A 243,793-nucleotide genomic window follows, 5' to 3' on the forward strand; every position below is an offset into this window, starting at 1 on the left:
ATAAACTGTGCACCAAAAGGGATAGTTTGGCTATCTAGTTTACTTAAAGGTGCAGTAAGCAATTTCTGAGAAACACTGTTGATATTTGTTATGCAGCACATTCGCTGTGCAACACAGGCAGCGACTAACAGCTTGCGCATCAGACAGCTTTCGCAAGTATGGGTGAATCAGCTGTGATTCAACAACAGCATCTTGGTTCAGTGAAACCAATGTTACTCACGTAATAAGCAGAAACAAAGCAGCCTTGGCATCCTTTTTCAGTCCTTCCGCTCTCTTACATCTCTCAGGCGCTGGAAAGCTTTTCTAATGACCAAATCTTAAAGCTCTTGCCTGATCAAAGCTCTTCTTTTTCCAGTGATATTTTCCAATGATATTCCTCTGACCTTTTCTCTTTTGTAATGTCCCAGTTATCTCTCTTTCTACAGTCTTTCTTCAAATCTTCCTCTCCTCTCTCTCCTCCAATGAGTGTATATGCCCACCATTGCTGATTGGCTACAAGAGTGTTTTGGTGCTCGGTTGATCGGTCCAATCCACTTGTTTTATTTCTACTATTTACACAGCCAGGACTATGTACAAACACACACACACACACACACACACACATACGACAGTCATCTAGCATATATATTTGCAAAATCCTTTGTACAAAGTTTAACAGCATTTCTCAGAAATCATTTAGACTATCTTGCAACTATTTGCAACAAGCAAAATGAATACATTCGATGTCATGAACAGACTGCCACAGCAAATAAGGTGCCTATAATAAAGTCTGATATTATAATACCATCCTGTATTTCCAATTAATTTCATGTTTATGTGCAAAAATTAGCATGTAAATATACATTTTTCCCTCAACGAAAATGCAAACTAAACAAGATGCAATGCAAATGTTTTTAAAATAATATGCTGTTAAAGAATAGTATATAAAAGGTTGTGCATTTTACTTTACTATATCTATGTATTATTTATTATCATTTACTATACTATTTATTTTTCAGTACATGTCTTAAAATGAACAAAACTGTGTTTCATCTGTGCTTTTATTTTTTCCCTTTCTCCAATTGTTATGTTTTAAACATAATTTTGTTCTTGTGTCATCAATTTCACTTTGTTTTCTGTAATATATACAGTACATGCTGTAACACACAATAACAAAAGCCAGGTCCTTAATGACATCATCCTGTTGGAACTGACGTTTTACCCATTTCTGTTTTTTTATAGAGTTCCTTTTAAAGAAAAATACAACACAAGCATGTTTCTTTTAAGCAGTCACAGCTTTCAGATGGAACGCATGAAATGACCCAGTAGATAGTCACATGCTCTGTGATTTTACACAAAAATATGATCTCTCAACATTTTGATATATATTTTGATATGGCATTTTCTATATTCAGATCTCGTATCCTCTCTAAAAGAGCATCTGTGCAGTTCTCTTCCCTGTAGCTGCTTGTTTTCTGTTCATTTTTCTCTAATGACACGCAGGCATCTATTGACCTATATCTCTGCAGCTAATTGGGAGGCAGGAGTGTGAAGTGATGATTCTTTGCGTGGAGATGCACAGCAGTGAGTAATGTGCTTCTCTTTCCGTCCAATGGCATAGCTCGCCTCTTTAGGTCAATACTCCAGAGAGACAGAGAGAGAGAAAACCGAGAACAAGGGAGAACCACAGAGAACCAAAGACCCCAAGTTCAAAAATCTCATTCTTCATTCTCTCTGTCATTGCTGTTCACTTTTCTTTGTTTCACTGACTTTCACTGTTTTTGTGCCTGCGTTTCGGTGTGTGTTTGTGTTAAAGTTACAGTGACCTCTCTACAAAATGACATGGTGATCTCGGACAACTGCTAACACATAAAAAAAAAGACACGTGACCAAACAAAAACATTTAGTACATTTTAAAACAATTCCATTTTTATTATAATCCTTTGTATCATTATTTACAGAGTAATTGATTAATTGATGTTGCCATAAACGTATAACATGGAAAATCCTCGTGATCTGGTCACGTGTTTCCTTGGGTGTGTTCGACTTCATGCAGCACTGTGCAGACTGATCGCTGTCTGACATGGAGTGCATGCCAGTTAGAAATGTTGTCCGACTTCCGCCACCTCCACGTCACCGTGACGTATGGCATCAAAGTATGGCAAGAGTTCTGACTCAGCCCTCACAGCTTCTTCAGAGCAGCTGCACAAGCTCTGATGATGACACAGCTGCTCCACGATTGGCCAGATTCATCGATGACAATGATGACGTATGTTTTGTGTTTATTCTGACAACATCAGTTCCGCTAATGCTCACAAATCCTTGTTTTTATAACAGTAAAAACTATTTTTATGTAACGATAATGTTATATTGTTTCATGTTTATCAAAATAACACTGATAAAAAATTAAAATATATAGACCCACTTTATTAGTATTCAAATAGTATAGGCTTATGTTGAACTTTATTCATGTACAGATGCCGCTGTATTAAGCAGTAGACTGTTGCTTCATGAAAACGTCTGTGTATTTGACAGATATCGCATCTGATCCACTTTGTCTGGGATGAAGTATGCAAACATCACTACGGGAAGCAGAAAGGGTCAGACTCGACGGCTCCGTTTTCAGTTCCACCCCGACTCTAAGCAGCAACTCTCGCTGATCGGTCTGCGCAGCGCCACATGAAGTCAAACACACTTCTTGTTGCATGTGTGATGTTCTGGGGTGCTTTTCCCAAAAGCATCGTTAGCCAACTATGGTCGCAAGTTCCGTCGTTATCAGCATAGTTCAACGAGTCTGTGTTTCCCGAAACCATAGTTCTAACGAACATTCCAACGCATTCTCATCCTTTGGCGTCATATAGGTTACGCCATATGACATTTCGTCGAAATCTTACGCACATGGCATCCTTTAGCGTCAATATAACACGCACTGTTATGGGTAGGTTTTGGTCTGGGGCATACCTGTCAACATTTGGTTTTCAAAATCCGGGAGATTTCTCTATGGGGGGGGGTTGGGGTAACGACTGGAAATAAGGTGTGGCCCCTTTAAGAGCTGTGCGCTCCCTGTTTAACTGTCGGCAGTATTGTATTTTATGTGCCTTGGGCCTCGAACACCCCTTTTACTGTCTATGGCTCTATGCGAACACCCCATGTATCCGAGTAATTTCTGTTTGATTCTAATTTTTATCTTATTTTGTTTATTAAGTAACGGTGTGGACGGTAGAACGTGTGACAGACAGTTAGGCTTCACGAGTTCGATTTGGGAATAAAGTGCGAGTTGTGAGATGCCAATCGCCTCCGTGTGTCTGTCTGGCCTCTGCATGCAATAACTTCAGTTGTGAGCTAACTTATCCCTAATCTTCCTGAAGCAACGCGTTACAAACTGTACAAGTTTCATTGCGGGGACACCACCTTCACCTGCCATCTAATTGGCATGTCTATCGGCTCGCTTTCGGGTTAAACTTTACACGACTGCGCAACTGGGTTAAAGGTTGCCAGGTTGAGGTGACAAACGGGTTGAAATTGTAAATGGTCTGTGGATTGTGTGAATATAATGCATTTAATACAATCTGGCAACTGGTCAACATTAGACAAACATCCGATTATTCATAAAGGAGTTTGGGCCATGCAAATTACGGGAGTTTCCCGGGAGAAATAACAAACCGGGAGGGGTCCGGGAGATAGGGCTAAAAAACGGGAGAAACCCGGGAAAAACGGGAGTGTTGACAGGTATGGGTCTGGGGTAGGGTACGGTTATGACGCCTTGGGTTCTGCATCTCATATTGATGCTAAAGGATGCCATGTGCGTAAGATTTTGACGAAATGTCCAAAGCGTCACATGTATGACGCCAAAGGATGAGAACAGGCTGAACATTCACAAAGTTGTGTGGTTGGAACGACAGCTCTCGAGCTGTGGTTAGAAGCATAGTTTCTTGTTTGCATGACATGTGGACTCAATAAATCCTTATCTTGAGCCAAATAAGCAAGCTGACATTCAGTACAATCTGTATGTTTTATTTAGAATACATACAAATGTAATTTACATTTTTTGTTTGTCAAGAGATTTAAAGCACCGTTTTTTACGTGCGAGTGTACATGTGCGAACATGCTTTACTACGTAAGAACGAGCCTATGATTGAATCTGGAAATCTGCAAATTAACTGAGAAAAATGAGAAATAGTCCTGAGATGCCATGTCCATAATATATTGCAAAACATCTAGCATTAATTAGATCTCAAACAGATTCATTAAAAGTAGTTATTACTCCACCACCTGCGTGACATCATTAACCAACGTGTTGAACGACCAACTTGCGACAATATGGTTTCGGGAAACAGTCGTGACTAGCTAGTTGATTTCTTCAAGTAACGTAGACTAACCATGTTCCGTACAACAACGATGTTCCGTACAGATTAACTTTAACCGCCGATCGCTGAATAAATACTTTTAGGTCATACACAAAATGCATATCTGTCTCGTCTTCATTTCTCCCTCTTTCATCCCCGATCAAAACAGAGACACTCCAGCTGTATGTTCCATTGATATTTCAGTAAGTGTGCCAGGTGCCCCCACTTCGCTTGAAAATTGCCCGTGGGCAAGCTATACTTCAGACAGCGGCTTGGGTGGGGAGACAACTAGAGCAGCGAAAATGTACATTTCAATTTCATTTATGCTTTTCCCAGTATAACAGTCTTTATTAAATGAATAATATGTTATCACAAATTGTTAAATATATTACCATTTTGTTGACTAAATGCTGTGAAATGGGAATTTTTAAACGATTGCGGCCGATGACCGTTTGGCGCCACTCTCAGGCAGCAAAAAAGGCAGCACGTCTGTCAGCAGTGCAGTGATGATGTTTATATTCATAAAGGGTAAATTAAGTTAATATTAACATAAATTGTTACATGATTAAATATTTTAACATTAAAATTGATCAGTTGATCAGTTAAATTTCCATTTTCGCCGTTGAAAATAAGTTATTCGCTCTGTACGGAACAGCATTATAAGCCTGTACGGAACATCGTTAACGCTTATTATCTTCCGTACACAGGTGGAGGAGGTAGTTTTCCCCACTTTTCTCAAAAACTATTGGTCCAAAAGACATCAATCAAAGTGTGGACCAATCAATGGGTATTCCCCCGGAGAAGGATCACACAAACATGCTAGTCTTGCTCTCAGAAACGGAGGAGTGGTCGCTGACGTGCGGTGATAGGCTAAAAGTGTACGGAACATGGTTAGTCTACGTTACTATGGTAGTTAAGCAGCGAGTTAAGTCATTGTATGGGAAACTCACCCCTGATTGGTTCTTTAGTACATGTGTCTTGTTTTCCTTGGTTCCTCATGTTTGCCTTGTCTAGTTGTCATGTAAAGAAGTAAGTTGCTGTTCCATGTTTCCTTGTGTCAGGTCTTTTGATAGTCTAGTCTGTTTTTTGTTTATGGTTTGGATTTTGTTTATAGTTTATGTTTCATAAATTGTTTTTGTTTTTTCATTGATTCAGTGACAGTGTAAATGCTTTTCAGTATACTTCACTTTGTAGATGACATATGACCTGCCTCACAGAAAAACTGTTACTCTCATGCTCAATATACAGAATATAGTTAGGCATCATTTGACATAATCTTGAGTACATTACACAGTAACTGTGTGGATAAAAATATGAGCAGATATTTAGTGTGAAAAATGAGCTGCCCAATTTCTGATCCTGTCTTCATTGTTACAAGTGCATGTTAACTGTCTTTCCTTGAGTTTCAAGAAAAAGACTCAATTGTACTCTGGAGATGCCGCACTTTTAGCGGATGATGCAGAGCAGGACCTGTCCATTTGTCTCTGCTGGAGAGAATGGGACTTTGACAGTATAGAGAGCGGCAGACGTTCCCAGGAGAGACATTTATGACTGCGCTACGGACTCAAGGACTTTGGCTTGTATCCCCTTGAGATTTCACTCTAGAGATGAGTGAGAACACTTTCCTTTTGATCAGAAAGTACTATCAAGGTCAATATGATATTGATATCAATATGAATACCTCTTTTAAATGAAAGGTTTTGCCTATAGAAACCTTTTATGAATAATTATATAATTAAATAAATAGTGAACCTCAAGTGGCTTATTGTATTAATACAACCTACTAGGCAAATACTTTTCAACAAACTGTTAACATGAGGGATGCTCTGTCTTCACAAGGAACCTTGGCATTTATGAATCCCTTTATAGAGTTAAAATTATCAAATTAAAGTGTATCCCTTAAATTTCAGGGGGAAAAGTGTGTGCGTGTGTGTGTCTGTGAGAGAGTGAGTGATCTTATGCTCTTATTTCATGAGGCATATTTTCTGTCGATGCACTGGGGTTGCCTTCAGCCACATTTCACGTAATAAAACAGCTACAGTGACTCCACCAGTGTTGTACATGTATTATGACTCACTGTCTATCACCTCCTGACTGCCTGCGTTTCATAATTCATGCTGTGTCTCATAGAAAACCTGCCTCTGGTCCTGTAAGACATGCAGAGAGATGGAAGTGAGGAGAGGGCATAGTCTTTAACAAATAACCCTGTGTAAAAGATAAAAGATGGGCCGCAAACTCTAACCAAGGACACTCCATCTCCATAAAGGAGTGGGGTTGAAGCAGATTTATTCGCTCATCTACCAGTGAGAAGGATGCCCAACCAATCACATAAGACAGAGAGTTGTCACATATGGGATACAGAGGAAGGAACAAATCCTGGGGAGGAAAGCACAGTTGAATGTGCTTTAAAGGGAAGGTTAAAAGCGTAAATCCACGTATACCTCAGGGGATCCTGGAGCGATCCTGGAGGGCCACTGTCCTACAGAGTTTAGCTCCAACCCTGGTAAATAGGCCTACTCACCTGCCTTTAGCTTTCTAGTAATCCTGAAGACATGTATTTGTTTGTTTCACTGTGTTTCATTTGGGTTGGAGCTAAACTCTGCAGGACAATGGCCCTCCAGGATCCCTGGTGTACCTGAACGATGAGACATGCATAATGGTAGTAATGTTTCTCATACCAAAAATATGCCAGGTTTTGTATTTCAACCAGGGCTTGACCTTAACACCCGCCAACTCACCAAATGCGGGTGGATTTCAGTGGTGGCATGTAACGCAGTCACTTCTACTATACATTTTCAATTGTAGTCTTTTAAAAGGACATCTGAAATAAAAAAACTAAGTGCAATCTAGTATTGTCAAAAATGTTGATTTTTCGATATATTGATACTGAAATATCTGAAACTCTTCCGCAGGATACACGATACCAGCTGCGCGTTCTTGCTCTGCTTATCATTTTTTTTAAATCAAGTCTTCAGGTTGCCTTGACAGGATTCTGCAAATATTTTTTTAATGGCTTATAACCTTCATTTAAGTATTTACTCACCTTCTTAATCAGCCTTTACTTGTCGAATCAGTCTTTGTTGGTGTAAATCAGCTGGGATTATTGTAGATATTATCTTTATCATTGTGTTATAAAAGGGTGAAATTTTCAAAGCTCCAATATCTTCAGCAGAGCAGACCTACAGTACGTAATTAGTGTGAAATTTGATTGATGAGGAACCTAATTAGGTGACTAAATAGCAATTAGCTAATCATCTAGACATGGTGAGAAAGATAATGTCACTGAAAATGAGCAGATTTTACCCAGCACAGGTTTTTATTATCAATCTGTCAGGATTATCAAATAACGCATCTCAGAGTGCTTTACTTTTTTTTAAATCATTTAATCATTTATATATATATATATATATATATATATATATATATATATATATATATATATGTGAAGGCTGCAGAACTCTGGCTCATTGCAAAAACCACGCCCTTGGGGACATTACTGGAAAATAATATTACAATGCTTCTTACAAGTTCTGTGACACTTTCAAAGTGAAATGTCCAGTGTAAAAGTGTGTTCAATTTTATCAGAAAAAGACGTTTTATTATGTTGGTTATTGTACGTATCGCAGCAGTTTGGCAATTGCATTTCTGTGTGGCACAAAAAGGTTAATGCTGTATCATGTTTTAACGAACGTACACACTAAACATAATCGATACTGTTAACTAAAGAAAAGGTGAGATAAAATGCATTTGCTAATTGCCATTTAGCTAGCTTCTACAAGACTTTGCAGCCCATTCTCATCCCTAGGCGTCATGAAACTGACGCCTTGGGAATCATTTTGACCATGCTTCAATATTTGACGCTTTAGGCACCCTTTAGCGTCAGTTACATGACGCGATCCTAGGGCGTCATCTCACTGACGCTTTACCTTTAACGTCAGTTAGATGACGCTATCTAATCCTAACCCTACCCCAGACCTAAACCTACCCGCGTCATTTAACTGACGCTAAAGGTAAAGCGTCAGTAAGATGACGCCCTAGGATCGCGTCATGTAACTGACGCTAAAGGGTGCCTAAAGCGTCGAATATTGAAGCATGGTCAAAATTGTCATTTTAGTGACGCCTTGGGATGAAGACTTTGAGCTTTTTTTTTTTTCATGAAATATGTTTCACGGAACTTGTACCCGAGGCTTCTCCATCACAAGTGCTGTACCAGGTGAGGTGCCGAGGAAGTTTATGATGTCAGAAAAGTTATGCTGTATGGAGCGGGATATGTGATGCAAACATCAAAATGTATTTGTTTACAAATCATGCACCCAAAAAAAGGTTATAGTATTATTTGTGAAGGAACCTCACAAAAATAAGTCTTTATTGATCGATAATATGCCTTTGTATTCATAACTTGTGTTAACAGGAACAGAAATTGTTTGTGTTTTACTGCAATAGTGTTTATTTCAGCTAGAAACAACAGAGAATAGTTTTTGGACAAGCACTTTTTCCAGTCTCTGTAATACCTCTTTGGATGGGAAAATACAATATTGCATCATATTTAAAATATATGTATTATTTTTTTCCCACTTGTGATTGGTTGGTTAGTTGTTTGACCGTTTGCTTCTTCACTCAGTCAGGTCCCTATGGATGAGCTCAAACTGTGGTTGCTTCGGGATTTCCTCGTCTCCAGAAAACACAACACTCATCGTAGCACATCCCCTACCTTATGCATATCATCTTGAGATGGGTCGAGGTATTTAGACATCAAAGTCACTACCAGATTCCTGCAGTAAGGAAAAGTCACCCTCTGTGTTTTTACAAGACAAAGAAAAATATCCACAATAATTAATTCCCAAGGATGCTCTGTTCTAAATTAATTTACACGTATGTTTGCTATTAGATTAAACACAATGAACTAATTATTAATGAAAGTGTTGCACATTATATTTCTGTTGTCCTTGAATGATCTGTCATCACTTTCAGGAACAAATATTTTTGTTTTGATTCTGAGCTAACGCTAAATGCGCAACAGCTAGTTTCGTGGTGATGAGCTTTTGCAAATGATTAACACTTTGTCTGATATCCTGTTCATCTGGAACACAGACTTCTGACAAGCTTTACAGATAATGTCGAGCTGAGATCATTAATTTAAATTCATATCATTATAATGAAGTAACTCTAACGAGCCGGTTTAGGGTATTAACTGAACTCACCACACTATTACAATATTAATGAGTTCTACAGAAGGAACTGGAGTGTAAAATGGAGCGATCTTTGAAAATAATAGACCATATTCAAGCACATATTTCATAATTTTCTCCAAAAGATAGCACCTCAAAGGAAGTGACACTAAATGAACTAGATGAGTTCCTGTTCTTAGTGTCAGCCATGGTGAGAAAAAGCATATATTTGATTGAAGTAGGTGCTTTTTGTTGAATTTCCCATAGAATAGAAGCAAAGATTGCCATGAGATCTGTTCCTAAGGACACTGGCTGTTCTAAGTGTGCTTGACTTTACAAACGATACAAATGTTGCAATATTAACGGCAGACTAATCATTTGTTTTAGTGCTGTGTGGTGTGGCCCAGAGTAATGGTACTTGGTTGTTGAATTGAATTGAATTTATTTCAGGATAACCCCTTGAGATGTATCATCTCATTTTCAAGGGGGTCCATCGGCGTACATATATGTACAGACACAAAGGTTAACCACACAGTACATATACAAAAACATAAACACAATACAAACATAGACATATATACAAAACAATAACTCGCTCACCTGCCCTTACCCCCACAATTAACATAGCACACATATTAAAGTATATTGACAAATAATCAACCGAATGCATTAAACAACTAGGCCTAATGCGTCATTTATCAATATGCCTTATGACAAAATGCAACATGCAGGATAACGTCACATCTCACATAGAAATGTCCAAAGAAAATCAAGATAAAGAAAATGACAAAAAAAAATATATATATAATTGTATACATACTACTATATGTTTTCTACATAAATAATTTATATGTAATACCATTGGAGTCCCTAATTACAAGAACATGTAGTTTTAATCAAAGAAAAAAGTGAGGATTTGAATAAACCAAATGTGGAAATAGACCTCAAGAAAAGAGGAAGGTTATTCCAGTCTTGAGGGGCCTTATATTGAAATGCTCTCCTACCAGCTACAAAAAACAACATTGGTACTGTAAAAAAAAGTTGGACATTGGAGGTGTCTAAGTGAGTATGTTGAGCAATAAGGTATTAAGTGCTGTTTAAGGTATGCAGGGCAATTGGAATAAACACATTTAAAGATAAACAGAATCCCTTCGTGGTTTAGGTTGCAACCAGTTTAATGAATCATACATAAGACAATGATGAGTTTTAAATGGACAGTTCAAAATAAATCTGCAAAGGGAATTGAATACAACACTAAGGGGTCTGAGATTAGACTCAAAGGTATTAGTGTAAACTATGTCTGCATAGTCAATAATTGGTATTACCAGTTGAGAAATTTTTTTTTTTCTGACTTGAGTTGAAAAACAATTGATTGATCTGTACAGAGTGTTAAGACATCCATATACTTTCCTAATGATATTATCAATGTGTATCTTAAAGGTAAGGTTGGAGTCAAGCCACAGGCCCAAATATTTAAATTCCTCCACACCCTGCATAAGGGACCCATCTAAAAACTTTATTTCAAAACAGGAAGCACAACGGCGATTTTGTATTGTGGAAAACACCATGCAACAGGACTTCTTCATATTCAACAGGAGTTTATTAATGGACAGCCACTGTTGTACTTTATCAAAATCAGATTGAAGAATTATTTGAATTTGCAGCAAATCCCGTTCAGAGGTATAGATGACAGTGTCATCAGCATAAAGCTCTAATTCACAATAAGAACAAAATTGTGCCAGGTCATTGATAAAGATCGAGAAAAGTAAGGGGCCTAAAGTTGAGCCTTGAGGAACACCTTTATCAACAATTAAATAATCTGACTGGAATCCTTGGTAAACAACACACTGATGTCTATTATGTAAATAAGAGTTGAACCAGAGCACAGCATGTTTATTCAAACCAATAGAGTGAAGCTTATCCAGTAGAAGGTAATGGTCAACCATATCAAAGGCCTTTGAGAGATCAATGAAAGCAGCTCCAATGAAGTGACCATTATCAAAACCCGAGAAGACATCGTTTGTCAATTTTAGGAGAGCAGTTGAAGTAGAAAAATTGGATCTAAAGCCAGATTGTTGTGGAAATAAAATGTTATAATTATTAATGTACTCAGTTAGTTAACTAAAAATTAATTTCTCAAATATTTTAGCAACTGCACAAATGATAGAAATCGGGCGATAATTATTCACATCGGATTGGTCTCCACCTTTGAAAAGAGGTGTCACTCTTGCAGCTTTCCAAAATTTGTGGCACAGTTCAGTTAATGATAGATTAAAAAGATCTGCAAGAGGAAACATCAATATGTGAGCTGCAATTTTGATAAACTTAACTTCCAGATCATCTGGTCCTGCACTGCATTTTAATTTAAGGTCCTGTAATACATTAAAGACATCAGTAGGCATGATCTTTTAAATGAAAAAGAGTCAGCAGGCATGGAAGAATAAGAAGACCATGCCAAACCATCAGAGCAAACAGATTTTGAACTACATAAAGACGAAAACTGATGATTGAAGGCATGAGCTATTTGCAAAGGATCAGATAAAATGTCATTATCCTTGCGTATTTGTTTCACAGAAGTTTTTTTATTTTTATTAAGAATGTTATTTAAGTGATTCCAGAAGTGCCTAGGGTTGTTAAAGTCACGAGAGAAACAGTCATAGTAATTAGATTTGGCATTCCTAGTTTCAGTTTTACATTTATTCCTTAACTGTCTGTATATTGTCCCATCCGATTCATCTTTTGAGAAGCGATATTTAACCCAAGCTTTATCCCTTTGTTTAAATAGTTGAAGTAAATTAAATTTTATCCATGGTAAATGCCTACCTTTGACTTTGAATATGGTCCTTTGAATCGTCCTCACTGGAGCATGTTTATCAATTACGGTTTTTACTTCAGTATGGAAGAAGTTCCAAGCCTGTCCCATCTTATCACGTATGTAATAATCAACATTGATATTTTTACATTGCCTTATTGTGATATATTTATAGGGGGAACTCAGTATTTTAATTTTCCAGATGCAGTATATTATAGAATGGTCACTAAAGCAGTCTGATAAAACACCTGATTTGACAATCCTATCCGGATTGGAAACAAGGATCCAGTCAAGCAAGGTAGAAGAACGGCCATCAACTCTCGTGGGTTCTTTAACTGAGTAAGGCTTACACTGTCTAAAATATTTCTATCACCTGAGGAAGACCGATTCAACCAGTTATTATTAAAGTCACCAAGTATGATCAGTTCATTGTGTCTGTCAAGAGAATTAGTAGCCAAGATACCATTTAAGGAATCAGTGGGAGCAGAGGGAGGTCTATAAATATTCCCGATAGTAAGCTGTTTGTTTTCATGAAAGATGATATTAGTAAAAAGACACCCAAAGTTAGTAGGCTCAACATTGGGAGCGACACACTCAGAAACCAGATTTGTATCAACATAAGTAGCCACACCTCCTCCTCTTGATGTCCTATCAGCTCTATATAAAACATAATTATCAATTCCCACCTCATCATTAGTGATTTTGTTAAGAAGCCATGTGTGATTATATAGTGATTATATTAGGTTTATGTAAAGCAGCCCATACCCTAAGATGATTGATTTTAGTAGCAAGGCTCCTGATGTTGAGATGAATGACTTTTAATCCTTTAGTTGAATCAATAACTCACAAATAAGTAGGTAACAGATAATAGGGTATAAGGAGCAGGTGGCGAGAACAACATTGTTAACAAATTTAGACAAACAAAAACAGATATAAGACAAAACAGACTGAACAAACACAACAAGTGAAACAAATAATCCATAATTGAGCAGAAACTATAAAAAAAAACACTCAGGGAGTCTCAAAACCCACATAAATAAAAAATGGCTAATCTTTTTACTATATTTTAATCATTAATCAATTCATAATGGTTTCACAGTGAAGGCATCAGATAAACTAATAACTAGACAAATTATGAGTAATGCATGATGTGACAAAGGCTATTCTATTCTGGAGTGCCAAACTAAAGACTCACACTAGCTAATCATAAACAGGGCAAAAGGACAAACCAGATCAGGCCTCAGACTAAGAAAACCAGCCACCAGCAGAGACAAGAAGAAATATTCAAACAGAAAATTCAAGACAGAACTACTGCTGTCCAAACGGTATCAATAAACAAGCAAGCCTTCAAAAAAAGAGCAATATGGGGTATAAATGCAGTTGAGTAGCAGATTTAAATAAAGCAGCAAAGCTCAAAACTGCAACGCACTTCTTCAACTGCAAACACCTAAGAGCTCTGGCTTCATCAACTGAGGAAAACATTTTCCTACCTCCCCTCCCTCCTTCGCAGTGATGGAAAGTCTTGCAGGAAACAGTAGCGCAAACTTAAGTCCAAGTTTATAGAGGTCCGACATAATTTCACGATACTTTGATCGCTGTTCCATTACTTCGGTAGTGTAGTCCTCGTAGATCGTCCCACGGTATTGAAGCCTTCCTCTTCTAGCTCTGGCTTCGCATATAATAGTCACTTTCTGCTGGTACCTTAAAAGGCGTATAATAACTGGCCGAGGTCGCTGACCTGGGCTCGGTTTAGCAGTGACTACGTTTACATGCAGCCAATAACACGTTCAAAACCGGGATATTAGCAATAACCCGGTCGAGCACGGCCATGTAAACACCTGCAAAAACCCGAATATGCTTATATCCCGGATTTTAAAAACCGGGATATGATACCTGGGGTACCCCTTTTCTAATCCGAATTTTTGGTCATGTAAACGTGCATCGGCATATCCCCTTAGTGATTTGTGTTCTGCGCATGTTCTATTCGCAAGGAATCTTGGTCTTTTGAGTAGAGGAACTTCTCGGCGCATACAAAAACCTGCGTGCAGTATAGTGCTACCGGAAGTAAACATGGCGAGACGCAGCACAGCATACTTTTGGAGCGAGGTCAGTACCAGCACCAAAGCGCAAACAAAGGCGATCGCTATCTGCCCCGAACTATTCATTATCCGCGTGCTGCTGCTGTTGTTGTTGTCTTTGGATACAGGAAGAAGAATCGGAAATGACGCATATTGCGTCTTAAGGTTGTCCGTATGTCTTGACGCTAACCGTGCGTCGCCGTTTACATCGGGATATTGCAATTCCATGTATACAGGATAAACTCTCTCTGCTCACGCATGTAAACGGGTTATTCCTAATGTTTCAGAAACCCGAATAGTGACCTTAACCCGACCATAACCCGAAAATTGGCTGCATGTAAACGTAGTCAATGAGAGCACGGTGAGCCATGTCACAATGCCAGAACACCGAACACTTCCATCAGAAGCCCCGAAAAGAAGGAAGTGGGCTGGCCACCCTCAATTGATTCAGGTAAGCCGAGTAGCCTAATATTGTTGCGGCGGCTACGTGATTCCAGATAAGCCACTTTAACCAGCAATTTAGCGTTATTTGCCGACAATGAAACACAGGAAGTTTCCTAAACTGAAATACGCTCGTCTTGTAGGTTGGCATTGTTATCAAGTGCTGAGATTTTCCAGCCCGTTCTCATCCTTTGGCGTCATACATGTGACGCTTTGTACATTTCGTCGAAATCTTACGCACATGGCATCCTTTAGCATCAATATGAGACGCAGAACCCAAGGCGTCATACAGGTGACGCTCATCTAAATCCGACGCACATGGCATCGTTTAGCGTCAATATGAGACGCAGATCCAAAGGCGTCATAACCGTACTCTACCCCAGACCTAAACCTACCCATAACAGTGCGTGTTATATTGACGCTAAAGGATGCCATGTGCGTAAGATTTCGACGAAATGTCATATGGCGTCACCTATATGACGCCAAAGGATGAGAATGCGTTGGATTTTCTGAGCATGTTCAGACAAAGTCTCTTGCATACAGTCAAGTTTAGTTTCGAGCGAAGAGAGAGAGGCTTTAAAATCCACAGCGATTGATTTTCTGAGATCATCCAGGAGGCTAGAAAGAGTCGCCACAATAAGCTCACTGGAAACTTCATCCATAGCAGCCGATCCCACATTTTGATCCTTCCGATTTAGTCTAGTTCCTTTAGCAGCCATAGTGAAATCGGCTTATCAAGTTAATAGTAAACATAAAAGTCGTGGGAGTGAGACTCAACGTGCTGCAACTACGCCGCCATTTTGGGAGGACCGTTGTTGCCTACGGTTTTTGTAGCTTTGGTTAATAAGAGATGTTTCCATTCCAAAGGCTGATGGATTTCTATTTTAGCTCCTCTCATATCTTCACATCACTTGCTGCACGGTACAACACTTTTCCCACACATTTCCATTTGATAAAGCATTTGTTTCAAGGTTATATTCTTGCCTTAGAGAACTTGCTTATGAACAATACATTATATATGGACAGCTAAAGAAGCATTCAGTTGACCTCATTTTAAAGGGCATGCATTCCTCCAGAAAGTCCCACAGGGATCAGAGGCAATGCTGCTGGGGGATCATTGTTTATTCTTTGCATGAGTTTACAGGTGTCTGCATGTTCATTAACGGGCTTTGACAATGATGTTTTATTTTCCAAAAATCAGAGACTGTGCCCTTGAACTTTTTAATTCTTCCTAGTTGAACATTTAAAGTAATGGTAGACTTCAATTTGGGCACTTAAACCACCTTTTGAATGCATGAATGTCAATTTGTTACATAACAAAATATGAAACCAGTTGGCAGTTTTCTTTATGTGAAGTTCTCCTGTGTGTACAAATACAAAATAATCCACAAAATTATTAGTGAATGAGACCCAATGTTCTTAGAACAGTTAACGTTCATGGGAACGTCATTATGACGTTATTTGTACTTGATAAATGTCCTCATAAATGTTGAGGGAAAAATGTTCATAATAATAACTTTTATGTTATTATTTGCTGAATGTTTTCATAATGTACCATAAAACATTCTGAGAATAACGTTAATGGAACGTCCTTACAATGTTATTTTTACTTTATGAACGTTTTCATAACATTTTCAAAATGATAGAATGGAACGTTCACATAAACAAAAACAAAAAAAAATGGCAGTTTCGAACATTCAGAAGTAACGTTTTCATAACTTAACGGGAATGTTAGCAAAACATTCTAAAAACATATTTTTGTTAGCTGGGACCAGTGGCGTAGGTTTGATTTTGAAATTGGTGGGGACGGGGACATCAATATAAATATATTAAAGTTTTGATCGAAATTATTGCTAGGGATATATCAGTGTCACTGGATATTGGTAGGGACACGTCCCTAGCGTCCCTACTAAATTCTACGCCCCTGGCTGGGACTACATGTAAATCACAAAATCTGCTTTCTCGCTAATGGCTATTCTGTTCAGTTGGAGGCGTCTGCAATGCATGTGGAACTCATTTAACGGCTGTCTGTAAGAGGGCCAACTTGTCAGTAAAGTCCATCAAACCCTGAAAGTCATGTCTGTAGATACTATAATGTATGACTGGCATCCCCTTTGAGAGCTTAAGGACTTACAATCATGCTGGCTGTGCTAAACCATAAAACCGCACAATGTCAGAGATTCCAAAATCCTGCCTACTTTTAGCTGAGACAGCATATTAAAAAAAGAGAGAGCAGAAGAGTCCTACAGACGTGTCTGTACAGTGGTTTTTCCACTTCCAACTGCCGTTATTTATTGGGAGTCTTCCCATTTCTGTTTACATTAGGTAAATTCAGGATTTACTGGTCAGAAGTTGTTGGTGATTTTGTTGTCAGAATTGTAATTGTCCGTGTTTCTCCCACCACCCCAGAGAAATTTCTCAAGGGAATTATCTGTTTTTCTTGATGCTTTTATGACAGTACGAAGTGATGTTGGATTTGTGAATGAATCGTTCTCTTGAATATTTTCAGTGAATCAGTTTATTCAGTTCAAAATGGTCTGAATGATTTGTTCTTAAATTGCTTGAATGAAAGATTATCAGTGTAAAACGACATCAATTGTAGTTTGTTTCTCACACAAAACAGACTTTAGACTTGAAATATAGTGCATGAGTCAAATTATTTAGTATGGAGCCTTTAATGGGACCTGGTTATGGGAGATATCAGATGGGATCATGGGAGGGAAAATTATGTTTGAATGCTTTTGCGTTTAAACAAGAAATTTTGCATTTGCTCACAAAAGCATAGTTTCCCCTCCCACTTCATATTATTTCCATCACCAGTTTTGCATTCATTTGCAATAGTTTTGTAAGTGAAAGCAAAGTTTCTCTGAATAACGTTTTGCAAAACATTTTTCCTCCCATCTCATTTTTTCCTCATCACCGTGTCCTTTTGGCTCCATAATTTAGTATCCACTCATTGTAACTGCACAAAAACAGAAATGTGAATCTTTTCCCCATCATCAAGATTTCTTTAAAAATATATATTATTGAATGACGGTGAGTAAATGATGACAGAAGGCTCATTTTTAAGTAAACTATCCTTTTAACATTGAAGTTACCCGAAACATCACTCAAAATATGAAAAACAAAGCTGTGATGGGAGGAGAGGAGAGAAAGTAATGAAATAGGGGGTAAATCAAGCCTGGAAACTCCATGAGATCAAATGGCCCAGTGGCGTTGCCTCCTCTGACAGGTGAGTAAACACAAGGTACTCATTATGCGTACCTGCTCGGATTTCACACTGAGAGACACAGGGGATGAGAGAGCGCGAACACCGCGCCGTTACATAAGCGTGCGGAGCATTAGCAATGCAGATTCGCAGCGTTCTTTTTTCTTTTCTTTTCTTTTTTTCGCCAAAATCAGTCAGCGTTGGCGCTTTAAGAGCGTGTGACGGTTAATCTCTGTTTAACGTCCGTGTTCCGCAGCATGACCCTCATTCCTCACGCACACAAACATTCTTCTACCCATCCGCCCTGTGTTTGTCACTCTCACCTCACTTTGATGTAGTTTATGAAAATTGACTTTACAAGGACCGCATTTTATGTTCCTCCTTTATTGGCTAGGCTAGCATCCGCTGCTCTGTCATTGTGTGCGTGTGTGTGTGTGTGTACGTGTCAGACAGACAAGTATGTGATTAATAGCTCTCTTGGTCTCTGGCTGGCTCATTTTTCAGGGCTGTTGTTTAAGACCTGTGGCTCTTCTCTTGGCGAGATGTAGATGCGTTTCCCCTTGCTGTTTATTGATATTCTGTTTCCCTAAATACGGACCTATTTGTCTCTGCTGTCTCCCACCCCACCCCACCCGTACTCCGGACCTGAGCGGATGGGCGGATTGGGGAGGAGAAGGAGAGGTGTAGAAAGAGAAAACTATCCGTGATTGATAGGCAATCTCAGGGCCTGTGACGTCTGGAGAATCACCAAGGTGACGGTGAGTGGTTTTCATTTGGCTTCCTCTCAGTGCCTGTTGTACTAATCACTGTGTGTGTCGTCGTGCTGAAGTGTGTGTGAATGTGTGCTTCTGACCGTTTGGGAGAAAGTGATAGAGAGAAAGAGAGTCGATGTGTTTGTGTGTGATGCTCTGAATGTAATGCAGAAGAACAGATGAAGAGCACAGAGCTTGTGGTGACCCTATCTCCGGTGTAGCTAGGCTACATCTGATTCTGACTTTCACAGTAGGCTATTTATTGGAGTTTTTCCATTCTATAACCCAAAAGAAAAATCCCCAGGTAAAGATTTCTCCATGAATTTTTTATTTCTTTATGAATGAGTCATTGATTCAGCTGAAAACGATATTCAGTACAGCATTGCTTCCACAACCTCCAGGGCAGGCCCTGCAAAAAATGTTACATTCAAACTAACTATTACATATCTCCCATGGGATTTAGCCTACTCTGTCACAATATTTGTATTTCCATTTTAATATAAATAATACAAAAATAATAATAATTATGAAACTAGTTTTTTATATATATTACCATTGATTACTGATTATATTTTTCATTTATTCACTTCATTCCATTTATTGTATTTTCTTGATAGGTAGAGAGGTGTATATATTTATTTTGAATCTGTGATATATTTTAATGTGTGTGCATTTATATTTCTTTATATAGTTATGCATATGCTTGTCTAACAAAATCATGAATTGGAAAGTGACACAAGTGTGCCTCTCTACAATAATAAATGTCCCCTTTAGTAATGCTTTCTGGCACCAACTCTGCAAATACAGCACTTCCCCACTGTTTACTACCTTCCAAGATTAAAAAAGCCAAAGGATAAAAAAAAACGACTGGAGTAATGCTGCTTGTACAACAGTTGAAGAAACAACCGGTTTCTTGTAAAAAAAAAAGTTCAAGAATTGCTTATTTTGTTTTATGATATAAAAGTACAACATGTTCCTGGATCAACATCTTTGTTGGTATTGGAACAACATTTCAATCAACCAATTAGATTTGTGGGACAAGTTTACATCAAGTTTTGGCTTACAACCAGGGTTAGGTGCTTCTACATCAGTGTTATTCACCTAGGCCTATCATTTATCTCTGATTTTAGGAAAAAGTAATGGTAGTAGGGTTAGGTTTAAGGGCAGGGATAGGTATAGGGTTAGGGCTAAATATTAAGTGAGGAATGTTGTTCCAGGATCCAGGAACAAGTCTTACTTGGCAACGTCACGGTGACCATATTACTTTCTTTTGTGTAATACAAAATAAGAATTTTAGAAAACAAATGTAAACTGGTCTTTTCCATGCAATTGCAGTGAATTGCTTTGAAGCTTCAAAAAGGACTTTTAAAAAAGCATCATAAACATGATCAATATGACTTAATCAGCATATTCCATGTCTTTTTGTCCCACGCTAGCTTTGTGTGCAGAGCTGTGAACAAATGAGACCTTATTGTAAAGTATTAACTCTCAAGAACTCAAGAACCTGATTTGTCCAATTCAGACCAGTTTTGTGAACTGATTAAAATATATTTTTCAGAACAAATACTTGTTCATGATTTGGACAGTTATATCTCTCATGAATGTGAATGACAATTTAAAATCTTTAAAGACAAGTTTGGAACACCATTAGGGTAAGTAAATGTTTTTTTTGGGATTATATAGACTTGGACACACAACATCATGTGAACAATGGAGGTCTTGTAGTAGTTTTTCTTGTTTATTTTGGTACCTTTTTTTTTGATTACTCAAAATGTCTGAATATAAAAAGTTTTAAAAAGCCTCCAGCACAAACCACAAGCACCTCACTTTGCTTTGTGATCGCGTAGCCGTAAGCAAGAAGAGGCTCCGACCCAGTTCTGTTTTGTTCCAGTCAGCATCTCTGATCACAGTCACACATACAGACATTTTTCCTCAGAGCTTATTCGCAAGAGTCAGAGCGGTGTATTCTCATGAAAGGTGTGTTGTTTGAAATGCAATGATATGCATTGCAGCAATTTATGAAGATGACTGATATCCTACTGCATTACTTCTGACTCCACAGTGTGTTTCTAATGACCTCTAACTCCTAATAAAGCTCAGCTTAGTAGAGAGTTACTAAAACCTTATCTAATGACAAACACACGCTCCTCAGAGAGAGAGATAAAGAGATTGTGGTGAGGATGAAAAACAGGATGAACTTTGGTGGAACATGTTCTTACAGACTCTGCAAAGGTCCAAGTCCCTGAAACTCAAAGCTTGGTTTTGTACTTGAACATCCAGAATTATAGAAAGAAGGGATGGAGACCCAGAGCATGCCCAAGTGTCTTCATTACCGGTTACTCGGGCCACCAATGGTCAAACCGAACCGTATACAATCACTTTTAAAACTAGTAAGCAGTATTTTACAAACAATGTTGCTTGTTCCAAATAACTAGTGCGATAGTGAATTTCATGATTGCTCCTCTAGAGAGCTCTCGCAGGCCAGATAATGACAATTCTGCTTGTTGTATTTCAGACAATGAGCAATGGCAGAAGGTTCCAATCAATGAGCGTTCAAGGAAAATGTATGCTCACTGTGTTTCCCAATCCGCTCGGTAAGAAAGGATCTACAGAGAAAATGCATTTAAAAGTAAAATTCAGAGGAGATTCATTTTTGTTGCTCTTTGTATGTCACTGTATTGATTACATTCCAATTTAGCGTTACCTGAACACAGAACACGGGTTTAAATTACGGGGCAAAATTACATTTCTCGGTCAGTCGATAAGCTTTATTTAAAGACCATGAAATGGTGCTTCTGTTTGTATGCACAATAAATGTTTTATTTGAAAACATATATTGTAATGATCATAAATTAAACGCTTTGCCATTCTTTACAGTAGAAAGTTGTGTTACAGTAAATATTTAGTTAGTTGCTATGTACTTTAAATTGTATAATTCATACAGTTATCCAAGAAAATATTTGTTTCTGTATGAGACGACTTTACATTTTATCATTTAGTGGATGCTTTTATCCATCCACTGATGTACTAATGAGGAAAAGTACAAGCGATTTATCAAAACGCAGCCGACCACATTAGCAGTGATGCAATGCCAAATTTTAATATTTAACCAGTGAAACATGACTCTCTATATTATACTTGTGAATGTAATGCCCTGTATACACATTAAATCCGAGAATATTGAGCGTTTTATGCCAAGCTTCAAAAGTGACAGACGACCAATCAGCATTCATGTCTAGAACTCAGCGGCCAATCAGCAATCAAGGCCACATGACCGAAATGACAAGCGTTTCCCTCCACATCTAATGCAGAGCAAGTGAGTCAGAGTCTCAGAGCTCTAGGGGCCTTTCTCCAAATGACAAACTGTGACAGAATATATGTAATCCATGTAAAGGGGGGCAGCAACATCCAGAGGGTTTAAAGTAGGAGACGTTCTAAATCAGTCTGAAATTGTATTAAGAGAATTAGATCATATTATCAAGAGGCTAACTGTTGTTTCTCTTCAAATACAATAACAAGTAAACATGTGAACTTATTCACTGGTTTGTATCCAACCACCTGAATAACTGCCATGACAACAATTCCTATAGTTCATCCCAGCAGGGGGTATTTTTTGTGGAATAGAAAGATACTTTGATAGATTCTAAAAGCAAAAAAAAAAAAAAAAAAAAATGTATAGACAGCGTGGAAGAAAACCAGGCCTATATCCACTAATACTGTAATATAGGATCAGTCAGTCAGAACAGGTCTCAGCTTCGTGGACATTAATTTGGCTGGAATAGGATACACCTCACTTGGCTTTCAATAAAGGACGATCTAGGCCTCTTGACCGAGGCTTCACAAATTTAAAGAAGACAAGACAAGACTTGTATACAAATGACTTTGTAAAGCTCGTCCATGTCCCTCGAAACAGAAAAAAAATTCAGACATCTTTCTTCTCTCCTCTCACTCAAAGTTACTCCTTATCTGAAGAGCCGTCCTTTTGTGGGCTATTACGAATTGTATTATTGCTTTGTTGGCTGGTAATTCAATTAAACCGATGGCATCTTTGCAATTAAGCATTTCCATTATTTCAGCGCACTGAATGGTGATGAGTTGGTCCGAATATTCAGCGTGGTGAGCCGAAATGGAGTTCTGACGTGAAAGAGATAAGGCTCGCCGACAGTTACGCACTTGGTATTGTTCTGCATTTGAAGAACAAGAGATGACTCTATGCATACGAAGAGGGGAAAAAAGCCCACTTGAGGTTTTGCAGCTGCTTTCCAAAATTGCACTTTAACATGTTCATTTCCAATGTGGCTGGGAGGGATTTAAAGTCACTTAGTGATGCATGTAGATGTAGACACAGTAAGCTTTCTGCCTGATGGGAGATGTTTCGGAAAGAGATTCATTTATGACTGGGTTTGAGAGATCAACATAATGCATTCTGTTTTGGACACATTTCAGGATTAGGTGCATTGCTTAGGATTCTATGCAATGGATTCTATTCTAATATAGATCTAAAGTGTCATTTTGACTTTAACCCTATAAAGCCATGTATCAGCTTTCTAAGGCATCTCTTCAATACTTTTCCTGAAAAGCCTTTTATTTTTTATGCCCCCTGGTGGATGATTTTCAGTAAGTAGAAGAACTTTTTATATTTCCAAAATGTCTGCCTCTGTGTCGCCATGCATGTCTTTTTGCTAGGACATCAATACTGGTTTTCATAAAGTAACGGCAAAAATAACTTCATAATAAATAACAAAAATAATAACCTGCAAAGCTACGTGAAAAAAACGATGTGCAAATGTACCTGGGCAAAAGGGACCACCAAATTTTGATTTAATTAATAGAAGTTAACTGATAAAGAGAATCTATTTATGACATTATTTTTGAAAGCATCCTCACTTTACAGCATTTATACACAAGTGCCTAAAACCTTTCACAGTACAGCAGGAAGGTTTCCTCAAGAGTCTTGGAGACGTTACCACAGCTCTTCTGGATTTAGTCTGTCTCAGTTTTTTTCCGTTTCTTCATTTAATCACTGACTCGATGATAGTGAGATCAGATCTCTGTGTGGAGCACCGGCTGTTGTCAGACTCCTTGTGCACAAAAATCTCACTGGATTATTACAATTATTGGAAAAAGGGGTAATGCTTTAGATTACAGCCCGGAAAGTACTGCGTAGTTAAAGCGATTTTACAGCGTAACCTTCGGTAATTATAGTGTACCTATAACGTACTTACAATATAAGTATAAGGGAACAATATTTTAAGTTTGGGGAATAAAGGGGTAACAACCAGGAGAATTAAACAATTATTTATACTGTAAGTATTAAAGAACTAAAGGGTGCTTATTCTACTATTATGATATAACAATCTTACATTTGGGAGCAATTTAGCAAGAACATACCTTTTGAAATAATGGTGAAAAATTACAGGGTACATATCTATGCATTTATAAAGTAATCTTTTTAACAAAAGTGCACTGAAAACGAGAAAACTATTGCAACTTTTGCTTAAATGGAAAGATACTCTTGTTTCATGTAGCTTGTTACCCTCTTGTTCCATGTAGTTACAGGGTAAGTGTGACATTGCGGGCTGTAAATTAAAGTGGTGCTTGTTACTCTCTTGTTCCATGTAGTTACAGGGTAAGTACAATAAAAATGCATACACACAATCTTATATCACTGACTCGGAAACCTTTATTTATTATACAAGCACCACTTACCCAGTAACCGCATGAAACCAGATATATTTCCCAGTATATAAAAAAAAAATTTGCAATAGTCTTAGCTTTCCTTGCCTTGAAACATGTTAGTATATATATATATATATATTTATAAATGCATATGTACCCTGTCATTTTTAAAAAGCCTATACAGTATGTATTGCCTTGGTAAACAATTATTACAAAAAGGTATGCAGTGTATGTTCTCGCTAAATTGCTCCCAAATGTTATATTGTTGTATCATAATAGTAGAATAAGTACCCCTTAGTTCTATAATACTTACAGTATACTTATTTTTTATTTCTCCTGGTTGTTACCCCTTTATTCTCCAAAATTTACATATTGTTCCCTTATACTTACATGTAAGTACTTTATAGGTACACAATAATTACAGAAAGTTACACTGTAAATTCCTCTTAAATACACAGTTTCCGGGCTGTAATCTAAAGCGTTACCGAAAAAAGAATGTTTGGAAATGTAAACTGATATTTCCTACTGACACTGCAAAAGATATAAATAACTGGCTTAAAACCACTTTTGGGGGGGGGGGGGGGGGTTCATGCGGTTAGCATTAGCATTACTGTAATAAGGATTTGTGTGTGTGTGTATATATATATGTATATATATATATATATATATATTAGTATAGTAATACGCCAGGATTTACAGGGTTAATTTGCTTGATTTGCTTGATCCGTGTGAAACTGTGCGGTCCATTTCTGGATAGCTGGTGGTCTGTCTCTCTAATGGCACTGCAATGTTTAATCACTTTTCATGTTGTTGCGAATATGAGCGTCCTTTTCACTGAACATGAGACCTTTTAATTCAGGCTCGTTGGCCCTGGAGATAATTCACCTAAACAGGCATTTGACTAGTCAAACATTAAAAGTTTTTTCCTCGCCATTGAATGACACCGATATGTAAATGGAGCATGAAACCTTTGCCCAATTATTATCGTCCCATAATTGTTGTGGAAGAGCTACATGAAGCAATATAATTAAGTTATCCAGCTGGGCTCATGGTTTCCAAGCACATTAACTAAATAAAAAAAATAAGCATATGAATTATTAAACGAGCGTTGAAAGCTTGGCTGGTCGAGAGGAATGTCACTTTTCTTTTGGACTTTAGTTGGTAAAACTATCTAGTCTGTTCTGAATTGGCACATGAGAGATATCTGCAGAGGCGCTTTGCCTGGCTTAGATACCATGATGAGTTTTTCCCTTTTTTCTGATGAAGTTTTGGAGAGCAGCCACATGTCAGTTGTCAATTAGCAGAAAAGACCCAATTAATTAATCTTCCATTAAATTCTTGCTGAACCGGCACTTCGCCTCAAACTAACTCTCAGTCTAACTCCGTTTCTCTCTTCACAACTGAACATGTTTTCAAATAATCCATCTCATTGGCTGTCCAGAGCATGTCAAAAACTATAAATTATGCATAGTGATTCTCAACTGGTGGGTCATCATGACCTAAATGTGAGTCGTGGATCTATTTTAAATCAATCGATTTAAAACTAATTCTGGAGAAGAAAGAAAAAAAAACTTTTTTAAAATCACTGTGTGGTATTCGTGTATAGATAAGCTACGTATGTATCTCCATATATTTAAATATATTTTATGTTAAAGCTGCAGTCCGTAACTTTTGGCGACCTAGCGGTTAATAAACAGAACTGCATGTGTCTTGTGGAAGAACATTGTAGTCGGAGCTAATTCTCTCTGTTTATGTCTATGACGAGTCACGCAGGTACTGGGCTACTCCGCAGTGGTACGGCCCGTACCAGTATAAAATAGTCTGAATAGAAACACTTATTATAGGTGTACTGTAGTGATTCAGGATAAGACAAAAACACGTTTGGAAAATGGATTCATGATGTACTTGCTTATTATATACATTTTGTAAATTTTGAACACAAAAAAGTTACGGACTGCAGCTTTAAAGAGGCCATATTATGCCTTTTTACAAATTCTTGATTTTGTTTTGGGGGTTTAAGTTTTCATGCTTGAATGTTCAGCACCTCTCTTCCCAGTCTGTCAGGAACACTCTATTTAGTTCCTGTCTCTATGAAGCCCCTCCTTCTGAAAAGCACAATGTGCTCTGATTGGTCGGCTAGACCAGCGAGTTGTGATTGGTCAACTGGTTCGAGCACGTTTCAGAAATGTCACAACCCTTACCATAACCGTGAGTTTCAAAACACTACGAATGCAACTCAACCAGGTCTTTTTTTCGTATTCTTTAGATGGGAATTATTAAAATGAGGAATATTGTGCCAGAAATATCTACATTTCCGGGAAAAAACTAAAAACTACAATGAACGCATTTCGGAGAGTTCAGAAACAGTGCTTACTGCTTACTGATATAGAGAATAACTGCCTTTGGAGTGGTATGGTAACTTTGTAACTTTGCAGACCTTTTTCATGCTCAAACAGCAACATTACACACTAAAAAAAAGTTGGCAAGCATAAAAAGGTCCTTTTTAATGACTTGGGGCATATTTTGGGGGCCATGCAGTTCATGGTAAGATTAATGCATTTATGCATTATTTTTCATTTGAAAGACATTTATGTAAGACAAACAATTTTGCAAGAAACTTTTGGACAATGAACAATTTTTATTCTGCCTTAAGTCGCCACTTGATGTGCAATGTAAAGTCCTGAAGCAAAACCAGTTGAGGTGCACTGGTCTTCGTCAGCATTGTATGTAGCGATGTACCATGCTAATAAAGACAAATGAATTCACAGCTCTTATTCAAATAAGTCACATACAACACTCTCCCACCTTCCTATGAGAAAATGAATCAATCTGTGAACAGAGCAAATCATTCATGAACCACAAAACTGCCTGTTGAATGAAGGACCTTGAGTTCAGGGAAATGTCATCAAGTGCACATCAGCTTGTCATCACATGACCAACACCTCAACAAGCCTTGTGATTGTCTTAATATATTCAGACAGGCAGACTTCACACCTGATCACTCATAAATCCACCTCATACATGTTTATGGCATGTTCTCATTCCTCTCTTTCCTTCTCTCTCTCTCTCTCTCTCTCTCTCAGCTGCCGTAGTAATGGGCTACATCAATCCTTTCTTACCCTCGAATAGAAATGTAAATTTCTGTCTGCCTATTAATTTCTGTTAACCCAGGAGGCGTTGGGCTCATTAATCGTGACCAGGGGCAGGGCTCCTTGATAGCTGCGAGTGATGAAACAGAGCACAGTGTGAGGGCAGATGGGGGGGTCCAGATAACTGAGGACTACATATGTACAGATGACAAGGCAGTTCAGCATAGAGGACCAGTGTCAACGGCTGTAGCAGCGGGAAGCACTACAGTCTTTACATTTTTTGAGCACAGAGAAGGTAGATACCACTGGAAAAAAATTATTTTGCATATACATGCACTACCATTCAAATGTTTGGGCTCATAAGAAAATATAAAATACAGAATATTATCAAAATAACTGTTTCTATGTGAATATACTTTAAAATGTAATTTATTCCTGTGATGTCAAAGCTAAAATTGTCAGCATCATTACTCCAGGCTTCAGTCACATCATGATCCTTCAGAAATTATTTGAATATGATCATTTGCTGCTCAAGAAACATTTCTTATTATCTATGTTGAAAAAAGTTGTGCTGCTTCACCATGATACTTTTTTCCCCCCAGAATTATTAGATGAATAGAAAGTTCAAAAGAACCACATTTATTTGAAATAAAAAAAAACTTTTGAAAAATTATAAAATGACTTTACTGTCCTTTTTGATACATTTATTGCATCCTTGCTGAATTAAAGTAGCTACATAAACAAAAACATTCAAATACAAATAAACTGTCAATCAATAACTTATTGATATTGATTAATTAATTGATCAATACTTGACAACTGATCAATACTTGCTGAGAAAAGCTTCCAAATTAAGATAATTCAAAGACATTACAAAATGTTATTTTGAATTTAAGTTATTTTTATGTGTTTATATTTTATTTTTTGCAACTTTTTTATTGTTTTTTTTTATTGTTGTTATTTTTTTTTTTTTTTTTATGATTATTATTAATAATTGAACTAAAATGCATTCTATACTATTCATAGCACGAGGGTGAGAAATTAATGACAGAGTTTTCATTTTTGGGTGAACCCTTAAATTTGACAACCCCAAAAATACATTTTGCCTTCATAATTTAGTCATAAGCATCTCTGAATATGATTTCAGTGATCATATGATAAAATGTTTTGGACCCTGTTTACATAGCCTATTTAGTGCTGACCGTTTGTGATCAGACTCGAGATGTTAATTCCTGTTGTAAACAAGGCCAAAGACTCATTTTATGACATCCATCCATTCAAGCACATTCTTGATGGTCCTTAAACAAATGATTAGTATCAAACACTCGGTTAGAAGATGTAATGGGAAACGTTTAGCATGTTTCTAGCAGTGAGATGACACCAGCAGGGGGCTAATAGCTCGAAAGCCTTTATGACTGCATTTGGTATGATCTTGCTTGTGAAATCACATGATGAAAAGCTTAATTTTAATAGTGGATATTATCAAACTACTGAACTGTCTGACTCTCCATTTTTAACTTCTGATGGTCCACCAGCAAATTCGTAAACCCAACGGCACAATTCAGAGTCTAAATCAGAACAATGCAGATGCCCGATTCACTTTCCAGTACATTTTCCCACACAATTATACCGAAACCCAAGACGTGATGACTGCTAAAGTAGCTCATATTTCTGAGAGCCTCTTTCTCTCCCTCTATGAAATCATGCTGGAAAAGAGAATCTGAATTGAGTTTTGATATCTGTGCCAGTGAGCTGATCCACAGATGACACCCACCACTACAGCACACAAGAGCCATTCCAGTTTAACAAAGACAGACCAACAACTCTTCTGGTCTAGTGCTGCCCGACAGGACAGAGCATGCCACATATACGCTGCCAGCCTGCCACTCAACACACTTGGACAGCATGCATTCTGGTAGATATGAAATACAATCTCCCAAAGTCCTTTTTAAATGTATTTTTTTGATTATTGAATGAATAATTTGATTATTATTCAACAAGACTGATATATTGAGGAAATCATCAACACTATGTAAATATATGAATGTTATACACTCATCTTGACTGCCTAGTCATCCATGTATGACCTTGAACATTGACGCGTGTGTATTGTAGGCATCTATCCTTGTTGTTTGCAATTCTATTCAGTCGAGTTTCTGTACAGTATAAAGCTAGCCTTGAAGATTGTAAACTGACCAATAAATGCATTTAAACGTGTTTGTGACAGATAGATAGATAGATAGATAGATAGATAGATAGATAGATAGATAGATAGATAGATAGATAGATAGATAGATAGATAGATAGATAGATAGATAGATAGATAGATAGATAGATAGATAGATAGATAGATAGATAGATAGATAGATAGATAGATAGATAGATAGATAGATAGATAGATAGATAGATAGATAGATAGATGCATTTAAAAGTGTTTGTGACAATTTATTTATATATATATATATATATATATATATAGTCACAAACACTTTTAAATGCATTTATCGGTCAGTTTTCAATCTTCAAGGCTAGCTCTATATACATATATATATATATATATATATATATATGCTTAACTTCTCGATTATATAGAAATACAGTTGGCTTAAAATGGTTTTATTGGTTTATTTTTATTATTTTTTTATTTTATGATGAAACTCTGCCACAACCATTGCCGCAGTTCATATTTGTCATGAATAAAAGTTTATAGGCAAGAAAAATATTTCTGGGAGGCAATAACACATAAGACAAATGCTCAAAAAGTTATAATAATGATAAAATGAAGTTCTCTTTGTCAGGTTTAAACAGGTCAAGATCACCTGAAATGAGGTCTGTTGCTGTTCAGATGTAGCAGCCCAGCTCAGGTTTTATTTATTTATTTATTTATTGGTCTCTCTTTCAGCATTTTGATTGATTGGACTGAGTTTGTTAGAGCAGAACATATAAAAGTGACAGAAAACACCTTTAAAAGCCTCCGACTGTGTAAACTTGTGGACGTATTTATGTGGACAAACTTTTCTGTTAAAAGCCTTGCAGTTGACAAGCCATGAGATTTCTTTTACATTTATTCTACTGTGCATTATGTGGCTTTCTTGCTCCCTCTTGTGGCCTAGTCTTAAAGTTCAATCCAGACTAGTTTTGTAGTTTGTTTCCATTACACTTTTATGAAATGCCATTCTCACTGAATTCTAATGTTTGGCAGTGGCTGAATTTATTTTTGCAGGCTCCTCACATTTAATCACAGGATTATTGGAAAGAGCCGTGTTCAAACAGTCATACACCAGTGGAAACCAGCAAACACAGATGCACGCCAGTGAAGCGCATCCGATTTCACCCTAATCTCCTCCTAATTTTCTTCTATGACCTTTCATGCTGTGCTATATTATGACACGTGCAGACCTTTGATACAAAACACACATCTATCACCAAAATATGCCTAAATGCTCACTGATTTGATCCTTTCACATAATCATTCCTTTTGCATCAAAACAGATAATCTCTCACCTAATACCTTCTTGTTTCCAAAATGCAGCCACTTGATAGAAATGAAAATGAGCCACAGAATAAGAATGCGACAGCCAAAGAGAAACTTAATGTGTTCATGGGTCACGTGACTGATTTTGCCAAGCAGATTCACCTCAGGTGGTCCCTACCAATATTTCTTGTGGTAATTTTTGTGATGGCATTTTGTCGCATGTTTTCACCTGTAAAATTGTTATATATATATATATACACACTCTATATACACACTGTATATATGAGTATATAATATATACCTCATATATAAATGTATATTAGGTATGACACCGATATGAACATTTTGGCCGATACCGATAACCAATAATTCTTTATATTTGAAAGCGGATAACTGATATATTGGCCGATGAATCGGAATCCAAACTTTATTATCATTTTTGAGAGCCTGGTTACAAAAACAAAAGTCTCACCATTAAAAGCCATGTCCCAAGCACACAATTATAATGTTCTCATGATAATTGTATGTAGTCTATATGACAGACTTGCCTTTTTCAAGCAATTCAAAACCATCATGATGAACAGTACACATCTGAAGTATAATCGAAATAATCGGCTTTAATATATCAAAATGTATTAATTTATAGAAATATTACCAAATTTTCTTATCAGGCTGATAACGATAACATTAAAAATGATCATATATCGGCCGATACCGATATGGTGGTCGATGTATTTCATGCATCCCTAATACACGCGCACACACCTATGTATACATTTAAGGAATGAAGAAGTTTAACCATAAAATTAATAATTACTAAAATTAACCATTTATTGCTTAGTACATTCAAGTTGAGACGAGTGTCAAGACAAGAAACAACATCTAAACAAACATTAGATTGTTTAACCATTGATACATTTTTAAAGCCTCAAGATTAGTATTTAAAGTTGCAAAATTTGCATGCAGATTGCATATAAACATGTGAAATTGTATTCTTCTTATGCTGTATAAAACAAAGAATTTAAAATGTTATTAGCATTGTTAAAACTACACTTATGCCCTTGATCATGTTGTTCCAGAACCAACAAAAGATTTTGATCCAGGAACACAATATACTTGGCAAAGTTGTCGTGGATGCCAATGCATCAGAGTTGCTGGAATTCCTCCCTGCATGTCTGCAATCTCAACTGACAGTCAGGTTAAAATCCAGTTAAAGACAGCGAGTCGACTCAAAGGGAGCTCGCCAATCACACAAGGGTCAGATTCTGACCTTTCCTTCCCATGCCCAGCGCCGAACCTGTTGGCTTCACGCCTCAAATTGACACCTAAATGGTTTTGTATAACGGCACTTACATTGATTACAGCCATGCTTCCTCTTGAGCTTCCCAGCCAGAGGAGAATCTCACATTCAATTACAGAAAACTTGTTTCATTGATTTTTCGTTTGGTGCTCACAGCTGCGAGTTAGAGTGCAAACGCGTATGTTAGTGAATGTCCGCTGAAGCGTCCCTCACTGTCCTTGAGACCCGGGAAAGCTTCAGTTCTGCCATTAACAAAACAGTGGATCTGAAAGAGGCTGCTCTAGTGTTCACCTGTGAAATGCGCTCTGGGTAATTTACTCAATGAGTATTGAGCGGCTGTAGATATGGGTACTGCAGTCGTCTCACGTTTATCAGTTCATCTCTCCGCAGTGCTCAGTCAAGTAGATATTACACAGCCATGACTCCTTGTGTTCATTCAGACAGTGGATATCAGGTTGTTGAATGCCATTGTAGTCTGATTCTTTCTATGCATGATAAGAGAAGTTTTGCTGCAGTCCTTTTCAGTCCAGATCCGTTTCCGTGAAGGAAATTTTGATAAATCAATTTTGTACCTCTTTTTCTTTGTAAATGCGTGTTCACCAGTTTTTCCTACATAAATCTGTTTTTGCACTCATAGTCATAATTGAGCCTAACTATTTAAAACAATACTATTTGTTTGTTAAATAGGTGTATTTAAATGCTGTTGTTTCTTTTATTTAAATACCATTTTGTGAATACACATAAAAAAATCCAGTCGGTGAGTCAGAAGCAGTGAATGCTTCAGGAAGTAAATCATTAGATTGATTCAAACTCTTGAGTCTTTCTGATTCATTTAAATAACTGGCTCATGTACTTCAATTAGACTGCACTGGTCATGCTGAATTACTGTTTCTGTGTTCAACCAAACATTTAATAGATTGACGTCTTTTCTCTTCATTGTCTTTAGTACTCTTTTATCATCTCATCATTGTTAATTTAGATTCTAAACTCACATTTTGTGTATTGATTTAATAATAATAAAAAAAAACCACCAAATCCTGCACTATTTATTTTTTGTAGGTAACTGTATCAGGAGTCCAATTACTGTCTGCACTCTCATTGGCTGGTGCTGTGCCGCATGGGATCGCTGCTCACTTGTATACTAGGCAATTATCGCAATTATCGGAGATTCTATCTCGATTCAATAGCGAGCTAGCTTTAAAAGCAAAATATGTCACCCTCCCTTCAGAGGGTCTCCAAAGCCACGCCTCCATCAAAACATATGAACGCACACAGCAGGGAGCTAACTAATGCGTCATGAGATACGGCGTTTAACTACCTCATGTCTCAAAGCACATAACATTATAATAATAATGAACAACTTAAAAAGCACTGACCTGTACCACCTGACAGCTGCAGATATATTTTGGCGTTGATAGTGTTGCCATTGAAAAAAGAGTAACGAACCGCTCAGAGTATAACGTCACGGGTTTCCATCTCTTCCAAATCATGTTGTTTTGGTTCGGAAGGAACTGTAAAAGGCGGCTGCTGTTTGAGTTGTGGTGCTCGGTGACTGACGTCTGTCATAGCATGAAATGCTATGAAAATACATTATGTTGACAGGCAGGTAAGACATTGTATCATTCCATTCAGACCGAATTCAATGATTGGAAAAACATTTTATGGTCCCAGGACTTCAACAAATGATATATATATATATATATATATATAAATAATCATATAAATACATTTAGATCACTTACCTTATAGTTAAGATTGCTGATTTAGATTGCTATCAGGATGTGAAGAGACTTTCAACCAGCATAACAAAAAATGTTTCTGGAACAAATCACCCTGCCTTTAAAGGCACACTATGCAAGAATTGTACCTTGATATAACAGCTACAAAGTCATTTCGGTGGTAAACAAACTCATAGTAGGGCGAGTCATCCTGGTAATAAAGCTTGGCGGGGTCGCCGCTGGAAAAACCAGCAATGCAAGTTTGAGAGGAGCGCCCCCGACAAATCTCGCGAGAATCACGACTTGCTTTACGGCAACGACGTCACACACATCAACAACCACATATGAAGCACGAAGACACTTGCGCGCATTTCAGACGTGATACTTGACGATGGAAAAAGCAAAGAAAACGCGGTCGGAAGAGACTTGGAAAAGGAAAAGAGAATCTGACCGCGTGAGGAACCGGAAAAGAGTCCCTGATTCGCCCTCGCTATGTGTGTGCGTGTTGTGTGAGTGAGCGCGAGGGCGGGCGCGGCTGATGAGCTGATCAGCGCCAGCTGTTTTGAATGAGGATGTCCGATATATTGTTTGTTACCTCGTCCTGTCTTTGTCAGTTGTAGGGCTGTCACTTTTGAGAAAAATCAAATTCGAACGGATATCGAATATCAAGCAATGTATTCGAATATATTCGAATATCTACGAGCCCCGCCCACCCACCAAAAAAAACAACAAAAAAAACCCACCGTAACGGAGATCACACATTTATTAACAGTCTGACAGTCATAAACAGGACTCAGGCCTGTCTGAAAAATTTTTTTTTGACTTAATGTTTTAAACAGCAGGTTTTCAACTTAATCTATATGAAGTGCCAGTATGCATAGCCAATCACAAAATTAGGCGCTACATGGGGAAAAAACTGAAGCGGAACAGCACAGCACAAACAATAACGTGACAACTTAAACAGCAGCAGGAGTAAGGCCTATATAGCCTAGCCTAATTCATTTCCTAATATTGTTTGCTAGAAACACCAATTTATCAACTTGATCTGGATCAAGTGCGGCTCTCCTTTTATTGACGATGTTCTCCGCGGTGGAGAACACGCGCTCGGAGCGCGCACACGTGCCTGGCACACATTTGCGCGTCTTTGCATGGACCCTTATAATCGGATTGACGGCTCAATCGGACTAAAAAACCTTCATGTAAACACCTTAATCGATCCGATGGTTTACTCCTTTTGTAATCCGATCGAGAGAACATGTAAACACTTGATCGGATTGAAAACCGAAACTAAAAGGACTGCGCATGTGCAATGACGTTTTACGCACGGAGCGAGCTGTTCTTCCTGTTGAATAAAGTGTCATATAAATGAGTGTTCCGTTATTAAAAAAATCTCATTTCACTGTGAAGTTAAGCAGGACAACGTCCCACCAGTGTTTGTTTCAGATTCTCATCCACAGACGACTGGTTTTGGGCGCAGGGTTTTACTGCGTGATCAACAAGCAGCACGGCAAATCATGCTCATCGTCTCCAAATCATGACCAGAGACGGATAAATATTAAGTCTGCTGTTTAAAACAAATAAAGAACCAATAGAGGAGAATAGTTATGCGCGAACAGCGCCATATTCGTGCAGTGTGCGCATGTCAAAAAAATCAATTCCGATTTGAATCTTGTGACATATAACGCGCACATTACTTTATGTATCGTTCATGTAAACACCGTGTCGGATTCATCAATCGATTGTCCATTTCCAGACACTACTTTTTAGATGAGTTGGGGTAGAAATTGTCCGCTCAGGCTGGCCGTTCTGCGCGTTATATCTTCCATTTTCAAAACAGGGTGGCTATTGGCTATTATTCGCTTGATTTGGTCATGAGCTTACGCTACAATGCGTTTAGAGTGCCAGCTACTGGATGAGATGGCAAACAATAAAATAAAAAACAAACGGTCTAAATCATAGACTGTAAAAAATGCGCTAAACATGGCATTTTAAAAACCGGTTAGTTTATTTATAGTTCGATTACGGATATTTCACGTCATGTTCGAATGCATATTCGAATATCGAATAAAAAGTGACAGCCCTAGTCAGTTGGTTGTTGAGGCTACCAGGGTTCTACTCGCCGTGTTCTCCTGCATTCCACTCCTGTACCATGCTGTGGTTTCCTGAGATTTTCCCGGAGGAATTTCTTAGTGATGGGCAGATCGAGGCTTCGTGAAGCAATGAAACAGTTGAACCAAATGGTCCATATTGTTTCGAGGCTTCGAAACAATCCGACACCCGTCTCCACTGTGACACCTAGTGGTCAATTGCAGGTGTTGATCTGAAACAACCTTGACGAGCCATGAATTTTTTTATTATTTTTTTATTATTGTACTTTTCTAATATGTGAATCTTGTAACCTATAGGCTCCTCACTGTGCATAATGTTATTTTGGTCCTGCAAAATGAATATTAATAAAATAAATCAAGCCACAATGTCTCACTTTTTTACATATTTTTATTCAAAAATATAAATTTCTCTGCTGTGGAAGGACTTTCTTTTTTTACAGATAATTTCTCCAGCCTTTGAAAAAATCCTCTCACAAGGGACACTTGTTGCTGGCATGCAAAGATATTTTTTTAGCTAGGACATACAAATGAGGAAAGATTACTGCTCTCTCTTTCCAGTAAGTTAGTGGATCATGATGAGTTCTGGGCAAATACGCATCGTTGATGTATTTTTTCACTTCCACTGTGGCATCAGCTGTAGCATTGTGTATCATCTGGGTTTGATGGATACGAGTATCAAAAAGTTCCCATAAACTGTCCTGTGTTTCTACTGGATCATGTATTGTTGCAGTAGGCGAGCTGCCGATCACAATACACACATCTCACTTTATTTGGGGTTTCTAAATGGAAATGCTCCCACACCACAGATGTACGGCATCTCTTCTGGGGAGCCTCCATTTTATCTATCTATCGAAATCTATCTAGATATGTATCTCTAATCTATCTATGCAATTAGATATATGTATCTACAATCTATCTATGTATTTAGATATGTATATATAATATGTCTCTATAATCTATGTATTTATATCTAGCTGTCTATATATATTTATATCTATGTATCTATTAATGTGTCACTATATGTATACTCTGTGTCTCTAGCCTATCAGTCAATGTGTTGTGTAAATTTAAATGTAAGCCTAAATATAACTAAACAAATCGCACTATAGGCCTATCACCAAAAATCCGCTATCTCAAAATCAAACTCCTCTCACAAAAACCCACGAGGTCAATATGCGTTGATTTCACTTTTATACAGATGTGCGATTGTGTGGTCTGTTTCCGACCGTGTCAATCAAACGCTGATTCGGCGGATCACACCTGATGAAACACTTAGTGAAACACTTTGAGGCTTCGTTTGGCCATAGTCACGTGACATGGGTGTTTTGAATCACGCTTCGAATCAGTGTTTCGAAACATCTGCGCTTCGGGATCTCGCAAGCTTCGGAACGACTGTTGCGCGGCAGCCATCCCTAGAATTTCTACCTGTTCCTGCATCTGTGTCTGCCCACTGCGTCCCTGCGTTGCCGAGCCTGAGTCTTCTTCTGTCTGCTTTCATTTTGACCCACACGGATATCTACTATTATGCTCAATAAATTACTGTTTACTCGCAACTGAATCCTTTGACTATTTCCTTGTGACAGTCCCACTCGGTCGGGCTTTCACTAGTTGGCGCGAGCTAAAAAGCAGCACTTGATTCAACCGCGATGCTGACCTGGCGATCTTGTTGATGGATTAAGTAGCCTAAATCTCTTATTTCTAAACTTGATTGCGTTCTATGTTGTTGCGCTTGCTTGTAGTATGCCATTTTTTTACGATGCTGTTCATTCATCCATTGTTGATAATTAGACCAGTCCAAAAATGTCCACATATGTCTAGATTGCTATTTACGACAGTGTAAGTGTTCCACAGCGACTATAGGGGTCACTGTTTGACTAAAACACAATTTCTGCATAATGTGCCTTTAAAAGGCTGCTATTATACTTTTTGGGATAGTAAACCAATCGGATATTTAGTGTGTAATATAGCTGTTTGTGAATGTAAATGATCTGCAAAGTTTAAAGATAAAAGTGCACGATAAATTAAGCAATTTTCTCCCAAAATAAAAAATCGATTCTGAACTGCCTGAAACGAGTCATTAGTAGCTTAATTCCAGTCCTTCCTGCACGAACCTATGTAGTCTTGTAACAAATTTGCATAATGCCAGACTGGTTTTCATTGGCCTCATTAAGCTGAAGGAAATGCAAATTGACTCCTGTACAGTATGAGGGTGCAGCTCAAACAAACCTTTCAGCTGTGCTGCTGGATTGCAGAAGAATAGGTTGAAAAGTTCTTTCTTCAGCAATAAAACTAAAAAAATGAAATACAAATGTGATGCTTATGTGTAACACCCACTCGTCAGAAGTGTATACAACAATATTAACTGAATGCTTGACTCAATGCCAACAGGTAGCAACTAGAATTTGGTTCAATACACTGAGCCAGATCAATGGGCCAATCAGAAGATACCAAGCTCGAAGGAGGCAAAGCACACACAACACACAAGTTTGAGGGTTTTTTAGATTTTTTTCTTGTTGTATTAGCTATTATGACTTTTTCTTTGTATTGATGTAATGAATGAAATGAACAGTAAATAATAAATGACAAAGGTAAACCAAATGAAATGTCAAACTTTTGACAAGGGAAAAAATACAATATGATCAACCCTGATCAAGTTCTGACTTGAAATAAATTGTAAACCCAAAAGAAAACAAATAAATTTGTCAACAAAGCTTTTTCTTTCTTGAATCTCTGGTTGATAAATTCCCTCTTTCCTTTTCGGCTGAGGTTTGAATTTCTTGGTTTCTCTAGTTTAAATATGACTATTTGTTGTAGATTAATAAGTTTAGTTTCAATTTAATGTCCTGATCTTCCTGTCTTTACTGTAGTTTAAACCAGCCCCTTCAAATACAAACTCAAATCAGTATTTTAACCCAGATGATACAATTAGAGTAACAATTCACATAAATTTACCTCAAAAATGTACAATATGTAACCAAATAACACTTCTTTTAAGAGATATATCTGTATATATAAAAAACAAATTGTAAATGAGATCACAAAATTGCAAAAATAAAGATTATACACACTTCAGTCCATTCGATAATTTCAGTTCAGAAAAATATACCTCAGTCCATTCAGATTTCAGAAGGAAACGACACCACTAAGTGGATGAGAAGGTAAGAAGTAAAAGATCCAAATTCAGTCCGGGAGGCTCGCCATCTTTCTTTTCTCTCAGCACGGCTTGATGAATCCTCACCATGCACGTGAATCACAGTAGAAAAATCCAACTTCTACATAAACAACAAAAACTGGCCTGTACACACAGGATAACATTTTTAGAAACTCATTTCTAACCTCTGTTTCAACAATATTTACTCTTCACATCAACATTTAGTGTTCATATATAACATAGGCCATACTTCACATACAGTGAACATATCACTTAATTTTAACACACATAGAAATACAATAAACCATTGTGATTCATCACATATATGAAAAATAAATCCACAACTCACCGATTCCTCTGAATTAACAGTGTTCTGTTAATATTTTCTCCAGATTACACCACGAACTATAGCGATGACTCAACTAACTTTGGCTCGACGTTCAGGATCAACAAGGCCATAACAGGTAAGCTCTTTCACAATACTTCTCAAATTGACACTTAATTCAACTTAAAATAACTTTTATATGCTTTGTTTAGTAGTTGTATACTAAATATTTGCTCAAAATTAGATCGTTTCTCTCAAATTTCTGGAGCTTTGATCACATGCGTTTCTCCGTTTTAGCTCTCTCTATCAGTTTTCACCGCGTCTCCCAGTGGGCGGAGTCAGCATTGCTGCTGATCGCACTCGATTGAAAGGTCTACATCTGCAGTGCAGATTCCAACTCTAATTGGATAAATTTTACCGCAGTAATTTGCATATTACTAATATAATTAATAAAGCATTTTATTTATCTCAATTTTCTTTTATCACTGTCTTTTTTCCCACATAAACAGTTTTACTGGAAGGGGCATATGCAACAAAAACAAAAAAAATGTATATATATATTTTTTTTCTAATTTGACTAATTTGAGTCTGGGTTACATTTATCTAAAGCCATTTTTGCTTATTAGTAAATTATTAGATTAAATTAGAGCGGCTGTCTTGTATTAGGCGAGATTGGGTAAAAATTCCATGTGTAAAACATCAACAATTGCTAGTATCCTCAATTCCCAAACATTTAAAAAGTGTAAATTAAAGGAAAGGTGTGACACAGTAGTAAACATGCCTTTGTCACATTTTTTTTTTTTTTTTTGGGAGAGTGTTGCTGCCATCAAAATCTAAATTTGTTTATATGTACAAAATACCCCTAAATTGGCCAGTGAATCTTCTTTGTACTTTTGTCAGTTAAACAAAGGATAAAGAGAATTAACAAATCCCAGATTCTTGATTTTTTTGCATTTTACAAAATGTCCCAACTTTTCTTAATTTGGGGTTGTAGTTACTTGAAAAAAAGTAATCTTATTACATAACTCGCGTGACTTGTAAGCTCTCTGAAAAGGAGGGGTTAGAGAGACCGAATCCTTTATCGAACCGTTTTAAAATGAATGATTTTCGGTCACTTTGTTGCTGCAAATCGCCTCTTAAGAGTTACATATACCGCTCGAGCGCAATTTTGATCCCGATATGTCGTTGCCATTTCCATGTACTGATCTGTGAAAGAATATCCTGGCCTCATTCTGTTCCTCATTGAAACGGTTCTGATTTCCCCGCCATGATATAAAGACATTTGAATAATGATACAATATTATCACGCTCTGTGATGACACGCAGGCTGATGGCTATCAACAGCTGGCCACAGATATTTCCAAAGAATAAAAAAGCTTCTCTGCAACAAATTCAAAATCTGCTTTGAGCACGTTGTATTAGCATACAAATACAGAAAAACCTTGCGCGCCGGTATAAGGATGAAATATAATCTCAAAGAAATGTATTCGCTTGCTGTAAGAGTTTGATAGTGGTACGCTAACGTGGTTTTGATTGAATTTTTTGACTTACAGCATACGTCTACACAGGTAAACAATGGCCTCTATTCATCCAAAGAGAAATCAGTGAAGTTACATGGCTCAGGAAGTAAAGCGCTGGAGCAATCAGCAAAGGTAATCGGAAAGTGCTCTGTGGCTGTATGGTTTTAAAACATTGCTATTAGTCTTCAGGTCAGACCCGTGTTGAAATACTGCAGGGTGAGTTTGAGCCCAGATGCAGTCTGAATGATTTACCTCCCGTCGCTTGTGTTTCACCAGAGGTTACAGCTACTCCGCAGAGCATGAACAATGCTCAAGCGAAGTGAAGGGAAAGAATGACAGAGATGGATAAAGGAGGTCAAAAACAAGAGAGAGACTTTTCCCCCACACCTGGTCTCTCCATTTGTCCCTCAGGATGTAGACAGATATCCATTCAAGCAGAGATATAACAAATAAGCCATAAACAAATACTGGGAAATGGCACATGCTAAATCCAGCGTGTCTCGAAAGCTCAAGAGTTGAGGGCGTATTAAGTGACACTTTACCCAGCAGATCAAGAAAAAGTTTGCAGGGTGAAGTTAGGATGGTTTATCTGGTAATACGATGGAAGAGCAATTGGATTTGGAAGCTGTTCAGTAAACACATGGTTTGACTGATAGCATGAGCTGGCTACTGCAGTGTTCATTCTGTTCACATGTTCGATTCCAATCAAAGCCTCTGTTTGTTCGGGCCAATGTTAGCCACCCTCTTATGGCTTGGAGGGCTTTGTTAGGCTTTGGTGGTGTTGTTGAGTTTTGAGAGAACACTCTCTCATGCAATCCATGGCCTCATTGGCCTTCATCACCGCTAACTGATCAAAGTGGTTTCTGAAGAGTGAGGATTACCATATGTTTATTGGTAAAAAATAAATAAATAAAGGATGACCGTGTTACAGTCTGTTACAGGATTAATAGCAATTTTGTTCTGTTTCTACTTTCTGTTGAGAGAGAGAGAGAGAGAGAGAGAGAGAGAGAGAGAGAGAGAGAGAGAGAGAGAGAGAGAGAGAGAGAGAGAGAGAGAGAGAGAGAGAGAGAGAGAGAGAGAGAGAGAGAGAGAGAGAGAGAGAGAGAGAGAGAGAGAGAGAGAGAGAGAACAATGACAATTGTAATGTGGATATAAGGAGGTAGATTAAATGTGGTTAAAAAAATAATCATTAAAAAGATAGTTACATATTTAATAAATAAATATAATTTAATAAATAAATGTTTCATAAATAACTTTCATATTTAATTTTCATATGACATTATATATAAAAGTAATTTATTTAATATGATGTTATATATAAACATTGTAATAATATTATGAAAATAATACATCATGAACACATTATTTCCCAGAATTCATTTACCTTCAGTAAATTCCACTTCCTGGCTTTTCAATTCATCTTCCTGTGTGGTGAGACCAATTAGATTCAAATTCAATAACACATTAATTGAAAAGCAGCCAATTATTCTGAACTGTGCACAACCATGGCACTTTATGTGTTTTTTTTTTTTTTTTTGGTCATGTTTGGAGCTAGACATCTCTGCATTCATTGTATATATTCCTTGTTGCTAATCGTATATGGCTGAAAAAAAAAGGTTAACGCTTTCAGCTTTGATTCATAGTTTGACTGTAAAAAGAATAATGACTTAAATAAGGGAAAACCGAGTTTTTCTTGCCTACAGCCATTCAGTGATGTCTCAGGTTAAAGAGTTTGGTTGTTCTTGATAAGAAGCATGAGCAGGGAGAGAGATAAATGATCCATCAGAGAGAGGTCACATTGGCCACACTGTCTTCGACTGTCAATCAATTGATCTTCTATATTAGCACCGCCCTTGCCCACACCTCTCATACATTATTCATGTTGTGGCAATGGATTTAAAACAAGGCACTAATTATTTATACAAGGCAGAAACTACAGCTTAACAACTCATCAGGATGAGATTAATTATACTGTTCCCTCACTAACATATGCTAACCCATAAACTCCTTATCTATTGGCCAAAACTGCTTATTCTTCACTTGCTCAACTATGGCTCTCTTGTTATAACATATGGCCCGAAATATTCTGGTAATTAATCTAAAATAAATTATTTTTAATATTGCTAGTGCAAAATGCGTTCGGACTGTCAATCGCAGATGCTCATGGTAATTAGTGCTAAAACAACACACATGGGCATTCAAGTATTGTGTCTGTACAACAAATCTTCAAGTAGCAATTGACTTTTTGTGCACTCTGGTGTGTATTTTATTTTCATGGTTTGTTAAACATTTGAACAAATTGTTAAAAAAGCAATATTATGTACCCTATTAAATACAAATCAGGATTAACATAAGGAAAGCATTCCTCAAGGGCATTAAGTGGTGTGGTAGAGAAAACTGGACTCAGATCAGAAGTCTGAAAACCCCCACTGGGACACTCTATGGTGTAATTTCTAAACACTGGTCTCAGATCAGGGATTAAAGTGGCAAAGGCAGGACGTTTTGATTGCAAGGTGTGCGAGTGAGGGCTTAAGATCTCCTGTGGGGATTGTGTAATGAGAGAGGAGTCACAGGGGGCCGTATGGAGAAGAATCCCCCCGCTCATATTAGCAAGCTAACAGCCTGATTATTCACCACGTCTACTGACTGACTCGGGTCACCTCATCACTCTACCTGGGAGCGAGACAGAGAAAGAGAAGCAAAAGCAAGACAGACTGTCTGTTCATTTGTGTTTGTGTCCATGGATTACAAAAAGGATGGTTGGTGTCGCGTGGTGAATGGTTATGCTACAATCCATATAACAGCTATGACCATCATATCACAACACCAATAACCTTATTTTTTGTTTGCTATTTTTGGGGCAAATTCACTAAATTTACTTAAAGATTTATCACTTCTTTTTATCTTAATAAACTTCATTAGAGTAGACTGCACCTGGTTTACAAAAGTCAGAGATATGTGTCTGCCGCAATTAGCATTGTACTTTCACATGAGAGGAATTTAGTTTAAAAGAGAGATTCATGCTTTCTATTATGGCAACATTAATTCACCAAGTCCTAATTTTGATGAAAGACACAACTGATCTGAGACAAGTTTTCTATTATTATTATTATTTATTGTCATTGCAAGTACAACGAAATTACATCAGAGCAACAATCGACAGTGGTTTTCATTAAGTGCAGAAGATCACCAATAAAAACAGTTTGTTTACAGGGCACCGCAACAGACAGCTACCAAGACAAAGGAATATCAAGTGGAATCACTTATAGAGCTGCACAGTCCAGTTACAATTATTGCAATTGTTGGATGATAAAGTCCATACTAGCACCACAAATAGGGCCATAGTGACACATATAAACAGAGAAGGGGCATATAAGGTGAATCACTACCAATCAATGAAAATGTATGTGTGCTGCAACAATGCAGAGTCCAGTTCACAGTTAGGCTATTTCAGTTGTTGGGTAATGTTAAATAATGTTAGATGTGTAAATTAGGTAACAGAAGGAGGTAGTCTGGAATTGGGTAGTTGCACAACAACGGAAATAGAATTTCCGGTTTGTCTGCGGTAGGCTGGATCACTTCCGGTCACTGCTTCCGTCAATGGCACTCGCTTACTTAAAGGTGAACTAAGTAACTTTTTTACCTTAACCGAACTGCTTTGGAGTCATTGTAATGTTTATATTACTGATTTCGTGTTGAATGGTGGTCGTCTTGCACCCCCCTGGTGCCTGTGAGCCGCAAAACCACCCTTGCAACTTTGGGCCGGCGAGCCGGTTAGGAAGTATCGTGTGATATCAGGTCTCGCGAGGTAACGAATTGCTTTACGGCAAAAAAAAACAGATCTGATAAAATTCTGATAAAATGAGCATCAAACAGAAATAACCCGGCGCCGTATGCATGTGGTGTTGGGCGCGCGCAGCTCTTAAAGGGGCCATACCTTATTTCCACTCGTTACAGCGTCCATCCTACTGAACAGGTACCGGTGTACAGGGGGAGGGGATCCGGCCGTGAGTGCGAGCCATCTCTGCGTGCTATTCACGACATTACAAGTGCTCCACAGCGACTCTAGGGGTCGCTGTTTGACAAAAACGGAATTCTTACTGAGTGCTGCTTTAACCGTCCGTTCAGCTTAGTGTAAAAAAAAAAAACACGAGTCTTTTTGGTATTAAAACAGGTGTTGTACCGAATTCCGACTCGCGGACAAATCACACGCCCCTTCGCGTGCACGCGCCTCACATAAATGCGCGCTGAAGCGAGTTTTAATGCACTTCCTTTGCATGCGTTTACCGATTGATTTTTCTCACAGCAAGCACCAGATCCTGCATGAAAGCTTTGTCTACACTTACATAAATTAACAGAAAGTGAACTAGTGTGGATAAAAGATGCAAACAAACAAAAACGCATGGCAGATCGATTCAAACTATAAACTTCGACGGGTAAAGCTACCATAATAAAGCTACCAGCTGTCAACACTGTTAATTTCACATAATTTAACTGAACGTAACTTTTGTGTGTTAAACACGATGTGGTTCATAGGAAAATATTGTATTACTCTCCCCATTGCACATGATTGTCATTAAAAATAATAATATTTAACCTTTTTCATGAAGATGGGCTTAGTTCATAAAATACATGTCTGTAATAGACTAGCCTATATGAGGCAAATACCTTTTTTTATGTTTGTTTTGTTTTTGCATCTTAAAAATAGAAATAAAACAAATTATAATTGATAATTATAATTATAATAATGTGATCATTGACTAAAGCTAAAGAAAAAAGCTAAGGATGTAATGAAAGACATTTTTTTTTCATTATAGTTATTTTCCGGCACATTATGGCCACAAAAACATTATTTATTTCATTCATTCTTTCAATTTCACATCTTGCATCCTAGCAGGGAACGTTCTCAGAACTTTGGCTAACATTCCCTACAAGTTTGGTTTAAACTTGTAAAGCCCTAGAAGGTAGCCAATAGCCATTTGAATGTAAAGTTCAAATAATGTTTTAACTGTAACATTTTGAGGATGTTTTGGGAATGTTGTTGAGATAACAGATTATACAATGTTCTTTTTGGGAACAAAAATAAAACTACCCGCTGAAAACATTAGAAGAGAACAAAAAAATTCTAGCTGGGATTGCTTAAGGATATACAATTAAAATAGCTGGAGTAATTGTTTTGCGTTCAGGTGCCCTTTTTTTGAAGAAAAACTGTTGCCATATTACAAAAAATAAAGATTGAGTGCATGCATAATAATTTGTTTATGAACTAAAGCCTTCATGAAAAAGCTTAAATATTATTATTTTTAATGACATTCATGTGCAATGGGGAGAGTAATACAATATTTTCCTATGAACCACATCGTGTTTAACACACAAAAGTTACGTTCAGTTAAATTATGTTAAAAATTAACAGTTATGTTTTGACAGCTGGCTTTATTATGATAGCTTTACCGTCGAAGTTTATAGTTTGAATCGATCTGCCATACGTTTTGTTTGTTTGCATCTTTTATCCACACTATTTCACTTTCTGTTAATTTATGTAAGTGTAGACAAAGCTTTCATGCAGGATCTGGTGCTTGCTGTGAGAAAAATCAATCGATAAACGCATATGGCAAAGGAAGTGCATTCAAACTCGCTTCAGCGCGTATTTATGTGAGAGGCGCGTGCACGTGAAGGGGCGTGTGAATTGTCCGCGAGTCGGAATTCGGTAGGCCTACAACACCTGTTTTAATACCAAAAAGACTCGTGGTTTTTTTTTTACACTACGCTAAACGGTCAGTTAAGTAAGCGAGTGCCATTGATGGAAGCAGTGACCGGAAGTGGTCCAGCCAACCACAGACAAACCGGAAATTCTATTTCCGTTGAAATGAAACTAGCGAATGGTGCTCATTCAGCAGTCGAACTGCCCGAGGGTAGAGGCAGTTGGCCATTCTAGTGGTTCTAGCTGGAAGAGACCTGTACCTCCTGCCCGACGGCAGCAGGCGGAACAAGCCGTGTGCTGGATGGAACCGGTCTCATGATGTTGTGTGCTTTACGCAGACAGCGGTTGGTGTACACAGATGAGATCTCCGGGAGGGTAGTCCCGATGATTTTGCCTGCAGTTTCACCACCTTCTGAATTAACTGTCGTTCAGCTGTCGTGCAGCTAGAAAACCACACCAACAGCCCATAAGTCAGCACACTTTGGATTGCACAGTTGTAAAAATTTATCATAAGCCTCTGGGGGAGTTTCACTCTTCTCAGCTTCCTCAGGTAAAAGAGCCGCTGCTGGGCCTTCCCTACCGCTGTACTAATGCTCCTGCCCCAGGACAGATCCTCCGACATAGTAACACCCAGAAATTTGAAGTGTTTCACCCTCTCGACTGCCTCTCCATTGATGATGAGGTATGAGTGACCTAGATTGTTTGATTTACGAAAGTCAACTATGATTTCCTTTGTCTTTCTGATGTTTAGTTATGGTTCTTACACCACTCTGTTAACAGTTCGATCTCCGCCCTGTATGCCTTCTCATTGCTGGCTGTAATGAGGCCGAGCACAGTTGTGTCGTCAGCAAATTTAATGACATGATTAGTGGAAAAAAAAAGCGGAACAGTGTAAAATGTGTAAAGTAGGGGACTGAGCACGCAGCCTTGAGGTGCACCAGTGTTGATGTATATGGTGTCAGAAACGTGCTCGCCTATTTTCACACATTGGGAGCGGTTGGTTAGAAAATCCAGTATCCAGTAACATAGTGACTTGTTCAATCCAAGATTACACACCATGCCATTGAAATGTTTTCAATGAATTAACGCTGATTTCTATTTATACCTAGACTAAACACGTAATATGCATGTGCACGCCGTCACCGTTTTCACAGATTGACGTTTTTGAAGTTTACACGGAGATGATAATGTTTTTCAAAACTTTTCAAAACTTGCACCTTGGGGAACCTATATCAAAGTTTGCGTTCTCGAGCCACCAAACACTGTTGTCGTGCAAATGAACGGCCAGAACACATTAAAAGTGTTGTATCAGTTAAAACGGTGTCGTGTAAGCGGCCCCTAAGTTAATAACTAATGGTCTTGCAATGGAGAGTGTGTGTGTTTATAATTTGAGCATTTTAATTTTATATCATGTAATTTTACATATTCATCTATGTTTTTGTTTTCTTATGTCTTGTGCACAGTCCATTTGTCAAGGCCCCAAACTCAGTTAATGAGAGAGTTGAACAACACTATTCAGCTGTGACTATATCCACACACAAAATATATTGCTCAAATAATAAAGTGGTAACACATCAGTCTCATGCAGGTGTTTCCGAGATCAGGGTTGTAAATAAATATCAACCTTGAGAAGGAATCCAACACAGCTGTGTTAAAAAACATAAGAGCTCTAGTGTGGTTCATCTGGCCATGTGTATGTGATGTATAATAGCACTGATCCAGGCTGACTGCTGTCAGATTACGGACCCTGCAGCCAATGTTTTTAACAGACAAGACAGTGCGGAATGAACAGGTTGTAGAACATGACATTTCTTTCACACTCTGATTACTTGTGTGTGCGCAATGGCTCTGTTTGTTTGTTGTGGGCTGCAAACTCTGAGTGTTCATCAGAAATCCGCAACAACCCAGCAGAGGGTATAATTTACAGTGATTGCATTTGAATACTCTCTGACACTCACTCCCTGACAATTCTCCTTTCTTTATTTCTGCTCTCCATTCTTACACAATTGCTTTCTGTTTCACTGTTTTTCACTGAGCAGGTTGGGACAAGTGTGTCAGCAGTCGGACAGATTGGTTTCTACCTTGAGGTTTGGGCATTTGTCAGGTAAATTAGCTGATGGTGTCCATTCCTTCTGTTCCTACTCTCAAAAAAAGAAAAGCTGTCACTGAGGCGCTAACCTTTTAAAAGGTATACTTTTGTAGGCCTACTATACCCCTAAACAGTGCATATTACTTTCTTAAAGGTACATATTAGTTCCTAAAGTGCACATACACTCACCGGCCACTTTATTAGGTACCCCATGCTAGTAACGGGTTGGACCCCCTTTTGCCTTCAGAACTGCCTCAATTCTTCGTGGCATAGATTCAACAAGGTGCTGGAAGCATTCCTCAGGGAGTTTGGTCCATATTGACATGATGGCATCACACAGTTGCCGCAGATTTGTCGGCTGCACATCCATGATGCGAATCTCCCGTTCCACCACATCCCAAAGATGCTCTATTGGGTTGAGATCTGGTGACTGTGGAGGCCATTTTAGTACAGTGAACTCATTGTCATGTTCAAGAAACCAATTTGAAATGATTAGAGCTTTGTGACATGGTGGAAGTAGCCATCAGAGGATGGGTACATGGTGGCCATAAAGGGATGGACATGGTCAGAAACAATGCTCAGGTAGGCCGTGGCATTTAAACGATGCCCAATTGGCACTAAGGGGCCTAAAGTGTGCCAGGAAAACATCCCCCACACCATTACACCACCACCACCAGCCTGCACAGTGGTAACAAGGCATGATGGTTCCATGTTCTCATTCTGTTTATGCCAAATTCTGACTCTAACATCTGAATGTCTCAACAGAAATCGAGACTCATCAGACCAGGCAACATTTTTCCAGTCTTCAACTGTTCAATTTTGGTGAGCTCTTGCAAATTGTAGCCTCTTTTTCCTATTTGTAGTGGAGATGAGTGGTACCCGGTGGAGTCTTCTGCTGTTGTAGCCCATCCGCCTCAAGGTTGTGCGTGTTGTGGCTTCACAAATGCTTTGCTGCATACCTCGGTTGTAACGAGTGGTTATTTCAGTCACTGTTGCCCTTCTATCAGCTCGAACCAGTCTGGCCATTCTCCTCTGACCTCTGGCATCAACAAGGCATTTCCGCCCACAGAACTGCCGCTCACTGGATGTTTTTTTCTTTTTCGGACCATTCTCTGTAAACCCTAGAGATGGTTGTGCGTGAAAATCCCAGTAGATTAGCAGTTTCTGAAATACTCAGACCAGCCCTTCTGGCACCAACAATCATGCCACGTTCAAAGTCACTCAAATCACCTTTCTTCCCCATACTGATGCTCGGTTTGAACTGCAGGAGATTGTCTTGACCATGTCTACATGCCTAAATGCACTGAGTTGCCGCCATGTGATTGGCTGCTTAGAAATTAAGTGTTAACGAGCAGTTGGACAGGTGTACCTAATAAAGTGGCCGGTGAGTGTATTAGAGGCATTCGCACCAGAGGATAATTTTAATAGTTCTTATAACTATTGGCGGAAGTACACGCTTTTTGGCCTGTTCGCACCACTGGAACTGGGAACAATTTTAGTTATGGGAACTCCACTTTGGAGGAATAAATTATCCCCTACTTCAAGCACACTAGGAACTTTCAGTAACGTAAGTTTACATTGATTGGACGAAAGCATGCCATACGAAACCCTGGCACCTGCCATTTAAAAAAAAAAAAATCGTACTGGCTGTGCGAATGCAACCAGGAAAATGGCTCTAGGGGAAAGTGTTCGGGGACTGGCCTGGTGGCTAGTTTCTATAACGGAGTTCCTACCCAGTGTGAAAGCCCTTAATACTACCTAAATGGTACATATTAGTACGTTTTGAAAAGGTATAGTCACAGAGACAGCTTTTGTGCCTTTTTTTCTGAGGGTGATTTCTTTAATTACAAACTGATATTAAATAATGCAAACAAAATGAAAAACTAAAATGAAACAAACAATTACTGTTAGTCGTCTAATTTCACTCTGACTGATGGCAATCAGTGTTACTGTTAACTAAAAAATACTAAAATTGAAATTAAAACGAAACAAGATAATATAATAAATAAAAAACTAATTAATTTACTAATTAACTATAAAATAGTGTATAAATAATAATAAAACAACACTAATTGCATTCCAGCTGAAAAGACCCACATAGTTTTGACCTCAAACATTACATGATCTATCGTGAACCGCTCTTTATGGTAGAGTTTTCCATTTTTAATGCTGATGGTCTTTACCAAACAAAACAAATAGAATAGAATATATCCGAGCACAAAAGGCAGACTGTTTGTTTGTCTGGATCTCAGTCTTGACACTCACTTAACATTCAGCAGAGCAGAGACTGATGGATTTAATTATGATTCCATCCATGTGAGTGTGTGAATGATTTCCCAACATTCCAGAATGCAAATAGCAGGAGAGGAGGGAATTGTGCATGATGGGAATCAGGCAGAGAAAAGAGAGAGTGTGTGTGGGGGGAGTATTGCATGTCTGATTAGCTGGAAAGTCATTTACACATTAAAGTTTAACTGGCTTGTGGTATAAGAACACATGACTCATGATGTGGGTGAAATGGGACGATCATTCTCCTTTCTAAATAATATTATAGGAATGCAACTGTCAGAATACATGGCACGGTCTATGATACAGGGTACAAAACACGATCTTTTATATGATCCTTTACAACAAATGGTCGATGAAAGGAGGTGCTGAACTTTAGAAAATTTTGATTGTCAAACTAATTACATGAGTTGTTTTTCAGCTCAGGTCAGTAAATTCCCAAAAATATTTTTTAATAGTTTATTGAATTTATTGGTTTGTGAAAATGTTTTTAGATGTAATTGTTTATCTAACATTATTAGATGTAAAATGCTTGATTCTGATTGGTTGATGAAAGTTCTAAGGTTTGCAATTATTTTCCAGGAAACGCACAGCTATAGGTCCAAGCAGGTCTTAGTGTGCATTATTTTTCTAATAATTCAATGGCCGGTTGTCAATTATTCCTTAACATATATATACACACACAGTTGCAATAGAAATTATTCAACCCCCATTGCAAATCAGGTTTATTGTCAAAGTTTACAAACTTTCAGCTGTTTGCAATGAACAAATCAAACAAAAGTCCTTGAAATAGCTCAACACAACAAATATTTCTAGTGGTTTCCCACAATTTAACTGAAAATGCAGACTTCTGCAATTTCAACATTATTCAACCCCCTGAATAGAATCCCTTAGAACAGCACAAATCTGCAAAAAAGGTGTTGTCTCAAGCACACTTGATGCAACTAATCAATGGCTTGATTAGTTGCACCAGGTGTGCTTGAGCTATAATACATGAAATACCTTAACTGACGAGGTTTGTTGAGTGTGACTGCAAGTTAGAAATATGGTCAAAAGAATGGTCCAAAAAGTTAAGAGAAGATTTCGTCGCCCTTCACAAACAAGGAACAGGATACAAAAAAATAGCGAAGGCACTAAATCTTCCTAGAGACACCGTTAGGAGCATAGTTCGCAAGTTCAAAATTAAAGGAACGGTGGTTACACTACCTGGACGGGGCAGAAAAGGCAGCTATCAACGACTGCAACCAGATTTCTGAGAAGGCAGGTTCAGAAAAACCCTCGAGTGACTGCAAAAGACCTGCTGCAAGACTTGGAGGCAACAGGCACTGAGGTTTCAGCTTCCACAGTAAGGAGCATACTAAACGCATGCCAGAACTCCAAGACAACACCAATACTGACCCAAAAGAACACGAAAAGCCGGCTCCAATTTGTTCAAAATCATATAAATATGCCACAGAATTTTTGGGATTCTATTCTGTGGAACGATGAAACAAAACTGGAACTTTTCGGCCCTATGGAACAGTGGTATGTCTGGAGGAAGAATGAAGCATAAGCTGTAAAGAACACTGTCTACAGTTCAGCGTGGTGGAGCTCCTGATGCTCTGCGGCTGATTTATATCTTCCGGCACTGAAAACCTACAGCATGTGGAAGGAGAGATGGATTCATTGAAGTATCAGGAAATCCTAGGAGAAAACGTCATGCCATCAGTGAGGAAGCTGAAGCTTGGACCTTCCAACAGGACAATGGTCCCAAGCATACATTCCACCAAGGAAGAAGTCCTGGAAGATACAGTGGCATCCCAGTCACCTGACTTGAATGCCATAGAAAATCTCTGGTGGGATTTGAAGGCGGTTGCAGCAGCAAACCCAAGAATATAACTGAACTGGAGGCCATTGCTCATGGGGAACGGGCTAAGATTCCTCAAACGCTGCCAGAGGCTGGTGTCTGGATATACATCTCGTTTGCAGCAGGTCATAACAGCAAACGGGTGTTCTACTAAATACTAAAGATGCTTGCCATGAAGTGGTTGAATAATTTTGAGAATGCAGAAGTCATTAAAAGTTGCGTTTTCATTGAATTTGGGGAAACCACTTAAAACATTTGTTGTGTTGAGCTATTTCAATTACCTTTTGTTTGATTCTTCTAGGTCACGCATCCTTCAGCAGCCTCGATATAAATTAAAATCAATGGGTGGCCGAGCATTTTCAGTCTCAGCACCACGTCTATGGAATGCTCTACCATCGGGAATTAGAGACTCTCCTACATTGGACTGTTTTAAGAATTCTTTGAAGACACACCTTTTGTTATGATCTTGAAGATGACCCCAAGCGCAGACAGGATGCTTGACAGTTTATTTATGGACAAAAACAGGAAAAACAAAACCCACGAGGGGGCAAAACATGGACAGGGTAAGGAGTGACTGAACTAGACTATGACCTGACAGATAACTAGACGATAAACAAACAGCAAATATAGAATCAGTACTCTCTCTAGAGAAACACTCTTGACAGGATACTCACAAGGTAAGATAACACTCAGGTAGGAATCACAATGAACCGACACAGGACAGCAAACACAAGGGGATAAAATAGGGAGAAACTAATGAAGAGAACATGTGAAGCTGACTAGATAATAATGACAAGACGAGGATAACAAGGGGGCGGGGTTAAGTAACGAGACAACACAAGCACATGGCCCAAACAAAAGGCCATGTGCTTGCACACAAACCATGGGTCTGTCATGATCCAGCCTCAAGACTATAGCGAAAATCAAGGACAAGGCGGCAGAATCATGACACCTTTTTAGAGCTGCTTATTGCAAATTAATGTGTTTGTTTTATTGTATCTTATTGTTATTATTCTTTTTTGTATATTGTAGCACTTTGAGTTTAAGAAAAACGTGTTATAAATAAAAACAATTTGCCAAAAAAAACCCTGATTTGCAATGGGGGTTGAATAATTTCGATAGCAACTGTATATAAAAAAACATTTATAATAAATAAAAAATATATAATACATAGGAGAGTCTAGGACTAGCTGTCAAGGAGATTTTAACTAAAAAGTTGAACCTGTCTCCTGGGACAAGGCTATTTTGTCACATTATTGTTTGGCCTATACACTAAGAAAACAAGCAATTATTAATTAACAACTATATAATTCTACAAGTAGGCTACTCTCATCTCTCCGTTTTTATCCGGTTTTAATCATGTCACTGTTGAGTAGCTTTACTCAACTTATTTGATTTTTTTTAAGATCACTGCTGTTTTTTCTATATATTTGTTTAAGGATTATTGCTCTATATTCATGTCAAAAGATCCTAGTCATTTCTTTCTTCTTCTTTTGCCTAAAGACTCCAGATGGAGGTAAAGTGTTTGTTGTGTCTGACAGTGCAGTTTGTGCTCTAAAGTCTCTCATGTGGGTTGGATATTCTAAAGCTATATTTAAATAATAAAAATCCAAGTTTGATTGATTTGCACTGAGAACTTTATTTGTTTGGATGCTTGGATGTGATCAGTCTGGCTCTGGCTCTTCTAACAGCCAGATGACTGTTTTTGATTAATTGTCCAACAATCGTTTGATTGACTGCTCCTTGTTTTGTCTTCTGGCAGTCTCACGACGTCAATATTCTCAAAATACAAGTTCTGGTCTTGTCCTAGAGAATCTGCAAGGAGGAAACCATGACTGAAAGCTGCAAGGCAGCCAAACAGGTGCTCGGCAAAACCTTCAGTCCTCACAGACTTCCCCGCTGTTGTATATTTATAAGGGTGACTCGAGAATTGCATCCGCCCACCTTCCCCCTGTCTGTCTCTCAGATCCAAGATCTTATCAGCTGAAACTGAAGTGTTAGACCTGTGCCCGCACAGACATACACACACCTTTAAATCCAGATAAGAGATATAGACATTTCAGATTAGTGCAGCGTTCAACACTCTGAAGCATAACAAAAGTCAAGTGCTTCTCCCAACCGGAGATGTCTGTGAGTGGGGCTGGGCGATAAAACTATGACGATAATTATTGCAATATAATTTAATTTTGATAAAATTATAACAAAAGTTCGATAAGTGTACAATTTTATGTTCATGCACTATCCAAATTATGTTGTGCATGCTTGTTGCAGACCGTTGCACTGGTGACAATTACTGATATTGGATATGCACTGCCATTTTGTTGCGTATTAGAAAAATGAAAAAGAAAACACTGCAAAAGCGGAACGAAACAGAGTACACTGCATCATTGACTTAAAGCGAATTTACTCACAGACCGTCTCGCTCCTGCGACCACTAAACAGTATGGAAGCTTGTTTCCGTCACAGAATAAAACATTTTCACATCTTTTTATCTTATCTTATCTTTATTTTATCTTAAAATTAATGTTTAAGATTAGCTGATGGGCTGTCGATTCATGAAATGATAAGCTGTTTCCTCACAAAAGCGGTTTATTCAGCATAGTGAAGCCTCTCCTCCATTGACATCCATAAAAAAAAAACGGCCTCTGGTCTCCTTCCCTGATTACCGCAGCGTTAGGCTTTTTTCGTCTAAGGTTGGAGGCTTGCCTTCAAGTGGCTTTGATATAGCTGCTTAAATCATTGCTTTTAAAGGGGTGGTATAATGCCCCTTTTTACAATATGTAAAATAAGTCTCTGTTGTCCCCAGAGTGTGTATGTGAATTTTAAGCTCAAAATACCCCACAGATATTTTTTTTAAAGCATGTTAAAATTGTCTCTTTTTGAGGGTCAAAAACGTGTATCTTTGTGTCGCTTTGTGTGTGTCCCTTTAAATGCATATGAGCTGCTGCTCCCGGCACAGAGGGCGGAACTTCAAGAGCTTGTGTGTGTATGTGTGTGTGTGTGTGTGTGTGTGTGTGTGTGTGTGTGTCAGAGACTGTTCTGCCTTTTATGTTTAAACTGGAGTCGGACAATGATGGAGAGACTCAAGAAGAAGTGACAACATGTAGAATGCAACAGGACGTTTCTGAATGGTTAGTTGATGAATTTATGTTGATGTGGAGTTAACTATCTTCAGTTAGCATATTCTGTCATGATAATCTATAAAATCGCTCTTGTGGGAACTGTTGTAAGATGCCCACAGAGTGACATGCTATTGCATTTGTGTTACGTACTGTATTGCATGTGAAAAGACGGATGCGACAGCTTGAGCTGACCATAGACAGTATAAGAAGTGGAAAGAGCCATCTCATTGGAACTCAGTTGAGACAGTTGAAGCCCATTTTTAGCTATTTTTGAGCACTTCCGTTCCTGACGCGCAGACTCAAACCGACTCAAACTAAGCTTGATGACGTGAGCAACCTGTCTGACAGACGTTAATCTTCTAGTAGCTGTGCGTGAAAATTGCCAACGTTAATCTTGCAGAGACGGGGAACTTGAGCAAAGAGTTCTTTGGCGTGAGTGAGCAGGAGTAAGTATTCCGTTGCTTTTATGGACTCATTATCTATGGGCTTCTCCCTTGACGGGACGTCCCCCCGATTGCCTGCGAGCTTCTCCTCCTGTCTGTACGGTAATTTCTGTATACAGCGCGACAGAGAGTCGAGTGGTTATGACGCAATCGTTAGCCTATTTTTACTAAATCTGTTTCTACGGGGCCATAATGTAACATAGAATGTAATGGAGCCCTTTATACATTGTCGTGTTTCTTTAGAAATAAATAATGGACAAATGGAGTCTTTAAACGCCTCAGATGTAAAGTTATTCGCTGTCAAAGTGACGCCAAAATGAATGGGAGTCAATGGAAATGCTAACGCAAGTGAAGTTCTGCTACAACATGGCGGCACCCGGCCGGCTTCAACTTCCGGTCGATGGATTACCCCCTTGGAGCTGACTCACAAAATGTGCTCGACTACAACAACTCTTCCTCTTCTCAAAATGGACTGCATTTTCCCGGGGGCGGGGTTTGTGTAAATTTCAGGGTTAGTGATGTCACTAATCCGGGAGGAATGTCGTGTAGTCCCTACCAGCCATTTGTTGTAGTCATTTTAATTAAAAATCGATTTCTTTGAAAGCAAATATCTTCCTTTGCTTTGAACTTTGAGCGTCGTAACTTTGCAGATGTTGTTTATGCTCAAACAGCAACATTGCACACTAACTAAAGTTAGAAAAGTGAAATCATAATCAACTACTGCTTTAACACAAATGGTGTTGACTCACAATGAGTTTGGAACAGAAAAAGACTCTTTAAAGGGACTTTTAGCATCCTTTAGTATACTCAGCTTTTTAATAATAAAAAAAAATTCAAGATTTTATATTTTACTGTCTAAGTGTGAAAGCAATGGTTATCTACAAAAAAACCCAACAAATAAATAATAATAATAATTTAATCAACACATTATAGTGATCAACACTCATGAATAATATAAGATTTGTTGCAGAACATGATATGTTGCCTTGTCCAAACTATACTTTATATTACTCTCAAAAATGGCACAGTTTGTGTTTTAAAAAGTTAGGATGACTTTTAAAGTCGATAAAAGTCATTTTTATTGATCTTATTGTGTAAAAATATTAACATGTCATAATCTCGATTTTCTGGTGAAACTACAGACTTCTCTCTGGTGACATATGCATGACTTTTCCAATCATTTAGTCCACTTAAACTCCGCCCCTTTCGCACAACCGACTACAAGCTTGCATTCAGATCTGGCACCATCCATGAATCAACAGTCGGTAGATTGAACCAAGACCCCGCCCATTTTCTTTTTCAATAATCTGTTTCACTCAGATGTATGTCATACAAAAGAAAATATCTGTCGCTACTTCTATTTCATCTTAACTTTAAGAGTTTGGCTCTAAGACCTTCTGAAGTTCTGGAGTTCTCAGAGGGCAAATCATGTTCCATTTGAAAGAAAGCCACAACATGAACAGAACAGCTGGAAAACAACAGTTCATTCCATCTTGGTCAAAGCAATGGTTACATGCTGGTCCTTCAGCAACCTGTTATTTGGGTATAAATTACAATCAGCAAGCAAAGCAGTAAAAGTGCCAAATTGTTGCACCACAGTGATAACCTCATACATATGATCAATCCCAACATTTTGTCTATTAAAATAAAAATCATTGTGGAGAGCATTATGGATATAAGCGAAATTGACTTCAGATCAGTATAGAGATGATTTAAGGGGAATGTTTGCTGTTCAACTTTTTCAATTGAATGATTTGGACACATACCAATTTGTATGGTCACACCTTGACGCCTAAATTAGACAGCAATCCATTCTGAACCGTATAGTATGTAGATATGTCAGAATTTTCCAATTCTAGCAATTATTTATTATAACAGTGGTGTGATAAAAGTCATTATGTGTGAAGTCAAAAAATGTGACTGTATAAATGTATTTAACTTTTCTTTGAATCACAAATGATCCATAAAAAAAACTATATATAATAAAAAAAACATTCTTACAAAGGAAAAAAAGTAATTATTGAAAAATATAAATACATAGAATATAAAACTAATTATTGTCAGAAATAACATCAAAGTTTACCACGAGGTTGACCCTTAAATGAGGTAAAAACACAAAAATATGACCTTGAGTGATGTATTTTTCTGAAAAAGATACATTTTAAAATATGATCGATAACAAAGTCCCTTTCAAGGAAAGTCTGTTCACTTGGCGGCCATATTTGCAACGTCTCTGTGCAGCTAATTCTGGCATCCAATACCAAGTCCTACTTGAATGGGGGAATCCTGAAACTCGCAATTAAATAACATATTTGAAATCAGCAACAAAATCTGACACAAACTGTCCCATAAATGTTGTGTCTTGTTGTCAAATAGCGTTACTCAAAATGTGCATGTGCAGCCCTAAGCGCGAGTCTCGTGTTTGAACCGGAGCATCTAACGGCAGCTGCAGTGACGCAGTGACTTTACCAATCAGCGATTGCCTCTTTTACTTAGAAGGCGGGACGTATTGCGTTCCATTCATATAAGAGTGCACCATCTTTGTATATCTATAGTCTTTGTTGATTATCAGAAATAACTTATCCATCAATTAGGGCTAATATAGTTTAGTAGCCTAAGCATTGCAGTAACCTGGTGACTTAAAGGTGCCATATATGTAAAAATTGAGGTAAAAATATCCAGCAAATGAGCTACACATATCAAAAGAATGAGAAGAAATAAATGCAATGATGTCATTAAAAAAATGACAAGTTATAGTGCTGCCGAGATATAAACCTGAATTAGCATGCTAAATTACTAGCCCCGGCCCGGCCGGTGTCATAATACCAGTTTCGGCCATGGGAGGCGGTATGCGGGCAACATACATAACCACCAGCCAAACTCCAATACACGAATAACTCGCACGGCTTGTGGGCGTACTTGAACCTGATGTCAATCGCGTCTGTATGAGACCGGCCTTTATAATTTAGTGTTGAGATGTTGTTCATTGAGTCTCTAATCTATAAAAATCTCCAAATGAACTGCGGTCTTACGATCGTGTCAATTGATTTGATTAATATGCGCGAGGGAGAGAGAGAGCAGGAGGACTGCGCTCGTGTTGTTTGAAGACGTGAGAGTGCGCGCGCGCGGCCGGGGCGCTCTCTCTCTCTCTCTCTCTGCTCGTTATGCGCCCTGTCAAGCGCAGCAGTCATTCTATTCTACATCACTCACCGATCAAAATAGGCTTTGGCGGGACAAAGCGGACGATTTGACGGTTTTAGAAGATTAACAACCCAAAACTAAAAAACAGACTAGAGTAGGCCAACTTTCTGGAGGTATACTGCCCCCATCTGGTATGGAATATGTGGATTTTGAATTGATTTTTTTACACAAGGCACCTTTAATACAAAATTCAGGTGATGATTTACTGTTGTGCATGTATATAATACTACCTTATGGTTTTATAACTTTTTTAAACAATAGTGTGATAGTTGAGATCATATAAAATTGATCACGTGTGGCTCTGCACTATTTTCATGATGAATAAACATTGAATGTGTGAAGTCCTCATTCTAGGAAGTTGCCGTTCTTGTCAGTAAGTCAAGAAGGACAGCAGGGCCAGAGGCCGCCGTGTCATTGTATGTGTCAGTCTGAGGGACGGCGTTAATATATTTTACTCTAAGCCTTTTCAACACCAGGATTTATATTGTATTAAAGCCAGTCCTGACACTGAGGTTGCTTCTCTCCAAGCTTCAACCTTGAGAGCAATGGCATTGTCCCTCTCCCACACAGCTCTCTCGAGGGACAGAAAAAAGAGGACATAATAAGAGGAGTGAGAAGTGTAGATGGACTGCCATCATGTGGCCCTGCTGACATTCTGCAGAAAGAGAAGAAACACTTACAGCCTTACAATGGTCTACACTGCATATTGAGTGACGCACCATTTTTCTTTAGGTACTTTTTCTTCTTTTTAACATACTAAACTGTTTTCTGTTCCTCACTTGAAGATAAACTAGTTTTGCAGTTGCGCAGTCTAAATGATGAAAAATGAGAGTGGAATGCATAACTTCAAAACTCATTTTCCTGTGAGTGTTCAAAATAGATTTAAGTGAACCCCTGTCCAGTATGACTACAGTGCGCAGCTGTCATATCCATCAAAGCTGTCGACAGGTTGAGATGGTAAGAGACAGGCTCTCTGTGGTGAGATCTCCCGCGAGGTTTCCTCTCTGACAGATGGACCGCTCGTTGACCTCCACTCTCTGTTTCTGCTAAAGGCGGCATGGCCCAAATGTCACCTGTCCATTCATAATTCATACAAACCCAAATAAACATTTGAGCTCTTTTTTGATAGGCTTTTATCACAAAGAGAGTATTAGTTTTTCAAAGTTTTGAAACATGAGATCACAGCAATATAGCTTAATGATCCAATACCCAATGGACAAATCAAGTTCTTTAAAATTGAGTCAAGAATGCAAAAAAAAGCTCTTTTTTTTTGTCATTTTTAGAGGTCAGTGAGCTTTTCCTTTAAAAGTAATCAGAAATGACCAATGAGCATCTAATACATGTTTCTTTCCCTGTCGACCTAATTTTCCCTCTTCACACACACAGCCAGAGTCAGCCAGAGTAGTGAGCTATTAGTCTTCGCACTGGTCTAAGGGGTGAAAGTTTGAGAGTGTGTAAATCATGAAATGTGCTGTGTGTGTGGTTTCAGGCTGTGCGGTTTTTGAGGGGACGGCTTTTAAATTGTGTTTAGCCATAGTCAGACCTTGTGAGATGTAGGCAGCACATGTGTCACTTCCACTCATCCTCCTGTCTCTGTCTCTCTCAATCTAAAGGCACTGTAGCCTAAATATTCTCACTCTAAACTGTTAGATTATGGCTTTCAGAGCTGAATTGCTTTGTTTTTATATTTCATATTGTCAAACCAACATCTTTTTTACCGATAAGCTGGTTTGGATGACTGTAACAGAGACAGGGGTGTGCCAACTGACATCAAGAGGCCCCAAAGATGTTCAATCAGTAGCAGCACCACTGCTCTGAATGTACCGGCCGATGGAGGCATAAAAAATGAAGTAACGTGAAGATGAAGTAAAAAAAAAAGTCCAGTGTTTATTCCAATAGAGTGCATATTTACAGTGGAAATCTCCCAAAAACAAAAATCCAAAAACAAAAATAAAATAAACTGTTCAAAGTTATCTGTTCCCAAACTTTTGGCTATGTCAATAAATTGACCCAAAATAGAGCAACAAATACCTCCCAACTCACTCTACGAGCTTCCTTACAACACTGAGAGGCCCTCTTAAAAATGATAAGCCCCTCCCACTTGGACTAAACCATTCAGTAATTAAAGGAAATAAAGAAATTTAAGAGACAAATATATATATATATATATATATATTTAACAGTAACAAACCAATAAACCGTTAGAATAATATAAAAATATAAACAAAACAACTCAATTAATTATTAGTGTTGAACAACGTTTAACAAAGAATCAAACAGAACTCCAATCTCCCCCTCACACATGACAGCAATTAACCGTGCCTATTGGCGGGAAAGAGGCATTCAAAATGGTGGCAGTTACTGTGACCGGGTTTCGTCTGTTTGGTAAAGTAAAATGTTCCTGTACGTAAGTATGACAATTTATTATTATGTAAGTGGTTAATTGAAATCAATAAACTTATAATATGGTTACCGGTCTTGTTTGAGTCCTTAACAATACATAAATCAACAAAGAGAAATTAATAACTCAGTAAATGGAAAAAGGGCATGGTGAAGACAGGTACAACAGGAAACAATCCACAATAAGTGACACACACATGTCTGCCTTAACTGATGTTAAAATATGCACAAAACAGATAGGATGTTAGTGTGAAAAGTGTCTGTATGTATGCATTTTCTCAGTCCAGCGTCATAACAAGAGTCTTCTCCAAAATAAGAGTCTCTAGTCACAGAACCTCACTGTGACAATGACATTTTGTCATCTGATTCAATGACAGTCTTGCATTTTTAAGTGTGGCTTGCATATTTGGAGCCATTGTAATACACTATATGTTCAAACGTTTGGGGTCAGTAAGACTTATTGTTTTTTTTTAATAAGTCTATACTCACCAAAGCTGCATTTATTTGATCAAATATACAGTAAAAACTATGGCAGCTTGTTTCTGCCACTGAATAAATAAAAAAAAAATTGCGACTTTTTATCTCACAATTGCGAGATTTGAAGTCAGAATTGTGAGAAATAGTCGCAATTGCGAGATATAAAGTCGCAATTCTGAGAAATAAAGTCGCAATTCTGAGAAATAAAGTCGCAATTGCGAGATATAAAGTCGCAATTCTGAGAAATAAAGTCGCAATTGCGAGAAAAAAAGACAGAATTGATCTTTATAACACATAATTGCGAGTTTATATCTCGAAATTCTGACATCTTTTCTCAGAATTGTGAGATATAAACTCGCAATTGCGAGTTATCAGGCCAATTCTAAGGGGGGAAAAAGGGGGACTAACTTTTTTCCCCTCAGAATAGTTTACATCTCACAATTCTGACTTTACAATTGACAATTGCAACTTTATATCAATAAATTCTGACTTTATATCTCGCAATTCTGACTTTATAACACGTAATTGCGACTTTATTTCACACAATTCTGACTTTATAACACGCAATTGCGACTTCATATCAATCAATTCTGACGTTATATCTCGCAATTCTGACTTTATAACACGTAATTGCGACTTTATTTCACACAATTCTGACTTTACAACACGCAATTGCGATTTTTATATCACGCAATTCTGACTTTATATCACGCAATTCTGACTTTATAACACGCAATTGCGACTTCATATCAATCAATTCTGACTTTATATCTCGCAATTCTGACTTTATAACACGTAATTGCGACTTTATTTCACACAATTCTGACTTTATAACACGCAATTGCGACTTTATATCAATAAATTCTGACTTTATATCTCGCAATTCTGACTTTATAACACGCAATTGCGATTTTATATCACGCTCTTCTGACTTTATATCTCGCAATTCTGAGAAATAAAGTCAGAATTGCGAGATGTAAACTCGCAATTGTGAGAAAAAAAGTCAGAATTGTGATATAAAAAGTCGCAATTACCTTTTTATTTTTCATTCTGTGGCGGAAACAAGCTTGCATAGTAATATTGGGGAATATTTTATTTTATTTATTTAAAATATTTATATTATATTTTAAAATATAATTTATTCCTGTGATGGCAAAGCTGAATTTTCAGCATCATTACTCCAGTCTTCAGTGTCACATGTTCCTTCAGAAATCATTCTTATATGCTGATTTGGTGTTCAAGTAACATTTCTTAGTATTATGAATATTGAAAACAGTTGTTTTGCTTCATATTTTTTGTCAAAAATATTTTATTAGGATTCTTTGATGAATAGAAAGTTAAATAGACATCTTTTATAACATTATACATGTCTTTATTGTCCCTTTTTATCAATTTTAATGCATCCTTGCTAAATAAAACCATGGATTTATTTATTTTTAAATCTTGAATGGTATATGCTACTTTCCCCTCTAAAAGTCTGTGAATAGTAAATACACAACAAAAAGTTATGCAACACACTAAAATGGCAAGCTACTTTCCCCTCTAAAAGTCTGTGAATAGTAAATACACAACAAAAAGTTATGCAACACACTAAAATGGCATTTGTCATTTTCTAACATTTATATAAATGTTCAGATCAACAGGATTGGAGACATCACAGCTGTGTGTTGTTGTTTTTTTCAGAAAAAAATGGCATCGCTCCTAACAACAGCACTGAAAAAGTATTTCAGCCCCAGAGAGCTGACACTTAAAGCCCTTAGGCAAGGCCTCTGGACTGATATGGTAAGCAGAGTCTGATTTATATAAGAGGTAAACTGTCCACGCTAGAGGTCTCATTATGAATTACTTGGTGCGTGTGTTAATCTGGATCTCAGGTGTTTATCCTCTAGTGTTAAAATGCAGCTGTTCCTGCTTTTAAGAGACTTTTCCGTCGTTCGCACAATGCTAAGCCATCCATTAAATGCTAAGCCATCAAGTAGGGTCATACCTCTTGGCCACTTGAAAAGAAAGTTGTTTACGCTTGATGAGTGGCATATTTATGTTTATGCACATTCTGAGAATTGAAAGCTTTTGCATTAATGTGAATATTCTGTACACACATGCTGTGGATACTGTGGCATTTATGAAGGTCACAACAAGTGGGGGTTCGATATACCAAAAAAAGCAAACAACCTTTGAGACATGCAAGTTAACATAAGTTGATGTTTATCATTCTAGTTCAAAAGAGAAGCAAGATTCAGTAGGATTTTGATGTGTCCTCACTAAGATGCTAATGGTATTCCATGAAAAATCGGATACCTTTATAATAATTTCAAGGAATATAATAAAAAGGTATTATTAGGCTTGGAAGATTGTAGGCTAATGGATCCTGCAGATTTGTACACTGCTGTTCAAAAGCGGGGTCAGTATGCTTTTAAAAAAAAAAGATTTTTAAGAAAATAATACTAGAAAAATACTTTCACATCAAGGATGCATTCAACTGATCAAAAATGACAGAACATTGTTGCAAAACAATTATATTTCAAGTAAATGCTGTTATTTTCTAACTTTATATTCATCTCACAATTCTGAAAAAGATTATCATAGTTTCCACGAAAATGTTAAAGGTTATGTAACTTTATGTAACTCATAGCCCATGTAACTTTTGGCCCTCTAGCGGTTAAAAAACAAAACTGCATGCATTTTGCGGAAGAACATTGTTTTGGTTGTGCTTCGGCTCTGCATGTCCGTGCGGATGAATAGATGTCACTGCTCATAAAACATTCACTTCTAGGCTTAAGATATATAACCAGTTTAGATGGAAAGGATCTCAAGCTTAGTTGAAGAAGTTACTGTAGCTATACACATTAATAGACACAGTACTTTCTTGAAAATAAATTCAGGCACAACGCTAAAGCAACCATAATGAAATGACTCTTCATAATAGATAATGCTTTTACAATGAACTCTGTTAGAGAGCTACACATGGCAATTTATCCATTCAATAAAACACCTTACTCACCAGTTGAGTTATGAAAACTCCATATCTGCATTGCTTTTACAACATTTGAAATCCCAGTTCTCATCATCTTCGAAAAGCCAAGCCAATCTTGATTCTCGTTTTACTATGAACTCTGTCGTGTTCTCTTTTTGCCAGCAAACAAAACATCGTTTTTTTTAACATTATAAAGCATTAAAGCAATACAGATAAACATGAAAAAAAAAAAAAATAAGTTCCCAGGGTAACAAAAAGAACAAGAACAATGTAATGCATTTACCTTAAGAGGACAAAAATTATGAATATAGAAATACAGTTTTCAATGCTTTGGGATTAACAGAGCTTTGGAAAGTTTCCATGTAACTTTTTGCTTATGTATGTGAAATTTAGCTAGAAGGAAACACAAATTAATAATGTAATATTGTCCTGTTTTCTCTTTTGAGTAGTCAAACAAACCAAAAAAAATATCTTTAAAACAGGAAGAAAAGTCACTTACAAACATTAACAAATCTGACCAAAATTTCTCTGTGTGGGTACATTGCCAAAACAAGTGAATGACATCTTCCTCAGAGTGACAAAAACAGCAATTCACTTCAATGTCTGACTTATATTTCCTAAGAAAGGCTTTGGTTGGGTAACATTTGTGAATTTATTTAAATGTCATTTCTTTTACTTTATTGGTAAGCAGACATATGAGACAAAGACCAGCCAGCAGACTTCGATTCCCCAGAGGTTCGAGATTCAGCTGCTCTTTGCCACTCCCACACCATATATACACTAAGGATTATTAGGAACACCATACTAATACTGTGTTTGGCCCCCTTTCGCCTTCAGAACTGCCTTAATTCTACTTGCCATTGATTCAACAAGGTGCTGAAAGCATTCTTTAGAAAATGTTGGCCCATATATGTTGGCAGGATAGCATCTTGCAGCTGATGGAGATTTGTGGGATGCACATCCAGGGCACGAAGCTCCCGTTCCACCACATCCCAAAGATGCTCTATTGGGTTGAGATCTGGTGACTGTGGGGGCCATTTTAGTACAGTGAACTCATTGTCATGTTCAAGAAACCAATTTAAAATGATTCGAGTTTTGTGACATGGTGCATTATCCTGCTGGAAGTAGCCATCAGAGGATGGGTACATGGTGGCCATAAAGGAATGGACATGGAAACAATGCTCAGGTAGGCCGTGGCATTTAAACGATGCGCAATTGGCACTAAGGGGCCTAAAGTGTGCCAAGAAAACATCCCCCACACCATTACACCACCACCACCAGCCTGCACAGTGGTAACAAGGCATGATGGATCCATGTTCTCATTCTGTTTACGCCAAATTCTGACTCTACCATATGAATGTCTCAACAGAAATCGAGACTCATCAGACCAGGCAACATTTTTCCAGTCTTCAACTGTCCAATTTTGGTGAGCTCTTGCAAATTGTAGCCTCTTTTTCCTATTTGTAGTGGAGATGAGTGGTACCCGGTGGGGTCTTCTGCTGTTGTAGCCCATCCGCCTCAAGGTTGTGCGTGTTGTGGCTTCACAAATGCTTTGCTGCATACCTCGGTTGTAACGAGTGGTTATTTCAGTCAAAGTTGCTCTTCTATCAGCTTGAATCAGTCGGCCCATTCTCCTCTGACCTCTAGCATCAACAAGGCATTTTCGCCCACAGGACTGCCGCATACTGGATGTTTTTCACACCATTCTTTGTAAACCCTAGAAATGGTTGGGTGTGAAAATCCCAGTAACTGAGCAGATTGTGAAATACTCAGACCGGCCCGTCTGGCACCAACAACCATGCCACGCTCAAAATTGCTTAAATCACCTCTCTTTCCCATTCTGACATTCAGTTTGGAGTTCAGGAGATTGTCTTGACCAGGACCACACCCCTAAATGCATTGAAGCAACTGCCATGTGATTGGTTGATTAGATAATTGCATTAATGAGAAATTCAACAGGTGTTCCTAATAATCCTTTAGGTGAGTGTACATACAAGTAGCTGGAACAACTTTTCACTATTTACGGATATATGACGAGAAACGTCACGCACAGATGTGCGAAATTTCCTGTGAAAATAATATAATAGGCTTACCATAGTGAATTAGGTTAAGACAAAAACACGTTTTGGAAGGATTGATCGTGTATGGACCCTTTTCAGACTGATGACGCGTTTTAACGTCATCAGCATCATAAAGTGCTGCAAAGTTTTTTTTTTCTTTTCTTTCTTTTTTTATTGTACATATTTGATTTAAATCATGTCACTTATATTAGCAGGATTCAGATTATATTTCTATCGGCTTAAACATGTTGCATATTCTATAAAAAGTTTCCATTTTGGACTCTGCAGAAACAAACAGATCTCTACTACCACCACCTGCCCAAAACAAGGAGTACTAAATAAGAACCAATAAAAATGTCTTGATTTACCACCAGCAAATAAATCACCAAAAGCAAAAATTACATATGAGAGAGAGAGAAAGAAAGAACAGAGCAACAGATTTTAGAACTGGTAAATAGTTTATTCCTTATTAATTGAAGGTTTACCATTTTCTTAATTTTATAGAAAACGGAGAAAAAAAATTGCCTTTTACAAACATTTACAAATAAATGACAAGTGGCTGTACAAATAGTAACTGAAGAAGAAAGACCAAAAGAAAGGAGGGAGGGAGAGTTGATTCACCACCATCAACTTTTAGTTGAGAAGTAAAAACATCCAGTTTTAAGATGACTGCCATGCAAACTTTGTGCTTGATCAAAATTATCCCAGAATGCAAGCTATCCCATCCTTTCCTCTTTCTTACCACAGGCACAAAGTTTACAAACATAATTAATAAATGCATTTAACAAATTAATTCTTAAAAAAGCATCATTATTTTGCCCATTTTTATTAGTGTCCATGTCTGCGTTATAGACAGTGCTGTCAGTGAAAGCTAAGGCAGATTGTTAGCACATGTACAGGCTAGGAAGAGGGTCGGGGTGAAACATCAAAAGGTCAAAGGTGAAGTGCTATTTGATACGCAGCAATTCGAGCTGATCCTGGTACTCCGTGAAGAGTCTCTGGAACCGCAAATTCTGACCAATCACAGGCAGCACCTCTGTCAGCAGATCCCTCTTTCTCAGACCCTGAAATAGACAGAAGATAGTGAAGCCTTGTGAATTCTGTAAACATGCTTGAATGTTCAAAAAAAGCATTATTTTACATTATTGCAGCAACTCTCTTCCCTCTCTGTCAGTTTTTAGTTCCGTTTTAGTTAGTTCCGATCTCTATAAAGCCCCTCCTTCTGAAAAGAACAATGTGCTTTGACTGGACGGCTGAACCAGTGCATTGTGATTGGTCAACCACTTCGAGCGTGTTTTGGTACTGTCACGGTCCTTACCATAACCACAAGTTTCAACACACTACTAACACAACTCAATCAGACCTCGCCCCTTTTTTTCATATGCCCTGGGCGGGAATTATTTAAATGAGGAATACTGTGATGTGTACGTTCCCGGAAGTAAACTCAAGACTACAATCGGGGTGTTTCAGGGAGATAAAAAACAGTGCTTACACAGAGAACCCCCGTTTGGACTTCCTTTTACTTGCTCAAACAGCAACAATGCACTGAAGAAAGTAAAAAAAAAAAAAAAAAAGAAGCACAATAGGTCCTCTAAGTACAAGAAGAAGAAAAATACCAGAACTGTCGGCTCCCATGAGCTGCTGCTGGATCTGTGAACTGGTCCCAGTAAATCCTGACATAGTTCCCTTAACCTCTGCTCATAACCTGCAAAGATACACACCAAGTTATTTCTCAATGACAAAGACAGAATGTGGGCAGCATTTTAATTTCTAATGGACCCTCTCGACTGGCTTTTTTTTGTTTTTTTTACCAGCTTACCACCTTCTCACTCACCCTCGTTTACGAGGAAACGTGCGTAGATGAGAAGCCAGTGTCTGTACTCGCTTGCTGAGAGGAGGATAAGGGCAGAGGAGAGCTGGTTCTCCAAGAAGGCCAGAGTTATTCCCTGCTGCAAGTTGTGAGGAGTCGATGACAAGCGAGATGCCAACCGCCCCGCACTGAGAGAGACAAAACTGAGACGGTTACTCTACAAGAATCAGAAAGCAGCATAAGCAGAGAACAGCAATCACTATTACCTCAGATTACGGCCCTGTGTGAGGGCCAGTGGCCCCATGGAGCCCAGAGCATCCTGAGAGGACAAGCAATTGCGGAAGTCTGCACACTGTACCAGAGAGTCCTGCTTATCTGCGATCAAATTCCTGTTAGATATGAGGAGAAAATACACTAAATATCAGAGACAGAACAATTATAGTGGCTCAAAAAAGTATTTAGACAGTAGTCCACAACAAAATTCACTCATGAACACAACATTCTGGTTGTTGCATGTTAGGCATGTTAGTGGAACTTGATTTAATACATGGTTTGTGTCACTCACCAGGTCTCCAGCGATGCGTTGAAGCAGTATGTTTTTCCATTTGACAACGCCACCACAGCTACTCCTTGCTGGGTCAAAAGAGACTGACTTACTGTGGCGTCTGTGCCTGGAGAGAGAGAGAGAGAGAGATAAGGTATAATATTTCAGTTGATTTAAGATATAGTATAATTAAAGATAAAGTCATTTTCACAGGCAAACTTCTCTTTTCTCATGTAATTCAGCACTTCTGTGTTACACTACCATTCAAAAGTTTGTGGTAGGTAAATGTTTTTGGAAAGAAAGTCTCTTATGCTCGCAAAGTCTGCATTTATTTGATTAAAAAACACTAATATTGTGAAATTACACAATTTAAAATAACATCTATTTTAATATAAATTGTAATTTATTCCTGCAAAGCTGAATTTTCAGCATAATTACTCATTACAGACAGTCTTCAGAAATCATTTGGTAACACTTTACAATAAGGTTCATTAGTTAACATTAGTTAACTACCTTAGTTAACATGAACTAAGAATGTACAATACTTCTTTAGCATTTATTAATCTTAGTTCATATTAATTTCAACATTTCCTAATAAGTTATTAAAATCAAAAGTTGTATTTGTTAACACTAGTTAATGCACTGTGAACTAACATGAACAAACAATGAACAGCTGTATTTTTATTAACTAACATTAACAAAGATTAATAAATACTGTATCGAATGTATTGCTCATTGTTAGTTCATGTTAGTAAATACATTAACTAATGTTAACTAATGAACCTTATTGTGAAGTGTTACCAATCATTCTAATATGCTGAAATGGTGCTCAAGAAACATTTCTTATAATCAATTTTGTAAACAGTTGCTTAATATTTTAGTGGAAAGTGTGAATTTTTTTTAATCAGAATTCAATGAATAGAAAGTTGAAAAGAACAGCATTTATTTGGAATTGAAATCTTTATAAATGCAATGCAACATTTTTCTAAATAAAAAAAATCCACTGTCATTTTTGATCAATTTAATGTGGTCTAATTGAATAAAAGTATTAAATTCTTTACAAAAAAAAACCCTTTTTTTAACAGGAGTATATTTTGAGTTTTAAATGCAATTTTACATAACTTATGTTCTACAGCAGCATTTTACCATATTTGAGGTGAGTAGGAACACCTACATTTGCTCAAAGATAAGTGTTTAGAAATGTTCACAACAGTTCTGTTCACTTACATGAAAGTTCCCACCTGTGATCGCTCTTTCTTTTCAGTAGACTGTCGAAAGCGTTAGCCTTGACTCTTATACACAGTCTATTTTTTATCACATTTAACAAATGACAGATAAAAAAATTTCCAGCTTATGTAATAATAATATCTAATCTATTTTTGAACATTTATGAACAGTAAAAATCATATTTTTTGCTAAATTCTCCTGTTCATTCCCATGGCATATTGTGCAAAGAGTTTACTACAGTAAATAAGAGGGTGGAGCTTAGCAAAGGGTCAATTAATAAGCTCCACATAAAGAAATAAAAAGGAGGAAGAGCATATTAACTTATTCAAGAAAGAAAACAAAATCACACCTGATAAGATTGGATTCAGAGATTCATTTTTGACCAAAGCTGTCTGTTTCTGAACATCCCTGCAGAAAAAAAGACAATACCAGCCATTTAACATCATGAGCTTTCAGATTTTACTTAATCACTGACCTTTATAAAAAGAAGTCACAAATCAACCTGGCTGTCATTATAAATGGAGCCAAGTTTTAACAAACAAATGACTTGTCTTGACTTTTCTATTGAAAATTTGAGAGGATGGGTCAGTACCAGACAGACAGCATGGCTGATGCCGTCAGCGCCATGACGAAGTGGCCTGAGCAATGAAGTGCTGACATGGGGGCGGGCAGCATGATGGATGGAATCAGTCTCCGTCCACATGCAGTGAAGACAGAAAGTGTGCGGTCCTCGCATGCTACGGCAACAACATCACTATGAAAAGAGAAAGAGAAGGTAGTTTTAGTTGAAATGTCAAAATCAGGTGTAAACCAGTGTGTTTTAAAGTGCCCCTATTATGCTATTTTAAAGGCTTCTGATTTTGTTTTGGAGTCTCCTACAACAGTTTTACATGCACCAAAGGTAAAAAAACACTTTCATTTTCTCAAAATATACATTGCACATAATTTTTCAATGATTCTCAAACGACTCATTGGATGAATCAGTCTCTCCAAATTCCTCCTTTCCGCGAGCTACTCTTCGCTGATTGGCCAGACTGCCCAGTCTGTTGTGATTGGTCTACCGCGTACAGCGCGTTTCGGAAGTTCAACAGCCATTACCATAAGTGAACTTCCTTCAGCTACATTCGGAGGCTTCCTAGAGCTCAGGAATTGCACACACTGTAAAAACGGTAATGATGGGGCCGATTTTACTACATGAATCCGAGCGCGAGTCCGATGATGAAACATTGGATATCTTCCTAGTGACGTAGAACTGTCACGCAGTGAGATTCAAATAAAAAAACGAGTCGTTTAGGTCGATTCTTTCTTTTGGGAGACAATTACTTTATTTATCATGCACTTTCGCTACTGCATATTACATACTGCATGAAAGGGAATATTCGAAAAAACCATAAGGGGCACTTTAATACGTTACATACTCACCTGCTCCCTGTGGCTATGATGATGCGACTGGGCAACAGCGTGTCCCACTCTCTGCCCTCTCTGCTCCATTTGAGCTGACTGAGACGAGCTCCAGACACCACAGAGACATCGTTCTCCACCTCCAGATATGTGATGGAGTCTGTGCCCACCTAAACATGCAGGTCAATTTAGCTCTTATTATTAGCTGATTTGAACCCTCTAATAGTTATTTTTCATCCAGCAATGGCATGGAGTCTACTTCTGCATTTCCTTACATCAGCACTATTACAGACATAGTACTTGAGCTTCCTGTTTACACAATATAATCTATTGAGAGCATTAATTGTTAACACAGGACTGATATCTTAGTTGTAGAGAGTGCTTGTGCCATACCTGAGTGCTGAATGATTTCCGTATGGATGGGGTAGGAAGTTTTAACACCACTACAGGTGTTACTAATCGAGATGGCTCCTTTTCCACAGAGACCGGAGTCTACAAGAGAAGAGACCAATTAGAAATCCGTAAACAAAATTCATCTTTGATTCCCATGCCCACTCACATAAGAGACCCTCAGGTCTCTTCTCTATACAAAAAAAGATAATAGTAGAGATTATAGATTATAACGGTCATTGTCTACTAGTGAAGATTTTTTCTTATAATTTTATATATAATAGGAACAAAAAAAAATTATACAAATGAACATTTATACATTTGTACACTACTGTTCAAAAGTTTGGGATCAGTAATATTTATTTTTTAATTAATACTTATTCAGCAAGGATTACATTTATATTTCAAATAAACGCTGCTCTTTTAAACTTTATTCATAAAAGAACTCCGAAATTCAATATTAAGTAAGAACAACAATATTAACAATATTAAGTAGCACAACTGGTGATAATTGATAAGTAGTATTTGTTGAGCACCAAATCAGCATATTAGAATCATTTCTGAAGGATAATGTGACACTGAAGACTGGTGTAATGATGCTGAATATCAGCCTTGCCATGACAGGAATAAATTATTTTATTTTAAAATATAACTTTTTACTGTTTTTATGATGAATAAATGTAGCCTTGGTGAGCATGACACCTTTATAAAAATTTTTTTAAAAAAAAAGAAGTAATATATACACACATATATATATATATATATGTTCAATTGTACCGACCCCAAACTGTTGAAAAGTAGTGTATAATATCTATAAAAATGCTGTATGTAAATAAATATATTTATATATAAATCATATTATATACTGCATGTTAAAAAATGATCCTTAAATGAAAATATTTTAACAGAAGTGCTTTAAGCTAACAGCATGCTGCGCTTTAGCAGTTACAGTTTTCACAGTCAAACCCTCTGATACAAGAGTAGATTTCAAAAATGTTGTTTTACAAACTTCTTTCGAGAAAAGGAAATGTCACCTGTTGGATGGCCTGTGATATGGGCATCATCATTTTGGCATCTTTCCTTGGCCTTCCCTTCTTCCTCTTCTCTACCACCTCTCCTCCCTCCATCTCTACCTTCCTCTTGACCATAGAGAGTGATTTCACCATGTTTTTGTCCTCACTGTCGCTGCTGGTTTCATCTTTTACTTTCAGCTCCTTCGCAGAGCTGTTGTCTTTAACCCTAAGATAGAACCACAAAACAACTTCAGATTTTTAAGTTCAGTTTGGAAAAAGACCAGTTATCATGGAGACATTACTACCTGTCAAGTGGGGTGATGCCTATAGTGATGGGTACGCTAGTGACCCCTGGTGTGGCCTTTGACCTTTCAGTAAATCGTGAATCCAGTGCTTTCATGGGCTCCATTTTGGAGGCAGACGTCAACAGCAGATTTGATTTAATAGCGATTGAGTTTACAGGTGCAGGTCCACTGAAAGAGAGACCAGAGACAATAAAAGAAATTAGCTTTTTTTTTTTTACAAAGTATGGGGCGAGAGAGGGGGGGATAGGACATGACCGCTACATTACATACACGTACACTTACCTGTCCTTGTTTTCTTCTGCAGTTTTATTGGGAGAGGTGGTGGTGGGGTCGTGGGATGGTCGCAGGCCGAGTGAGTTGGCCGTGCTGGAATCTGAAGAGATCTGAGGGGTGAGCTGGGTAGATGCGGACGACCCTGGCAAGATCGGCACGCTGTTAAACAATGCTGGTGAGAAGTCCCTGGGTAAAAGAAAGAGATTCAGCCACTGACTGCATGCAGTGGTATAGGTGAGTGATAATTTTAGATGTGTTGGAGTGCGTGTTCGTTACGCCGTGTCGAGCTGTGCGATGCAGAGAGGTGTGATTCTCCTTCTCCCGTCTGCGGTTCTGGTCTCCACCTGCTTCTTTAAGAGGTTCTGCCCAATCCAAACAAACGTGCCATTTGTTAAAGCAGACAAAGTGAAATATACAATGCTGTCACTGAAACCATTTACTTGATGACTTGAAAGCTGGCATTTTAATTCATGTATAATAATTGAAGTCCTGCAAACACATTCTTTGGAGACAAAGGTGTAAATATTCAAGCTCTCTAAACCACTTATTATGTGCATTAAGGCTGGCAGAATGATTCTCCAAATTAATTTACACCTAGAGTAGTCCCAAAAAGTACTTGAACACTTTTGGACACTTAAGCCACATATAAATAATATGAATTTCATATATAATTAGATATCCAAGGCCATGTGTCCACCAAAGTGTTTTAGCCAGCTAAAAACGCTAGGCGCTCTTCTGAAAACGGCTAGCAGTGGTTGCTTGACAGCACTTAGTGCTGTGTTTTCGTTTTGTTTTTTCAGTTAAAATGCTTTGGCTGCTATTATATGGAATATCCGTGGAAGTGTTACTAATATCTGATTTCGCAGATAGTTTGTTTCTTGCTCTGGCCCTTGTTAAGGATGAAGAAAAGGCTGAAGCACGTGGAAAAGAGAGGACGGTCGGTGTGGTATTTGTACCGCCCCTCCTCCACTGTGATTGGACGGCTGGATAAAAAGTAACAGTGATGAGCGCTGCGTTTTACCCAAAGTTGTACATTTTTCAACTCTCAATGCCCAGAAAAAAACAGCAATCTTGTGAAATAGATGCTCAGAACCTCGTCAAGCTGCTGCCATTTTTAACTACGTGGTGCGACCATTGAAAACAATTGAAAAATTATGCTGGCCTTAAGAAAAACATGCTGGCTTTGGTGGACACAGCCTAAATATCAATCCAATTGGCATCTGCAAAGAAATTATGCTAGATAGTTTGGATTTAAAAAATATGAAAGAGCAGAAAACTACACTTAGTAAACTTGCAAGTCAGCCATTGCTGGAGTTGGAAAAATGAGTAACCAAATTATTTACCGTATCATTTTTTTGTATATGGACTATTTTAATCATTTGCTATGTGTATTGTTTCTTCTGACCTTCCTGATGTCCTCCAGGGACTCTCCGTTGAGCACATTGGTGAGTTTGGGCGTCTGGTTCTCAGGACCGCTTCCCTGGGCTCCATTGGGGTTCGGGTTCCTCTGCCGTTCCTGCTGATACTTGAGCATTTCTGGGTTCTCAATGATTGTGCTGGCAAGCTGCGACTCCATCGTGATGGCCAGACTCTTTCCATAGATGTTCTGATGAATAGCATTCTACAAAAAATATACAGAATATACATTTAAAAAATTATATATAAATAAAAAATATATAAAAATATACAGAAATCTTACTTTGGAGACTCAAGTCTTTTCCAACAACTTGCTAGTTTTTGTGCATGCATGTGTGCAGTGTTGAAGAGTAACTAATTAAAAGTATCGAAGCTATTAAGCCATTTACTTTCATCGGTAGCATGACAGTAGCTCAGCTGATTTCAAAACAGTGTGGCTTTTCCTATAACAAGCTATTTTTTCCCAACTAGGAGCGGTGTAATGCAGCTACGACACTTCAGGAGTTTCATGTGGTCATCTGATTGGTTGAATTCTACAGGATTTCCAGGAGACGTGTGTGCCACGTTCTTTAACAGTCTGCCTGGAAACAAACCCGTCCTGGTGCCAAACCCCCTCGTGGAAGAAGAAAGCCATAGTGTTTACAACTGTGACAATGAGCACTTATCAGGATCAACTCAGGGTTTTCAAATGTATGTGAAGTATGTATATGTAAAGTTCGCGGCATAGACTCCAAGAGTTTTGCACACCAGTCTGTTATTGCAGGGACATCGACGTTACATTGTCATGCCCCTAAACATGACACGAAACAAAACGAACTGTGATTGGTTGCTGGCAGTCAGACGGCATCTAGGCGGCCAATGAAAGCTGCTATGAAGTCCAGAACTTCTGCAGTCAGTCTGAATTTAAGGTATGGGTACACAAGACTAAGGCTCAATCCCAATTCACCCCTTGGCCCTACCCCTTGTTTTCGAGTGTAGAGTTACAAGGGCCAAGGGGTTGAAATATTCCCCTACGAAATGGAACGCCGGTTACTGGTGTGACCTTGGTACTATGAATAGTGGAAGACCGCCAGAGACGGTCGAACATAGTGGAAGGAGTCGCGTCCCGCGAGCCATATCGAGAATCTCGCATTGATTTGTCACCTGTGACCCTGACCGATGACGTGTCACCAGCTATATCCGCTCGGTTCACGTCACGGTCGTTCTCTGCAGTCATTCTCAATCCGAGTGACCAGAGACTCTAGCGGTTATATTCATAGAACCAAGGTTACACCAGTAACCGGCGTTCTATTTCACTGTTACAGACCGCTAGAGACGGTCGAACATAGTGGAAGACGAATACAACCAAGTCACGAGGGCCGCTCACCTAGATACTGTCCGCTAACACAGCAGAACTGACCAAAGGACTAGGTGCCACATTAATCCTGTAGAATCTTGTGAACGTGCAAGGTGACGACCATGTAGCCGCTGCACATATATCAGAAAGGGGCACTCCCCGTAGTGCTGCCCAAGAAGTAGCCACTGATCGGGTTGAATGGCATTTAATAGATGCTGGAACTGTCTGACCAGCCGAATCATATGCCTGTATAATGGTATCCACCACCCAATGAGACAACCTTTGCTTCGACAAGGGTGAGCCCCTCTGACAGGCATCAAAACGGACAAACAGCTGATCAGTGGTGCGCCATGAAGCAGTCTTCAACACATACTGTCGCAATACTCTCACTGGACACACAGCTGTCTGGGAAGCCTCTTGATTAAATGCCGCAAGCTGAATGGGCTGGTTCACAAAGCGGTCAGACAGCACTTTAGGTCGGAAAGCTGGATTCGGCCAGTGTAACCTGATTGTACTCGGGCCCCCATCTGAGACACTGTGGACTCACCGAGAGAGCATGAAGCTCACCTACTCTTCTGGTTGACGTTATAGCCAAGAGAAAAGCAGTCTTCATCGAAAGACTCTTAATATCAGCTTGTTCAAGTGGTTCATAAGGTGGTAAACGCAGGCTGTTAAGCACCATCTGAAGATCCCACTGGGTATGCATTATCCGTACCGGTGGATTAAGACGTACTGCTCCCTTAAGGAAAGCCACCACCAACTTTTCCGCACCAATTGATTTCCCCCCCTAGGGGTTCCGCTGTGCTGACAAGGCTGCCACGAATACCCTTAAGGTGATGATACACAGGGCAACTTTTTGAGCAATGTTGCTGGGCAATGTTGCCGTCAACAGGCAACCAGATGAGACACAGGGCCCACGACTGATCTAAATTATCCAGATAGAAATGTATAGCCCATTTTCAATGGGAAAGTGCCCAAGCAACAATCGCTCGGCAATATTGCCCAGCAACATTGCTCAAAAAGTTGCCCTGTGTATCATCACCTTTAGAGTCGCTGGGGACCGCCCAGTGTCCAATAAATGTTGTAAGAATTCCAACACTGAACTGATGGAACAAGTGACTGGGTTAACAGACCGATCTGTACACCATGAAACAAAGATCCTCCATTTACTGGCATAAGTGCGACGTGTTGATGGGGCTCTTGCATTCATGACAGTGTTCCTCACATCTGCGGAACACTGTGAGAGCTCCTGATCAACCCCAGGGGCCATACACATAGACTCAACCTGCCCGGTGAGGGGTGCCAAAGCTCCCCGTTCATTTGTGACAGTAGGTCCCTCCGAACTGGCAATGGTTGTGGTGGACCGGTCGTAAGGGCCACCAGCAGACTGAACCATGGTCTCGCTGGCCAGCAGGGTGCCACTAGAATAAGCCTGAGTCGTCTCATCTGCACACGCCTCAGCACAGGCCAGAGAAGTGGAATTGGAGGGAAAGCATAGAGGAGGAGGTCTGGCCAGTCGTGGGCCAGGGCATCCTGGCCTAGTGATCCCTGCTCCTCCTGTTCCGCAAACCACAGCGGACAATGTGTTGTATTCCTGCTGGCAAAGAGGTCGACTGCTGCCGTCCCATAAAGTCCCCAAACTGACTGAACTACCGCCTTGTGCAGACACCAGTCCCCTGGCTTCGGACCCGATTGAGAGAGTGAGTCTGCCACACTGTTGCAGTGACCGGGAATGTGTGCCGCTCTGATCGACAGGAAGTGCTGGTTTGCCCACAACAACAGCACTCGTGAAAGTCGAAGGCAAGGTAGAGACCTCGTGCCCCCTTGGTGATTGATTAAAAACACCACTGTGGTGTTGTCGGTCCGCACCAGGATGTGCCTCCCCGATAACTCCTGTCTGAAGTGTCTTAGGGTAAAAAGCACTGCCCATAGCTCTAGGATGTTGATGTGAGACGTCGCCTGCTGCAAGGTCCAACTCCCCTGCACGCCCTGGTGTTGCCACAGCCCTCCCCATCCGGAGAGAGAGGCATCTGTTGTCACTACTTCTCTGCGTGCTGGGGGTGGTCCCATTGGTACACCCCCTTGTAGAAATTGTTCCCGTCTCCAAAGCCTCAGGGAGACAGAGCAACTGGTTGTCACCACAACAAGGGTCTGTCAGTTGTGAACTGCTGACAACCGTCTGGCTATCAACCAACGCTGAAAAGGACGAAGGTGTAAAAGTCCTAAGTGAATGGCCGATGAGGCTGCCGTGAGAAGGCCCGCTAGCCGTAAGAAGTGAAGATAAGGTAGCTTGCGTCGAACCTGGAACCTCGCTATGGCTCCTCGTATAGCCTGCCTCCTGCGCGCTGTGAGGGTAGCCCTCATTATTCTGGAGTCCAGATGTAATCCCAGAAAACATATTGACTGGCATGGAGTAAGGCAGCTTTTCTCCAGGTTTACCCTCAGTCCTAAAGCAGTAACATGCTCCAGTAGGCGCTGTGTGTTGTTGGCTACCTGCTGAGGTGATCTGGCACAAAGCAGCCAATCGTCCAGGTAAGGGAGAATCAACATGCCCTCCCGTTGTAGAGGTTCTAGTGCCACTTGCATACACCGTGTGAATACACAGGGAGAGAGGGAGAGGCCAAATGGGAGGACTCGATATTGGTATGTCCTGCCCTGGAATGTGAACCGAAGAAACCTTCTGTGATGAGGTGCAATGGGGATGTGGAAATATGCATCCTTCAGATCCACAGAGGTAAACCACATGCCGGGTTCGACCGCTTGTAGGACATCTTTGACACGCAGCATGCGGAAAGGAAGGTGTTTGAGACTCCTGTTCAAGCGTCTGAGGTCCAAGATTGACCTGAAGCTTCCATCCTTCTTGCGAACTAGGAAGTACTTTGAATGAAATCCCCCCGGATGGACCTGGGGGTTTACTAGCTCTACTGCACCTTTTTCCAGTAGCTTCCGGACCTCGAGAGATAGAGCAAGAGCCTGACGAGGGTCCCGAACCACTGTGGGCCGAGTGTGTGTGCATATTAGGGGTCTGTGACGGAACTGAAGACAGTAGCCCCTGTCGAGTGTGTCGAGGAGCCACTTGTTGTTCGTAATCCCTCTCCAAAGTTGTAGTTGAGAGGTTGAAAAGTGTCCCATCACAGACCCTGGACCATCACCGACGATGAGGAGCGGTCTCCCTACCCCTGGGGGGGCGACGATAAGTAGCCGCAGGGCGAGCAGGTGGTCTACGAGCACGGGATGCCTCCCTTCTCGAGTCATACCCAGGCCGAGTTGCCTGCTGTACAGGCCTGTAAGACTGTCCCTGCCTGCACTGGAATGGATTTGCATGACGAACAGGTATTTGATGTGAGGATGGTCCATAATTCACACTGCGCTCAAAGTGCTGGGACCGAGACTCCACTGCACGAACTCTGCGCTCAAGAGCTTCTTGAGCGGCTGGACCAAAAATCTGCCCAGGTACCAGTGGTAGTTGACGAAGATTGCTACGGCAAGCCTCTGGAAGTTTAGACTGTGCTAGCCAAACCTGCCGCCTAGCCTGAGTAGTAAGCCCAAGAGCCTTTCCGCTAGAGAATGCAATTGAACCCAAGGCTTGTAAGGAAGCCTCAAGTAACTCAGATGTGGTATTATCTGGTGGGTTAGTACTCAAAGCAGAATGAAGTGCTAGCAGAAGATGAGCCATGGAATTCCCCACACGACTCAAGCCTGAGACAGTATTATAAATCCTGACCAACAGATCATCTGTGCGTCTACACTCTGGGTTGGGACAGTGAAGATTGTGTCTAAGAGCCTCATCTGGTGACACTACCAGTGAAGAAATGCATGGCTCCACTGGGGGCATGTTACCAAGGCCCTTTTCGTCTGCATCAGCCATTGCCGCTAGCGTACGAGCCACACGATCAGGTCTGGATAAGGGAGCTGACCGAAACGCCGAAAAAACCACGTCTGTGAAGTCAGGACAACTCGGCATTAGGAAATCCTCCTGCTGGGAAACTGGGCAACGCAAGAGGTTTGACTGGCATGATAGGGGAGGAGGTGGATCCAAATTCCGCTTAGCGAGCGCCATCCTGAGTGTGTCCTGCAGAAAGAAAACCACTGAAGGCGGCGCATCCTGAAGGCCAGAACCGTCGTCGCTATGGGAACATTGGAACTGGGAATGTGAGGGTCTCGTCTCCTCCATTGGCGTATAATACTCCTGTTCCTCCCGGTCTAAGGAGTCAGAAGCCGCAATAGACAAAGTGTCTGGTTCTCTCCTAGACAACCTGGATGCCAGCTCACACCTGGGCAAAAGAGGAGCTCAAACACCCCCTCCCCCCCGTCCCCTCACTCACATTCTGACGAGTAGGGGGAACAGATAACAAGTCTCTAATACCCTGAACTGCGTTCGCAAGTTCAGCTACTTGCTGGGTCAATGTACTTGACTCCGTGGAGGTTCGCATCCTCTTTGAAGGCCTTCCAGTCTCACTGGCCACACGCTTGCTACTCACATGTGACTCTGTCCCAGCTGATGGAGCAGAATTCTCAAACTCAGGGTCTAATTCAGCCAGTCGATGCTGTCTCATCTCCAAGGACATCAAACCACATTCAGGACATGGGTCTACTAAAGCCTCTCGAAGGTGATCAATGCCTAGGCAAGTAGGACATTGAATATGAGCATCCATGAGATCCATTGGACCGAAGCAGAGGGAACATGAAGCTGCCATCACTTTCAGCCCACTTTCAGTTGAAAAAACCCCTGGTCAACCAATGGGGTTATCCACAATAAGGTTTATCAATGTATCACTCTGGTTAACCAATGAGCATAACATAAAGTAGCAGTTTCTGACAATATACAATACCACACGCAGTAAAACAGAACCCTGGTTAACCACTGAGTTCACATGAGTACTCACCTCAACACTGCTAGTAGCGATCGGTTCCAAACAAACCCTGGACAACCAGTGGGTATATGGTCCGATGCACGTCCAATTATAATCCAAATATATCCAAATATTTCTCCCGAGACACAGCTGTAGCGGGGAGCAGTTGCTCACCAAAAACGCTGTGCACCCTCGAGCGAGATCTCTTCGCGAGAATGACAAAGAGAACGACCGTGACGTAAACGGAGCGGATATAGCTGGTGACACGTCATCGGTCAGGGTCACAGGTGACAAATCAATGCGATATGGCTCGCGAGACGCGACTCCTTCCACTATGTTCGACTGTCTCTGGCGGTCTGTAACAGTGAAATAGAACAACCCTTCATGAACCCAATACGTCATCAGTCGTCGGCGATGGCTCTGCCATTACGGAGTTTTTACAGGATTTCTCCATGACAACGACTGACAAATGACAATCAGCACAGCTGCTCTTAACTTTGAGGAAACATGATGCTTATAACGTTCCTTCCTCGAAATGTATGTCTTTTCTGTTTCGGAAAGGTAATTTATTATACAATTTACTAATTTAAATGACTATATCATTATTATAAGAGTAAATAAAGTGCACGGTGGTGTCATCTGGCGCTAAATTTAAATGTTTAACCGTTTGTGAAGCCATCTCGCTGGTGATTGGCGATGTATCCTGTGAACTTTCTCGTAGCCCTCCGTTTGGAGTGTGCCTCTGAAAATTCTCCGCTTCGAGGGCTATGTAGCCCTACCACTTAGCCCTTCCCCTCGATCTAAACAAGAATCGGGACACCCTACCCCCCTTGACGTGGACGCGAAAAACGGAGGGGTAGGGCCAAGGGGTAGGGGCAAGGGGTGAATTGGGATTGAGCCTAAATGTGTGCAACATAAATATCACTTTCTTTGGGCCAAATAAATACTTTTTTTCAATATAATCTTATAATAGTATAATTGAAAAGTTATTGTTGCCTTAAAAACTGCAATGTAAGCTACTTTTGTTAGTTAACTTGGTAGTTTCTCCAACACTGGTATGTTTGTGTGTTTTCTCCACCTTTTCCTCTTCATTCAAGGGATCTCCCAGTTCATCCTGTGAGAAGTCAAGGAAGGCCACTGTCCCATCCATGGAGCACACCAGAAGTCCCAGCCCATTCAGTGTCCTGAGAGATACAATTCATACACAACACTCTCATGCAAGATCAGCAATCATCAGGTGGATATAGGTTTTTATCCCACAACAATGTCTACGATGCTTTACAAAGCTTGGAAAATAGAAAAGTAGTTTTCTTACCACGTAATATCCATAATAGATTTATCAAAGAGGTCATGGATGACAACCAGGGGACGCTTGAGTGAGGTGAGCTGAAAAACAAGAGCAGGACAACTGATTCAAGGAGCGTTATCTTAACATTCAGAAATCCTACCCGTACACTGCGGGAAGACGTGACATTTTTCTGTCCTCATTGAAACCAAAATACTGTGTGAAACAAGAAAAACAAAATGAATCTGAACATATTATTTGGAGCTTTGGACCAGTGAGGTTTCACTGCGGGAGCCACTCCACAGTCCAGGGGGACTGACAAAATGCATTGTCATGGTTGCAGCTGGTTAGGACAACAACTCATTAACATGGACGAGATGTGATTTATTGCTTTCTCATGTCAGTTGTCTGTTAAATATTGATTAAGCAATATTTTTGAGCACAGCATTACGACAATTGTTTGAGGTCAGTAAGACTTTTTTTTATTCAATTGATCAAAAGTGACCGAAGACTTAATACTTTATACAGACTTTTACATTACCTTTACATTGCAAAATATTATATTACTAAATAAATGCTGTTCTTTAAAACTTTCTATCTATAAGAAATCCTAAAAAAATAGTATCAGGGTTTACATGAAAATATTAAGCAGCACAACTGTTTTCAACATTGATAATAATAAGAAATGTTTCTTGAACACCAAATTAATGATTTCTGATCGTTCAGCTTATTAGAAAAAAATTAGCTTTTCCATCACAGGAATAAATTACATGAAAAAAGTTATTTGAAATTAGTAATATTTCACTATACTAGTGTTTTACTGCATTTTTGATCAAATAAATGCAGCTTTGGTGAGCGTAAGAAAAACAGTCTTTTGAAAGGTAGTGTATTCTACATGGAAATGTTGATGACTCTTCCATGTCTTTATAAGATTTTATTAGTTTCCCTTCATTTTTCACAAATTAAACATTCTCTAAAATGATTCATGAACTGAATGTGAAAGCTGATGAAGGGTAAAAATAAGGGGTGATAGTAAGAAGTCTCATACCCATACAGAGAGTGAGCGGTCCTTACTACCCACAGCACAGCAGCAGTACGGGCAGCTGGGTTTGGGTGTGCTGCCATTCTTCTGTTTTTTCTTAAAGATCTTAGGATTGAACTTCTGCAGAGAGATGGAGAGGAATTCATAAACCATTCAATAACATCAAATCAAAAGCATTTACTGCAGTAAAAACCACAATGAAGATTTCAATATGCTTTTCTGTGAAATATGAATGATTTGAGCCGACACTAACCACCACAGTAACAGCTTTTCGATGACCCACAAAATCCATGTTGGTTTTCCAGCCATCACGTTCGATGATCTGAGCTGTGGGCCCAGAATTATTCATGGCGTGAGCTGAAACCAGGTACTGACCATCTGGAGACCAGCTCAGCCTCAGGACGTGTGTGGTGCCGCCACACTGAATCAAAGCAATAGAGAAGGAAAAAAGAGAGAGTGCAGGGTCAAGTGCATGTAAACAACTTAAAGAAGAAAAAAAATAAGCAAAGCGAAGTTTAGTCTTACTTCACTAAACGGTTTGGTGATGTTTGTCTCGAGCTGCCAGTCCATGGTCCTCCAGACCTTCAGGCTATGGTCATCTGCCTGAGAGGCGATGTACTTTCCAACGGGGTCCCACGTCAGGCCTTTCACCAGCCCAGTGTGTCCCTTTAAAGTCATCACAATCTCTGTGGCATACACATACAAAAGCAAATTCAAAAAGTGCAGTCTTTGATGCTTTGATTCAGAACCGAATGTATTGATACAGAAGCCAACATTTTCTAGATGTTATTAGAGTGGCCATAACAGTATTTAGGCACTTAAGCCACACTTAAAGGGTTAGTTGACCCAAACATTCTTTCATCAATTACTCACCTTCATTTTGTTCCTTATCTATTAGACTTTCATTCATTTTCAAAACAGATTTCTGTCCCTCCATTGAAATCTATTCCCCCAAACACTTCACTTCAAGAACGTTCATGAAGAGATTATAAAATAAATCCATATGTAGAGACATGATCACTTATATGATGAACAGATTTAATTTAGGCTTTTATTCACATGTAAACAAACATTGATCATCATACATAGAGCACTCAAATTTGGTAAACAGAAACGTGTTTGCCTGACATGCGAGAACCAATGAAGTTTATTCTTGCATGTCAGGCCAGCGCATTTGAGCTTCTGCAAGAACCAATGTTATTTCTGCACGTCAAGCTTAAAGGGTTTGACGGACAGGTCGTCAAGCAAGTTGAGCTTCTTTTTACTATATTTAAGTGCTCCATGTATCTAAATGAAATCTGTTCATCATATAAAGCGATTGATCGTGTCTCTTTAGAAGACTTATATTAAACTGCTTGATTCATATGAATTTATTTTACAAACTCTTTATGAACGTTTAGAAGCGTCAGCGATTTGGATATATAGACTTTCTGTGGAGGGACAGAAATCTCTCAGATTTAATTAAAAATATCTTCATTTGTGTTTCGAAGATGAATAAAAGTCTTGTGGGCTTGAAACGACATGCGAGTGCATAATTGATGACAGAATTTTTATTTTTGGGTAAACTAACCCTTTAATGTCATTGCATTAGAAACGTATCAAACCAAGCGGCATCTGCAAACAAATGACACTCGACTTTTTCTTAGATCTAAATTCACTTTTCACCTGGAAATTTTCGAGCGTTCCATATAACGATGGTATTATCCACACTGCAGGACGCGAGCCAGACATCATGAGGTGACCAGGCAACATCCATTACATCTGAATCAGATTTAGAGAAAACACCACATGTGCTTCACACAATGGCAAAACAATATCCAGCAATAACATGGACAGCGTTTTTCTCCTCACCTCCCGTGTGGCTCCTCAGAATCATGACGCACCTCCACTGTTCCACATTAGCCAGTTTACTGCTGGATCCAAACACCGTGCTTGGACCTATGAAACTGTTCAACAAAAGAAATAACACAAAATGCCTCAAAGGTCTGTGCGGGGATGCATTTGTGGCATCTGTTTGTGTTTTATAATCGAAGAAAGACAACAATCTGCACTCAAAAGTAGGGAAATAAACAGTGCGTTTGCGCTAGTACGGCATCTTGATCATTCTGTCTACTGGAATACATATAAAAATGAGATTTTTAGCATCACATACTTATTTTTTTTACACTTTCAAATTCAAATACATTTTAAATATTATTATAATATTTCTAAAAGTTAAAATAAAAAATGTTTAAAATGTTGGAACTTATTAAACTAAATGTTTTACTAATTATATTTTTTAAAGGTGCAGTAAGCGACTTCTGAGAAACGCTATTGAATGTGGATTGGACTGAGCACCACAACACACTTGTAGCCAATCAGCAGTAGGGGGCGTGTCCACTCATGATGGGAGCGGAGAGAGAGTGAGCAAGAGAGAGATTTGAAGAGAGATTTGAAGAAAGACTGTAGAGAGAGAGATGGCTGAGAGACAATGCAAGAGAGAAAAGGTCAGAGGAATATCACAGGGAAAAAAAAGGGTTATGATCAGGTAAGAGCTTTAGGACCTGCGTTAATATTAGAAAAGCGTTCCAGCGGTCGAGAGACCTTAGCGGGAAGGCCTGAAACAGACTCTGAGTTTTAGCGTAGTTTCTGCTCCATATGTGAGTAACACTGTTTTTGCAATGTTGCACAGAACTAAGATATACTGTTGTTGTAATGTTAGCTATAGTAACAGGACAGTTTTGAGTGTCACTGTTCGTCTTAGAGCTGATGTGCTGCTGGCGACTAACAATTGCATTTTGGGGTGGAGCAATGAAGGGAGGGATGCGTTTCAAATATCAAGTGTTTTTTTTTAGAAATCGCTTACTGCACCTTTAATTGTTATATAATTGTGATCAATGTGAAGTGTTTTAAAGTTGGGAAAAAAAGTCAGTTTTACTCACGCCGCTCTCTTCCACACCATGACCAGTTTGTCGTCTCCTCCTGACGCCAGGTATAAGCCATTATTAGACCAGCGCACGCAATTCACACATGCTGAAATGCACAAAGTTACATAAAACATTTGATTAGATACAGAATATTCATCAGTCTCACACATTCTGCCTCACATTCTGTCAGTGCAGTTCATATCCACAGGAGTTTACAATACATTTAAGTGACAAGATATAATTTAGACAGTCTCTGAATTTTTCTTTTGAATGTTGTAAGCAAAATATGTGGTCTAAATGCAGCATAATTAAGGATCAAGAGAACAACAATCCACAAATGTTCTTTATTAACCGGTACTTCATATATTTTAAATAGTTAAAATAGAGATAAACAGGTATCCTAAGTGATTATACCTAAGTGATTGTCCATCTGACAAAGCAATTTGGGAATATTTTCGTTCTTCTCGTCCTCTTCTCGAAGAACCGGGGCCATATTCCAGATGACCACTTTCCCAGAGTCCTCACCTGTCAGTGAACAAAGAAAATATTAGTTCCTGATGACAAACTACTAAATTAGGTCTGAAATTAAACTACCTTTTACAACAACAAAAAAAGAGATTCAACTGAAAGCTATACTATAGTTAGCCAAACGATAACAGGAAAATATATCTTAGTGGGTTCTATTTTTTTTACCTTGGCCACCTGTAGCAAACTTGGTTCCATCTGGATGGATATCAACTGAGAATATTGGTTTACCTGAAAACAAAAACACTCTTAAAACACAAATGTAGTTTGAAAATACTTGTCTAACATGGTCAAAGAGTCCAAAAATATTCAATGATAGAACAACAAATGCACTGTATACAATACTTGCAGTTCGAAGAAGGTTAAAATACAAATATGGCCACATTAGCATATAACAGATACAAACAATGTCACATGCTTGATTTAATCTGTTAATTGTGACTAGATCGTCTCTTAAATTACATAAATAAATGATTCGTAATGTTAACAGTGCAATAACAGCCATCAGCTCCAGCTTGATGGACCCATGTCATAGGTCTACCTGCCTGTCTTTTGCAACTTCAAAATGGGTGGTGTGCAACTGTGCACATGATATATTCATGGGTGGCTTCTTAAAAACCAGCCAAGCTATAAAAAACAAACAAAAAACAGCCGATAAATATGATTCTTATTGCGCTAAAATGGGCAGGAAAGAATCCGAGCGCAATCACAGCACTGGAGAAGAGACCCGATCCGTCTCTACATAACAAAAGCTCAAGTTGAAGCCCCGGATTCTTGCACAAACACACACAGTCGGGCTGCTGCTCTCACCATTGTGATTGACCCAACTCGGCTTCAGGAGCTTCATCTTCACGCTGATCAAGTATAAAACCGCCGTTTGAAACCCGCGATCTCCTTCTGTGCTTCCGAGGAGACTCGTTTCCAGCGTCCACCCTCCCGCCCGGCTGTTTAAGTGCTGCGGCTCATCCGTTACTTTGTTGCTCAGTTAAACTCCATGTCTGTCTCTCTCCCTCTCTCCCTCTCTCTCTCTCATCACTCTGAGCGTGAAGCTGCAGCAACTGAAGTCACGCCGGAAGTTCGCCGTCTTCATCGAAGTTCCCTTGGAAACAAAGAATCAACGTGTTTGTTCCTTATTTACATTCATTCATTTAGCAGAAGCCGTCATTAAAAAAAGATTTACAAAGGAGGACAAACACAAGCGTCTAAATGAGCTAATAACAGCAGTAACACATTATATAAGTATCCCTCAGTAACAGAGAGAGAAAATAGAAATAGAATAGAAATAGTACATTTGTGTTCAAAAGGGATTTTACGTCACAAAATTGTATAATTGGTGACTATATTTAAATTTGTATTGACTTTTTTATTAGACCCCAATTATCTATCTATCTATCTATCTATCTATCTATCTATCTATCTATCTATCTATCTATCTATCTATCTATCTATCTATCTATCTATCTATCTATCTATCTATCTATCTATATTATCCCCATTGTTACATTTTGACATGTTTCTGCAGTTCACAGTTCATAGCACAGTTTATTAAATATTGCGTAAAAAAAAACTACTTTATGTTTCTAGACAAAAATTTTGGACAGTAAAATGTAATGTAATTTCAAATACGCAAGTGCGTAACAGCAACAGTAAAGATTAGGCTTCTTTAATGATCAAAGAAACCACCAAAATGTAACTATTATGAGTGGAAATTATCATATAGCCCATGATAAAGCACAAAATACATATTTTTTGAAAACGACTTTACAATTTACCACTGGGTGGCGAGCACACATCTTTTCATAACGGCTGAGGCGAAGATATGAACCACAGAAATCGAATACAAAGAATGCGGTTACAAATCATGGGAATACGAGGTAGGCGGAGCTTTATGCGTCATGATCATGGTCATGATAAATGATTGGACCACACAGCGCCCCTCGCGAACTTAATACATTTACCACCAACAGATACCGTTCTAGCTAGTTTCTCTTTCACAAGGGCAGGCAGGAAAAAGGGAACCGTAGAAGAAGAACTCCACTCAAATTGTTTACATCAGGAGGAGGTGACAGAACGGAGCCTGTCCTGTCAGTATGGCTCTAACTTTCAGTCTATGACTTACTATGACATATAACATCAACTGACAGGGAGCCATGGGCGCATTCGCTTGTCTTTCTGTGCTGTGCTCGTTGTGGCTTTGTCCGCTAGTTTCCAGCGAACAGGTAGCATTTGTAGAGGTGTTTCTGGAAGAGCATCAGGATGTTTTTCAGGGTGAGGTGGTCAAGGGGACTCTGGAGAACGATCCCATGGAAAACCACAGCAAAAAGAAACATGAGCTTAAAGGAGACCTCATATTAGTGAGTTATCAGTGCTTGATATTGGAAATTATTTTCACTATTCTTTCTGAATGTGTTTCTTGCCATGGCTGTGTAACACTTTTCTCATGTGTTGTTGGGTCAGCACTGTGATATAAAAATGATATGTCAAATATTATATTAGATATTACAAAAAAAATGGCAATATAGCATCAAGTTCTATAAATTACATAATTGAGAAAATAGAATTTTGTTTAATTGAGAAAATACAAAACTGTTTTGTATTTGGCTAAACTGCTAAAATTGCATACAATACAATTTAATTTAATTTCACTGTTTTGAATGTGGGTTTCTTGCTTTCTGTCTTTAAAATAGAACATGCATTATTTATTGAATTTGCAATTTAACACTTTTCTCTCCTGCTGTGTCAGGTCAGCACATTGATATATTAATACGTATAATAATAATACATAAATTAAGCATACCAATATAACCAATATGGTGTCAGTATATCCTTAAAGTGTTAAAGAAAAAACCTTTAAAATGACAAATAGAAAACATTTTTTATATAATCTGAATATGTAAGTTTTATTAATATTATGTTAAATATTGACAATATTAGCATTCATTTCTATGAATAAATAAATTGGGAAAATATAAGCACAACTGCTTTAAATTATATATAATTTCCTTACTATGTACTTATTATAGTAATTATAATTACTGGGTAATAACTAGGTACTAACCCTGAACCTACCCCTAAACCTACCCCTAACCCATGTACTTACCTTATATTAGCCAGTACTCTCTAGGTAAGTACACTGTAAGTACACGTATGTACTGTACTGTAAAAGGAAGCGTTACCGAACATTCTAGTGATCATCATCTTCGATTGATTTTTTTTATTAAAGTGTAGATGTTGTTTGTTTGTTTTAAACTAATGATAAGTAAAGATTGTGGGACATGCTTTGTCCATTGTCTGAAACATCAGTGACATGCTTCCTTTTGTCTATGCAGATAAAAGATGAAGCTCTTGAAAGCAACGGTGAAAGCAGTGATGGGAAGGATCAGAACCCGTGGATTGGAGTGGTTCCTGTCCAGATGGAGGAAGGCACAGTTTCCAGCAACAGCAACCAGGAGTCATTTGCTGCCTCTGTGGTCAATAAGGTATTCAAAACTGTCATTGTGAGGACTGAAGCATGATGACAAGGTGATCAAACTGATCAAACTGACAGCTCTCTCCTCTATAGATGAAGCGTGCTCTTGTTTTTGGTGCGTCTGCTTTGATCATACTGGCTTTAAACCAGAATACCGTCAGAGAGGTGAGGGCTTTGCTGTTCTGTTCCATAAACTTTTATTTTATGGGATAATGGTTATTAAATAAGTATGAAAAAAAAAAACTGTTCTTCTACAGATGGATCTCTCTCAGGTCCTCTCAAAGCCAATCATTGTCATTCAGACATCAGAAAATGTCACTAAGCTCATTGGAGCACTCCTCAGGTAATCTTCAGTCATTCAATTATCTGTATTCTTCGGAATAAACAATATACTGGATTTAGAAATGTCTTTTTTTGTTATTATTTTTAATTAGGGGCCTTCATGCAACAGCCAAAATCACTTATAAGACTTTTCTACAGGATAGCCTGGTAAGATTTGACTGATAATAAGCTCCCGTGCAGCATAGTTTCATGCTTGTTATGGTTATTATTAGTGTAGGCGTGTGATATTTCTATATGCGGTGTCAAAGGGGGCCACCTTGACCCTGTGGTCCAGCTGTGGCCGTTCAAGAGGAGGGTTGTACGGGGAATGGCAGGGGGTCATCTGCACTGGAGAGACCAACTCTCAGGTCCAGGTATGAGCGTTATGAAGACAACTCATATCATCCAGGGTACTGTCATAGCTTTACAGCTAGAGCTGCATAATTAATCGTTAAAAGATCGTGATTTTAATTCATACACCCATGCAATCTTATTCCTAAATTACAACGATTCTGCTACATCTATCTTTGACAAGTAAGATCACAGCAAGCATTCAAATCTGCTTTAGTGCTGCTGCTGACCCAGAGAGAGCAGTTGTCATGTATAGGTTCGAAACAGCTTCAAAAATTATAATTTCAAAATTATCACAGAAGTACTGGGATAAAAGTTTATAGTTCGGATAAATTACCCTTTGAAAGTAACTTGACGCGTCAAATAAAGATTGTATTAATTACTCTGTTACGCCAATAAAGGGCAAGAAATGATTGTCAAAAATGTATTTGTCATTGATTCAAATCAATTAAACATTTTTAAATAGACTGCTGCAAGTAACATTATGTCAGAACCTCTAGTAAATTACATGCTATTTTGTTTAGTTCTATTTTGAATCGTGATTTCTATTTTAAACAACAGCAAAAAAAATTGTGATTCTCAATTTATCCAATCGTGCAGCTCTACTTACAGCTCAAAAGGTTTCAGCACTGTCATGTATATACTCATCTAATGTTTCTCAATATTAAATGTCACCTTTATTGATCAGCAAGGAGCAATTCTCTTCTTTTATCTTTCTTTTTGTCCATCTGCCCAGAAATATCTCCAGCAGCTTTGGAACACTGTCGTTCTGGTGGCCCTTGTCCTCTCCACAGGGGTCATAGTTCAAGCACGCTGGCAGTACCAGGACAACCAGTTTAATGATGATTTAGAGGTAAACGCTGTTTTTGTGACAGATTCATTCTGAAATTAGAAAGATTTTGATTTAAAACCTAAATGCTTGGTTTCACAGACAACGCTTAAGCCTAGTCCTAGACTAAAATGCATGTTTGAGCTGTCTTAACTGAAAGTAACTTGCACTGACTCTAATAATGGTTTTTAAGCCATGTTTATAAAAGCTACTTAAATGTCTTAATTGAAGGCCTAAGCCTGGCTTAATCTAAGCCTTGTCCGAGCCTAATGTTACTAACTGTTAAGATGAAGCAGTGTTACAATAGATTTCGAAAAAAAACCCGGTCCATTTATCAAAGAACCCTGACATTTTTTTATTATCGTTTCCACAAAATATGATTAGCACCACAATTGTTTTCAACATTGATAATAATAAGAAATGTTTCTTGAGCACCAAATCAGCATATTAGAATGATTTAGATGATTCAGGTTTGCCATCACACTTACATAAAATATTAAAATGATATTAAGTTATTTTAAATTGTAATAATATTTCAATCAAATGAATGCAGCCTTGGTGAGCATAAGAGATTTCTTTTGAAATCATTAAAAAAAATCTTACCAAAATCAACCCCAAACTTTTGAACAGTAGTCTATACACTGTATATAGGTTATAATAATAATAAACTATACTGTTTGTCTTACAGTCAAACATGAAGCAAGACATTTTAAAGAGATTATCTGCAATGAAGACGAGGACATACCGGCAGCCCAAAGTGAGGTGTGACCAAACACAAACTCAGCCGGTGGAGACGGACAGTTGTGCAGTTTGTCTGGAGCAATACAACAACAACCAGGTGACAGATATTCTACATTCATTCTTATGCTTTTGCTCGGTAGAGTTATTATTCCTTTATAAAGAGAGACAGTCTATCAGAAATTTGATCACTGCTCTAATTGGGTGTGTTTTAGTGTTTGAGGGTGTTACCATGCCTCCATGAGTTCCACAGAGATTGTGTGGATCCCTGGCTACTCCTCCAGCAGACATGCCCTCTCTGCAAGCGTAGCGTTTTTGGTGAGAAAAACAATTACTTGCTCATCTATTTATATCTATTTTTGCTCCATGCAAACTGTGTTTGATCTGAATCTGAACTCTTCCTGTTCTCATTCTCTTACTCCCAGGTAATTTTTATTGAACTGGACCAGGATGGATTCTGGACTAGGAAATAGTGGAATTGGATTGACTCTTCTGATTCAGGCTTTTCATGGCAACTAAATCCCTCCTCTGTACTGTAAGGTCAGGATTCCTCCATGGTAATGATCTTTGACCTTTCCAAAGACTATATACCTTGAGTTCTTTCAAGAGACCCCAAGAGTCAGGACTAGTTCCTGATCTTTGGTCGGACTACTTGAGAAGTTCCTTGAAGGTAGGTTCTTGTACACGGGATCAGTTCTTTTGCGCACAGTTGAGTACTCAAGTTACATTTGTTGAACCGACTCAGCAGTTTACAGATACACAGATTGTGAAGTCATGTGCACAGCAAAAGACAAAAGTAATGATTCAGATCTCTTCAAATTGAGGAATCATATGACATGATACCAGGGATGGTCCTGTTCCACCCATAAAAAAAGATGCAGTTCTTGCATTTCTGAATATGGTCCTAAACTAGATGTTGTGGTCTTGGCCTTTTGAGACCATGTAAAATGTTTCTGTTAAGCAGAGATATAATGCAGGTTGGAGGCCCATACATTACATGCAGAAAAAAAAAGATATTGCGGCCACATTTTATTCATTCCTTTTCATGTTTTAGTTAAATTGTGGCCATGATTTAAACTAAAATGAGGGAATAAATCTGTATAACGTGGCTACGATTTACAACATTTCATTATTTGCCTAATAATTACCTAAACCAAGGGGGAAAAAATTGTTGTGGGAATGAATACTTAATACATGGCCATGAAATCTTGTTTTTTTCCCCAATGCATGTCAAGTATGGGGCTCCATAATGTAGTACCATTGTAGTGCCATTGTTTGGCTTTGACGGCTAAACCCCCAGCTCCAGCTCCAGCTCCAGCTCCAGCACCAGCACCAATTCAGTGGAAATGGGGCATGTTAATCAATTCTGTTACTCTAAACTACCCAGTAAAATGAAAGATACATGAAAGGAGTATCTGTATTCCATACAAAGAGCTGCAAGGATGCCCTGTGCCTTCTTGCGGCACAGAGCGACTTTCACTATTTTAGTCTCCCTTTTAAAGATGATTTATAAGGGACTATTAAGTACATTTACATGCATTTTAGAAGTTCCGTTTTAGAGTTTCAAATTGTCTTTTTAAATGTTATGTAAATACTTTAGTCTGACTGAAATGCCAGTCAGGTTTTTGCTAGACTAACAAACCTACATTACCTTTCAAAAGGTTTTTTTGTTGTTGTTGAAAGAAATCAATACTTTTATTCAGCAAAGATGCATTATATTGATCAAAAGTGACAGTAAAACATTTATAATGTTCCAAAAGATAAATCTTTTCAACTTTCAATTCATCAGAGAATCCTTAAAAAAAAAGAATGTTTTCTGAAAAATATTTAGCAGCAAAACTGGTTTCAACATTGATTTCTGAAGGATCATGCGACACAGATGACTAAAGTAATTCTTGCCATTATAGGAATAAATATATATATATATATATATGTGTGTGTGTATATATATATATATATATATATATATATAAATCTTTTATATTAAAATATAAATCTTTTTTTCAATATTGTAATAATTTTTTTTACAATATCATGGTTTTGTATTTTTGATCAAATAAATTCAGCCTTGGTAAATAAAATAAACTTCTTTCAAAAACATTAAAACAATCTTCTAATAAAAAGGCAATTATAGCTCAGCTTCATTCAGCATGTTTACATGTAAATCAGACTACAGTTGGCTCTGAAAGTTTGCGCATCCCTCGAAAGACGTGTACTTAATCCTTTTAATATTCGAGTATGCATTGTGTCACGTATACTTGGACAGACAGATGAATACTGTAGCTCGACTGTGCAAAAAACCCACTGTAGTTCAATTATATCTGCGCATGTAAATGTACTTAAAGATAGGACATAGGAATAAGGAATCTCAAGGCAGCCAATCATTCAATCACAATCTATACTTATGCCAAATCTGAGGAATTTTCCCCATCCCAGCTAATCACACTATCTCAGGAGGGCGTCTGCTAGACAGGTAAACAATTACCATAACATTAAAAAAACCACTTACACAAGAGGAACAACAAAGAGACAGTCTTAATAAGAACAGTATTTATTCATGTTTTATCTTCCTATGGTTTACGTTTTATTTCAAAAGCATTCTTAAATATGCTTTGCTTTCTGTTACAAAATGCTTTGAATTTATCTTAGCAAGTAGAAATATGCTGCTCTACATGGCAAGAGAACATTGCCTGTTCAAAGTCTATGTAAGAAAAAGGACATCACTCTTCCAGAATGACGAATGCTCACAGCCTTTGGCACAGTATGATTAATGAGTTGGAAATCGGACTTTGCAAGCCAGTCCGTACAACCTCAAGTGGGAAGGTTTCTCAAAGGACTGCTCTTATGTCAAGTCTTAATCGCTTTCTGAACCTTTAGAGAACTGGAACAGGATCTTTTGAGCTCCATTTTTGCTTTAATAGTGTAATGTACTGCGTCTTTTGTAGCAATTTATTTTAGATGCAACATTCTCGAACCTGATGTTCCTTTATTTATTTGTTGAATTTTACTTAACAGTGCAATAACTGTTTGTACCTCTCCTCTGTTCAATAAACTCGTGTGTTACAGGGCAAAAGAAATGGCTCCTTTGCCTTACAACACTCTGTTTTCTTGTCATAGTGTTGACTCTCACTATCAAAAACATAAAATATGACTATCTTGATCCCTTTACAGACACACATCCCTGCGCATTTTACTAAGCACTTCAAACTCCAAATCATCCTGTTTTTATATTGGTTTATACTTCAGAAAATACACTCATCAAGAACTAATTTTCAATCTGAAAGAAATAATAGGCCTATGTAATAGACCAGAGTGTCATCTCCATGTGCCTACAAGAGCTACAATTAACCTTAGGTACTTCATTCTGCTTTTTCAGTTCTCCAAGAACTGTGTAATGTTCTGTTCTTGATTCAAAAGTCTTAAGAAGGGATCATGCCCTTGTTCCTCTTCCTGTCAGCCATCGTTCTGCGACTGTGATTGGCTCCTCTGCTCTTGTTCGCCTCCTTTCTACGACGGTCCAAAACGGTCTCCTGCGCCTGTCCCCGTCCCCTTGGACCACCTACAACATGACTTGCCGGTGGCGGTCTGTAGCTATTAGGAAAAACCAAATAAAATAAAATCGAATTAATGACTGACTGATCCATGTTTTGTAGGTTAGTTAGATAATAACCATTACAAATGTGCAGTGTAACTATTGCTTTGACACACAGCTCATATCTCCGTCGCTGTAAGTTAGCAAAAGTAAAACAGTCCGTTGTCAAACTTACCCTTTCCTGCTTTGCATAGCAGCTCTCCTGGCCTCGGCTCTCTCTCTGAGGACTGCTGGGTCCTGGACGAAGTAATCCTTCTTCACAGCGTCATTCTGATCAAAATGAATATATAAATGTATATGTGCATTATGTGAGAGCCTGGAATTTTAATGTATGACTAATCAGTCTACTTCCTATTAACAGGAAAAGAGAAAAAAGAAAAAAGTCAAGTATCGAAAGCACCATATGATCTATCACTATCACACACATCAAAACACTTGTGTAAAGGAGAATTTAAAGACAATGAATATAAATTTATATTTAATGAGAGAAAGTGATTCATTCAAACCGTGTCCTCTTCTTCCCCCTCGTCTTCTTCCATCTGAGCCTTTTTGACTGTTCTTAGAACTTGTGGGATAGTAAACGGCCTAAAGGGTGAATACATAGATGTTAACTTAAATGTAAATGAAAAAATTCCAATATAAATTTGGGCTGCACAATTTGGGGGAAAAAAAATTCTGGTAACTATATAGGCCTATATATATATAGTGCAATATAAACTGTTTAAAAAAAATAAAGAAAAAAAGCTACAGGTTTGCTGAGTTGTTTGTAGGGCTGCACAATTTGGCCAACATGTTTTTGATTATATATCAATATGACTAATAATAACTATACTCAAGAGTTTTTGTGTTTGAAAACATTGAAGGGGGATGCATTCCTCTCAATATCTACAATGGTAAATGCAAGCAGGAAGGGGAAAAGAATTGTTATTTTGTACACTGGTCACAGCTCATACCTGCGGTTCAACAGTTCATCTTCTTCATCCAGATCATTTGCTCCTATTTGGTTGATATCATACGTGTCGTCATATTCGTCGTCATAATCATCCAAGCCGAAAGCATTATCACGGTCTCCAGAGGGCTCATTCGATATGGGAATCTCATCCACCACTGTCTGGTAGGCTTGATATCTCTCTCTCTGCTCTTCTATGTGCTGCTTATCATCGAGTGTGGCACGTACACTCTCCCCCTGTCTGAAATACGCAGAGATTTTAATTTCTAGCTGACACAAACCAGCTTTTACAGCTTGAGCTGAATATTTCATAAGTTCACTTTATGCCTACTCTGATGTCAGTTTACACTGTACTTGTCAAAGACTATTTTCTATTGACCAACTGGATTTTCATAAATATTCAGTGAATAGTTTGACTGAACAGGATTTTTAAAAAAAAATCACTGAGTAAGGTACTGCAGGGAAGAATGGGATAATGTTTCTTTAATTGGGAAGAACCGTTTCAGAATTTTAACATGGGCTCACAGAACCTACCTCCGGCCTTTCCATATGCGACTCATGTCCAATCGGTCACGGTTGAACACGTCAAACTCGTCATCGTTAAACACATTAGATCTCGTGCTCAAAACTAAGGGAAGCTCCTTCTTCACAGGCCTACAGGGCAACATTACAGAGCCAATAAGTAACAATGAAGTGGACCCGAGTTGAACGATAAATCCTTGGGTAACCCCTTACAATAATGTTACATTAGTTAACTACATTAGTCAACATGAACTGACAATGAAAAACACTTTTTATTGAGCTTAGTTAATCCTAATTTCAACATTTACTAATATTTACTAAACATTTATTACTAAAATCACAAGTTATCAATTATTTAATGGACCTAAGCTAATATGAATCAACAATGAACAGTTGTTTTTTTATTAGCTAATGTTAACAAAGATGAATTAATACTGCAACAAATGCATTGCTCATTGTTAGTTAATGGATTAACTAATGGGACCTTAGTGTAAGTGTTACCATTACTTTGTATGCAAAACACTTCAGTTGGACTTTACCTGGCCATTGCCCTGTCCAGTTTGTCAAGAGAAGGTGACAGTTTATCTTCCAGGATGTTGTTTATGGCAAGTTCCGAATTGTATCCGTACTCCTCCAAACATGCCAGTATGAATCCATCTCCCAAGTCTGGAAGCAGCTCTCGGATATGGGTCAGCAGAGACTCCAGTTCTCCAGCACTCAATGTGCAAACTGCCCCCTATGGGCCCCAGAAAAAAAAGATAGAAAAAATACTTTTTATTTCACCAGTGGGTGCTAAAAATGTATTTTCAACAATGTTGTAGAATTTTTTTTAGCAGCTAATGAACTCACGTTGTCACCCTTACGGGGAGTGTCAGTCATAGCTTCCGCTCCTCTCAACTCCTCTCTGACTCCCGCTCCTTCCTGCTGGGAAGCTTCTAAATCTCTGCCGGTCTTGTTCTTGGCTCCTGCACTGTGATTGGCTGATGAGATTGCAGAGGGGAAGCTTCTCTTTTTGCCCACAAACTCCCAGGCTGACTCTACACCCTGCAACAGGTAAGATGTCCTGGTGTCGTCTCTGAGTGGGAAGATCAAGGAGAATAGCAGAAAATCCAATAGCAAAGGAGTTTTAGGGAAAGTAGGGAAAGATGTATTATTCTGATTCTCTGTGACAGAAAAAAGTAAAGACAAGATTTTAAAGGCAAGTCAGGCAGAATGTGCTTTGTGGTTCTCTCTTTACTTGCACAACAGGCTAAACTAGAACTGAATTGATCTCTGACATTTAACAATCTGCTTCTGCTGCCAGGGTTTCTTTGCATGGCAACGTTAATGAAGTGAACATTGTATATACATGGTAAGTATTGGAGGAAATGAGACTAGCTATGGTATCAGTGCATCAATATATATCAAGGGTGTAGGAAAACAATTAGAAATTGGGACAGGTTATTTCTGGAATCATTGAGGTCGTCTTCTCTTAAAGGGATACTCCACTTTTTTTGGAAATAGGCTCATTTTACAACTCCCCCAGAGTTAAACTGTTGAGTTTTACCGTTTTTGAATCCATTCAGCCGATCTCCGGTTCTGGCGGTACCACTTTTAGCATAGCTTAGCATACATCATTGAAGTGGACAAGACCATTAGCAGTTCTCAAACAAAAATCACCAAAGAGTTTCGATATTTTTCCTATTTAAAACTTGACTCTTCTGTAGTTACATCGTGCACTAAGACCGACGGAAAATGTAAAGTTGCGATTTTCTAGGCTGATATGGCTAGGAACTATACTCTCATTCCTGCGTAATAATCAAGAAACTTCACTCCCGTACCATGAGAGCAGCAGGCGTAATGATATGACGCAGCGCCTGAAAATAGGCCACCTTCCGTCAACACATCGGAACTATTTTCAGGCGCTGCGTCATATCATTACGCCTGCTGCTCTCATGGTACGGCAGCTATGCTAAAAGTGGTACCGCCAGAACCGGAGATCGGCTGAATGTATTCAAAAACGGTAAAACTCAACAGTTTAACTCTGGGGGAGTTGTAAAATGAGCCTATTTCCAAAAAAAGTGGAGTATCCCTTTAAGCAAAAGCCTGAAAGATGCCAGAATGCTTCCCCTTTTGTTACTTTCAAAATCAGCATACAGTGTTCTATACAGTGACCATAGTAAAGGATACAAAAGAGGGAAGGCCTGCTGAAGGAGACTGATGTCATCCACTATAGGGAACTGTTCATCATAATCTGCCAGAAATCTGAGAGATAAGAGACAAACAGTGCAATGAGAATGCAATTGAATTTAGTTGTCGGCTGTGATAGCAATAGGGGGTGTAACAGTTCTCAGAAAGAAAATCGAACCGTACCATTCTCCACCCACTTGCACCGTGGTTAATCTCAAATCTGACGACGCATATATAATATGGTTTGTTGAAATTAACAACAAATAAAACAGACAGTTCAGTGAACAAACAGTCGAGTAAGACAATGCATGTGTACAGTATCAGTGTATTGGATCTGTGCACTGTCTTAACGTGACAGCAGCCTAATATCCCTGCTGTCTGTGTTTTAGTGTTAATCAACCAACAAAAGACAAAGAAATCACTCAGATTGATTGAATAGCTTTTGTAACTTTAATGAGGATTCATATTTAATTTATACAGTCAAATATGCAATGTTATTTTACATTTGATTACTTTGTTCAATTTCTGTACCTGAAAACTAGTTAAATCTACCAAATGAAACTAAAAAGCACTGTTTGTTGTATTTGTGTCTTTGCTCTATTGTATTTATTTGTGCTGTTGCTTGTAGTTGGATTATTTGCTCTTTTTTATTTATTTGACAGTAGTCATTTTTTCCCCCTACATAGCACATACCGAACCGTACCGAAACCGTGACCCTTAAACTGTGATACAAACCGAACCGTGAATAATTTGAACCGTTACACCCCTAAACCATACACTTGGTGAGAGACTTCTGCATAATTTACCTTTTCTCTTGAAGGAAAGCTGTGAAGTTCTGTAGGAGATCTTCTACAAAGGATGCCACGTTTTCAGAGCTGTGAAAATGATTGGCGTTTAGGATCAAGGATATTTGGTATTCATTCTTGTGTTTGCCTAATCTAATGAGGTTTTAAAGCATATATTTTTTCCCTCACCCCTCCAGAATGGGCTGTAAACATGAGTGTTGGAGCAGCAGGTGAGCAATCTCCACCATTTTCTTTCTGGAATGAGATACTTGTCTCCACATGTTCTCCTGTAAACTGAGACAGAATGCAACTTATTTAACGTATCTTTACAAATTCACAAAAGAGTAGTAGTAGTACAGATTTTAATGCCATGTCAGCAGCTGAGGCAAGAGCAGAGTTACAGTATAAGATACACAAGAGTTCACAAAAGAGTGTTTAGGTGTGTAAGAGAACACATCAGTCAAGTTTGCCATTCAAACCTTTTATTTAAATTCCTCTTCTTCACTGCCTTTTCCAGGTCTGGAACTACCATCTCATAGAATGACGATAATCTACATTGAGAGATTATTATTTTTGTATCAGTAATATCAGGAATGAATTTCTGCCTTTGAGGACACTGTATATAACTCTAATTATAGTTATATATAGTAGTACACTAATATATAGAGTCATTATGTGGATGTATTTGTGACACCTGTTAAGAAAGTTGTGTTGTTTGAAGGTAGAACAAGCCTCGGGGAAGATGTCCAGGAAAGAGTGAACAGTAGTGCAGGTATCACACATGTACAACACCAAGTCTACAAGCTCCTATGAGACATAAACATAATACATATTTAAATATAAGCATTTTATTTCTTTGAATTAAAGGTAGTCAGTATTTGTGAAAACGTTTAAGAAAGATGTGTTTTGGTTACCTCCTCTGACATGGTCATGGCAGTTAGACATCTGTTTGCATTCAGTTTGAGGGGTTGACCGGCTCCTGTGTCCTCTGACTGAATACCACACTTCTGTAATATTGAGTCAAATACCTAGAATATACATGCACACATTTTAGGAAGTTCAGCAAACCATGACAAATCAAAGCATTTAGAAATGTTTATTGTGTCACATGAGATACCTGGATGATTGAAGGTATAGTCTCATCTAGGTCTCCATAATAACTGGGCTGCTGAGTAAAAATGTTCTCTGGAAAAGGGGGAAATTGGGAAATTTTAGTTTTACATATTGAAACAAGTATGAGTGGTAAAAAAAAATCAGGTGAGTTCATGCATTTTTCTAATTACAAATATGTACTATAAGATTACAAGTACCGATCATTTTATGTACCAGTTGGGAATTTCCTTTCCCAAACAGCACACACAGATCCAGAATTTTGGGAATGTCAAATAAGTAGTTGTTGTAAATAATCTCTGCAAACACTGCAGGGGTAATGAAGTTCTCCTGAGGAGGAAAATAAAAAAAATATTTTCAATTTTGAATCCCACTGAATGCCAAATATATTGCCATCATATTAATTGAATGTAATTTAATACAAAACCACCAGCACACATTACAGTTCAGAAGTTTGGGGTCAGTAAGATGTTTTATTTTCATTGAAAGTAAAAGACTTTTATAATGTTACAAAAAAATAAATAAAATAAATGCTGTTCTTTTGAACTTTCTATTCAACAAAGAATCCATCAAAAAAATGTTTTACTGTTTCCACAAAAATATTAAGCAGCACAACCGATTTTACCATTTATAATAATAATAATAATAAGAAGAAACATTTCTTGAGAACCAAATCAGCATATTAGAATGATTTTTGAAGGATCATAATTATGATCCTGAAGACTGGAGTAATGATGCTGAAAATTCAGCTTTACCACCGCAGGAATGAATTGCACTTTAAAATATATAGTAGAAAACAATTTCACATTACAGTTTTATTTTTATGTATCTAGGACTTATTGCCTGTCCAAAACCACACAGTACAACGATTAAATTATATTGCACAACTAACTATATTATTTATGTAATAAAGCAGTTCATGTTCACCTTAGACTCTTTGTGCGTAGCCATCCTGAGGAAGACCATGAACACAGAGCGATGAACGTTCCTCTGCATGTCGGCTACAGCTGGACTGGACGAGATACCAGACGGGTCCAAACTGCGGGGAGCGTGCCTCAAATAAGAGTCCAAGCACCTCTGTAATGACTCATCAAATACCACCTAAAGTGAGAAAGAATAAAAAAGAAACACTATGACAGCTGCCTAGCTAAATAATGTAAGTATCCAAAAACAACAATATTATATTTTCTATTGGGTTGTACCAAAACCTTCATTACTAACATTTTGATTTGTACAACTTGTATTTTAGACATTCCAACCTGACACCAAAACTTGTCGTGGGGTAAAGCCAGCAGCCACTCCAGATCCTCTGAGATGAACTGAGCATGTTCCAGGAACTCCTCCACCAATGCAGGTGTGCCATCCTCAGGTGGGGGCTTAAAGGTTAAGAAACATCTCTCTTCTTTACGATCAGGGTGCTTGTGGGAGAGATGCAGATGGCATCATCATTCAAAGTGTTCATAGAAGAACTGGACCATAGTGGTGGAACAGCTCTACTCTTGTTAATTATGAAGGACATAAATGTAAAGTGAAATATTCACTCACTAATGCTGGTAAAGTGAGTTCTTTGCCTTGTGGTCCAAAGGGCTGAGTCACGTGCAGTTCATCTAAAGGCACTTTTGCACAGGCCATTTCACCTGCCCTGAAGAAAATAGCCAATGGATGTACCTCCTGATAAAACATACAGTACAAATACAAGAACTCGTTTACTTTATCTGAACTGTAAATGATTTGGCTTTAAATGGTGGTTTAAAAGATTATTAGTGCTGGTTTATGCACATAGGCCTTAATCATCTAGCCTAAGAATTTAGGGTTGTTATTGTTTTGATTGACTGGTTTACTGTCTATAGATGGTTGACAGGCTAATGTGTCAAAGATCCAACACCATAAACATATTTTGCCACTTTATAGATTGTCAAAAGAACAGTAACATTTCATTTTAGTTTTTGTCATTTTATTTTAGACATAGCTTTAACTATGAGATGACTGGCTGGCTATAGTATTAGCGAGCTGGCTAATGCTGCCGTGTTAGTGAGCTCGGTATCTTTACTAAAGACAACACGATCAAACAACAGCAGTTTTCATTAGCTACAAATTATTTTAGTAAAAGACAGACATTAATAAAACCGGCACACTTTTTGTTGACTGTGTGTTACTAGAAATGAGCCAGATAACCACAAATGAGAGCGAAACTAAGAAAAAAGTTAGATTACTTGCGTTTAAATAACAATTAGCTTCGTTCATATAAACAGCACAGTATGAAAATAATTTAAAAAAATTAAAACCAAGTGATAGAAATGTCACCTCTTGACTGAATCTTTCAACAGATGTTTTCCAGCTCCAGCTCAAGGCATCAGCGTGGATATCCGGTCTACTCTACTCGTGCTGAAGAGATTCCAAAATAAAAGTCTTTAAAAATAAAACCTGTTCTTGAAACGCCGTAGAGCGACGTCCATAGAACCTATATTTTCATGACAATTTTATTAATTCAAATCTAAATGTATTCCTATCTGTTAAATAATGTATGGTGTTGGCTAATATTAGTTAATGTTCTAAATTAAAGTTTTAGTTAAGTATAAATTAATATATTTGTAGTATAAATTAAGTCTCAGACTAAAATGCATGTTTGAGCTGTTTAAACTGAAAGTAACTTGCACTGACATTTCGTAAAATATGTCACTGCCATTGTTTTGTCTCAAGATGCAGACCAATAATGTTTTTTTTTGTTGTTGTTGTTGTTGTTTTTTTTTTTGTCTAAGGCATGTTTATAAAAGCTACTTAAATATCCTAATTGAACTAAGGCCTAATCCTGTCTTAATCTAAGCCCTGTTTGTTAAACTAGGCCATTGTGTTCCCAAAATAATCTAGCTCTTTATGGTCCCTGGGTTGACTAAGAGTCTGAATGGGGTCGGAACACAGACAGACAGATATAACAATAGATAATATATATATAATAGATAATAATGTTTTTTATTTATTCATTTTTCTTTTTTTACAATTCATGAATGTTTTTCCATTCATCCGTTTCTCAACAGATACCGTTCATTTACATTGCACTTAGGCCTACTTAACTGATGGATGAAATTAAGTTCAATCTTTGCTTGTCATTGAAGACAGCTTTTCCCCCAGTGTGTCTTACTAATTCATAACTTACAGTATTGAGCAGACTGGGTCTCTTTCTCGTCCCCATTTCTGCCTCGGTTTTTTTTCCACTTTAGTCATTTTATTGGCATGAAAGAGAACTACTATACATACTTCAGTTCAGACAATGAATACATTTGCTACACAGTTGAATGATGAAGAAAACTTTGAATATTAATTTATTTATTTTTTGACAGATATAAGGCTGCTCGAGCACTTTCTTATCAGTATGAAAGGTACATCGACAAAAAATATTGACATTGGTTTTCACTTTATAATACTTAAGTTAACATATCAAATAACTTTAGAAAAGGTTTTTAAAGATACATGCTAAAAATATTTGTTCAGTGGGCAGGTGACCTGAGCTGCAAGGCTTCCAGACTGTCACATATACAAATTATTTGAGTTATTTATTATTTTATATATTTAATTATTTAATGTGAATGTTGTTATTTGTCCAGTGTTTTGGCTGCACAATGATTATAGCTGTAGGCTAAAGTTACAAGAAGAGCAATGATTGTACACTATTAGCCTGGCGCTCTTAATATTTTTAGCTATTCGTGAAACGCTGAGCAGTGTCCATAAGCTGTTCACTGCATAAGTTTTATGGTACATATTGCGTTACGTTCATTTATTTATTTTCATTATGCAATGTGAACGTTTGTTGAATTTTTTGGCTGAACCATGATCAAATGCATAGTAATAGAAAGTAGTGACAACACTCATTGAATAAAAAATAATGAGAAAAGACAAGATAAAGATGTAAAAATCATAAGAAAACAGTAATAGTGTACAATCATATTGCTCTGCTTCTGTTAGTAACATTGTGACTTTTTGCAGCACCCAAGTAAGATACACATTCAAGACGGGCAAAAGGATCATTCTTCAAATCTGCCACCAGAGGTCAGACGGGAACCACAAACTCGATCACAATGAACACATTGAAAGTCCGTTTTTGCAGTGGGCACTGCTCTATATCCAAACTCAATATTTTAAAATGTAGGCTAACTGCCATATTTTGATGTTTCATTAAGATGATTTTAAACAACAAGGGCTTCATATGGATGATTTCCCTTTCGAACTGGCGTGTGTCAACTCCACCCAGTGTGTGATTTCTCCATCATTAGCAAAAGCCCAAGTCTCTGTCTACGCTGCTTATACAATCCTCAAGAACGACGCGTAAAGGCCCAACTGATGGAGCGCGCGTGTGTCGGTCGCCTCCTCTATTTGCGTAGCGGAGGCTCCACCTCAAGCATTGCAGTGACCTCAGCAGTGGGCTGAATTGAGCTGGGTGGGATTTTCAGGCTCGTATTCCCGATCGCGTATTCTAGGCACGATTTAACGGTGTATGTGACGGAGCGAATAAGCGTTTAGCCGGCTCGCGCTGAACGGTGCAGGATTTGTGTTTGTGTTTGCGTGCATCTGACGATAGGGATCAAATAAACGAGGAATGTGGGATTTACAGAATGCCCAACAGCGTTGGAAAAAGATTTAAACCCACCAAATACATCCCGGTGTCCACTGCCGCCACTCTTCTGGTGGGATCCACTACTTTATTCTTCGTTTTCACGTAAGTTTGCGAGGATTTTTTCCCACCCACGGGGTATTTCGTTGAACGCTGGTTCACTGGAATAAGTTTTATGACAGTTAAATGACCACAAGGCCTGTGTGGTTTGACTGTAGACCTAAAGTATTTCTCTGATTTCTTAATTTAGCATTTAGAAGTGTGCATTTTGGGGGGGTCTTAAAATGCTAGATGATATCGGTCATTTCTGTTGAGATTTCACATGTGAAATTAGTTCAGCAAAACAGTCTTGTCTTAAAATGTGTGCTATAAAATTGATACTAAGTTAGAGACTGAGCTGATCTGCTACATACTGCCTGTTTTAGTGGACATTTTTGTTCTTGTTCATTCATTGCAATGATTTCTAAATGTAGTGTAAGGGGGGTGTGCTTTCGTCGTGATAGGTTTTGACATCCACGTAGTCTCATTGTAACATCACGGAAAAATATGTTTGTAGATATTGCTATGCTTAAATGAGTGCATTGATCTTTGCTTCAAAAGCTTTCTCTTACAACGCAAGGCTAAAGTCATTACAAAAGATCAGCATAAAGTGATCTTTGTAAGTGTATTGATGGCCAGGAAGTTGCTTCATTGAATCATTCATCAAGCAGAGTGTGATAGAGCAGATTGTGACAGGCTTTGAGCAGTTGTTTGAAGAATCAACATTAGACTCAGATTACAGTTATTCTCATTCAGATTACAGTTCAGAGTACACCGTTTTAATTTGATCATCGTGCAGGCATATAATCATTTGCTTTTGGTGTATTTTGTAGAATAAGCATCCTGCAGATTAGACTGTCATCATTTATTTTATATCATGGTTTAGGTCAGTAGATCACTTAGCTTTTTTTTTTTACATTTTAAACACCTTTTTGTCTAAGCTATCTTATTTTGAATAGTACTGTGATGTGACAAGAAGGATTTTTTAAAAGTACAATGCAAAGGCAGACTGTGTATAAGTGTTTAGGGGTGAAGAGACACCAGGAAAGCCGTTGTTGCTACTAGTGTAAAACCACAAACCGAAACTCTCAGACTCTTCCATTCAGATAGGGACGCCCCAAATTTAGTAATAATTTTTATTCTCTACTGTTACTCTCTGCTATATTGTTATTTTTATTTATAATGCGATTTTATTTTTATTTATTATGCATCTGCTGTTATTCTTTTAAGATGATTTTAATTCATTTTTATGCAAAGCACTTTGAATTACTAGGCTATTGTGTTTGAAATGTGCTATATAAATAAGTTTGCCTTGCCCTGCTTTGCATAATAATCATAAAGGATTTAGCAAAACATTGTAGAAGGGACTGCAGGTCTGCAGGCCATCCCAGAAGTATTTCATGCCAACTACCCAGCTGAATTTGATTTTGGAGATGACTGTAGTCACTTGTAGGACTAGAATAATTCCACTATATGTGATGTCTAAAATAAGTTACATTTATATTTTACTGCTCAAATTGTCCCACCCTTAAACTTTTATAAAAACTATAAAGTTGTGTACTGGTTTTGGAGCATGAGGCCTGAGCAGATGGATGATCTCGTCCCGTTGCTCTTTGATACTCTGGATTAATATGCTGTTTTGGAAATTGGGTTAGACCTTTACATGCAAAATTCCATATGCAAATAATAGGAAACAGACTGGTAGCTAGCTATTGAGAAGGTAAAAGGTAGTGTCCACCCTCAGACCTCAAAACCTCAGTGTCATCTGGTATTTAAAACAGCACTCAGGTGCCGCATTAAAGCTAATGTCACCTAAGGCCACACTTGTTCACTGACTGCTCACTAGAGAACAGTTGATTGACCTTCAAGGCAACAAAGGCTGTGTGATGACTTTCTCTTGAATGTGAGAAGTAATGGGGGATCTGGGTGTTGTCGGCATGTACACACATCTTAACAAGGTTGTTCTCAGTTGGTTTTCCCATATGTCCTCACTACATCACTGCATTTATGTCGAGAGCAGTGGTGTGGAGTGAGGAGACTACGACGTAGACCTTGCGATCTTCCCAATTATCATTTATCCATTCGAGGTGTTCTTAAAGTGGCTTGACCACTTTCTGAGACATTTAGTCTTGCTTTATAATAATTTTCTTCTGGTGCATGTTTATTGATCTTTGGGGGGGGGAAATAGATTTTAAACTTTTTTTAATGGCTTCAATATAGCAGTTTCTCCTTCCAACCAATGAAAAGAAAGCATATCAGTGTGAGATGTCAGATAGTGACCCCCTTTTAATTTGTGTCTAACCTCTTTCCCTTATTCCCTTATGGGGGAAAGATTGGATTAGAAGCGGTCTGTGTGCAGATGTCCTGTGGTCTGTAGTATTTCTAAACATTATGGTGACATAATGGGCTATAGTTTAAATTTAAGGCCTTTAATGAAGGGCTCATCTCCATTTATATTAATCTTCGTTCCCTGCCGTGCTTTCTCGTTAATGGGCCTGTAATATTGTAATGCTCTTCTGTTAGATTTCATGATAAATACTTTCACCCTGTGTAAGTATGTGCACACACATACTTACACAAGACTCTTGTAAATTCAGTGTTATAATGTTTAGAAAATGTCAAATGTGAATGAGAGGAGGACTTCAGCTGTGATAACATACATAGACACTGCTTTTGTTTAGCAAGAGAACAATATTTGGCTGATGAATTGCTCATAATTCTGTTGATAATTAAACTGTCAGGTCGGAGACTCAAACAGAGGAGAACAGCGGCGATTATTAGTGTGCCATTCAGAACCTGCAGAGAGACGGAGTGATAAGCAAAACAGAAAGGGAATGACGAAGGTGGGTTTAGGAGTAGAGATGAAGATATTCTCCACAGTCACAGAGAAGGTTTGACACCAAATGTATCAGGGTTTTTTTTTTTTTTTTGGGACATGAAAGTCAGTAGTGTCTATTGTTTAGACCCTGACATTCTTCAGAATATGTTTTTTTATTCATTCATTCATTCCATTCACTACTCACTCACTCCATTCCACTCACTCACTCACTCCCTCATTCATTCATTCCACTCACTCAGTCAGTCACTCACTCACTCACTTACTCACTCGTTTCACTCACTCAGTCATTCCACTCACTCACTCATTCCACTCACCCACTCACTCACTCACTCACTCACTCACTCACTCACTCACTCACTCACTCACTCACTCACTCACTCACTCATTCCACTCACTCACTCACTCACTCACTCACTCACTCACTCACTCATTCCACTCACTCACTCACTCACTCACTCACTCACTCACTCACTCATTCCACTCACTCACTCACTCACTCACTCACTCACTCACTCACTCACTCACTCACTCACTCACTCACTCACTCACTCACTCATTCCACTCACTCACTCACTCACTCACTCACTCACTCACTCACTCATTCCACTCACTCACTCACTCACTCGCTCACTCATTCCACTCACTCACTCACTCACTCACTCACTCACTCACTCACTCATTCCACTCAATCACTCACTCACTCACTCACTCATTCCACTCACTCACTCACTCATTCCACGCACTCACTCACTCATTCCACTCACTCATTCCACTCACTCACTCATTCCACTCACTCACTTATTCCACTCACTCACTCACTCATTCCACTCACTCACTCATTCCACTCACTCACTTATTCCACTCACTCACTCACTCATTCCACTCACTCACTCCACTCACCCACTCACTCATTCCACTCACTCTCTCATTCCACTCACTCACTCATTCCACTCACTCACTCCACTCATTCAATCACTCACTCACTCATTCCACTCACTCACTCATTCCACTCACTCACTCACTCATTCCACTCACTCACTCATTCCACTCACTCACTCACTCACTCACTCACTCACTCATTCCACTCACTCACTCACTCACTCACTCATTCCACTCACTCACTCACTCACTCACTCACTCATTCCACTCACTCACTCACTCACTCACTTACTCATTCCACTCACTCACTCACTCACTCACTCATTCCACTCACTCACTCACTCACTCATTCCACTCACTCACTCACTCACTCACTCACTCACTCACTCATTCCACTCAATCACTCACTCACTCACTCACTCATTCCACTCACTCACTCACTCACTCACTCATTCCACGCACTCACTCACTCATTCCACTCACTCACTCACTCATTCCACTCACTCACTCATTCCACTCACTCACTTATTCCACTCACTCACTCACTCATTCCACTCACTCACTCATTCCACTCACTCACTTATTCCACTCACTCACTCACTCACTCATTCCACTCACTCACTCCACTCACCCACTCACTCATTCCACTCACTCTCTCATTCCACTCACTCACTCATTCCACTCACTCACTCCACTCATTCAATCACTCACTCACTCATTCCACTCACTCACTCATTCCACTCACTCACTCACTCACTCACTCACTCATTCCACTCACTCACTCATTCCACTCACTCACTCACTCACTCACTCACTCACTCACTCATTCCACTCATTCACTCATTCCATTCCACTCACTCACTCACTCATTTCACTTACTCTCACTCACACACTCACTCACTCACTCACTCACCCATTTCACTTACTCTCACTCACTCACTCACTCACACATTCCAATATCTTCTTTTTTTTGTTCTGCTAAATAAAGAACGGCTTGGGTGAGTAAATTGACAATTTAAATTTTTCATTGAAAGATTAGACATTGTTGCCTTTTTCCTTCTTGTCTCTCAGAAGGATTGCATTCAAATATAACTAAGAATCCATATCCCCAAATCCCCTAGAACTCTTTCATCATCACATCTTCTCTACTATCTACAGCATTATTCATATGAGTAGCTTGGTTATGTATAAGCGATTTTGATTTCAATCTAGGTCATTTTTGCTTTCAGTTGAACTGTGCTATGCTGCTGTCAGTGTGTATGAATATCCATGAGTCTGTTATAATGACTTATTAAAATCGGGAAGAGACTGGGACTGAGAAAGAATTCGGAAGTATAGCTCCTATAATTCCATGCGATTTTTCAATAGGACTCTAAGGTTCATTATTAGAAATAGATGGCAGAAATAGTTATTGATCTGTGTTGTGTTTCTCTTCATATGCACAGAAAGATGGAGAAAGTTAAGGCTTAACCTCAGATCTGTAACTGTTCATAAAAGCTCTGTGAATACAGGCCATAAACTTTAATTATAACCATGAGCAGTTTGTGGATTTGGCAACAGTTGTCGTCTTAGTCTCGTTCATTTAAAATGATTTGTATTTCTTTTGCATTCCCTAGAGGAAACTGTGGAAGATAAAAGTTAGTTATTCTGAAACCGTTTCATTGCTGTTATCTGTGCATTTTCTGTTTAATGCGTCATATGGTGGAATTATCTGTGTAATGAATGCAAAAACTGCATTTAATTAATTAGGGAAATATATTCCACTCTTCAGGTGTAAGTTACAACTAATGAAAATGAGAATGAATTGCTCTGGCAGCTGTTAAATTCTCATGACTATTAAAAAAATACTCTTGATTATGAAGTTATTTAGCCTTTATATCTGTGTCTTAAGTATTTGTTTAATTTTTCTTCCACTGCCAAACAACAATTAAATCATATCTGTTCCGTTCAGAGCCCTGCAAGTCTGTTTAAAACAATAGAGACAACTATGACTCACTGTCACCCTATGTGAGACTCGCATTAGAATGGATGTGCGAATCTAATTTTGGATGTCATAGCTCATGTATTCTTAGCTAGAGGCTACATGACAGTAATGAGATCAAATCTGTTTCCCCTGGTTAGTTGACATTAAGTAAAGCTGGTTCTCATGAAGATTGATGGTGTTAATTTGGTATAGTTTGATGTTGCTTAAACCAGTCTGTCCACCCTCCGAGAAATACAATTATACCATATTATCAGTTACACCAATGCATGACCATAAATTTCTAACGTAACATTTTGACACCTGCAGCTGTTAGCGCTCAGTCGAGAGATGAATGATAGATGAATATATGTGCATGGGCCTTTTTGCTTCCCTATGCACTATCAGTCAGAAGGTTGGCAAGACACAGAACGCGGTTTTGCTGTTGAAAACGCAAGACGCAGGTCAGTGAAATGAAAAAAAGTGCAATGTGCGCAGATTGCAGTGATTAACCAATCAGATTTAGAGAGCCATGTCATTTTTTTATGATGCTTACATTTTATTTAATTTATTTACATTTTATATAATTTACAGTGCAGTAAATGAATAAAGAAATGCCCATTTTGTTATAACTCCATTTGTTCATATTGGAAAAATAGCTTGCAGGCTGAAAAAGACTTCAAAGAGTCAGGCAAAAACGGAAGCTTTTTCTAACAGAAAAACTTAATTTGGTGGTCAGTTAGTAAACCTGTAAACTGTGATGACTTTCGAGTGTGTCTGAGAATGTAGCGCTGAAAAGAGATCTGTGTGCCCATGGTCCTTCATCCAGCATGACAAATCAGTGCATCCCACTGCCATTGCACAGCTAGTGCTCCTCTAACAGAATCGTGTTCTGATACTTTTCTCAGTGAAAGAGAATTTTCTGACACTGTTTCCCCTGAAAACAGCACAGCAGGGGGTTGATATGTGACAACAGATGAAGCCACCGCTGTGGCTAGCCGACACAGGCATTATTGATGCACACTGAAAGAGATGTGAACTTTTGATTTTTCATTAACCTTAGGTACACAAAACTTAAATTTGAGACAGACACTGAACGTAATGATGATGAGTGAGTCAGATGTTGATGCAGGAACTGCTCTGATGGTTTCAGTCAGTTCGTTCAGTGGAGGATTTGTCCGACTGACTCAATCCAGGAACTAATTTGAGTTTTTTTTTTTTTTTTTGAATGATTCATTTAAAAGAACTCATTTGTCATTTGTTTGTGAATCACTTCACTGGTTCGCACTGTTTTTGTTTTTGCCTTAAAAAATGACATTTCAGTAGAGAGACTTATTATTATTCTTCTTATTCATCTTTTTATCACATTGTTGCATTTAATTCTGAATCAACTCTTGGGTAAAATATAATTTATTTTGACAGGATGCTCAGCAGAGGCAAAGTACAGGAAACACTCCTTCCGTTTTCTGAGCAGCCAAGTGTGTCATCATAACCTGGATTTTAGTGGGATATAAGAAAGATGAAAGTTTGTGCCTTGCCGACATAAAAGTTGGTTGTCTTTAACATTTGTTTCAGATTCTTAGCTTTTTATGTCAAAAATCACCTGCTTACTTTTAAATGTGGTGTTTAAAACTGTAAAAAATATAACTACCATACTTGGGGGATTGTTTTAGGGGAAACAGGGGCCGGATTCAAAAAACATTCTTAAGAATAAGTTTTTTTTCTGAACTGCTGTTTTCTTCTTATTTTCTATCTTAAGAATAAATTTAAGAATATTTTGTAATATTCCCAAAAACATTCCTTAAGAATGTTCTTATCCTTTTCTGAAGAAAGTTTTACAAGTCCCCCTGTAGTCAATCATTTTATCTCTTAAAACTCATCTTTACCAAAATAATTTAAGCTTTTTTACCTTGAAAAAATTTCTTCATGCCTTAAAATATCTTGAATGTAACTCTACACCCTTGCCTCATTTAGTATACGGGGTTCTATGAATATGCAAATTATCCCCGCCTCCACTCACTTGCACCAGTTCAGAGATACACTCGTTGATGATCACACGTTGATGGGATTGGTTACAAGGTAGTTAGTGATGTCAGAAACACCAGCAATTTCAAACTGCGTTTTAAAGACAGTCTTTGGTTCACTGCAGTTTTAAGGAGAAAATACTATACTATAATATGTTGACTTATGAATTTGCACATGGTTTGTCTTAAAGCATATTAAAAACACCACATAGACATATAAACAATATTAAAATATTAAAATCTTTAAAGCTCCAGTCCGTAACTTTTTTAAGTTAAAAATAATCCAAAATAATTATATTAAAAAAAACTTATTCTGCCAGTGGTCAAAACTATCTGCTTGCCATAGCTAGATTCAAAACGGTTAGCTTGTAATAATGATTTTAATTCCAGTGGTACTGGTGGGTTTCCGCGGGAAATTCGAGCATGTCTTTGCGTCATGACGTCACACCCGTACACATAAAGGAGTTTCGGCTAGCCGGCTATACTGCGCGTGACGAGATGTTTAGATGTATAGGCTTTTCTCGCAGCACTTTACATAATTAAACTTATGGCATCCAGAAAGATCCAAACAACAATCATCAGTGTCAACTAGAGATTCAGCAGTTATAAAACCCAAAAGACTTCGTACTTCGGATTTAAGGTGGCTAGAGAAAGAGAAAGAAACCGTCTCATGCGAACACAAGGATTTAAACATCGGCGGGGCTTTTGAAAAGTGCGTGAACTCCGTGTTTTGAAGGGGTTCAAAACGGAAGAAGATACGGCTTTTTTCTGCTGAACAAGTAAGACATTTCAATAGTTCAATCGTGTAACAGTACGTTTTCTTAATTCACACAGTTATGGAGTTTCCTTTGTTGTGCCTTTCTCGTTTTGCTATTATGGAGAATATGAATTCTGAACTACGCAGGTAACCATAAAACACATTAAATTTAACATTAGTCACGCAATGCTGATGTTGTTAACATGAACAATTTGAGAACAAAGTAGGCTATAATTTGCACGGTTGCTGTAAATCATGTTGATTAAATCTAACGAAGCTTATCATGTCGAATGCTTTTCCCCCCTTAGTTGGTCAGAACAAAAATGGATTTTACTTATGTACATATGAAAGCGCTATATAAATGCCTCATTCATTCATTCATTCATACTTACTTGTTCAGAAGACATTTTCTTATGAAAATTCTTATGTTGGTCAAACTTTCAAAAAGTGAATCTGTGATTCTGTATGCCAGTATCCACACAGCGCGGTGACTGACACCAGCACTCGCCTCAAAGCACTGTGTTCATCCGCGCTGTTTCATGCCGATTTACAACCCACGTAAAGATAATAATTCCGCGAATCACTGCAGTTACAGATTTCGAACAGAGAGATGGCGACAAAGAGGAAAAGTTCCGGACTGCAGCTTTAATATCCTTTTAGATTCTGTTTCTTAACAAACAGTTCTTTTGCTATCTTTATTTCAAAGGCCCTGTATGGTTCAGTTCCAGAGATATGTATCTTAATGTGACTCAATGAGTAATAACATTTTTAGTGGTCAAAAACCAAATGTGGGTCACTTTGCATAGTTGATTTTTTTTTTTAAAGAGGAATATCTGAACAACAAATAACGTTGAAACTAGAAATGTATCTCGTTTTTTCCTATCAACACAATTGACCTATCGGTAAGCCCCGCCTGCCCCCCTTAGTTACTGTTGCGAACTCGGACAAACAAATAGAGTTTCTTACTGTCAATCAATGACAGCTGTCAGTGTGAAAACCTTGTCCCAAGACGTTTTTGAGAAATTTTAGAAACAGAAGGACCACCTCTGGTCGAGGAGCATTCATGTAGGACTTAAATATGCCATGGAGGGATATATAAAAGATTTAAAAATAAATATGCTGGGTAACAAGATTGTTTTGGAAGCGAGGGTTTACAGATCAAAATTCAAGCGGGAGAAGCCTCAAGGTACGGTCGTCACGATCGCAGATGACAACTTCGAGGATCAACACCGTTCATGTACATTTAAATTAATTCACATATAACCAGTTTAATATGGAGAGGCACTGAATTGTATACCAGTCTGTACATGACGTGAGAACAGTTAGCTATTTAGGTTTGTATACGTTAGCATGGACTCACTAAATTTAATTGTAACTTAATGAGAGTATGACATCCAGAAAATGAACGTTTTCGTCTCCATTGGGATTGGGGTTGAATCCTTAGGGAACCAGGTTACTGGGCCCACATCATTGGATTAATAAACAGCTTAATCAAAAGCAGAGATTTTGCTCTGTCTTGTTTGGGTTTAGGAAATTGAATAAAATAAATTCCATTGCCCATCCTCTCAGGATACCTGGAATCAGTGTTACAAGTACCCCCAGGCACATGGTTTGACCATTTTTGTAGCATAAACACAATCAAACCAATGAGACCTTCGGATCTTCCCATGTTTCTCTATGCCGCTGAAACCTAAATATGTCCATGTTCCAGTCCCCGTGCAACTGATACTCGAGTGCCATTGGCTCTTCTGCCTTCGAGGGGAGGGGCTTACAGATACGTCAGTCGCACAGAACATACCTGTCTGAGTGCCCGAATTTTCATTTTTGGGTGAACTATCCCTTTAAGAAATATTTGAGAACTTTTTAAGAATGTTTCAAAACTTCAACTTAGGAACATTCTTAACTTCTTAAAAGGCCCTAGATCTTTTAAATGAGACAGTTATACTGGTATTATATTGAATAATATTGCATATGAAGTGTGTTATTTTCTGTGTTATTGTGTGGATAAATTGAAGGGAACAACAAAACATAGAATATCTCAGACAAGTAAGTCCCTAGATTATTGCTTCCTCGTAGTAGCTTTCCCTCTCATTAACAGATGGAGAATCCCTGCTGTACATGCTTCTGAGACTCATAATGAACTTAATTGTCCTGTTGGGCTTTGGTTTGCTTCATCTGTCCCAGTCGATCTGCCTGTTTTTGGCCAGTACTTTCCATTCATTCACCGGCAAAAATTCATTTTAGGTGGTACAGGGATTTAAACGCTTCATTCAATTGAGACCAGGTTATCGCTGTGTTATTATATATACAAAAGGCTCCCGACGAGCTAAAAATACAGCTTTTTTTGTTTTTGCCACGCCTCTGTTGGCTTTCGTAATCATAGCCTGCTTGAAAATCTTCCCCAAAACACAGAGGCTGCCTGTGCAGACTGGCTGGGGTAACTGGAGCTGTGTGTGTGTGTGTGTGTGTGTGTGTGTGTGTGTGTGTGTGTGTGTGTGTGTGTGTGTGTGTGTGTGTGTGTTTGTTTATGTCCCTTTTGGGTACATTCACCAGGATACACACCAGTAAACTGAGGACCACCTCAAAAATTGAGGACATTTTGTATGTCCTCATTTGTTTGACTATATAATGGCATTCAGCATACTCTAAAATGGTGTCCAGACTTAAAATCTCACTTGTCCCAAAAAATCACTTTTAAGTGATTTGTGTATGTGAAGTGTGTATGCCCCCCCACTAAAGTGTGTATAACACAGCGCCCTCTAGGAGTACTGCACTTCCGGAAAAGATACACACTTCGGGGATTCTGACCAATCAGAGCGCAGGAAGCCACTATGAGAGCGGGACTTGATGATCTGACCAATCAGAGGCCATTACGTCATCAACAAAGATGGCGGAGGCAAAAAAAAATCATTATTATAAATAAATAAACAGATAATCCACATTCAATTATAGATAAATTGCCAATAATTATTATTTAAATAAAAAATTACTAATTTGCCCTGAGCAGCAGGAGCTCTCATGATGTATATGAGCATGTGTTTCAACTTTAATCCTCGCAGTTTTGCTCTCGCATCAGAGTCTGCTCTGTGTGTGTGTGAAGATCGCGCTGCTGCGCGTCACCGAGACTATACAGCACGTACAGTAACTTACATAGGAGTTTATTAATCATGTAGGAACGAGTTTGAAGCGGGGAAGGGACAGACACATTACGTCATGTGAATTTAAAAAGTACGTTACATATTTCCTTCCAAAAGCAGAGGAACAACTGATTAAATCTGTCAATATGGGTGTGATGATTTATTCATCCGAGTTTGTTTAATAAAAACAGACAAGCCACAAAAAGATGTGAAAACATGCTTAATCGCTTGCTTTTATGAGTAATCTTTTTTTAAAAAGTGTTTTCTCCTACTTTGCGTTCTGCCGTTCCCTCTCATATATCAGTGAGCGGGCGCCGCCCCGCCCCCACCCACCGCACAAGCGGGAGTCCGTTACCACAGCAACACATTCACTTAAAGCAAACAAGCAAACATTTCTCTTAATATTATATTATATTATATTATATTATATTATATTATATTATATTATATTATATTATATTATATTATATTATATAGAGGAGAGCAGTTACAGCAAACATTCTCTTTAAATTGTATTATATTATATATTGTATTGTATTATTTTATATTATATATCTAGGAGAGCAGTTACAGCAAACATTATCTTTATATTATATATTATATTGTATTATTTTATATATTATTTTATATTATATATCTAGGAGAGCACTTACATGCAACATTCTCTTTATATTATATTATATAGAGGAAAGCAGTTACAACATTCTAATTATATATTATATTATTATAATAATTATATTGAAGTTTTTTTCAGTCGCTTTGGTGCATTTCCCAGATCACAACTAAAATTCTTGTTTTAGACATCATCATCTAGTCACTGTTTAATCAACAGAAACATTTGAATAACCTGTTAAACATAAGTATTTCTATTTAAATATAAATAAAATGCACATCATAAAAGCAGTTTATCATTCTTTTGAACAAATTGCAAATGCTTTGGTACATTCATGCAATTTATATACAAGTGTCTGCTGTTTCTTACATTATTAATTGCTTATGTCATGTTTATCAAAATGTATTATACTGGTTCTCTGTTGAATAGTCTCAAAACATATAGGCAATAGACCCCTCAAAACATATAGGCATTAGTTCCATAAGTCATTAAATGCAGAATGGTTGAACTAGTTGTCATAAACTGTCAAACATATTTTCTATACAATTCTATTAGACTTTTTTTGTCCTGAATTGTTGAATTGCAGATGTGAATTCTGAATTTCACTAATGAAGGGGAATGTAAAGCATTAGATCAATCAATGATCACCAGTTCTCTATAATCGCTCAGAGTGCATCTCATGATCTTCCTCTGGCATATAGACAGAGCACAACACATACACACTCTGAGAACGGAAGAACAACAGGGTGAACAGCCGAGGAGGAGAAGAGGAGTAAGCATGTGTGGTGATACAGAGGTAAAACAGAGGAAGAGATAGAACAGGCCAAGAATGTAGGTTTCTGAAGAAATAAGGGCCACTATGTAGATCATGTTCAGTCATGACCTCATGGCCGAGGCGGGTTGAAAGGTGAGCCATGAGAACAAACGTGTGTGTCCTCAATCATTCAAGCGTTTGTAGACAGAACAGGTGTGTGATCAGACAGTGTTCACTAGGCTACTGTTCACCATAAGTTCATTATACAGTAAATATACGTGATAGAGACATAATGTAACACACACACACACACGTACATATGTGTGTAATAGTCTTTTTCTTTATTGCAATGACATTGTACTGTAATTTTTTAACAGACCAACAGTATATATGTGAGTCCAGTCTCAACTAGAGTAATGGGCCATGTGTGTTTATGGCTACGTTCACACTGCAGGCTAAAACGACCCAATTCCGATTTTTTTTGCCTCTATGCGACCTGTATCTGATCTTTTCATGACAGTCTGAACGACACAGATCCGATCTTTTCAAATGCGACCCAGGCCACTTGGGTATGTGGTCCAAATCCGATCTGTATTCGATCTTTTCAAATGCGACCTCAATCTGAACGGCCAAGTCACATGTATCCGACCCGCACGCCATTGATATGCGACAAACGTCATAATTCTGCGTTGAAGTAGGCGGGAATGAGAAGATAAACAAGTTAGCTATCGTACGATAGCACGCACCTGTAGCTAGCCACTACACTCCAACGCGTTGCACTGTTTGGTCCGCCGCAGACGTGTCTCTTCCCGTGACAGAGTTAATCGAAGGTGCTCAAACATAATCGAAGGTGGATCTGGTCATTCGGAAGTTACTGATGAATTCTGTATTAGTGAAGCCACTCACATCAGTATCCCACCACTCCTGGCTGCGACTCCGCATCCACACAAATAACTTTAATATTGCTAAACGAGCTCCACTGTTGACATTCATGTTTAGCTACTTCCGCAAACAAGTGACGTTGTTGACCGTTGAGTACTCTTCTGCGCATGCATATGTGTCATACAGATAAAGTGCAGTCTTTTGTATTTTCAATCATTGTCATCAAAATCGTAGCCATTGTTTACTTCTAAAAGTACTGATACAGTTATATTGACAACATGACTAAGCATTTTGACATTCTTGTTTGTGACACAAGGCACAGTCAAAGGCAGAGCTAGGGTTAGGGCTAGGGTTAGGGTTAGGGCTAGGGTTAGTGCAGATCCAATGGCTTTTAAAATCAAAGAAAGAACAAAATAATTCTGAAAACAAACATTTAAACATGTTAGCTTGATTCATGATTCTTTTAAACACTTTTTTTTCTTATATGACTATATGTAACTGCTCTGTCTCTCTCTCTCTCTCTCTATATATATATATATATATATAGAGAGAGAGAGAGAGAGATGTTTGCTGTAACTGCTCTCCTCTATAAACAGTTCTTATCAGTCGCTTTAGTACATTTCTTGAATCATTCTTAAGATTTGCAAATAAGGAAAGCGCATTTCGTACAAACAGCAGAACACAATAGATTACCATCAAAAGCCTGTAACTTGCTCAAAATCCTTAGTACATTATATATCAATGAACATCAGAGAAAGAACAAAATAATTCTGTAAACAAACATTTAAACGTGTCAGCTTGATTCTTTTAAACACTTTTTTTTCTTTTGTATGACTATGTAACTGCTCTGTATCTCTCTCTCTCTCTCTCTCTCTCTCTCTCTCTCTCTATCTATCTATCTCTCTATAGATATAGATAGATAGATAGATAGACAGAGCAGTTACATGTAGTCATACAAAAGAAATAGATAGATAGATAGATAGATAGACAGAGCAGTTACATGTAGTCATACAAAAGAAATAGATAGATAGATAGATAGATAGATAGATAGATAGATAGATAGATAGATAGATAGACAGACAGAGCAGTTACATGTAGTCATACAAAAGAAAACAAATTGTTTAAAAGAATCATGAATCAAGCTGACACGTTTAAATGTTTGTTTACAGAATTATTTTGTTCTTTCTTTGATTTGAAAAGCCATTGGATCTCCACTAACCCTAACCCTAACCCTGCCTGTGACTGTCAGTCTGACTGAGATCTGCTCACACTGTGATCAGCCGCCCTTCCCCCACAGCACTGAGACTGATCGCGCGCGCGCCCTTCCCCCACAGCACTGAGACTGACTGCAGACACAGCTGAACTAACAGGCAGACAGTGACAGACAGGTAGATAGCTAAGCAGAACAAGTGCTGCTCAAAAGATGACAATCTGTTGTGGCTATGCGTTTTTAAAGCACTTTTACCAGGTCTAGCTTCTCCGCCCTTTAATGTAAAGTACCATTAATTTATGAAAGAAATAAAAAGAAGATATGCTGTTAAAGTACTGGTTAAAGTTTAATTTAGAGCCTCGAAATAATCCACATCCCTCCCCCATCTTAACTCAAATAAATTGACAACAACACAGACTCGTGCAAAACTGGATACATATATACCAGCTTGAATATCAGCCCTGCTGTGTATTTGCAGACATCAATTTACTATTTTGATTAATAAATGCTATTAGTAGAAAATAAGATGTCTGTTCAAGAGATCTAGGTTGCTCATTTAGGCATTATATGCTCTTTTAAACTTGTGCTTGTACGGACATGCGCACTGGTTCCTAGTTCGAGTCCTCTGGGTTCGTTTAAAAGTGATCATGTGCTCTGTCCACTAGAAAGACTTACTACTTACTCCACCAGTTTTTTTTTTTTTTGTGTGTGTGTGTGTGTGTGTGTTTGAAGAAACACTATTGTGATTAAAACAAAGATTCTTGTCATCAGAGAGTTTTTTATTCGGTCAAATAAATATAATCACAATTTCAACGTGAAATCCAAATACGTAACTACGTCATTGACGCAAGTCTGCGACAGTCGATGTATTTTCCCGGGAAATGCAGACACGTGACAATGGGACGCGAAACAGATGACAACCCCCCACCACGCAGGAAAGGTGAGATCAAGTCTTGTCCTGAAAATGCATGATAACTAAATACATTGTGAAATATGAAAGTAAGTAAGTGGTTTATTTGAGTGGTTTAATTATTTTTTGCGTAAGGTTTTATTTACTTCTTGATTGTATTGAATTTGCTTCTAATTTGATGATTTGTTGCAATAAGGAAAAAAGTTTATTGCCTACTGTAGGCATTGCCCAGTAAATATAATTTTGTTATTTTTATATAATAGTACTTTAGATTCTACAAATTAATCAAAACAACCGAGTCAGTGATAGCCTACTATATCATTGTTTTTCTCAAAAGTGTTGTCAAATAGCAACTGTAATTTGAAATAATTAAATTATATATTTTTTATATCATTATTATTTGATATATTTATTATTTTATGTAATACATTATTACATTATTTGCCCAAAAATATTTTTTTCAGTGGAATGTTTTATTTATTTATTTATTATTATTTATCTTCACAAAGCTTTTTTTGCCCAATGATGGTACATAGACACTTATAGTATTTTTATTGTGTGTTTCAAAGTCCAAAGCAGACAAAAAGCACATTAAAAATAGTCCCTATGAATCTAGCTGGTTATTGACTGAAAATCTCCTGTATGCTGTAGCTCTTAATTCAGATATGAATATACAGTAGATTGATGTCAATTATATCTATATCACAAGACACACAAGAACCAATGTTTTTTGGCACGTTGCCTTTTTAATTTAAATTCCTGTTGTACGTGGAATTGTACAACTGTTGTGACTGGTCACACATGCTGTCATTGAATAGAGCTCTGTGATGTGATATAGGCTAATATAAATATATACTTTAGTGTTGAACAGAAAAAACACAACACAGGTTTGGAACAACATGAGGCTCAATTGGAACAACAATTAACATAATTGTATGTTAATTACATATGTTTTTGGGTGAACAATTCCAGTAAGATCAACAAGATTTTTTAAATATGCTTGTTTATTTCATTCACATTATATTTAATTTAATTTTTCCACTCATTTCAAGAAAGAAAGTCGCCATGCTGGGAAATAAAAGACGTATAAAACCTCTGCAGGACGCTGAGCATCACATCACTGTGAAACCGACAAGCCTGAGCTTCAAGAGCAGTTCATCAGCAAATATAAAGGCAAGTATTTATGACTAAGCAGTTTAGTAATAACGTTAACCTACAAAACTGAGAATTTAATGTGAGGCGAGTCATATGGTTGTTAGGCCAACTAATATCCATGTTTCACAAGTTAAACAGTACTTTATATTTTATTTTTTTGTGCAGTCAAGATTCCTGAATAGAGGCATTCTGCAGGCATTAGCCCGAAAACAAAAACAGTTGCATTTCTGCACTTCTGGTTCCATCAACCCAAAGTCAATGTTTACTTGCACATTCTTAACCCAATTATGCACAAGAAGCAGACAGTGCGTGTGGTCATGTAAACGCAGACTAAGGTCATCATAAACGGCATAAGCATAAACCAATTGACACAGCTAGATTTTTGCCCCTTATTCCATATTTGCCCGGCATGTAAACACATTAACCTGCGTTCTGTGGCTTATTGAAGTGAGCATGTGTGATGTGTGACAGGAAAGTGTCCTTATTGTGGATTTAAGCACATCCAGTCAGAGCGAGCGTTTTCTTGACCCAAGAACATCTTAAAAAGTGTTCTCATCTCATGCAGAAGTGGTACAGTCGAAATCCTGCATCCGATACTGCATGAGAGGAGAATATGAGTCTGTAAGTTTCCCGCTGAAATTCTGGAATACTCTTGGACTTTATTTAACATCACAACTGACATGACATGAAATACACAGTCAGATACTCGCAGTGTTGGGCATGTTACTTAAAAAAAGTAATTAGTTATAGTTACTAGTTACTTCTCACAAATAGTAACTGAGTTAAATCAATATATAAGAGACTAATTACCAACTAATTACCAGGGAAAGTAACTATTACGTTACTTTTGAAAAAAAAAAGTCAAATAACTTGCCCTCAATATTAAATATGTTAAATTAATGAAATGGACACTATAGAATAAATTATTATTATAAAACATTGTAAACTAATCTACACTATTGTAATGTTGCTGTGGGACAATGCAATATATTGTTTAAAATATTATCATTACTATAGAACAATAAAACATAATAGATGGTTTAGAACTTTTAATATTTAATATTGCACAGACCACAGCTGGCCAAAAAATAAGTCTAAAAATAAATTATGCTTCTTAAGAAATGTACCAAAAATGAATAAATAATAATACTTTGTAGTGCAAGTTAAAATGATAAACAGTTTAACAAGAAGTGCTCCCAGAACCTTCCCAGAACATTACCTGCCAGCTATTTTTTAGATTTTATTTCTATAACCATGTAAATTAATTAAAACGTTGCAGATGATACCAATAGGCTACAGAGATTATTCTAATGCTGAAATTTGTAATTTATTTATAAACAAACTATATAATGCTCGGACACCCTCGGCCTTTCTCGCGCACTGTCGAGCGCGCTCGTGGACACACTCGGTCTCTCTCGCACTGTCGAGCGCGCTCGCGGACACACTCGGTCTCTCTCGCACTGTCGAGCGCGCTCGCGGACACACTCGGTCTCTCTCGCGCAGTCGAGCGCGCGCTCGCGGACACACTCGGTCTCTCTCGCGCAGTCGAGCGCGCGCTCGCGGACACACTCGGTCTCTCTCGCGCAGTCGAGCGCGCGCTCGCGGACACACTCGGTCTCTCTCGCACTGTCGAGCGCGCTCGCGGACACACTCGGTCTCTCTCGCACTGTCGAGCGCGCTCGCGGACACACTCGGTCTCTCTCGCGCAGTCGAGCGCGCGCTCGGACACACTCGGTCTCTCTCGCACTGTCGAGCGCGCTCGCGGACACACTCGGTCTCTCTCGCGCAGTCGAGCGCGCGCTCGCGGACACACTCGGTCTCTCTCGCGCAGTCGAGCGCGCGCTCGCGGACACACTCGGTCTCTCTCGCGCAGTCGAGCGCGCGCTCGGACACACTCGGTCTCTCTCGCACTGTCGAGCGCGCGCTCGGACACACTCGGTCTCTCGCACTGTCAAGCGCGCTCGCGGACACACTCGTCTCGCGCAGTCGAGCGCGCTCGCGGACACACTCGGTCTCTCTCGCACTGTCGAGCGCGCGCTCGGACACACTCGGTCTCTCTCGCACTGTCGAGCGCGCGCTCGGACACACTCGGTGTCTCTCGCACTGTCGAGCGCGCGCTCGGACACACTCGGTCTCTCTCGCACTGTCGAGCGCGCGCTCGGACACACTCGGTCTGTCGAGCGCGCGCTCGGACACACTCGGTCTCTCTCGCACTGTCGAGCGCGCTCGCGGACACACTCGTCTCGCGCAGTCGAGCGCGCTCGCGGACACACTCGGTCTCTCTCGCACTGTCGAGCGCGCGCTCGGACACACTCGGTCTCTCTCGCACTGTCGAGCGCGCGCTCGGGCACACTCGGTCTCTCTCGCACTGTCGAGCGTGCGCTCGGACACACTCGGTCTCTCTCGCACTGTCGAGCGCGCGCTCGGACACACTCGGTCTCTCTCGCACTGTCGAGCGTGCGCTCGGACACACTCGGTCTCTCTCGCACTGTCGAGCGCGCTCGGGCACACTCGGTCTCTCTCGCACTGTCGAGCGCGCTCGGACACACTCGGTCTCTCTCGCACTGTCGAGCGCGCGCTCGGACACACTCGGTCTCTCTCGCACTGTCGGGCGCGCGCTCGGGCACACTCGGTCTCTCTCGCACTGTCGAGCGCGCGCTCGGACACACTCGGTCTGTCGAGCGCGCGCTCGGACACACTCGGTCTCTCTCGCACTGTCGAGCGCGCTCGCGGACACACTCGTCTCGCACTGTCCAGCGCGCGCTCGGACACACTCGGTCTGTCGAGCGCGCGCTCGGACACACTCGATCTCTCTCGCGCAGTCGAGCGCGCGCTCGGACACACTCGGTCTCTCTCGCACTGTCGAGCGCGCTCGCGGACACACTCGGTCTCTCTCGCGCAGTCGAGCGCGCGCTCGGACACACTCGGTCTTTCTCGCGCACTGTCGAGCGCGCTCGCGGCGTTCGCTTCGCTTTTGTCCAGTCCGGCGCCTCATAAACACACACACACACCAGAGAAAAAACTTTGCAGGTCCTATGGCGGAGAGAGAGCCTACTCGGATGAAAACCGCTTCAGTGGTACCATAGCTTAATTAGGCTATGGTAACGCCGCATTTTATTGTCAGTAACGGTAACGGCGTTGTAACGGGGGAAACAGTAATTTGTTTGATTACGAAGCGAAGCGAGCCGAACCGGATCGAGTCGTACCACGCAGTGGAAAAGCGAAGCGAGCCGAACCGTATCGAGTCGTACCACGCAGTGGAAAAGCGAAGCGAGCCGAACCGTATTGAGTCGTACCACGCAGTGGAAAAGTGAAGCGAGCCGAACCGGATCGAGTCGTAACACACAGTGGAAAAGCGAAGCGAGCCGAACCGGATCGAGTCGTACCACGCAGTGGAAAAGCGAAGCGAGCCGAACCGGATCGAGTCGTACCACGCAGTGGAAAAGCGAAGCGAGCCGAACCGGATCGAGTCGTACCACGCAGTGGAAAAGCGAAGCGAGCCGAACCGGATCGAGTCGTACCACGCAGTGGAAAAGCGAAGCGAGCCGAACCGGATCGAGTCGTACCACGCAGTGTAAAAGCGAAGCGAGCCGAACCGGATCGAGTCGTACCACGCAGTGGAAAAGCGAAGCGAGCCGAACCGGATCGAGTCGTACCACGCAGTGGAAAAGCGAAGCGAGCCGAACCGTATCGAGTCGTACCACGCAGTGGAAAAGCGAAGCGAGCCGAACCGGATCGAGTCGTACCACGCAGTGGAAAAGCGAAGCGAGCCGAACCGGATCGAGTCGTACCACGCAGTGGAAAAGCGAAGCGAGCCGAACCGTATCGAGTCGTACCACGCAGTGGAAAAGCGAAGCGAGCCGAACCGTATCGAGTCGTACCACGCAGTGGAAAAGCGAAGCGAGCCGAACCGGATCGAGTCGTACCACGCAGTGGAAAAGCGAAGCGAGCCGAACCGGATCGAGTCGTACCACGCAGTGGAAAAGCGAAGCGAGCCGAACCAGATCGAGTCGTACCACGCAGTGGAAAAGCGAAGCGAGCCGAACCGGATCGAGTCGTACCACGCAGTGGAAAAGCGAAGCGAGCCGAACCGGATCGAGTCGTACCACGCAGTGGAAAAGCGAAGCGAGCCGAACCGGATCGAGTCGTACCACGCAGTGGAAAAGCGAAGCGAGCCGAACCGGATCGAGTCGTACCACGCAGTGGAAAAGCGAAGCGAGCTGAGCCGAACCGTGCTGCGCTGCGCAGCACTTTGTTCTTAACAATATATAGACATGATAATAATGTTGGTGTAAGAAAATGAATGAAATTTTAACTGTATAATTTTAAGACTTGAAAGTATAATGTAAAGTATAAGCAAAGCATACTTCGAGATTAGCCTGGCTATTGACTATTTTCCTACACTAATTTCCCTTTTACATCATATAATGTACATCGTATTGTTGAGAACTTTCAGTAATAATCAAAATAAAAGTGGACATTAAAGAAGCTGCAGCTAATATATTTCTCCTCTTCAGGGCGTGGAGTTTTCACCACTGGAGCTTTCTTCACAGGGGATTTTGTTCTTGAATACAGAGGTGAACTTCTGAGTTCAGAGGAGAGTCTTGACCGATCTGAACACTACACTGAAGCTGAGAACACGTTCCTGTTTGATTTTCAGTGGCATGGCAGAAATTGGTGGTGAGTAAAGAACTGTTGGATTGATGTAGTAGGGATGCTAAAATATCTGGACCTGTAAAATACTCAGGGTGTGTTCATGCCTGTAGTTCTGTTCGCTTGGTTCGTTTGGTCCGGGTCTGCTTATTGTTCAGGGGCCGTATTCACAAAGAATTTTAAGGCTAAAAGTAGCTCCTAACTGGCGAATTTAGGAGCAACTCCTAAAAATAATGGGCGTGTCACTCGTAACTTTAGGACTCCTAATTTTTTTCACTAAGAGTAATTCACGAAGCATTTTAGCCCTAAAAGTAGCACCTAAGTCTAGGACAGCTTAAAAGAAGTCGAGAGGACTCCTAACTCACTAAGACCAATTCACAAAGGATTGTAGCGCACACCACCGCCTCTCGCAGTCGTCCGGGGTCCGCGACACAAGCGGGAATGCTGCATTGATCTGCAAACACTCTCCCATTCTCACGCTTAGTTTTGCTTCATATCCCAGTGCCGAATTTCACTTTTTTTATGTTTTTTTTTTCTAGCACTAACTGGGCCAGCAGCAGTTACTGATCATGCGTCCAGTTTGGCTTTCTTTTCCGTTTTGGCGAGTTCATAATCCACCGTCATTCAAAGTTACATTACTTCAATAGGAGCAACATTTCCTTGTTTTAAGTTTATTTTTCTATTTAGGCTAATATGATGTCAATTAACCAAGCAAGTGTTAATGCAAGTGTCGTTTTTCATTATTAGGCAAGTGACGGTTTTCATTGGGGTATTAGGCTACATTGATTTAATTTAATTCACCACTTTTCTCTCTCTCTCTGCCTTTTTAGAATTGCACTTCACTGGAGCCTGCACAAACATGTCATTATATATGCATTTCGATGACATTACTATTATTATTTTGTGTAGGACACAGACATATTTAGATATCGTAATTCCATGATTTGTTGCGTCTGCGTTATGTTCCGCATGATGGCCCTGTCATCTAACAACCAATCACCGTGATCACTGCGAGGAAGCTCGTGCATGAGAAGTGACGTCATCTATAGCAACGATGACTCACTCTTAGTTTAGGAGTTGTCATTTTTCTTTACTAAGAGTAGGTCTGAAAGGCGTTGTGAATAACTTTTAAGAGAAAACTCCTAGCTAAAATATTTTAGTGCGATTTAGGAGTACTCCTAGTGGTAAGATAAAATTCTTTGTGAATACGGCCCCAGATTGGCATTTCTATCGTTGAACCTGTTATGCTTGACCAGTTTGCCCTTTTTAGGGTCACATCTTCGTGTTTTTGGTTCGTTTACATGTCTCTGGTCCATGTTACGTTCATATTTCATTCGAACCGCACCAGAGTTCGTTTGGAAGCCAACTGATACCCATTTTTTCAGCATCTCGGTCCGCTTGTTTGGTGGCACCAGGTTTCAGATGGCAGCGTTCACACTTATTCAAATAAACCGCACTAACAGTCTAAACAAACATCCCAGGTGTGAACACACCCTAATACTTAAAATTCACCATGAACTGACAAGAGTACTGAGTGCAGTTTCCTTGAGTCATCAGTATTTGTTTTCCCTGTATTCCCTAAAGAGAACAAAATGGTTAATTTGAGATGCCGTTATCTGAGAGCTGAGAGGATGTTGCAGTACACTATCATATAGATCAGTGGTTCTCAGACCCTCTCTGCAGATTCTGTATGTCTCCTTCACCTGACACACTCGGTTGAGTTCATAGAGTTGTGTTCTGATGATGATCAGGTGGATTAAAACACGAGACATACAGCATATGCAGAAACGTGGGTTCCCAGGACTGGGGTTCAGAACCACTTCTAGAAAATAACTGTACATTTCTAATATATATTCTAAGATTACAAGTATTGAGTGATAATTGTATGTCTTTATAGCATGGATGCATCTAAAGAAGACGGGTTCTCTTTGGGAAGACTTGTTAACGGTCAGACCAGAAATCCTACTTGCAAAATGAGAACCGTTGAAGTGAGCAGAAAACCTCACCTGTGTCTCTTTGCTGTACGAGACATTCTACCAGGAGAAGAAATCACTTACAATTATGGAGACTCAGATTGGCCATGGCGAGTCAAGGTACTATCAAGAAAATGCTAAAGAGATTGATCAGTAATTCATTCATGATAATCTTTTACTGTCATTCTGATTATTTACCATGTGATTGTGGTCTCATATTTCTGAAGCCTTTAAATCAAGCATCAGCAGAATCTACTGATAAAAAGCCAGCCAGCAGTTTGGGCCCGCAGAAATCGGTAAGTCCACTTTAAAACATCTGTATCATTATATTATTGACTATTTCAGCATAGAGATGTGTGTGAAAGAAATGATAGATAAAGTGTAGGATAGCTAGAGGAATTATCGTGAACACGTTTTTCTGTCCTTCACAAATATTTCTGATTTTGTTATTCCCTGGTTTCTTTTCTGACATCCAGCCCCATTGTGCAGCTTCTGTTCCCTCTCCTGGATTGGACAAGGTGAACAGCAACGGTCCACATAAGCACTCAGGCAAAGCAAGAACATCAATGAATAAAACGGTAACCATCTCATACATGCAGAGCTATCTACTGATGTTTACTGCCAGCTAGTTAAAGGTGCAGTAGGTGATTCCTCAGAAACACTGTTGATATTTGAAATCGACACCTAAACAAACACACGCCTCCCTTCATTGCTCCGCCCACAGTATAATGAACACGCAACACAGGCAACCACTAACAGCTGGTGCTCAGGTGTTCAACTAGAAAAGATTTTTATTGCTGGCAAACCATAGGATGCATTTGAAGGTTTGGTTTTAGTTGATTGTACGTGCATATCCACTTCATCCAGCACATGTGTGTAAACGCTTCAAATGATACAAAATAAAAAACAATTGTCATTAGAAATGCAATTAAAATGTACCCACAATTGACCCTTCGCTAAGCCTTGCCCGAAAACCGCCACTGGCCAATCGTGGCTTAGCAACCGTAACTAGGCACGGGAGGTCTGTCAAGCTTTCGAGCGAGGGAAACATGCCGACGCGTTGTGCGTATGGATTGTGCAAATCTGATACCCGGTATTATAAAAGTTTGGACGGTGGGGTGGCATTTTTTCTCTTCCCGAAACCTAAAAGCCAAAGGGGAGAAATCCCGGGCGTGGATCAAGCAGTGTGGAGACCCATTCACAACTAAATGACGACAGGATTAACAAAAAAAAAAAAACGCCTATTGCTTGGAAATAATGGCGGTTCTTTGTTCATAATGCATATATTTGAAAGTAAAATAAGACGATTAAAGGCAAGACGGAGGCTCACTGACATACTTTAAAATATATTTCAGCATTTTGTTAATCGACGGCCTACTAACGTTACCCCTGTAACTTTACCCCAATCCGATCGCGGCTCTCCCGGTGTTAGATTGATGGATAAGCAGTTTGATTTGTAATTATTAGATTATTTTCACATTGCACTTACTCTGCTGTGCATGAACATAGCTGTTCCGCCATTTGTGTGTTTCCCATGTGAATGGTCTGCTAAGGAGGCGACTGCTGCTTGCGCTGGGACCTAACATTATAGGCTTTAGCTTCAATTTTGATGAAATTATTCTCTAATCTGTTGCATATTATGTCGCGGATATATCCCTCGAATGCATACTGCTGTCCCTTTTGTCTTGCTCTCTCAGATATTTCACCTGTTCTCCAAAAATGACTAATTATCTCCTTGGGAATGTCTGACACCGGTGCATTCACACTGTAATAGACGTGGCAGCCGCGAAAGCTTGACAGGCGTAGCAACAGTAACTAAGGAGAGCGGGGCTTAGCGAAGGGTCAATTAAACCTACTCTAAAACAAACAAACTAACATAAATACTTAAATGGTATGGAGTAAATGTAGCACGTTACTACCCACCTCTGCTTGTAAAAGGATTAGTTCACTTCAGAAATAGTATTTCCTGATAATTTACTCTCCCCATGTCATCCAAGATGTTCATACATTTCTTTCTTCGGTCGAAAAGAAATTAAGGCTTTGAGGAAAACATTCCAGGATTTTTCTCATTATAATGACTTCAATAGGGTCCAACGGGTTAAGGTCCAAATGTCAGTTTCAGTATTCTAAAAAAAATTTTTTATATACTTTTTAACCACAAATGCTGGTCTTGCACTAGCTGTGATGATCCACACATTATGTAATCAGGTTGAAAGGTCACGCGTGTTCCGGTTCAGAAATGTAGGGTGAAAAACTCATTTACTCCTCCAACTTCAAAATCGTCCGACATCGTTGTTTTACCTTTTATTTACGTTGTCCTTGCACGTTCAACTTGTAAACTGGTTTTACTTCTGAAGTGAAACTAGTTATAGTTTATACGAGTTTTAATGTCTGAACCAATGTAACTATTATTGTGACTATTGTCACAATTTGTACGTAAAGTTTGTATAAATGTTTGGTTAGGGTGTCAAATGTTGATATAAAATAATTTTTATTAATGATCTTTACTTTGAAATGTACAAAACATGTTTGTTTATTTTTTGTTCACCCCTAGAGTGTGTTTGTGTTTGTTCTTGTCTTATTTTCTTTGGGTGCCACAGTTTTCAATATTGTCAATGTACATTTTATTCTTGTTTAAGCTAAATACCTCTTTATATATCTGCAGAAGCGGTTTCAATCAAGATTGGCAAAATTAAGACAACATCATGAAGATTGCTATGAACGTTTTAACAGAGCAGAAATTGAAAAGGAACACATGATTGCCAAACAGCAATCACAAAAAGTTTGTTTGGTGAGTAATTTGTGAACATCATCACACTATTCTGTGATCAACGCCCATTAACAGTTAATTATTTTATTATTAATTCATTTGATCAATTAACAGTTTGCTTGGTCCTTTTGCTTTTAATTTAGACCTAATATTTTTATTCAAATTATATTTCAAGCTGTCCTCATCATCCTCATCCTCGCCTGTGCAGCCTTCATCATGCTCATCCTCGCCTGTGCAGCCTTCATCATCCTCATCCTCGCCTGTGCAGCCTTCATCATCCTCATCCTCGCCTGTGCAGCCTTCATCATCCTCATCCTCACCTGTGCAGCCTTCATCATCCTCTTCCTCGCCTGTGTAGCCTTCATCATCCTCATCCTCGCCTGTGCAGCCTTAATCATCCTCATCCTCGCCCTCGCAGCCTTCATCATCCTCATCCTCGCCTGTGCAGCCTTCATCATCCTCATCCTCGCCCTCGCAGCCTTCATCATCCTCATCCTCGCCTGTGCAGCCTTCATCATCCTCATCCTCACCTGTGCAGCCTTCATCATCCTCATCCTCGCAGCCTTCATCATCCTCATCCTCACCTGTGTAGCCTTCATCATCCTCATCCTCGCCTGTGCAGCCTTCATCATCCTCATCCTCGCCTGTGCAGCCTTCATCATCCTCATCCTCGCCTGTGCAGCCTTCATCATCCTCATCCTCACCTGTGCAGCCTTCATCATCCTCTTCCTCGCCTGTGTAGCCTTCATCATCCTCATCCTCGCCTGTGCAGCCTTCATCATCCTCATCCTCGCCCTCGCAGCCTTCATCATCCTCATCCTCGCCTGTGCAGCCTTCATCATCCTCATCCTCACCTGTGCAGCCTTCATCATCCTCATCCTCACCTGTGTAGCCTTCATCATCCTCATCCTCGCCTGTGCAGCCTTCATCATCCTCATCCTCACCTGTGCAGCCTTAATCATCCTCATCCTCGCCTGTGCAGCCTTAATCATCCTCATCCTCGCCTGTGCAGCCTTCATCATCCTCATCCTCACCTGTGCAGCCTTAATCATCCTCATCCTCGCCTGTGCAGCCTTAATCATCCTCATCCTCACCTGTGCAGCCTTAATCATCCTCATCCTCGCCTGTGCAGCCTTAATCATCCTCATCCTCGCCTGTGCAGCCTTAATCATCCTCATCCTCGCCTGTGCAGCCTTCATCATCCTCATCCTCACCTGTGCAGCCTTAATCATCCTCATCCTCGCCTGTGCAGCCTTCATCATCCTCATCCTCACCTGTGCAGCCTTAATCATCCTCATCCTCGCCCTCGCAGCCTTCATCATCCTCACCTGTGCAGCCTTAATCATCCTCATCCTCGCAGCCTTCATCGCCTACACCTTCTCCTGCTCCACCCTTATCTTCGCCCTGTGCTGCATCCACACCTGTGGTTCACTCATCACAGGTGTCTGAGACACACTCATTAAGGGAGGTGGGTAGAATCATTGGCTGAATTATTGGGATGGTCGGAGTATATTGCACTGGTAGAACTAGCGATAGATTTAATGAAATTATATATTATTAATATTTGTTTGTATTTCTCCTCTTCCAGATACCCTCTTTAAGGCCATCAAGAAAAAGATAGGTATGTGACTTGCCATGTAATACTTTATATGCTAATTTTTTTTTGTTGCATAATTAGGACTTTGCTTGCCAGTATCCACAATACGATGAAATTTAATGTTACAGGAACCACTGCCATGTACACTATGCCCACATACTCCCTGTTTTGTTAGATTCTGGCAGTGGTGTACTCGTGTGATCACTAAAAAATATAATAGAAAAAAATATTTTGTACTATTTGAGTAAGTGTTAAATTCTCTCATTCAGTATTCAGGAAGTGCTGTATGTGACACAGACTACAGCGATGTTGACTACATACCAAAAATCAGCTCAGAGGAATCTGATACATCCAACATCTCCCAAAGAGGCAGGTGATTCATCGGATCAATTTATAACATCACCAAAAAAGATTAAATGCCAAACTAAAGAGACAAGCACCTTTTCTGGTGACAAGACTTTTATTCAGTCAATGCCATCACCAAAGCAGGAACGGAAGGCGTACAACAAGAAGCGGTGTTGCCTTTATTGCTCTAAGCCATATTAAAAAAATGACAAGACACCTTGAATTTGTCCATCGCATCGAAGTGGGGGTTATAAAGGCAGTAGCATTTCCAAAACATTTCAGTTAAACCTCCTTAGAAAAAGGGGCAACTTTGCCCACAACACAGATGTGGTGAGACAAGGACATGGGGAGATGATTGCCTGCTACCGTCCAAAAAATAGATAAAGAGCCAAAGAATGTATTCACTGCATTTACTGCCAAGGGCTTTATAACAAGCGTAGCCTTTGGAAACATATCAAAAACTGTCCCCTGAAACCTAAAGAGGATGATGCCCTGGGCCGGAAAAGAGTTCGATCTCTGTGTGCTTTAAACACACCAGTCGGCTTAGAAGTGAGCAAAGGTTTCAAGAAAATACTGTCCTTTATGAACTATGAAGTTTCGCGTGTAGTTCATTCTGACAGATCCATCATGCAGCTGGGGGAGCACATGTTCAACAGGATGGGGTCTGATGTGACCAAACAGAGTTATCTGGCTACGATGAAGAGAAAAACTCCTACCACATTCCTTCTTTAGCTCTCAAACTTGGGCATTCTTTAATCAAGATCTGTAGCATTGTTGAGAGCAATGCCATGATGTATGGAGATCATGATCGTGCTGAGTGTGCCCGAGACTTCAGGAGAATACACCAGGCAAGGTGGAATGAGTACATTTCTGCTGGTGCTATAACTACATCGAAAGAAGCCAAGTGGAACACACCACAGATCATTCCTTTCACTCAGGATGTCAAAGTCCTGCACACACATCTTGAAAAGAAACACGATGGGCTCCTAAGTAAGCTCAGAACTTGCCCTTCTGCTGACAGCTACTCTGCTCTAGCCAAGGTCACACTGTCCCAGGTCATCCTGTTCAACCGAAGGAGAGAAGGTGAGGTATCCCGTGTGCTTTTGTCAGCTTTTAAAAGCAGGGATTCTTCTGAGCTACATGAAGATATTGCCATCTGTCTGTCTGAGTTTGAGAGGAAGCTGTGTCTGCACTTCACAAGAGTTGAGATCCGGGGTAAACGAGGCAGAAAGGTTCCTGTGCTCCTCAAGCCTTCCATGGTTTCTGCCATGGAGCTGCTCGTTGAAACGCGGGAGCTTTGTGGTGTTCCAGCAGAGAATCCCTTTATGTTTGCCAGATGTGGAGCAATGTCAGCCTACAGAGGTGGAGAGTGCATCAACAAAGCTGCTTGCGAATGTGGCATAAAGAACCCTGAAGCACTGTCATCAACTAGGCTCAGGAAACACATAGCAACCATGTCTAAAATTCTTAACCTTGATGAGAATGAAGCAGACCAACTGGCTGATTTCCTTGGTCACGATATCAGAATCCACAGACAGTATTACCGGTTACCAGAGGGAACACTGCAGCTGGCAAAAATGAGTAAAGTCCTAATGGCCATGGAGAAAGGAACACTGTCTGACTACAAAGGAAAGAAACTTGATGACATTGAAATCGACCCAAATGGTATGAGTATTTTTTGACTGTCTGTGTATCTTTGCTGTACATATTTGAAAAACAATGTATGTGATCATGTCACAGATGCTAAGTATAAGCAATAAAGTGTTATTTTTTTTGTCAATGAATTAGTTGAGGCCCAAGGTGATTCCATGTCAAGTGATGAGGAGGACTACAGTGACCTATCTCAGACAACAGCACCAGCAGAGACTGATCAACCTGTTCAATCTGATCAATCTGTTTCACAGGAGGATCAAGGTAAGAAATATATCTAAACTACACAAACAACAATAATCAAATAAACATGAATTAGCTCCATGCAGCAATATCCAGCCAAATTCAAATAATCAACACATTTGGACACAATCTTGATTTGGTCTTTACTCACTGATTTAGTTGTAATGAGAATGTGTAATGAGACTTTAAAGTTACTGTAATATAACTAACTATTTCGTAGGTTCTTCAAATGCTCCAAAAAAGAAATGGGAGGACAGTGAGGTAAAAGCAGTAGAGAGACACATGATGAAGTTCATCAAGACATGCAAAGTTCCTGGTAAGCAAGACTGTGAAAGATGCATTCACGCAGAGCCAGAAGCTTTGAAGCAGCGAACATGGACTGGTGTGAAAAATTATGTGCGGAACAGGATCACGACTCTTAAAAGAAAGGGTGGTTTGTAGAGAGCCATAAACACTTCAACACTTTGCATATTATGCTCTTTTTGTAAGAAATGGAGCTAAATTAAAGAAATGAGGATAAAGGTGTAGAAATATTTTGAGGATGGAATGAAACAGAATATAAAGTGAAAAGTTAGAGTATAAGAAAGCTAATGAAGAAGGAGAGGATAGTAAGATAATCAATTTTCATTATTCAGTTTTCTTTGTTCAGTTGCAAAGAAGTTGGATGGAATGCCATGTTAAACTTTTTGATATTTCTGTTATAGAGGGAGGAGAGAATGTAAAGACGATAAAGTGAAGAGTGATTAGCTGTGTTGGACATGGGCTGTGGCTGGATGTAACCGATCGGTGAGAGTTGCCGTGTGGAGGCGGGAGGAGCTGAAAACTGAGACGTGAGTTTGACACTTTCTGCTTCCCGTAGTGACGCTTGCGCTGTGTTTGCATACTTTACCACAGCTGAAGTGGAATAAATGCATTATTTGCCAAATACACAGATATTTTTTAGAGACATTTTGATTCAATACATGTACTGCTTAATACAGCGTCTGTTTGTACAAGAATAAAGTTCAACATAAGCCTAAATACCAATGAAGTTGTATCTGGCTACGATGAAGAGAAAAACTCCTACCACATTCCTTCTTTAGCTCTCAAACTTGGGCATTCTTTAATCAAGATCTGTAGCATTGTTGAGAGCAATGCCATGATGTATGGAGATCATGATCGTGCTGTGTGTGCCCGAGACTTCAGGAGAATACACCAGGCAAGGTGGAATGAGTACATTTCTGCTGGTGCTATAACTACATCGAAAGAAGCCAAGTGGAACACACCACAGATCATTCCTTTCACTCAGGATGTCAAAGTCCTGCACACACATCTTGAAAAGAAACACGATGGGCTCCTAAGTAAGCTCAGAACTTGCCCTTCTGCTGACAGCTACTCTGCTCTAGTCCCAGGTCATCCCGAGGCTACATTGTATCAGTTTTATTTTGATAAACATGACAATATAACATTGCGACTACATGAAAAGAGCTTTCACTGTTATAAAAAACAGATTTGTGAGCATTAGTGGAACTGAAGCTGTGAGAATAAACACATGATCGTTGTCATGCGGAGAATCCAGCCAATCGTGGATCAGTTGTGTTGTCATCAGAGCTTGTGAGTCGCTCTGGAGAAACTGCTCTGGCTGAGTCTTCCTGCTCTCCAATCGCTCTCAGCGGACTCTGATGTCATACGGCAGTCACACGGCTTCGCTGTCTGAAGTCGGACACGAGTTCTAACCATCATGCACTGCTTCAAGTCAGCCGCCGATCAGTCTGTGCAACGCTGCATGAAGTCCAACAAGCCTTTTCTCTCCTCTCCTCCCTCTTTACATTCTCTCCCTCTTTCCATCCCCTTTACATTCACTTCCTCTTTCCATCCCCTTTACATTCACTTCCTCTTTCCATCCCCTTTACATTCACTTCCTCTTTCCATCCCTCTTTACATTCTCTCCCTCTTTCCATCCCCTTTACATTCACTCCCTCTTTCCATCCCTCTTTACATTCTCTCCCTCTTTCCATCCCCTTTACATTCACTTCCTCTTTCCATCCCCTTTACATTCACTCCCTCTTTCCATCCCTCTTTACATTCTCTCCCTCTTTCCATCCTCTTTACATTCTCTCCCTCTTTCCATACCCTTTACATTCACTTCCTCTTTCCATCCCTCTTTACATTCACTCCCTCTTTACATTCACTCCCTCTTTCCATCCCTCTTTACATTCACTCCCTCTTTCCATCCCTTGAATGTAAAGGGTATGGAAAGAGGGAGTGAATGTAAAGAGGGATGGAAAGAGGGAGTGAATGTAAAGGGGATGGAAAGAGGGAGTGAATGTAAAGGGGATGGAAAGAGGGAGTGAATGTAAAGAGGGATGGAAAGAGGGAGTGAATGTAAAGGGGATGGAAAGAGGGAGTGAATGTAAAGGGGATGGAAAGAGGGAGAGAATGTAAAGAGGGATGGAAAGAGGAAGTGAATGTAAAGGGGATGGAAAGAGGGAGAGAATGTAAAGAGGGAGGAGAGGAGAGAAAAGGCTTGTTGGACTTCATGCAGCGTTGCACAGACTGATCGGCGGCTGACTTGAAGCAGTGCATGATGGTTAGAACTCGTGTCCGACTTCAGACAGCGAAGCCGTGTGACTGCCGTATGACATCAGAGTCCGCTGAGAGCGATTGGAGAGCAGGAAGACTCAGCCAGAGCAGTTTCTCCAGAGCGACTCACAAGCTCTGATGACAACACAACTGATCCACGATTGGCTGGATTCTCCGCATGACAACGATCATGTGTTTATTCTCACAGCTTCAGTTCCACTAATGCTCACAAATCTGTTTTTTATAACAGTGAAAGCTCTTTTCATGTAGTCGCAATGTTATATTGTCATGTTTATCAAAATAAAACTGATACAATGTAGCCTCGGGATGACCTGGGACTAGAGCAGAGTAGCTGTCAGCAGAAGGGCAAGTTCTGAGCTTACTTAGGAGCCCATCGTGTTTCTTTTCAAGATGTGTGTGCAGGACTTTGACATCCTGAGTGAAAGGAATGATCTGTGGTGTGTTCCACTTGGCTTCTTTCGATGTAGTTATAGCACCAGCAGAAATGTACTCATTCCACCTTGCCTGGTGTATTCTCCTGAAGTCTCGGGCACACTCAGCACGATCATGATCTCCATACATCATGGCATTGCTCTCAACAATGCTACAGATCTTGATTAAAGAATGCCCAAGTTTGAGAGCTAAAGAAGGAATGTGGTAGGAGTTTTTCTCTTCATCGTAGCCAGATAACTCTGTTTGGTCACATCAGACCCCATCCTGTTGAACATGTGCTCCCCCAGCTGCATGATGGATCTGTCAGAATGAACTACACGCGAAACTTCATAGTTCATAAAGGACAGTATTTTCTTGAAACCTTTGCTCACTTCTAAGCCGACTGGTGTGTTTAAAGCACACAGAGATCGAACTCTTTTCCGGCCCAGGGCATCATCCTCTTTAGGTTTCAGGGGACAGTTTTTGATATGTTTCCAAAGGCTACGCTTGTTATAAAGCCCTTGGCAGTAAATGCAGTGAATACATTCTTTGGCTCTTTGTCTATTTTTTGGACGGTAGCAGGCAATCATCTCCCCATGTCCTTGTCTCACCACATCTGTGTTGTGGGCAAAGTTGCCCCTTTTTCTAAGGAGGTTTAAAGAACTTTGGAAAGAGGCTTTTCCAAAGAACTTTATTCTTGTTCAAACAGATGCTGTATTAAGCGGTTCATGTAGTGCATGAAAACGTCCCTGAAATATCTGTGTATTTGGCAAATAATGCATTTATTCCACTTCAGCTGTGCTAAAGTATGCAAACACATCGTGAGCGTCACTACGGGAAGCAGAAAGTGTCAGACTCACGTCTCAGTTTTCAGCTTCTCCCGGCTGCACACGGCAATGTCCAACACAGCTGATGTAAACGATGAAAAGAGGGAGTGAATGGAAAGAGGATGAAAAGGATGAGTAAATGTAAAGGAGATAGTAGAGAGATTTTGAAGAAGGGTGGATGGAGGAAGCACAGAGGATAGTTGGACACTGAGAATCATTCCCACCTCCAAGTTATTAGATTTGTCATTGTTCTTTTTTATTTTTTTATTTTATATCTTTTTGAATTTCTGTCATTAACTGCAATGTGTACTTTCAACACAATGTTTAATACTGTTAATATTAAAGAGTCATTAAATCGGAGTGTGTATCACTAGAGTCCCCAAAGAGTCATTTAATCGGAGTGTGTGTCATTAGAGTCCCCAAAGAGTCATTTAATCGGAGTGTGTGTGTCATTAGAGTCCCCAAAGAGTCATTTAATCGGAGTGTGTGTGTCATTAAAGTCCCCAAAGAGTCATTAAATCGGAGTGTGTATCACTAGAGTCCCCAAAGAGTCATTAAATCGGAGTGTGTGTGTGTCACTAGAGTCCCCAAAGAGTCATTTAATCGGAGTGTGTGTGTCATTAGAGTCCTCAAAGAGTCATTTAATCGGAGTGTGTGTGTCATTAGAGTCCTCAAAGAGTCATTTAATCGGAGTGTGTATCACTAGAGTCCCCAAAGAGTCATTAAATCGGAGTGTGTATCACTAGAAGAGTCCCCAAAGAGTCATTAAATCGGAGTGTGTGTGTGTCACTAGAGTCCTCAAAGAGTCATTTAATCGGAGTGTGTATCACTAGAGTCCCCAAAGAGTCATTAAATCGGAGTGTGTATCACTAGAGTCCCCAAAGAGTCATTAAATCGGAGTGTGTGTGTGTCACTAGAGTCCTCAAAGAGTCATTTAATCGGAGTGTGTGTGTCATTAGAGTCCTTAAAGAGCCATTTAATCTGAGTGTGTGTGTCATTAGAGTCCTTAAAGAGCCATTTAATCTGAGTGTGTGTGTCACTAGAGTCCTTAAAGAGCCATTTAATCTGAGTGTGTGTGTCACTAGAGTCCCCAAAGAGTCATTTAATCGGAGTGTGTGTGTCATTAGAGTCCCCAAAGAGTCATTTAATCGGAGTGTGTGTGTCATTAGAGTCCCCAAAGAGTCATTTAATCGGAGTGTGTGTGTCATTAGAGTCCCCAAAGAGTCATTTAATCGGAGTGTGTGTGTCATTAGAGTCCCCAAAGAGTCATTTAATCGGAGTGTGTGTGTCATTAGAGTCCCCAAAGAGTCATTTAATCAGAGTGTGTGTGTCATTAGAGTCCCCAAAGAGTCATTTAATCAGAGTGTGTGTGTCATTAGAGTCCTTAAAGAGCCATTTAATCTGAGTGTGTATCACTATTTTTATTTGTATAAAGTTTTTCTTTGACAGTTACTACACTTTACAGAAGAAATGCCTAATGTCATAAAGCCCCAGTGAGTAGCCAAAGATGACTCTGGTGAGGAAAACCCCTTAAGATGTTTTTGTGATGATGATTAGTTTGCAGTCGATGCTAAATTAACTAGAGGGATGCTGGCCGTGGCCAGTGAAGTGTTCTCTGCCATGAAGTGAAGTCAGTTTTATTTCTATAGCGCATTATACAATACAGATCGTTTTAAAGCAGCTTCACATACATAAAATAACTTGCAAATTTCAACAATTATGTTCATCTTTTGTTCTCTGATAGTCAATACAGTCAAATCAATAATATTTCTGAATGTTAATTGTCATTCCCCGACTGAGACAAAGGCACTTGATCTCAAGCTACAAATCAGACAAAAATGTAGACTACCCATTTACAGTGATCATGAAGAAATGAAAAACCCAGTTTACTCTCTCACACCTGTATCTCTGCACTAGCTTGATTTCAGTGTCCAGTATTGGAACTTTGAATTGTAATATTCTACTTCTGTCTTCTTAGGATAAATAATATAACATCTCAACAAAGTCCTGAAAGTATACATTAACCAGAGTTTGTGTATCACCATGGTCCTCAAAGTATGACTTAACCAGAGTTTGTGTATCACCATGGTCCTCAAAGTATGACTTAACCAGAGTTTGTGTATCACCATGGTCCTCAAAGTATGACTTAACCAGAGTTTGTGTATCACCATGGTCCTCAAAGTATGACTTGACCAGAGTTTGTGTTTAATGTCCCCAAAATGGACATAAAAAATACTGTCCCTAAAGTGAAGGCAAAATGTCAGGTCTTTAAGGAAGGCTTTTATTGATAAAATCAAGTGATAAGTGTGATGACAGCTTCTCCAGAAGTGCAGTCATGTCTTTCTTTTGTCTCTAGACCCTTCAGAAAGGGGTGTCCCTAAAGGTAGGGTTCCCAGTCATACGTCCTCACATTGTGGTTAAGTAGGTATGTGTGTGTGTGTGTGTGTGTGTGTGTGTGTGTGTGTGTGTGTGTGTGTGTGTGTGTGTGTGTGTGTGTGTGTGTGTGTGTGTGTGTGTGTGTGTGTTTGTGTGTGTGTGTGTGTGTGTGTGTGTGTGTGTGTGTGTGTGTGTGTGTGTGTGTGTGTTACCTCTGAGGTGAAAAGGGCAGCAATGGAGCAGAAGAAATGGAGAGAGGGAGAGAGAGGTGGCAGGCAGGGTGGGAGCTGAGTGAGTAGGGCTACTCCTTTTTCTCCATCCCCCTTTCCAACCATTCATCTGCCCACTGGCTGGAAAAGCCTCTGACTCTTTTATGAACATGTGGAACACATTTAACCACCTCAGCTGCGCCCACCCGAGCTGTCTCCACCCTCCTTTCTCTTACTCTTTTCCACCCATTCTGCACGCTCTGCCATTTACGACTACTATTTCACTGCTTTTGCAGTATTGCATTCTTGTTTGATTATAAGACAAGTATGTCATAGTGTTTGCCATTTGCTGTATTTCAAAGCAGCAAATTGCAAAAAAGAATCAAATAAACTAATAAATCTGAAAAATGACTTATGAGCTCTGGTGTTTCAAAACGTAACTTTTAATATAAATACTGGTGCATTCATTCGGATAAAGTCTTTTCAGTGGAATCCTACTATATAAACCTAGAAAATGGATCCACATGGAGACTGTCTCATCAGAGAGAAGGTGCCCTCACTCAAACTGTTAAAAGCATCTCAGAGGTGCCACTGGCCTCCAGTGCTTTGATGTAAGAGATGTAAAGGCCAGCATGGCCCCTTTGGGTTTGTTATTTTATTTATGTACAATACGTTATGTGGGCCACTATGGAATTTTTCATAGACTGAAGCCGTTATCTAGAGATCAAGGTGCAATGGAGCTTGTGCTATATGGAGCAGAGCAAACACTTTCCAACTGAAATCAAAATACAGCATAAAACTTACTGACCCCAAGCTTTTGAACGTTTTGAAAGTTAGTGTGTGTGTCAGCAAAACTGTAAAATAACACAAACTGAAGTAAGTACTGTAGAGGCCAAAAAGAGACGTGAATGCATTTAGTAAACAGATGCCGTCAGGTTCAGTTCTTGGTTTGGTGCATAAATTATAATAATGCAGATTGAATTTAATTGAATTTGACTTTCATCAATGGTGTGAGAACTGAAAACTGTGTCTTATATATTTCTGATCGGCTCATCTGTATTCGGCGTACACAGTTATGTCATTTTCAATCAAGCCAGTTTGAAGCAAAGGAATAAAGGAAACTCAAAAGACTCCGAAATGAGAAGTGACCCTTAGAGCCCTGGAGTAGAGCGCTCTGCCGTCGTCTGTCAGCCCAGTGCTCCGACAGAATGAAATCACCAATGCAAATCCATTCAATTTGACTGTAAAATTCTGGAAGGCACCCACAATTATAGCTTTATCCTGACCAACAGAGTGCTGAATGACATTGTGAGTCAGAGTTTGCCATTGTGGTCTTTTCTTTTACAACAATATTTTACAATGCTCTAACACAGTCTTTGTAAGAATTTGATTACATTTCAGGCAAGACAGAAGATGAGGCATGTGAGGCATAATAGTTTTAATTTTTAAAAGTAATTGTTTTCACTTGATAACCGAAATGAATTGTGCTATTAACTCTTTCCCCAGCATTGATGGAAATTTTCGTAATTTATGAGGCAACGCTTCCCCGCCATTGACGGAAATTTCTGGGTTTCCGTGTTTTTGCTGTCATACGGTAGGGGGCGCTATGACACATCTTCTGAAAGAGTATTGAATCTCCAGATCAAAACACAAGTGAAAAAAGAAGCAGAAACAAGCGATAGCATATGTAAGCAGATGCATATGTAAAATAACGCGATCTTCACTTATGCTTAATGTTATGCTATAGGACTGTGAAGTTATGGGGTTGTTGATGGACTCGATCTATTCCATCTATGTTTTGATCATCGTTCTGAATCTGGATGTAGACGTTGACAAAAACTTGATTTTCTCAGCTTTTTGCTCAAAATGTTGCTTTTTTTATGAAACTTACCCACATTCAAGTGTCAAAAAGAATGCATTAAGATAGAACAAGTTTTTTTTGTTTAAAAGCAGAGGATCTGTTCTTTCTTTTAGTATATTTTATGTTCAGATATTCATACAACTAAATATTCTGGGGGCCATGAAAATTGAGAAAGAGTTAATAAGTGTTTAAAATATATTTATGGTAGCCACCTTTTTTGTTTCATAGAGCAGTGAAGATGTTGGAATAAGAACCCAAATGCAACGTTTATCCTCCTTCAGTTGGTCTTGAGGTTCATTGTATCCTAGAATCAGATTTTTCGGCACTGTCACAGACACTCTTAAAAATAAAAGTTCAAAAAGAGTGTTTTTGCAGCAGTGCCATTGAAGAACCGTTTTTGGATTGCAAAGGAACTTTTCAGTGAACATTTCAGAAAAGAACCATTTTTTTTCAGTGTGAAGAAAATTTTAATAATCAGAAGAACCTTTTTCCACTATAAAGAACATTTTTATAGAATGGAAAGATTCCATGGATGTTAAAGGTTCTTCATGGAACCATATGCCAAAAAAGGAACCTTTATTTTTAATGTGTGTACATCATGACATAAGCATATTATGTTTAGTTTTTGATGGAAATTCCATATACTTGAAAGAGGCGTACATTTACCTTCTAGGAAAGGTCTAGGGCAACATCTTATATCTGCTCCAGAGCAGCTTTGGTATAAAAGACTATTGTTTTCAAGAGCTTGTCTCTGCTTTTACAGTAAGCCTTGATGGGGTTTATAGGTGGAAAGGACCAGATAGAAGGAGGATCTTGTCTTATCTGTGCTGGCTTGTTTGTTTTCCTCTCCTCCGGGACGTAATTGTCAGAGAGTATGGCTGGAAGACCTTTTTTTCCCCTTTCAGATCTTCTGGTTTCCTGCTGTTTTAAACAGCCTGTTGGGACGTGTCTTTTACTCAGTTTCATTCTCAAGATCATGCATGTTCATTTATGTTCCAGTATTGTGGCCAAAATAAGCTGAAGAAGATATCGTTGTGGCTGACATCCATGATCGTTCATGGGCAACACAGTGGGAAATCAAGCTGAGCTAGACATTCAATGATGTTTTCCTGATCAATTCAGGATAAAAGAATGAAGCACATTTGACGTTTAAGACGCCTTCAGTTTGTATTGTATCGTAGGTCTTTTTTTTTATGGTTTAAAAATGATTTTAATCACATTAAAAGAAAATCAATATGTATTTTGCACACTGTAAGTGATACTATAATGGTTGTGTATACATGCCTTGCAGGGTTGATCGATTTTATTGATCTTCCATCTGCGTGTTTGTGTTAATATGACTGTGTTTATATTGGGTAAAGTTAGAGTGTGATGGTATGTGTGTTATTAAATAAATCATTGATCACATGACAGGCAATTGCGAGTTATAAAGTCAGGATCGTGAGATATTATCTCGCAATTCTTAGAAAAAAAGTCAGTCTTTTTTTCCCCTCAGAATTGGACTTTATAACAATATACTATCCTGAGAAAAGAAGTCAGAAACGAGATGCAAACTCGCAATTGTGAGGGGAAAAAAGTCCGAATTCTTAGATAAAAAGTCACAATTATCTTTTAAATAGTTATATTCCGTGGCGGGAACAAGCTTCCATATTAAACTGATCAAAAGCGACAGTAAAGTCAAATTATACTTCAAATAAATGCTGTTATTTTGAACTTTCTATTAACCAAAGAATCCTAAAAAATCTTGGTTTTCACAAAAAATATTAAGCAGCACAATTAGCAAATTAGATTTCTAAACACTGAAGACTGGAGTAAAGGCTGCTGAAAATTCGAGATGGTCCTCACTGCAGAACACGAAACCCAGGGGGAGGAGTTGGATCCAGATTCAACTCCTCCCACCTTATACCTAAACCTACCCATCTCCGCCCCCTGATCCCTAACCTCACCTCTAATCCTAACCACCTCCGCCCCTGATCCCTAACCCCACCCCTAATCCTACCCATCTCCACCCCCTGATCCCTAACCCCACCCCTAATCCTATCCACCTCCACCCCCTGATCCCTAACCCCACCCCTATTTCCTATCCACCTCCGCCCCCTAATCCCTAACCCCACCCCTAATCCTACCCATCTCCACCCCCTGATCCCTAACCCCACCCCTAATCCTACCCACCTCTGCCCCCTGATCCCTAACCCCACCCCTAATCCTACCCATCTCCACCCCCTGATCCCTAACCCCACCCCTAATCCTACCCACCTCCGCCCCCTGATCCCTAACCCCACCCCTAATCCTACCCATCTCCGCCCCCTGATCCCTAACCCCACCCCTAATCCTAACCACCTCCGCCCCCTGATCCCTAACCCCACCCCTAATCCTAACCACCTCCGCCCCCTGATCCCTAACCCCACCCCTAATCCTACCCATCTCCGCCCCCTGATCCCTAACCCCACCCCTAATCCTAACCACCTCCGCCCCCTGATCCCTAACCCCACCCCTAATCCTAACCACCTCCGCCCCCTGATCCAACCCCACCCCTAATCCTAACCACCTCCGCCCCCTGATCCCTAACCCCACCCCTAATCCTACCCATCTCCACCCCTTAGATCTGGATCCAACTCCGCCCCCTGGATCTCGTGTACTGCAATGAGGTGCTACTGGAAAATTCAGCTTTGTCATCACAGCAAGAAATTATATTTAAAAAAATATATTCAAATGGAAAATCATTATTTTAAACTGTAATAGTATTTCACATTAAAGCTGTTCTAACTGTATTTTTGACCAACTAAATGCAGCCTTAGTGAGCATAAGAGTCTTCTTTCAAAAATCTTGCCAATCCCAAACTTTTGAACAGAATTTGTGTGTGTAGGTTGGGGTCAAAGGTCTGATCTGGATAGTGTGGACAGCTGACCCCACTCAACTGTGTGTATCTAGTTGAGTGTTAGAAAGACATAAACCACAGCTAAAGAAATAGACAGGGTCAACAGTCTTGTCCTGTTGTTTTTGCAGTTGTGCTCAGAATCAGCAAAGCGTTTAGAGTGCTGCTGACAGAGCAGTAAAAATATACTCACAATTCAAATATATTGAAGTGTCCTGCTGTCACTTTTCCTCTCCGACGTGAACCAAGCCGTGTTTCATGGTGGGGCCAATCATCAATCAAGATATGGGCTTGGGTTATGGGCTATTGAGTTAATTCAGATAAAGCCTACATGGAACCCATGGACAAACCCATTTAGGGCCAATACTGGGGCTTATTCAGATAGGGCCGACATGAACCCAAACCTATTTACTCTTGTGTTACTCAAGTCCATATCGTGCCTACATTGGCCCCACTGTGAAATATTGGCTGGGAATGAAGATTCATGTACCAACACTTCAGCAATGACAAATTTAGTGATTTTAAAGTGTTTTATTGTTAATCAAGATTGTATTGATGTAATCAAAGCCATCCCTTGAAAATGTTTTGGAAGAGTGACAAAAGATTTGATGATAAGGTGAGGTGAGTTTCAGTTATCCGCTACCACACAGTTTGTTAAACACGATTACAGTCCATTTATGGTCCGTAGTTAGAAAAAGCCTTTTGCAGTGTTTGTGCTCAAATGCTGGTGTCATAATGAGGTTTAGTGGGAGGGCAGCCTCGGGAAAAAAAGTTGAAGCCAAGCGTTTTGTGTCCTGAGTGGAAAAGATGGAGTATTTTCTTTGCTTGTGTGTATGCACACACAGCCAGTGTTTAAATCATCATTATGAATGAGGTTATGGATATGGATGGAGTGTAAAGCTCTTGCTAATTAAACTCAGATATGGGAGAGGGAGACAGAGACTTGGAAAATGTTCCTCATCGCATGAGAGCTGAGCTTGAATCAAACAAACAGAACAGCAAAACCACAACCCTGTTTAAATCTTCTGAACGTTATTAATAGCTTTTATTCTTTCAAAACGATTTCTGATGCAATAGTTGGTGTCATTTTTGCATAAATTCATTTTGCATACATTTTAAATTAGCTCACAGTCCTATTGTTTAACAGACCTGACCCTTGACCTTGAGATTTAGGCATGTCATCGCTTTTATTTATATACTTGTTGCTTCTATTAAATTACTGATTAACTTTAAGCTTTTTATGTCGTTTCTTTATATTTTTATAATTTTTCTTTAAAGCTTTTGTGAAAAATGAAGCCTCGCCCTTGAACGAAACATGTAACTAGTTTTATATCAGTAGTTGCTCTTGCTCTGCACCTCTTTGCTCACAAGTATGTGTGACAGCAAAATGGTTGGATGAAACCCTGTGCTTTTCATTCAGCTGTAGTTTTGAGACTGTCAAGTTGTGTATGCAGGTATATGAGACATTCCTCTGATCCATGAAGAACATATCCACTCGTGAATGTCAAGCCTGCCAGGGCAGTGAGAGAGAACTTATAGCTTCTTTACTGCTACCCATCATTGTGTAAATAAAAAAACATCCTGTAAAGCTCTGGAGTTTTTTTTTTTTTTTCATTACTTATGCCAACATTAATTTAGTAAGTGAGAAATGTACAGATACACTTAGTGGAGAAATAAAAGGCTAGTGTGAGAAAGTGTTGGCCCATTCGGAACTGTCACTTGTGTTTTATACCTTGCAAATGTACAAAAGTTACATGTTTTTGATATGTATTGAATGTTGTTGATAATTCTGCTGATTTAAACTTGTTTGTAATGGTTTACGTTGTTACATTGTTTGATCGTTTTCTAAAGGATTGTTTTAGAAAGGGTGCAGAATAGTTTTAATGGCGTTACAATGAGGCTGTATGAATAATGGCGCTTTTCCATTACCAGTACCAGCTCGACTCGACTCGACTCGCCTTGGCTCGCCTCGACTCGGCTCGCTTTTCGCTCCGTTTTCCATTGCAGAAAGTACCGCCACAAATAGTACCCGGTCGTCATAGCGACGCATTTCGTTCCTCGTTGCCCCATCAAGCTCTCGCTGGATCCTCTCTTCGGCAACCAAACAAATGAATGTCTGCACCTCCTCGTTTGACCACGGGGTATTCTTCCGAGTTGCCATAATAATAGTAGTAAGTTTAGTAACTATCTCTGGCCAAACTATTTAAAAATGGCGGGGTTATTCTGGATACTCCATCTGGCGCGTGCAATGATGACGCAGATTCTCTGTGACCAATCAGCAGTCGGCATTGTTTTGACGTCACATTTTAGTATCGGCTTAGCTCGCCTCAGCTCGCTTAGAACCTCGCCGGAGGTGGTACGAAAAAAAGTACCCGAAAGCAGGTACAGGTACAACTTTTACACAGTGGAAAACCAAACAAAGGCGAGTCGAGTCGAGCCGAGCCGAGCTGGTACTGTGTAGTGGAAAAGCGCCATAATATTTATGTTAAAAAGCTTAACATTTTATATATAATATTTTATTATTTATTTAGACACCCAATACTTCTCAAATGAAGTCTTTTATGCTCACGACACCAAGGCTACATTTATTTGATAAATACAGTTAAAACTGTAATTATGTAATGCAGAATTATTACAATTTTAAATAACTGTGTTCTATTCCGTCGGTGAATGAATGGGTGAATGTGAGGCAATATGTAAAGCGCTTTGGTGGCCAATGGGTCTGTGAAATATATAAATGCAGTCCATTACCATTTACCATTCTATTTAATTTTTTATATATAGAATGTAAAAATTTTTTTTCTTATTCCTGTGATGACAAAGCTGAATTTTCAGCATCATTACTCTTCAGTGTCGCATGATCCTTCAGAAATCATTCTAATATGATGATGCTCAAGAAACATTCATTATTATTATCAATGTTGAAAACAGTGCTGCTGTATAATGTTGTGGAAAATGTGATCCATTTTTTTCACGATTCTTTGATGAATAGAAAGTTCACAGCATTTATTTGAAAAAAATTTTTGTAACATTATCAAAGTCCTAATTTAAATTGTATTTAAATTGAATAATTTATTGCCTCCTTGCTGAAGTATTATTTTCTTGAAGAAAAAAAATATATATATATATTTTAGTATATATTTCCCAATAGTTTCTGAAGTATTTAAGAGTATATGGTCTCTGAATCTGAGGTTATAGTTTGTTCCCAATAGTCTATTAAGGTATAGGACTGTGCAACTATACTCTTATATAATACATTTACGCCACTACACTCACCTAAAGGATTATTAGGAACACCTGTTCAATTTCTCATTAATGCAATTATCTAATCAACCAATCACATGGCAGTTGCTTCAATGCATTTAGGGGTGTGGTCCTGGTCAAGACAATCTCCTGAACTCCAAACTAAATGTCAGAATGGGAAAGAAAGGTGATTTAAGCAATTTTGGCGTGGCATGGTTGTTGGTGCCAGATGGCCGGTCTGAGTATTTCACAATCTGCTCAGTTACTGGGATTTTCACGCACAACCATTTCTAGGGTTTACAAAGAATGGTGTGAAAAGGGAAAAACATTCAGTATGCGGCAGTCCGGTGGGCGAAATTGCCTTGTTGATGCTAGAGGTCAGAGGAGAATGGGCCGACTGATTCAAGCTGATAGAAGAGCAACTTTGACTGAAATAACCACTCGTTACAACTGAGGTATGCAGCAAAGCATTTGTGAAGCCACAACACGCACAACCTTGAGGTGGATGGGCTACAACAGCAGAAGACCCCACCGGGTACCACTCATCTCCACTACAAATAGGAAAAAGAGGCTACAATTTGCAAGAGCTCACCAAAATTGGACAGTTGAAGACTGGAAAAATGTTGCCTGGTCTGATGAGTCTCGATTTCTGTTGAGACATTCAGATGGTAGAGTCAGAATTTGGCATAAACAGAATGAGAACATGGATCCATCATGCCTTGTTACCACTGTGCAGGCTGGTGGTGGTGGTGTAATGGTGTGGGGGATGTTTTCTTGGCAACCTTTGGCCCCTTAGTGCCAATTGGGCATCGTTTAAATGCCACGGCCTACCTGAGCATTGTTTCTGACCATGTCCATCCCTTTATGGCCACCATGTACCCATCCTATGATGGCTACTTCCAGCAGGATAATGCACCATGTCACAAAGCTCGAATCATTTCAAATTGGTTTCTTGAACATGACAACGAGTTCCCTGTACTAAAATGGCCCCCACAGTCACCAGATCTCAACCCAATAGAGCATCTTTGGGATGTGGTGGAACGGGAGCTTCGTGCCCTGGATGTGCATCCCACAAATCTCCATCAACTGCAAGATGCTATCCTGCCAACATATATGGGCCAACATTTCTAAAGAATGCTTTCAGCACCTTGTTGAATCAATGCCACGTAGAATTAAGGCAGTCCTGAAGGCGAAAGTGGGTCAAACTAAAGTACAGTAAATATTAGTATGGTATTCCTAATAATCCTTTAGGTGAGTGTATAATCTCTAATATATCTGTTATTTACTATACTGTAGCCACAGACAATAGAATATATGACACTATTATTTTGTGGTCTATTTACAACATAGTTTCTGGTTTTACATCCCACCTCTGACATTCTTTTTCTTGCAGTGAGGTAGAAATCCTATTCTCAGATGTTCTTGCAGGGAACTGAAAAACACGGCTAATGATTCTTTCCACTTACTGCCTACAGTACAGTGAGTGTCCTTGTTTTAACTCAAGAGCTGCTTTGTCTTTTTCTCTGAAAACCTGATTAAACATCACTGCAGCCTCCCACGATGCCGTGCGAGAGTTTAACCCAAGGACTAACGTTGAAGCGTTGGACGTTAGTGTTCTCTTGGATGCATGACAAGGACAGTCATACCCTTAGAGGCCATTGAGGAGTTTCGTTTAGGAACAGCACGGTAACTGTGCGTGGTGTCTGGTTGAGTGCACACTATTTTTAAGCCTCTCAGAACAGGAGCAAGGCACTGTTTCATTTTAAAATATAGCAGCTAGGCCCGCAGGCAACGGTCAGCCATGGGACACGTTAACTGCCTTCACTTAGTCTGCAAGGTCTTTTCTTTATCAACTAGTGTGTATATATAATAAAATATAACTATTACTTTTAATTCTAAAGCTTAGATCTCTCTTTTTCTCATTGTCTCTTTCTATCCAGGGTCCCTGTGGGTCCTTTATAAGCCTTAGTTATCAAATTGAAGGCCATGAAAAGTCTTAAATATCTTACACGGTAATTATTATTTCAAGATGTCTTAAATTTGGGAATGAATAACAGGAATCACGATATGGCTTAATATATTGATTAAAATTTAAAAGCAAGGTGATGATTGAATTAAATAAATGTGAGCACTGCACATTCCAAAGTATAAACATGGCGCTGGTGCATGTTCGCAGTTTAGGAACAGTTCATTGTCAATGAATATCACACATTTATGCCAAGTGATTGCTTGTGATCTACTGTTGATGTATTATTATGACAGTGCTTAATTTATAGTGATCATACCTGCAAATTCATCAGCTTTTTGGCGAAATTTAGCTTTCTGACATTGAAATAGGCCATGCACGTGATTTGATTAAACTTCTGAAGTTTAATCAATACGTTAAGCCATATTGAAATTCGTGTGTGTATTTGGAATGAATGTTGTCAGCCAGTTGTCACTCAGACTATGAAATTAATAAGTGTGTGAAGGAAGTCTCTGATGGGAAAGTTAATACTGATTAAAAAGTAGTGTTTCTGAGCTTTCCACTAGCATTCACACACATGCATGCTCTGTTTATGTGTGGTGTGAAGATGATTCTGTACAAAGGAGAGTGTAATAGCTACTTTCTAGACAGCAGCCTGCCAAACCGTATCTCCCTACCCATGCCTGGCAGAAGTGTCTCTCTCTCTCTCTCTCTCTCTCTCTCTCTCTCTCTCTCTCTCTCTCTCTCTCTCTCTCTCTCTCTCTCTCTCTCTCTCTCTCTCTCTCTCCTCTCTCTCTCTCTCTCTCTCTCTCTCTCTCTCTCTCTCTCTCTCTCTCTCTCTCTCTCTCTCTCTCTCTCTCGGTCAATCACAGTTACGCTGTGCACTTTATGGTCTGGCAAACACATGTGAATGACTTTTATGCAAAGTTATCTGTATTTTACATATTGAGTTGCTTGATCTTGCCATCAATTTAACCAACACTATTAGCTTGTGCAAAATATTCTGCTTATCTAAAAATAAAAAAATAAAACTTCTTAATAAATGTAAAATGCCTTATTTGGCATACCATATGTCATGCATGAACCAATTAAACTTGATATACTGAAGTTATAATATCACAACATATAGCCTATGCATTTAAAATAAACACTGTTTTTTAGAATTTTCTTTTCTTTGTGGAATCCTGTAAAACGGTATCAGTTTCAACTTTCCACATAAATATTAAAGGTAGGGAAGGCAAATTTGGAGAGGCTAGCAATGGCGAGCTAGCTTTGAAAGCATAAGAGCCACGCCTCCTTCAAAACAAATGAACCAGAGCAGAGTCGGCAAACTAAGCATTACGAGAGACGGCGGTAAATTACCTCATGTCTCAAAGCACATAACATTACAATAATAATGTACATAAACAACTTAGAGCTCTGACTTGTACCGCCTGACTGCTGCAGGTTCATTTCGCTGTTGATAGTGTTGCCATTGAAATGCTTAAATCCGAGTCTGGGGACCTGAACAGCTCTGAGTAGAACTTCACACGTTGTCATCTCGTAGTTACGGTTATGCTATGCTGTGAATGCAGCAGAAGCTCGTTGTTTTGGTTCAGGAGGAACTGTAAGGCGGCGGCTGCTGTTTGTTTGCGGCGCTCTGTGACTGTGTGTCTACAACTCTGCATAGCCTTACGGAACGCGCTGATGACGTGTGAAATGCATAAGTTGACAGGCAGGTAGGAAATCCTATCACTGCATTCGAACCAAATGCATTGATTGAATGAACATTTTTTGGTCCTGAGACTGCCACAGAAGATGTATGTACTTTTTTCTAGACCACCTCTATTATTGATTGCTATCAGGATGTGAAGAGAGTTTCAACCAGTATAACAAAAAGTGTTTATAGAAAACATTGCCGGTCCTACCTTTAAGCAGCACAACTGCTTTCAATATTGATAATAATGCGATGTTTTTTAAACACCAAATCAGAGATGTGATGATTTCTGATTTGATGACTAAATCGCCTATTTTGAAATCTTTTTGAATCGTTTGATACTTTGCATCAACTGAAACGAGACACGGTGTCTAGGAGTGTGTGTTTCTGAAGCAGCTGCCACACTTCTCGAGCAGATTTTTCCAGCCCGCTGCATATGTCACAACACCTGCTGTCAACACTGCATTTGAAAACGTCTTGATGTGTCTGATGAGCATAATGAATGAAGCAGATGGGAATGGGATTTTAGCAGCTCCATCAGAAACACACCTGTTGTTCTGTGTGAAGCATGCCTGCTTCCCTAGAGAAACCCTGAAGGCTTGTCCTGACGTGGCTAACCCTTAATATTGAGAAACCTCCAAAAAATACAGCATTTCCAAAATTGGAAACCCTTGTAAATCAGAAGCTACAAAGTGATAAAGAGTAAAGACTAAAACATTTTTCAAACTTGAACAAGCATATGATATATATATATAGTTTTTGCTTTCAGTTCAGCAGCCATAATCCCTACTCTTCCCCAAAAGAGTGTTGTGCTTAATAGCTACTCAAAGTTAATAGCATTTGAGAAGAATTTGTCTGAATGAGGTGCCCACAAGTGACCAACATTTGTTCAGTCTTTTTTAACCAGACATTTTGGATGTGAGGATTTTATATCTTATCCTATTATACGGATAAAGCCTATATGCACGGTCTCCTTAACTGTCTAAACCTTTCACATCAGAGTATGACTGAAGCCATAATTGTTGTCCAATTTGACCACAGTCATCATCCTTGGCATTGTGTTATTGGTACTTAATTGTTCTTTTCTGACAGATGTTTTTGATAGTTTTGCCTCCTGCCCTTTTTTAATATACCATTCCGTGTCAGCACTTTCCATAGTGACTTATCTTGCATCTGTCAAGCCACCGACTGCCCTCAGGTGACTTGAGTTCACAGCTCTGAATAATGGCAGGCAGAACATGGAAAGTGCTTTCTCCTATTTTTTATTGTTTATGGTCTTATTCTGTTCTGCAATGTTTGTGCCACAATGTTTGACCTCCATTCACAGGGTCAAAGGTTAGCACTTGTGAAAATTCACCTCTGAGCTTGTGTGTTTTGGCTGTCTATGGTAAGATAATACTCCTCAGGTCAGGAAAATGCCCTCATTTACCTCTTCTCTCTCTGTGTTGGATACTATTAAACACTCAAGTTGACTTTTAAGCACTATGTACTTCGGCATAATGTTGGATTTCATGCTGTTAGGAATAATTTTCAAATCAAGTTATCAAGCATTTATTAGTCATTATTTATACTGTTCAAAAGTTTGGAGTTGGTCAAAAAATGTTATGTTTTTGAAAGAAGTCTCTTATACTCACCAATGCTGCATTTATTTGATAGAAAATACAGTAAAATTGTTAAATATTATTACAATTTAAAATAACTGTTTTCTATTTTAATATATTTTAACATGCGTTTTATTCCTGTGATGATAAAGCTGAATTTTGAGCATCATTACTCCAGTCTTCAGTGTCACATGATACTTCAGAAATCATAATATGCTGATTTGATGCTCAAGAAACATTTATTATTATTATCAATGTTGAAAACATTTGTTTTGTTAAATATGTTTGTGGAAACTGAGATACAGATTTTTTGATGAATCAAAAAGTTTAAAAGAACAGCATTTATTTGAATCTTTTGTAACATTTTAAATGTCTTTGCTGTATCATTTGATCAATGCAATGCATCCTTGCTGAATAAAAGTGTATTATTTCCCCAGATGACCTGGAAGAAAAGTGGTTAGCTACCTCATCAAAAAGTATGACTGATGCTTAATGTTTCATAGAGTGTTTCTGAATGTTATAATTTCTTTGTCTCCGTTTCATTCTCTCACTCCATTCTCTATTTTGTTATTAGCTACACTAAAACAAAAAATGTGTTGAAGTTTTAAGTAAAACAGGTTATCGGCTGTTTTACAAGAAAATACAGGTGAAACTCGAAAAATTAGAATATCGTGCAAACGTTCGTTTATTTCAGTAATTTAACTTAAAAGGTAAAACTAATATATTATACAGACTCATTAAATGCAAAGTGAGATATTTCAAGCCTTTATTTGTTATAATTTTGATGATTATGACTTACAGATATGAAAACCTTTTCACAATATTCTAATTTTGAATTTGGGGTTTTCATAAGCTGTAAGCCATAATCATCAAAATTATAACAAATAAAGGCTTGAAATATCTCACTTTGCATGTAATGAGTCTATATAATATATTAGTTTCACCTTTTAAGTTGAATTACTTAAATAATAAACTTTTGCACGATATTCACATTTTTCGAGTTTCACCTACTATTTCAGTTTTTCTACTTCAAAATTTCAATGTTACTTGCTGTTTTTTTGTAATGAATTGTGAAATTTGATAGCAATTTCTGAGTAAAAATTAAAAAGTTTCTTCCCGGCTGATGTCTTGCCTCCCTACATCATTTTTAATCAATAAAAGGTAGTGTGTGTTGTGGGGTTTAGGGGTTAAAGTTTATAGTCTGGGAACTGAAAGGTTGCTGCTTCACTTTGCAAAGAGTGAGCCAAGAGCTCTCACCATTGTGCCCCTGAGCAAAGCACTTAAACCCCAGGTGGATTTGGCCAGTAAGTTCATGGCCATTCTGTTCTATTCAGACAATTTCATGTTGTTAAATCATGTATGCTCAGATTGAACTAGGTTACTGCAACACAGAACTGAGAATAAACAGAGACCACGTTATCTCAGTTTCGACCCTGTAATCATAAATTGATGTTAAGTAGGAGTGCATCTTGACACTCCATAATGATTTCCTCCTTCTTCTGTCCTCTCTTTTTCATGTACTTAAGTCCCATGTCTCCTTTCTTATTATTTTTTTACGTCTCAAGCAGCTGGTTTGAATACAGATCCTCTCTACCCTCTCTTTCTCTCTCTCTCTCTCGTCTCTTGTGAAGATGGATGGGTTCTGAGCGGAAGTGGAGTGCAAGGCTTTTGGGTCACTAATTAAAATCTCCAGAAAGCCCATTGAAACTCTTACGCTTGACATCCATCATGGTGTCAAAACTCCTACATATGATAATGAATGGTCTCCGATGAAATCTCATGACTTTGTGAGATTGTGTGTGTGTGTGTGTGTGCAGGGGGGTCTTTTAATTTTTTTTTTATATAATGTAAAACGGATGCAGTGATGGAACAGATTTTATCAGACTATTCTTGTTTTCTCCACCTTCTCTCTGCCTTCTTTTTCCATTACCCACTGGGTTTTAAATGTGACCTGTGTTCAAAAGTAGATCTATTGTGCATTTCTCGATCTACTACATCAAAACATATGCACAGATGTGGTGCTTATCTGTGTAACAAATACACTAATGATTGGATTTAGAAGCATATTAGCAGTGATTACGCCAAATCTCTGGATTCTTCATTTTAGCTGGATGAATGATTTTGAAATGTAATGAATGACGAGAAGTTTGAATGAAACTGAATATGACATGTTTGCAGAAATAGAGAGGCTGCTTTAGTGCCAGGATTCCAAAGAAAACAGCTGGCTGGAGTTTGCTGTTGATCTTGCAGGAAAAAAACATTAAGGCCTTTTGATTGGCCACTTGTGTTGTACCTTGATAATAATCTTGATGACTCTTCTCACACATTGAACTGTGGCTATGTTCGTAATTGCGTACTATTATTATTTAGAATCCAAGTTTCTTGTATATATGCTGGAAATGTTTTTGCATCACGCAGAGAATTGATCCTTGTGTTTCAGCTGAGCAGTCATGTAAAATACCTCTGGGCAGTTCTCGAAGTCATTTGTGACCCTTATCATGTGTGTTAACGAAACACAAGCGCTCTGGGTAAACAAAGCCAAATGCCCAGTGCATGCTTGCTGACTCAACCTTTGCAGAGCAGTCGCGATGTAGCTAGAGCATTTGAGCAGCTAAATCAAGAGCATTCCAAAGTCAATTCATTTATTCAGCAGTTGTTGACTAATTATGTTAAGGACTAGTGCCTTTTATCCCCTTGGAAGCAAACCACAGTGAGTGAGATGATAAGTAATCTTGAGTAAAGACAGAAAGCAAAAAATAAAAAGAAGGCCCAGAGCCTTGCATAAAAGATGAAGCTTGATAAATTCTCTGGATGTAATCTGTCATAACATTTGTTATGGAAAGTTACAGTTTATGTACAATCCATCTGGGTGACAAAATGCACATGTGAATACTTTACATTCAATTCTATGTTAAATGTAAAATCACCCAGTGCAAGAACAACTATGAATAGACCATGTGTTGTGTGTGTAATATAAATTTTGAAGGCTTCAAATATATTTGAATGGTGTGCAGCTTTTTCTGTACTCCAGTGCTTGTCATCCCCAAAAACGGACCGGTTTTGTTCGCAGAGGGAGAGAGTGGCCCCATGGGAAGGCATGACTCTAAACTTAAATATAAAACTGGGTGTAGTGCCTTAATAGTGCTCTGCTCTGAGAACCGCACAAATCAGACTTTAATGGAGGCGAGAGAGAATTTTTATACATTTTTATGGTCCTCTTGCTTAATGAAAGTAGCATTGGGTCTCAGTGTTGGGAACGTTACTTTGAAAAAGTAATTAGTTATAGTTACTAGTTACTTCTCCCAAAAAGTAACTGAGTTATTAACTGAGTTACTCCACTATAAAAGTAACTAGTTACCAGTAAAAGTAACTATTGCGTTACTTTTTCGTTTCTCGCCCCCGTACCCCACCGCCCCCCCCCCCCCCCCCCCCCGGCCCCCACCTTCTCAAAGCGTGTTTCATAAGCAGTGTTGGGCAAGTTACTTTTTCACATGCATTGTACACACTTCTAAAAAAAAATGTTGCTGTGGGACAAAGTGAGACTAGCCTCCAATCAAATGCCATGTATGTAGATGTTTATATAGTGGATCAAAGTGGATATAGTGGATTTTGGAACTTTTGATATTTATTTATTTTACTGACGTGGATAGGCACTTTTGCCCAGGGCATAATGTGCATTTCACGATTACATTCGTTCCTTTAATTTCTTGAAGGAAAAAGTAATGTCTATACTTCCATTTAGAGAAGGCTACTTTTGGATTATTTGGGCTCGTCGCCATACCTGTCTCTCGTTGACTGACTGGCTTGTGTTGTTCCTTGTGTGTCCTGTCCTGTCCGACTATGCGTTATGATGGGTCGTTCGCATTTCATGAGTGATGATATGTCGTTCGCGAATGAGCTTTTGATGGGTCGTTCGCGATTCGCGAATGAGCCGACTCTAAGAGCCGGCTCTTTTAGGTGAACGTCGGGAGCTGGCTCGCATATCTGAAGAGCCGACTCTATTTTTACAAATTTAGCCTATAGAAATTAAATAATTATGTAATAAAAATTTAAATATTATAGTCAAAGTCATTTAAAGAGCCGTTTGTGAGCCAAAAGAGTGAGCTGAGTCAAAAGTGACTCTTTTCAGTGAGCTGAGTCAAAAGAGCCGAATGCCCATCACTACTATGCGTGCTTTCGAACACCCGCCCAACTCTACCTCTGATTGGCTTACAATGACATTTTACTCTACCTCAGCCAATCGTCAGCATGTATGCGCTTGTCTCGTGCTCTGCCCACTAACCAAGGAAGAACAGTAAAAAAAAAGTATTTCCCTCTCGCTCAGAGATCTAGTTGGTCTGATGAAAAGAAAACAGCTTCATCAGTTATAGTAACGCGCCGCATTTTTTGGCAGTAACGGTAACGGCGTTATTAAGATGAGAAGAGTAATCAATTAGATTACTCGTTACTGGAAAAAGTAGTGCCGTTAGTAACGGCGTTATTTATAACGCCGTTATTCCCATCACTGTTGGGTCTTCTTTGGGGCAAAAAGTATATTTTTTTAGCTCGTCTTTATAGTGATTTATTTAGTCTTGTTTGCTATGCATTTGTGGCATGCATGTCCAAATGCATGTAATTCAATTGTTATGTGTTTGCCCCATAGACTTCCATTTAAAGTATTATTGTTATTATTACTTCTTTTTTTTATTGGTTGATTTGGCAAATTTCAACAATTTTTCACTCAATTTTGCCGTTGAGCAACATTAAGTTATGGTTTACTCATATGTGTTTTAATGACTTTTTAAGCTAATAAATGTTGAGCTAATAGTTATTATATTATATTAACTAGAAAAAGTTCGTCGAGACAAACTTTAAGTTGGCTTGTGAAAGTTTGGACCGCAAAGTTTGAAGAAGTTTAAAGTACTTTGAAGTTTAAATTAGTTTAAAGTTTAAATTAGTTTGAAGTTTAAATTAGTTTAAAGTAGTTTATAGTTTAACTTAGTTTAAAGTTTAAAGTAGTTTAAATTAATTTAAAGTTTAAATTAGTTTGAATTTTAAAGTAGTTTGAAGTTTAAATTAGTTTGAAAGTTAAAGTAGTTTAAAGTTTAAATAAGTTTGAATTGTAAAGTAGTTTGAAGTTTAAATTAGTTTAAAGTAGTTTAAAATAGTTTAAAGTTTTAAATAGTTTAAAGTTCAAAGTAGTTTAAAGGTTAAAGTATAGTTTCAAGTAATTAAATGTTGCTAGGGTGTTTCTAGTGGGTTGCTAAGGTGTTGTGGGTGGTTGCTAGGTGGTTTCTAAGGTATTTTGAGTGGTTGCTAGGGTGTTCTGGGTGGTTGCTAGGGTGTTCTAGAGTATTTTAGGTGGTTGCTATGGTGTTGCTAGGGTGTTTTAAGGTATTTTGGGTGGTTGCTAGGGTGTTGTTAGGGTGTTCTAAGGTATTTTGGGTGGTTGCTATGGTGTTGCTAGGGTGTTCTAAGGTATTTTCGGTGGTTGCTAGGGTGTTGCTAGGGTGTTCTAAGGTATTTTGGGTGGTTGCTAGGGTGTTCATATGTATTTTGGGTGGTTTCTAGGGTGTTCTGAGGTATTTTGGGTGGTTGCTGGGGTGTTCTAAGGCATTTTTGGTGGTTGCTAGGGAGTTCTGGGTGGTTGCTAGGGTGTTCTAAGGTATTTTGGGTGGTTGCTAGGGTGTCGCTAGGGTGCTCTAAGGTATTTTGGGTGGTTGCTATGGAGATGCTAGGGTGTTCTAAGGTATTGTGGGTGGTTGCTAGGGTGTTCTATGTGGTTGCTAGGGTGTTCTAGGGTATTTTAGGTGGTTGCTATGGTGTTGCTATGGTGTTTTAAGGTATTTTGGGTGGTTGCTAGGGTGTTGTTAGGGTGTTCTAAGGTATTTTGGGTGGTTGCTATGGTGTTGCTAGGGTGTTCTAAGGTATTTTGGGTGGTTGCTAAGGTGTTGCTAGGGTGTTCTAAGGTATTTTTGGTGGTTGCTAGGGTGTTCTGGGTGGTTGCTAGGGTGTTCTGGGTGGTTGCTATGGTGTTGCTATGGTGTTCTAAGGTATTTTGGGTGGTTGCTAGGGTGTTGCTTGGATGTTCTGAGGTATTTCGGGTGGTTGCTAGGGTGTTGCTAGGGTGTTCTAAGGTATTTTTGGTGGTTGCTAGGGTGTTGCTAGGGTGTTCTAAGGTATTTTGGGTGGTTGCTATGGTGTTGCTAGGGTGTTCTAAGGTATTTTGGGTGGTTGCTAGGGTGTTCTAAGTTATTTTTGGTGGTTGCTAGGGTGTTCTAAGGTATTTTGGGTGGTTGCTAGGGTGTTATAAGGCATTTTGGGTGGTTGCTAGGGTGTTCTAAGGTATTTTGGGTGGTTGCTAGGGTGTTGCTAGGGTGTTATAAGGCATTTTGGGTGGTTGCTAGGGTGTTCTAAGGTATTTTGGGTGGTTGCTAGGGTGTTCTAAGGTATTTTGGGTGGTTGCTAGGGTGTTCTGGGTGGTTGCTAGGGTGTTCTAAGGTATTTTGGGTGGTTGCTAGGGTGTTCTAAGGTATTGTGGGTGGTTGCTATGGTGTTGCTAGGGTGTTCTAAGGTATTTCAGTTGGTTTCTAGGGTGTTCTGGGTGGTTGCTATGCAGTTGCTAGAGTGTTCTGGGTGTTTGCTATGGTGAACTATTTATGAGTTTAAAAGTTCATAAGTGTATGAATTAATGCATTTATAAGTTCATGAGTTTATAAGTGTATGAATTTATGAGTTTAGACTTTATAAGTTTAAATGAGTAAGAGTTCAGAGTTTATTAATTTATGAGTTTGAGTTCATAAGTGTATGAATTCATGAGTTTATAAGTGTATGAGTTTATAAGTGTACGAGTTTATGAGTTTAAAGTTTAAATTAGTTTGAAGTTTAAAGTTTAAATAAGTTTGAAGTTTAAAGTTTAAATAAGTTTGAAATTTAAATTAGTTTGAAGTTTAAAGTTTAATTTAGTTTGAAGTTTAATTTAGTTTAAAGTAGATAGATAGATAGATAGATGGATAAGTGTCATAGATAGATGAGTTTATTAGTTTGAATGAGTCTCATTGGCTCATATAGTATATAGAATGGCAGTTTGATTCAGTCTAGGGTTTCAAGGGATTTATATTTGAATTTTTGACAGTTGGGGAGTTTGAAAATCTGAAGATTCCGCAATGTAAAGTCAATGGGAGTTTTTTCCGAGTTTGATCGTAGTTTTTAGGAAAACCGTAAGTCCGATCAGTTAGAAAAGATATAGCACACTAAGTGAGAACAGTTTGAGTGTCCGTGCCGAGTTTGGAGTATGTAGAGTTAAAGCTCTAGGAGGAGTTAGAGTCACAAATTTTTCCGCTCAGAAAAAGAATAATAACTAGAAAAAGTTCGTCGAGACAAACTTTAAGTTGGCTTGTGAAAGTTTGGACCGCAAAGTTTGAAGAAGTATAAAGTAGTTTGAAGTTTAAATTAGTTTGAAAGTTAAAGTAGTTTAAAGTTTAAATAAGTTTGAATTTTAAAGTAGTTTGAAGTTTAAATTAGTTTAAAGTAGATTAAAGTAGTTTAAAGTTTTAAATAGTTTAAAGTTCAAAGTAGTTTAAAGGTTAAAGTATAGTTTCAAGTAATTAAATGTTGCTAGGGTGTTTCTAGTGGGTTGCTAAGGTGTTGTGGGTGGTTGCTAGGTGGTTTCTAAGGTATTTTGAGTGGTTGCTAGGGTGTTCTAGGGTATTTTAGGTGGTTGCTATGGTGTTGCTAGGGTGTTTTAAGGCATTTTGGGTGGTTGCTAGGGTGTTGTTAGGGTGTTCTAAGGTATTTTGGGTGGTTGCTATGGTGTTGCTAGGGTGTTCTAAGGTATTTTGGGTGGTTGCTAGGGTGTTGCTAGGGTGTTCTAAGGTATTTTTGGTGGTTGCTAGGGTGTTCTGGGTGGTTGCTAGGGTGTTCTAAGGTATTTTGGGTGGTTGCTAGGGTGTTCTGGTGGTTGCTATGGTGTTGCTATGGTGTTCTAAGGTATTTTGGGTGGTTGCTAGGGTGTTGCTAGGATGTTCTGAGGTATTTTGGGTGGTTGCTAGGGTGTTGCTAGGGTGTTCTAAGGTATTTTTGGTGGTTGCTAGGGTGTTGTTAGGGTGTTCTAAGGTATTTTGGGTGGTTGCTATGGTGTTGCTAGGGTGTTCTAAGTTATTTTGGGTGGTTGCTAGGGTGTTCTAAGGTATTTTGGGTGGTTGCTAGGGTGTTGCTAGGGTGTTATAAGGCATTTTGGGTAGTTGCTAGGGTGTTGCAAGGTATTTTGGGTGGTTGCTAGGGTGTTGCTAGGGTGTTCTAAGGTATTTTTGGTGGTTGCTAGGGTGTTCTGGGTGGTTGCTATGGTGTTGCTATGGTGTTCTAAGGTATTTTGGGTGGTTGCTAGGGTGTTGCTAGGATGTTCTGAGGTATTTCGGGTGGTTGCTAGGGTGTTCTAAGGTATTTTTGGTGGTTGCTAGGGTGTTGCTAGGGTGTTCTAAGGTATTTTGGGTGGTTGCTACGGTGTTGCTAGGGTGTTCTAAGGTATTTTGGGTGGTTGCTAGGGTGTTATAAGGCATTTTGGGTGGTTGCTAGGGTGTTCTAAGGTATTTTGGGTGGTTGCTAGGGTGTTCTGGGTGGTTGCTAGGGTGTTCTAAGGTATATTTTGTGGTTGCTTGGGTGTTCTAAGGTTCTGTGTGTGGTTGCTATGGTGTTGCTAGGGTGTTCTAAGGTATTTCAGTTGGTTTCTAGGGTGTTCTGGGTGGTTGCTATGCAGTTGCTAGGGTGTTCTGGGTGTTTTCTATGGTGAACTATTTATGAGTTTAAAAGTTCATAAGTGTATGAATTCATGAGAGTTCATACGTGTATGAATTACTGCATTTATAAGTTCATGAGTTTATAAGTGTATGAATTTATGAGTTTAGAGTTTATAAGTTTAAATGAGTAAGAGTTCAGAGTTTATTAATTTATGAGTTTGAGTTCATAAGTGTATGAATTCATGAGTTTATAAGTGTATGAGTTTATAAGTGTACGAGTTTATGAGTTTAAAGTTTAAATTAGTTTGAAGTTTAAAGTTTAAATAAGTTTGAAGTTTAAAGTTTAAATAAGTTTGAAGTTTAAATTAGTTTGAAGTTTAAAGTTTAATTTAGTTTGAAGTTTAATTTAGTTTAAAGTAGATAGATAGATAGATTGATAAGTGTCATAGATAGATGAGTTTATGAGTTTAAATGAGTCTCATTGGCTCATATAGTATATAGAATGGCAGTTTGATTCAGTCTAGGGTTTCAAGGGATTTACATTTGAATTTTTGACAGTTGGGGAGTTTGAAAATCTGAAGATTCCGCAATGTAAAGTCAATGGGAGTTTTTTCCGAGTTTGATCGTAGTTTTTAGGAAAACCGTAAGTCCGATCAGTTAGAAAAGATATAGCACACTAAGTCAGAACAGTCTGAGTGTCCGTGCCGAGTTTGGAGTATGTGGAGTTAAAGCTCTAGGAGGAGTTAGAGTCACAAATTTTAGTCTCAGAAAAAGAATAATAATAATAATAAGTTTAAATAGGATTTCAGTAAGTTGGCTCTCACAAGCCAACTTAACTAGAAAAAGTTCGTCGAGACAAACTTTAAGTTGGCTTGTGAAAGTTTGGACCGCAAAGTTTGAAGAAGTTTAAAGTAGTTTGAAGTTTAAATTAGTTTGAAGTTTAAATTAGTTTAAAGTAGTTTATAGTTTAACTTAGTTTAAAGTAGTTTAAAGTTTAAAGTAGTTTAAAGTAGTTTATGGTTTAAAGTAGTTTAAAGTTTAAAGTAGTTTATAGTTTAAAGTAGTTTAAAGTTTAACTTAGTTTAAAGTAGTTTAAAGTAGTTAAAAGTTTTAAATAGTTTAAAGTTCAAAGTAGTTTAAAGGTTAAAGTATAGTTTCAAGTAATTAAATGTTGCTAGGGTGTTTGTAGTGGGTTGCTAAGGTGTTGTGGGTGGTTGCTAGGTGGTTGCTAATGTATTTTGAGTGGTTGCTAGGGTGTTCTGGGTGGTTGCTAGGTGGTTGCTAAGGTATTTTGGGTGGTTGCTAGGGTGTTAAGGTGGTTGCTAGGGTGTTCTAAGGTATTTTGGGTGGTTGCTATGGTGTTGCTAGGGTGTTCTACGGTATTTTGGGTGGTTGCTAGGGTGTTCTAAGGTATTTTGGGTGGTTGCTATGGTGTTGCTAGGGTGTTCTAATGTATTTTGGGTGGTTGCTAGGGTGTTCTAAGGTATTTTTGGTGGTTGCTAGGGTGTTCTAAGGTATTTTGGGTGGTTGCTAGGGTGTTCTAGGGTATTTTGGGTGGTTGCTAGGGTGTTCTAAGGTATTTTGGTTGGTTGCTAGGGTGTTCTACGGTATTTTAGGTGGTTGCTAGGGTGTTGCTAGGGTGTTCTAAGGTATTTTGGGTGGTTGCTAGGGTGTTCTGGGTGGTTGCTAGGGTGTTCTAAGGTATTTTTGGTGGTTGCTAGGGTGTTTTTGGTGGTTGCTAGGGTGTTCTAAGGTATTTTGGGTGGTTGCTAGGGTGTTGCTAGGGTGTTCTAAGGTATTTTGGGTGGTTGCTAGGGTGTTCTAAGGTATTTTTGGTGGTTGCTATGGTGTTGCTAGGGTGTTCTAAGGTATTTTGAGCGGTTGCTAGGGTGTTCTGGGTGGTTGCTAGGGTGTTCTAAGGTATTTTTGGTGATTGCTAGGGTGTTCTGGGTGGTTGCTACGGTGTTCTAAGGTATTTTGGGTGGTTGCTAGGGTGTTGCTACGGTGTTCTAAGGTATTTTGGGTGGTTGCTAGGGTGTTCTAAGGTATTTTAGGAGGTTGCTATGGTGTTGCTAGGGTGTTCTAAGGTATTTTGAGCGGTTGCTAGGGTGTTCTGGGTGGTTGCTAGGGTGTTCTAAGGTATTTTTGGTGGTTGCTAGGGTGCTCTGGGTGGTTGCTAGGGTGTTCTAAGGTATTTTGGGTGGTTGCTAGGGTGTTGCTAGGGTGTTCTAAGGTATTTTGGGTGGTTGCTAGGGTGTTGCTACGGTGTTCTAAGGTATTTTGGGTGGTTGCTAGGGTGTTCTAAGGTATTTTTGGTGGTTGCTAGGGTGCTCTGGGTGGTTGCTAGGGTGTTCTAAGGTATTTTGGGTGGTTGCTAGGGTGTTGCTAGGGTGTTCTAAGGTATTTTGGGTGGTTGCTAGGGTGTTGCTAGGGTGTTCTAAGGTATTTTGGGTGGTTGCTATGGTGTTCTAAGGTATTTCGGTTGGTTTCTAGGGTGTTCTGGGTGGTTGCTATGCAGTTGCTAGGGTGTTCTGGGTGTTTGCTATGGTGAACTATTTATGAGTTTAAAAGTTCATAAGTGTATGAATTCATGAGAGTTCATAAGTGTATGAATGAATTTATAAGTTCATGAGTTTATAAGTGTATGAATTTATGAGTTTAGAGTTTATAAGTTTAAATGAGTAAGAGTTCAGAGTTTATTAATTTATGAGTTTGAGTTCATAAGTGTATGATTTCATGAGTTTATAAGTGTACGAGTTTATGAGTTTAAAGTTTAAATTAGTTTGAAGTTTAAATTAGTTTGAAGTTTAAAGTGTAATTTAGTTTGAAGTTTAATTTAGTTTAAAGTAGATAGATAGATAGATGGATAAGTGTCATAGATATATGAGTTTATTAGTTTAATTGAGTCTCATTGGCTCATATAGTGTATAGAATGGCAGTTTGATTCAGTCTAGGGTTTCAAGGGATTTACATTTGAATTTTTGACAGTTGGGGAGTTTGAAAATCTGAAGATTCCGCAATGTAAAGTCAATGGGAGTTTTTTCCGAGTTTGATCGTAGTTTTTAGGAAAACCGTAAGTCCGATCAGTTAGAAAAGATATAGCACACTAAGTCAGAACAGTTTGAGTGTCCGTGCCGAGTTTGGAGTATGTGGAGTTAAAGCTCTAGGAGGAGTAGCAGTCAGAAATTTCAGAGTAAGAAAAAGAAGAATAATAATAAGTTTAAGTACAATATCAGTAAGTTGGCTCTCACAAGCCAACTTAATAATAAGTTTAAGTACAATATCAGTAAGTTGGCTCTCACAAGCCAACTTAATAACTAGACAAAGTTCGTCGAGACAAACTTTAAGTTGGCTTGTGAAAGTTTGGACCGCAAAGTTTGAAGAAGTTTAAAGTAGTTTGAAGTTTAAATTAGTTTAAAGTTTAAATTAGTTTGAAGTAGTTTATAGTTTAACTTAGTTTAAAGTTTAAAGTAGTTTAAAGTAGTTTATAGTTTAAAGTAGTTTAAAGTTTAACTTAGTTTAAAGTTTAAAGTACTTTAAAGTTTAAATTAGTTTAAAGTTTAAATTAGTTTGAATTTTAAAGTAGTTTGAAGTTTAAATTAGTTTGAAAGTTAAAGTAGTTTAAAGTTTAAATAAGTTTGAATTTTAAAGTAGTTTGAAGTTTAAATTAGTTTAAAGTAGTTTAACGTTTTAAATAGTTTAAAGTTAAAAGTAGTTTAAAGGTTAAAGTATAGTTTCAAGTAATTAAATGTTGCTAGGGTGTTTCTAGTGGGTTGCTAAGGTGTTGTGGGTGGTTGCTAGGTGGTTGCTAAGGTATTTTGAGTGGTTGCTAGGGTGTTCTGGGTGGTTGCTAGGTGGTTGCTAAGGTATTTTGGGTGGTTGCTAGGGTGTTAAGGATGGTTGCTAGGGGGTTGCTAAGGTATTTTGGTTGATTGCTAGGGTGTTATGGGTGGTTGCTAAGGGGTTGCTAAGGTATTTTGGGTGGTTGCTAGGGTGTTCTAAGGTATTTTGGGGGATTGCTATGGTGTTGCTAGGGTGTTCTAAGGTATTTTGGGGTGTTGCTAGGGTGTTCTTATGTATTTTGGGTGGTTGCTAGGGTGTTCTGTGTGGTTGCTAGGGTGTTCTAAGGTATTTTGTGTGGTTGCTAGGTGGTTGCTAGTGTGTTCTAAGGTGTTTTGGGTGGTTGCTATGGTGTTCTGGGTGGTTGCTAGGGTGTTTTAAGGTATTTTGGGTGGTTGCTAGGGTGTTAAGGATGGTTGCTAGGGGGTTGCTACGGTATTTTGGTTGGTTGCTAGGGTGTTCTGGGTGGTTGCTAAGGGGTTGCTAAAATATTTTGGGTGGTTGCTAGGGTGTTGCTAGGGTGTTCTAAGGTATTTTGGGTGGTTGCTAGGATGTTCTAGGTGGTTGCTAGGGTGTTCTAGGGTATTTTAGGTGGTTGCTAGGGTGTTCTAAGGTATTTTGGGGAGTTGCTAGGGTGTTGCTAGGGTGTTCTTTTGTATTTTGGGTGGTTGCTAGGGTGTTCTAAGGTATTTTGTGTGGTTGCTAGGGTGTTCTAAGGTGTTTTGGGTGGTTGCTAGGGTGTTTTGGGTAAATGGTAAATGGTAAATGGACTGCATTTATATAGCGCTTTCACAGACCCAATGGCCACCAAAGCGCTTTACATTTGCCTCACATTCACCCATTCACACACTCATTCATACACCGACGGGCGGGTGGTTGCTATGGTGTTGCTAGGGTATTTTAAGGTATTTTGTGTGGTTGCTAGGGTGTTCTAAGGTATTTTGGGTGGTTGCTAAAGTATTTTGGGTGGTTGCTAGGGTGTTCTAAGGTATTTTGGGTGGTTGCTAGGGTGTTCTAGGTGGTTGCTAGGGTGTTCTAGGGTATTTTAGGTGGTTGCTAGGGTGTTCTAAGGTATTTTGGGGAGTTGCTAGGGTGTTGCTAGGGTGTTCTTTTGTATTTTGGGTGGTTGCTAGGGTGTTCTGGGTGGTTGCTAGGGTGTTCTAAGATATTTTGTGTGGTTGCTAGGGTGTTCTAAGTTGTTTTGGGTGGTTGCTAGGGTTTTCTGGGTGGTTGCTAGGGTGTTCTACGGTATTTTGGGTGGTTGCTAGGGTGTTGCTAGGGTGTTCTAAGGTATTTTGGGGAGTTGCAAGGGTGTTGCTAGGGTGTTCTAAGGTATTTTGGGTGGTTGCTAGAGTGTTCTGGGTGGTTACTAGGGTGTTCTAAGGTATTTTGGGTGGTTGCTAGGGTGTTGCTAGGGTGTTCTAAGGTATTTTGGGGAGTTGCAAGGGTGTTGCTAGGGTGTTCTAAGGTATTTTGGGTGGTTGCTAGAGTGTTCTGGGTGGTTACTAGGGTGTTCTAAGGTATTTTGGGGTGTTGCTAGGGTGTTCTAAGGCATTTTGGGTGGTTGCTAGGGTGTTGCTAGGGTGTTCTAAGGTATTTTGGGTGGTTGCTATGGTGTTTTAAGGTATTTCGGTTGGTTTCTAGGGTGTTCTGGGTGGTTGTTATGCAGTTGCTAGGGTGTTCTGGGTGTTTGCTATGGTGAACTATTTATGAGTTTAAAAGTTCATAAGTGTATGAATTCATGAGAGTTCATAAGTTTATGAATTCATGAAAGTTCATAAGTGTATGAATTCATGAGAGTTCATAAGTGTATGAATTAATGAATTTATAAGTTCATGAGTTTATAAGTGTATGATTTTATGAGTTTAGAGTTTAAATGAGTAAGAGTTCAGAGTTTATTAATTTATGAGTTTGAGTTCATAAGTGTATGATTTCATGAGTTTATAAGTGTATGAGGTTATAGTTTATAAGTTTAAATGAGTAAGAGTTCAGAGTTTATTAATTTATGAGTTCATAAGTGTATGAATTCATGAGTTTATAAGTGTACGAGTTTATGAGTTTAAAGTTTAAATTAGTTTGAAGTTTAAATTAGTTTGAAGTTTAAAGTGTAATTTAGTTTGAAGTTTCATTTAGTTTAAAGTAGATAGATAGATAGATGGATAAGTGTCATAGATGGATGAGTTTATTAGTTTGAATGAGTCTGAATGGCTCATATAGTGTATAGAATGGCAGTTTGATTCAGTCTAGGGTTTCAAGGGATTTACATTTGAATTTTTGACAGTTGGGGAGTTTGAAAATCTGAAGATTCCGCAATGTTAAGTCAATGGGAGTTTTTTCCGAGTTTGATCGTAGTTTTTAGGAAAACCGTAAGTCCGATCAGTTAGAAAAGATATAGCACACTAAGTCAGAACAGTTTGAGTGTCCGTGCCGAGTTTGGAGTATGTGGAGTTAAAGCTCTAGGAGGAGATAGAGTTGTAAATTTTAGTCTCAGAAAAAGAATAATAATAATAACTAGAAAAAGTTCGTCGAGACAAACTTTAAGTTGGCTTGTGAAAGTTTGGACCGCAAAGTTTGAAGAAGTATAAATTAGTTTGAAGTTTAAATTAGTTTAAAGTTTAAATTAGTTTGAAGTTTAAATTAGTTTAAAGTAGTTTATAGTTTAACTTAGTTTAAAGTTTAAAGTAGTTTAAATTAATTTAAAGTTTAAATTAGTTTGAATTTTAAAGTAGTTTGAAGTTTAAATTAGTTTGAAAGTTAAAGTAGTTTAAAGTTTAAATAAGTTTGAATTTTAAAGTAGTTTGAAGTTTAAATTAGTTTAAAGTAGTTTAAAGTAGTTTAAAGTTTTAAATAGTTTAAAGTTCAAAGTAGTTTAAAGGTTAAAGTATAGTTTCAAGTAATTAAATGTTGCTAGGGTGTTTCTAGTGGGTTGCTAAGGTGTTGTGGGTGGTTGCTAGGTGGTTTCTAAGGTATTTTGAGTGGTTGCTAGGGTGTTCTGGGTGGTTGCTAGGGTGTTCTAGGGTATTTTAGGTGGTTGCTATGGTGTTGCTAGGGTGTTTTAAGGCATTTTGGGTGGTTGCTAGGGTGTTGTTAGGGTGTTCTAAGGTATTTTGGGTGGTTGCTATGGTGTTGCTATGGTATTCTAAGGTATTTTGGGTGGTTGCTAGGGTGTTCTAAGGTATTTTTGGTGGTTGCTAGGGTGTTCTGGGTGGTTGCTAGGGTGTTCTAAGGTATTTTTGGGTGGTTGCTAGGGTGTTCTGGGTGGTTGCTATGGTGTTGCTATGGTGTTCTAAGGTATTTTGGGTGGTTGCTAGGGTGTTGCTAGGATGTTCTGAGGTATTTTGGGTGGTTGCTAGGGTGTTGCTAGGATGTTCTAAGGTATTTTTGGTGGTTGCTAGGGTGTTGCTAGGGTGTTCTAAGTTATTTTGGGTGGTTGCTAGGGTGTTCTAAGGTATTTCGGTTGGTTTCTAGGGTGTTCTGGGTGGTTGCTAGGGTGTTCTAAGGTATTTTTGGTGGTTGCTAGGGTGCTCTGGGTGGTTGCTAGGGTGTTCTAAGGTATTTTGGGTGGTTGCTAGGGTGTTGCTAGGGTGTTCTAAGGTATTTTGGGTGGTTGCTAGGGTGTTGCTACGGTGTTCTAAGGTATTTTGGGTGGTTGCTAGGGTGTTCTAAGGTATTTTTGGTGGTTGCTAGGGTGCTCTGGGTGGTTGCTAGGGTGTTCTAAGGTATTTTGGGTGGTTGCTAGGGTGTTGCTAGGGTGTTCTAAGGTATTTTGGGTGGTTGCTAGGGTGTTGCTAGGGTGTTCTAAGGTATTTTGGGTGGTTGCTATGGTGTTCTAAGGTATTTCGGTTGGTTTCTAGGGTGTTCTGGGTGGTTGCTATGCAGTTGCTAGGGTGTTCTGGGTGTTTGCTATGGTGAACTATTTATGAGTTTAAAAGTTCATAAGTGTATGAATTCATGAGAGTTCATAAGTGTATGAATGAATTTATAAGTTCATGAGTTTATAAGTGTATGAATTTATGAGTTTAGAGTTTATAAGTTTAAATGAGTAAGAGTTCAGAGTTTATTAATTTATGAGTTTGAGTTCATAAGTGTATGATTTCATGAGTTTATAAGTGTACGAGTTTATGAGTTTAAAGTTTAAATTAGTTTGAAGTTTAAATTAGTTTGAAGTTTAAAGTGTAATTTAGTTTGAAGTTTAATTTAGTTTAAAGTAGATAGATAGATAGATGGATAAGTGTCATAGATATATGAGTTTATTAGTTTAATTGAGTCTCATTGGCTCATATAGTGTATAGAATGGCAGTTTGATTCAGTCTAGGGTTTCAAGGGATTTACATTTGAATTTTTGACAGTTGGGGAGTTTGAAAATCTGAAGATTCCGCAATGTAAAGTCAATGGGAGTTTTTTCCGAGTTTGATCGTAGTTTTTAGGAAAACCGTAAGTCCGATCAGTTAGAAAAGATATAGCACACTAAGTCAGAACAGTTTGAGTGTCCGTGCCGAGTTTGGAGTATGTGGAGTTAAAGCTCTAGGAGGAGTAGCAGTCAGAAATTTCAGAGTAAGAAAAAGAAGAATAATAATAAGTTTAAGTACAATATCAGTAAGTTGGCTCTCACAAGCCAACTTAATAACTAGACAAAGTTCGTCGAGACAAACTTTAAGTTGGCTTGTGAAAGTTTGGACCGCAAAGTTTGAAGAAGTTTAAAGTAGTTTGAAGTTTAAATTAGTTTAAAGTTTAAATTAGTTTGAAGTAGTTTATAGTTTAACTTAGTTTAAAGTTTAAAGTAGTTTAAAGTAGTTTATAGTTTAAAGTAGTTTAAAGTTTAACTTAGTTTAAAGTTTAAAGTACTTTAAAGTTTAAATTAGTTTAAAGTTTAAATTAGTTTGAATTTTAAAGTAGTTTGAAGTTTAAATTAGTTTGAAAGTTAAAGTAGTTTAAAGTTTAAATAAGTTTGAATTTTAAAGTAGTTTGAAGTTTAAATTAGTTTAAAGTAGTTTAACGTTTTAAATAGTTTAAAGTTAAAAGTAGTTTAAAGGTTAAAGTATAGTTTCAAGTAATTAAATGTTGCTAGGGTGTTTCTAGTGGGTTGCTAAGGTGTTGTGGGTGGTTGCTAGGTGGTTGCTAAGGTATTTTGAGTGGTTGCTAGGGTGTTCTGGGTGGTTGCTAGGTGGTTGCTAAGGTATTTTGGGTGGTTGCTAGGGTGTTAAGGATGGTTGCTAGGGGGTTGCTAAGGTATTTTGGTTGATTGCTAGGGTGTTATGGGTGGTTGCTAAGGGGTTGCTAAGGTATTTTGGGTGGTTGCTAGGGTGTTCTAAGGTATTTTGGGGGATTGCTATGGTGTTGCTAGGGTGTTCTAAGGTATTTTGGGGTGTTGCTAGGGTGTTCTTATGTATTTTGGGTGGTTGCTAGGGTGTTCTGTGTGGTTGCTAGGGTGTTCTAAGGTATTTTGTGTGGTTGCTAGGTGGTTGCTAGTGTGTTCTAAGGTGTTTTGGGTGGTTGCTATGGTGTTCTGGGTGGTTGCTAGGGTGTTTTAAGGTATTTTGGGTGGTTGCTAGGGTGTTAAGGATGGTTGCTAGGGGGTTGCTACGGTATTTTGGTTGGTTGCTAGGGTGTTCTGGGTGGTTGCTAAGGGGTTGCTAAAATATTTTGGGTGGTTGCTAGGGTGTTGCTAGGGTGTTCTAAGGTATTTTGGGTGGTTGCTAGGATGTTCTAGGTGGTTGCTAGGGTGTTCTAGGGTATTTTAGGTGGTTGCTAGGGTGTTCTAAGGTATTTTGGGGAGTTGCTAGGGTGTTGCTAGGGTGTTCTTTTGTATTTTGGGTGGTTGCTAGGGTGTTCTAAGGTATTTTGTGTGGTTGCTAGGGTGTTCTAAGGTGTTTTGGGTGGTTGCTAGGGTGTTTTGGGTAAATGGTAAATGGTAAATGGACTGCATTTATATAGCGCTTTCACAGACCCAATGGCCACCAAAGCGCTTTACATTTGCCTCACATTCACCCATTCACACACTCATTCATACACCGACGGGCGGGTGGTTGCTATGGTGTTGCTAGGGTATTTTAAGGTATTTTGTGTGGTTGCTAGGGTGTTCTAAGGTATTTTGGGTGGTTGCTAGGGTGTTCTGGGTGGTTGCTAGGGTGTTCTACGGTATTTTGGGTGGTTGCTAGGGTGTTGCTAGGGTGTTCTAAGGTATTTTGGGGAGTTGCAAGGGTGTTGCTAGGGTGTTCTAAGGTATTTTGGGTGGTTGCTAGGGTGTTCTAAGGCATTTTGGGTGGTTGCTAGGGTGTTGCTAGGGTGTTCTAAGGTATTTTGGGTGGTTGCTATGGTGTTCTAAGGTATTTCGGTTGGTTTCTAGGGTGTTCTGGGTGGTTGTTATGCAGTTGCTAGGGTGTTCTGGGTGTTTGCTATGGTGAACTATTTATGAGTTTAAAAGTTCATAAGTGTATGAATTCATGAGAGTTCATAAGTGTATGAATTCTTGAGAGTTCATAAGTGTATGAATTAATGAATTTATAAGTTCATGAGTTTATAAGTGTATGAATTTATGAGTTTAGAGTTTATAAGTTTAAATGAGTAAGAGTTCAGAGTTTATTAATTTATGAGTTTGAGTTCATAAGTGTATGATTTCATGAGTTTATAAGTGTGTGAGGTTATAGTTTATAAGTTTAAATGAGTAAGAGTTCAGAGTTTATTAATTTATGAGTTCATAAGTGTATGAATTCATGAGTTTATAAGTTTATAAGTTTAGAGTTTAAATTAGTTTGAAGTTTAAATTAGTTTGAAGTTTAAAGTGTAATTTAGTTTGAAGTTTCATTTAGTTTAAAGTAGATAGATAGATAGATAGGTGGATAAGTGTCATAGATATATGAGTTTATTAGTTTAATTGAGTCTCATTGGCTCATATAGTGTATAGAATGGCAGTTTGATTCAGTCTAGGGTTTCAAGGGATTTACATTTGAATTTTTGACAGTTGGGGAGTTTGAAAATCTGAAGATTCCGCAATGTTAAGTCAATGGGAGTTTTTTCCGAGTTTGATCGTAGTTTTTAGGAAAACCGTAAGTCCGATCAGTTAGAAAAGATATAGCACACTAAGTCAGAACAGTTTGAGTGTCCGTGCCGAGTTTGGAGTTTGTGGAGTTAAAGCTCTAGGAGGAGTTAGAGTCAGAAATTTCAGAGTAAGAAAAAGAAGAATAATAATAACTAGAAAAAGTTCGTCGAGACAAACTTTAAGTTGGCTTGTGAAAGTTTGGACCGCAAAGTTTGAAGAAGTTTAAAGTAGTTTGAAGTTTAAATTAGTTTAAAGTTTAAATTAGTTTGAAGTTTAAATTAGTTTAAAGTAGTTTATAGTTTAACTTAGTTTAAAGTTTAAAGTAGTTTAAATTAATTTAAAGTTTAAATTAGTTTGAATTTTAAAGTAGTTTGAAGTTTAAATTAGTTTGAAAGTTAAAGTAGTTTAAAGTTTAAATAAGTTTGAATTTTAAAGTAGTTTGAAGTTTAAATTAGTTTAAAGTAGTTTAAAGTTTTAAATAGTTTAAAGTTCAAAGTAGTTTAAAGGTTAAAGTATAGTTTCAAGTAATTAAATGTTGCTAGGGTGTTTCTAGTGGGTTGCTAAGGTGTTGTGGGTGGTTGCTAGGTGGTTTCTAAGGTATTTTGAGTGGTTGCTAGGGTGTTCTGGGTGGTTGCTAGGGTGTTCTAGGGTATTTTAGGTGGTTGCTATGGTGTTGCTAGGGTGTTTTAAGGTATTTTGGGTGGTTGCTAGGGTGTTGTTAGGGTGTTCTAAGGTATTTTGGGTGGTTGCTATGGTGTTGCTAGGGTGTTCTAAGGTATTTTGGGTGGTTGCTAGGGTGTTGCTAGGGTGTTCTAAGGTATTTTGGGTGGTTGCTAGGGTGTTGCTACGGTGTTCTAAGGTATTTTGGGTGGTTGCTAGGGTGTTCTAAGGTATTTTAGGAGGTTGCTATGGTGTTGCTAGGGTGTTCTAAGGTATTTTGAGCGGTTGCTAGGGTGTTCTGGGTGGTTGCTAGGGTGTTCTAAGGTATTTTTGGTGGTTGCTAGGGTGCTCTGGGTGGTTGCTAGGGTGTTCTAAGGTATTTTGGGTGGTTGCTAGGGTGTTGCTAGGGTGTTCTAAGGTATTTTGGGTGGTTGCTAGGGTGTTGCTACGGTGTTCTAAGGTATTTTGGGTGGTTGCTAGGGTGTTCTAAGGTATTTTAGGAGGTTGCTATGGTGTTGCTAGGGTGTTCTAAGGTATTTTGAGCGGTTGCTAGGGTGTTCTGGGTGGTTGCTAGGGTGTTCTAAGGTATTTTTGGTGGTTGCTAGGGTGCTCTGGGTGGTTGCTAGGGTGTTCTAAGGTATTTTGGGTGGTTGCTAGGGTGTTGCTAGGGTGTTCTAAGGTATTTTGGGTGGTTGCTAGGGTGTTGCTAGGGTGTTCTAAGGTATTTTGGGTGGTTGCTATGGTGTTCTAAGGTATTTCGGTTGGTTTCTAGGGTGTTCTGGGTGGTTGCTATGCAGTTGCTAGGGTGTTCTGGGTGTTTGCTATGGTGAACTATTTATGAGTTTAAAAGTTCATAAGTGTATGAATTCATGAGAGTTCATAAGTGTATGAATTCATGAGAGTTCATAAGTGTATGAATTAATGAATTTATAAGTTCATGAGTTTATAAGTATATGAATTTATGAGTTTAGAGTTTATAAGTTTAAATGAGTAAGAGTTCAGAGTTTATTAATTTATGAGTTTGAGTTCATAAGTGTATGATTTCATGAGTTTATAAGTGTACGAGTTTATGAGTTTAAAGTTTAAATTAGTTTGAAGTTTAAATTAGTTTGAAGTTTAAAGTGTAATTTAGTTTGAAGTTTAATTTAGTTTAAAGTAGATAGATAGATAGATAGATAGATGGATAAGTGTCATAGATATATGAGTTTATTAGTTTAATTGAGTCTCATTGGCTCATATAGTGTATAGAATGGCAGTTTGATTCAGTCTAGGGTTTCAAGGGATTTACATTTGAATTTTTGACAGTTGGGGAGTTTGAAAATCTGAAGATTCCGCAATGTAAAGTCAATGGGAGTTTTTTCCGAGTTTGATCGTAGTTTTTAGGAAAACCGTAAGTCCGATCAGTTAGAAAAGATATAGCACACTAAGTCAGAACAGTTTGAGTGTCCGTGCCGAGTTTGGAGTATGTGGAGTTAAAGCTCTAGGAGGAGTAGCAGTCAGAAATTTCAGAGTAAGAAAAAGAAGAATAATAATAAGTTTAAGTACAATATCAGTAAGTTGGCTCTCACAAGCCAACTTAACTAGAAAAAGTTCGTCGAGACAAACTTTAAGTTGGCTTGTGAAAGTTTGGACCGCAAAGTTTGAAGAAGTATAAATTAGTTTGAAGTTTAAATTAGTTTAAAGTTTAAATTAGTTTGAAGTTTAAATTAGTTTAAAGTAGTTTATAGTTTAACTTAGTTTAAAGTTTAAAGTAGTTTAAATTAATTTAAAGTTTAAATTAGTTTGAATTTTAAAGTAGTTTGAAGTTTAAATTAGTTTGAAAGTTAAAGTAGTTTAAAGTTTAAATAAGTTTGAATTTTAAAGTAGTTTGAAGTTTAAATTAGTTTAAAGTAGTTTAAAGTAGTTTAAAGTTTTAAATAGTTTAAAGTTCAAAGTAGTTTAAAGGTTAAAGTATAGTTTCAAGTAATTAAATGTTGCTAGGGTGTTTCTAGTGGGTTGCTAAGGTGTTGTGGGTGGTTGCTAGGTGGTTTCTAAGGTATTTTGAGTGGTTGCTAGGGTGTTCTGGGTGGTTGCTAGGGTGTTCTAGGGTATTTTAGGTGGTTGCTATGGTGTTGCTAGGGTGTTTTAAGGCATTTTGGGTGGTTGCTAGGGTGTTGTTAGGGTGTTCTAAGGTATTTTGGGTGGTTGCTATGGTGTTGCTATGGTATTCTAAGGTATTTTGGGTGGTTGCTAGGGTGTTGCTAGGGTGTTCTAAGGTATTTTTGGTGGTTGCTAGGGTGTTCTGGGTGGTTGCTAGGGTGTTCTAAGGTATTTTTGGGAGGTTGCTAGGGTGTTCTGGGTGGTTGCTATGGTGTTGCTATGGTGTTCTAAGGTATTTTGGGTGGTTGCTAGGGTGTTGCTAGGATGTTCTGAGGTATTTTGGGTGGTTGCTAGGGTGTTGCTAGGGTGTTCTAAGGTATTTTTGGTGGTTGCTAGGGTGTTGCTAGGGTGTTCTAAGGTATTTTGAGTGGTTGCTATGGTGTTGCTAGGGTGTTCTAAGTTATTTTGGGTGGTTGCTAGGGTGTTCTAAGGTATTTTGGGTGGTTGCTAGGGTGTTGCTAGGGTGTTCTAAGGTATTTTGGGTGGTTGCTAGGGTGTTCTAAGGTATTTTGGGTGGTTGCTAGGGTGTTCTAAGGTATTTTGGGTGGTTGCTAGGGTGTTGCTAGGGTGTTCTAAGGTATTTTTGGTGGTTGCTAGGGTGTTCTGGGTGGTTGCTAGGGTGTTCTAAGGTATTTTGGGTGGTTGCTAGGGTGTTCTGGGTGGTTGCTATGGTGTTCTAAGGTATTTTGGGTGGTTGCTAGGGTGTTGCTAGGATGTTCTGAGGTATTTCGGGTGGTTGCTAGGGTGTTGCTAGGGTGTTCTAAGGTATTTTTGGTGGTTGCTAGGGTGTTGCTAGGGTGTTCCAATGTATTTTGGGTGGTTGCTATGGTGTTGCTAGGGTGTTCTAAGGTATTTTGGGTGGTTGCTAGGGTGTTGCTAGGGTGTTATAAGGCATTTTGGGTGGTTGCTAGGGTGTTCTAAGGTATTTTGGGTGGTTGCTAGGGTGTTCTGGGTGGTTGCTAGGGTGTTCTAAGGTATATTATGTGGTTGCTAGGGTGTTCTAAGGTATTGTGGGTGGTTGCTATGGTGTTGCTAGGGTGTTCTAAGGTATTTCAGTTGGTTTCTAGGGTGTTCTGGGTGGTTGCTATGCAGTTGCTAGAGTGTTCTGGGTGTTTGCTATGGTGAACTATTTATGAGTTTAAAAGTTCATAAGTGTATGAATTAATGCATTTATAAGTTCATGAGTTTATAAGTGTATGAATTTATGAGTTTAGACTTTATAAGTTTAAATGAGTAAGAGTTCAGAGTTTATTAATTTATGAGTTTGAGTTCATAAGTGTATGAATTCATGAGTTTATAAGTGTATGAGTTTATAAGTGTACGAGTTTATGAGTTTAAAGTTTAAATTAGTTTGAAGTTTAAAGTTTAAATAAGTTTAAAGTTTAAAGTTTAAATAAGTTTGAAATTTAAATTAGTTTGAAGTTTAAAGTTTAATTTAGTTTGAAGTTTAATTTAGTTTAAAGTAGATAGATAGATAGATAGATGGATAAGTGTCATAGATAGATGAGTTTATTAGTTTGAATGAGTCTCATTGGCTCATATAGTATATAGAATGGCAGTTTGATTCAGTCTAGGGCTTCAAGGGATTTATATTTGAATTTTTGACAGTTGGGGAGTTTGAAAATCTGAAGATTCCGCAATGTAAAGTCAATGGGAGTTTTTTCCGAGTTTGATCGTAGTTTTTAGGAAAACCGTAAGTCCGATCAGTTAGAAAAGATATAGCACACTAAGTGAGAACAGTTTGAGTGTCCGTGCCGAGTTTGGAGTATGTAGAGTTAAAGCTCTAGGAGGAGTTAGAGTCACAAATTTTTCCGCTCAGAAAAAGAATAATAACTAGAAAAAGTTCGTCGAGACAAACTTTAAGTTGGCTTGTGAAAGTTTGGACCGCAAAGTTTGAAGAAGTATAAAGTAGTTTGAAGTTTAAATTAGTTTAAAGTTTAAATTAGTTTGAAGTTTAAATTAGTTTAAAGTAGTTTATAGTTTAACTTAGTTTAAAGTTTAAAGTAGTTTAAATTAATTTAAAGTTTAAATTAGTTTGAATTTTAAAGTAGTTTGAAGTTTAAATTAGTTTGAAAGTTAAAGTAGTTTAAAGTTTAAACAAGTTTGAATTTTAAAGTAGTTTGAAGTTTAAATTAGTTTAAAGTAGTTTAAAGTAGTTTAAAGTTTTAAATAGTTTAAAGTTCAAAGTATAGTTTCAAGTAATTAAATGTTGCTAGGGTGTTTCTAGTGGGTTGCTAAGGTGTTGTGGGTGGTTGCTAGGTGGTTTCTAAGGTATTTTGAGTGGTTGCTAGGGTGTTCTGGGTGGTTGCTAGGGTGTTCTAGGGTATTTTAGGTGGTTGCTATGGTGTTGCTAGGGTGTTTTAAGGCATTTTGGGTGGTTGCTAGGGTGTTCTTAGGGTGTTCTAAGGTATTTTGGGTGGTTGCTATGGTGTTGCTAGGGTGTTCTAAGGTATTTTGGGTGGTTGCTAGGGTGTTCTAAGGTATTTTTGGTGGTTGCTTGGGTGTTCTGGGTGGTTGCTAGGGTGTTCTAAGGTATTTTGGGTGGTTGCTAGGGTGTTCTGGGTGGTTGCTATGGTGTTGCTATGGTGTTCTAAGGTATTTTTGGTGGTTGCTAGGGTGTTGCTAGGATGTTCTGAGGTATTTTGGGTGGTTGCTAGGGTGTTTCTAGGGTGTTCTAAGGTATTTTTGGTGGTTGCTAGGGTGTTGCTAGGGTGTTCTAAGGTATTTTGGGTGGTTGCTATGGTGTTGCTAGGGTGTTCTAAGTTATTTTGGGTGGTTGCTAGGGTGTTCTAAGGTATTTTGGGTGGTTGCTAGGGTGTTGCTAGGGTGTTATAAGGCATTTTGGGTGGTTGCTAGGGTGTTCTAAGTTATTTTGGGTGGTTGCTAGGGTGTTGCTAGGGTGTTCTAAGGTATTTTTGGTGGTTGCTAGGGTGTTCCTAGGGTGTTCTAAGGTATTTTGGGTGGTTGCTATGGTGTTGCTAGGGTGTTTTAAGGTATTTTGGGTGGTTGCTAGGGTGTTCTAAGTTATTTTGGGTGGTTGCTAGGGTGTTGCTAGGGTGTTATAAGGCATTTTGGGTGGTTGCTAGGGTGTTCTAAGGTATTTTGGGTGGTTGCTAGGGTGTTCTGTATGGTTGCTAGGGTGTTCTAAGGTATATTATGTGGTTGCTAGGGTGTTCTAAGGTATTGTGGGTGGTTGCTATGGTGTTGCTAGGGTGTTCTAAGGTATTTCAGTTGGTTTCTAGGGTGTTCTGGGTGGTTGCTATGCAGTTGCTAGAGTGTTCTGGGTGTTTGCTATGGTGAACTATTTATGAGTTTAAAAGTTCATAAGTGTATGAATTCATGAGAGTTCATACGTGTATGAATTAATGCATTTATAAGTTCATGAGTTTATAAGTGTATGAATTTATGAGTTTAGAGTTTATAAGTTTAAATGAGTAAGAGTTCAGAGTTTATTAATTTATGAGTTTGAGTTCATAAGTGTATGAATTCATGAGTTTATAAGTGTATGAGTTTATAAGTGTACGAGTTTATGAGTTTAAAGTTTAAATTAGTTTGAAGTTTAAAGTTTAAATAAGTTTGAAGTTTAAAGTTTAAATAAGTTTGAAGTTTAAATTAGTTTGAAGTTTAAAGTTTAATTTAGTTTGAAGTTTAATTTAGTTTAAAGTAGATAGATAGATGGATAAGTGTCATAGATAGATGAGTTTATTAGTTTGAATGAGTCTCATTGGCTCATATAGTGTATAGAATGGCAGTTTGATTCAGTCTAGGGTTTCAAGGGATTTACATTTGAATTTTTGACAGTTGGGGAGTTTGAAAATCTGAAGATTCCGCAATGTAAAGTCAATGGGAGTTTTTTCCGACTTTGATCGTCATTTTTAGGAAAACCGTAAGTCCGATCAGTTAGAAAAGATATAGCATACCGAGTCAGAACAGTTTGAGTGTCCGTGCCGAGTTTGGAGTATGTGGAGTTAAAGCTCTAGGAGGAGTAGCAGTTGTAAATTTTGAGTAAGAAGAATAATAATAATACTAGAAAAAGTTCGTCGAGACAAACTTTAAGTTGGCTTGTGAAAGTTTGGACCGCAAAGTTTGAAGAAGTTTAAAGTAGTTTAAAGTTTAACTTAGTTTAAAGTTTAAAGTAGTTTAAAGTTTAAATTAGTTTAAAGTTTAAATTAGTTTGAATTTTAAAGTAGTTTGAAGTTTAAATTAGTTTGAAAGTTAAAGTAGTTTAAAGTAGTTTAATGTTTTAAATAGTTTAAAGTTCAAAGTATTTTAAAGGTTAAAGTATAGTTTGAAGTAATTAAATGTTGCTAGGGTGTTTCTAATGGGTTGCTAAGGTGTTGTGGGTGGTTGCTAAGGTATTTTGAGTGGTTGCTAGGGTGTTCTGGGTGGTTGCTAGGCGGTTGCTAAGGTATTTTGGGTGGTTGCTAGGGTGTTAAGGATGGTTGCTAGGGGGTTGCTAAGGTATTTTGGTTGGTTGCTAGGGTGTTCTGGGTGGTTGCTAAGGGGTTGCTAAGGTATTTTGGGTGGTTGCTAGGGTGTTGCTAGGGTGTTCTAAGGTATTTTGGGGTGTTGCTAGGGTGTTCTTATGTATTTTGGGTGGTTGCTAGGGTGTTCTAAGGTATTTTGTGTGGTTGCTAGGGTGTTGCTAGGGTGTTCTAAGGTATTTTGGGTGGTTGCTAGGGTGTTCTAAGGTATTTTAGGTGGTTGCTAGGGTGTTCTAAGGTATTTTGGGTGGTTGCTAGGGTGTTGCTAGGGTGTTCTAAGGTATTTTGGGTGGTTGCTATGGTGTTCTAAGGTATTTTAGGTGGTTGCTAGGGTGTTCTAAGGTATTTTGGGTGGTTGCTATGGTGTTGCTAGGGTGTTCTAAGGTATTTCAGTTGGTTTCTAGGGTGTTCTGGGTGGTTGCTATGCAGTTGCTAGAGTGTTCTAAGGTATTTTAGGTGGTTGCTAGGGTGTTCTAAGGTATTTTGTGTGGTTGCTAGGGTGTTGCTAGGGTGTTCTAAGGTATTTTGGGTGGTTGCTATGGTGTTCTAAGGTATTTTAGGTGGTTGCTAGGGTGTTCTAAGGTATTTTGGGTGGTTGCTATGGTGTTGCTAGGGTGTTCTAAGGTATTTCAGTTGGTTTCTAGGGTGTTCTGGGTGGTTGCTATGCAGTTGCTAGGGTGTTCTAAGGTATTTTAGGTGGTTGCTAGGGTGTTCTAAGGTATTTTGTGTGGTTGCTAGGGTGTTGCTAGGGTGTTCTAAGGTATTTTGGGTGGTTGCTAGGGTGTTCTAAGGTATTTTAGGTGGTTGCTAGGGTGTTCTAAGGTATTTTGGGTGGTTGCTATGGTGTTGCTAGGGTGTTCTAAGGTATTTCAGTTGGTTTCTAGGGTGTTCTGGGTGGTTGCTATGCAGTTGCTAGAGTGTTCTGGGTGTTTGCTATGGTGAACTATTTATGAGTTTAAAAGTTCATAAGTGTATGAATTCATGAGAGTTCATACGTGTATGAATTAATGCATTTATTTAAGTTTAAATGAGTAAGAGTTCAGAGTTTATTAATTTATGAGTTTGAGTTCATAAGTGTATGAATTCATGAGTTTATAAGTGTATGAGTTTATAAGTGTATGAGTTTATAAGTGTACGAGTTTATGAGTTTAAAGTTTAAATTAGTTTGAAGTTTAAAGTTTAAATAAGTTTGAAGTTTAAATTAGTTTGAAGTTTAAAGTTTAATTTAGTTTGAAGTTTAATTTAGTTTAAAGTAGATAGATAGATGGATAAGTGTCATAGATAGATGAGTTTATTAGTTTGAATGAGTCTCATTGGCTCATATAGTGTATAGAATGGCAGTTTGATTCAGTCTAGGGTTTCAAGGGATTTACATTTGAATTTTTGACAGTTGGGGAGTTTGAAAATCTGAAGATTCCGCAATGTAAAGTCAATGGGAGTTTTTTCCGACTTTGATCGTCATTTTTAGGAAAACCGTAAGTCCGATCAGTTAGAAAAGATATAGCATACCGAGTCAGAACAGTTTGAGTGTCCGTGCCGAGTTTGGAGTATGTGGAGTTAAAGCTCTAGGAGGAGTAGCAGTTGTAAATTTTGAGTAAGAAGAATAATAATAACTAGAAAAAGTTCGTCGAGACAAACTTTAAGTTGGCTTGTGAAAGTTTGGACCGCAAAGTTTGAAGAAGTTTAAAGTAGTTTGAAGTTTAAATTAGTTTAAAGTTTAAATTAGTTTGAAGTTTAAATTAGTTTAAAGTAGTTTATAGTTTAACTTAGTTTAAAGTAGTTTAAAGTTTAAAGTAGTTTAAAGTAGTTTATGGTTTAAAGTAGTTTAAAGTTTAAAGTAGTTTATAGTTTAAAGTAGTTTAAAGTTTAACTTAGTTTAAAGTAGTTTAAAGTAGTTTAAAGTTTTAAATAGTTTAAAGTTCAAAGTAGTTTAAAGGTTAAAGTATAGTTTCAAGTAATTAAATGTTGCTAGGGTGTTTGTAGTGGGTTGCTAAGGTGTTGTGGGTGGTTGCTAATGTATTTTGAGTGGTTGCTAGGGTGTTCTGGGTGGTTGCTAGGTGGTTGCTAAGGTATTTTGGGTGGTTGCTAGGGTGTTAAGGTGGTTGCTAGGGTGTTGCTAGGGTGTTCTAAGGTATTTTGGGTGGTTGCTATGGTGTTGCTAGGGTGTTCTAATGTATTTTGGGTGGTTGCTAGGGTGTTCTAAGGTATTTTTGGTGGTTGCTAGGGTGTTCTAAGGTATTTTGGGTGGTTGCTAGGGTGTTGCTAGGGTGTTCTAGGGTATTTTGGGTGGTTGCTAGGGTGTTCTAAGGTATTTTGGGTGGTTGCTAGGGTGTTCTAAGGTATTTTAGGTGGTTGCTAGGGTGTTGCTAGGGTGTTCTAAGGTATTTTGGGTGGTTGCTAGGGTGTTCTGGGTGGTTGCTAGGGTGTTCTAAGGTATTTTTGGTGGTTGCTAGGGTGTTTTGGGTGGTTGCTAGGGTGTTCTAAGGTATTTTGGGTGGTTGCTAGGGTGTTGCTAGGGTGTTCTAAGGTATTTTGGGTGGTTGCTAGGGTGTTCTAAGGTATTTTTGGTGGTTGCTAGGGTGTTCTAAGGTATTTTTGGTGGTTGCTAGGGTGTTGCTAGAGTGTTCTAAGGTATTTTGGGTGGTTGCTAGGGTGTTCTAAGGTATTTTGGGTGGTTGCTAGGGTGTTCTAAGGTATTTTAGGTGGTTGCTATGGTGTTGCTAGGGTGTTCTAAGGTATTTTGAGCGGTTGCTAGGGTTTTCTGGGTGGTTGCTAGGGTGTTCTAAGGTATTTTTGGTGGTTGCTAGGGTGTTCTGGGTGGTTGCTAGGGTGTTCTAAGGTATTTTGGGTGGTTGCTAGGGTGTTGCTAGGGTGTTCTAAGGTATTTTGGGTGGTTGCTAGGGTGTTCTAAGGTATTTTAGGAGGTTGCTATGGTGTTGCTAGGGTGTTCTAAGGTATTTTTAGCGGTTGCTAGGGTGTTCTGGGTGGTTGCTAGGGTGTTCTGGGTGGTTGCTAGGGTGTTCTAAGGTATTTTGGGTGGTTGCTAGGGTGTTGCTAGAGTGTTCTAAGGTATTTTGGGTGGTTGCTAGGGTGTTCTAAGGTATTTTTGGTGGTTGCTAGGGTGTTCTAAGGTATTTTTGGTGGTTGCTAGGGTGTTGCTAGGGTGTTCTAGGGTATTTTGGGTGGTTGCTAGGGTGTTCTAAGGTATTTTAGGTGGTTGCTAGGGTGTTCTAAGGTATTTTAGGTGGTTGCTAGGGTGTTCTGGGTGGTTGCTAGGGTGTTGTTAGGATGTTCTAAGGTATTTTAGGTGGTTGCTATGGTGTTGCTAGGGTGTTCTAAGGTATTTTGGGTGGTTGCTAGGGTGTTGCTAGGGTGTTCTAAGGTATTTTGGGTGGTTGCTATGGTGTTGCTAGGATGTTCTAAGGTATTTCGGTTGGTTTCTAGGGTGTTCTGGGTGGTTGCTATGCAGTTGCTAGGGTGTTCTGGGTGTTTGCTATGGTGAACTATTTATGAGTTTAAAAGTTCATAAGTGTATGAATTCATGAGAGTTCATAAGTGTATGAATGAATGAATTTATAAGTTCATGAGTTTATAAGTGTATGAATTTATGAGTTTAGAGTTTATAAGTTTAAATGAGTAAGAGTTCAGAGTTTATTAATTTATGAGTTTGAGTTCATAAGTGTATGATTTCATGAGTTTATAAGTGTATGAGGTTATAGTTTATAAGTTTAAATGAGAAAGAGTTCAGAGTTTATTAATTTATGAGTTCATAAGTGTATGAATTCATGAGTTTATAAGTGTACGAGTTTATGAGTTTAAAGTTTAAATTAGTTTGAAGTTTAAATTAGTTTAAATTAGTTTGAAGTTTAAAGTTTAATTTAGTTTGAAGTTTAATTTAGTTTAAAGTAGATAGATAGATGAGTGTCATAGATATATGAGTTTATGAGTTTGAATGAGGAGCATTTGAATGTCTCATTGGCTCATATAGTATATAGAATGGCAGTTTGATTCAGTCTATTTAAATTAGTTTGAAGTTTAAAGTTTAATTTAGTTTGAAGTTTAATTTAGTTTAAAGTAGATAGATAGATGAGTGTCATAGATATATGAGTTTATGAGTTTGAATGAGGAGCATTTGAATGTCTCATTGGCTCATATAGTATATAGAATGGCAGTTTGATTCAGTCTAGGGTTTCAAGGGATTTACATTTGAATTTTTGACAGTTGGGGAGTTTGAAAATCTGAAGATTCCGCAATGTAAAGTCAATGGGAGTTTTTTCCGAGTTTGATCGTAGTTTTTAGGAAAACCGTAAGTCCGATCAGTTAGAAAAGATATAGCACACTAAGTCAGAACAGTCTGAGTGTCCGTGCCGAGTTTGGAGTATGTAGAGTTAAAGCTCTAGGAGGAGTTAGAGTCACAAATTTTAGTCTCAGAAAAAGAATAATAATAATAATAAGTTTAAATAGGATTTCAGTAAGTTGGCTCTCACAAGCCAACTTAACTAGAAAAAGTTCGTCGAGACAAACTTTAAGTTGGCTTGTGAAAGTTTGGACAGAAAGTTTGAAGTAGTTTAAAGTTTAAATTAGTTAAAAGTTAAAGTAGTTTGAAGTTTAAATTAGTGTGAAAGTTAAAGTAGTTTAAAGTTTAAATAAGTTTGAATTTTAAAGTATTTTGAAGTTTAAATTAGTTTAACTTAGTTTAAAGTAGTTTAAAGTTTTAAATAGTTTAAAGTAGTTTAAAGTAGTTTAAAGTATTTTTAAGTTTCAAATAGTTTAAAGTTCAAAGTAGTTTAAAGGTTTAAAGGTTAAAGTATAGTTTCAAGTAATTAAATGTTGCTAGGGTGTTTCTAGTGGGTTGCTAAGGTGTTGTGGGTGGTTCTTAGGTGGTTGCTAAGGTATTTTGAGTGGTTGCTAGGGTGTTCTGGGTGGTTGCTAGGGTGTTGTTAGGGTGTTCTACTGTATTTTAGGTGGTTGCTATGGTGTTGCTAGGGTGTTCTTAGGTATTTTTGGTGGTTGCTAGGGTGTTCTGAGGTATTTTGGGTGGTTGCTAGGGTGTTGCTAGGGTGTTCCAAGGCATTTTGGGTGGTTGCTAGGGTGTTCTGGGTGGTTGCTAGGGTGTTCTAAGGTATTTTGGGTGGTTGCTAGGGTGTTGCTAGGGTGTTCTAAGGTATTTTGGGTGGTTGCTATGGTGATGCTAGGGTGTTCTAAGGTATTGTGGGTGGTTGCTAGGGTGTTCTGAGGTATTTTGGGTGGTTGCTAGGGTGTTGCTAGGGTGTTCTAAGGTATTTTGGGTGGTTGCTAGGGTGTTCTAGGTGGTTGCTAGGGTGTTCTAGGGTATTTTAGGTGGTTGCTAGGGTGTTGCTAGGGTGTTCTAAAGTATTTTGGGTGGTTGCTAGGGTGTTCTATGTGGTTGCTAGGGTGTTCTAGGGTATTTTAGGTGGTTGCTATGGTGTTGCTATGGTGTTTTAAGGTATTTTGGGTGGTTGCTAGGGTGTTAGGGTGTTCTGAGGTATTTTGGGTGGTTGCTATGGTGATGCTAGGGTGTTCTAAGGTATTGTGGGTGGTTGCTAGGGTGTTCTAAGGTATTTTGGGTGGTTGCTAGGGTGTTCTAAGGTATTTTGGGTGGTTGCTAGGGTGTTCTATGTGGTTGCTAGGGTGTTCTAGGGTATTTTAGGTGGTTGCTATGGTGTTGCTATGGTGTTTTAAGGTATTTTGGGTGGTTGCTAGGGTGTTGCTAGGGTGTTCTAAGGTATTTTGGTGGTTGCTATGGTGTTGCTAGGGTGTTCTAAGGTATTTTGGGTGGTTGCTAGGGTGTTCTGGGTGGTTGCTAGGGTGTTCTAAGGTATTTTTGGTGGTTGCTAGGGTGTTCTGGGTGGTTGCTAGGGTGTTCTGGGTGGTTGCTATGGTGTTGCTATGGTGTTCTAAGGTATTTTGGGTGGTTGCTAGGGTGTTGCTAGGATGTTCTGAGGTATTTCGGGTGGTTGTTAGGGTGTTGCTAGGGTGTTCTAAGGTATTTTTTGTGGTTGCTAGGGTGTTGCTAGGGTGTTCTAAGGTATTTTGGGTGGTTGCTATGGTGTTGCTAGGGTGTTCTAAGGTATTTTGGGTGGTTGCTAGGGTGTTCTAAGTTATTTTGGGTGGTTGCTAGGGTGTTCTAAGGTATTTTGGGTGGTTGCTAGGGTGTTGCTAGGGTGTTATAAGGCATTTTGGGTGGTTGCTAGGGTGTTCTAAGGTATTTTGGGTGGTTGCTAGGGTGTTATAAGGCATTTTGGGTGGTTGCTAGGGTGTTCTAAGGTATTTTGGGTGGTTGCTAGGGTGTTCTGGGTGGTTGCTAGGGTGTTCTAAGGTATATTTTGTGGTTGCTTGGGTGTTCTAAGGTATTGTGGGTGGTTGCTATGGTGTTGCTAGGGTGTTCTAAGGTATTTCAGTTGGTTTCTAGGGTGTTCTGGGTGGTTGCTATGCAGTTGCTAGGGTGTTCTGGGTGTTTTCTATGGTGAACTATTTATGAGTTTAAAAGTTCATAAGTGTATGAATTCATGAGAGTTCATACGTGTATGAATTAATGCATTTATAAGTTCATTGAGTTTATAAGTGTATGAATTTATGAGTTTAGAGTTTATAAGTTTAAATGAGTAAGAGTTCAGAGTTTATTAATTTATGAGTTTGAGTTCATAAGTGTATGAATTCATGAGTTTATAAGTGTATGAGTTTATAAGTGTACGAGTTTATGAGTTTAAAGTTTAAATTAGTTTGAAGTTTAAAGTTTAAATAAGTTTGAAGTTTAAAGTTTAAATAAGTTTGAAGTTTAAATTAGTTTGAAGTTTAAAGTTTAATTTAGTTTGAAGTTTAATTTAGTTTAAAGTAGATAGATAGATGGATAAGTGTCATAGATAGATGAGTTTATTAGTTTGAATGAGTCTCCAAGCCAACTTAATAATAATAAGTTTAAGTACAATATCAGTAAGTTGGCTCTCACAAGCCAACTTAATAACTAGACAAAGTTCGTCGAGACAAACTTTAAGTTGGCTTGTGAAAGTTTGGACCGCAAAGTTTGAAGAAGTTTAAAGTAGTTTGAAGTTTAAATTAGTTTAAAGTTGAAATTAGTTTGAAGTAGTTTATAGTTTAACTTAGTTTAAAGTAATTTAAAGTAGTTTAAAGTAGTTTATAGTTTAAAGTAGTTTAAAGTTTAACTTAGTTTAAAGTTTAAAGTAGTTTAAAGTTTAAATTATTTTAAAGTTTAAATAAATTTGAATTTTAAAGTAGTTTGAAGTTTAAATTATTTTAAAGTAGTTTAAAGTTTTAAATAGTTTAAAGTTTGAAAGTAGTTTAAAGGTTAAAGTATAGTTTCAAGTAATTAAATGTTGCTAGGGTGTTTCTAGTGGGTTGCTAAGGTGTTGTGGGTGGTTGCTAGGTGGTTGCTAAGGTATTTTGAGTGGTTGCTAGGGTGTTCTGGGTGGTTGCTAGGTGGTTGCTAAGGTATTTTGGGTGGTTGCTAGGGTGTTAAGGATGGTTGCTAGGGGGTTGCTAAGGTATTTTGGGTGGTTGCTAGGGTGTTCTGGGTGGTTGCTAAGGGGTTGTTAAGGTATTTTGGGTGGTTGCTAGGGTGTTCTAAGGTATTTCTGGTGGTTGCTAGGGTGTTCTAAGGTATTTTTGGTGGTTGCTAGGGTGTTCTAGGGTATTTTGGGTGGTTGCTAGGGTGTTGCTAGGGTGCTCTAAGGTATTTTTGGTGGTTGCTAGGGTGTTCTAAGGTATTTTAGGTGGTTGCTATTGTGTTGCTAGGGTGTTCTGAGGTATTTTGGGTGGTTGCTATGGTGTTGCTAAGGTGTTCTAAGGCATTTTGGGTGGTTACTATGGTGTTGCTAGGGTGTTCTAAGGTATTTTGGGTGGTTGCTAGGGTGTTCTAAGGTATTTTGGGTGGTTGCTATGGTGTTGCTAGGGTGTTTAAGGTATTTTGGGTGGTTGCTATGGTGTTGCTAGGGTGTTTAAGGTATTTTGGGTGGTTGCTATGGTGTTGCTAGGGTGTTTAAGGTATTTTGGGTGGTTGCTAGGGTGTTCAAAGGTATTTTAGGTGGTTGCTATGGTGTTGCTAGGGTGTTCTAAGGTATTTTGAGCGGTTGCTAGGGTGTTCTGGGTGGTTGCTAGGGTGTTCTAAGGTATTTTTGGTGGTTGCTAGGGTGTTCTGGGTGGTTGCTAGGGTGTTCTAAGGTATTTTGGGTGGTTGCTAGGGTGTTGCTAGGGTGTTCTAAGGTATTTTGGGTGGTTGCTAGGGTGTTAAGGATGGTTGCTAGGGGGTTGCTCAGGTATTTTGGTTGGTTGCTATGGTGTTCTGGGTGGTTGCTAAGGGGTTGCTAAGGAATTTTGGGTGGTTGCTAGGGTGTTCTGGGTGGTTACTAGGGTGTTCTAAGGTATTTTGGGTGGTTGCTATGGTGTTGCTAGGGTGTTCTAATGTATTTTGGGGAGTTGCTAGGGTGTTCTGGGTGGTTGCTAGGGTGTTCTAAGGTATTTTGTGTGGTTGCTAGGTGGTTGCTAGGGTGTTCTAAGGTGTTTTGGGTGGTTGCTATGGTGTTCTGGGTGGTTGCTAGGGTGTTCTAAGGTATTTTGGGTGGTTGCTAGGGTGTTAAGGATGGTTGCTAGGGGGTTGCTACGGTATTTTGGTTGGTTGCTAGGGTGTTCTGGGTGGTTGCTAAAGTATTTTGGGTGGTTGCTAGGGTGTTCTAAGGTATTTTGGGTGGTTGCTAGGGTGTTCTAGGTGGTTGCTAGGGTGTTCTAGGGTATTTTAGGTGGTTGCTAGGGTGTTCTAAGGTATTTTGGGGAGTTGCTAGGGTGTTGCTAGGGTGTTCTTTTGTATTTTGGGTGGTTGCTAGGGTGTTCTGGGTGGTTGCTAGGGTGTTCTAAGATATTTTGTGTGGTTGCTAGGGTGTTCTAAGTTGTTTTGGGTGGTTGCTAGGGTTTTCTGGGTGGTTGCTAGGGTGTTCTACGGTATTTTGGGTGGTTGCTAGGGTGTTGCTAGGGTGTTCTAAGGTATTTTGGGGAGTTGCAAGGGTGTTGCTAGGGTGTTCTAAGGTATTTTGGGTGGTTGCTAGAGTGTTCTGGGTGGTTACTAGGGTGTTCTAAGGTATTTTGGGTGGTTGCTAGGGTGTTGCTAGGGTGTTCTAAGGTATTTTGGGGAGTTGCAAGGGTGTTGCTAGGGTGTTCTAAGGTATTTTGGGTGGTTGCTAGAGTGTTCTGGGTGGTTACTAGGGTGTTCTAAGGTATTTTGGGGTGTTGCTAGGGTGTTCTAAGGCATTTTGGGTGGTTGCTAGGGTGTTGCTAGGGTGTTCTAAGGTATTTTGGGTGGTTGCTATGGTGTTTTAAGGTATTTCGGTTGGTTTCTAGGGTGTTCTGGGTGGTTGTTATGCAGTTGCTAGGGTGTTCTGGGTGTTTGCTATGGTGAACTATTTATGAGTTTAAAAGTTCATAAGTGTATGAATTCATGAGAGTTCATAAGTTTATGAATTCATGAAAGTTCATAAGTGTATGAATTCATGAGAGTTCATAAGTGTATGAATTAATGAATTTATAAGTTCATGAGTTTATAAGTGTATGATTTTATGAGTTTAGAGTTTAAATGAGTAAGAGTTCAGAGTTTATTAATTTATGAGTTTGAGTTCATAAGTGTATGATTTCATGAGTTTATAAGTGTATGAGGTTATAGTTTATAAGTTTAAATGAGTAAGAGTTCAGAGTTTATTAATTTATGAGTTCATAAGTGTATGAATTCATGAGTTTATAAGTGTACGAGTTTATGAGTTTAAAGTTTAAATTAGTTTGAAGTTTAAATTAGTTTGAAGTTTAAAGTGTAATTTAGTTTGAAGTTTCATTTAGTTTAAAGTAGATAGATAGATAGATGGATAAGTGTCATAGATGGATGAGTTTATTAGTTTGAATGAGTCTGAATGGCTCATATAGTGTATAGAATGGCAGTTTGATTCAGTCTAGGGTTTCAAGGGATTTACATTTGAATTTTTGACAGTTGGGGAGTTTGAAAATCTGAAGATTCCGCAATGTTAAGTCAATGGGAGTTTTTTCCGAGTTTGATCGTAGTTTTTAGGAAAACCGTAAGTCCGATCAGTTAGAAAAGATATAGCACACTAAGTCAGAACAGTTTGAGTGTCCGTGCCGAGTTTGGAGTATGTGGAGTTAAAGCTCTAGGAGGAGATAGAGTTGTAAATTTTAGTCTCAGAAAAAGAATAATAATAATAACTAGAAAAAGTTCGTCGAGACAAACTTTAAGTTGGCTTGTGAAAGTTTGGACCGCAAAGTTTGAAGAAGTATAAATTAGTTTGAAGTTTAAATTAGTTTAAAGTTTAAATTAGTTTGAAGTTTAAATTAGTTTAAAGTAGTTTATAGTTTAACTTAGTTTAAAGTTTAAAGTAGTTTAAATTAATTTAAAGTTTAAATTAGTTTGAATTTTAAAGTAGTTTGAAGTTTAAATTAGTTTGAAAGTTAAAGTAGTTTAAAGTTTAAATAAGTTTGAATTTTAAAGTAGTTTGAAGTTTAAATTAGTTTAAAGTAGTTTAAAGTAGTTTAAAGTTTTAAATAGTTTAAAGTTCAAAGTAGTTTAAAGGTTAAAGTATAGTTTCAAGTAATTAAATGTTGCTAGGGTGTTTCTAGTGGGTTGCTAAGGTGTTGTGGGTGGTTGCTAGGTGGTTTCTAAGGTATTTTGAGTGGTTGCTAGGGTGTTCTGGGTGGTTGCTAGGGTGTTCTAGGGTATTTTAGGTGGTTGCTATGGTGTTGCTAGGGTGTTTTAAGGCATTTTGGGTGGTTGCTAGGGTGTTGTTAGGGTGTTCTAAGGTATTTTGGGTGGTTGCTATGGTGTTGCTATGGTATTCTAAGGTATTTTGGGTGGTTGCTAGGGTGTTCTAAGGTATTTTTGGTGGTTGCTAGGGTGTTCTGGGTGGTTGCTAGGGTGTTCTAAGGTATTTTTGGGTGGTTGCTAGGGTGTTCTGGGTGGTTGCTATGGTGTTGCTATGGTGTTCTAAGGTATTTTGGGTGGTTGCTAGGGTGTTGCTAGGATGTTCTGAGGTATTTTGGGTGGTTGCTAGGGTGTTGCTAGGATGTTCTGAGGTATTTTGGGTGGTTGCTAGGGTGTTGCTAGGGTGTTCTAAGGTATTTTTGGTGGTTGCTAGGGTGTTGCTAGGGTGTTCTAAGTTATTTTGGGTGGTTGCTAGGGTGTTCTAAGGTATTTTGGGTGGTTGCTAGGGTGTTGCTAGGGTGTTCTAAGGTATTTTGGGTGGTTGCTAGGGTGTTCTAAGGTATTTTGGGTGGTTGCTAGGGTGTTGCTAGGGTGTTCTAAGGTATTTTTGGTGGTTGCTAGGGTGTTCTGGGTGGTTGCTAGGGTGTTCTAAGGTATTTTGGGTGGTTGCTAGGGTGTTCTGGGTGGTTGCTATGGTGTTCTAAGGTATTTTGGGTGGTTGCTAGGGTGTTGCTAGGATGTTCTGAGGTATTTCGGGTGGTTGCTGGGGTGTTGCTAGGGTGTTCTAAGGTATTTTTGGTGGTTGCTAGGGTGTTCCAAGGTATTTTGGGTGGTTGCTATGGTGTTGCTAGGGTGTTCTAAGGTATTTTGGGTGGTTGCTAGGGTGTTGCTAGGGTGTTATAAGGCATTTTGGGTGGTTGCTAGGGTGTTCTAAGGTATTTTGGGTGGTTGCTAGGGTGTTCTGGGTGGTTGCTAGGGTGTTTCTAAGGTATATTATGTGGTTGCTAGGGTGTTCTAAGGTATTGTGGGTGGTTGCTATGGTGTTGCTAGGGTGTTCTAAGATATTTCAGTTGGTTTCTAGGGTGTTCTGGGTGGTTGCTATGCAGTTGCTAGAGTGTTCTGGGTGTTTGCTATGGTGAACTATTTATGAGTTTAAAAGTTCATAAGTGTATGAATTCATGAGAGTTCATACGTGTATGAATTAATGCATTTATAAGTTCATGAGTTTATAAGTGTATGAATTTATGAGTTTAGAGTTTATAAGTTTAAATGGGTAAGAGTTCAGAGTTTATTAATTTATGAGTTTGAGTTCATAAGTGTATGAATTCATGAGTTTATAAGTGTATGAGTTTATGAGTTTAAAGTTTAAATTAGTTTGAAGTTTAAAGTTTAAATAAGTTTGAAGTTTAAAGTTTAAATAAGTTTGAAGTTTAAATTAGTTTGAAGTTTAAAGTTTAATTTAGTTTGAAGTTTAATTTAGTTTAAAGTAGATAGATAGATAGATTGATAAGTGTCATAGATAGATGAGTTTATTAGTTTGAATGAGTCTCATTGGCTCATATAGTATATAGAATGGCAGTTTGATTCAGTCTAGGGTTTCAAGGGATTTACATTTGAATTTTTGACAGTTGGGGAGTTTGAAAATCTGAAGATTCCGCAATGTAAAGTCAATGGGAGTTTTTTCCGAGTTTGATCGTAGTTTTTAGGAAAACCGTAAGTCCGATCAGTTAGAAAAGATATAGCACACCGAGTCAGAACAGTTTGAGTGTCCGTGCCGAGTTTGGAGTATGTGGAGTTAAAGCTCTAGGAGGAGATAGAGTTGTAAATTTTAGTCTCAGAAAAAGAATAATAACTAGAAAAAGTTCGTCGAGACAAACTTTAAGTTGGCTTGTGAAAGTTTGGACCGCAAAGTTTGAAGAAGTATAAAGTAGTTTGAAGTTTAAATTAGTTTAAAGTTTAAATTAGTTTGAAGTTTAAATTAGTTTAAAGTAGTTTATAGTTTAACTTAGTTTAAAGTTTAAAGTAGTTTAAATTAATTTAAAGTTTAAATTAGTTTGAATTTTAAAGTAGTTTGAAGTTTAAATTAGTTTGAAAGTTAAAGTAGTTTAAAGTTTAAATAAGTTTGAATTTTAAAGTAGTTTGAAGTTTAAATTAGTTTAAAGTAGTTTAAAGTAGTTTAAAGTTTTAAATAGTTTAAAGTTCAAAGTAGTTTAAAGGTTAAAGTATAGTTTCAAGTAATTAAATGTTGCTAGGGTGTTTCTAGTGGGTTGCTAAGGTGTTGTGGGTGGTTGCTAGGTGGTTTCTAAGGTATTTTGAGTGGTTGCTAGGGTGTTCTGGGTGGTTGCTAGGGTGTTCTAAGGTATTTTGGGTGGTTGCTAGGGTGTTCTGGGTGGTTGCTATGGTGTTGCTATGGTGTTCTAAGGTATTTTGGGTGGTTGCTAGGGTGTTGCTAGGATGTTCTGAGGTATTTTGGGTGGTTGCTAGGGTGTTGCTAGGGTGTTCTAAGGTATTTTTGGTGGTTGCTAGGGTGTTGCTAGGGTGTTCTAAGGTATTTTGGGTGGTTGCTATGGTGTTGCTAGGGTGTTCTAAGTTATTTTGGGTGGTTGCTAGGGTGTTCTAAGGTATTTTGGGTGGTTGCTAGGGTGTTGCTAGGGTGTTATAAGGCATTTTGGGTGGTTGCTAGGGTGTTCTAAGGTATTTTGGGTGGTTGCTAGGGTGTTGCTAGGGTGTTCTAAGGTATTTTGGGTGGTTGCTAGGGTGTTGCTAGGGTGTTCTAAGGTATTTTTGGTGGTTGCTATGGTGTTCTGGGTGGTTGCTAGGGTGTTCTAAGGTATTTTGGGTGGTTGCTAGGGTGTTCTGGGTGGTTGCTATGGTGTTGCTATGGTGTTCTAAGGTATTTTGGGTGGTTGCTAGGGTGTTGCTAGGATGTTCTGAGGTATTTCGGGTGGTTGCTAGGGTGTTGCTAGGGTGTTATAAGGTATTTTTGGTGGTTGCTAGGGTGTTGCTAGGGTGTTCTAAGGTATTTTGGGTGGTTGCTATGGTGTTGCTAGGGTGTTCTAAGGTATTTTGGGTGGTTGCTAGGGTGTTGCTAGGGTGTTATAAGGCATTTTGGGTGGTTGCTAGGGTGTTCTAAGGTATTTTGGGTGGTTGCTAGGGTGTTCTGGGTGGTTGCTAGGGTGTTCTAAGGTATATTATGTGGTTGCTAGGGTGTTCTAAGGTATTGTGGGTGGTTGCTATGGTGTTGCTAGGGTGTTCTAAGGTATTTCAGTCGGTTTCTAGGGTGTTCTGGGTGGTTGCTATGCAGTTGCTAGAGTGTTCTGGGTGTTTGCTATGGTGAACTATTTATGAGTTTAAAAGTTCATAAGTGTATGAATTCATGAGAGTTCATACGTGTATGAATTAATGCATTTATAAGTTCATGAGTTTATTAGTGTATGAATTTATGAGTTTAGAGTTTATAAGTTTAAATGAGTAAGAGTTCAGAGTTTATTAATTTATGAGTTTGAGTTCATAAGTGTATGAATTCATGAGTTTATAAGTGTATGAGTTTATAAGTGTACGAGTTTGAGTTTAAAGTTTAAATTAGTTTAAAGTTTAAATAAGTTTGAAGTTTAAAGTTTAAATAAGTTTGAAGTTTAAATTAGTTTGAAGTTTAAAGTTTAATTTAGTTTGAAGTTTAATTTAGTTTAAAGTAGATAGATAGATAGATGGATAAGTGTCAGAGATAGATGAGTTTATTAGTTTGAATGAGTCTCATTGGCTCATATAGTATATAGAATGGCAGTTTGATTCAGTCTAGGGTTTCAAGGGATTTACATTTGAATTTTTGACAGTTGGGGAGTTTGAAAATCTGAAGATTCCGCAATGTAAAGTCAATGGGAGTTTTTTCCGAGTTTGATCGTAGTTTTTAGGAAAACCGTAAGTCCGATCAGTTAGAAAAGATATAGCACACCGAGTCAGAACAGTTTGAGTGTCCGTGCCGAGTTTGGAGTATGTGGAGTTAAAGCTCTAGGAGGAGATAGAGTTGTAAATTTTAGTCTCAGAAAAAGAATAATAATAATAACTAGAAAAAGTTCGTCGAGACAAACTTTAAGTTGGCTTGTGAAAGTTTGGACCGCAAAGTTTGAAGAAGTTATAAAGTAGTTTGAAGTTTAAATTAGTTTAAAGTTTAAATTAGTTTGAAGTTTAAATTAGTTTAAAGTAGTTTATAGTTTAACTTAGTTTAAAGTTTAAAGTAGTTTAAATTAATTTAAAGTTTAAATTAGTTTGAATTTTAAAGTAGTTTGAAGTTTAAATTAGTTTGAAAGTTAAAGTAGTTTAAAGTTTAAATAAGTTTGAATTTTAAAGTAGTTTGAAGTTTAAATTAGTTTAAAGTAGTTTAAAATAGTTTAAAGTTTTAAATAGTTTAAAGTTCAAAGTAGTTTAAAGGTTAAAGTATAGTTTCAAGTAATTAAATGTTGCTAGGGTGTTTCTAGTGGGTTGCTAAGGTGTTGTGGGTGGTTGCTAGGTGGTTTCTAAGGTATTTTGAGTGGTTGCTAGGGTGTTCTGGGTGATTGCTAGGGTGTTCTAGAGTATTTTAGGCGGTTGCTATGGTGTTGCTAGGATGTTTTAAGGTATTTTGGGTGGTTGCTAGGGTGTTGTTAGGGTGTTCTAAGGTATTTTGGGTGGTTGCTATGGTGTTGCTAGGGTGTTCTAAGGTATTTTGGGTGGTTGCTAGGGTGTTGCTAGGGTGTTCTAAGGTATTTTGGGTGGTTGCTAGGGTGTTCATATGTATTTTGGGTGGTTTCTAGGGTGTTGCTAGGGTTTTCTAAGGCATTTTGGGTGGTTGCTAGGGTTTTCTGGGTGGTTGCTAGGGTGTTCTGAGGTATTTTGGGTGGTTGCTAGGGTGTTGCTAGGGTGTTCTAAGGCATTTTTGGTGGTTGCTAGGGTGTTCTGGGTGGTTGCTAGGGTGTTCTAAGGTATTTTGGGTGGTTGCTAGGGTGTTGCTAGGGTGCTCTAAGGTATTTTGGGTGGTTGCTATGGAGATGCTAGGGTGTTCTAAGGTATTGTGGGTGGTTGCTAGGGTGTTCTATGTGGTTGCTAGGGTGTTCTAGGGTATTTTAGGTGGTTGCTATGGTGTTTTAAGGTATTTTGGGTGGTTGCTAGGGTGTTGTTAGGGTGTTCTAAGGTATTTTGGGTGGTTGCTATGGTGTTGCTAGGGTGTTCTAAGGTATTTTGGGTGGTTGCTAAGGTGTTGCTAGGGTGTTCTAAGGTATTTTGGGTGGTTGCTAGGGTGTTCTGGGTGGTTGCTAGGGTGTTCTAAGGTATTTTTGGTGGTTGCTAGGGTGTTCTGGGTGGTTGCTAGGGTGTTCTGGGTGGTTGCTATGGTGTTGCTATGGTGTTCTAAGGTATTTTGGGTGGTTGCTAGGGTGTTGCTAGGATGTTCTGAGGTATTTCGGGTGGTTGCTAGGGTGTTGCTAGGGTGTTCTAAGGTATTTTTTGTGGTTGCTAGGGTGTTGCTAGGGTGTTCTAAGGTATTTTGGGTGGTTGCTAGGGTGTTCTAAGGTATTTTGGGTGGTTGCTATGGTGTTGCTAGGGTGTTCTAAGGTATTTTGGGTGGTTGCTAGGGTGTTCTAAGTTATTTTGGGTGGTTGCTAGGGTGTTCTAAGGTATTTTGGGTGGTTGCTAGGGTGTTTTAAGTTATTTTGGGTGGTTGCTAGGGTGTTCTGGGTGGTTGCTAGGGTGTTCTAAGGTATATTTTGTGGTTGCTAGGGTGTTCTAAGGTATTGTGGGTGGTTGCTATGGTGTTGCTAGGGTGTTCTAAGGTATTTCAGTTGGTTTCTAGGGTGTTCTGGGTGGTTGCTATGCAGTTGCTAGGGTGTTCTGGGTGTTTGCTATGGTGAACTATTTATGAGTTTAAAAGTTCATAAGTGTATGAATTCATGAGAGTTCATACGTGTATGAATTAATGCATTTATAAGTTCATGAGTTTATAAGTGTATGAATTTATGAGTTTAGAGTTTATAAGTTTAAATGAGTAAGAGTTCAGAGTTTATTAATTTATGAGTTCATAAGTGTATGATTTCATGAGTTTATAAGTGTATGAGGTTATAGTTTATAAGTTTAAATGAGAAAGAGTTCAGAGTTTATTAATTTATGAGTTCATAAGTGTATGAATTCATGAGTTTATAAGTGTACGAGTTTATGAGTTTAAAGTTTAAATTAGTTTGAAGTTTAAATTAGTTTAAATTAGTTTGAAGTTTAAAGTTTAATTTAGTTTGAAGTTTAATTTAGTTTAAAGTAGATAGATAGATGAGTGTCATAGATATATGAGTTTATGAGTTTGAATGAGTCTCATTGGCTCATATAGTATATAGAATGGCAGTTTGATTCAGTCTAGGGTTTCAAGGGATTTACATTTGAATTTTTGACAGTTGGGGAGTTTGAAAATCTGAACATTCCGCAATGTAAAGTCAATGGGAGTTTTTTCCGACTTTGATCGTCATTTTTAGGAAAACCGTAAGTCCGATCAGTTAGAAAAGATATAGCACACTAAGTCAGAACAGTTTGAGTGTCCGTGCCGAGTTTGGAGTATGTGGAGTTAAAGCTCTAGGAGGAGATAGAGTTGGAAATTTTTAGTCTCAGAAAAAGAATAATAATAATAAGTTTAAGTACAATATCAGTAAGTTGGCTCTCACAAGCCAACTTAATAACTAGAAAAAGTTCGTCCAGACAAACTTTAAGTTGGCTTGTGAAAGTTTGGACAGCAAAGTTTGAAGAAGTTTAAAGTAGTTTGAAGTTTAAATTAGTTTAAAGTTTAAATTAGTTTGAAGTTTAAATTAGTTTAAAGTAGTTTATAGTTTAACTTAGTTTAAAGTTTAAAGTAGTTTAAATTAATTTAAAGTTTAAATTAGTTTGAATTTTAAAGTAGTTTGAAGTTTAAATTAGTTTGAAAGTTAAAGTAGTTTAAAGTTTAAATAAGTTTGAATTTTAAAGTAGTTCGAAGTTTAAATTAGTTTAAAGTAGTTTAAAATAGTTTCAAGTTTTAAATAGTTTAAAGTTCAAAGTAGTTTAAAGGTTAAAGTATAGTTTCAAGTAATTAAATGTTGCTAGGGTGTTTCTAGTGGGTTGCTAAGGTGTTGTGGGTGGTTGCTAGGTGGTTTCTAAGGTATTTTGAGTGGTTGCTAGGGTGTTCTGGGTGGTTGCTAGGGTGTTCTAGAGTATTTTAGGTGGTTGCTATGGTGTTGCTAGGGTGTTTTAAGGTATTTTGGGTGGTTGCTAGGGTGTTGTTAGGGTGTTCTAAGGTATTTTGGGTGGTTGCTATGGTGTTGCTAGGGTGTTCTAAGGTATTTTGGGTGGTTGCTAGGGTGTTCTAAGGTATTTTGGGTGGTTGTTAGGGTGTTCATATGTATTTTGGGTGGTTTCTATGGTGTTGCTAGGGTGTTCTAAGGCATTTTGGGTGGTTGCTAGGGTGTTCTGGGTGGTTGCTAGGGTGTTCTGAGGTATTTTGGGTGGTTGCTAGGGTGTTGCTAGGGTGCTCTAAGGTATTTTAGGTGGTTGCTATGGAGATGCTAGGATGTTCTAAGGTGTTCTAAGGTATTTTGGGTGGTTGTTAGGGTGTTCATATGTATTTTGGGTGGTTTCTATGGTGTTGCTAGGGTGTTCTAAGGCATTTTGGGTGGTTGCTAGGGTGTTCTGGGTGGTTGCTAGGGTGTTCTAAGGTATTTTGGGTGGTTTCTAGGGTGTTGCTAGGGTGTTCTAAGGTATTTTGGGTGGTTGCTAGGGTGTTCTAGGTGGTTGCTAGGGTGTTCTAGGGTATTTTAGGTGGTTGCTAGGGTGTTGCTAGGGTGTTCTACGGTATTTTGGGTGGTTGCTAGGGTGTTCTCTGTGGTTGCTAGGGTGTTCTAGGGTATTTTAGGTGGTTGCTATGGTGTTGCTATGGTGTTTTAAGGTATTTTGGGTGGTTGCTAGGGTGTTGATAGGATGTTCTGAGGTATTTTGGGTGGTTGCTAGGGTGTTCTAAGGTATTTTGGGTGGTTGCTAGGGTGTTGCTAGGGTGTTCTAAGGTATTTTGGGTGGTTGCTATGGTGTTGCTAGGGTGTTCTAAGTCATTTTGGGTGGTTGCTAGGGTGTTGCTAGGGTGTTATAAGGCATTTTGGGTGGTTGCTAAGTATTTTGGGTGGTTGCTAGGGTGTTCTAAGGTATTTTGGGTGGTTGCTAGGGTGTTCTAAGGTATTTTTGGTGGTTGCTAGGGTGTTCTGGGTGGTTGCTAGGGTGTTCTAAGGTATTTTGGGTGGTTGCTAGGGTGTTGCTAGGATGTTCTGAGGTATTTCGGGTGGTTGCTAGGGTGTTGCTAGGGTGTTCTAAGGTATTTTTGGTGGTTGCTATGGTGTTGCTAGGGTGTTTTAAGGTATTTTGGGTGGTTGCTAGGGTGTTCTAAGTTATTTTGGGTGGTTGCTAGGGTGTTCTAAGGTATTGTGGGTGGTTGCTAGGGTGTTCTAAGGTATTTTGGGTGGTTTCTAGGGTGTTGCTAGGGTGTTCTAAGGTATTTTGGGTGGTTGCTAGGGTGTTCTAGGTGGTTGCTAGGGTGTTCTAGGGTATTTTAGGTGGTTGCTAGGGTGTTGCTAGGGTGTTCTAAGGTATTTTGGGTGGTTGCTAGGGTGTTCTCTGTGGTTGCTAGGGTGTTCTAGGGTATTTTAGGTGGTTGCTATGGTGTTGCTATGGTGTTTTAAGGTATTTTGGGTGGTTGCTAGGGTGTTGATAGGATGTTCTGAGGTATTTTGGGTGGTTGCTAGGGTGTTCTAAGGTATTTTGGGTGGTTGCTAGGGTGTTGCTAGGGTGTTCTAAGGTATTTTGGGTGGTTGCTATGGTGTTGCTAGGGTGTTCTAAGTCATTTTGGGTGGTTGCTAGGGTGTTGCTAGGGTGTTATAAGGCATTTTGGGTGGTTGCTAAGTATTTTGGGTGGTTGCTAGGGTGTTCTAAGGTATTTTGGGTGGTTGCTAGGGTGTTCTAAGGTATTTTTGGTGGTTGCTAGGGTGTTCTGGGTGGTTGCTAGGGTGTTCTAAGGTATTTTGGGTGGTTGCTAGGGTGTTGCTAGGATGTTCTGAGGTATTTCGGGTGGTTGCTAGGGTGTTGCTAGGGTGTTCTAAGGTATTTTTGGTGGTTGCTATGGTGTTGCTAGGGTGTTTTAAGGTATTTTGGGTGGTTGCTAGGGTGTTCTAAGTTATTTTGGGTGGTTGCTAGGGTGTTCTAAGGTATTTTGGGTGGTTGCTAGGGTGTTATAAGGCATTTTGGGTGGTTGCTAGGGTGTTCTAAGGTATTTTGGGTGGTTGCTAGGGTGTTCTGGGTGGTTGCTAGGGTGTTCTAAGGTATATTATGTGGTTGCTAGGGTGTTCTAAGGTATTGTGGGTGGTTGCTATGGTGTTGCTAGGGTGTTCTAAGGTATTTCAGTTGGTTTCTAGGGTGTTCTGGGTGGTTGCTATGCAGTTGCTAGAGTGTTCTGTGTGTTTGCTATGGTGAACTATTTATGAGTTTAAAAGTTCATACGTGTATGAATTAATGCATTTATAAGTTCATGAGTTTATAAGTGTATGAATTTATGAGTTTAGAGTTTATAAGTTTAAATGAGTAAGAGTTCAGAGTTTATTAATTTATGAGTTTGAGTTCATAAGTGTATGAATTCATGAGTTTATAAGTGTATGAGTTTATAAGTGTACGAGTTTATGAGTTTAAAGTTTAAATTAGTTTGAAGTTTAAAGTTTAAATAAGTTTGAAGTTTAAATTAGTTTGAAGTTTAAAGTTTAATTTAGTTTGAAGTTTAATTTAGTTTAAAGTAGATAGATAGATAGATGGATAAGTGTCATAGATAGATGAATTTATTAGTTTGAATGAGTCTCATTGGCTCATATAGTATATAGAATGGCAGTTTGATTCAGTCTAGGGTTTCAAGGGATTTACATTTGAATTTTTGACAGTTGGGGAGTTTGAAAATCTGAAGATTCCGCAATGTTAAGTCAATGGGAGTTTTTTCCGACTTTGATCGTCATTTTTAGGAAAACCGTAAGTCCGATCAGTTAGAAAAGATATAGCACACTAAGTCAGAACAGTTTGAGTGTCCGTGCCGAGTTTGGAGTATGTGGAGTTAAAGCTCTAGGAGGAGATAGAGTTGGAAATTTTTAGTCTCAGAAAAAGAATAATAATAATAAGTTTAAGTACAATATCAGTAAGTTGGCTCTCACAAGCCAACTTAATAATAAGTTTAAATAGCATTTCAGTAAGTTGGCTCTCCAAGCCAACTTAATAATAATAATAATAATAATAAGTTTAAATAGCATTTCAGTAAGTTGGCTCTCCAAGCCAACTTAATAAGTTTAAGTACAATATCAGTAAGTTGGCTCTCCAAGCCAACTTAATAATAAGTTTAAATAGGATTTCAGTAAGTTGGCTCTCACAAGCCAACTTAATAAGTTTAAGTACAATATCAGTAAGTTGGCTCTCACAAGCCAACTTAATAAGTTTAAATAGGATTTCAGTAAGTTGGCTCTCACAAGCCAACTTAATTATATTATCGTTATAATGGGATTTGTCATGAGCACAAATGTGACATTTAATATAATTTAAGAGATACAGCGGAGATGAACATGATCAGTCAATAACAAGTTAAATTTGTGTCTGTTCCTCACACAAATCTGAAACTTTTTCTGGACTTCAGATGTGATGATTTTGAGAAGATATTTAAGTGTGCAGTTATGTGATGCTAACATAATAAGCCATGCTGTTGACTGTCTCCATTTTGTTTTTCACATGGATGGCTGCTTTTTTAATAAACAGATGCTACTAGCATAGGGCACTGAGGGCAGCAATTCTCTGTGTTTTACTGGTCATATTTTATAGGTGAGCCTTCAGAGACGCTTAAAGGGTCACTTCACCCATTTCAACATTAATCTTTATTGAAAGTGGGTCATATATGTAGTCGAAATGTAAAAGAAATTTTGAATTTGATGCCCTCTTGACCGAGAAAAGACAGAAAATAACTTTAGTGCGCATTTGTATGCAAGACAACAACTCCCACAATGCACCACATTGCACAGCTCCGCAAGCCACTCCCACTAATCCAGAACAGCGCAAACATCAGAGAAATCACTTTTCCGTCTACATGGCTAACGTTAGCTGCCACCAGAGTTAGAAATTCATTTCACACAAAATTTCTAGTTAGTTGGCTGTGGCGAGCAGGACGAGGGCGAGGGATGTGATAGGACAGCGCGAGGCCGGTGGCGCGAGTGATAATGAACGACAGCTGTGAGACGCACCGGTCTCTCTCGCGTCTCTCACCGAGGAGCGGACGCATAAAACGAGGAGCGACGACAGGGCAGATCGAGAGAGGAACAGGCCTGATTTTATGTTGTGTTTTGTTTCTGTTGTGTGTGGCCAGCAGTGAGGGGCTGCTCGCTTATATTTTTGTTTTGTATTTGTTTATTTTACTATTAAAATGTTTAAATGTTTGCCGGTTCCCGCCTCATTCTTCCCACAACAACGAACCCCGTTACATTGGCAAACTCATTAGTGAATTACTCCTCGTTTGTATTTCTTTCTATATGGTGAATTATTGCATGATGATGATAAAGTTACCTGGATGTTCAGTCAGAACATATGCGGTGCGAAACTTGGATGGATCACAACACGTCACAAACGTCCGTGTGCTCGTCTGATTCAGAGGTTTCGTCCAGGTGATATTGCGATCGTTGAAATTCTCTGCAGCAGACGGACTCTATCTGTGTCCGTAGCGCACAGCGAGAGCCGAGAGCACGACATGTAGGCACCAGCAGTCCGCCCAGCTCGAGCCAGTCCGGGCTTCTCGTCTGCGCCGGGCTGGTCTCCTGCGGCTGCCGCAGCCAACGCCGCCGCCTCTTGTTCCTCCATCAGCCTCAGCTGCTCTTCGCTATATTGTGGCTCGTATAAATAGCCACGAACATCAGTTTCGAGCAAAAGATTTTCAAAATCCTCGTCTTCCATATCGTGTGTCGTAAATTCAGGCATTATGGTAAATCTAACTCCTTGAGCGCTTGTTAGCTTAGCTTGCTGTCTTCCAAGCAAGATGGCGGATTAATAGTTTAGTTTCTTCAGGTTTAGTCCCACCCACTGATCTGTAATAGGCCGGTGGGGTGAGTGGGTCCCACGCCCTTGAATAATAATGAGCTAAAGGCTGTAGTTTTCTTAAAATGCAATGAAATTTATCTTCCGTCCTATCGTGACGCAAAATGACGATATTTACGTCACGATAGGACGGAAGTAAAACACTTAAATCCTTTTTTCTCCCATCTCAGAAAAAAAACAAGCAAAATTCCACCATCATTATAATATATGACTGGGTTTCTAACAATACAAACCTTAATGCAAATGGGTGAAGTGACCCTTTAATCTCAGGTATTAACTCAGATTCCTTTTCAATCCTTTCAAACAGGCCTCTACAGTGTACTGCGATATAAGGCAGTCTGTATATATATTTTTAAAAAAATTAAACCTGCCTTTAGACTCGACTTTTAACAAGGACGTACTCACAACCTGGTTGCATTTGCTAAAATGGCATCAAGAATTCTTGGGTTTATTTGTTCTGCACTCATGTCCCACCACACAAGATGTATAACCTTTGGCGTCTGCACTTGCAGCCCTAAATCTTGACAAATATGGTCCTAATCACAAAGCTAGTTGTTTCAGACTGCTGGTCATATTTAGGACAAAAAAAAACCCAAACGTTTTTTTTTTCCACAGGGAGGCTAACTGGCTTCTAGCCTCCTACCTGCTGCTGCTCTTGCCTGTCATAGTTTCCACTGTGGGAGGAACATTGCTTCGCTCAAAAGAACCCCATTCATGCTAAACCTTTTGAGACTGAGATAGAGAGAGTTTGTGTTAGCCATTCAGGCTTTACTTTGAGGGATATGGAAGCCTGTAGATAAGAAGAGTGTTGAAACTCAATGTTGGGCCCCTTTGTGAGATGAAATAAACGATTGAATGCTCACGGTAAGGGGCATTTTCCCCATTGAAATCTAAGTTCTAAAGAACTATTGCAAATGTTTCTGAGATTATACATTTCCTTTATGGTTCAACAGTTGTATTTTAGAGTTAGAGATGTGTAGGCTTGCCAGCAACAGTTATGTTTTCAGGTTCTGTTATAGACGCCATTGTATTTCAGCTGCATGGTCTATGAAGCATTGATCCATCTATAGATAGATCGATCGGTTGTTAATTTGACCTGCCTATCTATTATTTGTCCATTCTTTCTTTCTTTCTATCTATCTATCTGTCCAGTCTGGCTTCCGCTCTATACACAGCACCGAAACTGCCCTCCTCAAAATCACCAACGACATTCTGCTTGCTGCCGACTCTGGTCTCCTCACCATCCTCATTCTCCTAGACCTCAGTGCAGCCTTTGACACCATCAAACACTCCATCCTCCTTTCACGCCTTCAGCATCAAATTGGAATAACTGGCTCCGTCCTAACCTGGTTCACCTCTTATCTTTCTGACAGACACCATTTTATCTCTATAAACAACTGCACGTCTTCTGCCAATCTAGTCACTCATGGTGTCCCCCAGGGTTCAGTTTTTGGCCCTCTCCTCTTCATCCTGTACATGCTCCCCCTTGGACAGATCCTCTGCCAACATGGCCTCCACTTCCACTGCTATGCTGATGACACCCAACTCTATCTCTCAAAGACCATCACAGCCTCCACCCACTCAACCCTTACAACCTGCCTCACTGACATTAAATCATGGATGCAAGAAAACTTTCTCCAACTCAACTGCAATACATCAGAGATTCTCGTAATTGGTCCTAACTCCCTCACCCGACATGCCCAGACCTTTTCCCTCCACTTTGATGGCTCCAATGTCACCACCTCCACCCCCATCCGCAACCTTGGAACCATCTTCGATCCTACCCTCTCCTTTGTACCGCATGTCAACCATGTCACCAAAATTGCCTTCTTTCACCTTCGTAACATTGCACAGCTCCGTCCCTCTCTGTCTACCACTGCAGCTGAAACACTCATCCATGCCCTCATCACCTCCAGACTGGACTATTGCAACATTCTTTATGGACTACCAAACAAAATCATCGATAAACTTCAATATGTCCAGAACTCGGCTGCCCGCCTTCTCACCTCCACCCGCCGCCGCGATCATATTACCCCTGTCCCCTACAACCTTCACTGGCTCCCAGTCAAACACACGATCAACTTCAAAATACTTCTCCTCACATACAAAGCACTTAATAACCTTGCCCCTCCATACCTCTCCGTCCTACTAACCCGCCACACTCACGCCCGCCTCCTCAGGTCCGTTGGTGCTGACACACTCAAGACCATCAGGACTAAGAGCCGGACCTGGGGCGACAGAGCCTTCTCAGCTGCTACGCCCTCCCCGGCCACATCAAACAGTTAAGCACCTTAATATCCTTCAAACAGGCCCTTAAAACTCACCTCTTTGAACTTGCTTTTTCCCGTTAACAGACTTTCCCAGTTCTTCATCTCTTCACGCCACCTCTCTTGCTTTGCATCTGCTTGTCCATGTACCTATGTGGGTTTTTTTTTTCCATTTCTTGTGCTAGTTATGTAACCATGTCTATATGTTCCTTGTTTGTTTGTTTTATCGATGTAAACCAATAACTGTAAAGCGTCTTCGAGTGTCTAGAAAAGCGCTATAAAAATTAAATGTATTATCTATCTATCTATCTATCTATCTATCTGTCTATCTATCTCTACCTCTCTATCTATAGTTTATTCGTTCTGTCTGTCTATCGTATATATCATTAGTTTGTTCATTCTGTCTGTCTATCGTATATATCAGTAGTTTGTTTATTCGTTCATTCATTTCTGCATATCGGTCTGTCTGTGCTGTGCATTTATTTATCTATCTATCTATCTATCTTTCTATCTCTACCTCTCTATCTATAGTTTATTCGTTCTGTCTGTCTATCGTAATTTATATGTAGTTTGTTTATTCGTTCATTCATTTCTGCCTATCGGTCTGTCTGTGCTGTGCATTTATCTATCTATCTATCTATCTATCTATCTATCTATTTCGCTCTATCTCTCTATCTATAGTTTATTCGTTCTGTCTGTCTATCGTATCTATCAGTAGTTTGTTTATTCGTTCATTCATTTCTGCCTATCGGTCTGTCTGTGCTGTGCATCTATCTATCTATCTATCTATCTATCTCTATAGTTTATTCGTTCTGTCTGTCTATCGTATATATCGTTAGTTTGTTCGTTCTGTCTGTCTATCATATATATATATATGTAGTTTGTTTATTCGTTCATTCATTTCTGCCTATCGGTCTGTCTGTGCTGTGCATTTATCTATCTATCTATCTATCTATCTATCTATCTCTATAGTTTATTCGTTCTGTCTGTCTATATATCGTTAGTTTGTTCGTTCTGTCTGTCTATCGTATATATCAGTAGTTTGTTTATGCGTTTATTCATGTCTGCCTATCGGTCTGTCTGTGCTGTGCATTTATCTATCTATCTATCTAACTATCTATCTATCTATCTATCTATCTATTTCGCTCTATCTCTCTATCTATAGTTTATTCGTTCTGTCTGTCTATCATATATATATATATATGTAGTTTGTTTATTCGTTCATTCATGTCTGCCTATCGGTCTGTCTGTGCATTTATCTATCTATCTATCTATTTCGCTCTATCTCTCTATCTATAGTTTATTCGTTCTGTCTGTCTATCGTATATATTGATTGCTTGTTCGTTCTGTCTGTCTATCGTATCTATCAGTAGTTTGTTCATTCGTTTCTGCCTAGTGCCTATCGTTCTAACTGTCTGTCTGTGTTGTGTATCTATCTATCTCGCTCTACCTCTATAGTTTAATCGTTCTGTCTCTCTATTTTATATATGGATCAATCGCTTGATCATTCTGTCTATTGTATCTATCAGTAGTTTGTTCATTCTTTTCAGTGTATCTTTCTATCTGTCTGTCTGTGCTGTGTGTGTAATATGGATCTATCTATTTATCGTTCACTCTGTCTCTATCTATAGTTTGTTTGTTCTGTCTGTCTATCATTTTATTTGTCTGTCTATCGTTCTACCTGTCTGTTGTTTTTATCTGTCCGTCCATCGATAGATGGATTTCTATTGTTCTATCTTTTTGTGTATCATCCTATCTTTCTGACTTTCCATCTTTCTGCCTGTCGTTCAGTCTATCTATATCTGCCTCTCGTTCTGTCTTCTTGCAGATTTATTTTCTGTCACTCATCAGAACATCTGCTGATTTTTACTAAGTCGAGTAATTTGCTAAGTGCCCCGGTCAATCATTTATTTCTGCTGAAAGAAGAGATGGCAAAGGAAGGGAAGGAGTGGATGTTCGTTGCTCATTAGGCATTATGTTCACATGTGCACTGGAGTATTTCCATTTCTAAAAGCTTAAATTATAAATTGTCCACTCTTTGGATTGCGTGCTTGTTCATCGATACGCAAATGTGGGAGCAGTGTATTGCTCCCATTGGGCTTGGATCTTTTTTGGACATGATAATTAAACCTTTTTAAACCCTAATTAAACCCTGATCACTGTATTCATCCACATGCTGTTTCTCTTCCTCTTTTAATATAGGTTCACTTACATGGTGATTTCTGTCGGCCTCCAAAACATCTCAAACCCTAGTCATAATTACAACATACCAGGAGTGGCAGTATAAAGACAGCCCTATTAATTTATGTTCAGCCCTTGCTGCAAGTTTGACTCATGATTTCTTTGGATGAGCACATGGCCAAACAAAGCATATCCTCCACGTCATCGTTCATGCTAAGACAGAGAGCAGTCACAACACAGAAACAGCTGCTCTGTACGTTCAGTTAAGTGTCTTGTTCAAGGGCATAATGATGGAGCAAGATTTGAACCCACGTCTGATTGTTTACTGCCATGTCTCATTAGCATAAGTATTCCAGTAATGCCCACAGAGACCGTTCTTGCAGTGCTGTTTATATGACTCTTGGTGGAGTCCCTGCATCTGACTGTATACTAAACATTTCTGCTCAGATAATGAGAGGTCAGAGCTCTGACACATAGAGGTTTAGTTGGCGTTTATTATGCGTTACCTTGCACACTGTCTGTGAAACCTTTTGTCAGTGACGTCACTTTTTACATGACTGAAAAAAATGAAAATGAAAAGTAACGGAATGAGCTCCTGTGAAAAATTGTACAAGAGAACTTTATATTAAACGCTTCAAATGAGGTCATAAATAAACAACACATGTGTGATGCCTCTTTTTGTTTATCTGATGAGAAAATACGATGATCAGCAGTTTGTGACGTGTTTTGCAAAGTGAAGTTGGATCAGGCCACATGTCTGTGGGAATTGTGCTGGCAGATTTTCAGCGAACAATGCATGTTATAGCTCTATTGTGCATCAGTAATCTGTGCCTCCCATTGTGTCTATGCAGAAGAACTGATGGTTCTCAGAGCTGTAGTCCCATAATTCACGCAAATCCCTTCATCATCTCCTCCAGCTGCAACGTAAGAGTTCCCCACAATGAATGAGACTCTTATGCCCGTTCTCACTACATGAGTAGTGTAGTTATCTCGGAAGAATTTTCAGTTGAAGACTATGAAGAATATTGCCAGTGTTCCAAATTAAAGTGTGTTCACTGTGTGAAATTAAAATGAGGGTAATATAGGCATGTTATTTTGAATCGGTTTTGTACTTAAAGACCCCCTGTGGTGAAAATCAAGTTTGTAATGTTGTTTATATGTCTGTGTTTTAATATGCTTTCAGACTATGTGAGCCTCATTGTGAGATTGACTATTGTGCAGAAATATACAGAAAAAAATTGAATTTCAGGTGAATAAATCCTGAAATCTTCTATAAATGTTCTAAAGAAAGTGCATTTGTCGATTTTGTGCTGATTTTGCTGTGTACAGTCACTCTACTGTCTCTCTGTCTCTGAAGCTCAGCACAGCTCACCAAACTGAGAGAATGCGCTCGGATTTGGTGTCCTATTTTTGTGTGTATCTGTGGGGAGAGAAAGCAGAACGTCTCTGACACACACCTCATGATTCCTTGACTCCCTTTAACTCTTCTCATGGGAAGACATTAGGCTCTCTCCTGTCTGTTTCTCTCAGAGGAATATGTCTGCCATTCCATCATCCTGCTTTTATTCCCGTTTTTCTCTCACAGCATGGAAATATTTTAGCATCTCCATTCCTCTTTTTACACACGTTTTGAGATCCATTGCATTATGTCGTGGTGCTCAAGAGTATCAGTTTTTCCTCTTTGTCTCTGTCTCTCTTTTAGTCTAGGTTGTGTGCATCAGCTTTGAATGCTCTCTCTCTCTCTCTCTCTGACTCCAGACAGGTCTCTCTTATCTTAGTTTTAAATTTTTAAATGTAAGTATTATTTTATTTATAATATTAATAATATAATATAATATTTATATATTTTAAATCCAATGTCTTATTCTGCATCTGTCTGTGAGACATACATGCTTAAAAGGGCATTCTTAACAAATCAGATAAAAAAATATTTTTTTTGAATGCGACAGTTTTATCAAGATTGGCCAGTTTTTGTTTTTAAAGGGGTCAAGTATTGACGACTGACTGTTCTTACTGCAACCAAGCTGCTAATCGTCAGAACCCTGATTGGATTAACGTAGTAACATCATAATACATTTTTCAGCAAGGATGCATCAAATTGATCAAAAGTGACAGAAAAAAAAATGTTTTTGTAGAAAAACATTTCTATAAGTAAATTCTGTTCTCTTTTGAACATTCTATTCATCTAAGAATCCTGAAAAAAGTATCACTGTTTTTCCACACAAACATTGAATTTTCACATTTATATTGTAATAAACATCCTTTGCAAACATAAGAAGCTTCCTTCAAAACATTAAAACATCTTACCGACCCCAAACTTTTGAACGGTGTGCAACATCTGACACCCCATATTTACATATCAACCAGAAATGGATCATGATGGTCAATAGGCTTTATGCTGAGCGTCACGTGACCAAGCCGGAAAACAGATCACATCGCTTCCGATTCAGGTCTTTTGAATGTGCTTCATGAAATTTTTTGCGGTTTTACTCAAGATAACTTAAAAGGAGCAAGCAAAAATGAGCATAACCAATGTCCCTCGCATGTGCAGATTGATATTTAAAAGTTTTTTAATTTTTCTTCTTCACACTAACGTTTAGATATTTAAATAGCATAAAACACCATTAACAAAATGAACTTAGTAGGTTAGCTGATTACCTTAAAAATCCATAGATATCGTAGTTAGTTCTTACGGCCGTTAACACTTTCTCTGACAAGCGGATGCAATGAGACCTGTTTTCCGGTTTGGTCACGTGACGCTCGGCATAAAGCCTATTAAGGGGCTTTCACACAGGACGCGGAATGCGCTGCGCTGGCCGCTGGGTTCAGCGTTGCCCTTCAGATACAACGTGATTTGCGCTGCGCTATGCCAGAGCAAAGTAGGCGGAGTTTTCAAAAACTTTAAGCGGGAGTTCTACACGTCAGTATAATAACGTTAGTTATTTTGATTTTTGTTCCTCCTTTCGGTCAGCAGTAAACTATTTATCTGTCCCGTGCACAGTGCTAGCCGTTCATCCATTTTGATTTCCGTGTTTGTTTGGATGTCCCTTTTCTATTGGCCGCGCTGGTAATCGTCACAGAGCGCAGCGGCAAAAGTTGAACTATTTTGAACTTTGACCGCGGCATGCGCGCGAGCTGCGCACCACTGCGCTTGCGCTTTGGTCGACGCAGCAACAAAACGTCTTCGCGCGGCGCAAGCCATTGAAATGAATGGGTTTCATAGCGCAGCGCAGCGCTTTCCGCGTCCTGTGTGAAAGGCCCATTAGGCCGTGTGTCCACCAAAGCGTTTTTCCACGCGTCTGGCGTATGTTTTCAATTGTTTTCAATGGGAGCGCCGCGTTTTTAGAACGCCATGAGCGCAACGAGGCGCTGGACGTTTTTTTCACGCTGAAGCGCTGAGAGCTCGGCGTTTTTACTGGTCGCCGAGAGTTAAAAAATGTTCAACTTTGGATAAAACGCAGCGCTCATCACTGTCACTTTTTACCCAGCCGTCCAATCACAGTGGAGTAGGGGCGGGACTATTACCACACCGACCAACTGTCACAACATTCTTTCTGTACAACGACATCAACCAGCAGAGCTAACCGAACAAAATGGATGAAAAATAAATTTTCAGCATGAAACAAATTATCTGCGAAATCAGTTACAAGTAAACTGTGCTGCGGATATTCTGTATCATAGCAACGAAACGTCTCAACCGAAAAAAAACGCTGCGCTGCCAAAACGCTCCAATATTATGAAGCTGCAGACTCGGAGACCTGCATCTACAGTCCCCCACCGAGAGTCCCGCATTCTCAGACCCCTCGCTTTTCGAACACAGCGCCTCCTGCTGTTCGAAAGATCGTATAACACCCGCACACTTAAAAACAATAGGATGCAATATTACGGTCTCCAAATAAATGATCCAATAAATATTTGCGTTCCCTGCTTAATGCATGTGCCAAAAAAAACTCATTGCGATGGAAGGGATACAATTACAAATTGAACTATCTTCTGAAAAATAGTATGTGATATTATATTGCTACAATGTTTTTTTTATATTTTTTTATTCAAATTCCAATTTTTCTTTCAGTTCAACCTATAATGGTCTAATTAACATTACCATGCTAACATTACAAAATCTGTTTTTTGATATTTTGAATGCGAAGCAAAACGAATCAGAATAGACAAAACACCAATAATAAACAATTCTGTACTTTATTTAATGATCACCTAAACATCATCTTGCTGTAAAGAAAAAAGGAAGAAAAAACTGTGTTCGTGACTTTACTTTTCGTCTTCAATTGCATTAAAAAAAACGAATTTATGAGTCGCTTTGCATAATCATAAAATGATATGTTGCTGGGTTCGGCAGGGGCGACTCCATCGATGTATGGTGTACCCTGGAATAGCCTACAACAGTATAGGCCCGATAGCACATGTCTTATGATGTTTCAAAAAGAAAGAAAAGAAAAGAAAAAAAGATGTTTGCAAATGTTACCTTCATGTTGCACTGCTCTGTTGAAGTGTCCCTTGAGATGTTTTTGAACTTTGGACAACTTTGTGGGTTTGAAATATATGGGGGCACAAAATGGGCAGTGAAAATCACTGCAGCATTTATGACATATCTACAAAAAGTCCAAGGTTAAAGGCTAACGTTAGCTATCAAAATATTTTCGGGGGGAAGAGGGCGAAAAAACATACATTAACGTCTCAAATCTTGTTACAAACTATCTTTACAAATATTAAATGGACTATTCATATGTTGTATCGATGAGCTAAATTAGTTTTATTAAAAAATAAATCAAACTAGTAAGCTACTACGATTCGCTAAATAAAATTGAAGATAGCCTACTCACGTTTTGGCTTAAGTTCTTCACATGTTTATCCGATACAATTTGATAGGAGGCGCTGTCTCGAAAAACGAGGGGTCTGAGAATGCGGGACTCTGGGTGCAGGGGGACTGTAGATGCAGGTCTCCGAGTCTGCAGCTTCATACTACTCAAACGCTCTCATGCGCCCACAGCTCAGCGTTTTCAGCAGAGCGTCAAGCGTTTTCAGCTGGCTAAAAACGATTTGGTGGACACACAGCCTAAGCGACCAACAAGTTGACCCTTTTTTTTTTATCCAGCTCCCAGCCTGAACTATGGCGTTCGTTTTTACGTACAAGGTTATACAAAACAGAGATCATTTACATATAAACATTTCAAAGACAGAGAAGCAAAAACAGCCTGACTGATAAAATGATATAGTTTTATGAACTGTGTTTAAACTAACATTATAAATGTCCTTGAGCACAAATGTTAGATGCTTCAAATACAGCCACTTTAATAGGTTGGTCTTTGCACACTTTTCGGTGTGGAGGATGTCTAATGTCTAAGAGACTTAGTCTTTACTAAAGCACTGTTGAACTGAAACAAACCCATGAGGAGAGCATGACTGAAGTATTAATACATCAAAAGAGTGATTTTATTCCTAAGATTGTATCTCATCCCTTGGTGAAAGCTTTGCTAAATCTGGCTCTTAATCATGCTAATATATTATCATTTGTTAAGGGTAAGCACAGCAGTGATTAGTGATTTTCAATACTGTTCTCTCGTGTTGCTCATCTGATAATATGCTGCTTTTGAAAGAAAGATGATTAGACTGAAATTGTGATTAAAATGTGCGCTTTATGTGTCTAGGGCTCCGGAATAAAGTGCCAGACCTTTTACTACAGTGTCAGAATGTCTCCCGCGTGGCACTCAGAAATGTGTTTTATTGCCGTTTGACCTCTGACCCAAAAACTGTCACTGGGAAGCTTAAGCTTGGCATTTTTTTTCCTGCAGTTACTTCTTGCCTCGCAGAGAGCCTGTATTCATTTTCATCATGTCTTATTGAACAGCTCTGAGAGGCTGGTCTTTGTGCAGCGGAGAACGTTACAGAATGTCAGAATAGAGACAAATTGGATGGAGGCCACGGGAAAGGAGCAGTTATGGGTGATTTCGCATTGCCTATAAGACCAGAAGCAATATTCACATGGCATTTCATTATGAGAGTAGAGTTTTGTGCTCAGTTCACCTTGTCTTAAAGGGTTAGTTCACCCAAAAATGAAAATTCTGTCAGTAATTACTCACCCTCATGTTGTTCCAACCCCGTAAGACTCGTTCATCTTCGGAACACAAATTAAGATATTTTTGATTAAATCTGAGAGCTGGATCACTCCTCCATAGGCTTCTTAAGGGATCGAAACTGGCCGGCCCAGTAGGCGTGTGACGCGTGTGACGTACAACACAGAAGCTTTGCGCAATATCACTACGTGAACTCACTCGAGGCCCACAGGGAAGGAAATGAATATTTGAATAAAGTCGTTATTTTTGTTTGTTTTTGCGCACAAAAAGTATTCTCGTCGCTTGATAAACTTATGGTTGAGCCACTGTAGTCACTCGGACTATTTTAACGATGTCTTTCATAACTTTTTTGCCGGTCAGTTTCGATCCCTTAAGAAGCCTATGGAGGAGTGATCCAGCTCTCAGATTTCATCAAAAATATCTTAATTCGTGTTCCGAAGATGAACGAAGGTCTTACGGGGTTGGAACAACATGAGGGTGAGTAATTACTGACAGAATTTTCATTTTTGGGTGAACTAACCCTTTAACTTGACTAATTTTTTTGAGCTGTCGTCATTCCTCTCGAGGAGATGTCAGTCATCCTCATCTGGAGAGAGAGGAGGTGATCTCAGAAGTGCCAAAGTAAACAATCTGCCTTTCTCTCTCTCTCTCTCTCTCTCTCTCTCTCTCTCTCTCTCTCTCTCTCTCTCTCTCTCTCTCTCTCTCTCTCTCTCTCTCTCTCTCTCTCTCTCTCTCTCTCTCTCTCTCTCTCTCTCTCTCTCTCTCTCTCTCGTCTATCAGCAACTCCTGCTGGAACAAAGGCAGTTCCTCTTTGAGACTGAAGGTTTGAGAGATTTCCACTGAGCCGTCATTACAGCTGCAGCCAAACTGATTTCCTTCCATTCTTATGTGGGGAAATGTATCAGACACTTCTTAATGTGTAGATTAGATAGATGGAGAGGAAAATGTGGGCCGAGAGAAAGACAGCGATTATGTTCATTCCTAATCGGTTCCTTCTCTCAGTTTTATTCCTTGCAAGAGGCCTGCGATTAGCGCACATGCACTAATTGCAGTGGGCGTTTTTGTGCTATTTCTGCTTTTGTTATACATTGTTAGGACTCCTCACACGTTTGTGCTTTGTTTAATGAGTATATGGGGTTTATTATGCAAAATCATATCCTGGCAGCATTGATTTAGATGCAAATTAAAAGAAAACAAAAATCTTCAAAGGAAAATTCCTGTCTTAGATGTTCTTCTAATTAAATATGATCATTAATATGTTTGCACAAAATATTTCCGAGCATGTTCTGGCAGATGTTTACATATGTATATGGCCTATATATAATATTAGTTGAGCAAACGGATTAGACTTTTGGACAGTAAGCAACCTAGCAACACGCTAAAAAACCCTCAAGTCAAAACTTAGGAATACTCCAACAAACGGGCCAGTAACACCATTCATTTTTTTGTCTTCATAAAATGTAAAATCTATTTTTTCCATTAAATAACCACCCTCATCAGTCTGCATGAGTGACCCCGCATTTAGATGATCCATCTTGCATAATATTCACACTCTCTATGAGTCATTCAGGTCAAGGGTTTCTGGATTGTTGAATATAATAGCCTTTAGTGCTTAGAAACACAGCAAGATCTCTTGTGTAAAATTGACTGCTCTGGTCAGGCATGTTTTACTGATGATTCTCAGCTAAAGTAAGCCAAACTGCTTCATTCTGTTCTGTTTGCTGTGCACATATTAATGCCAAGGAGAAACAGGAATTCTAGGTGAAGAGAGATTTCTCATCTGTTTCTCAGATTGTTCATCTCCCGCTCAACGCCTCTATCTCTCTATGCTTCATTCCTCTGTTGGAGTGGATGGATTTGTGTGCTGTAAATAGCAACACCTGTTCAGCAGAGATTAACAGGAAGCAAAGGGTTATTCTGGGCATAAGGAGGTGTAATGTGTGTGTGCTGTAGGTTCTGCATAGTGCTGAAACAGTATAGAGGTTAGAAGATCAGATTGGCTGTAGTAACTGGAGAGCACACATATGGGGAGGTATTTTTGAACATTAAAAGAGCTTCATAAAGTGTGGTCAATTACTCGCTACAGATAATGGGCATGTGTTTAAAGGGTCATTGATACAGACCTGAATGTGGAAATGATTCATTCTTGAAATCTAATGCCAGTTTGGGTAATGCTATTTTCTATTTTGGATGTTCTGATTTTACACATTTGTTGTTGCAACTTATTTGGCGCTCCATTTGGCACACTTGACTTGAAAACTGTGTGTGTCTGAACGGGCAAGTGTTGTGAGCTATTTATAACCATATAGCTGTTCTTTGCTGGCTTAAGTTGTGCCACACGTTTGTACAGTATGTTGGAACGCGTACTCTGGGTTCATTTTCCTTCGGCCTTGCTTAGTTTTGTAATATATGGTTATTTAAGCTTTTTTATGCATTGCTAGACAGTTGATGCAACACTTACATAGATTATATCATATTGAAATCTTCCAGCAACGCCTCAGTCCTTCATTACAGGTATACTCTGTAATTGTTCTCCGAAAAGTTTTGTGCACAAATAAATGACTAGTACTTTTGAAAAATATTGTCTCAGACTCGTATGAAAATCCAGCGCGAGTCATTATATTGAGGCTGGCATATTGAGATTAAATGTCCAGCCGGACACCATTTACTTAAACACTATCATTCAAAGACAACTTGCTGTATATCTGCCCATGCAACATAATTAAACATTTGTGTATGCACCTTTAAGAATATCAGCTTGGTTAACACACACACACACAGACGACTGTTTGCCCTCTTTCTAAACCACTCACTCCATCTCTCGGTCTCTATCCAGATGGCTTAGTGTGGGTTTTGGCCCAGACACACATTGGTAGAGACATGCACGCACACACACACACACACACACACACACACACACACACACACACATACAGTAATCAGTTTAATAAGGAACCAGGCTCTTAAAACACTATTTACACTGTTACATCTGACATTGAGTTTTAAACTTCAGATGGTTGTCATTTTGGTAATGTTCCAAGAAAAAAACCCTTTACAAATGCTTTGATGAACTATTCAAGCACATGGCCAGCACATTGCCTTTGTATTGCCTGATTGTTTGACAAAAATATATTTTATTATAAGAGGGGGAAATACTTTTTTCTTTTTTCTTTACAAGAAAATATATTATCCAGCTGCTCTCTCTGGTCAATGTTTAGGGATGTCGTTTTTATGCCATTCTCACACGGTCTCTGCGGCATAGTGTATTTTAGTTACTATTATAAACATTTTATGTCTGTTTATTGGAATCTCAGGTAAATCCAGATACTTTTCCTAGCAATATGGTATTACATAATTCATTGTTTCCTTTCTACAACAACAAAGCAATGATTTAGAAATCACTAGTTTAATTTGTTTTTCTTTTTTATTTAGCAAGTGTTTTCCATCCATCCATCCATCCATCCATCCATCCATCCATCCATCCATCCATCCATCCATCCATCCATCCATCCATCCATCCATCCATCCATCCATCCATCCATCCATCCATCCATCCATCCATCCATCCATCCATCCATCCATCCATCCATCCATCCATCCATCCATCCATCCATCCATCCATCCATCCATCCATCCATCCATCCATCCATCCATCCATCCATCCATCCATCCATCCATCCATCCATCCATCCATCCATCCATCCATCCATCCATCCATCCATCCATCCATCCATCCATCCATCCCATCGAAATGCATGTGTTTCGTAGGCATATTTACATACACATACAATCTCTCTCCCTCCTATCCTCTGTACATGATATATATATATATTGTCTATTATGTCTCTTTGCGGGCCTCAGCATGTGAAAGCTCCCCATTGTTCTGAGGGTCTCTCTCTCCCCTCCCTCACCCCCCTCTCCACTTTGATTATGCGGGTCATGACAGGCGATATCTTTCTACAGTCTTTTACACCCAGTTGGATTGTCTTATTTAATCCAGGGGCTTTGTTAGCATGTGATCAATCTCAGCAGACAGACAGGAAGGAAGGTAATATTGCCGAGCTGTCATCGTGAGTTTGTTTTAACCTTGCAATCTTTTTAATTCACAATGCGTTTGTGCGCATTTTCCCTATATGAACACGGTATAGTCAACAATACAGCTATATTTATCAAACGATATACTGTTCTGCCACATTTGTGTTCCAGATGCAGTGTACCTCAGCCAGTGTCACCATATCTTGCTGTTTTCCACCACAGCGAAACGACCCACGTCAAACATGATAGTAAATCAGGCCTCTGCTTTCTTCATGCTCACAATGATTCTGTTCCCACTATATGTGCCTGTGTGCTGGCATAGTGTGTGCATGTGTGTAGATCAGGCCTAATGTGCTTTTAATGTGCGTGAAGCTATGTAGAGAAAGCAGTAAATCAGAGGGAAAGGAGAAGTTCTGCTAGACCAAAACATGATTGTGTAACTCGGCGGGAACTGATCCAGGAACAGACCTACTCATGCACTAATCTAAAACTCGAGAACAGAGCTAATCTAGCTGTATTTAACATTAGAGCTGTGGCGTAGTGGTATGCACAGTGTAGACACATTAAAGGGATACAAAAAACATAATTCTGTCATCGTTTACTCACTATCAAGTTGTTCCAAACTTGTCGGAATTTCTTTCTTCTGCTGAACACAAAAGAAGATATTTTGAAGAATGTCTGTAACCAAACAGTTGATGGACCCCTCCGACTTCCATAGTATTTTTTTTTTTCCATACTATGGAAGTCAATTGGGGCCATCAACTGTTTTGGATTGGGGTGTGTGTGTGTGTGTACTGTTTGTTTCGTGAGGTGTAGTGACCACACAGCAGGTTTCAGATCAGTGACTTTTGACCTCATTCATTCAGTTGGACAGGTTTATAGAAATGCTATAGCAATTGTCTCATGGACCTTATCTTCTCTTAACAAACACTCAGCTGAATTGAGTCTGACACAAGCAACAGTTGAGTAAACATTGTTTGACCGTGCAGATTGTTCCCCTCTCTCACTTAGACTCATTCTGTCTGGACTTCCGTTCAGGAAGTGGCTAGAAAATGGTTGAAAATGGTTTCCAGCTACTTGGATTCGTTCAACGATATGCTTGAAGATATGTGTGTACTACACATTCGTGTTTGTGTGCAAATGTGTGTAGTTTTAGCAGAGGACACACAAATAAATAGTGCCTCTTAAGGTCAAGGAGACAAAAGATATTAAGTCACAGTACTTGGCAGCCACTCCTTCTGGGTCATTCTCCATCCAAGCCAATCTAAATGCCTAGATGTCATAAGAACGGATGGGGTTTTATTCTTATCACTGCTGTGTCATATACTCAGAGGATTTTGATTCACCCCAGTGACTCAAATATTTTAAATCAGTGCACCAAAGAGGTTTATTCTGATTTGTTCAGTGATATTTTTTGGCAGTGACAGTGATGCCATTATGCCAGTAGGTGAGTGTCTTTTGTGTGTGTTATGAGTGAGGGACTGAATCGTTCACTCCAATGATTTGCTACAAAGCAGTTCATGATGGACATAATATACATTTTTAATAGTTAACAACCTAAAATAACAGTGTCTGCAACAGCAGATCTATATTTTTTTCTTCAGTTTTGTCAACTGCTGGGCACGTCTTCAGTCAAGTTTTAGGACAAAGACAAGCCTAAATCCATTACATTACCGTAGTTTTTTTTTATTTGTATTGCTTTTTTTAAAAAGTCTCTTATGTTCACCAAGGCTGCATTTAATTGATCATAAATTCAGTACAAACTGTAATATTGTGAAATATTATTTCAATTTAAAATAACTTTTCTAATATATTTTAAAATTTAATTTATTCCTATGATGTCAAACTGAATTTTCAGCATCCATTACTTCAGACTTCAGTGTCACGTGATCCTTCAGAAATCATTGCAATATGCTTATTTGGTGCTCGAGAAACATTGTTTAAAATATTATCACTGTTAAAAACAATTTTGGATCTGTATGTTTTATTGGCTTGACTTTTATTGTTGTTGATTAATGGGGATCCAAATAAATAAATAAACACATTTACAGATAAGATGTCAGTCTATAACGGCAAGAGAGATTACCAAAGCCATCACGTGCTTCAAAAGAGAAAAACATTAGCAAAAGAACACTAAAAGTCAGTGCACGGAAGTTAACGAGAATGATTGTCATCAAAACAAATCTATAACTTTGAATTTTGCACATTAAAGGGGTCCTATTATGCCCTTTTACGGAGACTCGATTTTGTTTTGGGGTTGTACTAGAATATGCTTTCATGCTTGATTGTTCAAAAAAAAAAAATGTTCACACATTTTAAATTATTACAGCACCTCTCTCCCCTGGCTGGCCTGAACGCTTTGTTAGTTCCTGTTTCGATGAAGCCCCTCCTTCCGAAATAGGTGTGGAAAATTTTTCAGGCGAGGATTTTTTAAATTATGACTTCACAAAGCCCGGAAAAAACGCGTTGTAGTCAAGACAAGTTGCTCGATTTAGTTCTTGTAAAGTGGTTTCTGTTAAATAAAATATCTCCCTTTGGAGTGGACTTTGAGCTTTGTAACCTTGCAGATCTTTTCATGTTCAAACAGCAACATTACAGAATAAATAGAGTTGAAAAAGCGTAATAGGTCCTATTTAAGACCCAAGACATTTATTCAAATTTCATTTGAATGTTGTTTTTAAAAAGGGTACACTTAAACCAAAACTAACATTAAATACATTTGATAGACATTTGTAAATCTCTAGTTCCCGGTTTCTGCATGAATTTGCCCAGCTCTTGATGTTCGGCCTGGTTTTGGCTGTCCGATATTTGCCACGCATGTTAACCACAGCAGCTGCAGTCTGGCCTTAAAATACGCTTGGTAAAGAATGTGATGTGGAGATGGCCAACAACTGCCACACAGATATGCTCTGTCAGGACAGAACTGTGTGTATGCGTGTCTGTGTGTGTGTTTTTGAGGGGCACACCTGTGGATGTAACTTGCTTTGAGTCTACAAGGATATGACAGTGTGGAGATATTTACAGAGGCTTCAGTGAACAGTGGTGAAGATGTGTGTGGACAGATTCTCTTTGGTCTAAATCTGACCCGGTCGCATTTATCCAGCTCTAGATTGCTTAGTTCAGCCCTCTGTTTAGCTCAGATCCGTTTAAGCTGCTGTTGTTGGGGGTATTCTACTGTTTTAAACAGATCTATATGAGGAAAGAGCAGATGTCATCTCTTCTATTGTCCTTTCAGAGCGTGATTAATAGACCGGCGGGGCTTTGTGACCTTATTTATGGTGCTTTTCCCTCTCATTATTAAGTTGTTTAAAGGGCTAGCAGTGAAGATAATCTCTTTGATGTGGATTATATCCCATAAAGCCCAGTGTGTACCATGTGGTATAGTGTGCTCATTGTTTTTAAACTGGTGAGATTATGCTGGTAATAGTTCTCCTGTAAGTTTTGACCTGTTAGCAGTGTGTATTCAGTATCTTTGGGAGAATTACTCCCTCTGGCTGTGTTTTGACTGATGCTTTAACTCTTGTAGAGGTGATTGCCATGGATTAATATGGGATTGATCTGTATTTGAGTTTCTCACAGCATCTTGTTTGTGAGTTTGTGTATTCAGAATCTCAGAAAAGAAGCGCTATAAAATTAGTTGAAGTTTTAAAATCAGGGCATGAGGTGAGGATTTGTATGAAAGCTTGTTTTGAATTGCAAGATATCAACTCGCAGTTGATCGAAGTTTTATATCTCAGAATTCCGACATTTTTTCCTTGCAATTGTGAGTTGACTATATCTCACAAATCTGACTTTATTTATTACAATTTCAAGTTTATAACTCACAATTTTGAGAAAAAGTCTGAATTGTGAGATATAAACTCGCAACTGTGAGAAATAAAGTCAGAATTGTGAGATGAAAAATCGCAATTACCTTTTTTATTTGTTATTATGCGGCAGAAACAAGCTTCCAAAAATTCAAAACAAAACAAAAAATTGAGTGTTTGTCCAAGTAGTTCAAAAGTTTCGGGTCAGTAAGATTTTTTTTTTTAAAGAAACAAATACTTTTATTCAGTAAAGCATTACATTTATCAAAAGTGACAGCAAAGACATTTAAATTTTTTTAGCTATAATTAAAGATTTCTATTACAATTAAATTCTGTTCTTTTGAAGTTTCTATTCATCAAAGAATTCTAGAAAAAGTGCACCAGTTTCCACCAAAATATTAAGCAGCAGAACTGTTTTAAACATTGATAATAATAGGAAATATTTCTTGAGCACCGAATCAGCATATTAGAATGATTTCTGAAGAGTAATGGCTGCTGAAAGTTTTGATTGTGTTTTTGATCAAATAAAATGCCGCTTTGGTGAGCATAAGAGACTTCTTTCAAAAACATTCAAAAATCTTACTGACCCTAAACGTGACTCATTTTGGAGCCCCTGTGAGCCATCAGCTCTTACATTTCCTGAGCATGTGCACAGTCCACTTCGGCAGAAATCTGACCATTTCCTTTCACGTTTTGATGTCTTTTATGCTTAATTTTAGGGGCCCAATTGAATTTTCATAGCTACAGTAAGTCAGTCCAGCACTGGGATACAGCAAATACCTGATTAAGCTAATTATAAGCTGCATGATAGGTTAATTGGTTTATTGTGTGTGTGAATGTGTTCTGTTAAAGGTCTGGAGGAATATTGTGAGATCCTGTGGGGCTCAGCGAATGAGTTAGCAAACACTGCTGAAGCTGATAAGGGGAAACCAAGCTTTGGCGTCCCAGGAAGGATTAGTGAAAAATGGCTAGTTCCGCAGCACAAACACCCCCCAACTGAGATTAGAAATGGGAGGATAGTCTCTGCTAATGTGCAGGGTCCAAAGTTAAGTTGTTGCTTAACTTTGCAGTCTTCTTAACAATTCAGCAATCTCTGATGAACAACTTTATTGTAAACACTATGGGTGTAAATATTTGTTCTGACACTGATTTGATCATGTTGCGATTCTTGAATGCATTGTGAACCGATTTGATTTCGGGATTATTTTATCTTATGCACTGACTACAGTTAAATATTGGTTAAACTCCAACACAGGAGACAACAGGAGCTTTTATAACTAATAAACTCTAGTAAATACTAAAAGCGCATGAAACTGTCAAGTAGTGTACACGCTCACATGCTGTAAATGTTAAAACCATAGACTGTAAAAAAAAATGGATGTAAAGTTGGGTATTTTAACATGGGGGTCTATGGGATTGACTCTCTTTTGGAGCCTGCCTCTAGCGGCCAGTCGATGAACTGCAGTTTAAGTCACTTACGTGTTGGCTTCACGAGAGACACTGGAAGGTTGCCGCTTCGTTAAAAAAACAGTGGATCCATTTTTGATTACTCGCTTTTGTTACGCCTCCATCCACCATTTTACTCTAGCGCGAGAATTACTGCATCGATGCAGAATTGTTCACGTCCGCATCACGATGCATCAATTCATTTCAACAACACCAGCGAGTGACAGGTTATCTCTCCGAAAAACAGGTCATCAGAGAAGAGAAGAGATGTCATTGCAAGAGGAAGGTGAAGCACATGAATTTGAAATAAATAAGGATATAGAGATAAATCATTTATAATAAATACCGCAATATTCCATAAAAAAAAAAAAAAAAAAGATTGTCCATTTTGATTTCATGGTGACTTTAAAGCATTTATTAAGTTGCAAATCCTACAAAGTCACCATTAAAATGTAATTTTTACGTATCTGAAGCTTTGGCAAGTTTTAATTTTGAACCTAGTGTGTGTACTCGTACACGCCAACACGCATACTCTCTGGAGCAGTCATTTACTTTCATAAGATTCTAATGAGGGAAATGTAGGGCAATAATTTTTCTTTTAGTACGGCTCTACAAGAAGTCCTTCTAATGAATAACGTGTTTGATTTCTCTGTTGTCAGAAGCTCCAGGGTGGATCTGTTCACCACACAACGTTAGCGTCTCAACATTCCCTCAGTAAGCACCTGTCTCACTGATTAATGATCTCCTGCATTCAAGCCCGTCACCATCTTCCTCTTTTTCTGGACTCCTCTGCTCCATTATAAACCATGTAGATTTCACACGTTGATTAATGAAACGATGTTTATAGTAGATACAGGACTCCCAGGGTTCACTAATTGGTCTGTGGTGCTTTGGAATAACTCGAGGATTGAAGTGAAGAAAAAAAGACAGATAATAGAGGTGTGAATTCAGTTGTTAAGACTCTTATCTCTGCAGGCATAAGATTGCATCCATGCAGCAAATGCGAGGACAAGTAAATGTGTACAACAAACATACCCAGCATTGATGTTGCATTTTCAGCACAGAAACACTCTGACAGATATGATAGGTGGAACTTCAAAAGCTTTTGCCTCTATCCTGGCACTTAAATGTGTTATTTGTGTAGTCAGATGGGATCTACATCACTGAAATACATCCATCATCCCAGTGCATCATGGAGGTGTGTATGCTGCATATCAATGATGCCACATACAGGGGGAAAACTATTTGATGACTTGCTGTCAGATCCAAGCAGATATCGATAGATATTTATTACTGGTTGTTGTTAAGACATGTATAACAAATATTATTATTTTTTTATACACTGCCGTCGGCAACATTTTTTTGATCATATTCAGTGAAATCGACACTATAATCCGACAGAACAACATAAATAAAGTGGTTTTAGAAAAAAAACCAAACTTCTACCTGGAATAACTTCTACCAGATAACGCCACCTGGAGCGTGTTATTTGTTTTGCAAAAATCCACAGCTCCCGGATCATCCTGTCCAATCAGTGCAGGGGGGTGTGAGATCTGACTGTCAATCACAGATCGGGCACACGCCACCCCTCACGCACGTTACAATCACATGCACTCGCCTGAAGTTCGCGCAGTAACGAAGAGTGATGGCGGATCATGTATCTCGCTTTCAAAACACTAACAAATCAGGTAAGCTCATTTAGAGTATAAATGACGTTAGCAATTGCAATCTATCGGTAGATTAGCCAGGGCAGCATACCTCCAAATACTGTTGATGGATGCCGATGAGGCGGGCGCGTTCACAGATAACCTGGTGCACACGCACTGACGAGCACGAACTCGGTGGGAGGGTATCCGTTGATAGTGGGGGAGGGGCATGAGAGTTGTAAACATTAAAAATTTTGCCTAAGTCCACTCAATCTGCCAGACTTGCCGACTGCAGCTTTAAGATCGGGGATTTGAACAATTTAAATGCTAAACTGTATAATGCCTTGGAAACCACCTGCAACATCCTGTTAAAATTTTTATATTTTATTTTATTTTACCACGATAAGTATGAACATAATAATTGTGAGAACTGCCTTATCAAGCAACACTAATACAATAGTTTGTTTGTTCATTCATTCGTTCATGTATAAAATTATTTTAATCTCTTAAAGTTATGAATTACCTAGCGCCGGTTTAAAAGATTTGTGCTCCCTAAAGCTGTTGTTGACAGGGTTGTTCCTTTTATCTATATTGATCTTGTTGGTGAATTATAATCCTCCCAGATAGATGGCTCCTTAAAAGCGACTGCCTTTGGCACAGAAATGCTAATGTTTGTAGCAGCTAGGCATGAGACACTGCAGGGAATGTCCTAAATTAAACCTAATATACACCCCTCCAGCACAGCCCTTGGGTTGTTAAAATGCCTGTGTAATTTACACTAAAATAGGGGGATCTTGTATACAAGAGGCTTGCAGGTAAATCGAGCTTTAGGATCCGGGCTGCTAACACAAAGTTAGCTGGTTTAATCCTCAGGGGTGACCAATAAAATGGCAATGAGAAATGGCGATTTCCATTGATGCCCTCACTAAAGAAATGAACCTTAGATTATTTCATTAAGATAATAAATGCACTTTTAGTCATGTTGTTTAAATGCAATAATGCATACTATAACAATTTCACTGCTTGCAAGTATGTACACAGAGGAGGAATTGATGAATTGGTCCAATCTTGGCAATATAAGAGAATCACGTGTTTTCAACACTTTGTGGATGGCTTCATATGACAATGCTCATTTTCCACAAAGCAAAGTCAATAAGAATGGGTTTGCCAAATCTGAAAGCCTTCCACAGAAGAGTATACATTTACTGTGCATTTGGCAGACTGAAAATCCCAAGCAAATTAAATTCCATTCAAGTTATACATTTATAGTTCATGTGAGTTTAAGCTGCAAACGGTGGTATTAATGGCCATACTTTCTAAATTAAATGTAGCAACTAGATATGTGCATGGTGATTGGGTGTTCAGTTACTTTTAGTTTGCGTAGTGTGTTTAACAAAAAAATAGACTAGATAACTAACTTTTTTTGTGCTAAAAACATAGAAATGGAAATATGGTTCACAGGGGACGATTTGAAGTTCAACAATAATTGTCCTGATTATTGTTGAAAGTGGTGATTTTTTTTTTTTTTTTTTTTTTTTTTATCAAAGTGATGTGGTGGGGATTCAAAGGAGATTAATTTAGAGCTTATTTTTATTTTTAATATATTTCAAAATGTAATTTTACTTTGATTGCAACGCTGAATTATCAGCAGGCATTACTTCGGTTTTCAGTGTCACATGATCCTTTAGATCATCATTCTAAAATGATGATTTGGTGCTCAACATTTACTATTAACATTTACTATTATTATTATCAATTTTAAATGTATGTGTGTTTGTGTGGCCCCGAAGCCTTTAGCATGTGAAAACTACAAAATAATGTGCCGACCTTTAAAGAAAGATTCTAAAGAATCTCTGTATTCTCTTTCAGATGAAGGGCGCTTTAAGCCTTTAAGACTTCATGAACGCAGCCTGTTGTCTATCTATCTCGCATAGAGCAAGACGCTTGCAGATCAACTGATCAAGGGTTATTGCATTTTACAGGCAGAGTATTTATTCCATAACTTCCCTGACGTTCTTGTTTACCCCCAAGGAGCTTTTCATGCGGCCGATAAAACAGGCTTTTATTTCTTTGCCCACGGCACGGATTGATTCTGAGGTCGCCCGTTTGTGATTGGATTATTCGTGGAGTAGTTATTCCGTCTGTTTTGCTCTGTTGTGTCTGAGGGTGGTGAAACTGGCCTCTTTGTCTTTATCATTCTTACCTTCCACTTCATTACTGCTTTGTTTTCTCAGGACTGCGTTGTTAGGTTTCTGGGTTTCTGAAAAATTTAGTAGAAAACTGAATGGAATGAGTGTATCGTATCGCATCGCACCAGTGAGATAAAGGTGACAGGAGACTTTATCTATCCGAAGAGCCTGGCATTCCTCCAGTGCAGACGGAGTACGAGTTAGTGCTTTTCCCTCGGGTTCGAGAGAATGGTACTGTGATCTACTGCCTACAGAGAGAGAATAGACGTAGCAGGAGAGTTTAGAGAGTTATAGGTCATTCCAGCTTTAAAATCTGATTGGATGAGGTTTTTTTGAAGCTGCTATGGAATAGCCAATATACAGTAACAGCTGCTTGGCAACTAAATGGTCTGCAGTCAGGCTAATGGACTATATTACTTAATGGAAATATTGTTTATTGTAATTGCTGCTATACTTAAATGCAATTATGTGTTGAACAATGATGTTTTTATCAAATAAATCGGGTAAAATCACTGTAAACCATGTCCTTGAGTGGCTTGTTGCATTATTATGCATCTGCTGTATTACTCACAATCAATTCACGCACACATACACAACCTTAGCATAGGCAAGAAATGAAATCTCAGCCATTCTCAAAGACTGATAAATCTTTCTTTGGATGATTTTATTCACAATGTGGTTATACTATGAATATACTGTAGATTTATGGACCTCTAAAATAAATGTGGTTGGTCCTTTCACATGTCGATCCAATGGCGTCTTCCTGTCTGAATGAGCGGTTCTTGGCCAGAAAATGAAATGTAATAGACTCAGGTCCAAGTTTAAAAATGCTCAAATATATATGCTCTGCTCTGCCTGTTAACCCATCTTAAATGAGACCTGAGTAGAGTTCAGTTAGAGGGTGTATTATGAAAAGTGCTATGGTAGGACAGATAGTTGTGGACTGCAACATGTCATCTTGCTAAATGTCCTATATTGTATGTGTTGGGCACCAGTAGTTTACCCATAAGACATTGCCACGCTCTGTTTGTGAGTTGTGGTTGATCAGTATTGGTTTGTTTAATAGCTACTAACGATATCTTTATGTTTATGGTTGATATAATTTAGCTAATGGGGGAGCTGTACATAAAGCTGTACATAATAAATATTTAAATATATTTTATTATAATAATAATAATAATAGAACATTTTTAAATTGCTATAATAATTAATTTATTATTATTAAATATATTATTGTTATTGTTATTATTAATATGTATAATATGTATTTAAATGTATATAAATAAATAAAAATTAGTAGTATTAAATTATTACTGTTGTCATTTCATTTGTGCAAAACAAGCATTATTATATAATAATAAGTATTGTTGTCATTTCATTTCAAACAATGTTTTATTGTTTTAATAATGTTAGCAATGATGATAACAATAATCAAATAATAATATTTATAATGTAAAAAAAAAAATAACTGACCCAAGGGGGAATTAATTAGCTATAGTTATCAGCCAAAATTATGACCTTATTGATTAGTGTCACTAGAGTCAACAAATGTGACTTTACTTTATCAAAATATTCTGTCAATAATCAGCATTAGGTTGCATAAGCTCACAAGTTTTCTGAGGTTTGCATGAATCATCTAGGGATTCAAAAAATGAACAACCTCTGGCTGTGAAATGATCAACTTTGAGCTATAACATTCTTCTGTCTCTCTTGTACCCTCTCAGGTGCCCGTGGTTAACCAAGGCCATCTCCCCTCTTGTGCCTCTATACAATGGCATCATCTTCCTCTTTGTGTTGGCTAACTTCAGCATGGCCACCTTCATGGACCCTGGAGTCTTTCCCAGAGGTATGATCCTGTCATCCTTTAAGTTTCTCAATTCAAATATCTGGAGATTAGATACAGCAGTAGCTCCACGATTAGTATACTGCAAGACTCAGACAATGTTGATGTGAATGTTGAAATTTCCTTCTGTTTCTCTCTCAATCCCAGCGGATGAGGACGAAGACAAAGACGATGATTTCCGAGCTCCGCTTTATAAAAACGTGGAGATAAAGGGAATTCAGGTGCGGATGAAGTGGTGTGCCACGTGCCACTTCTACAGACCTCCGCGCTGCTCACACTGCAGCGTGTGTGACAACTGTGTGGAGGTGAGACGCATAGGAACACGCATACCAGCATTCCTGCGTTATATAAAATGATCACGATGCCAGCACTCTCACACATACATACTTCCATTCTCTCTGTAGGACTTTGACCACCACTGCCCATGGGTGAACAACTGCATTGGTCGGAGGAATTATCGCTATTTCTTCTTGTTCCTGCTGTCTCTAAGTGCTCACATGGTGGGCGTATTTTCCTTTGGCCTGCTGTTCGTGTTACACCACCTTGAGACTCTGAGTGCACTCCACACAACTGTGACGTATCCTTCCACAAAGAGCAACTATGATGAAAGCTCATTTAGTTGAATTTAATAAACTGATTTACCTAGCAATTAAAAGTTTGGGGTAAGAACGTTTTACATATAATAACAATAATTACTATTATTCAGCAAGGATGTATTAAATTGATCAGGAATGACAAAAAAAAGTCATTTATAATGTTACATAAGAATTCTATTTCAAATAAATGCTGTTCTTTTAAATGTTCTATTCATCAAAGAGTCCTGAAAAAATCCCCGTCTTACAGGGCCCACAGTGAGATCTCATTGGCTCACAATCCTGTGTATGAAAAATCAAAAATGTTCTGATTGGCTGTGATTTTGTGGGCTCCTTGACTCTCCTGCTGTCTAGTCTTGTGGTTATGTGTGTGACTGGCCTGTTCTTCATCCCTGTTATGGGCCTCACTGGGTTTCACATGGTTCTTGTAGTCAGAGGACGGACCACAAACGAACAGGTGAACCAAATTACACAACACTAAATATATTTATCTGGTCTGTGTAACAACATACGCATATGTAGAGACAGAATCGTAGTCACATGTTGCACACCCACTCAAGAATCACTTTGATGTCTTTCCAACTTGATTGCCTTCTGTTGTTAGTGCATGACATCTGTTACAAAGGCTGTTATTTTCAATGCACATTACGGTCCTTTGGGTCAAGGACAGTTGTTTTCCACTCTCCTCAGTATGCTGAAAGTAGAATTCCTCTCTCTCTCTCTCTCTGTTCTCAGGTGACAGGAAAGTTCAGAGGAGGAGTGAATCCATTCACTCGGGGTTGCTGTGGCAACGTGAAACACGTCTTATGCAGTCCGCTTGCTCCTAGGTAAAGAAGAAACTGGCTTCTGCACACACATATATTCATGTTCATAATCAGTCAGAGTTGCAAGCACGCACAGTACACACATACGGGAAGTGTGTGAAAGACACTGGCCACGGTGTGTTTCCACGGCCAAATTTACATTAGGTTGCGTTATTTTCCATTTGCAAAACAGGCAGGATTCAATGAACATTACGCTTAGGCAAATGCTACAAAAGACCTATGAAGTACCAACTTCACTGTGTACTCAAAATTAAAAATGTTAAAGGGGCTACATGTAAGAATTTTCATGTAGTAATCTTTGTTTTTTATTGCCAACGTGTAAACCATTCGTAACAAAAAAAAAAAAAAAACGAGACCTTCGACTTCCTAGGTTGTCTATGAAAGCCTATAGACTGATTTTTATGACGTTTTTGCTGAGAAAATCAAAAGGATGGGACGTCTATTTTTTTCTGTTTAATGACACATGAAATGAATGCTTATACAATGTTCAGGATAAAGCCGAAAGGTCTGTTCTCTACTGTAATGTCAATGTGTCATAGCCTGGGAAATCCCAGACAACTTCTGGCAAATTTAGATTTGCTCTGAAAGTTAGTCTGGCAAAGAGCTCATTCAAGCCCATTTCCAATCCGTCGAAATCGAGGCACCAATCAGAAACGTTGGGGCGGGCTTTACACGATGACGACAGTGCTGGGATTTTGAAGCAGATTTTGTAGCCTACATTACAAAGATGGATGCCGCCGTCGAACATCACTCGTTCGAATCAGCTATCGCGTCTGTTTTAAGCGATTTGAACGTTTCCTTTTTGTTAAAAACCGAGCAAAGAACAACACTCGGAGTGTTTCTCCACCACTCTGCATACGTCATCTCCTTCATCGCTCTGATTGGTTTTTAGGTCTATCCGCGACGTCCGTTGGTGACGCCCCTCTGGAAATGATTCGTCTATGACGCTTTGCCAGACCATAACTCAGTTACAACTGAGAATGGTCTGGTTTTAACCAGGCTAAATGTGTCGTATAAAGAAAAGGAATTAATTCAAACTATAGTCTCACATAGCCAGATCTATGTAGTCTATCGTTCTCAAATATACTTTATAATCAAACAATCGTTACGAATTGCAGAGCTTGTGCAAATCTATTCACATCGATATGATCAGATGCTTTCTTAACTGCTGTTTTCTCACCGCTGGCATTTTTGTTGTGTGCTTATTTTGTTATTGAGAGGAAAGCGCGCAGCACAAAAGGAAATGTGCTTTAAAATATGTGTGACGCCGTTAATAATTACTGTAACAAATATAAACAGAAGACATAGATGGAAAAAAATAGGTTGTTTATCATTGTAGACAATCTAGAGGGGGTTTCAGAAGAATAGAGGTCCATAGGAAGGTAGATTGCGTCCTGTTTTTCTTGCCTGTATTATGACACTTATTATAGCACTGAAGACTTGAAGCAGGCCATGTAACAATGGGGAGAGAGAAAGTGATTGCCGTATAAACACAGATCAGAGCCAAGGTTAATGACTTGTTAAAACTCGTTTTTGGCGTCTTCAGAAACAATAGAGGACACCCTTTGTGAGGTCAAAGCAGAACAAAAGGAGATTGCTGTAAACTTACTACTTTTTTCCACAGGACAAATTAAAACGTTCCTTGAATCAGAAATAGAAATCGTAGAAGTAGTTCAACAAAAAATAAAAAACTTGTCATCATTTACTCAGCCTCAAGTTGTTTCAAATGAGTATGGCTTTCTTTCTTCTGAACACTGTCTGATGTTTTCAAGTTTAAAAAAGGACAAGGCATCATAAAAGCGATATGTTGCTTTATGTATACTTTTACACTATAATACCATGTTCCAAGGCCTCTGAAGCCATAGAATAGCTTTTTGTGAGGAGCGCACCAAAATTTAAATGGTTATGAACTGAAAATCTTGACATCTACTAGCTCTCCTTGGCACAAACATGAGCGTTCATAGGAGAAGTAACAATATGATTCATGAGCGAATCATTCTTTTGACTCAAGAACTCGAGAACAATATCCGTCTGTTTTGTGAATGAATCAGACTCTTAAGAATTGAAGCTATCATACACTACCGTTCAAAAATACAGTAAAAAACAATGTGAAATAACTGTTTTCTATTTGAATATATTTTCAAATGTAATTTATTCCTGTGATTTCAAAGCTGAATTTTCAGCATTATTACTCCAGTCTTCTGAGTCACATGATCCTTCAGAAATCATTATAATATGCTGATTTGGTGCTCAAGAAACATCTCTTATATTATCAATGTTGTAAACTGCTTAATATTTTTGTATTTTTAAATGACCCCAAACTTTTAAACGGAGTCTAAATCTTCAGAATGTAAGCTTTTCATGTTCCAAAGAAGAAAGAAAGTCGTGTGGGTGTGAAATAACATGAATGAACATGAGAAAATGTCATTTTTATCAAATATTTGTTTAAGCATTAAAGAATTTGGCATACACTGATTAAGTCTGACCCATGAATTCATATGCTTTATCTAAAAATATGTAATCTGTGTGGTTTTGAAAAGCATTTCAACACACATCATGTCATCGGTTGTATATCTGCTCTACAGGTATATCGCTGATCCCAGGAAGAAAATTCCTATCGCTTTGAAACCACCATTCCTCCGCCCTGACCTCTCTAACCGACACGTCACTGTAAAAGTCAGTGATAATGGTATCCATAGTAACATCCTACGAAGCAAAGTGAGTCCAAAAAAAAAGCTTTTAATTCTGTCTGCCTACAACCTGGAATTTCAACGGTGTTTAATCATTTCTGTTATTGTAGTAAGTGCCGCTACACCAGCAGTTCATAATGTCATCAAAACAGGCTCATCATTTAGATTTCAATGAAAACTGGAATTATTAAAATGCATGGTGTCCTCATTTTTAGACGAACGGTTTTAGGAATGTGGTGCCTGTGCCTAAATCATGCTTCCCAAAATAAATCGTTTTTTTTGTGCTTTAGTCTAAGACTAGTCTGGATGGTGTGGATGATAAAAGTATAGATAAACAGCCACCTCTGCCACCAAAAGCAGATCGCTACAACCAGCTCAAGAGTCAACTGACCTCCAGCGAAGGCAAGTAGCGCTACAGAACAGCCAGTCACTCATACTCAAATGGTTTGCAGTTTACTAGGTTTTTTTTAAGCAGTCAGCACCAAAATGTTACAAAATGTATTTGTTGCTGTGATTATTTATATATTTAAACATATATTTGGCTTGTGAGATTTTTTTAAATCCTACTTAAAAGTATTTAAAAACCATATGATGATAAATAAAATATTGTATTCATCTAATTCATGTTTTCTGCTTGTGAAAAATCATCTTTTTGTAAACTGCACTTCTACTGCCATCTGGTGTTGCATCATATTGCAGTACTGTTGAGTCATTCATTTAATTTGTGCCACATTTTCCAGAGAGTTCCCTGTCCAGCAAACCCACCAACCCATCCACCCCAGCCATGTACAAATACCGACCTTCCTTCGGCACCATTCCTAAAGTGCACTATCACGCAACCGGAGAGAAGGTGAGAGTCACAGACTAAAACAATGTTTTCAGCAATATAATAATATAATTTACACTATAGTACTGTTCAAACGTCTGGGTTTGGTAAGATTTTTTTTAAATGTTTTTGAAAGTACCTCTTATGCTCACCAAGGCTGCATTTATTCAATTGCAAAAACAATCATTTTGTGATTTTTTTTTTAGCATTTTTTATTTACTTTTCTATTTATAATATATACTTAAGTTAAAATATTATTTATTTCTTTGATGGCAAAGCTGAATTTTTAGCTGCCATTAACCCAGTCTTCAGTGTCACATGATCCTTCAGAAATCATTCTAATATGGTGATTTGGTGCTCAAGTTTTGCTGCCTTGCTTTGCCTTAATATTTTTGTTTATACCATATTAATATTTCTCGGGATTCTTTAATGAATAAAATTCAAAAGAACTGCTTTTATTTTAAATAGAATTCATTTGTAACAATGTAAAAGTCTTTACTCTCACTTGATCAGTTAAATTCATCCTTGTTGAATAATAGTTAAAGAATTAATATTTAATAATATAAATATTATATTATACTTAAATATAAATAAATATAATAATATACTTTTGATAGGCTGTCTGATTATTTTTAAACATTCTCTCAATTGTATTCATCTGTTCTCAGATTGTAATGTCCGAGAATGGTAAGCCCTCTGCAGTTTTGGAGGAGCGAGGTCACGACTACCGTTCAGAGCCAAATCTGGACCTGCCAGACTACCGAAGCACTCCTCTCCACCGAACGTACCAGTCTTCCCCTTTCCAGCTGGACTCTTTCAGCACGACGTCTCGCTCCTTCAGCCTCAAACAGGGAGTGAACAGGGCCGACCGTGTGCCACTGGGTGGCAGCAAACCAGAAACGGTCACTTCCACCCCTCACAAAGGAGTCTTCTCTCCTGGGACGTTATCTGGCCGCAATGGCAGCCTGTCCTACGATAGCTTGCTAACCCCCAGCTTAACACCATCTCTGGGCGAATGTGCTGCCCACCCGGGAGTGCCCTCTATGGGTTTTCATTCACCCTACTTGCCCTCTAAAATGTGCCACGTGCGAGGGCCTGAGCTTCAACGACACGCCGGTCCCCCGTCCTACAGCCCTGTGCACGTAGGAGCGATGTACGGGCGGCAGTCACCCCACCCGAGAGATCGAGACCGAGATCCCTCACCAGTCCGCTACGACAACCTCTCCAAAACCATCATGGCCTCCATCCAGGAGAGGAAGGAGTTTGAGGAGAGGGAGAAACTCATGCTTCGGCACGCTCAAGCGCCGGTGGCCTACGCCAACGATTCAGGTGTGTTTGACACCTGCAGTGGAGCCGCCTATGGACTCCCACCTGGGACGTGTTACCCTGACAGTCCTAGAGGCCCCGGACCCCGAGAGCCCACCCCTCCTGTGTGCAGCTCTCGGGACACCTTGATGGGATACGCTCCCCGAACCCCTGTTCTGCGTTCCTCTGCATCCTCGCTCACCAGAGCACCGAGGACTTCAACTACGTCCCTCCACACAGATGGAGGCAGTGCAAGCAGGACAGCCGAACACCAATATCGCTCTCCGGTGCACCATTCGCATCACTCTCCGACAGCTGTGCCCCGTTCCCCATTATACGCACATCAGAAGGTCGCCTTCATTAACGCCCTGGAGAGGGCGGACTCACCACGTCTGGGTACAAGGTATGACGCATAGCATCTACTTTTAACCAATCAGTAAAGAGGGTGAGGATAGGTGCATGATGTATAGACTAAACAGGTTCATGAGGTTCATGAGATATGAACGCTCTTATCCGGATGGGTCTGAAAAGATATTTCATTTGTGCTGTTTATTTTTTCATTTTTGAGTACTGGTTTTTGTACTTTAATTAATTAATTTCTGTCATTATTGTTATTGGGAAAACATAAGGTCATGTTTTTTTATTATTATTTTGCCTTTCTGCTGAGAAGAAAAAAAATGTGATTATGTATCTGGTAGCCAAATAAATGTCCTTTTTTTTGCCTTTCCCCCTTCATTATTATCAGTTTCCATGTCTGCATGTCTTTTCATTCATATTTCTAAGCTTATTTATGATACATTTTGCATGGTATCTACTTCTGGCATATTGTACATTTCATTGCATTATGGTAATGTCTTAAACAGTGTTGCATTGTGAGAAATCAATGTAATATACAAAAATCATGATGTGATATCCATTCATGTTTTTGTTCTGTTTGAGTTGCTTTTTGTTCACTATCATTTATGTGCATACTATTTTTGTGTTGCTTTTTTTCTTTGACTGACTTTTTGATTTTGTTCTTATTTTTACAACTGATAAGTGATTAACATCAAACCGCATGATTTGATCTATCATACTATTAAGCCATTGTATCTTATTTAATATAATGATTTATTACAGGGCTCAACAGTAAGGAATTTTACCTGACAACATTTTTATAGATCCCACAAAAAAAGAATTATCCTTTTTTTAGCAATGCATTTAGTTTTTTTTTTAGTTTTTTTTTTTTAAAGGTACACTATGTAACTTCTGGCCCTCTAGCATGCATTTTGCGGAAGAACATTATTTTGGTTGTGCTTCGGCTCTGCGTGTCCGTGCGGATGAATAGATGTTACTGCTCATAAAACATTCACTACTAAGCTTAAAGGGATACTCCACCCAAAAATAAAAATTCTGTCATCATTTACTCACCCTCAAGTTGTTGCAAACCTGTATGAGTTTCTTTCTTCTGCTGAACACAAAGGAAGATATTTTGAAGAACGATTGGAACTTTGGCACCATTGACTTCCATAGTATATATTTTTTTTCTACTATGGAAGTCAATGGTGCCAAACAATTGTTTGGTTCCAATCGTTCTTCAAAATATCTTCCTTTGTGTTCAGCAGAAGAAAGAAACTCATACAGGTTTGCAACAACTTGAAAATAAAATTTTTGGGGTGGAGTATCCCTTTAAGAGATAACCAGTTTAGATGGAAAGGATCTCAAGCTGACTAGTTGAAGAAGTTACTGTAGCTATACACATTAATAGACACAGTACTTCCTTGAAAATGAATTCCAGTACAGCGCTAAAGCAACCATAATGAAATGACCCTTCACACTATAATCCTCTACAATGAACTCTGTTAGAGAGCTACATATGGTAATTTTTCTGTTCAATAATATACCTTACACACCTGTTGAGTAATAAAAACGCCATATCCGAAAAGCCAAGCCAATGTTGATTCTCATTTTATTACGAGCTCTGTCGCGTTCTATTTTTGCCAGCAGACTCTCCTCTATTTGCCTTGTTTTTTCCCCCTCGGAGATTGAATATTTAGCTTGCTTCATTTCCACCTTTCTCATTCATTGTGACAACTAACCTATGCCACTCTCACACCATACATGCGTCAAAGTAGCCAGAGCAACTTTTCTCTAATTATGCATATGACGAGACACACACGGCCGAGTGACATATTTACGCAATTTCCTGTGGAAATTTCCTGTCAGTTCTAAAATATAAACGCTTATAATATGCTTACCATAGTGAATCAGACAAAAAACACGTTTTGGAAGAAGGATTTCTGATGTATTGAATCATCATTTAATTTTTGTTACTTTTAAACAAAAAACTTACATAGTGTACCTTTAAAAAAGTTTGCAAGGCATACTTTGTGGACAAGTAGCTTTTGAGTCCTGTATTAATGTTCATTCCCTTCCACCACTCTTCAATACTGTCCTCTTCTTCATTAACTCATCTTCATTTGTAACCTTTCAAACCATTCAGTACATGTTTGACTCTCTACCTGTCTAATGAAGAACAAAAGAGGAGAACAGTTGAGGATACAGTTGGAAAAGAACCACCTCAAATATGTCTTCCTGTTGTTGTTTTTTATATTTTCTCCACATAGAGAGGACCTCGGTCCAGGTAAAGTCAACGGGCAACTAAAGGGCCAAGCACGTGACTGCCATCTAGGGACTCCTTCTGGAACTCCCAGCAGACACACCAATGTCAAAAAGGTCACAGGAGTGGGTGGAACTACATATGAGATTTCTGTTTGACGGACAGCTTGAGAGCCACTGCCTGTGAGGAAAAGCACTGCCATGGCAACACCACCTCCACTTGTGCTCAAGAGAACAAGTTTCTCTTTCTTTTCGCAGTTTTATGAAATTATACTCACCGATCAGGAGACGCGCACTCGCGCAGTATCTGGGGCAGGTCTTTTGGGAGAAGATTTTTCATTGGCCTTTTCTTTGTTAAAGAGACTTTCCATGTGTAAAATTTAACAGGAGCCGCTTAATCGAAAGAGCCTTGTATGTTTTTTTAAAGTGTCAGCCGTCAGAAGATATAAATCGCACACACAACTGAAAATACTGGCTTCAATCGCTTCAAATGGAATAAAAAAAAAGTCTATATACCATTAAGGGCTGAATATGTACAATGTCAGTTCAGTTGTTTGTATATAAAAGGTCAAAGGTCACTTATTGAATGCAAATGTGCTCAGTATGCTGATCTTTCACACACTTGAATGTGAGTGTATATGTACATGCACATGCCAGTAACTCCATTACTACTATATTTTTGTCATTATACTGATCTAATAATCAGGGTTTCATCTCAAATGCATTTCTCTGTTAAAAAGATAGTTTACCTAAAAATGAAAACCAATGTTCTTTAAAATATCTCAAAGAAACTCATAGAGATTTAAAACAACATGATGGTGAGTCAATGATGACAGAATTTCATTTTTGGGTGAACTATCCCTTTAAGCTATCAGGTTCAAACAAACCATAACAGCACTTGGGTACTTTAAAAACCTACAATGAAGTTTTATTTTTCAAATATGGTGGTCATTTACACTTTTTACTAATGTAAAACTATAAGCTGCCATAGAAATAAACATACACTTGTATATGTAATATAAAAAAAAAAAATTTAAAGTTTCAAATGGTGGATACTGGGCATTATCGCCAGTGTTAAAACTTTCTTTCAAACTTTGTTTTTCTTTATAAAAAGTATTTTGTAGTGGCAGAGATATGAATATGTTAACAGAAACACACCACTGTGTATTAGCAGTACAGGCCACATGTTAAAGCCATATTCTAACGTTTTACAGTAATGATCTTCATCTTTTAACATACATTTGAAAAATACTCCTTCCTTTGTTACATAAAGGACTTAAGGAGTTGAAGACTGAAAGCAAGATCTGCAATATCCAAGTTTTTTATTGCTTTACCATTTCCCTTTACCTGAAATAGATTAGAAAAACATGATGATTCATGGCTACATCCCAAATATTTTTCCATTTCTTTTATTTTTATAACGTTTGTGTTTTTTTTAAACCCAACTTTCAATGGTTTGGTATATTTCACTTTTTATACAGATATTCAAAGGGGTGTTTGTATTTTTGGAGTGGATTTTTCTTCTTTTTCTGCATATTTTATAATTTATTTGTACAAATTAGTTAGTACGCATTGCCATTTTGATTAGTTGAAAGTAGCACTTTCTGTTAAGATTTTTTTTTCTTCAATGAACGAATGTTATTATAGGATGTCTTAGGAAAGGATCTTCAGGAAAGTTACACGTGTAGTAAAGATGCTTGTTTCTGAATGCTGGATCCATTTGAGAGAGTTAAGAAAAAAAACTGTCATAACGACATATGACACATGGTCTTTATACCCTGTCGTTCAAAAGTTTAGGGTCAGTAGTTTTGTTTTTTTAAACTGAGGACATTAAATTGATCCAAAAGTGATAATAAAGACTTTTATGCTATTACAGAAAGTATAAGACTATTTTAAAAAATACTGTTCTTTTCTGTTGGTCAAAGAAAGCAGCACAACTGACAGCATTGATAAGAAGAAATGTTTCTTGAGCACCAAATCAACATTGAAGACTGGAGTAATAGATGAGTTTAGTTTAGCCATGTCTGAATTACCGTAATTAGGAGATAATGACTCGTAGAACTTGTAATTACAACTTGTAAACTGGGAATTCTCTTAGAGCTATGACTTTTACCACATGACCATTGTACCACCTGAATGTCACGTGTTGTCATCTCGCAAACAAT

General features: G+C 38.7%; 4 protein-coding genes across 5 annotated transcripts; 2 read left to right on the top strand and 2 right to left on the bottom strand.

Moving 5' to 3' along the window:
• Positions 1-68,187: 68,187 nt before the first annotated feature.
• LOC130097162 (protein HIRA) lies at positions 68,188-89,091 on the bottom strand. The gene is made up of 25 exons (XM_056263901.1): positions 88,885-89,091; positions 88,243-88,305; positions 87,964-88,074; positions 87,565-87,655; positions 86,495-86,589; positions 86,309-86,404; positions 85,169-85,329; positions 84,897-85,064; positions 84,650-84,763; positions 83,632-83,702; positions 83,395-83,500; positions 76,117-76,332; positions 74,988-75,073; positions 74,721-74,897; positions 74,439-74,606; positions 74,155-74,359; positions 73,124-73,222; positions 72,752-72,900; positions 71,922-72,083; positions 71,679-71,737; positions 70,124-70,229; positions 69,825-69,947; positions 69,583-69,746; positions 69,365-69,453; positions 68,188-68,812 (listed from the first exon to the last, which is right to left on the bottom strand). Exons 1-25 carry the CDS (start codon positions 88,919-88,921, stop codon positions 68,696-68,698), a joined length of 3,033 nt encoding a protein of 1,010 aa, XP_056119876.1. The 5' UTR covers positions 88,922-89,091; the 3' UTR covers positions 68,188-68,695.
• Positions 89,092-90,067: 976 nt separating this feature from the next.
• On the top strand, positions 90,068-94,571 carry rnf215 (ring finger protein 215). Its single transcript, XM_056263903.1, has 10 exons — positions 90,068-90,428; positions 91,404-91,553; positions 91,637-91,708; positions 91,801-91,886; positions 91,978-92,032; positions 92,134-92,238; positions 92,952-93,068; positions 93,733-93,882; positions 93,998-94,100; positions 94,208-94,571. The coding sequence occupies exons 1-10, from the start codon at positions 90,225-90,227 to the stop codon at positions 94,219-94,221; spliced, it is 1,056 nt and encodes a 351-aa protein (XP_056119878.1). The 5' UTR covers positions 90,068-90,224; the 3' UTR covers positions 94,222-94,571.
• Positions 94,572-96,317: 1,746 nt separating this feature from the next.
• On the bottom strand, positions 96,318-105,275 carry ascc2 (activating signal cointegrator 1 complex subunit 2). Of its 2 annotated transcripts, none has more exons than XM_056263904.1 (19): positions 105,214-105,275; positions 104,455-104,580; positions 104,169-104,327; positions 103,837-104,010; positions 103,110-103,239; positions 102,917-102,984; positions 102,714-102,827; positions 102,494-102,606; positions 102,279-102,350; positions 101,989-102,093; positions 101,821-101,889; positions 101,015-101,089; positions 99,695-99,920; positions 99,385-99,581; positions 98,858-98,977; positions 98,328-98,564; positions 97,881-97,959; positions 97,550-97,644; positions 96,318-97,373 (listed from the first exon to the last, which is right to left on the bottom strand). In XM_056263904.1, the coding sequence occupies exons 2-19, from the start codon at positions 104,539-104,541 to the stop codon at positions 97,202-97,204; spliced, it is 2,292 nt and encodes a 763-aa protein (XP_056119879.1). In that variant the 5' UTR covers positions 104,542-104,580; positions 105,214-105,275; the 3' UTR covers positions 96,318-97,201. The 2 variants fall into 2 exon arrangements, with proteins under 2 accessions (XP_056119879.1, XP_056119880.1); XM_056263905.1 differs by having other exon boundaries at positions 104,455-104,551; positions 105,214-105,245.
• Positions 105,276-107,249: 1,974 nt separating this feature from the next.
• On the top strand, positions 107,250-243,436 carry zdhhc8b (zinc finger DHHC-type palmitoyltransferase 8b). Its single transcript, XM_056263906.1, has 11 exons — positions 107,250-107,620; positions 232,674-232,795; positions 232,940-233,097; positions 233,197-233,369; positions 233,740-233,842; positions 234,121-234,212; positions 236,795-236,927; positions 237,190-237,305; positions 237,644-237,749; positions 238,394-239,433; positions 241,637-243,436. The coding sequence occupies exons 1-11, from the start codon at positions 107,517-107,519 to the stop codon at positions 241,785-241,787; spliced, it is 2,298 nt and encodes a 765-aa protein (XP_056119881.1). The 5' UTR covers positions 107,250-107,516; the 3' UTR covers positions 241,788-243,436.
• The last annotated feature ends 357 nt before the right edge of the window (positions 243,437-243,793 follow it).

The sequence above is a fragment of the Rhinichthys klamathensis genome, unplaced genomic scaffold, assembly GCF_029890125.1.
Source record: "Rhinichthys klamathensis goyatoka isolate OS25496 unplaced genomic scaffold, OSU_Roscu_1.1 h1tg000210l_1, whole genome shotgun sequence".
In the NCBI taxonomy this organism is placed as follows: domain Eukaryota; kingdom Metazoa; phylum Chordata; class Actinopteri; order Cypriniformes; family Leuciscidae; genus Rhinichthys; species Rhinichthys klamathensis.

Bases quoted from the DNA above. Each gene is read 5' to 3' on its own strand.
- LOC130097162 (XM_056263901.1), bottom strand. From the start codon at position 88,921: ATGAAGCTCCTGAAGCCGAGTTGGGTCAATCACAATG. The intron at 85,330-86,308 runs GTGAAAAGTGAA...TGTATGCCACAG, and splicing joins GAACGCTCGAAAATTTCCAG to AGATTGTGATGACTTTAAAG. The intron at 73,223-74,154 runs GTGACATTTCCT...CTTCTCTTGTAG, and splicing joins TATCACAGGCCATCCAACAG to ACTCCGGTCTCTGTGGAAAA.
- rnf215 (XM_056263903.1), top strand. From the start codon at position 90,225: ATGGGCGCATTCGCTTGTCTTTCTGTGCTGTGCTCGTTGTGGCTTTGT. The intron at 91,554-91,636 runs GTATTCAAAACT...TCTCCTCTATAG, and splicing joins CTGCCTCTGTGGTCAATAAG to ATGAAGCGTGCTCTTGTTTT. The intron at 93,069-93,732 runs GTAAACGCTGTT...TTTGTCTTACAG, and splicing joins AGTTTAATGATGATTTAGAG to TCAAACATGAAGCAAGACAT.
- ascc2 (XM_056263904.1), bottom strand. From the start codon at position 104,541: ATGGCCTGTGCAAAAGTGCCTTTAGATGAACTGCACGTGACTCAGCCC. The intron at 102,607-102,713 runs GTAACCAAAACA...TATGTCTCATAG, and splicing joins CCATGACCATGTCAGAGGAG to GAGCTTGTAGACTTGGTGTT. The intron at 98,565-98,857 runs GTAGGTTCTGTG...TGCGTATTTCAG, and splicing joins CGCATATGGAAAGGCCGGAG to ACAGGGGGAGAGTGTACGTG.
- zdhhc8b (XM_056263906.1), top strand. From the start codon at position 107,517: ATGCCCAACAGCGTTGGAAAAAGATTTAAACCCACCAAATACATCCCG. The intron at 233,098-233,196 runs GTGAGACGCATA...TTCTCTCTGTAG, and splicing joins TGTGTGACAACTGTGTGGAG to GACTTTGACCACCACTGCCC. The intron at 233,843-234,120 runs GTGAACCAAATT...CTCTGTTCTCAG, and splicing joins GACGGACCACAAACGAACAG to GTGACAGGAAAGTTCAGAGG.